The 288358-nt window shown below is 43.1% G+C and overlaps 8 protein-coding genes and 1 non-coding gene across 10 annotated transcripts; 5 read left to right on the top strand and 4 right to left on the bottom strand.

Moving 5' to 3' along the window:
• Window positions 1-59940: 59940 nt before the first annotated feature.
• Window positions 59941-62706, top strand: zgc:162608 (uncharacterized protein LOC100037332 homolog). Its single transcript, XM_056282826.1, has 5 exons — window positions 59941-60036; window positions 60982-61067; window positions 61236-61294; window positions 61411-61510; window positions 61848-62706. The coding sequence occupies exons 1-5, from the start codon at window positions 59941-59943 to the stop codon at window positions 62704-62706; spliced, it is 1200 nt and encodes a 399-aa protein (XP_056138801.1).
• A 750-nt stretch (window positions 62707-63456) lies between these two features.
• On the bottom strand, window positions 63457-67361 carry LOC130115207 (zona pellucida-like domain-containing protein 1). The gene is made up of 11 exons (XM_056282825.1): window positions 67271-67361; window positions 66785-67011; window positions 65492-65682; window positions 65232-65304; window positions 64984-65081; window positions 64748-64831; window positions 64466-64637; window positions 64095-64191; window positions 63962-63985; window positions 63724-63841; window positions 63457-63508 (listed from the first exon to the last, which is right to left on the bottom strand). Exons 1-11 carry the CDS (start codon window positions 67359-67361, stop codon window positions 63457-63459), a joined length of 1227 nt encoding a protein of 408 aa, XP_056138800.1.
• Window positions 67362-103536: 36175 nt separating this feature from the next.
• Window positions 103537-107973, bottom strand: LOC130115206 (dual specificity tyrosine-phosphorylation-regulated kinase 4-like). The gene is made up of 11 exons (XM_056282824.1): window positions 107953-107973; window positions 107791-107845; window positions 106988-107151; window positions 106487-106623; window positions 105720-105857; window positions 105370-105502; window positions 104974-105058; window positions 104525-104697; window positions 104175-104235; window positions 103923-104077; window positions 103537-103602 (listed from the first exon to the last, which is right to left on the bottom strand). The coding sequence occupies exons 1-11, from the start codon at window positions 107971-107973 to the stop codon at window positions 103537-103539; spliced, it is 1188 nt and encodes a 395-aa protein (XP_056138799.1).
• Window positions 107974-113922: 5949 nt separating this feature from the next.
• Window positions 113923-122422, top strand: laynb (layilin b). Its single transcript, XM_056283443.1, has 7 exons — window positions 113923-114115; window positions 116175-116481; window positions 116790-116947; window positions 117745-117780; window positions 119657-119734; window positions 119925-120042; window positions 120715-122422. Exons 1-7 carry the CDS (start codon window positions 114043-114045, stop codon window positions 121040-121042), a joined length of 1098 nt encoding a protein of 365 aa, XP_056139418.1. The 5' UTR covers window positions 113923-114042; the 3' UTR covers window positions 121043-122422.
• Window positions 122423-123144: 722 nt separating this feature from the next.
• sik2b (salt-inducible kinase 2b) lies at window positions 123145-202095 on the top strand. 2 transcript variants are annotated; one of them, XM_056283448.1, is made up of 15 exons: window positions 123145-123614; window positions 127008-127124; window positions 131738-131801; window positions 165212-165373; window positions 174001-174125; window positions 174676-174799; window positions 177561-177787; window positions 184465-184617; window positions 185105-185263; window positions 187155-187386; window positions 187713-188006; window positions 189609-189766; window positions 190589-190702; window positions 197736-197824; window positions 198091-202095. In XM_056283448.1, exons 1-15 carry the CDS (start codon window positions 123477-123479, stop codon window positions 198731-198733), a joined length of 2799 nt encoding a protein of 932 aa, XP_056139423.1. In that variant the 5' UTR covers window positions 123145-123476; the 3' UTR covers window positions 198734-202095. The 2 variants fall into 2 exon arrangements, with proteins under 2 accessions (XP_056139423.1, XP_056139422.1); XM_056283447.1 differs by having other exon boundaries at window positions 197733-197824.
• LOC130116219 (U6 spliceosomal RNA) lies at window positions 134065-134170 on the top strand. Its single transcript, XR_008810566.1, has one exon. It is a non-coding gene; the product is annotated as a U6 spliceosomal RNA (small nuclear RNA).
• A 15761-nt stretch (window positions 202096-217856) lies between the features above and the next one.
• On the bottom strand, window positions 217857-240050 carry ppp2r1bb (protein phosphatase 2, regulatory subunit A, beta b). The gene is made up of 15 exons (XM_056283073.1): window positions 239927-240050; window positions 239130-239220; window positions 238865-238965; window positions 237968-238200; window positions 237610-237757; window positions 237303-237458; window positions 230733-230847; window positions 230417-230487; window positions 229116-229250; window positions 223165-223338; window positions 222097-222157; window positions 220091-220245; window positions 219714-219856; window positions 219510-219601; window positions 217857-219388 (listed from the first exon to the last, which is right to left on the bottom strand). Exons 1-15 carry the CDS (start codon window positions 240002-240004, stop codon window positions 219372-219374), a joined length of 1770 nt encoding a protein of 589 aa, XP_056139048.1. The 5' UTR covers window positions 240005-240050; the 3' UTR covers window positions 217857-219371.
• A 1585-nt stretch (window positions 240051-241635) lies between these two features.
• Window positions 241636-242836, top strand: med29 (mediator complex subunit 29). The gene is made up of 4 exons (XM_056284066.1): window positions 241636-241798; window positions 241907-241965; window positions 242072-242156; window positions 242284-242836. The coding sequence occupies exons 1-4, from the start codon at window positions 241637-241639 to the stop codon at window positions 242509-242511; spliced, it is 534 nt and encodes a 177-aa protein (XP_056140041.1). The 5' UTR covers window position 241636; the 3' UTR covers window positions 242512-242836.
• A 6700-nt stretch (window positions 242837-249536) lies between these two features.
• mlf1 (myeloid leukemia factor 1) lies at window positions 249537-264846 on the bottom strand. The gene is made up of 7 exons (XM_056283948.1): window positions 264725-264846; window positions 263161-263317; window positions 252439-252525; window positions 252120-252248; window positions 251639-251798; window positions 250568-250706; window positions 249537-250360 (listed from the first exon to the last, which is right to left on the bottom strand). Exons 1-7 carry the CDS (start codon window positions 264769-264771, stop codon window positions 250282-250284), a joined length of 798 nt encoding a protein of 265 aa, XP_056139923.1. The 5' UTR covers window positions 264772-264846; the 3' UTR covers window positions 249537-250281.
• Between the last annotated feature and the right edge of the window lie 23512 nt (window positions 264847-288358).

Below are 288358 nucleotides of genomic sequence, written 5' to 3'. Positions count from 1 at the left end.
TACATGAAATAAAATGACAAAGTGTTCCTGATTCCTGATGATAAAAACATTTTGCCTGTCAGTCTGTGGATGTACAGCCTCCTTGGCGGACTCTCACTCGAAAGTAACCAAGTCTGACATAAATGACAGATTAGGCTGTCATCATTTCAAAGCCCTTATTAAAAGGCATCAAATGTGTTTAACCATCGTGGTTTTCATGATATAAAATGAATCAAGGTGAATGGCTGCTCTGCTGATTGACTTTCAATCATAAAACAATGATAAGAAAACATAGCTCAGCCATGGGAAGTGTTTTATTGTAGCTACTGAGATGATTTCCAGTTGTGACTGTGATTAATCCTACTTTTAAATTGTTTTTTTTTTTTAGCAGAGTTTTAACATTGGAAAATATGGCACTCCTGCGTGGCGGTGAGACGAATAAGGTGAATTATTTTTGGTTCATACAGTGTTTCTCCAGTTCTCCTGTGCTGAGATAAGCAGCGAATGATGTGCTGGCTTGTGCACTACGATCGACTTCTTGTTTACTTTCAAGACTCATACCCAAATACATAATGTTTTGGTTTAGACACTATCGCTGCCCGATCTGACTCGACCATAGATGTGTCGCGTGCATGTGCACGATTGACTCAGATCGGGCAGCAACGGAAAGCAGCGTTGGTCGAGCGAGCTAGAGAATGAATGATGAGCGGGAGCAGCGATATCGAGAACGAACGTTTTTCGAAGGTTTTGAATCACCACAACCATGAAGGGTACATATAGGTCATAGGTCACATATACGTCATACAGTCATAACTGTGCACAAAAACATTTGGCTGATAGGTCCAGTAGATTAGCCACTGACCGGCGTGTGCGTACGCGCGCACACACACATACTCACAAAACTATACTTGTGGGGCCCCCTCATTAACTACATTAATTTCCTAGCCCTTAACCCTAACCTTAACCATGCAAACTACATGCCTAACCCCAGGGGTTAAATTGGGCCGGATCTTTCCGGATCTGAGATCCGGCACCTAGGATCAAAATTGGAACCAAGTGGATCTCAGCTCCGGCACCTCAGATCGTCATAGAAATATATTGTAATTGTTAAATTAAAAAGAATATTGATCGCCTCATAATGAGTCTAAAGTTATGTCGCTGGTTCGGCTCTACCCAGCGCCGTATAGAGACTGCTCTGGTGTTGATGGATAATGGGCCACAATGACATCTGCAGCGCAAACTCAAGCTGCATCATCATTGGTTCGTTGTGTCTCGTGTCAGCGCATGATCTGGAGACGTCAAGCAGCAAGCGTGCCACAGTGCGGTCAGAATCCAGAGGCGAGCAGCGGAGTGGAGCAGATGACCGTGCACTGACTGGGGTCAATGATAGGATATTTAACTTGCTAGCTAGATCTAGCATCCAGACAGTTCAATACTATAGCAAACAATATGCCTGCGGACTAATAGCAAGCAAAAATAGCTGTCTGCTGGGGAGCAATACATAAAGGAATTTGTGGGCAGTGTCATGTGACGGTGCGGAGAGAAAAATGTAACCTTAGCCAGGCAGCTAACATTAGCTATTGTTGCTAGCGGGCACTCGACTGAGTGAGGTAACTTATCAAATAAATGTATGGTATTTTAGCCAGCTGTCTAGTTGGTTCAGAAGGTTTATTGGGAGCAAAATGGATTTGTGTGGAGAGGAAAACAGCTAGTTACCTTTCATTTGAAACCACATTCTTTTGTTACCACTCTAATTTACCCGCGCAATTCAGGGAGGGAGGAGGGGATGATAAAAACAGCTGACAGTCAGATTCGCATACTGAGTGAGAGAACATTTTAATAGCTTCCAGTTACAGCAATGAAATGGCACATAGGTTGTTTTTTTTACTATCAGTGAGATGTGTTTTGATTTATACTGACGCCGCGCCCGCCGCATCTTAGTCCCAACCTCCACCAACTAGGGATCCCCCACCTCAGAAATCCCAATTTAACCAGTGCCTAACCCTAACCCTAACCCTTACCCTAACCGTAACCTAACCCTAATTCTAACCTTAACCCTAAAACCAAGTCCTAACCCTAAAATAGACCCTTTTACTTGTGGGGTCCGATAAAATGGCCCCACAAGGTAGGTGATTTCTGGTTTTTCTATACTAATGGGGACATTTGGCCCCCGTTAGGATAGTTAAACATGGCACACACACACACACACATACGGGACCAAACCCATAATCCCCTCCATACTACTGCCTGGCAGAGATAATAAAAAGCAAGAACGGGCACCAACGCCAATGAAAACAAAACCTCCTTTGATATTTTTAAGTCTGTAATGAGACCAGTCTCTTCCCCCTTTCCATCTCTCCTCCCATTTTCTGGCCATTCCAACCAGTAAGGTTGTAGTATGTGAAGTTAAGAGAGCCCCTCGGATAGCGTACTTTCTCCACTCCCAGCTATCTGCATACATTTTCACCATTTTACAACCCCTTCCTTTAGCTAAACCACACCCACAACTAATAAGTTGTGATGCCCCTACCCCCACCAACATTCGGTCCTTGGAATTTATCACTGAACACTTACAAAACTCCCATCAATTTCAACTGAGACAAAGTGCCACTATGGAAGGAGGCCAGCACCATGTTTCTGTCCCATCCTACCTTGGATGGTCAATCTTCAACACTCTTTGCTGCTGTCTGCCCTTAGGGATTGCCGCTCTGGTCTGCTCCTGCAGGGTAGGTCATAATTGCTAAATATGAATTTAGAATGTACTTTGCAGGTTTGTTTTAGTGCAATTCCTTATGTAAATTGTTATACTCTCTTGCCTTGAAAGAAACTCCCTAATTCAAGAATGACTGCAAAAAGCTGCAAAACTTCAAAAAGTCCAACAACAATTAATTGCATAGAATGGTTCCGGGTCTTTTGATGATAAGATATATTTTACCTTAACCTGATTGAATGGTATTTTAATGATCACTAATTGATACAGTTACTTTTTTAAGGTAAACAATGCAAATTCTCTGGGACAAACGGCTACTGCTGAAGAAGCATCGAGGACGGCCAAAACCCTCAACATCATCGGACTTGTCTGTGGAATAATTTTGATTATCATTTGCATCGCTATCAAAGCCACTGAAGTAAAATAAATGGCTGCTTCTTTCTGACCCAGGTTGCCTGTTTTTGCTCGCCCATGTCAATTGGAATTTTAACAAAGCTTTTGTAACCACGGACTCGCCTTCTCAACAAGGAGTGCTGATGAGAACCAGCTGTGTGTGTGTGTGAGAGAAAACCTCCCCCAACTAGACTCCCAACATACTAAAACCAAGAATGCAATTATGCACTGGTGCTCCCACCAACTATACAAGCACTGCACTAGTACATTGTTGGGAGACCAAAGTGTGGAATTTGTCTGAGGAGAAGATTTTGGCGCATATGAAACCAAACGTGTATCTTTTCTGTTTAGTTACAAGAAATAAATGCTACTCTGTCATAGATTTTCTTTTGCTGTAAACTGTAATGGCTTTTAACTAATCAAAGAGCTAAATACAATGCCGCCAGATATTAAAATTTTTGATTCTCACCAATATAAGGGATTTATAGTACTTGCATAAAGCACAATAACTATTTACTCCTAAAAAAATCCAATTTCCATTTGTTTGTTCAACTCACTGTTAAACTCATTACATGTAATAAATAACATTGACTTTACGTGCATTGGGAACCTGTTTCTTTGTATTGTATTCCTTTCTGGATTGGCATGAAGTTATAATCTCACAAATATATTGTCATTGTTAAAAATAAATTTTTTTTTAAAAAAGCCAAAAAACAAAACTTGTCAAATCAAGCAAACAGAAAGGTGGGGATGCATATTGAAAATGAAGAAAAGCAAAGAAGGTTGAATCGGTTCATCTGGATACAACATTTATTGACAGATAATAAGTGGAAATGTAAACCAATGATGACTTAAGAAAAAAAAAACATGCCATACAGAAATTAAATTAGCATCCCTTGCTGTTGGAGAACACTTTCTCGCCAGCAGCATCTTCAGTTTGATATGATTTGTCAGAAAGAAATTATTTCTATTGCTTTAATAAAATACCTCCACCATTGAGATACGTCATTCCAAGAGTCTGCACTGATCACTACACCTAGCACCATATAGATGTCCTTAAACATACACACACATGTACATAGAGTGCAGAAAACAAGACAAGTGTTGGAACTCTGCAGAACAGCGACTCAACTATCCAGACGTACCAACAACAGTGTCGCACATACAGGAATGTCCCTTTCATTTTTCTTTCTTTTCACCAAAAATGTGTTAAAAGAATATCTATAACAAAGCTAATATAACAAAATGATAGTAAACAAAGTTAAAAGAAAAAAAAAGGATTTTGAGTGAAAAAATGTTGGAACACTAAAATGTCTTATTACATAACTTCCTCTATGACTAACAAGCATAATATGTAACATTGTTGACTTGGTAACCATTTTATGGATGACTATAGTAATAACGTCAATGAATAACATAATAATACTCTGAAATTGTTTTAAATGTCTATATCAGAGACATAAAAGTAGCACTAAAAGTTATATTCAGTTGGACAAAACATTTATATATTGAGTAACTAACCAGATAATAACTCTTCTATTTTCAAGTAAGCTTGTGGACAAGCATGCAAAATCAGCCGTTTGCTTTTTGCTAAGGAAGGGTGGCTGATGGCAAAAAGTTGCCCTGCTGCCCTTATCAGCAGATACCTCTGTTATCAGTCATTGAGTGAATGTGAGGTGGTTTCCACTTCTGAGGCGATATAGTCACATCACATCAACCTTTCCTTTCCACAAGATAGCTTACGGCTGCACATATGAACCAAATTATTATAATTCCTCTTACCGTGATGAAACACCACAGGTATGCAGGATGTACTGAAGCAGCAGTGCCAAAATGACAAAGTTATGTGGGATAGAAACTGTGACATGAAAAGTAATCTTCAGACAACTCACTATATGTTGATATGTTTTGAAAAAAAAACAAGTTGGTTGAAAAAAAAAAAAAAAAAAAACAACTCTTCACAATCCGCAAGTATTCCACTCAAAACAGCCCTGAAGGCCGAATGAACTTTCCAGTCTCTCGTTTCCTCACCTTTTATTGTCATAACACCATCCTGTAGTGGTGAAGTGGACTGTATTATGATCAGTGGATCTGAGACAGGGTTCCCATAAATGACTTACCCCCCCCCCCACTAGAGCTTCACCACAAGTCCAAGGTTTCATAACGGTTTCATTATGTGTTACAGAAGACATAAGTACTCAGTAATGACTCCTTTAAAGCACAATGGTAAAAATCTCCCATGATAATATAACATTTCGGACATCCAGTGAGACTGCAGAGATTGTTGAAATGTTGCATCAGCTGTAGTTTTGGTGTTTGTTTCAGGATAAATATAAACCTCGAAACAAATAACTGAAGAGAATTCTTTTTTTTCTTTTTTTTTTTTTTTGGTTAAACATTTTTGCAGTATCAAAAAAAAAACAATAACACATTTATGAAGCAAGCAAATCAATTAATAAATCAACCCAACCATAACAACCATAAAAAGAAAAAGAAAAAAAGGAAGAGAAGAGAAAAAGAACGGAAAAAGGGGGGAGGGGAGGGGGGCATTAACCAGGAGACAGAGGCTGAAGAGAGTTAAAAAACATCAAAAAGGGTTGCCATCTGCCCTAGAAGTTATCAGAGTTACCTCTCACAGTGCATTTGATCTTCTCTAGCTTAAGAAAGGACATGGTAACCCTGCATCACTGAGTGCTGGAGGGAGCTTTGGTAGACTTCCAGTGGAGAAGAAATTGGCGTCTCACCAGTAAGGAGGTGAAAGCTAGAACGTATCTTCTTCGGAGTGAATTGGTAGTAGCCTTCTGGGAGCCCAAATATGGAAATATGGGAAGTGAGGGAATTCTCTCAGGAGATATATATAAAATCCAGTTATTGGCAGCTGATGATTTGCTTATGGCATGAAACAGGCTTGTGCTGTCTCATAAAGAATTTACTTGACTCACTTGATTATTTTGTTCCTTATTTGTTTAACACTTTCCCTACCATTGAGTGTTTCTTTTAACAACGTTTCATATATATATATATATATATATATATGTGTGTGTGTGTGTGTGGCCTCAAGCTATATGGATGATAACTACATGTTGCTAGACAGAGCGACTCTTGTACAGTGCCATGCTTACCCATCAGAGTTTATAGGCCCATGCTGAGGCCCCAGTGTTTGAAGCTTGAATTGAAGGCAGCTTTTCTTAGTGGTAGGAATGCTGTACAGCAGAATTGCCTTTTCATCAAAACTTCCATGGATCCCAATGCCAAACCACATATTTGTATCAAATAAATTGACAACATTCCCACACCCCAATGCTAGCACTGATTTGATCCGCCATTGCATGAAATCCCATTACTTTTTTTTTGTATGAGCTGAACTCAAAACTACTTACTTCAAACACATCATAACCGATTTGAGCTTGAGTGCACAAAAGTATTTACATACATTAACTAATCAGAAGAGGATGCTGTATCAACCTTCATGGAACTTGGAAGATTTTGTCGCAGCTCAAGGACATTGTATGACCTCCTCCTCTCATTTTCCTAGTGTTTCAGTGACCACATTTAATACCAGAATGCACATAATTATTTCTACAAATGATAGCCTGCTTTGCAATTGCCCATAGAAAATTAATAGGAAGGGACCTCCTATGTAATTCCATGTTTTTATACATCTCTGGCCTATATGGGCAAATACCACCTCCATGTTAATTTCCGGTACTTAACTTGCCCTATTAATCAAGGTAGGAGTCCAAAAGCCGTTTATATCGAGAGGGAAATCCAGATCCACATCAGTCTGCCAGGTTTCAGTCATTGACATATTACAGGTTTATAAATTAACACAGATGGTGACAGTGGCTTATCCATTTTACTCCTAAGAGCTTGTTTCCCAGGATCACTTGATGGTAGTGGAATACTGCTTTTTAATATTTGTTGTCTAACATGCTTTCAAACATCACCTCTATCACCTCTTCTTCTGACATAAATTCTCCCAAGTTCATAATCCTGGGTAGACCTACCGACTCCTTCATCAAGAGTAGGACTACTATGAGTGAGAATTTATATGGAAATCCAGGGTCTGTCGATGCCATTGTAGCCCAGATGTGCTGTATATTGAATGATATTTTTGTGAAGCAAGATTCAGTTTAAAAACTGCACAAAAAGATAAAGGCGAGCATACACCGGTGCAGGAGCAGAGCGACGTGTGAAATGGCTCAAGTGCCATCTAGCCATTTTGCCTTTTTTTTTTTTTTTAGTTTGGATATATGTGTTCTTGTAGTTTAGATATGTGTTTTTGTCTTTGTGTTGCACTGCTGTGGGCTGGGGGAAATTATACTTCATTTCATTTCATGTGCGCAGGTGCATGGAATGAAATGACAAATAAATGTTCCTGATTCCTGATCTGCAGCGCGAACAGGAAATGCCGGCTGACATCTGTCGAATATGAAAGTTGGTGTATTTAGCACTGCTCTCTGCAAAACCAGTAAACGTTGAAAATACAAGTCTGTAGGAGTGTTGACAGCTGGAAACAGAACAATGTTCTGAGAAGTTGCAGATCGTAGAGTCGATTCACATTGACTCAAGATGTCTTTCTCACTTACTGTCTCTATACTTTTCTTCACATATGGTCACAAAAAAAAAACTTAAATCTAGCCTTGAATTCGATATGGCATAATTCTCAAGTATTTCTGACATTGTTGTAAGACAGCTTTGTTGGTGCAGGTATTTTGGATTTTTTTTTTTTTGTCTGAACCCTGCACAAGGCACTCTACAAGACAACAAAGACATTGAATGTCTCCAATAGGCTATCCAAAACCAAATCAAAACGCAAAGTAGAGGATATATGTCAGTTATTTTCCTTACTAAATCCTGTCTAAGCACACAAATATCCTCATGTATAACATTGTCCAAGGTTAAAGTAGGATAAAAGTTTACAGTGCTTTATGTTAGACATCCATCTGTGTAATTTCAAATTGTTGTCAGCTAGACAACAATCACAGACATGGTCTCCAGCCACACACCATTAGCTCAATGCATCTGTTTTTTGTTTTTGTTTTTTAGTTTGGTTGGGGGGGGGTTGTTTTGTCTGTTTGTTTTTTAATTTGTTTTATTATGAAGTTGAGGGAAATATGTAAGGCATAAATTCAGAACCTGGATAAAGTGACTGAGTTGGGGCTTGAGTCATGGTCACTGGCATGAAAAACAAACAAATTCTTGGAAGCAACTCTTCTTTCCAAGATGCTCTCTTTCCATGACCTGTTTTTTTCTCATTTGCTGAGCTTTTTCAATTAGTCTGCTATATTTTTTTGTAATAGCCACTAGCTCACTGACCGGTGATCAGTGATTTTCTGATTAGCCATTACCAACTGCAATTGGTACAGTAGCTCAAGAAAGCTAGACTAGTTTCCTTTCTCTGACTGGCCGTCACCATATGAATAGCTTCATGACTTGAGAGAATATTCTGCTTTGAAGGAACATTTTTCCAAAATGTTTGTTTTTTCGGGGGAAATACTTAATTTTCTTGTAAGCAGGTTTGTTATTTTTCTTTTACCACTAATATGTTTATTTCAAAGCTCACCAACCTTTAGGTACACGCATTTGCCCCATCAGGTCTGTGTCCGTGACTCCACAACTCTCCTCCCTCAGCAGTCCTTCAACACGGGAGAACAGGGATGTCTTGCTATGTTTCCTCTGGAGCTCCTCTACATCCTGGTTTTAGTCACACACATGTGCACATGTGTGGACACACACACACACACACACACACAATCTACTGTATTCAATAATATCCTACCACTCTTGCTTTTTACTGAACCAAGCACATGTAAAAAAAAAAGAAGAAAGGCATATGTTTCACTGAAAGGGGGGGGGCAAACACACACTCAAAAAAAGAAGTGAACATCACCACTTGCTGTTTGGTAAAAACTTTCCACAGATAGTATTGTATCAGATAGCGAGGCCGTGTTCAGCTCTTACATCTTGAGAAAATGGCTCCCTGCTACGTCTGTGTATCTTTTCTAGCGGGGATGCAGCATCAGAGCCTGCTGAAGTCCCAAGTACATCCCATGAATGATCCTCTTGGCTTGGAAACCAAACATCCAATTTAGCCCCCTGACCAGATGAAAGCACACCCAGTCTGGCCTGAAATAATTCAGCCAAACAGGCCTGCAGGGCCTTGGAAACAAAATAAAACAGATACACTGGAGAGCAGCAAACTAGTGCACAAAATGAGTTATACTGTAAAAGCAAATGGTCACTCTAGAGTAAAACCAAAGCAAACCGTGTTTTTCTAATACAGTTAATTCAAGATACTCTTTAAACACCTTGAATAAACCTGTTTGTTTTTACCTTGAAGAAAAGCCTCTGGAAGGCAGGGCTGGAGTCAGAGCTCAGATCCCCAACCGAGATGTGGGAAAGGCAGTGAAGAAGGAGGAGAGAGAAGCCTCCAACTGATTGTAGTCTCTGACGACGTACAAACAGTATCTTCTCTGCCTCCTGCCAATAGGTCAGTCAGTCACACACCAACCAGTAAGAGCAAGTCACAGCAACATTTGTCAGTTGTCTGTGCAAGCTTTGCATGGATACCCTATCAACAATTTGGGCAACAACAACAAAAAGAAGATAGCAGCGAAAACACATGATAAAAAAATGTGTGCATATGCATCAAACAGTCTTCTTCACACATGTATGAATTTTAAAACTGACACTGGGTCTCTGTCATTGTTAACAGGATTTCCATATTGTCCTCAGCAGAATATGAGAAATCATTAACAGCCTTATGACCTGATGAGCAACCATCTGGAATACATTTCCAATCACACTCAGTAACATAAACAAATCAGACGGGCAAGCAATTTTGCCAAATAGTTTTATGACAGAAAGCTTAGAGGAAGAAAATCAACCTAAAATAAACATTTCCTTCTTTCATCAGTATGCTGTTTGCTTTGACCAAAGAATTAAAGTGATTTTACATTGAAGAATCCAGAGTCCTTACTAAAATGGACAAATGTTACCCGTCATCTGAGAGATAACAGAAATGTTACATTTCTAAGAGATTGTGTGGAAACCTACATGTGAAGAACACTTCTGAAATGGATTTTAAGGGCAAAGGAAATCAAGTAAATCTTGGCATTTCAAGGCCTTTGGTGAGACTGACACCTGACGTGGGAAACAAATTGGCAAATATCAAAAAATGACCCAAAAAAATCAAACATAACACATAAAAAATTGAATATAATATAAATAAAATGTACCAAAAGCAAGAGCATTTTATAAAGATTTGCTCAACCTTTTCTGGGTTTGTTTGGTTTCGCTCTTTACAGCTGTTTGACATCTGCAAGCAAGCTGCTCACAGCCCGTCACGCAACTCTGAAACTGATTCCAGACAAGCTTTAGCCCATTCGACTTGCAAAACGTTCCAAGCCAAAGTCTTCCCTTTAACAAAAAATACATCATTCACTTAGTACTTTCACAGAAAAGAGCAAACCTTACCTGATAAAAGAAGGAATTTCTGAAGGCATTGTTGGAGTAATTGTTGATGGGGAGACAAGCAGCTATTTGGAGAGAAATATCTTGAGTCTGAGGGAAATAGAGAACCAGCAATTTCCCAGAGTCCCACTAATGGCTGTTTAGCATGAACACTGGGGCCTCATACAGAGTAAATATACAAAGAATGTGAGTTAAACCAAAAGTGGAAATCTGTGGCACTGACCAGTTTGGAAGTGTGCAGTGTGTTAAGTAAGAAAAGCCCATGCTGGTAAACCAGGAACTCCCTTGAGTTAAGGACTGCGGGGTTCAAAGGGATCAGCTCTCCCTCACACTCCCACTGGGCATCCAGGACATCCAGAAATCCATTCCTTATGTCTGGAATAATACACAAACAGAACAGACATTCATTAGCCACTGTAAGCTGAAACTTGTATTACATTGTATCCAAAACATAGTCAGCTCGTATTTACCCAGCCTTGTATTGAAAAGTCAGCTTGTGAGTTGTAACCTACTCTGTGTCCAAAACAGCAACAAACATGAAGGGAAGGTATGTGATTAATGTAACAACAAACTACATTAGCGGTTCTTTTTTTGTACCTTCTTTGATGCCCACCAATTACAAGCCACTATGTTGAGGGTTGTTTTCGGCATGGCTTGAATATGAATGAAACATAATATATAAGTCTGAAATTCCCTAACATACACACATATATATATATATATATATATATATATATATATATATATATATATATATATATATATATATATATACACTACCGTTCAAAAGTTTGGGATCACCCAAACAATTTCGTGTTTTCCATGAAAAGTCACACTTATTCACCACCATATGTTGTGAAATGAATAGAAAATAGAGTTAAGACATTGACAAGGTTAGAAATAATGATTTGTATTTGAAATAAGATTTTTTTTACATCAAACTTTGCTTTCGTCAAAGAATCCTCCATTTGCAGCAATTACAGCATTGCAGACCTTTGGCATTCTAGCTGTTAATTTGTTGAGGTAATCTGGAGAAATTGCACCCCACGCTTCCAGAAGCAGCTCCCACAAGTTGGATTGGTTGGATGGGCACTTCTTTGAGCAGATTGAGTTTCTGGAGCATCACATTTGTGGGGTCAATTAAACGCTCAAAATGGCCAGAAAAAGAGAACTTTCATCTGAAACTCGACAGTCTATTCTTGTTCTTAGAAATGAAGGCTATTCCATGCGAGAAATTGCTAAGAAATTGAAGATTTCCTACACCGGTGTGTACTACTCCCTTCAGAGGACAGCACAAACAGGCTCTAACAGGTACTATTTAATGAAGATGCCAGTTGGGGACCTGTGAGGCGTCTGTTTCTCAAACTAGAGACTCTAATGTACTTATCTTCTTGCTCAGTTGTGCAACGCGGCCTCCCACTTCTTTTTCTACTCTGGTTAGAGCCTGTTTGTGCTGTCCTCTGAAGGGAGTAGTACACACCGGTGTAGGAAATCTTCAATTTCTTAGCAATTTCTCGCATGGAATAGCCTTCATTTCTAAGAACAAGAATAGACTGTCGAGTTTCAGATGAAAGTTCTCTTTTTCTGGCCATTTTGAGCGTTTAATTGACCCCACAAATGTGATGCTCCAGAAACTCAATCTGCTCAAAGAAGTGCCCATCCAACCAATCCAACTTGTGGGAGCTGCTTCTGGAAGCGTGGGGTGCAATTTCTCCAGATTACCTCAACAAATTAACAGCTAGAATGCCAAAGGTCTGCAATGCTGTAATTGCTGCAAATGGAGGATTCTTTGACGAAAGCAAAGTTTGATGTAAAAAAAATCTTATTTCAAATACAAATCATTATTTCTAACCTTGTCAATGTCTTGACTCTATTTTCTATTCATTTCACAACATATGGTGGTGAATAAGTGTGACTTTTCATGGAAAACACAAAATTGTTTGGGTGATCCCAAACTTTTGAACGGTAGTGTATATATATGAGTAATGACGATCCTTTCAATGAAAGTTACACACAACTATCAAAACTGTCCCACCTAAACTTTTTGATGACATCTAGCAAAATTATGTCTTGGGAATGGATTAAAATGAGGAGTTAGGGTAAGTCTGTGCTCTTAAGAAGTTCATTTTAGCCAGTAAAACCTGGCACCATTTTCCCAGTAGAATCTGCCTGCCAAATAACCGTCTTATCAGAGATTGAGGAAATTTCTACATCTGTGTGTCATTGAGGCGTTGGGGAGTGAGAAAACAAGAACCAGGGAAAGAAACAGACAAGAGGTGCCCTAGCAGAATACTTAAATGAGGTTGAGATCTAAAGTTTCAGTCAATAATGGTGAAGCCCCTTTCAAGGGCAAAAGTACACCCACTGTTGGGTTGGAATGTTGGGCCAAAACCCATCAGATAATTATAATAACCGTTGAATAATCAACCATTTAGATAAATATTGTATATCAATCGATATACAATATCGATTGATATTGAGTTTGGACCCTTGGGTCAACCAGGGTATCCAGTTGAACTGGATACAATACAGTATCCAGTTCAAGTGTTGGCCCCCAAAGTTCAACAGGGTCAGAATGAGTGTTGTCAATGACCCTCTGAGGTCTTTGGCTCTCAGGCGGGACATTTTGGTGCTTCTAAGGAAAGGCACCATCGAATATGTAAAAAGTTCAATTCAATCAGGAGGGTTCTACTCAACTTACTAGCTCAGGCATCTGAACCAGTTCATTAAGGTTCTTTTTTTTCACATGCTTCACAGAGCGGTTCTCCAGGCTGTGTCAGAGAGAGGCGGGTTTACAAGAATCGACTTGAAGGATGCTTCCTTCCATGTGCCAGTGGCACCCCACCACAAGCAGTTCCTTCATTCTGACTTCGAGGTACAGGCGTACTAGTTGTGGGCGGCCCCCATTTGGGTTTTTGCTTGCCCCCCCAGATCTTTACCAGGTGCATTGTGGCAGCACTTTCTCCTCTGCAGGCGGGGCAGGCAGATTCTTCCTTACTTGGATGACTGGTTGATATGTACTCCGACTCAGGAGCTGGCAATCTGCAACACAACTCTTTTTACCAAGCTGGAGCTCACTGTGAATTTTGCAAAGAGTTATTTAGTTCGCAGTCAGAAAACTGTGTTCATAAGTGTTGCCCTTGACTCATTATTAATGGGGGCCTCTCACTCTCCCCAGAGAGTGGACAACCTTCTCAGCCTCATCTATCATTTTGGAGAGACACAAGGCTAAAATACAGCCTATTCCTCCAGTTGCAGGGCAAATTGACAGCAGCAATGGCAGTCATCCATCTAGAGCTCCTTTCGTTGCGCCCCTTGCAGATCTGGATCAACAGTCTGGGCCTCCACCCCAAGAGGCACCAAAAAAGGATAGTGATGGTCTCAAGCCAGTGGAACCCTTGGTACATTCGTAACTCTTGTTTCAGGCCTTTCTTTATTGAAGTAAGTGTGTTTGTACCTCTATGGAAGATGGTAGCTTGTTACACCATTTGGGGGCCGGTCGACTTATAGCTCAGTCTTTTTGAAGTCGGCATAAATTATAGCTTTCCAGAGAGCTTGAATGGAAATGTTCAGGTGTGTACATGTTAATATGGATTTTCAGGTAAGTTTGTTCAATTCCATGATCTGCTTGGAAAGCCAGCAGCAAGGTTTTGAGCAACTGGGAGCCAATGAAATGAGAAAGTGAGAGACAAGTTGGGCGCTTGTCCTGGAAGGTTTAAAACCAAGTGCATAGCATTTTTTTTGTTGTCTTGATTGTTTACAGTAGCTGGATTGCTTGGGCTGAGAGACTACTGAGAAGTGCAATGCAATACTGTAACCATGAGATGACCAGGACCTGGACCAGGAGCTGTACAGCATGCTCTGATAAGTACAGTTAAATCTTTCAGATGTGGAATTTGTACAGAGAAACGCATCAGGAACAGCAGACAGCTTTGTGTGGTCAGAAAAATTACAAGCTGGTTGCCGATCATCACCCCAAGGCCCCTAGGAGATCCAGAGGGCATGACTGTTGATTTACTAAGTCTGATCAATATTTTCCTGGGGATGAAGAATGACCAGTAGCTTAGTTTTTGACAAGTTGAGTTGAAGGTGCTGTTCTTTCTTCCAAGTAGGCATAAAATTGAAGCAAGAAATATCTTCTTACAGAAAAGAAAGTCCAAGTTGGGTATCACTGGTGTAGCAAGTAACTGTGCTGATATGAATTTGGCCAAGGGAGGTGGAATTGTGTGTCAGAAGGAGTGGGCCAAGCACTGAGCCTTGAGGCATGCCTATTGTATCCTGCTGGAAGGAGTACACTTGACATCTCCATGATACTAGGTATTGCCTCCCTGTCAGGTAAAACCGGATCCACTTTAATCCTATCCCAACAAAACCCAGGCCCATCAGTGTCAACAGCAGAATCTGGTGATTCACCATCCAATGATGCAGATAAGTTATAGAGGATGATTACTGATTACTTGGAAGCAGCTTTTGCATGGACTGTTTAAGTAACTGCAAGAAGAATAGTTTCAGTAGAGTGACCATTCTTAAACCAAGACTGATATAGATTGAGTAGGTTATTCTGATTGCATATCATTTGTTCAAGAGTTTTGGATATGAATGAAAGCGACATGACTGGCAGGTAGTTTTGGACAGGAGTAGGAGTGCTGTCCTTCCCATTCCCTGACTTCCCATTTTTTGGATCTTGTAGATTATTTTAACCTCATTCAATCTGTTAAAGGGGCCACACACTCCAAAGGCCACATTTTAGACCTTGTACTCTCCTCTGGTTTCTCTCTCAAATGTCTCAAATTGGTGGATATGCCTGTATCTGACCATAAAACTATCATTTTCAAAGTCCCACTACAGCTCGCTACTCCTAGTCACTATCCTAAAACACGATCTCACATTCTCAACGCTGTCTCTGCAGTTACATTTTGTGATGCTTTTAATTCTTCATCCTTTAATCCCTCTTTATCACTGCTCAATCCAGATGCACTATTGAATTCATTCAATGATCAGTGCCAATCCATCCTCTACCAAATTGCACCATTTAAAACTAGGAAACAAAAATTAAATAACCTCCCCTGGCCTAATGATCACACCCGTTCCCTTAGAAGACTTTGTAGAAAAACAGAACGACAGTGGAAGGCCAACAAGTCCGAATTAACACATAACACCCTTAAAAACCTAATGTTAATTTACCAGAAGGCAGTTAAGGATACAAGATCAGCATACTTCTCTGAACTAATATTTAGAAATAACCACAATCCTAAATTTCTCTTCGGGATAATTGATTCTGTCATTAATGGTCCCTCCACTTCTCTTTTTGAACCTGATGTTGAGTTGTCTGAAAAATTTCTCACTAATTTTGTAAACAAGGTGGAGAATATTAGGTCCCAAATCCAGCCAGGCTCTTTTCGTTCCATTCCCCATGTTAATTCTGCCTCTTTCACCCAATTTTATCCAATTAAAATTTCAGTGTTGGAGAATACAGTCTCCAATATGAGCTCCTCCTCCTGCATCCTATACATCATTCCTACTAAACTACTCAAGGAGGTATTTTCCACTGTCAGCCCCGTTATTCTTCAAATTCTTAATAATTCTCTGGCCTCCAGTTCTTTTCCAGACAGTTTTAAGCATGCCATCATTCACCCATTGCTTAAGAAACCTAATTTAGACCCCCTGTCCCTAAGTAACTACAGGCCAATCTCCAAATTGTCTTTTTTATCTAAGGTTCTGGGGAGAGTAATTTCTTCTCAGTTGATTTCTTTTATGAACACAAATACTGTTTTTAATAGGTTCCAGTCTGGTTTTAGAACACTTCATAGCACTGAGACAGCTCTAGTTAAGGTCACTAATGATCTACTGCTGAATGCAGACAGAGGTGACTGCTCAATTTGAGTTCTTTTGGACTTAAGTGCTGCCTTTGACACGGTTGATCACAACATCCTCCTACATCGCTTAGAGACTTGGGTTGGCATCAAGGGCTCAGCTCTTAACTTATTACACTCTTACCTCACCAACAGAACTTTTTCTGTTGTTCTGGGTAACTCTACCTCCTCACTGGCTCAGTTGAGTTGTGGTGCCCCTCAAGGCTCAGTTCTTGGTCCCCTTCTCTTCTCTATATACATGCTGCCCCTTGGCCAGGCCATTCAAAATCACCATGTGCTCTACCATTTTTATGCTGACGACACTCGGTTATACATGCCACTAAAACTCACTGATCCTAGCGGCCTATTAAATCTCACAGCTTGCCTCACTGACATTGAATCCTGGATGTCCAAAAATTTTCTTAAATTTAATGATGATAAGGCTGAGGTCATTCTGTTTGGCCCTGAAAATTCCATCAGTCCGTTTGCTACTAATCTTGGTAGTCTGTCAGGTAATCTTAAACAGGCTGCTAGGAATCTTGGAGTAATATTTGATGCTAATGTCAGTTTTGACAATCAAATTAAACATGTTCAGTCATGCTTTTTCCAACTCAAGCTAATCTCCAAAATTAGGTCATTTTTATCAATTGCCGATTTGCAAAAAGTTGTACACGCTTTTATCTTTTCTCGACTTGACTACTATAATGCACTTTATTCTGGTATCAGCAAAGGCTCCCTCCACCGTCTGCAGTTGGTACAAAATGCCGCTGCTCGGCTCATTACAGGAACAAGGAGGCATGACCATATCACTCCTGTGCTTGCCTTCCTACACTGGCTCCCTGTTATATTTCAAATTGATTTTAAAATTTTACTGCTCACTTTTAAGACTTTAAATGGTATTGCGCCTTTATACATTTGTGATGTATTGACTTGGTATGTCCCCCCTCGATCATTAAAGTCTGCAGATGGAGCCCTGCTAGTTATTCCCAGGTCTCAGTTGGTTACAAAGGGTGACCGGGCTTTTGCTGTTATAGTCCATGGGCCAGAGCCCAAAATTTCCTATTTCGGTACACTCAAGGTGGCAAAACTTACTTATAATTTTTGAAAGGATCCATGTCTGTAGATGATATTTTGGTATGATAACCATTCCTGAGTGGCAGCTGTATCACAGTTATCAGCTCATGAAGTTAACCACACCCTAAAGTAAATTGCATTTTAGACGCTGGTGCATATCCTGGTTTAGCCTCATGGTCAGGACATTTTTCAATGTTCTATAATATTGTCTTTGGTATCATTTTAAAGGGGACCTTCTTAGCTTTCTGTTACGACCCTCGGTCTGGAGAGGGTGCAACTATTAGTGTACTGAGTAACAGTGAGGTGAGGGTGCAACACAGTGAGACATAAACGTATAGATATAATAAAATAAATATATTTATTAACAATGACAGGACAAGGGAACCGAACGGTTGCCAAAACAAACTATTAACAAAAGTAACCCACCCTTGACAGTGCTGAAAAGCACCAAACCTAAAGACAAAAAGGTGGCAACCGCTGCTAACCTAGTGTGTCTAACAGAGGTAAGCTACGTGATGGGGTGTTTGCCCATGGGCATCTTACCTTGATCCCCTCGCCCAAAAGAGCTAAACAACTAAACATAACTCAAAATAGTCACAATGCAAACTAAACCAAAAACGGGCCAGACGTTACAAACACAAAGTAACTACATCACACAAACTAAACTAGCTGGCCGGTGAACTGAAGACATGTGGGGGTTTAAATGGGAGACTGCACAGCTGATGAAAATTGGATGATTCGTTGACCGGTTGATTAGGTGATGAGGAGCACCTGGCGGATACCTGAATGTAGAGTCAGAGTGATACAGGAGGCAACACAAAACTATACGGACACACCCGTGGCCGTAACACCCCCACCCATAAAAACAAGCCCCTACAGGCTTGTTAACAAAACAAAAACCCCACAAGAACCAAAACAAGACAATGTGCTACTTAACAGCAACATGTGACCAAACAAAACGGTGGAGCACGTCAGCCACAACAAGTAGCGCCGCTACATCCAAAATGTGACCCAAATATGGCCAGCACCTTCCCACCAACACATGGTCACCTACCAAGTGGCCCTCAACCACAACAAGTTACTGACAGACAACACAAAGTAGCGCACACACCGTCACGGTGGCGGCCCACGCTAAATGACGTAGCTGCGTTCGACCCGCAGGTGAACCAGCTACAACTAATGACCACACCTCGGTCACCGTGGTGACCCACGCCAAGTGACGTAGCTGCGTTCGACCCGCAGGTGAGCCAGCTACAACTCGTGACCACACCTCGGCCACCGTGGCGACCCACGCCAAGTGACGTAGCTGCGTTCGACCCGCAGGTGAACCAGCTACAACTCGTGACCACAGTCACAACACAAGGTGTGCCAGCGTGGACCAGCTGGTGGTGGAAGCAAAGAGCGCAGCGCGCCCCGCACTCATAGCCTTAAAGGTCTACCGTCCGCAACTCCCCTCCAGCCTCTCTGCCACAAATCCCGCCCCCCAAATCTCCCACTGGAGACCTGACTCAGCCTGCCTCTCAGGCGGGCGTCAGCACCCACGCCAAGTGCAACACAGGGGACCAGGGATCGAACCACAACAGCCTGGCCGGCAGCTCCGCCCTAGCATCGGACCTCGTCGGCACGAAGCTCTGCCACCAGAACCAACACCATGGCAGAGGATGAAAGGAAGTGGACCAGCAGCCACGGCCGTACCCACCACCAAACCAAGAACACACCAACAACACTAAACAATAATGAACACTGTGCTCAACACCACCCAACACCGAACGCTAACACAGCACACTACAGGAAACAGCAACTAGCCAGACCAAAGCCGCCAATATCCCGGACGAGCCCCCATTTGTTACGACCCTCGGTCTGGAGAGGGTGCAACTATTAGTGTACTGAGTAACAGTGAGGTGAGGGTGCAACACAGTGAGACATAAACGTATAGATATAATAAAATAAATATATTTATTAACAATGACAGGACAAGGGAACCGAACGGTTGCCAAAACAAACTATTAACAAAAGTAACCCACCCTTGACAGTGCTGAAAAGCACCAAACCTAAAGACAAAAAGGTGGCAACCGCTGCTAACCTAGTGTGTCTAACAGAGGTAAGCTACGTGATGGGGTGTTTGCCCATGGGCATCTTACCTTGAGCCCCTCGCCCAAAAGAGCTAAACAACTAAACATAACTCAAAATAGTCACAATGCAAACTAAACCAAAAACGGGCCAGACGTTACAAACACAAAGTAACTACATCACACAAACTAAACTAGCTGGCCGGTGAACTGAAGACATGTGGGGGTTTAAATGGGAGACTGCACAGCTGATGAAAATTGGATGATTCGTTGACCGGTTGATTAGGTGATGAGGAGCACCTGGCGGATACCTGAATGTAGAGTCAGAGTGATACAGGAGGCAACACAAAACTATACGGACACACCCGTGGCCGTAACACTTTCATTCAAGCCCTGTTGTGGATATTTCTCACAAATATAGAGGTCACTTGAGCTCTTCAACCCGTCAATAACACACATCTTTCTGCAATGTTCGCCTAAACTATATACTTTCTTTTAGCCCTGTGGCATCTAGGAATATCAGGGACACAAAACACAAAAACTGGAATACTCACAGGACTGTAAAGATTCAGGAAATGTATAATATACCCATACTATTTCATTGTGTGAGGTGATTGTGAACCTTAAATTAGAAGGGCATTATTACTAAGAAACTAACTAGACCAAAGCCAGTTAGTCCATGGGTCAGACCAGATATCGATATCACCCAAGGTGACACAACTTCACTGGTGCCATTTTATTTGGTACACTAACAGAAGTAAAATAATACATGATAACCTTTCCAAATGAGCAGCTATTTCATTTTTCTTTCAGGAAACCTGTTTCTGTGCCTCTCACGATTGTGTATTTGCCCAGATTTTTACAAATATAGCATTTCAACACCCCTGGTACTGATTAGCCTAGCTTAAACTCTGGGACAGTTCTTAGTTGGCCAACAACCAAGGATAACCAGTACTGTGTACTTCCATTCATTGTGCTAAGCTAGGCTAACGTGCAGCCAGATAGCTTTCTACTAAACACATATAGAGGAAACTGGTATCTATCTTCTTGTCTCACTCTGGAGAAGATTGTAAGCTAATTTCCCATAATGTTAGCATGTTCTTTTAATGTATATGTTAATATGATTAGTTAAAGTGGCTACAAGGAACTTTCATCTTGTGTTGATTTTAGCGGCCTCATGTGGACAAAATACAGCTGTTGCATAGCAACTAGGTAATGTATCTATTTGTGGCTATGTAAGATAAATAATGGTAATATGACGCTGGTGAAGCAAAGTAAACTTTGTTTTAGTAGTGTTCATACACCTAAGTTACATGTATTTGTTTGTATGTGGCAGGTGAAAACTGACTGAATATGGCCACTGGTGAACAAGCAAGTTTTTACCCAATACCAAAGCGCCCACGGGCGGAGTGCATTATCCACTGTTCTGATGATACAGATAAGCTGGTTTCACTACAAAGTGTCGACTCATGGAGAACTCTGCTCAGGGCAGCTCAGATACGAACTCATGCACCAGTTTTGAAACTGGCAAAAGACATTCCTGAGGGACAGATTCCAGCAATCTACTACCACAGAAAGTGTCGCAGTATCTTCACTATGAAGCAAATTCTTGATGGCATCCTTGCAAAAGAAAAGAAAAGTTGTGTCTCTGCTGAAGAGAAACAATCTAAGAGAGTAGCTCGACATGCTCCAAGTACATCTAGGACTTATGATGCAGAGTGCATATTTTGTCAGAAAAACAGCAAATATTCCAAGAGACAGAATACGAGAGAAGTACTGGTGCAGTGTCGAGAACTGCGAGCTGATGCAAAGATCAGGAGTGCAGCCACAAAGAAAAGGGACAGCAGAATCCTTGCCATTGTGAGTAGAGACCTTGTAGCAGCTGAAGGGCACTACCACAGTTCATGCTATAGACTTTACACCAAAGAAGAGGTTTCCAAAGGAGAGGTTGCCAGCAATGAAGATGATGATGCTGCAGCCCAGTATGAAGCTGCTGTGAATAAGGCATACAATGAGCTGTTCCTCTTCATCAGGATGGAGCTTTTTGGCAATCCTCAAGTGATGACAATGACTGATCTCTCTTCTAGACTGGTAGCTTCAATGAACTCCCAAGGCATTGCCCAAGTCAAGGAATCAACCAAGAAGCACATAAGGCGAAACCTGGAGAGTGAGTTTGCTGGAGCCTTGCAGATATTCCCTGATGAGAAAGGAAAATTCCTCCTCTATCCCGATAACTTGTCCATGAGGGAACTTGCCAAAAAAAATCAGTCTCTCAAAAGGGAGCTGCAGACCCTGAAAAGCGTCAGTGCACAAGATGTTATAGCCAAAGCAGCCATCAAATTGAGAGCAGACATTAAAAGTCAAGATGTTCCTCAAACCTGGCCGCCTGAAGTCAAACCAGAAGCAGAATGTCCTACCATTCCAGAGTCGCTCATTATCTTCCTGTACTCTCTACTCACAGGCTCAAATGATCCTGATCATGCATCCCAGAGAGTGCAGTGCCTTCTGCAGTCATTTGGCCATGACATAGTATATGCAGTGACATGTGGAAATACCAAGCCTTCCAAGCACATTGTTCTGCCATTCAGTGTCAAATCGTTGACAGGAAATGTAGAGTTGATAAACATCCTCAACTGACTTGGTCACAGTGTGTCCTATTCACAGATGGAAGAGATCAACACTGCCCTGTGTCTCCAGAAACTCTCATCATCAGGGAGTGGCATTGCCCTTCCAGCTAACATCCATCCTGGCATATTCACAACTTTAGCCTGGGACAATATCGACCGTCTTGAAGAAACTGTCAGTGGTGAGGGAACATCTCACAGAGTCAATGAGATTGCTGTGCAAGCAAAGCCAGTCAACCCACTTCCTGTCCAACCCATGCCCACTGTTCCCAAAACAAAGAAGAGAAGCATTGATGGACCCCCACCAATGTTACCAACTTACAATGCTGGACAACGGGTAGGGCCACCACAAAGCAAAAAGTCAGATGCCGATACTGCAGCCAATACTAAGCTTGCCAGAGAGAAAAACCTTCTTTGGGTCCTAGCACGCATGTCACAACAAGAAGAACAGTCAGTCAGCAGCTGGACAGGCTTCAACATCCTGACTCGAGGAGAGATGACGGTCATCCCCGACAATATAGGCTATCTGCCTACCATCAATGCTCCAGCGACACAAATGTCTACTGTCAACGAGGTGCTCAACCAGTCACTGAGCATCATGCAGTGCTTAGGCCTGAGGAAGATTGTCTGTGTCTTTGACCAAGCCCTGTATGCGAAGGCTGTCGAGATCACATGGAAACACCATGACAAGTTCCATGATATCATCGTTAGGCTTGGGGTATTCCACACCATCTGCACACTGCTGGCAATAATAGGAAAGCGTTTCCAAGATGCTGGACTCAAAGACCTCTGCATTGAGTCTGGCATGATTGCAGAAGGCTCAATTGCTGGTGTTATGGATGGCCGCAAGTACAACAGGGCAGTGCGACTACACAAGCTCCTGTATGAGGCTCTCATGCGACTGACCTTGAATGGTTTCCTGTCCTGGTTGGAAGAAACTCACAGGAATGACATGGTTCACCTGAATGAGACACTGAAGACCATTGACAGCCTTGGGAAAGAAGTCTCACAACATGCTTTGAAGGAGGTCCTCGAGAACAGCTCTTGTACACGCATCATGGATCTATTTGAAGTCTACCGTGAGTTCCTTAGAGGTGGAAACGGCAGCCTCTCGAACTTCTGGATGTCCTATTTGGACATGGTTGAAATCTTGTTGGGGCTCATCCGAGCATCCAGAGAGGGAGACTGGATGCTACACTTGGCTAGCATTCGAGCAATGATCCCATGGTGCTTTGCTTATGACAGGATGAATTATGCACGCTACCTCCCCTACTACTACGCCCAGATGTCTGAGCTGCCCATCACACACCCAGATGTGTACACAGAATTCATGGAAGGAGGCTTCTCAGTCCAACTGGGCTCCACCGATCCCTTTGGCCGAATCCCTGTTGACCAAGCTATAGAAGAAACGGTGAACAAAGACACCCAAACAGCTGGAGGGACAAAGGGATTCAGCTTGAAGCCAGGAGCTGTGACCAAATATTATCTCACAGCTGAGTATAGAAGCATGTACCTCAGACAGCTGAGAGACCTGACAGGTCAAGGCAGGTGCAAATGGTCTCATCCAGATCTACAGAGTCCAAGGATCAAGAGAGATGAAGCAGATGTCCAGTCTGTCATGGACCTTATGGAGAATAACTGGCTCAATCCTATGTCCCCTGATGAGATTGATTTGGTTAGCCTCTCCACTGGCAACATGGCTCCACCTGATGTGACCATAGATCTCTTGAGAGCTCTTGAGAAAGGAGAAGAGGCCTACCAAGCATTCCAGCAAACAAGGTTAGATGCAGACCCACCACCTGTGAAATTCCACGACAAGATGACCAAGCAAAGTCTGAAAACATTCTCCAATGTCAGCACAAAACAAGCTCATGGAAAGAAAGCACAGGATGTGGTTCTGAAGGCAGATAGAAACCTTTTCAGTCACATGATCCTGGTGGCTGAAAGCAGGAAGGTGAATCTGAAGGATGTCCTTGCCTACCCATTGGGCCCACTACCATGGGCACTGGCAAATGCTGATGGGTCCTTACGAAAAAACAAACAAGGCTGCACTTGCCAGAGAGCTTGAAAAGAATGTATCTCCTGCAGAAGACATCCCAATCCCATCTACTTCCATCATTGATGGGATGAGCCTGGTCCAAAAAATGAATGGCAACAACAAAACCTTTGCACAGGTGGCAGAGTCAGCCTTGACCCAGGTCCTCCATGAGGGAGCACAGAGTGGGAGGATTGATGTTGTTTTTGATGTCTATCACCAGACTTCGATCAAAGATGCTGAACGACTGAACCCGGGTGGAGACATCACTCTCCAGTACAAGAATCTTGCAGGGGGACACTACGTCCAGCAGTGGAGAAAATTTCTGTGCAGTTCCTCCAACAAGACCAGTCTCATCAAGTTTCTTGTGGAAGAGTGGAAACTCCCACGATACAGAGCTATGCTGCATGGCAAGGTGTTGTACATGACCTGTGAGGAAACCTGCTACAAGTTGACAGAAGATGGGTGTGAGGAAGCAGCAGAACTGCACTCCACACATGAAGAAGCTGACACCCGTCTGCTCCTGCATGCATTGCATGCAGTAAATGCGGGCTCAAAGTCAGTTATCATCACAGCTGAGGACACTGATGTCATGGTGCTTTGTCTTGGCTTCCAGAAGGACATCACCTGTCCCATCTACCAGAAGTGTGGGACTCAGAACCGCACACGGTTTGTCGACATCACCAAACTGGCAAGTTCACTTGGAGACAGCATCTGTGACAGCCTAATTGGCTTACATGCCTTCACAGGCTGCGACACTGTCAGTGCATTCGCTGGTCGAGGGAAGCTGAATGCCCTGAAGATAGTGAGAAAGCACACTTCCTGCCAAGAGACTTTTAGTCAACTGGGACAGACATGGAATGTGAGTGATGAGCTGTTCCAGAAAATTGAGCAGTTCACCTGTCGGATGTATGTTGCTAATAGCAGCACTGCTGAGGTGAACAAACTGCGTTACCAGCTCTTCTGCACCAAAAGGGGAGAGGTTGAGTCCAGCCAGCTGCCACCATGTAGAGACTGTCTCTTTATGCATGTTCAACGAGCCAACTATCAGGCAGCAATATGGAAGTGCTGTCTGCAGGCTAACCCTGTGGTGCCAAGCCCTACTGAGTATGGATGGACAGACGATGAAGGCAAGCTGGCCATTTACTGGATGCGCTCCCCACCTGCACCAGATGTGGTCTTGGAAATGCTAACATGCAAGTGTGTGCATTCATGCAAAATGCCAAGCTGCATGTGCCTGTCAAATGGACTTCCATGCACAGACATGTGCAGGTTACAGACCTGCAGTAACCAAAAACAGCAGGATGGTCCAGAACTGGACTTTGAACTTGGGGAGTCAGATGATGAGAGAAACGAGCAGTTTGATGAATGACAGTGTGATGATTCTGATGGTATTACTGTGGTAGTAGTCTATTGATGCACAGGATGTTGATTCTGGACTTGGTTACCCAGAGCTTGATAACAATAATGTAACCATATTCACATATACCCATTACCCTACCCATTACCATTACATATACCCACTAATGATATGGGATTACATGTATCATTGACTAAGTATATGTAAATGTCAATGTTGTTTAAAATATTAAAATAGTTCATTACCTCACTATGGTATTCCTTTTTATCATGTATTTTGATTGTGTATTTAAACAAATGTATAGAGACCAGTTTGTGACCTAACTGGCTTTGGTCTAGTTCTCATTTAAGGCTCACAATCACCTCACACAATGAAATAGTATGGGTATATTATACATTTCCTGAATCTTTACAGTCCTGTGAGTATTCCAGTTTTTGTGTTTTGTGTCCCTGATATTCCTAGATGCCACAGGGCTAAAAGAAAGTATATAGTTTAGGCGAACATTGCAGAAAGATGTGTGTTATTGACGGGTTGAAGAGCTCAAGTGACCTCTATATTTGTGAGAAATATCCACAACAGGGCTTGAATGAAAGCTAAGAAGGTCCCCTTTAAAATGATACCAAAGACAATATTATAGAACATTGAAAAATGTCCTGACCATGAGGCTAAACCAGGATATGCACCAGCGTCTAAAATGCAATTTAGTTTAGCGGGTGGTTAACTTCATGAGCTGATAACTGTGATACAGCTGCCACTCAGGAATGGTTATCATACCAAAATATCATCTACAGACATGGATCCTTTCAAAAATTATAAGTAAGTTTTGCCACCTTGAGTGTACCGAAATATCGTCTGGCCCATGGACTATTAGAGCCCCCACACTATGGAACGCTCTTCCTTCTGAGCTAAGAAGAACTAAGTCTTTAGCTTCTTTTAAATCTCATCTTAAAACTTTTCTTTTTATGAAAGCTTTTACAAATGTTTGATATTTGTTTTTATTTTTACGGTTTGTAATTGTACTCTTATTTGATCTTGCTCTTATTCCTACCTTGTCTGGTTTTATCTCTATTTTTTTTTTTTTTTTTTGTGAAGCACATTGTAACATTGTTTTAGAAGGGTGCTATTGTGGCAGGATGAGGAAAAACACAGGAGACAAAGGCGAGTTTGAACTTTATTCCTCAGCTCCAAAACCAAACTGAAACAGGAACAACCTTGCACCAGAGAGCCCGGGAACGTAAACCACCCAGCTCACAGCCCTGCTGGGTGAGAGGCATAGCCCCTAGTGTCCGCCACACTATATAAATAAAATTATTATTATTATTATTATTATTATTATTATTATGTGTTGGGTTTTTTTTGGGGGGGGGTTCCAGTTGCAAGTTAGGATATCTTAATTTCGGATAAAAAGAAACCAGATAAGAATAACAAGTTGAAAGTGTGGGTTAAACAGGAGATGGCAGTGGACATGATGGACTGAAGGAAAGCCAGGGTGTTGTACAATGACAATGGGGGAGGAGAAGTTTGAATACTTCGGTTTCAGAGAGGGGCGGTGAAGCCATTTTTTAACACTTTTGTATATATGCATGTGTGTTGTGACATGTAGTATAGTCAGCATTTCTTGCATCCAACCTTTCTCTCCCCTTGGAGACTCTCCCCTAAGAAGACTTGACTCCTGGGCCCGCTCTTTCAGCTGTTGCTCCACCCCTTTCAGCAAACGGAACAGAGGAGAAATTTCTAGCAGCTTGCCCCACTCCTCCACTTTGGGTACAAGAGCAACATGGAAAGAGTATACAGAGGGAGACGGAGAGGAACAAACAGCAGTAAAGTCACTGGAGAGAAAACATAGAAGGGAGCATTTGTTGTAGCTTCTGGTTATATTGTTACTAGTACTATAATGTGTTATGTATTCAAGCATCATCAACAGGAAGCACATCATTCAAGTGCTTTTTTTTTTTACCTGAAATGGTAGGAACACAGATATGTGAGGGCTGAACTGGCTCCTTCAGTGGTTGGCTGTCTAGGACGGAATGGAACAAAATCGCAATAAGCCACTTATTGTCATTAAAGGCCTTTTTTGGTCATGCCACAAAGCTAGTTAAAACTACAATTACTTTTTGGTAAATTCCTTTGTGTGTAGGTGCCTGGTGTGTTTAAGTGAATGTGTCTGTTTGTGGGCATGTGTTCGTTTCCTTTCGCTGCAGGCTGGAGCCAGTTTTCAACCATGAAGAATGTGCAACTGTTTAGTTCATCTTGGTGTAACATTTTTCAGCTCAGTGCGAAACAGCTGGTCACAGCACAGAAGAACACAAGATAAGTCACCTTATTTCAGTCATTTGAAAGAGCTTTGGTACAAGGTAAGATGTGCAATGGTAGTCTCACCATGGGAGTGAATGCCAGAGGATGTGGTGTGTCTTTCAGAATTGTGAATGAGGGGTGAACGGGCCTGAAAAGCAGAGTTGATGACCTGGGACTGAGCCTTGGCTGGTCCCCTCAAAGACTGGGTGGAGATCCCTGCAGAAACACAAATTCTCAGAAACCTTTTCCTCACTGCTAGCCCTGGATTATTCAATGTGGAGGAAGAGTCACAGTTGGAAGGCCATAGCATCTTCTGATGTTAACTGTGAGCCTGTTTGGCAGGCTGAGATACATGACTTTGAAGTGATGGAAGAAAATAGAAGATTTTGGAAGAAAATATCACCATTTATGTTTTGCATTTATAAATTTTTCAATCTCTGTGCCAAATTGCAGTTACTTTGCCCCCATGCTTAAACTGTTTAGTAAAGATTAAAGTGAATTGGCATTAATGTGCATACCTTTCACCTCAGGCACAGAAGATGTCCACGCTCTTGAGGATATCTCCAACCCAAATGTCTGTTTTGTTGACAAACCTGACATGTCAGAGAACAAGCCATGCCAAAACAGTACATAAGTTTCATGCAGTTCGTGCTGCAATATTAAAATGTATTTTTTTCATATTGCTGATAGGCTGTGGGCTGCAGTACATGTATTTTCAAGACCTTTATATAAAATCACCATATGGGTGCAAGAACATATAATGCACATAGTCAGCAAAACAGTACCACAGTCAAAAACGTATTAATAAGATATTTAATCTAGCACTGGGTCTTAAAATATGTTCTCAAAGCATAGGAAATATACAGTGGGGATGGATAATTTCACTTGTTCCCAATGTATATCAATTTTTTTTCCAAGTTTTTGCATTTTTTTTCTTTTTTTTTTTCTTTGCTATATTTTCTTAAACGTATGGTAGCAATCCTTGTTTTTCTGCCATGTTTCAAGACATTGATAAGTAATTCTGGAAAATTCTTGAAATAATCTAAACTGTACCAGTAGAAATGATCACACCTATTCTTTCACTTGTTTCAAACATACACACGTACTATAAACACACATACTATAAGTACTGAACAGTATGTGTACACTGTATACAGAATGTGAACTCAAATATGTGTCTGGTTGTGACAGATTTGAAGAAGACCAACTCCAGCATATGGTCCAGTACCAGAGATGGGCTGACGGCAGGTGCTGGGGGAGAGGCTGGCAGGCTGTTTGTCTTCCATTATCTGGCTCAGCCTCTCTAGTAGAGGCAAAGCCTTCTGTTGGACCAAATCCATGACCTTCACACAGGGTCTGGGTCCACTGCACAAAGATAGTCCATAGTCCTTGTACCAAAAGTTACCAGTCAATATTGTCTAAACAGAGAGGGAGAAATTAGTGCAGAGAAGAGATCCAGTTGCTAAATTTACACTAATGTGAAGGAACAATGTTGATGAAAACACAGAAAAGGCTATTGTGTTATATGATCTATTTAGATTTGGAAAAAAATGTTTCAAGTTATGTTTTAACCTGAGCAGTGTCAGCACAGAGTTGGGAGAGATCTCTGACAAATTGCAGGGCAGCGAGTGCCATCTCCATCTCTGCCTGTCTGGAGCAGCACTGTTCCCACAGCTCTCTCTGTCTCAGCTTCCTGTCCTGGAGGACAAATAAACACAGTTTGAACAAGAACAAAAACCGCTGGATAAATCTGATCCAATCTAGCTATTTTCTGTAACATGATTACAGGTTGCACACTTGAAATGCTAGAGAACTGACCATGGCATGAAGGACTGAGGTTCTTCTTCTGTCCTGTAATGTCAATTTTTCCTGGTCTTGTTGCAGATGCTCAACACATACATCTACCCTGTCTAGGCCTGACATCAGCTCTGAATGCCACATACACTGCTGCTCCCACTCCTCCTCATCAGCTATAAAAACAAAACATGAGCGCACAAAGAGACCCTCCATTAATATGCCAAAAGGTCAAATACTGAGCACACCTTTTTAAGACAACTTGCATATTACATGACAGCATTGATCAAAGCAGGTGATTTCAGAAAGCAGCACAACCATAACACTATAATTTTTTTACTCTTTTGTTGTGGCTCACAACTGCAGTTTTCTAGATTCATATAATTCCACCAACTTGTCAGACAGAGTACCCTGTGTGAGGATTTTTAACACATGGGGAGGGAGGAGCAGAGCAAGGTGGGATCGCTGAGCCACTCTCCTCTGGGCCTCAGTCTGGGCAAAATCCTGGAGCTCAATCACTGCCTCCCTCAGCTGCCTCTCTGGCTCTGACCACTGGACCTGCTGCTCCAGGGGAAAACGCATACATTTGGGATGAATGTGCAGATGCATACATTTGTGCACACAAACACGTCCACGTATAGAAAAACACACACCCAAACACAACCACATGCTTACGTGTATACCTGTGCATGTACACTGATAAAGACCTGTCACATACAAATGGGTATTTATAAGGATACTTCAAGCGACAGGATTTGATAAGATTGCCACCAGAAAAGCTTGAAAGGCTTCCTCTGTATTAATTTCTGCCACATTCATTTATCATCTTTTTTTTTTCTACTAACAGAGAGGGCAAGTCCCCTTGCCATGTTTCACACCTTCCTCTCAAAAGAGAGGTTGTACTTTGAAGTAAGCGGCTCTTGACATCTTTTTTACCTGATAAGAGTCACCCTGTGTGAATGTACTGAGGCAGAGGAGTACAGCTGAGTCCAGAGCACAGAGAATCTCCTCCTCCTTCTGTCTCTGCTGCTCCCAGTAACTGTTCCGCAGACACACCTCCCTCTGGAGCGCCTCCACCTGGCCAACAATGGCCGTAACAAATTGGAGAACAAAGGAGTTATTGCATCATTTCTGCTCTACTGAATGCAAAAAAAAAGGGGATGGACTGTGAAAGTGTAAACAGATTAAACAATGAACCATCTCAAAACTTGGTGGTGGATGTAAACAAAATAATTTACATACATTACACGTTAAAAAAAAATCTTTGCTCATTCCTGACCTGTACATTATCAGTGTGGTCTGCCACAGTTAGCCAGTATGTGGCTGTAACAGGTACAACAGTTTTCATGGATACATCCAGTCTGGCGCCGACCACTGGAGACAACACACCAGTCACTGGGTCCACTGTGCGAGACCCATAACGGATTGCCACTAGGCCTGAGAAATACAACAGCATACACGACAGAGACGATGAGGAGTTCTGTCTGTACAGGACCTTTGCAAGTAGTTGGGCCTTCTTTTCAAGTTTCAAGATTCAGTACTTTATTGCCATATCAACAGAACTGATTGGAATTTGTCTTAGTGAGCTCACTTAAACACAGACAAACACACAGAACCATTCACTTATAAAGCACATAATACATTAATCCAAGATAAATAAATCAGTAAAAATCCAAGCCATGAAATAACATGATCATAAAAGCATAAAACAAATTGGTAAAACACATAAGAACACCATGGATAAGACAATAGCTCCTGTAGGGGAATCAGCAGCAACATCTAACGACTGTTAGATAAAGTGCTTCAAGTGCATGAGTGAATAAGTGCATAGTAAAAGCATCTGCCTTATTGCCTACCGAGCGGCCTGCAGTGCGAAGTTTAGAGTGTTAAGGAGGCGGACAGCTTCAGGATGGGCTATTCTGGAACCTGGTTGTGCTGGTCTTAATACTTTTAAGTCTTTTGTAAGAAGGCAGAAATTAAAAAGGTCATTAGGTAGGTGAGAGGGATCCTTTAGAACTTTAAGGCCCTCATTTGTAGTCTAGCCTTATGGATTCCCACTAGGGGTAGGAGATCACATCCGATAATTCTGGATGCAGTATGTACAGCTTTGTCCAACTGTCTCCTGTCCTCAGCTGACATGTTGCCAAACCACACAGTTATTGCATAGGTGAGGATGCTCTCCACTGTTGCTCTATAAAACTGCACCATACTATTCCTGGATATATCAAATTTTCTCAGTTGTCTTAAAAAGAAAAGTCTCTGGTGTGCTTTATCGAGCATAGTAGTAGTGCCCCCCCCCCCATTTCAAGGTGGAGGACACTGTCACTCCCTGGAATTCTAATTACCAAACTACAAAAATATTCATTTCATAAGAACCTGCCAGTGGGGTGAGAACTTCTCATTTATTTGCAAGATAACCCACTTAAAGCTTATCTTGAATTCAGAGTATTTAGATACTAGTTGATGAATCTGCTTCTTTTTTTTTTTTTTTTTTTGGCCTTGTCTCAAGATATTAACACCCTTTTATCTGAAGGGGCGTCCGGGTAGTGTAGCGGTCTATTTCGTTGTCTACCAACACACACACAATTGGCCCTGTCTGCGGGTGGGAAGCCGGATGTGCGTATGTGTCCTGGTTGCTGCACTAGCGCCTCCTCTGGTTGGTCGGGGCGCCTGTTCAGGAGGGATGGGGGGAACTGGGAGGAATAGCGTGATCCTCCCACACGCTATGTCCCCCTGGCGAAACTGTCAGGTGAAAAGAAGCGGCTGGTGACGCCACATGTATCAGAGGAGACATGTGGTAGTCTGCAGCCCTCCCTGGATTGGCAGAGGGGGTGGAGCAACGACCGGGATGGCTTGAAAGAGTGAGGCAATTGGCCGGGTACAATTTGGGAAAAAGGGGGGGGGGAATTTAAAAAAAACAAAACAAAACAAAACAAACCAAAAAGATATTAACACCCTTTCTGAAAAAGTTCCTAATGCAAGGAAAACTACACCTAGAAAAAGTGGAAATGAAAGCCACTTTATGAAAGTCACTTTTTTCGACATTGCAGTCTTACAATGAATTGTATTCTTACAATAAATGTGTTCTCTGCATTTAATCCATCCTATTGTATAGGAGCAGTAGGCAGATGCAGGATTATCTATTATTGATTGCCATTAGGATTACATAACTCCATGTTTCAAGAAAAATAGATTTTCAAGATTAAATATGAGATCTGAAGATGCAGATGTTTTGATGTGGAAACTCTCAAAACTGACTTTTTTTCCATCAGTTTTGCACATTGTAACACATGAAATTGGATTTTGTAAATGCATCAGTTAAACATTGATTAAATATTTTTGTTAACAATCAATTAAATCTTTGCTTCACTGCTGTTTTAAAAGGTCTTGTACCTCTTCCATCAGGGTCCTCCATAGTCCCAGCCAGGGGTATGGTAATTCCAGAGAGAGGGTCCGTCTGAGACCCCAACACAGGCACAGTGAGACCAGAGCCCATGGGATCAGGGTACTCCATCCCCAGCAGAGCCGGCACATACACATCTGAGCCTGGGGCAGGCATTTGTCCTGGTGGGAGAAGTAGGGATTGGTGGCTGTATTTGCATGTGGATACAGTATGGGGAGTAAGAAGGTCAGAACTTGGAATATGTGACATTTATATTTACATCCACTCATTTAGCAGGTGCTTTTATCCAAAGCAACTTACAAGAGAATAAGAGCACGACTGGTAGATCATATCATTGTAGTACAATCCAACTCGACTTGACTACTGTAATGGTGTCTTTATAGTTCTCTCCAGAAAAACTGATCACACAGCTGAGGCTGATTCAGAACGCTGCTGCTTGAGTCCTTACTATGGCCAGAAAAGTGGATCACATCACTCCAGTTCTGAGGTCATTACACTCGCTTCCTGTCCGCCAAAGAATTGATTTTAAAACTCTACTCTTGGTTTATAAAACACTGACTGGTTTAGGGCCAAAATACATTTCTGATCGTCTGCTGCACTATGAACCATCCAGACCTCTCAGATGGTCTGGGACTGGTCTGCTTTCTGTCCCCAGAGTCAAAACTAAACATGGAGAGGCAGCATTCAGTTTTTATGCACCACATATCTGGAAAAAACTCCCAGAAAACTGCAGGTCTGGTGCAACTCTCGGTTCTTTTAAACAAGGGCTGAAGAATTTCCTGTTTACCACTGCCTTTTACTAAATAAAACTTGAAGCTTTTGATTATCATCTTACACTGCACTGTGACTTTTACTCTCTTTTATGTTTTTAAATGTATTTTTATTGTCTTATATTGCTTTTCTTAATGCCTTTTATATTTTGTGTAAAGCACTTTGAATTGCCTTGATTCTGAAGTGTGCTATACAAATAAATTTGCCTTGCCTTACAATATGAAGTAGTAGTAGTTGTAGTACATTTGCTATATTATATACTGATTGTATCATAGCCAAGAGTCCATGCCAATTCAAGTATATTTAGTGCTGGCATGCCTTAGATCATCAAGAAATTGCGAATAGAAAAACTAAAGTAGGAAGTAGAAATATATTGCCACAAATCAGTTTAACAGGCAAACTATGCTTTATGGGCAAGTGGAGAAGGGCTTAGTAGTAGACACCAATAATAATGGTGTTAAGTAAGTAAGGATGCAATACTAACATTCTGCACCAATTCATATTCATGGCAAAGTGCCTCTATAGACCATTTAAGGTCGGCCTTGAACAGAAAAGTTTGTTGTGTTACTCAAATTTCCTTGGTCTCAAGCATAAACTGAGAATATGACAGAAATGGGTTTGTTCCATTGACAAGGTGTACATAAAAAAACAAAAACAGAAAGTTCAGTTTAGCTTAGTTGAATTTAGTTTAGTATAGATTCAGTCAAAGCCAGTTTTCTTTCATAGGTTGCTGTTGACCAGAAGTTACAAACAGCAACCCCTAAATTAAAAAAAAAATGTTGAAAATAAGTGCAGAAAATGATACATGAAATGGCACTTCAACAGCATTGTGCAGTAATTGCATGGTACATTAAAAGAATGTCCCACATGTGATGAGCAGACAGAGCAGCAGAGGATGAGCCGTGGTGCATTGGGCCACACAATACATACAAGCAATCAGCAAAGACAAGGATGGGTAAATTAAGGTAGATCAGTTGGATGGCCAAAGTACTGATATTTGATTACTCATGGCCCAGTTTCTTAAATTACAACTTGTTCAATAATTTCTATCAGAGGCTCAACATACTGGTAAAGAAGGAAGACTTAAGGGATAAACATGGTCCATGACTGGCACCTTGGGAAGTTTGATACATGAAGGTCATCTGATTAATATAAAATCTATGTGAAGTACACTTTAAACTGGAGTTTTTTCAGTCAAGACTTTAATTTGGTGCTGATGTTTTCATAAAACATTTCTGAGTACTGAAAATTAGGATATACTTTGGTTATAAATTAGAGCTACAGTACAGTGGAGTGTGTGAGATAGCCATGTTCAGATACTGTCAAAAAGCTACTTTATTTTGTCATGGTATTCTTACAATGAATTTGTTCTCTGCATTTAACCCATCCTATTGTGTAGGAGCAGAGGGGCAGATGCAGTGCCCGGGGACCATCTCCAGCTCTTCTTTCCATTGCCTTGCTCAGAGGCACAGGCCTCTGAGCAAGGCAATGGAATGGAACACCCAGGCCATTTTTTACGAAATAGGCCAACACTGGCCCCGGTTCAGCTGTGATAGTCTCTTTCATCTGTTGGAATGCTTTTTCATGCGTTGTGTCCAAATTTAAATTCTGCGTCTCGTCTTAGCAAGTGTCTGAGTGGTGCAGTTATCTCGGCCAAATTGGGGGCGAATCTGGCGGGGTAATTCATCATGCCAAGGATCGTCTCCAGCTCTGCCTCGTTTGCTGGCGGTGGCATGTCTCTGATTGCTTTTACCTTGAGGGGGTCTGGTTTAAGGCCATCAGCTGTGAGTCTATGTCTGAAGTAGCTCACTTCGGACACGCAGATGTGGCATTTGTCCGGGTTCAGCCTCAACCCTCTCTCTCTGGTCTAGCTGAGCATGACTCTGAGGTTGTGGTCATACTCCTCTTTTTTTGTTTTCCCGAACACAACGATGTCATCCATGATGCCGGCCACTCCCTCAAGGCCCTCACATATCTCGTTTACCCTCATCTGGAATTCATCCAGGGCAGACACTGTATGCCCTGGATGTGGAGTAACAGTATTAATTCTAACATGCATGTCTTTTTGATGATGGGAGGAAACCAGAGAACCCGGAGGAAACCCACGCAGACACGGGGAGAACATGCAAACTCCACACAGAAAGGACCAGGGATGGCCTGGAGTTCGAAGCCTGGATCTTCTTGCTGTGATGCAACAGTGCCAACCACTGGACCACCATGCTGCCCCTCCCTGATTAGTCTCGATGGGCCAAAAAAAGAGGGTGTTTAATTATACAAAATAAAAAAAGGGGAATAAAATTCTTTAAACCCCATGGACATGTCATTTTGATACCCAGATATGGGATTTCCCATCCCTCATCAATACAATAAGGATGTAAGAAGACTGTCTCTGACTATCTCCAATATGTCTATGATTTGACCACCTTTCCTTGTGCAATATGCCATAGTTGTGCATTTCTTGATCTGTTGAGTTGGGCTGTAGTGTGCATCTAAATTATTAAAATAATTTCAAATTATTCATTTTAAAAATCCCTGGCATGATCTAGCCGAGCAGAATTTAATCTCACCATCTTAATCTTAACCAGCGTCCTCCTACCTACATCGTGTGCTATCAAAGCAGCATCAACTGGTGACATCACATCTTTTCAAACACTACAACAGAAGCATTAAGAGGGCTGAAAAACATGCATTGGGGCATGTGGAAAAAAGTCAGGGTTGTTTTCTTTTTTGCTCATCAGATTACAGTTAGTGGAGGAGGATGCAACATCCACACCATGGCTGTATCACTTTTTCATACACAGTGAGTTGTTTAAACATAATTCATGCACCATATGTCATCTCTATTTAAAGTTTATAGCATATTTAGACTATAGAATATGCAGTTGGGTGAAAGCTGCTTTTCTGTAAAGGCCCTTTTCCTCAAAGTATTATTTTGTTTCAAGGCTTTCAATTACCAGCTGCAAAAAGTAAATCAGATTCAATATTTACTCGAAAGTCATACCTCACAAGAAAACTATGTGAAATTGTGCAATCTTGCTCCCAACAGTAGAAAGAGATCAGGCAATAATTAAATGTCTCTGGAAAAACTGAGAATCACAAGAAAGTTACAAAAGAGTAGCTTGCCTCTTCAACAGAATGATCAGGAATTCACACTAACAATGGCAAGAGGAGACCCTGAAGCAGGCCCGTAGCCAGAAACATATTTTGGGAGGGGGGGTCGGGCAACACTGCCGAAAGCTACCGGTAAATAAAATTCCCACACTGTATACTATAGCCTAATACCCAACCGTACGGTAAATGTCAACGTATTAATGGCCCATAGATAATCATCAATGCATTAATAAATAAAAGTGGGTCTTACCTTATAAAAGCAGGTCCAATCGTCTTTTTTGTCTGCAAAAGATGTCCAGTACCTCTTCTGGCGTCACCACAATGTCTCTGTGCTCCGAGAGCAATGTCAGTCCATTAAGCCGTCTTTCCGTCATTGTACTGCGCATTTTGTCCTTGATCCTTCCCAGACGGGAAAAACTTCTCTCAACATGGGCATTGGTGACAGGAAGCGTGGTCAAAACGCGGAGAAGCTTGAAGATGCTTGGAAACAACTCACTGTTAAAGGCATTTAATTCCTCAATGGCATTTTGTGAAACATAAATTACATCTTTCCATTTATCCCGCCAGGTGTCAATTTCTGACTTTACAACTTCCAGATGCGGTGACACTACATCAGGATACAGGTTGGAGAGCGCGCGAGCTGAGCTGTCGTTCAGCATGCTGACCTTAGATGGCAGTAAGGAGCAGAGGTTGGAGATCACATTTCTGTGTTTGCTGAAGCGTTCCTTCATCTGTGATGAATAAAAGTCAAGCATGACTATGAAAAGCTTTTGCCGGTAGTGATTTTCACAGGCCTTCAATGGATCCTCATTGCAGTCCATGCCTCTTCGTGGTCGAAATTCAACCCCATACTTGGCTGCTTGGGAAGAGGTCTTTTGGAAAATCTGCCTGAACTCCATCTCAGAGTTAGCCCTCATCTCATCTACCTGCTTAATAACAGCATCAGCAGCTGAAACGCAACTCACCAAGTCACAATTTTCCTTCTGAAGGAAGGTGGACAGGTGGTAGGTTTTTGCAAGCATCTTCTCACTCACATTCATGGACAGCATGAATTCTGCATTGTCAATTGAATTAAAGAGCTGAGTGGCTTTGACAGATGTGTCTCCTGTGAAGGCTTCACTGATTTTCTACAGGCTGGATCGCACAGGGTCTAAAAGCTCGTTGAATGTAAATATTGTGTCGTGGCGTTCGACCCATCTCGTTTCACACAACTTCGTCAGTCGCGTTTTCTTGCAGTCGGGTAAAAGACGCTCCGTCTCGTGTCGCAGACTGGCAGACCGCAAAGCCGAATCATGGAAAAAAGTGCAGATTTCCGAGACAATTCCAAAGCAATTTCGCACCATTTGTACAGTGCAGCACTTGTTTAGGACCAAATTCAAACTGTGGCTGGCACAGTGCACATAAACTGCTTGCTTGTGCTTCTCTTTGATTTTAGCTTGGGCACCATGTAAACGGACACTCATGGCAGATGCGCCGTCGTATCCCTGGCCACGTAAAAACTGTAAATCAACGCCTGCATTTGTCAACTGACTTTCGATTGAATTGGCGATTGCCTCCCCGGTTAACTTCTCGATATCAACAAAGGACAAAAACTCCTCTCTGATGCTATATTGGCTGTCATGCTGGGTCACGTATCTGACACAGACAGAAAGCTGCTCCCGCCCTGAAACATCTTTCATTTCATCTGCCAACACAGCGAAACACTGCGCGGAGTTTACTTTCTGCACCAGTTTGTTTGTTATCACATCTCCAATTAATCTGATTATTTCATTTTGTACATCAGGACTGCAATAGCTAGCGTTTGCGGCACATTTACTCAAGTGTTGTAACAGTACTGTGTCGCCAGATGTAGCCCTAAACCTGAGTAAAGCCCTGAAATTTCCGTCATTGTGAGTTGGCTCATTCAATGTCACTGGTCCTGAATCAATATCACCTCTCAGGGCGAGTTCTTGGCGACCGCAAAAAGTCAACGTTGCAATGATACTTTTGAGTTTTTCTCTGTTTTCTTGGACTCGCTTTTTTCTCTCAGAATCTAGCCTCAGTGAAATTGCATCCATTTTATTGTTGAGAACCATTTGGAAATTGTCTGCTTTCAAACATACATCCTTGTGATATGCCTTTTGTGTATGGTCTTTGAACGTCTCTAAAGCATGTTTCCAGTCTGAGAAGTGGACATTAATTAGCTTGCCAGCTTTTCTGTGCCCTCCCTTGTCCACAACATGCTCGACTGCAAACGCAACAAAGTGCTTACAAAAACAACCGTCGGACCTTGTTAAGTATACTAGCCAGCTAAACTGGTCAATCCAGTGACGTTGGAAACGTAGTTTACCTCCTAGTTTTGTAGGGAATGTTTGTCCGATATTGGCCGTCCAGTCCAGTGAGTATATTTCTCTTCTCTGTTCGTCTGATATTTTCCCACCAATATAATCCACAAAGTCGTGTGAAAACGTTTCCGAGGTAGAGGACGGCGGGTCTGCTAACTCTGGCTCCGTTTCCGAGGAGGGGGGCAGTGGGTCTGCTAACACTTGCTCCGGAAAATCGGTAACGTTAGTGACCAGATCATCTGTAATGTTCTTTTTTTTCTTTTTTCAGTCGGGACACGTTGAAACAAAAAATCACTGATTTTACGAATATTAACTTGACTGCTCTTGCCTGATTTACAGGTAGCTTTCGGCGGCTCCATTGCTTTTGAAAAGCAAACTATAGATCGACCATTTAGCTAGCATAACCAGTGGCAGATTGCTTAGCTGACTCGTCAGACCCCTGAGCCAATCAAAAGCGTGTGATTTTATTTGTTTTACGAAACAGACCGATAAGATACATCATGTTTGAAAACAAATTAACTGACAGGTTTAACGCCTGTCAGTCACGATAGATGCAGTTATGAGTAGGCTAGAGGGGCGGTGACAAATAATCAAAACGATAACTAAATAATTATTGGTGCCATTTCAGACGGGCCGTGGGGTTTCGGGGGGGTGGTTCAGACACGAAAACCACCTACCTGGCTACGTGCCTGCCCTGAAGTAGAGGATCAACTGAAAAGTAAAGGTTAAAAATAAGATAAAAATGCATGGGACATATCTCCTTTGTCAATATTGTTAACAGGGAGTCTGTCGTGTCTTGTACATAAGAAGTTGCACAGATCTATTTCTTTCATCATCACACAGGTGATATCACTTTTTCTACAGTTCACATGATTGACTGAAATTGACTTTCACCCGTTTTGTTTCCTGAGTATATACAGAATATCCATCCATCCATCCGTCCATTATCCGAGCCGCTTATCCTGCTCTCAGGGTCGTGGGGATGCTGGAGCCTATCCCAGCAGTCATTGGGCGGCAGGCAGGGAGACACCCTGGACAGGCCGCCAGGCCATCACAGGGCCGACACACACATTCATACCTATGGACAATTTAGTATGGCCGATTCACCTGACTTACATGTCTTTGGACTGTGGGAGGAAACCGAAGCCCCTGGAGGAAACCCACGCAGACAAGGGGAGAACATGCAAACTCCACACAGAGGACGACCCACCAAGGTTGGACTACCCCGGGGCTCGAACCCAGGACCTTCTTGCTGTGAGTCGACCGCTCTAACCACTGTGCCACCCTATAGACAGAATATTAAAGGTAGAATCACTAAAACTTTCTCTCTAATGACCTCTATCAGCGATCAGTAGGTATTACAACAACTTTGGCAAATGTATGCCCCTTCCCCTTGGGCAACTGTGGCCCACAAAAGACACAACTAATGCCAATAACATCTCACTATTTCACAAGTAAGCTTATACATGAGGCCGGCAGAATTGTCAAGCGAAGAAGTAATCATGTTGTGAAACACTGTACAGTATTTGAAATCTATCACATGTGGCTAGATGTTTAATGACAATGCTGTTTACCTGTCCAACAGTAGCTTGTCCAGCTTGCCATCGGTTTTTGGCTCTTTATGGCTGCAAAGTTTTCATCCCCTCTTGAAAGCGACACCTATACTTATTCTACTTTTAAAACGGCATTAATCGTGTCTTTTTTCTGCATGACAGGGCTTTTTCCGATGCCTTAGAGTTGTGTTATAAATTTGGCTCCTCCGTATTGGAAAGCTGAAAAGTGCAGTGAGATGAATATGTGAGCACCATAGACTCTATAAAAAAAAAGATGGATGCAGCACTTCTGATGTTTCTGAAGGGGTATTTTGAAGCCTAGTGTTTGATTTTATGCTTGCTGCCATCTTGTCAGTTTTTGGAGCCAGAAAATCGAAAATCCAAATTTGGGCAGCAGGATGGAACGTGGGTGGAGCTGGGGTGAGACCTGGGTGGCAAACAGATTGACAGACCTGTCAATCAAGCCAGAAACGCCCCCCCCCACGTGCCAATTCTTTATTCCTTTATATCGTCCTAACGGTACAATAATTTTCAGAGTCACCACCGTCACACTGTATGCAGGATTGGAAATTAGTGATTGAGACCACAACTTTGTGTAGAAAAAAATGTAATGACTGCATTTGAACACAGAAGTTGGGAATTTCCTAATTCACTTACAATGGACCGGAGGTTTTTTGGAGCCAGCCATCTAGTGGTCTTGGCGGAGCCGCAACATAAGGCACTTAGCATTGGCTTCAACGTTCAGCCCTGGTGGTTGCCGCTTGGTGAGGACCTCTAGTTTCGTAGAGGGACATTTGATTTATAAAGGGTGGGGGGCCCTCTACCGGTTTGTTAACTAAGATAAAGATCTGAGCTGGAAAACAAATTATTAAAACCATAAATTTCAGAACCCAGCAATGTTTGTTTCTCTTTCTAGCCCCCTCCAATACATGATGGTCAATTTTTGCTATGATGAAGTCAAAATTTAACTAATAGCACCTTTATCGGACAATAATTTAAAGACATATTTTAATTTGGCTTTCCTCCGCAGAGTTTCAGTCACACGATAATGATGTCTCACCCAGAGTGCCTCCATCTTGCTGGACTCGTGCAGCCCAGTCTATCAGCATCTCCAGACGTATCTGCAGCTGCAGCTGGCAGTGTAGACTTCTCCTCCAGCCCTGTTGGAGGTCCTTGGCTGCAGATTGAAGACGATCTTGATGACCACTTCCTCTCCCACGACCTTGATGCGGTTGGGAAAGCTGCTGGCCTGAGCCTGACCCCCAGTCCTCCGTCAGCTCCCTCAGTAGCTCCACTATTCTGACCCGCGCTGACAGCACCTGGCCAAGAGAGTTTCACTCGTTTTACCTGTATGCATTCACCTTTTTCACCGTTCATTTACAGAATCCTTCTCTAGTGACATTATGTGCTTTACTTTTAGATTAAGGGTTCATATCGATAGAATCTGTGGCTTGCTTCCCATAGGTTTTTTTTTAAAATCATTATTATTTATTCATGGTATTTGTTTCTATGTTTGTTATAACTGAATGTCTTTTCAACATGCGGGCTCGATTCAAGGTCCCCTGACCTGCCATGAACACCTTTTGACTGCTGATCTAACCTTTGACCGAAGAAGAATTTTATTCCTTAGCAAACCAATCAAATTATTGGAGAAAGCAAACGGTTCCAGTAAAACTGAGGAACAGGCATAGAAGCATTTCTGTAAGGCAGTATTTATTTTGCGGGAAGAAATATATCATGTTCTTTGCTTAGTCTTTAAAAAACCCAGACGATCGTATCCTGTAAACTGTCTCTATTGTGTAAATAAATGAATGAAAGGTGACAGTAATTTCACCATCGGCGATACAGTGATACCTTGCTGTCTAGGAGCGCTTGGTATCCTCCTGCATGAGGCACCAACTGGCCTGCCCGCATGCTGGCCCCTCCTAATCTCACCATCTGCCCGCTCAAAGGATCGATGAATGACTCAGCGAGGAGAACGCCCCCTACTGGTACCACAGCTCCTACAAAACAGTTAATCTGTTAAATGCCCACTTGTTTTCTGAGTCAGCGGCCAGTAATGTCATACCCAAACAGAAACAGCTGTAGCTCTTGAACACTTGTGAATATGTATAACCATTGTCTCGCCAGAAAGGCAATCCTTTATAGTATGTTGTTCAAGTGCCAAATATAACCTACGTATTACTGAAGTGGAGCTGCAAAAGCTCAAAACACAGTGTAAATTAAATTGTGCCAACTATTATGACAGATCTTTTGGAGTACGCAAGACAACACATTTTTGTTCTTTTCATCTGGATGGCCCTGTAGGAGGCCAGTGCATGAGAGAAGGTTAAACAAGTTTAATTCATTGAACGTTGAGTCACCCTGTAGTGGCTCAAAGTGTAATGCAACGTTTGGATTTGATCACGGCAGCACTGACCTGTCACAGGATCCAAACTGACCCCTGTGGTGAGTACCACACTCCCTGTCCTGGGGTCCAACATGGGGTACCCAATTTGTATGGGCTGGGGCAGGTGTGTGAGAGGGCAGACATGTACTCCTCCCAGCGGGTAGACTAGTCCAGTCTCGGGGTGGATGGTTATAGCTAGAATAGGCACTGGGACGCCTGTATCTGGGTCTGCCATGGGGGCACCCAGCTGGAGCCTCTGGTCAGGCCTGACGCCTCTGAGCCGGGTGGTGGAGAGGGGCCTGTCAGAGTGGCGGGAAGTTGGGAAAGGGATGAAAGGGAGGAGAGGGCTCTCCCACTTCCTGTTGTCTCCTAAGAACAAGAGAAGTACTGTTTCAATTTTATTAGTCACATGTAGGTTAACACAGGGTCAACAACACAATGAAATGTGCCAGATGAGTCAGCTCAGCTCAGCAGCAAAAAAAAATTTTTTTAGCAGTAATATAAAATACTATATAGTAAGTATAGGGAGAAGATACAGTTTGATGTGAAAGCATTCGTTTTATGCCCTGATCCTTATTTACAGCTACTAAGTGAAACACGCACTCATTCATAAACCAAGGCATGCGTTACCTGTACATGAGTCAGTGGTGAACACTAATGTGGAGCTAGTAGAATCATAGGCCACATTGCCGGCTATGGGCATAACTTTCCCTGTCTGTGGGTGGAGGAAGAAGTCTGGGGGCACTGCCATGGTGTGGTTGCTGCTTAACAGCATATGGCTGTGGGCGTTTGGCCGTATGAGGCCTGTGACTGGATCAGAATGAACTGCCCTGCAGGCACGTAGTGACCCATCAGGAGCTGGATTAGGGTGACAGCAAGGGCACGTGGTTTTGTAAGATCACCGTATCACTCTACCTGGGCTTTTCTTGATGATTTTGCAAATCCAGGCATATATTACATCTAGCCTATGCTTGTTTAGAGAGGAATTAACTAGTTTACATAGCACTGGAAATGGTGTCATCCAATTTTCACCAACAGATGTCGCTGTCTATCTTCAGCTGTATCACCGAGTTGGGCTCCTCATATTTTTCTGAAGTATTATGACTCACCGGTTATGTCTTCCTTGGTCAGAACAGTGCCAGTGTCAGGGCAGAGCAGCTTAGCACCGGTACCCCGACCCAACAACCCCCAGGCCCCCTGCCGCTGGCACTCGGCAGACACCAGCTCCCCCATCTCAGCTACCAAAGAGCATACTCTCTGGCTCACGCTGAGGATGATAGAAAACATAAAGCATATCAGATATAGATAATTGACACTTTCGTCCGGGATAAAATAAGCTTCACAGAGTTGCATTGTTTTCGTTAGCTCTGGTACAAGGCCACATGTTAGTAACATTCATATACATGCTGCATTACACTTCACTATATACTTGGTTGCATTAGAATAAATAATAATGGCCTAATAAGATTATAATCCTCACAAGATTATTAAAAGGATGGAGTAAATTGCAGGTTTACTTTTGCCGATGTTGTTGACAGGAGGACCGGTGGTTGGCCGTGGCCAGTAGTCTGGTACATTCTCTAAGGAGAGCTCTGAACAAACCGTGGACCTTTTGCTGGGCCTGCTGCTCCCGTCTCAAAACCTGCATAATAGCATCAAATTTTGTTGATCCAGTAATCAACACCGGTGCTATTTGGAGTTGATATACAATGGTATCGCTAAAATTGTAGAGTATTTAAAAGAGAGGCGCTCTGAACAGCTTTTCAGATAAGTAAATTAAGTAAATGGTACCTCGGGTTGAAAACAAGACCGGTCCCACATTGGTGATTTGTTAATTAATTTACTATATTTATTCATCAGCTTACTTAGCAACTCAACCGAGGCATTTTCAGTGATGTAGTCACTGATTTAATTTAATGTTGTTTGAGAGTCATGGTTTTATTTTCTGGAAACTTACAAGCACATCTGCTTATCGTTAATGCAGACACTCATCCTTAATGGCTCGATCAAATTACTCTTCTGATTTCAAATTATTTACTCTACTTTATCTTTATAATACATACAGTTGATAAAGACAGGAAACAAAACAGTTATAGTTCATATATCTGCTCATCGGCCTCTACGAAGAGAGGAAATTGGACCGTGGTGTAAACCTGCTGCTGACTGTTGAGTAGAGCGCCCATCTGTAGGGCAAGAGACCTGCGTTGTACCACCTCTCTCTCCACCTCCCTCCTTAGTTTGTCGTAACCTTCCCCCATCCTCTCCTCGACAGCCAAGCGTGGGTGGAGAAGCTGCATTTTCCCCAGCACTCCCTGGTACAGCTCCTTCACCTAGGCAGGAACACACACACACACACACACACACACACACACACACACACACACACACACACACACACACACACACACACACACACACACACACACACACACACACACACAATTTCTGGTTGATTATTTTCATTACGGATAGTCGTAATTTGTTATCACGCATGTTGCTCCTTGAGACCTGTACGTTTACAGGCTGACAAAGGGATGCAAAGTCTGCCATCTCCTCTTACAATGTTAGCAACTCTACTACCCGGAGGGCTGTAACAGCCATCTCTGTCTCCTCCACACTTGCCAGCACTTTTACAGTACACACAAGAGACCAAACAGTGGAGAGGAGGGAAAAAACAAACAAAAAACAGAGGGGTTCCAAGGTGACACTTAATCTGTTTCAGTACACTTGAACTTTGCAAGGGGGGACATTTGAGGCCTGGGAAGGGATAGTTGAGAGATACAGAGAAAAGGATGAGCAACACAAAAGATGAATGTCTGATATTGTCACGTGGATTAATGCAATGATAGTTAAGCTGCATGCTAGAATGTGTAAGGAAGTCTGACCCTAAGTTAAGGTGACTTGACTAAATTTTAATATGAACTGGTATCTGAACCAGTGTGCACATAAGTTAACAAATACAATATGGGTTGATGTTTGACACTGTTGATGGACAAAAGCTATGCTGTGACAGTTGTGAATAACACACTTCTCATGGGAAATCCATTGGGTCTTTGCACTTTGGTATTTAGCTTGTGCATATTTGTTTATTTGTTTTGTGTGTGTGTGTGGGGGGGGGGGGGTTGGACACTGACCCAATTAGATATTAGATATTCCTTCTGCTAGACCTACAACCAAAAAGGCAGTGTTTGAAACTTGACATCACCAGACGTTATCCATGGCAACTGGAGGCAAAAATGAGAGAAAAAAATATCTACCACCAGCCATCATTTTGCCTGCTATGAATATGACAGCATCTATATCTATGACTGGTGCTATAAAAAATGCAACTTTATTGACTGTTTGACTTTACCATCAGGTTGGAAAGGATGTCATAAAACTGATTGCCTCAAAACTCTCCAGTGAGCAGGCAACTAGCATCTATATCTATGAGCCTAACCAACCCTGCGAAAGAACCCGAGAACAAGACATCCAAACTAACCTCCTCGGAATAACACATGTGCATGACTGTGTGTGTGTGTGTAAATACTGCATATGTTTGGAAACTGAAAAATTTCCAAAAGTACCAATACTTTGTGTAAAATGGCCAGTAAAAGTGAGCATGTGTGCATGTATCTATCTGCATGGATGTGGCATTTGCATGCTGGACTATGATTGGCAGACCTCAGTGGTGAGCTGTCCCAGCTGGGTGGTGACAGATAGGCTCTGCTTGAGCAGGAGGCTGTAGAAGGTGTTGGCGCTGAAAGCCTCCAGGTCCACCTGCTGCTCATAGTCCCAGAACTCCTCCATTGTTGCTGCACATGCTACTGAGAGTGAAACACACACATATGCACACACACACACATACATTAACACACAAACACGAACACACATGCACATGTACATACACATCACTTTTAGAGTCAGCATAAGGTATCACCTGTTTTGTAATATGTAGATATCCTGTGGGTTTATCACAGTCTAATGAAAAGCCAGAGTGTATAACTGCATGACTTTTGCACAAAAAGAAAGACTGCTGTTGACAGAAAAAAATTGCATTAATCACAAGACCAGCTTAGCTGGGGTGGTTGTCCAAGCTCCACGACATTTAGACTGTTTCAAGTGTAGTATCAGTGGATGCACGTGATATGAGGTATTGGACAAACACTATTCAATAGTAATGGGTTGGGTGTGAGCCTGCCCGAGGATCACCCTTGATGTTACATAAGCAGCCATTCTTCAAGAGGGTCTACACATAGTAAACTGAGGTGTGTAAGGCTGTGTTTGTGAGTGTGTGTGTTTTTCTTTTTTCCCCACTGTTTATGTGTATATGTGGGTGATTGCGGAGTCTGTTTATTGCAGGAGTGTAAGGGGTATGCAAGATAGCTCTGTGTGTGTGTGTGTGTGTGTGTGTGTGTGTGTGTGTGTGTGTTTGTGTGTGTGTGTGTGTGTGTGTGTGTGTGTGTGTTTGTGTGTGTGTGTGTGTGTGTGTGTGTGTTAATGGTGGTTACTGGCACGATACTTTACATGGATGTATGGAGTCTGGGGTCATTCTGACTTGCTGGTTTCGGTGAGTCCTCTTCAATGATGTAACCCTTGAAACTCTGGAAGCATAGTCATCCATGTGGTAGCCCAACTGCAACATGCGATACTGTGCTCTGATTGGCTTCTTCTCTGGCCAACCATATTCACGGAAAATGATCTACACAGGGGGGAACTTATTTTTAACACCACTATGTTGTGTATGCAATATGTGTGTATATCTGGGAGTGTATGCAGTATGTGCCTGTGTGTGTCAGCGTGTCTACATTAACATACTTATGTGCATGTGTGGAGGTGTTGTGTGTGTTAGGGCTGAACAATATATGATTGCAGCATTGACATCACAATGTACAAATGTGCAATATTCACATTGCAAAGGATGCAATGTGAGGCAAATTGGGCCCATCCGTCAGGTTATGCAGGAGCATTACTGCTGCACAGAAAATGAAAATTGTCAAGGCCGTTTAAAAGAGATTTGCATTTCTACTTATCGCACTGTATTTATTTGTTTGAAATCTATTTAGGAAACTAATGTATAGTTGCCACCCTCCCATCAGTGCTGGTCACTCATTGACAGACACCAGTTGTCAACATTGAACTGAAATAGCACTTAAACGGACTGTGTTGCATTTGAATGTACTGTGTTGTTAACTGTTTTTGCTTTTGTGTTTTGTTCCCTGTTTTCTTTTTTTTTGGAAGGGGGGTTGGAAATGTTCCCACTTTTTTTCCCTAATTGCACTTGGACAATTACCCCATTCTTCCGAGCCATCCCGAGTTAAGGAGGGCTGCAGACTACCACATGCCTCCTCCAATACATGTGGAGTCGCCAGCCGCTTGTTTACAGCGGGCAGTAGGGAGTTTCGTAACGTGTGGGAGGACCACACTATTCCCCCCTGACCCCAGTTCCCCCTCCTCCCCCGAACAGGCGCCCTGACCAACCAGAGGAGGCGCTAGTGCAGCGACCAGGACACATACCCACATCCGGCTTCCCACCCGCAGACACGGCCAATTGTGTCTGTTGAGACGCCTGACCAAGCCGGAGGTAACACGGGGATTCAAACCAGCGATCCCCGTGTTGGTAGGCAACGGAATAGACCGCTACACTACCCGGACGCCCCTGTGCTCTCTGTTTTTATATGTTTTTAGTGGTATCATTTTTAGGGAATTTATATATATAAATATATTCATTCATTTATTTTTTTTAAAATCTTTTCTGTTGCACTGCTGTGGGCTGGGGAAAAATGGCATTTCATTTTTATTTAAGTACACAGGTACATAATGAATAAAAATAAATTAATTCTTGAATATTGAATCTTGAATCTTGTTTATTTCTTCTCTAATTTTGGTAATTTAAAAGGCAACTGTAGTTCATGAGGTTTGTATTTTTTAAATACAAGGTTAAGATTATCTATTCTGTCATGTTCCCTTGAGCAATATTGCAGCTTCAAGTGTAAGGTCATATTTTAAACTGGAGGACAGTAATATGAAGCCTCCTGTAATCTCCTGAACCCTTTCTGGTCATCGCCCTCTTTCATCCAGTCACAGACGAGTGCCTGTCTATAAGAGTAATTGCATCATAAATATTGTGCTGATCATGGACTAGCCTGGATTGATGGGTGGGATTCAATTGAATACAATGATGTCATATTGAGTCAACCAGAATATAATGAACAACTGCCTAATTTCCTTCTCTAAAATCACCCTAGTCATTATTAGAGTGATAAATTCTTACCAAACGATCTGGTGAAATTGTGTAACTCCTGTTTTGTTTTGTTTTTTATTTAATATGGCAGTGCATATCGCAAAAAAAAGAACAGTACTGCAATATCATTTTTTCCCGGTATTGTTCAGCGTAGTGTGTGTTTGTGTGTATTCTTACAAGCAATGTCGCACATAAACAGAGGATGATTACAGCTCCGAATAGTAAGCCTCCAGTCGCCAGCCAGTCCGGTCGAAGTAACAGGTTTCGTCTCCTGTTGATTCCTACCCTGGTCAAATGACGAGGGACCGTGGGGAAGAAGGGACCTGCTTCATAACACTGGCCTCCTGCTGGCATCACCCGCACATACTAAGGGAGAATAGGCAGAGGTGGGACCTTGGTATTAGTTGCATTCATTGTATAATTTCATCGCAACAAAAAGATGAAGTCAGCTCGGGAAAGACTTAAAGAGGGATTTTAACCACCAATGAGGAATAACACAAGTCATTAATATGGAAACGTTATACCTTTCAAATCGTGTCTGTGAATGTTCTCACCTTTCAAATCAATTAAGAGGAAATCAGTTAAAAACGAAGTTCACCTCTGATAGATAGTGAATTACCAGGCAGACTAATAAACCAACAGTACTGGGGTTCCTGAAGACCAGATTGCGAACCACTGCGTTAGAGTATCTATTATCTAGTTGGTTAAATTTGATAAGTGGTGGCTATATCAATTTATATAAGAATAAAAGCGTGGTGAGGCTTTTAATTTGTGTAAATTTAAGTATTGGGCTCTAAGCACCAAAGGCAAACCAGGTTGCAAAAAGAGCTTAAAGGAAAATTCTGGTATTTTTTACCCTAAACCCTATTTTCCTATCATTAGGAGTCAAACGGAGCGATGGGTAGCAGAATCATTTAGGCTGATTCAGTTTTGAACATCCTAGCATCAGCCGACTGTTATATACCAATCTGCAATCTAATCCTTCAAGGCAATCATGCTCGCCAAGTAACGTCCGCTGAAAGAGCTTCTTTTTTTTTGCACCAACAGGCTCAGAATGTTATGAGACAAGTCTAAAGAGCCATAACCTGGGTATCAATCATGGAGTTATATACAGCAAATATCAATCCATTGTTAATCTGGAGCAGAAGCCTTGCTCTGTAATCCCACAAGGAGTGAGCAGTTGCAGGATGACAAGAGTGGAAGTGTGAGACAATTGGAGGGAAGTATAATGCAACAACAACAACAAAAAATCTATCACTGTGCTGACCAAGTGTACTGGGATTGTCTTTTCATAATGGGAGGTATTTTCATACACTTCTCAAAACATTCCGATCCTGTTAGTGCAAAAACGAGCTCTTTTTAATGGACATCATTTGGGAAGCATTGTTGCCCTGTAGAATTACATTGCAGCTTGGTGTGCAGCTGATGCTAGCTTGCTCAATACTGAATCGGTTTGAAAAATGCTGCTACCCGATCCTCCGTTTGACTCCTAACAACAGGAAAATGGGGTTTGGTTAAAAAATTCCAGCGTTCGCCTTTAATGTTTATATTATGTTAAGCGTAGTTACCATGTGTTTGTACTGATGGCTGCTTAATGTAAAAACATACACTCCAGGCTGGTCAAAGACCACAGAGAAGAGACTGGGAGGAGTCCAGGACATAGTCAGGTCTTCTTCTAGCAGTCTGAATGCACCCCAGTCAAAATATCCATTGGTGTTGTACAGGTTTGCGCTGGAAGACATGGCAAAAGGTTGAACTCTGACCCAAAGTAGGTCAACACGCTGAAAATGTATGTCGTTTCGGGTAAAAGTGTCTGCTAAATGAAATGAAATAGTAAATTGTAAAATAATTTCTTAGGCTAGGTTGTGCAAGTGGACATTTGCATACGTATCACACTGGTGACAAAAAGACCTAAAAATCTGACCTATAACCTAAAACACAAAGCAACTGCCTTACACATCGTATTGTGGGTAGTGATGCTTGCTGACAGTCATCAGTAAAATATCGCCCAGATGGAGACATGCCGTGGGGTTCAAAATCCCAATAAGATTGGGTTCACGCGCTCGCTCCTCAAAGCTGCTTCTCTCTCCTCCCTCGCCACTGGACTTAAAAGCTTCACCCCAGTTGCTGATATTTTCATCTTGACGTCCCTTCCATGTTTTTTCAGAGGCTCCACCTGCAAATAAAAGGATATAACATTTCTGTATACATGCAGATGTTTTTGATTGGTGATATCTTTATTCGTATCACCTTCATGGAGCAGATTAAGTATCCACCACCTGCAGTTTTAATGTTCGTCGTACCTGGGGAAGCGTATTTGTCTGATTGTGATAAATTTACTAGGCTGTGAGTTTCCCGCTCTGTGGTGACAGGAAAGAGCTGGTGAACTTCTGTAGGAATGCCATCTAGGATACCAAGAAAGCCTGCCGCTAAGGACAAACAGGGACATACAGAGAAACGAGGGAGAGTCGGTGTGAGAGAATATATAAAATCCACTTAGTCAAGTAAACTCTCTATGAGACAGATTGTATGTATGTAACGTGTCTGTCTGATGACATCATGGGTATCAGAAAAAAGATCGGTTAGGGGGATTCTCTCTCTCTCTCTCTCTCTCTCTCTCTCTCTCTCTCTCTCTCTCTCTCTCTCTCTCTCTCTATATATATATATATATATATATTGTAACGTGCATGGATAAGAAGACACGCCGGTTGGCGGATCTGACCCTTTAGTCGAGCGGTTAGCGATGTCTCCTGCGGTGCGGGCGATACGGGTTCGCTTCCCGGCCGCGGCAGTTCCTGTGGTTGCGTTGTCCCCCGAATTCGCAACATTGGTGTCAGAAGTGGAATGGAGCGACCGTAAGGCCATCGGAAGCGTATGCGCCCTGAGGCGTGAAGGAGCTGATATGCTTCCCGAAGGAGGGGGGTAGTGTAACGTGCATGGATAAGAAGACACGCTGGCCGTGATATTAGCAAGGTGACGAGAGGTGCCTGGCTCCCTCCAGACGTGATGTTTGGCATTCAGGCCAAAGAGTTCAATCTTGGTTTCATCAGACCAGAGAATCTTGTTTCTCATGGTCTGAGAGTCCTTTAGGTGCTTTCTGGCAAACTCCAAGCGGGCTGTCATGTGCCTTTTCCTGAGCAGAGGCTTCCATCTGGCCACTCTACCATAAAGGCAGAGATGGTTGTCCTTCTGGAAGATTCTCCCATCTCCACAGAGGAATGCTGGAGCTCTGTCAGAGTGACCACCGGGTTCTTGGTCACCTCCCTGACCAAGGCCCTTCTCCCCCGATTGCTCAGTTTGGCTGGGCAGCCAGCTCTAGGAAGAGTCCTGGTGGATCCAAACTTCTTCCATTTACAAATGATGGAGACCACTGTGCTCGTCGGGACCTTCAAAGGTGCAGAAATTTTTTGTACCCTTCCCCAGATCTGTGCCTGGATACAATCCTGTCTCGGAGGTCCACAGACAATTCCTTTGACTTCATGACTTGGTTTCTGCTCTGACATGCACTGTCAACAGTGGGACCTTATATAGACAGGTGTGTGCCTTTCCAAATCATGTCCGATCAATTGAATTTACTACAGGTGGACTCCAATCAAGATGTAGAAACATCTCAAGGATGATCAGTGGAAACAGGATGAACCTGAGCTCAATTTTGAGTGTCATAGCAAAGGGTGTGAATACTTGTGTACATGCAATATTTCAGTTTTTTATTTTTAATAAATTTGCAAAAATTTCTACAAAACCCTTTTCACTTTGTCATTATGTGGTATTGTGTGTAGATTGATGAGAAAAAAAAAGGAATTTAATCCATTTTGGAATAAGGCTGTAACATAACAAAATGTGGGGAAAGTGAAGGGGTGTGAATACTTTCCGGATGCACTGTATATATATATATATATATATATATATATATATATATATATATATATATACAGACAGAGAGAGAGAGAGAGAGAGAGAGAGAGAGAGAGAGAGAGAGAAAATCCCCCTAACCGATCTTTTTTTCTGATACCCATGATGTCATCAGACAGACACGTTACATACATACAATCTATCAGATCAAATCTTCTTAAAACGTAAAACACCATCAACCCTTACTGACATCCCTTGCTTGTATTTGTCACTCAAATGTCAGCTCATGAATATTAATGAGGGCTGGACAACTCTGTACAGTTCTTGAGACAATTATATCATGGACAATATTAGTTATGGGTAAAGTTAAAAAAACACACACACAATATGTCATTTATGAATGAAAAAAATTTTGTCAAATATTTCATATTACATGTTTAACATTTTAGGCATGAAAAGTTCAATCTGATCACTGATTTTGGTGAGACTTTGATTTTTTTATGTAGTCTTCCATCCATCCATCCATTATCTAAACCACTTGTCCTGCTCTCAGGGTCTCGGGGATGCTGGAGCCCATCCCAGCAGTCATTGGGCGGCAGGTGGTGAGACACCCTGGACAGGCCGCCAGGCCATCACAGGGCCCACACACACACACACACACACACACACGCACAAACACTCACACCTAGGGACAGTTAACCGATTCACCTGACCTACATATCTTTGGAATGTGGGAGGAAACCCACACAGAGGACAACCTGAGACGACCGCCATGGTTTGTTTGTTTGTTTTAATCGATGGCCTTATTGTGGACAATAAACGGCATCCATGCCTATGATAAAGTCCTCTCTGGTCAATCGGTCCATCAAACAGCAAACAAATTTGTCTCAAGAGTCCTTAGCTTGGGGTGTCCCTAATCGGGCCTCATGCAACAACTATACCATACACATATATCTGTTAGTAAAGTGTTCATACAAGTTATGCACATAATCTTGTGGCATTGACCAATTTTTTTCTTGATTTGGATTTGTTCATTGGGAAGACCAAAATTGCTAATCCACCTTGGGGGGGGGGGGACCAGTTTGAAAGACTGAAATTGTTTTTTCCTGCCTTTAAGGCTTTTGAAGAGCGCTCAAGTCGAATAAATGGGAAATATAATACAAGTTGCTAATATGCAGCCTTTATGTAGTCTTTATGTAGTCTTGAAGAATAAAATTTTTCTCACCTGTTGTCTGAACAGCATAAACAGGACGCGAGGGGTTGAGATGGCCGTCACACAGCAGAGTCCCGTGGGAGTCCCAGCGTTTAAAAACGCTCTCCAACATGCTGCCCGAGAGGCCCAACGCCTGCACGCACAGTAATGCTGTTTACCATTAATAGGTCACTGCAATACAAGACATGCTTATCCCAAGCTTTCACAGTTGCGCTACAAAAGAGGATGTTGTATGCATTTTTTGTATGCATTGTCTGATGGGATACTGTAATTCAAGCTATCATGCTGTTTATTGTAAGATCACTTTGATGTGAGTACTATATTCAGACATATCACGAACAAGGAGTAAATCACCCGGATTAAGTGTTTAATTGCTACTGACTTAGAGTCACAGGAAAAATGCATGTTTTCCGTGTGTGTGTGTGTGTGTGTGTGTGTGTTAGCATGCAATATTCATAGTTCACCTGGCTTTCAGATTTCCAGACGAACTCCAGATCTCCATTGAGGGGACAGACAAGCTTCAGCTCAGTTTTAGGACTGTTCCTACATAGGCCTCCACAGGCGGCTCTGTCAGGAGGCTCTCTGCACACACACAGACCTAGCTCTCCGTCATAACCCTGGTAGTCCTCTGCAGACTGGCACACCTGAACAATGAGGGCAACCAGTTAAAGTACAGCGCTTACTAAAGAACATTTTGACATTTTGTAATCGGGTAGCTTTAATCTCTTAGAATACATTTCGAAGATTAACCTCTCAAATGCCCTCAACGGCTTCCAACTAGGCTGCTCAGCTTGCCATTCTGGGATCCAATATTTTCTTATAGCCTATCAGTGACATGATGACTTTGAGCTCTCTAAAAGGCATTCCTTCACAATGTTTTTCTATATTTATTTCTTCAAGAAAACACATCTGGAAGCTACACATCCTCTGAAAAGTAGCAGTTGTGTGTTAGGCATTCTGCTGTTGAGCATTATTTAGTGAACACGCACATACATCTTTCCTCGACCATTGAGGTGACTTTGACCATTTCAACCATGCAACCATCTGGTTACAGTCCATCTTCCTTGCCACCTAAACGATTGCCATCCCTGTGCATGGTGAGCTGAATGCTGCATTTTATTTTTTATTTGATTTTCTTCTGGAGTAAATAAATCCATTAATTCATACAAGGAATCGGTGATGGGGTTGTCGGGCTCAGGTGGCTTGTGTATCTGGGTGAAGGGTCATTTACACCTCAGACTAGTGCTGACCACCATGTAAAGACAAGGTGAGGGTTGTTTGGTGAATTTGCAAGTGGCCAGTCAGTGAAAGCGCTTGATGGTTACATAAGTGGGCCAAATAACCAGAACAAGCAGGTTTCAGGGCTTGTGCCTTGCAACTTTTTGTCAGATTGAGGAAGTAAAGGGCAAAGACATCTCGGCTATGGCCTCTCTGGGCAGGCAGGATATTGTACGCCTGTGTTTTGTTTCTCTAATCTTCAAACATTTCACCTTTGTCCCTGTCATACACTATGTCTCTTTCAACATCCTCAACCATCACACAAAACAGACTTTCAAGGCCAGTTTGCCACAAATAAACCCAGTTGCCACAAAATGCGTTGCAATACATTTTCACAGAAACATCATTGCATTTTCTGGGGATTATGGCTTTCATCTGTGACCTAGGTTGAGTGTGTTGGTATGTATGTGTGTATGTGTGTATGTGCTTATGTGTGAGAGAGTTTGTCTGCATAGGAGAATGATTAAACCAGCTCTGACCTGTTGCCTACAATGAAGTGCCCACTGGTGTCTGTCCAGACAGTCTCCATACTGTGTGCGGGTTTTTCCATCTCTGCAGGCATCGTAAAGTCTGTGAGCGCACAAATTTCCTACACCGGTGGGCTGGTACCCTAGTGCACAGAGGCACTGCCCATCACTAATCTGAAAGGGAAGATACGGGGCGCAAATATGAAAAAACAAACAAACAAATGGGTGAGGACAGTGAACTTTTAAATCACTGCTTTTTGTGCAGTTTCAAGTTTTGCTTATTTTTCAACTTATACCTTTATTCAGTCATTCATACGTGTTTACATTCTTGAAATCAATTATTCATCCACATTGGTTTCTCAACCCATTCATTTATTCACTTTCAGCTAACACACCAACACCTGGGCAACAGTAAAAAAAAAAAGAGTAAACAATCTCATTTCCCCATACATGAACTGATGAGAGGAGCACTCGACAGCTAGTCGCCCTGCAACGAGGAAACTAGATCTCCGCCGCTGTGATGGAACTTGATATCGAACACTTTCTGCTTGGAGCTACAGATTGTTCAGTCTAAGGTTTCTGTGTGCCAGCGAGGAAGCCATTCTGTTTACTTTGCTAGTGTATGCACCGAAGGAGTGACAAAGAATATTGTGGACTCAAGAAGTCACACAAGGAATTATCAAAATAATAGAAGGAAGCATAAGTGGGAAAAAGAGGCCAGCATGTGAGAAGCAGGTGTTGTCTGGTGAGAGTCTGGTGTTGCTGATATAAAAACAAGATGGAGAGAAGCTGTCCACACACAGAAGAGAAAGAGAAGAGAACTAGGATATCATCACCGTAAAGGTCAACAGGAATGGCTGGGTAAATCATGCTCTCATGTAAATATTGAGAGTGCATCACCTGGAAGTGCTGCCCTTCCCCTAGACAGACACAGGTGTCCTGGCCAGACAGAGGCTGCTGTGCACCGGGGCTGCAGGGTATGGAGACAGACAGACCTGGTCTGGGGCAATAGTGGTGAGAAGGACAGCTGAGACAACCATCTTTGGAAGTAGTACCAGCAGTTGGCACATAACTTCCTTTAGGACATGGGACTGAGGTGGTGCTCCCCTCTGGGCAGTAGTACCCTGAAAGCAAAAATTAGATTTATCCATAATAAAAACATATTCATTTCCATGAAGGCCTGTTTGTACTTTGGCGATTTATGATCATTGCCACCGGGCCGGCAATAATAACATTTCATGGTTGGTTGCAGCAACTTTTGGTTTGTACTCTGAGCAATGAGCCACGTTGTCATCATTACAACAGTCATTTTGCCCATCACAGAGACTTAATTGTTATTGAACTTTGACCCCGTCGCTGGCCTAGTTGTCATGACGGCATCATAGAATGGTTTTATTTCAATCATTACATCATCTGTTTATAATGTTGGATGTGTGACTTCTGCATATGTTGTAATGGTGTTTACAAAATTTTTGACAAAAGTATGACCCTCAATTATAAACAGATGATGAGATGAAGGCCTCAAATGCACAAAAAAGCATGTTCATCCCCTGGGTATCTGCCTCCATGTCTTGAGAGCAAATGGCTAAACTGCATGTTATAATTGCTGATGTGTTCATATGTTTTATTGTCAATAGCATCCAAAATCAAAGCACAGCGAATGATAGGATGTTGATGACATGTGGTGGCGTTGATCAGACAAAGATAAAATTGCTGAACTATGAACTGATCTTTGCAGTTAGCAGCCTCACATACCTTGTGATCCTTACATCTGGATGCAGTAATACTGTTGGATTAATTATATTGCATACACTCAACTACTTTGTGAAGCCCAATACAAGAGTTGGTGCCATGAGTGATAAAATATATACAACTCATAGCAGATGGTGATGTTGCAATGAGAATTAAACAGCCATATAATCCTCTTTTTTTTCTAGAAAGGCACAAGAACATTGTAAATAGACAACCTACCTGGTTGGCAGAGAGGCCTCTCCTCTGTGTGTGTACTCAAGTTGTTTCCATGGACTAGAGTAAGATATCCGCCTACCCACCACAGACATCCAAACCACTTCAGACCTTGTGGCTTCAGCATAGTCTCTCTCTCCCAGCCATTATACCTTAGCCTAAGAAAATGATGGGGGTAGAGGTGAATCATCTGTACAATAGATTTTGGGAAAGATCTGCTAGAAGTTTTAACTTTATCCAGGATCAGTAAAATGCAAGTTATCCAGTCCTCCCATTTTGCCATACCTGAAATCAAAAAATCAAAAGCAGTGATTGAGAAGCCGGCTAAGTTTGCCGCACAGTCACATGTTGAGCTAAACCACCTCAGTCTGCCTATTTTCATTTTCCACGGGTCTATGTGTCCAGCCTGATGGATCCAACGGTAACAAAGGGACAAGGTGACCAGTGGGGCAGGAAGAATGCAGTTTGGTAGGCACAACTTTCACTGGCCTGCTGAATGATTTATGAGACCTGTGAGGTAGGGTGACAGTGACAGAGGGGGAACCGGTGGCTGATGGAGGACAGCAGAAAAGAGAGAGAAAGAGACTGAGTGCTTCTGGTCCGATTACTTTATTTGTTCCTCTCAGCGCTGCCATGAAACTGATTAATGATTTGGCCCCTGACACTCTCTCGCACGACTTTGTTCTGAACATAATTCAGTCAACATTACCTCGCTTTCTTCTCAGCATGAATGTTGTCTATGATGGTCTATGTTCCTTGAGTTTTTACATTCACCCATCCTGCACTTTCTTACTGGCCACACAGTTCCTGCTATGTTTTAGCAATAAAACAACTTTAACATTTTGAAATAACCATTTGAATTTGCCATGATGGACTGCTGCTATAAGACCACAATGACTTTTAGATGAACAGTTAAGGGCTTTTTTGTATTGGGTTAGGATCATCCCCAGTACAAGATGGGTGAATATGAAATTTAGAAAATAAAAATAGGCTTCAAAACTTGTGAACTAGCCCTTTAACATCCTGATTGGGTAGAATCATTTGCCTCAATGATTATGATTCATTTGTCTGCAGGAGGAAGCCTTTTCGATGTCCTTGTTTTGAAACTCAATTAGAAGCCTTAGTAAGAGGCTGTTATAACCACTCCTCCAGCATTCATCTGTGTGAGTAAAATAGCATTTGCAAAAATACAGATTAGACAAATTAAAGTCTTTCTTCATCCTTCCATGTAAGCATTTCATCTGGATATTATATATGTGAGTTTATGAACAAAATACAAGTCAACCTCACCCTGCTTGCTCATATAAAGAGGTAGCCTAGATATGTATGAGGTAAATGGTATCTTGTGTGTGTGTGTGTGTGTGTGTGTGTGTGTGTGTGTGTGTGTGTGTGTGTGTGTGTGTGTGTGTGTGTGTGTGTGTATGTATGTGTGTGTGTGCGCGCGTGCCTATATGTGTGTCCAGGGTCATGTTTATGTATGGATGTAACAACCTTTGCTGTATGTTCAACAGTCAATTGTACATAAAAATGCAGTCGAAAGCATTTTACATAACCCATACAGTTATGATTTTGCACTGTTACTGTATTACAAAAACGGACTTTGGGTACCTGGAATAACCTACATATTTCATCACGGCAGCCATGGACTATGCCCCTTCAATGACATTTTGCAGTTTAGCTAACAGATGTGGATTCAACTTTCACCCATATAACCTTGCTCTGTATCACTGATGGCCAAGCCCTCCAAATTGCATAGACAATTACTAAACACACTGGTGTTGAATGGCAACAAGATGACATATAAAGAGCCCAGTGCATTGTGGAAGGTGATAAAAACAGTCGACGTATTGTCCTTGTGTGTGCGTCCCTCACAAGTATACAGATTTTCCAGCTTTGTGACACAAAGCGTGATTCTTAGATCGGACAGCAGACAGTACAGACACCCATTTATCTTAATAAAAGGGGTTTATGTCCTGTCCTGGGAAGTAACATCGAAATTGAAATCTTACCTATTGCTCGTCAAACTTTAATAGAAACCAAAGATGAGGGACTGCAGCTGTAGGTTTGTGTTCTTGCATATAAATGGCGAAAATAAGTGCTTGTTGATTTAAGATCCACAACCAGCAGTGCCTGTGCAATGTGGAGCCAACAAACAACACACTGTTAATGTTCATTAACTTCTCTTTCCAGAGAACCGAGCCGTCTTTCTGACTGTGGGCATACACTAAATGATGAACTGATCAAACCTCTGCTGTTGTCCCCAATAAACTGACTATCACTTGTAAATAATGATCTCAACTGAGAGACTTGTTTCCCAGGATAAACAACAAAAGGAAAACAAAAACAAATTTTAACTCGCAAAGGTTTATCATTGCACTAAAAGAAACGACAGCCTGTATAAGAACAAGTGATTCCATAAATGGATTCCAATCAACGTTTACTGCATGTGCATTTTTCCCCCTCTCTTGTTTTCCTTCTTTTCATGAATGACTTGACTATCTTAAGGACTACTCCTAACACCATATGAATTGTCAATAGTGTGTCCATATTGATGCCATTTCACAAGATACCACTAGTAATTTCTCGAGGTAATGCAACAAAAATCTGCAGGGAAGTTGTCTAATCATCAACGGTGGAAGCAGACATGTCCAGTGTGTGTGTGTGTGTGTGTGTGTGTGTGTGTGTGTGTGTGTGTGTGTGTGTGTGTTTTGCATTGTGTATTGAGAGCTGCTCTATCAGTGTGACCCTCCACGTGTTGATTGTTGACACAGGCAGAGTTTTGCACAGCCATTCTGATAAGGCGAACCTTTATAAGCCAAGCTGTCGGGGCAGTTGCTCCGCAGAACCTGTTCCACAGGTAAAAGCCACCCAGTTTTCATTTATCAGTCTTGCCTTTTCACCTACTGATCTCTTAAAACTAAAATGTGAAGTTCATGACCAGGTTTTGATGTCTCTGTAATATAAGTTCATTCATAAATTTCAAAGCAAAGCTCTAACCCATTTTTTCCTATTTATCGCTCCACAGGAAGATGAACCCGCATCTCAAAGCAATGATCTTCGCCTTGTCATTCTTGACAACCTCAGGTATGAATCTCCCCTCAGCCTTTGATTTACCATGTCAGATACTTTGTTTGCGGTGCGCTGCATTGGTTTTTGCAGACTTAAGAGAACTGCTAACAGATGTGATTGCCTGTCCACAGCATATCCACTCCATCGTGATGCCACCAGCAGAGAGGCGGCCTGGGCTGATTCAAAGACCAACCAGGCTCGCGACAAGATAGAGCTCACCAAAGATGTAGAGTAAGTTTATCCTGTCAAGTGCTTTGAAACACACTCAAATCCATTTAAAATAATGTGTGTGTGTGTGTGTGTGTGTGTGTGTGTGTGTGTGTGTGTGTGTGTGTGTGTGTGTGTGTGTGTGTGTGTGTGTGTGTGTGTGTGTGTGTGGCCCTGTGATGGCCTTGCGGCCTGTCCAGGGTGTCTCCCTGCCTACCACCCAATGACTGCTGGGATAGGCTCCAGCATTCCTGTGACCCTGAGAGCAGGATAAGCAGTTTGGATAATGGATGGATTGGAGTTGTTTGTGATGCTCTTTCAGTGGTCGAGCACCAAGCGTGACTATTTTCTTTTTGAACAGTAATTCCTACAAGAGCGACATCTTCAGCAGTGACCTCTACACCCGGGAGGATGACTCCAACAGAAACTCAATGGCCCAAGAGATGCAGCACAAACTCACCGTGGAGTCTGAGCGTCTTCATGCCCGTTTGCGTCAGGAGCTTGCCGAGCTGAGGGAGAGGCTTTCTCCATACCCAGCCCACCCAAGCTCAGCCCTTGTCAACATGAGGGAGCGCTTGGCCCCCCTCACCGAGCAGCTCCAGAGTTCACTGAGCAGCAACATCCAGGACCTGTGTGGCCAGCTGACCCTTTATCTGCAAGGCCTGGAAACGGAGGAGGCTCAGACAGAGGCCGGACCAGCTCTCTACAGGGAAGCCTTCCAATGGATGAGCCAAACGCTGGAGCACAGCGGATCTAAGCTGGCAGGTATCATTGGTGACTTCCAGACCAAAACATCCGGGGTGATCGATCAGCTGAGAGAGATGACTGCTGATGAGGGAGAGGGAGCTGAGTGGGGGGAAGTGAGCACCAGCTTGGGACAGGAAGTGAGTTCATTTAGGCTGGAGGTGCAGGGCAGGGTGGAGGCTCTCAAAGCTGAGCTTACTGCTTTGTTTGTAACTGCACAGCCTCTGAAGGCAGAAATCACAGCAAGCATGAATCGGTTCTGCCAAAGTACAGCTTTGCAAAGCCAAGTGTTTCAGGCCCGGATAGAGAGGCTTTTTCTGGGGCTAGAGGAGGGGGAGGGCGTCCAGGTAGCTCACAGCATGCCTGTTTCCTCCTCCTCCTCCTCCTCCTCCATACAACCGGGCGGCTCTTTACAGGAGGACTTCTCTACCAAACTCTCCGCTCTCATCCAGGACATACTGCATTCAGTCCAGTAAGATACATAGAGACCTGCACAAACTGTGTGAAGCCATTACAGCAAAACTGTTCATGTCCCGTTAAACTGGTACGTTTAAGCTATATCCTAGTTTACAAATCTGTCACCCCGTTTTCTCTATGCACTTACTAGTGTACTTTGTGTTTGTTTGTATTTAGGATTTTAAGCGTTAGTTGAATTCTGCATGTGTGTCTGCTTTACTGTAAATAAATGTATATAAATAGATACAAATTGTAAATTGATAGAATTTGAAATAAAACATTCTGTGAGATGTTTGATTTTATGGCTGTTTTTCTGTACAAATTAACTTCATAATGTGAAATCAAAGACAGAGTTTGACACTGAGCTGACTTAAAATTTTATTTCATCTTTTGTTTATACAATATACAAAGCAGCAGCAGCAGGTCTGAGATTATTCTTATTTTATTGTGCTCAGCTGGCACTAAAAGAGCTTGATATGTAAATTTGCATTAAGTGTTTTCTGAATTATAATCCAGGTTATGTACAAAACACCCACAACCTACTGATAAATTGTAGACTTCTATAGACAGACTGGTGGTATGTGATAAAGTAGCCAGTAAATGTTAACATGAAGTTAATTTGAATACATCCCACTCTCCAGAGTAGCTGAATATTAACAAAGAATTAAAAATGGAGCCACTGTTGTTTCTTCATTGCCAACTAGTAATTTCTACCCGTAGAAAAGTTGAAATTTGTACAATAAATGAAACTCCAGCCCTCACTACTGTTATCATTCTGGTTTGATTTTTCCATCATAACCGGCAATTACAGTAATGTTGATTCTTCAAAGAGATGCAAAAATAGAGAAATAAAAACCTGAAGAATATAACAGAGAATTGTTTGTTTTGTCATCCTGTTCAGCTTATGGTTATTTGAAAGTTGCCATTATCACACCATTTCTGATCCCAGAATATAGCATGGGGTGGAGGGGAATAATAGGATTGGTTAGCTGATCTGTCAGTCAAAAGCATGAGGTAAACCTCCCATCCGGTAGCACCTCTTGAGGATGAACCAGCTACCGAGAACCAGCAAGACAGCAGCTGCCGATCCAAACACAACACCCACCACCAGGCCGGTCACATTCACATCATCCTTCCCTGAAGGTGCTCCACCACCTGAAGCACATTGAGGAGATGGAACGCACATTTGGAGGTATCCTTTGAATTATAATTAGCATCTCTCAACAGAGATGAAAATGCATCTGGCAGTTTATCAATTTATGAAAATGAACTTACCATAGCCAGCTGCAGAGGGACTGTCTTTTGTGGATAATGAGAGAATAAGCAAGTCAGAGAAAGTCAGTATAATGGTTAATCATAAAGGCTTTGCTTGGCTGTGAAGGAGCCAAAGGTGGTATGTGGATCTAACCTCTGGCTGTGAAGAGCGGTCCAATTGTAATAGTGGCTGAGTCACTGGATTCCTCACCAAAAGGAGCCAAAGACCGCTTCCTCTTGGCATTACAAGACTACAAACAAAAAAACCCCAATAAAGTTTGTTTAACCTATAGATACAGCTTCCTCCTTGTGATCTAAAAGTAGTTCTTAAAAGATACAGTAAAGACTGCAGTATTAAGTAATCAGTACCACGTAGGAGGTATTACAGTGCAGTATTTCACTTTAGGTTATCCATCAGATATGATCTCTTTTATAATGTACCTGTTAAAATGGCTAAGCTCTGTTTCCATTGCTGTCACCAGCATCCTTGGAGTGTAGAAGATTGGTCTTGACTTCACAACTTACCCTTAACAACTCTTGACACTTGGTAGGCTCACACAGTCTAAGTATGCAGTGCAGGAAGAGGCTGGACTTGTCCTGGTTACGGTGCTCCACAAAGCGGAACGCCTCGAAGTTGAACCGGGCATTCTTGGAAAAGCCATTTCTTGTCACAGAAGCTCTTTGGTCCACTGAGCAACTGGTGAAAGCACCGTTTTTCTAGATGTTATTTTGAGGGTAAATGAAACAGGCACTCGTACAGCAACAGTCACGGAACAATGTTAATTTCCCAAGTGCTTGCAACCATACCCGGTGAAAAAGTTGTGCTGCTCACTGTAAGTCATGTTGTAGGCAGATGGAGTTGCAAAGCACTGATCCAGCAACACATGAAAACTGTGAACATAGGACGTTAGAGACAGTTATTTACTTTTTGTTATAAATAAATTGTGATGAGGTCCATTCTGATGTTCACTCTAAAATCAGTACTTGAGAAATATTGACTTTGCATATTCGGTAACTTGAGTCTTTAAATGAGCTTCACTCACTTTCCTGTAAGGTTAATGGCCTTTACTTCCACATAGACCTTGGTTCGCAGCTCAAGTCCCGTTGGAGGTACCACCAGTGGGTGGCCATAGTCTGTGTCCTGAAATAAAACATTATAATATCAACATAGGTTGAGATGTATTACAATAACACAGTTAAACAATCTGTAAGACACTGAAGATAAAAAAACAATTGGAGACATATTGCTCTCTTGCAACTCTTATGTAACTGAATGCAAACTTGTACTTACATTATATACACTCATTCTTAGTGTATCAATGAAGGTTCCATTATTGTCACTGGTAGCTACAGAGACTGAAGACCTGACACAGAAGTTATTGGAAAGGGAGAAATTTTCAATATTACCTTCTTTCACAACATAGTTCAGTCACATCCATAGTTGCAGTTGCAAAACTCCAAGCAGCTCAACAAGGATTATTTGCATAAAGCCCTGAGAAATACCCTTATGGCACAAAAACAATGCCATTCTTGTGATGGAAAACTACTCACGCCACTATCTGTGTGTTGTTGATCAGATACTCCAGTGGATAACGACAGGAGAAGTGGTAGTAGAGGTCTGTGGAGTAGCTTATCACCCCCTGGTTAGAGCTGGGTGTGTCTATGTACCCTGTGATGATGACTGACTGGATGCTGGAGAAAGAACTGAAGGGACCTGTGGGGTCTGGCACCTCATCCACAATCTGAATCAGACAGCAAAGATAAGACCATACTGTTCATAACGTAATTCTATCCTGTTTCTAAAAATCGTCCACGGCTTCATTTTAACACTAGAACGACCAAGCTGGTCATTTTGACCGTTTTGGATTTTCAAAGTTTAATAACTTTGTGGGGGGAAAAAAGATACAGACCTGCCGCTCCCTGAATGCTCCTAAAATTGCATATATTTGCATAAAAATTGGTTTTAAATCAACTACACAAAAAAGGTATGATAAGATCTACCTAAAACGACCATGAGCGGTCAAAATGACCGCATGTAATTTGCGCGTGATCGTGCGTGTCATGTCACTATTTATGACGTGTGTAGATCGCATCATTTCCTTTGCAAAGTTTATTGCTCTGTCCTAGAAACACACTAGCATTCTCCAGTGCAGAGTAATAGTCTAAACTTGTTTTTTGATTATTGCCAACCTGTCTGGGTAGAGCCGCCGTAGACGCATCATGATGGATGGACGGATGACTACCACCAAGGTGTTGCAGTATTTACAGGCGTTGGACAGCGGCGATTTTAAATTGTTTAAAAATAGTATTAAAGTTGTTAAAATGTTAATTTTGGTGTCAGTCGTTTCTTAACAGACATACTAACACATGCAATGCATTAATATCTCAATTGGGCATTTATCTTGACAGAATATAGAGTTTAAAAACCGGTGGTCATTTTGACCGCCCATGGTCGTTTTAGGTAGGAGTGAAATCCTGGTTGTTCTAGTGTTAAACCTGTCTTCCTGTTATTTTGGCAAATTCTCCATCTTGCATACTATCTCACAGTGTACTCTGTGCTGTGCTGTACTGTAGTCCTCTACCACAGTGGTTTTCAAACTGTGGGTTGCAACCCACAATTGGGTCACAGCAGGGGGGCATGTGGGTACCGCGATGTCCACAATATATTTAATGTTGACATGCCATGTCTGATATTAGTATTCCACAATTGAAGAATAAAATGGGAAATACTGCATTGATGGACAATATAGGCAGGATTCTTCATTATGTCTCTTTTTTTTTATAAGTAATGAGAAAAAAGTATCTCCACAGGTGGGTAGTGATATGAAGAAGACTTCTTCTGACCTGCAGGGACTGGCGGCAGGGGTTCTCCTGGCTGTGGTTTACAGGAAGCTGATAGCGAATGATGGGTGGGTCGACACTGTTGTCAATGGTGCCTTGGCAATTTGTCTTGTTGTGTTCCCCATTCAGTGCCAGGCCAGTCGGGTCGAAGCCCGCCCACTGGGCCGTGCACAGGTTGATCTCCAGGATGATCATACTGGTGCCACAGTCCACTATCAAGTCTGTGTTGTCTGGGAAAGAACACAAAGGAAAGCCAGGACGGTTAAATCATAATGAAGGAATACATTTTCAATATTGTCTACCAGGTAAGGTGCAGCAACTGCTGTGAGGACTTTAGCAAAACTACATCAGAGACAGCTTCATTCAGTATATGTGTAACAGTCAATAGCCTGTTTGCACTGCTCCGACTTAGTCTTAGTGTGGAATGAATACTCATGAGGACGGTCTTATAAATGCCCATCTAACTACTGAAGTCTGTGCCAAACCTACCTGGGGTCCTCTCATAGGCAGAGGAGCAGTTGTAGACAGAAAGAGCAGGCTGAAGGAGCACAGCCACCACAGTGAGACACAGATATGTCATGTTGTCTGAAGGGAACATAGTCAAGACAGTTGAAACGACGTCCAAATGACCAGAATGACCTTTAACCGCCACGAGACAACACAAACATTTTTAGACGGTAAAAAAAAGAAGAATAAACGAATCGATAATCACACCGAAGACAGACTAATTCTACTGCTGTAGAGTGACACGATTAATAGTGGTGATAGATTGAATTGGAGATATAACTTTTCAGAATAACTGATAGTAAACAAGCTCACGGAGAAGCATGTGTGAGCTGAGTGGGGTCTTCCTACCTTGGTTGGTGGCTACCTGGGCAGGTGTATCTGTTCATAGAGCAGAGGGAGGAATGTGGCTTATATAATGTTGGACACCCTCAAGACATCGAAAACCATAGAGGTGGGACTCCCAAAGCCTTTCCTGTTTCTAATTATAGTTCCCTGTGTGGATAAACGTGCACACATATTCATCATACATGTATACACACATGCACATGCATCATGCACACATGCACATACACATGCATGCAAACACATACACACATCCAGACTCAATACTGTGGCTCATTCACTAGTCCTCTCTCTCACTCTCTCTCGCTCTCTCTCTCTCTCACACACACACACACACACACACACACACACACACACACACACACACACACACACACACACACACACACACACACACACACACACCCTGTTTTCCTCCATCTCTCTCATATTTCTCTTATAGTACAATGCTAACTTTGGCACGGTTCCCTAGCAAACCCCTCCACCAGCCGAGTACTGTTTAAGTGGGTTTTGACATAGATCCCAACATTTCAAAACCCTCCCATGTCTCCTCTGGCTCTTGTTTCCTTTCTCCCTGCAACAAAGAGGATCTCTGGAGTCTGCAGGACAGAATTGTCGTCGTCAACTGGCCGTATTTATAGAAATAAACTTAACTAAATTTCTGACAGCATATTAACTCGAGAGTTAGGCTTGGCTTTATAGTTTGTATTTATTTCTACTTGCATCTGACCTCACGTCATAGTTTAGTAAATTTTTTGATTGTTTTAAATGATTGATAATTGGCTTTGGATATATTTCATTCGTCTATCTCTTATTTGTTTGGTTTATTGTTTTGGTTTTGTTTTGGGGCTTTTTGCTTTTCAATGTATTTGATTGAGACAGAGCAGTTTGTGTGGGTTGCATGCTGATGAAATGGATTCTGTATCTGTTAAATATCTGATCAGATTATCTATGTAAGTCCCCATCTGTATTAACTCCTCAGTAGATTTTTGGAACAAACCTTTTTGTGGCATTTGCCACCTCTTTTCACACCCCTTTATCTTAAAAACCGTAATTAAATTCCTCTGATGGACAAAACCATTCTGTAAAGATTTACCCTTAAGAAAAGCGGACCCACACTTTGAGAATGAAACAAATGAATGCTTGAAACATGATCGTACAAGCCACTAGCTATGGGGGGGGGGGAGAGCCAACCAGAAATAGCCTCTGTTTATTTCCCTCATATGTCAGACCTCTCTCCTATTGTGTCTCCAAAGTTGCTTTGCAGGTAGTCTTAGCTATGGGCTGCAACTGTAACTGCTCCACCAACATGCCCCATTGTCCCGCTAAAATATCAAATATGAAAAGGTGCATCAGTGTTTTTGCCAAAGCGCCCATGGTAAGAGGAGAGTGTTGTTACACTATCCAGATATGCGTCACTCTTTTATAATCTCCTCTGTTCACTCCGGCTGTGTGTCCCGTGACAAGTTTGGAAACCGTGAGATGGGCGATCTTCTTCTCTAATCACATTCTCTGACTCCTCTGTTTAATCCATTTTGGCTGCAGGAGGTAGACCGAGATGATAAGTGCAGATGATGTGAAGATCTCTCGATACACTGCAATGGGTTTTTCCGTCTGTCAGTAAAGGTCAGTGAGGACTGGTGATGAATCACTAATAGGCCGGGACTGAGGGGGAAGTAAAGGGGCATAAGTCCTGTTGCATCAAGAAATAATAATTACTTTATTATGCATAGATATAACAGATATAACTATCCAAGTACAATAGAATAGAATTTAAATGAAATGAATTGAACTGAATAGGCCCTGTGCTGGTGAAAACAAAGACAAATTAAATCAAATGTCATTGTCATTCGAGAGGACAGAAAGAAAACTATGTCAATTAAGACACTTAGTAGGCTGTCAGTATAATTGCAGTGCACTTAGATAATAACTATAATTTCATCACTTATATTATCTTGCAATATTCCCAGTGTGAATACAGTAGGGTTTATACTGTAGAGTCATTTTTATATATGCTTACTGTTGTAAAACTGTCCTATTCCTTGCATTGTTAGCATTGTATTTATTTGTATTTATCATTGCATAGTCGTCGCCCCCCCTCCCCCACACACACACGTAGTGAATCTGTTTTGCTAGCACTTGCATTCAAATTTGCACCGAGAGATCCAGCTTCCTTTACACACAGAACCAAACCTTACATACATATTTATCTTACTTTTTACCTCACATCTGAAATGTTTTTTAGCAAAATTACCTTTTAACATTACTCTTCTTAAAACTTGTGTTACTTCTTGAGTGTTATTGAGAGCAATGCATCAATTTAAATCAAAAAATGTGTGAAAACCTACGTGGTTAATAGCAGATCGGGTGATAACTAATGTATATTTTAACAGGCTCCTTTGTTTGGGACCAACAAACATTGCCTGCATTTAAATCCCTGCCTTTGATGAGACTGACAGCCATCAAGGCCAGCTTATTTGGGAAGAAAGGAGATACGCTGGGAGAGGGTGCTCTACTGTGAGGAAGTATAAAGTAAAGGGGGTTTTCAGCCTCGCTAATCGCCCTAAGGGGGACTGGGTGTGTCCAAGATGTCGCACAATTTTCCCATTCATCTCAGGATTGCACATACTCACCTGTTACCACTGCTGATGCCGAGGAGTTACTGAACCCACGTTGTCTACAACCAAATATAACGTCCCTGTGTACCAACTTGAAAAAGAGAACTTATTATCTTTATTATTATTATCTTTTCAAGATGGCGGCGCGCTGGGCGCAGCGGCTACTGTGGTTCCCTGTTAAGTGTCGTGTTTTCTTTGTTATCTATACTGTAACGTGCATGGATAAGAAGACACGCTGGCCGCTGGCTCGCGGGTTTGACCCTTTAGTCGAGCGGTTAGCGATGCCTCCTGCGGTGCGGGCGATACGGGTTCGCGTCCCGGCCGCGGCAGTTCCTGTGGTTGCGTTGTTCCCCGAATTCGCTACATGAGTGTCAGAAGTGGGATGGAGCGACCGTAAGGCCATCGGAAGCGTATGCGCCCTGAGGCGTGAAGGAGCTGATATGCCTACAGCGCAGCCAGATCAAACCTCAAAAAGCACATCAGAACAGCCAAACATAAATATTCCCTACGAATAGAGGACCACTTTCACAATAACTCTGATCCTCGGCGAATGTGGCAAGGCATTCAGTCTATCACAGACTACAAAAGCTCTAATCGCGGTCCCGCTGTCCATGATGCCTCCCTGCCAGACAAGCTAAATCATTTCTATGCCCGCTTCGACAAGGACAATACTGACCCAGCCACAAAAATCCCCAGCCACCCAGAAAACCAGGTGCTCAGTCTATCAGTCGCAGAGGTCAGAGAATCACTGCGCAGAGTGAAAACACGGAAGGCTGCCGGACCAGACGGCATTCCGGGTTGGGTCTAACGGGAATGTGCCGACCAGCTGGCTGAGGTCTTCACACCTGTATTTAACCTCTCACTGTCCCAATCTAAAGTCCCGGCATGCTTTAAGACCACCTCTATCATTCCTGTCTCCAAGAAACCAACATCCACATGTCTGAATGACTACCGACTCATAGCACTCACCCCCATTGCCATGAAGTGCTTTGAAAGACTGGTTCTGGCTCACATCAAAAACATTATCCCCCCCACGTTCGACCCACCGTCCGAAACGGTCTACTGAGAATGCCGTTGCACATTGCTCTGACCCACCTTGAACTTAACAACACATACATCCGGATGCTGTTTATAGATTACAGCTCTGCCTTCAACACTATCATCCCCGCCAAACTAACCACCAAACTCCTCTGCCTTGGCCTCAACCCCTCCCTCTGTAACTGGATCCTGGACTTCCTGACCAACAGATCTCAGCCTGTTAGGTTAGGTGACTACTCCTCCTCCACCCTGACCCTCAGCACAGGTGCCCCTCAAGGCTGTGTTCTGAGCCCCCTCCTTTTCTCCCTCTTCACCCACGACTGCCTACCAAATCACCCCTCAAATGTTATAGTTAAGTTTGCAGATGACACCACAGTCATTGGCCGTATCACCAACAATGACGAGATGGCCTACAGAGACGAGCACCTCACATCATGGTGTACTACCAGCAATCTTGTCCTTAATGTGCAGAAGACGAAGGAGCTGATTGTGGACTTCAGGAGGTCTAGAAGCTGCAGCCACTCCCCCATACACATCAATGGGGTGGAAGTGGAGCGTGTTTCCAGCTTTAAATTCCTTGGAGACCACATCAGCGAGGACCTTTCGTGGACATTAAACACCCAGGCCCTTGTGAAAAAGGCCCAACAACGCCTGCATTTCCTGAGGAGGCTGAAGAGCGCCCGTCTACCCCCCAAAATTCTCACCAACTTCTACCACTGCACCATAGAGAGCATCCTGACCATCTGCATCTCAGTGTGGTACGGCAACTGCACCTCAGTAGACCAGAAAGCTCTGCAGCGGATCGTCAAGGCGGCCCAGCATATCACCGGTACCCAGCTCCCAGCCACAAAAGACATTTATCACAAACGCTGCCTTCGAAGGGGTCTGAGCATCAGCAGAGATCCCACCCACCCCAACCATGGACTGTTCTCCCCCCTGCACTCTGGGAGGCGCACTACCAGGCTCAAAAACAGCTTCTTTCCACAAGCTGTTGCCCACCTTAACCTGGCGACCCACTGAATGTCTGTAGATATTTTAAATATTTTGTACTCCAGCTCTTTTTTTTTTTTTTACTTATTTTTAGCTTTTGGTCTTCATGTGTGTATATCTTATACTGTGTTTGCTGTGTTTGTCTGTGTCCGTCTTGCACTGTTTGGTGAAGCCATAGCCCTCATTTCATTTTTAACATGTGCCTGCACATTGTTTTCAATGACAATAAAATTGAAATGAATGGAATTGAATTGAATTTAAAAGTGTTACAAATTGTTGTACATAACAAATTTCCCACTGATTGGTTGGTAAATGCTGTTTTTGTGTGTCATTGCACAATAACTGTGCAGCCATCAGGAGGAATGTTTTGAGACCTCGAGTCCGTATGTCAAGGAGTTGTGCTCTGCTGCCACCTGCTGCCAGAAGTCAATGATGGCGAGAGTTAGGCCTCATCCTAATTCACCAGAATCATGTATCACTAGAATTTATGTAATTTACTCTAGTAATGTTGTACTTTACTCAAAGCATCAATTGTGTACAAAAAGACAACCCTGGGTGGTGTTGTGGGTCAGCTGGTGCACAACAGGTACGCCACCAGGTTGTATTGTGCAAGATGGAAAACATTATTATCAAGATAACTATAGGGAAATTTACACTGTATGATATATAGTATATTACGGGTGGGACGATTCACAAATCTCTTGGTTCGATACATCGCACGATTCAGGGCCCACAATTTCTATTCAATACGATACAGTGGATGCCTTCGTAAGCAAGAGACAAAACGCCAATGCAGTTCCCTATTTCTATTTTATTTTAAAAACTAGGACCAACAAATGTGGCATTAACAGGGCACGTATTCAAGCGTAATGCCAGTGCAAAAGTTCTAACAAAATCTTGTGCCATTTTGTCTTGTTGTGCAACACAATTGTTTTACTTTAAAACTAAACTTTAAGAACCACTAGAACGACCAAGGCGGTCATTTGGCCCGTTTTGAATTTTCAAAGTTTAACAACTTTGTGGAGGGGGGGGGAGATACAGACCTCCCGCTCCCTGGCTGCTAATAAAGTTGCATATATTTGCATTAAAACGAGTTTTAGATCAATTGCACAAAAAGAAGTTATGATAAGATCTACCAAAAATTACCATGAGCGGTCAAAATGACCGCGCGTAATTTGCGCGCCATCGTGCGGGTCATGTCACTATTTATGACGTGTGTTGTCACGTCATTTCCGTCGCAACGTTCAGTTCTTTTTTTTTTTGCATTTCACGTTTTATAGGCCTTGTTACGTTTGTTAGATTAGCAATATGTGTTTTCCGTTTTGTTTTTCTGGTATTATTTCCAACATATCTGGGTACAGCCGCCGTTTCAGACGCACCATGACTACCACCGAGGCGTTGCAGTATCTACAGGCGTTGGACAGCGGCGATTTTACATTGTTTGACAAATAGCATTGTAACGATGACGAATGTCGTGACTCGCTAGCCTGTTGGCGAATGGGTTGGACCCTTTAGTCGACTGCTGAACGCAGTTGCCCGTGGTGCGGGAGACCCGGGTTCGTATCCTTGCTGTGGCGGTTCCCGGCTACCCCCCGAATTCCATGTAGTATTATGAAATATTAATTTTGGCGTCAGTCGTTTCCCAACAGACATACTAACATATGCAATGCATTAATATCTCAATTGGGTAATTATCTTGACAGAATATATAGTTTAAAAACTGGCGGTCAAAAATCCCTAGTGTTAATAACACACGATCTTCCAAATGGGGAGTCTGTTTATTGGGGCCTTTTAAAATTAAAAACAGACGGCCCTTTTAAAATTAGGTTTAACGCCCATATGAGTAGCTTCAGAAGCGAGCATGCAAAAAATGCAACGGCCTTAAACTGCCACATTTGCTCATTGGTAAACAAGAATACCAGTTATTCTGTCTCATGGAAAATCCTTGCAAAGAGCAATGCATATTCAGTTAGAGGTAAAGGATGTAACCTGTGCTTGGCAGAAAAGTATTTTATTATTTGCAGACCTGATATGTGTAGTGATATAACGCCATGTATATCCACTGGAACTACACTAGGTGTTATGTACTACCCGGATTGTTATTATGGTTACACCACTACCATGTATGGCTATTACGTCTGCCTACTGAGCCACGATTAAACCTGAGTTCTACAACCCGGTGTGGTCATTGATCCTCGACCAATACTACCCTAAGTATTACTTCATGGTGGCAGCGGTAAAGTACTCTCTATGAAGAATGAAGATAAACTGATAAAATTGTCCGTGGATAATTTCTGTCATCATTCAAGCAAGAGTGCACCGGAGCTGAGCTAGCCGCAAAGCTAACTAGCTAGCTAGAAACAGGAGACGTCATGGCATCGCATCTACCGACGATGAATTGGTCCGACCCGGACCTGGGTGAGGCAATTTCACTGTATAAACAGAAAATGACTCTGTATTTAGAAGATGAAGAAATAAATGGCGCAGCTAAACAAGCTAGGAAAATATGTCGTGGAATCGGAGATGAAGGATTAAAAAGACCGAACGCCAGTGGTCTCACTGATGATGAAAAGAAAAAGCCTGCCAAACTATGGGACTTCTTTGAAAAACAGCTAAAGTTGAACGTAAATTTCAGAATCCATAGACTGCAACTGATGCAACACAGACAGAAACCAGATGAGAATATTGATGATTTTGTGACCAGAGCCAGAACACTAGCACAGAAATGTCAGTTTTCAGATGAAGAGCTTAACGAGCGTATGATTGAGCTTATTATTGCGAGCACTCCCCATGATGCCCTGAGGAATGATCTATACAGCAAACCAAAAGGATATTCCTTAGCAGAGGTTCTGGCCGAGGGACGAAAATACGAAGCCCTGACAGCAGGCAATGAACAGTTAGACAAACTTAGCCTGTCACACAATGAGAGAATCCACGCTGTGGACAGGGACCGCATATGTCGTAACTGTGGGAGAAGCCACAAACCACGTCGATGTCCTGCATATGATGATGAATGCAATGTGTGTGGTGCAAAAGGTCACTGGGAGCGGTGCTGCAGGAAGGCCAAACGAGAGTGCCAGGAACACTCCAGCCAGAGCAGGAGCGGGGGAAGTAAGTCCCACACACCACAAGACGAACAGCACAAGCACAAAACCTATACAGACAAAAAGCAACAGAGCAGGACTCGCATACATGCTGTAGAGAGTAGCAGTGAAACAGACAGTGAGAACGAAAGTACTTACCAGAAACAGTTCCACTCCATAACTATCAGTGAAAAGTGCATGCATAGCATAGACAGCAAGCCGGCCAGAGAGGAGGCGTACACAGTCCTGAAGGTGACACCACCTGACCTACCTGGTCGTGGATACACACTACGTCTGAAGATAGACACAGGTGCGTCAGGCAACACACTCCCATTGCGTACCTTCAAGCAGATGTACGGTGAAAATGCATGCACCCAGAAACGACTGAAAAAAAACAACAGGAGGCTATCTGCATACAGTGGTCACGCCATCCCCTGCCTAGGCACCATTGACATTCCATGCCAGTACAAAGAATCCAAATGGATCAATGCAAAGTTCTATGTTGTAGACGTACCAGGGCCAGCCATAGTTGGGCTGCCAACATGTGAACTGTTAAACCTAGTGACTGTCAATGTAGATGCAGTGACCGAGAAAGGACATGCAAACCAGAAAAAAGTCAACACAAGACAGACAAAACCCAAAATGACCATATCTAACAGTGCAGACCTAAAGAGAGCATACCCAGACCAGTTTGACAAAATTGGCAACGTCAGTGGAAAAGCCAAGCTCTTCCTGAAAAAGGATGCTGAACCATTCATAGACCCACCACGTAAGTGCAGCATTCACATCAAAGACAAACTGAAAGATGAACTGAATAACCTAGTCGAACAAGATGTGTTAAGAAAAGTAGAACAGCACACAGACTGGTGCTCGAGTCTGGCATACAGCACAAAGAAAGACGGTTCCCTTCGCATATGCTTAGACCCCCAAAACTTAATGCCAGCCTTAGGAGATGCCCACACAAGATTCCTACTGTGGAGGAACTGAACCCGAAGTTTGCAAATGCAAAAATATTCAGCAAACTTGACGCAAAAGCTGGATATTGGTCAATACACCTAGAGGAAGAGTCACAACTGCTAACCACATTCCGAACTCCATTTGGTAGATACTGCTGGAAACGTTTGCCATTTGGTCTCAGTGTCTCTCAAGATCTCTTCCAGGCAAAGATGGACCAAATCCTGGAGGGGCTCGACGGTGTCGTCAGCATAGCCGATGATATCGCAGTCTACGGAGCAAGCGAAGAGGAGCATGACAGGAACCCGACCAACCTGATGGAGAGAGCAGCCAAGACAGGTATTGTGTTCAACACTGACAAGTGCACAATCAAACAGACAAGCATCTCATTCTTTGGCAACCTGTACACAGACAAAGGTATCAAACCTGACCCAGCCAAAATCAGGGACATCCAGAAAATGCCAACACCCCAGAACAAAGATGAACTGAGCAGATTCTTGGGGATGCTGACCTACCTGTCACCCTACATCCCAAAGTTCGCAGACAAAGCACACACACTGAGGGTGCTGCTGAAAAGTGACGTGCCTTGGACATGGGACACTGACCACCAAAAGAGCTTTGAGGACCTGAAATCAGTTATCAACGAACATGACTGCCTGAAGTACTATGATCCAAGCACACCTCTGACACTTGAGGTCGATGCATCACAGAAAGGACTGGGCGTGGCATTAGTGCAGAACAAAAGACCCATAGCTTTTGGCTCAAAGACACTGGACGACTGCCAATCCAGGTACAGCAACATAGAGCGAGAAATGCTGGCCATAGTCTATGGAATGCAGCGATACCATACCTACCTGTATGGGAAGTCATTCATTGTAGTTACAGACCACAAACCCCTCGTTACCATATGCACAAAGCCACTGCATGCCGCCCCGCCACGGCTTCAGCGAATGCTGATAAAAACACAAGGATACAACTACGAGGTCACGTATCGACCAGGAATCCAGATGGTCCTAGCAGACACACTCAGCCGACTACCCAACCCTGAGAACAACAGCAACATCGAGCTGGACGAGCGCATTGACGGAATAGAGGCAGAAGTCGAGGATCCAGAGATGCTCACTGTTGCAATGATAAACTTCTCTCCCGAGAAACAGGACGCACTCCGCACGGAAACCACCAGCGACCCCAGACTCAATGCACTGAAAGAGCTGATCCACCAGGGATGGCCAGACAACATCAAAGCTCTACCAAGACAACTAGGTGAGTACTGGTCATTCAGAGATGAGCTCGCAGTTGAAGCAGGAGTCATATTCAAAGGCAGACAGGTGCTCATCCCAGACTCCATGACTGATTCTATACTCGAACAGCTGCATGTAGGACACCAGGGCATCGAAAAGACACGGTGACTGGCGAGAGAAAGTGTCTACTGGATCAGAATGAACGATGACATCGAAAGAGTCTGCAGGTCATGTAGCGTATGCGTGGAACATCAGGATGCAAATCCAAAGCAACCTCTCAACCCACACAACACACCGTCAAAACCATGGCAATCCCTAGCTTCTGATCTATCCGAGATCGATGGACATCAGTATTTACTGATTGTGGACAGATATTCTAAGTTCCCTCTAGTGGATGAAATGCCCATGCCTGTGTCCAGCCGGGCAGTTGCACAAAAAATGGAAATGTACATGTCTCTTTTTGGAAGGCCTGACGAGATACTTACAGATAATGGACCCCAGTACACAGGGCACGCGTTCCAGAAATTCACGGCTGACTGGGGAATCAGGCACGTGACAAGCTCACCCCACTATCCAAAAAGCAATGGATTCATTGAGAGGCATGTGCGACACATCAAATCCATTGTGAAGAAAACCATGAGACAAGGAGGTAACATACAAGTGGCCTTACTACAGGTCAGAGCAACACCCATCGACAGTAAACTACCATCACCAGCAGAACTGATCTTCGGAAGGCCGGTCACCACCCTGCTGCCAAGTCGAGGGGACCCAGGCAAGGAGGAAAACCGACTCCACCTGGAGCAAAGAACAGCAAACATGAAGGAACATCATGACCGCAGCAGCGGCAGAGAACTACCTCCACTCGGTCCCGGACAGCACGTATCTGTCCTAAACAAGGAAAAAGGGACTTGGTATCCAGCCACCGTCGTACAAAAGTGCAATGAGCCAAGGAGCTACATTGTGCAAACATCAAATGGGAACAAACTCAGACGTGGCAGGAGCCACCTGCGAGAAATTCACCACCCCCATGCACTGAGGAGCGCAAGAACCCGCTTCACAGAACCTCAACGGGACACTAATGCAGCTGGAACTTTTTCCAGCCAAACTTGTGAAACACACAAGACAGTACGCACAAGATATGGAAGAGCTGTTTCCAAACCAGCTCACTACAAGGACTATGAGTAGAGACAATCACACACAAAAGGAGGGCTCTGAATATGTTTATTGTTTTTTGAGATGGACAATTCTGAGTGTGTTGTCTAAAAAAAAAAAAAAAGAGAAGGCAACCTCTGTGTAATGAAAAAATTGAAAACTAAACAGGGGGGATGTAGTGATATAACGCCGTGTATATCCACTGGAACTACACTAGGTGTTATGTACTACCCGGACTGTTATTATGGTTACACCACTACCATGTATGGTTATTACGTCTGCCTACTGAGCCACGATTAAACCTGAGTTCTATAACCCGGTGTGGTCATTGATCCTCGACCAATACTACCCCAAGTATTACTTCAATATGTCCACCTTGAATAATAGAAACGAATTGCCCACCAGCTGCAGACATCGGGGGGAATCCCCTTTGTAACTATAAGTACAATGTCTTTATTATTCTCCCCCCATTAGATGATACACATATGATATTTATTTTTTTACTATTTTATATTTTAACTGCCTGTCCTTCCAACTGTGCCCCAACACCACCCCACTATATAATTCATATAAATTACCTTATTATATTTCTAATGTACACCATTTCCACAGTGCCCTGGCCTCTAAATGCTTTTCAAAACAAGCCCGTCCCTTAACCCATTGGTTGTAATGTTTTCTACTCCTCCAGTGGTTGCTGTGCATCATAAGTACCTACCCCGTTGGTTGTTATAGTTTAAATGATTTGTTGCTGTCCAACCGAAATTAGGGGTGTGACGCTGGGCAACGTAAACTGTATGATTCTTTGTTTAACCACATTAGCAGCTGATGAGTGTGCGCCACACGAAACAGGCCTGTACTGCAATGTATAAAAACTTTTTTCCCTGTATCTGTGTTGAGATATTTATATATATATATATATATATATATATATATATATATATATATATATATATATATATATATATATATATATATAATCCAGTGAGTCAAATAAATTCTTTATGAGACAGTACAAGCCTGTTTCGTGCCATAAGCAATCATATGTAGTATGTGTGCGTGTGTGTGTGTGTGTGTGTATGCTTACACAAGCAAGAATACCATATTTATGAATCCAACTGAGGTTCATCACCTTGAACTGTTTGGTAATGTAAAGCATAATATAAAAACTAAAACCAGTTTTCAAATAATACTCCCTCAAATATTTTGTACCTCGTTTTTTGAGAGATTTAGGTTATCATTATCATTAATTCAGACAACAAAATGATGTATCACAATATGAAAACATCTGAATTAATCCCCGTACAACACAACTGAAAGACAATAAATGGTGATACTGAGGTATCGCCCAGCCCTACTGTTAAAAAAAAAAACATGAAAAAAACATGAAAAACACGAATTTGAATATAGTGTTTCATTCTGACACAGATGTAAAAAAAATCAGGTAGAACTGGTTGAGAGTTGGGTGTCTTCGGCATAGATTTTACAAAAGTTGTACACTTCCATGAATCCAGTGGGGTAAAAAACAGTCATAAACAGCTTTTCTAATATCCACACTGTTTATATGAAAATTATCACACCTGTATTACACATTTGAGTTTCAAAGTGTTGTTTTTATGAAAACCAAGACATGATCTCAACTACAACACCAGTTATCTATGGTGCATTGGTCCATACGTTACGGTGTGTTATCCAGCAACAGTTACCTACAATGTATAGGAAATTATTAAAAAGGGCTCTACTTCTACTTGTGATATGAAACAGGCTTCAGAAGCACTAAAAGATCAACATATGACAAATTACGAAAGGGGATGAGACACAGTCCTCGTGAGACCTTGCGTGACATCCTGTAAAAAATGCAGAACCACTGTTAAGTATGAGGATCCTCATGACACACACACACTTGTGCAACCGATGAGCGAGAGCGAGAGAGACAGAGAGGAAGAGAGATAGACAGAGAGAGAGAGAGAGAGAGAGAGAGAGAGAGAGAGAGAGAGAGAGAGAGAGAGAGAGAGAGAGAGAGAGAGAGAGAGAGAGAGAGAGAGAGAGAGAGAGAGAGAGAAGAAAGTATTCCAGTCAAAGAATTGGCCTCACGGTGACCTTCTGGCCTGCAGCCAGCGAACAGGACAACAGAGCCATACATACAAAAACAGCATGGCTAATGTGGCCTCTGCCAGCTCAACCTCCACAGATAGAAACATTTACTGGTTTGTCTGCTTCCAAGGTTACACATCCATCAACGGGTGTTGTTGATCATATCCCACATCACAAGAGGAAGATGTCGGCTGTTGCAGTGGCGGTTCTAAACCAATTTTACTGGGGGGGGGGGGCAGGCTGGGGCCAGTTGTGTTATCAGAGAGGCACATTCAACCTGGGACAAAAGAGAGAAAGCGTGTTCAAGCTTTCAAACTTTTTAGTTCAATAAAGTAATAGTGCACAAAAAACAACATAAAATACCATCCATCCATCCATTATGATTGGTATTTGTTTCAGTAACTTACATTTATAGCTATTTGTTTCAGTAACAGTATTTGTTTCAGTAATTTACAGTTACAGTTTTATTAAATTACAACATTGAAAACAAAATAAAGCACATTCCTGTTAGCTTCAACTCAAGTTACAGCACATTCTTCGCTGCAACACTTCTTTATGAGGCTCAATGAACAGTACAAGCTCTACTGTACTCGAAGGTCTCTGCATTCCAGTCTGTATTTTCCTTTCTAGAATTTCAAATTACAGCAACTGTATTTGGCGGTTTTTGTAATTTTTGGCGAACTGGTGAACAAATGGGTCAAGATTCAAAGTGTTTGCCTTCCTAGACTCAATACTTACTACACCCAGACTGCTCAATCTCTCATCGGTTACGGTGGACTTCAGGTAAGTTCTCACCAGCTTCAGTGTAGAAAAACTCTGCTGACAAGAAGCAGAACTCACTAGGATCATGACTGCTATTTTGCCGAGTCTGAAAAGCTCAAAAAACACTTCTTTATATGGCTCAATGAACAGTACCAGCTCTACTGTACTAGAAGGTCTCTGCATCCCAGTCTGTATTTTTCTCTCTAAAATTCAGCTGAACTGATGTAGTTCATGCCCAAAGTCGTCAATATTTGAATCATACAATCGAGAAAATTAAAACACAGCGGTCTCTTTCAGAAATGCATCACTTTTGTGGTTTACAGCTTGGATGCTATTCATTATATCAGTTTGTCTTTGAAAACCGTCTGTTAAACGCATTGAGTATCTGATCAATGACAGGGTAGAAAAAGACTGTACGAAACCCGTCTTTATCTGGTTCTGACTCTCTCTGACCAACAGTAATAATAATAAATCAATCTTATATAGCGCTTTTCTAACACTCAAAGTCGCTTTACAATAAACGGGGTGAAACAAGACAACAGATAAACATAGCGCACACATAAAGCACAAACAGTAGTCACTACAGTGTTCACCAAGTAGAGCTTAGCCTTTTTTGTCGTTTTGTAGCTGGCTGGCTGTACTGCAGTATCACATTGCTCAGAAATGTTCAATACTTCATCCCACAAGTTAACAAAAAATTACTTCTGCCTAAAGTAATTCAATGTCTGAACTAAAGAGAAGGAGGATAAACTCATCATTAGTGAATGGTATAGATGCACTACTGATAGTGGATACCTTGGGAGAGGAATAGGCTGCGGGAGTAAACCCCTACCGAAAATCAATGTCTACAGTGCTGTCGTTTTTCGTTTTTCTTGCCCTTTTGTATCTGTTTAAATCGGAGAGTACTGCTGGCATCGTTTGTGGCTGCCGCTTCTCCCTCTTGTAGCCCCCCTTCCCATCCACCCCTGTATGCCTGTGTTATGTTTATCTGTTGTCTTGTTTCACCGCCGTTTATTGTAAAGCGACTTTGAGTGTTAGAAAAGTGCTATATAAGTTTGATTTATTATTATTTTTAAAGCTTCAACTAACGCTTTAACGGCTTTTGAAAAGTCAAGTGATGAAGACTGTAGCATATCAGAGAGAAGTTTTTTTCTCCAAAAACTTTATGAAGTGTAACAAGATGCATAATGAACAGAACTCGAGGCCTCAATAGATCTTTCATCATTGCATTCTTGGGCTACCTCATCAAGTACTCGATTAAAGGCAAGCAATCTGTCCATAACGTTACATAGCGTTATAAATCAATATACCCATCGAGTGTCATTTAATCGCTGGAGTACTCTTGGTGCACCTTCATACTTCTCTCTTTTTATAGTTAGCCATTTAGGATGGACATATGACTCAGGCGTGTGGATGCACATGTATCCTCTGTCTGTGTTTCACATTCTGCTTGTATGCCACCCTCAGCCTCACTCTAGGGATCTTCATCTGTCTCTCCTTCCTGCTCTGTGCCCTCACTTTGAAAACCAGTCTCTCCAACTAACAAGTCCTCTGGCTTTCTGGGGCACTCTCCACTCCCTGCTATTTCTCTTCGGCTCTCTAAACACCTGGATCATCTGGCTCTTTCTCAATGTCTGCCTCATCACTGTTTTTTTATTTTTGGGGGCAGCAAAATAGGACATAATGTCCTTTTTTTTCTCTTCGTTTTGATGATAGAGCAAAAACAACGGAGAGGAATGCACAACACTTCAGCAACCCAGAATATTAACATACTGTTGCTGGCTTGCTGGAATTAATGTGTTGTATTGGCCTTTGTGCTTACATTTCACAACTGTATAGCAAAACCGATGGAGACGAATGTATAACATGCCATCAACTCAGCTAACCACTCATGGAGATAAAAATTTTCTTTCAAACACTGTTGCAAAGCTTACAAAAAGCATTAACCCTTTCGCATGTAACGTATTTTTTATGCTATGTTGTGCGCGTTACGTTACATGGTTCATTTCATTAGTGTTACTAAGCTTCTCATGGTTTTCAGTTAGCATTTGCTATATTTTTAAATGATAAATCGCTATTTCCTCAAAGCTACAATTTGCTAGAATTTTTATAATCTAGTTTTCTAATCGCACCGGTTTTAGCGTACGTGCTAAATGGCTAATCACACCGATGTGACCGTACGCGCGAAAGAGTTAATGCAAGCAAATTGTTAGCTGTAGCTGGTTACGCTGGCTGCTATTAAGTTAACTAGTAAACAACATCATTCCTGACCAGAAGTCTTACCGTGTAACAATCATGGATGTATTATAGTAGAACTGGATACCGAATCTAAAAAATGGCGCCTGTTCATTCCTGAGAATTGCTCGCCTAGAGCATACCGGGTTACTTCCGGGTACATGGGTCCTACTGAATATGCGCAGTAGTGTTACTCCCATCATGCCTGTAGACCAGTGGTACTCACTAATTTTCTTAGGAGAGCCACTTATGAGTAAGACCATCCCTCAAAGAGCCACAGAGCTTGCAAAACATTTCGCAAACACAAAGCTACACACATAGGCTATACATCTACCCATGATCCCACGCTGTTAGGTAACCTACGTTCTTTGACTAATCTTCAATATGCTGCCATCTGCTGGATAATTCATTTCAATATGCTAAAACAGGACACAAACGGAACCATAGAAGTAAGTTATAGCTACATTCTTACTGTTATCCGTGGATCTATATGAGGCGCAAAACAAAGCCTCATGAGCCGTATGCGGCTCGCGAGCTGCATAGAGTAACACTGCGTCTAGACAATGAGCTCATGAGCAACAGGTCAGAAATCCCCTCACCAGAGGTCGCTCTTTCTCACACTCACCTGAGGCCTGTGGCTCCTCATATCCCAGAGCTTGACCCTGAACACAGATTCTCATGTTATTAGGGAGAGACATTATCCGTGTACGTAAAGTGAGACAACAGATTAATGGCCCTAATGATGCACCTTTTGCCCAGCGCTTGGACTTGGGGTGGGTCATCGTTGGGGAAGTGTGCATTGACAGTGCCCACAAGCCCACTGTTGCTGTCTTCAAGACAAACGTCCTGCAGAACAGACGTCCTTCTTACCTGACACCGTGTCAAAATCACATCCACGTCAAAGACAAGGCATGCTACAGCAGGGAGCAAAGACATGACCTCTCCAGCCACTCACCTATCAGCGTGTGTCCTGAGGACAAACTTGGACTGAATGTGTTTGTGAGAACAGCAATGACAACAAACCCGCTTTGTCTTTTGAAGATGAGACATTTCTGAAAACCATGCACACATAGTTCAAAAGAGAAGAACAAAACAGCTGGATTATCCCCCTGCCATTCAGGTCACCCAGGCAATGCCTCCCAAACAACCGTGCTCAGGCCCTCTCTCGTCTCCACTCCTTGTGGCGCACACTGAACAAAAATCCTGAAATGAAAGAACAGTTTATAAGCTTTATGGAAAAACTTTTTGAAAACAAACACGCAGAACATGCAGCACTACAAGAAAAAAGAACAATTTCAAAGTCAAGCACGATCCTGAGTCTCGATCCTGAAACATGCATCTGTTGAGCCTGAGCTGAGAAACCCAATCATTCTCCCAAAATGTCATGTCACAAAGTTAATGTTGAGCCACCACCACACAAAAGTGCAGCACCAAGGGCGACACTTCACAGAGGGGGCTGTGAGGGCTGCCGGCCTGTGGGTCGTTGCAGGCAAGAGGCTGATAGGCTCAGTCATCCACCACTGTGTCACCTGCCGCAAGCTACGGGGGAAGCTCGAGGTCCAGAAGATGGCTGACCTTCCCCTGGAATGTCTGAGTTCATCCCCGCCATTCACATACATAGGGCTGGATGTGTTTGGCCCCTGGAACGTGGTCACCTGACGCACCAGAGGCGGTGCAGCTCATAGTAAGCGGTGGGCTATACTCTTCACATGCATGTGCATCAGGGCGGTGCATATAGAGCTCATCGAAAGCATGGACTCACCCAGCTGCATCAATGCCTTGAGAAGGTTTTTCGCTCTGAGGGGGCCAGCAAAGCAGCTGAGATCAGATCGAGGTACGAACTTCATCAGGGCCAGCACTGAGCTGGGCATGAGGCCGGACAACCCGAACCAGGTCAGCACTTTGAAATACCTCCATGAGACCGGCTGTGTGTGGGAATTCAACCCACCGCATATATCTCACATGGGGGACGTGTGGGAGCGCATGATCAGCGTAGCCTGCAGGATACTTGACTCCATGCTCCTGCAAAGAAAACAAAATCACCTGACTCACGAAGTGCTGTGCACCTTGATGGCAGAGGTGTGTACCATAATGAATGCAAGGCCATTAGTCCCGGTCTCCTCTGACCCCTCATCACCAGTGCTGCTGACTCCTGCTATGCTGTTAACTCAAAAGCCAGGGGTATCTGCTCCAGCTGGCACTTTCACTGAAAAGGACTTTTTCAAGTATCAGTGGAGACAAGTGTAGGCCCTGGCAATTGAGTTCTGGACACGATGGAGAAAGGAATACCTCCACACTCTTCAGCCAAGGTGCAAATGGCGCACAGCAACACGAGACCTGCAGGCCGGTGTTGCTGAAAGAGAGTCAGTCCCCCCGCAATGAGTGGCCTATGGGTCTGGTCACTGCCACCTTTCCAAGCAGTGACAGAAAGGTCAGAAATGTTGAAATAAAGACTGCATCACAAGACAAAGTAAAGACATTCTTCAGGCCCATTACTGATGTTGTCCTACTCCTGCCTAAGGAAGGTCAAAGGTCACCTCTCACCCTCCCCTCCGACCCACAAGGCCGGCAACAAGCTGGACCTTATCTTTACTAGACACTGTCCTATTTCCAATCTCTGTTACTCCCCTCCAGCTTTCTGACCACTCTTTCATGTCCTACTCTCTCTCCCTCTCTTCTCCCCCTTTAGCCCCTCCCCCTACCCACATGGTTTCCACCCGTAGACACCTCCGCTCTCTCTCCACCACTGATCTTTCTTCCTCTGTTACCTCTATCCTCCCTACACCTGAATCTTTCTCTCTCCTACCCCCTGACACTGCTATTGATCTTTTTCTCTCTACCCTCTCCTCTTCTCTGGAAAATCTCTGTCCCCTCACCTCCAGGCCTGTACGCCCAACTCCACCTGCCGGTCTGTCCGACTCAGTACGTACTGACAGACAGAGCCTAAGGGTGGCAGAGTGCAAATGGAGAAAAGGCAAACTCCCAGAGGACCTTCTCAACTTCCAATCTCTTCTTTCCACTTTCTCCTCTTCCCTTTCTGCTGCTAAAGCTGCCTTATATCACTCTAAAATCATATCATCTGCCTCTAATCCTAAGAAACTCTTTGAAACCTTCTCTACACTTCTTCAACCTCCTCCTCCTGCTTCCTCCCTTCTCCGTGATGACTTCGCTAACACCTTTGTCAAGAAGGTAAACAACATCAGATCCTCCTTCTCTCACCACCTGGTTAGTGCTCCTTGCACTAGCCCACCCTCTGCACGCCCCCTCACCTCTCCGTGTCCCACCCTATCCTACCTCGCTCCCCTCTCCCCCGACGAGGTCCTCAACCTCATCACATCCAGTTGCCCCACCACATGCTCCCTTGACCCGGTCCCCTCCCCTCTTCTTCAGTCTGTCTTCTTGCTTCTCCAGTCCTGTCCTGATATTCCTAGACCTGTCAGCTGCGTTCGTCACAGTGAACCACCAGATCCTCCTCTCTACCCTCGAGGGGCTGGGTGTCACAGGCTCTGCACTCGCAATGTTTGCATCCTACCTGATGGGTCGCTCCTACCAGGTGACATGGAGGGGATCTGTGTCGGAGCCTCGCAGACTGACTACAGGCATTCCACAAGGTTCGGTTCTGGGTCTTCTCCTTTTCTCCCTGTACATGACATCCCTGGGTTCTGTTATTCGCTCACATGACTTCTGTTACCATTGTTATGCTGATGACACCCAGCTGATCTTGTCCTTTCCTCCCTCTAACACACACAAGTAGAGACATGCATTGCTGCCTGCTTGACTGACACACCACCTGAAGCTCAATCTGGACAAGACAGATCTGATGTTCCTCCCGGGGAAAGGTTGCCCACACCAAGACCTGGCCATCACCATTGACAACACCGTGGTGACACAAACTCGGACTGCAAGGAATCTGGATGTGATCCTGGATGACCAACTGTCGTTTGCTGCAAACGTTGCATCGGTTGCTCGCTCCTGCAGATTTCTCCTCTATAACATCAGGGGGATTCGCCCATTCCTACAACAACTCCCTCCTTGCTGGCGCCCTGACATCCACCATCAGACCTCTTGTTCAGAAAGCTGCAACTCGTCTGGTGTTCAACCGCCCTAAGTTCTCCCACACAACTCCCCTTCTCATGTCCCTACACTGGCTCCCAGTAGCTGCTTGCATCCAGTTTAAGACTCTGGTGCTAGCCTACAGGGCAGTGAAAGGAACAGCTCCTTCCTATCTCCAGGCCATGATCAAGCCCTACACCCCTGCCCGACCACTTCGCTCTGCTGCCTCAGGACGACTGGTTGCCCCATCACTCAGAGGCCCCTGCTGCCAATCGAACCCGTCACGGCTCTTTTCTGTCCTGGCCCCACAGTGGTGGAATGAACTCCCCACTGATGTCAGGACAGCGGAGTCGCTGCCCATCTTTCGGCGCAGGTTGAAAACTCACCTCTTCAAGAACCACTACCTTGTTACTTGCTCTTAGCACTCATTGTATTCACTCATTAAAAAAATGTATCTTTCTTGCGCTTTTACTTTAACACTGGTTTTGCTCTTAGATGCTTGTTTAAAGAGAAGATGCACTTATGACCTCTGATGACTAGTAGTTCTCCTGATTTCCTATGTTAAATGCACTTATTGTAAGTCGCTTTGGATAAAAGCGTCAGCTAAGCGGCTGTACTATAATGTAATGTCATTTCAGAGGTTTCTCATTCTCACGCTCTGCTGTCTGGTCATAAAATAATAAGTCTTAGATTAAAGGGCTCTAAGGAAAACTCAAACATCAGAGGATATTGGAACTTAAATAACAATTTATTGGATGATAAAAAATTGTAAGGAATGTGTGAAACTAATTGCAAAAGATATTTTTAATGAAAAAGAAATGAGTCCAATTTGAACATGGGAATTCTTTAAATTTAAAGTTAGAGAAGTTTCAATAAAACATAGCAAAGAAATAAAAAAACTAAACTCTATCAAAGAAGATCTCTTAATGAACCAGCTACATTTGTTAACTTCTAGGCACAATTTATCTGAAGAAGACTTAAAAACACTTAAAAGTCCCAGTGAAGAACTTGATACAATGTATATGAGACTCACCAAGGGTGCCTTCATCAGGTCAAGGGCTAAGTGGTTAGAAGAGGGAGGGGAAATTCCAGTTACTTTTTTGGTTTAGAAAAAATAAATAGGAAAAGAAATAATATTGCATCTCTTAATGTAAATGGTATCATTAGTTCTGACCCTAATAGTATTGCAAATTATATTACCTCTTTTTATAGCAAATTATATTCATCCGAATTTAATCAATCAAAATATGACACATTTATGGAACATGTTAAAGAATTTACCCCCCTGATTTCTGAAAATTCAGAGATCTGTGAACGTGAGCTTTTAAGTTCAGAAATCACTGGAGCTGTACACTCACTGAAATTAAGGAAATCACCCGGAAATGATGGTCTCCCAGTAGAATTGTATCTTTGTTTTTGGGGTTTAATTAAGGACAATTTATTACTCATGTGTTCAAAGAAGGCATAGCTAGAAAGGAGATGACAACAACCATGAAACAAGGTCTGATAACCCTAATTCCTAAACCAGATAAAGATCATTTAGTAATTGAAAATTGGAGGCCCATTTCACTTTTAAACACAGACTAAAATTTTATCGCAGGTTCATGCTAAACGTTTAAAAATAATTTAGAAGAGATAATAAGTGAAAACCAAAATGGTTTTATGGCCAAACGTCACATTAGCTCTAACATCAGATTATTATTAGACTTAATTGACTATTACATAACTAACTACATAAATTCAAATGCATTATTTGTATTCCTTGATTTTTATAAGGCATTTGGTTCAATTGAACATTCTTTCATTAGACAAGCCCTGCAAATTTTTGGTTTTGGAAGTAACTTTATCAATAATATTGTCATATTCTATAAGGACATAAACAGCTCTGTCATTCTGTATCCCAACATTTCAAAAAGGTTTCCCATTTCAAGAGGTGTATGTAAAGGATGTCCTATTTCTTATTTTTTGTTTTTGGTTGTTGCTGAATGTTTGTCTTTAAATATTTCACATAGTCCAGTTATACAAGACTTAACTAGTATTTTTGACAGAGAGATAAAAATTACAAAGCTAGCTGATGACACGGTATTATTTCTTAAGGATAAATGGCAAATACAGAGTGCATTACAGGTAACTGGTGAATTTTCAGAAGCTGCAGGTCTTAAACTCAATATAAACAAAAGTGAAATTTTATGTTTATATGAGAGTGAAGAGAAACTTATGTTTAATGTCCCTGTTAAACAATGTGTAAAATACATTGGTATTCACATTTCAAAGGATATGGCTCTCATACAGCAGCTAAATTTTCTTCCTAATATTAAGAAAACCAAGTCAATTCTTAGTATATGGCTTCAGAGAGATCTTTCCATTATTGGAAGCGTGTTATTGACGAAGGCTGAAGGAGTATCAAGTTTGGTTTATCCTACCTTGTCACTCTATGTTAATGATGTGCTCTGTAAATAAGTTTATAATTTATTTATCAAATTTGTATGGAAAAACAGACACCATTACCTTAAAAAAGAAATACTCAGATTGGAGAAAGCTGAAGGAGGATTGGAAATCTTAGATTTTGTCCATTTAAACTGCACCTTCAAGATCAAATGGCTTAAACATGTTTGGAGAATCATTATGGAATTTTATACCACACATATATTTAAAAATTTAGGTGGCTTAGAGTTTCTAATGGGGTGTAATTACACTGTCTCTAAATTGCAGATAAAACTCTCAAAGTTCTATCAGCAGGCTTTATTGTCTTGGAAATTATGTTATGTTCACAACTTTTCACCACGTAAGGATATAATTTGGAACAATGGTAATATCACCGTTAACAAGAAATGTACACTACCGTTCAAAAGTTTGGGATCACCCAAACAATTTTGTGTTTTCCATGAAAAGTCACACTTATTCACCACCATATGTTGTGAAATGAATAGAAAATAGAGTCAAGACATTGACAAGGTTAGAAATAATGATTTGTATTTGAAATAAGATTTTTTTTACATCAAACTTTGCTTTCGTCAAAGAATCCTCCATTTGCAGCAATTACAGCATTGCAGACCTTTGGCATTCTAGCTGTTAATTTGTTGAGGTAATCTGGAGAAATTGCACCCCACGCTTCCAGAAGCAGCTCCCACAAGTTGGATTGGTTGGATGGGCACTTCTTTGAGCAGATTGAGTTTCTGGAGCATCACATTTGTGGGGTCAATTAAACGCTCAAAATGGCCAGAAAAAGAGAACTTTCATCTGAAACTCGACAGTCTATTCTTGTTCTTAGAAATGAAGGCTATTCCATGCGAGAAATTGCTAAGAAATTGAAGATTTCCTACACCGGTGTGTACTACTCCCTTCAGAGGACAGCACAAACAGGCTCTAACCAGAGTAGAAAAAGAAGTGGGAGGCCGCGTTGCACAACTGAGCAAGAAGATAAGTACATTAGAGTCTCTAGTTTGAGAAACAGACGCCTCACAGGTCCCCAACTGGCATCTTCATTAAATAGTACCTGTTAGAGCCTGTTTGTGCTGTCCTCTGAAGGGAGTAGTACACACCGGTGTAGGAAATCTTCAATTTCTTAGCAATTTCTCGCATGGAATAGCCTTCATTTCTAAGAACAAGAATAGACTGTCGAGTTTCAGATGAAAGTTCTCTTTTTCTGGCCATTTTGAGCGTTTAATTGACCCCACAAATGTGATGCTCCAGAAACTCAATCTGCTCAAAGAAGTGCCCATCCAACCAATCCAACTTGTGGGAGCTGCTTCTGGAAGCGTGGGGTGCAATTTCTCCAGATTACCTCAACAAATTAACAGCTAGAATGCCAAAGGTCTGCAATGCTGTAATTGCTGCAAATGGAGGATTCTTTGACGAAAGCAAAGTTTGATGTAAAAAAAATCTTATTTCAAATACAAATCATTATTTCTAACCTTGTCAATGTCTTGACTCTATTTTCTATTCATTTCACAACATATGGTGGTGAATAAGTGTGACTTTTCATGGAAAACACAAAATTGTTTGGGTGATCCCAAACTTTTGAACGGTAGTGTATATATAAAGAGAACTGGATTGAAAGGGGTATAATCTTTGTTACAGATTTGTTTGATGATAAAGGCAATCTTTATAGTTATGAAAATCTCCTAAAAGCCAAATCTTTTCCAGTCAAATATAAAGAATTTACTTCTGTGATAGGGCTATTCCCACGGGTATAACTGAATTTGTTGTGGTTACACCGCCCCGAGCTGCCTCCCCGGCACGTTCAAGCCACTCCCCCAGCTCGGACGTGCTGGAAACATCCGAGCGCTCGGCTCGCGCTCTGAGGAGACGAGCGCTGCACTGCACCAGGTGTTTGCCATCATCCATCAGGCACACCTGTGGCAATCAGGCAGCCTTCTACAAGAAGCCTCCCAGAACGTCTCTCAGTGCTTCGACGTACTGAATCCTGCGACTCTCCCTCCGCGATTTCCACGGCTCCCCGCGTCTCCAGCGACCTTCACGTTTCTCCCCAGACCTCTCCTGCGATCTCCCCCCTTGTCCCTCTATCTGGACCCCTCCTTTCGGACTCGACTTCCCGGATCTCGGACCTGGACTTTCTCGGACAACCCCTCTTGGATCACGGACTGGACTTTCTCGCCAGGTGCACGCACATTTTTTCAACACCTCCTGGTCATTTACATACCGCACCACACATTGGCTAAAAACACTCACACATAGTTATATACGCAAACCACGGGACACCACACATAGTTTATTCACACATCCCACTAACAGAACGCCTTTTTTTCACCATACATTCCCCTCCCACAATAAAACCTCCCTTTGTAGATTTTGAAGTCATCTCGTGTCTGTCTGTCTTGGGTTTCGCCACACGGGTCAGGTTCTGGTGCGCGAGCATAACAGAATTAATGAAATGTCACTTAGGATATCAAAATATTAATCTTCAAATACCTTGTTTAAAAGTTAGCGGAATAAAATTAACAGATATAAGATGTACAAAAAAAACAACCCAGCCACTGAGGATGCACAAGCCAGTGCATCCTTAGTGCCGGTCCCAAGCCCGGACAAATGGGGAGGGTTGCGTCAGGAAGGGCATCCGGTGTAAAATCTTTGCCAAATCAAATATGCGGATCATAAATAAGACTTACATACCGGATCGGTCGAGGCCCGGGTTACCAACGACCGCCACCGGTACTATTAACCAGCAGGGTGTCGGTGGAAACTATGCTACTGTTGGGCGAAGGAGAAGGAGAGGAGGAAAGCATGTCCAGAGGCAGCTAGAGAGGAGGAAGGGTAGGCATGTGGAGGTGAGAGTTGGAACTTTGAATGTTGGCACTATGACTGGTAAAGGGAGAGAGCTGGCTGACATGATGGAAAGAAGAAAGGTAGGCATACTGTGTGTGCAAGAGACCAGGTGGAAGGGGAGTAAGGCCAGGAGTATCGGAGGTGGGTTCAAACTCTTCTACCATGGTGTGAATGGGAGGAGAAATGGGGTAGGGGTAATTCTGAAGGAAGAGTATGTCAAGGGCGTGCTGGAGGTGAAGAGAGTGTCAGACAGAGTGATGAGTATGAAGCTGGAAATTGAAGGTTTATTGCTGAATGTTATCAGCGCATATGCCCCGCAAGTTGGGTGTGAGATGGATGAAAAAGAAGAATTCTGGAATGAGTTGGACGACATGGTGGAGAGGGTACCCAAGGAGGAGAGAGTGGTGATTGGAGCGGACTTCAATGGACATGTTGGTGAAGGGAACAGAGGTGATGAGGAGGTGATGGGAAAGTATGGAGTCAAGAAGAGAAATGTGGAAGGACAGATGGTGGTCGATTTTGCGAAAAGGATGGAAATGGCTGTGGTGAATACATATTTCAAGAAGAGGGAGGAACACAGGGTGACGTACAAGAGTGGAGGAAAGTGCACACAGGTGGACTATATCTTATGTAGAAGGCACCATCTAAAAGGGATTGGAGACTGCAAGGTGGTGACAGGGGAGAGCGTAGCCAGGCAGCATCGGATGGTGGTCTGTAGGATGACTTTGGAGACCAAGAAGAGGAAGCGAGTGAAGACACAGCCGAAGATTAAATGGTGGAAGTTGAAGAAGGAAGACTGTTGTGTGGAGTTCAGGCAGGAGTTAAGACAGGCACTGGGTGGTAGTGAAGAGTTGCCAGATGGCTGGAAAACCACTGCAGAAATAGTGAGGGAGACAGCTAGGAAGGTACTTGGTATGTCATCAGGACAGAGGAAGGAAGACAAGGAGACTTGGTGGTGGAATGAGGAAGTACAGCAAATTATACAGAGGAAAAGGTTGGCAAAGAAGAAGTGGGATAGTCAGAGAGATGAAGAAAGTAGACAGGAGTACAAGGAGATGCAGCGTAAAGCAAAGAGAGAGGTGGCAAAGGCAAAGGAAAAGGCGTATGGTGAGTTGTATGACAGGTTAGACACTAAGGAAGGAGAAAAGGACTTGTACCGATTGGCTAGACAGAGGGACCAAGCTGCAAAGGATGTGCAGCAAGTTAGGGCGATCAAGGATAGAGATGGAAATGTGCTGACAAGCGAGGAGAGTGTGCTAAGAAGGTGGAAGGAATACTTTGAGGGGCTGATGAATGAAGAAAATGAGAGAGAGAGAAGGTTGGATGATGTAGGGATAGTGAATCAGGAAGTTCAGCGGATTAGCAAGGAGGAAGTGAGGGCAGCTATGAAGAGGATGAAGAATGGAAAGGCAGTTGGTCCTGATGACATACCTGTGGAGGCATGGAGATGTTTAGGAGAGATGGCAGTGGAGTTTCTAACTAGAGTGTTTAACACAATCCTGGAAAGTGAGAGGATGCCTGAGGAGTGGAGAAGAAGCATACTGGTACCGATTTTCAAGAACAAGGGCGATGTGCAGAACTGTAACAACTACAGAGGTATAAAGTTGATCAGCCACAGCATGAAGATTTGGGAAAGAGTAATAGAAGCTAGGTTAAGAGGAGAGGTGACGATCAGCGAGCAGCAGTATGGTTTCATGCCACGAAAGAGCACCACAGATGCGATGTTTGCTTTGAGAATGTTGATTGAGAAGTATAGAGAAGGCCAGAAAGAGTTGCATTGTGTCTTTGTAGATTTAGAGAAAGCTTATGACAGAGTGCCGAGAGAGGAGGTGTGGTATTGTATGAGGAAGTCAGGAGTTGCAGAGAAGTATGTAGGAGTGGTGCAGGATACGTATGAGGGAAGTGTGACAATGGTGAGGTGTGCGGTTGGAATGACAGATGGGTTCAAGGTGGAGGTGGGATTACATCAAGGATCGGCTCTTAGCCCTTTCTTGTTTGCAATGGTGATGGACAGGTTGACGGACAAGATCAGGCAGGAGTCTCCATGGACGATGATGTTCGCGGATGACATTGTGATCTGTAGCGAGAGTAGGGTGCAGGTCGAGGAGAGCCTGGAGAGGTGGAGGTATGCACTAGAGAGAAGAGGAATGAAAGTCAGTAGGAGCAAGACGGAATACCTATGCGTGAATGAGAGAGAGGACAGTGGAATGGTCAGGATGCAAGGAGTGGAGGTGACAAAGGCATCTGAGTTTAAATACTTGGGGTCAACTGTCCAAAGTAACGGGGAGTGCAGTAGAGAGGTGAAAAAGAGAGTGCAGGCAGGTTGGAGTGGGTGGAGAAGTGTGTCAGGAGTGATTTGCGACAGAAGGGTACCAGCAAGAGTTAAAGGGAAAGTTTACAAGATGGTTGTGAGACCAGCTATGTTATATGGTTTGGAGACAGTGGCACTGACGAAAAGACAGGAGGCGGAGCTGGAGGTGGCAGAGTTGAAGATGCTAAGATTTTCACTGGGAGTAACGAAGAAGGACAGGATTAGGAACGATTATATTAGAGGGACCGCTCAGGTTGGACGGTTTGGAGACAAAGCAAGAGAGGCAAGATTGAGATGGCTTGGACATGTGTGGAGGAGAGATGCTGAGTATATTGGGAGAAGGATGCTGAATATGGAGCTGCCAGGGAAGAGGAGAAGAGGAAGGCCAAAGAGGAGGTTTATGGATGTGGTGAGGGAAGACATGCAGGTGGCTGATGTGACAGAGGAAGACGCAGAAGACAGGAAGAAATGGAAACGGATGATCCGCTGTGGCGACCCCTAACGGGAGCAGCCGAAAGTAGTAGTAGAAGATGTACAAAAAAACGTATAAGAAAAGTGCTTTATGACTATAATAAGATTTCACCCAGAGGGAAGCCTTTCTGGAATTCACAGTTGGATGACATAAAATGGCGTAAGGCTTGGTTGTGCCCATTTCAATTCTGTATCTCAAATAAAATTAGAGAAATCCATTTTAAAATTCTACATAACATCTATCCATGTAACACATTAATTTCCAAATTTACTGGCATAGAACTTAATTGTACCTTTTGTAGCGCTGAGCCAGAAACGGTTATGTATTTGTTTTGTCACTGCCCCTCATCTGTGTTTTGGAGTGACATAGAGAATTGTATACTTAACAAGACTGGACAGTCTATAGTAATTGTGCCCTACGGCGTAATTTATGGGGGGGTCAGGGGGGACATGTCCCCCTCAATATTTAGAAGAGGTGAATTTGTCCCCCCCAAGAAATATATCATGAATGATAATGTTAACTCCCTCGCCAAAAAAAGGTAAAATAACAACACAGACAGTCGAACTACTCAAAATGTAATTCATACTTGTTTTCCAACGATTTCATACACCCCTATGCTTGGACCATACCACTTTAACCTTGCCACTAGGATTGCCGACCTCGTTGCTGTCTTGCAGTTGCTCCTGACAACCAGCTAGCCAGCTTGCTTGTTTAGCCCAGTACACCACCCTTTCTTACCTTTGGGGTTTCTGAGTTAGATTTTCTTACGTATCTCCGGATGAATTATAGCTTTATCTAGTTTATAACTTGTGTTTGGGGTTGTCAGTTCAGACACCCTCACGAACTAGCTAGCTAGCTAGCGCTTGCTAACAGTAGCCCCTAGACGTTTATCTTGGCTTAAATGAACTTGAACTGATAATTTCGGGCACATGAGATAACATAATAGGTACATATACAAACCAATTTGTGCCAAGGGTATTGTATTAGTTCAAATGCATCTACTACTTTCATTCACAGAGTCAACATGAGCAAGAGGAACAATAGCTGAAGGAGAATAAATATTTGAAATACATGACAGTCTACTTCATTATTTTCCTTTTTGTGTCACTATAGGCAAGCCTATCTGAAAGTTGTTTTTCTTTTACATAAATAACACCTTTCCACAATAAATTGATGTAGAAAAAGAGCAAATTGGTGCATACAAATTCACCAGAATGCAGGAAATTAAATGTGTTGCTCAAAATTTCCAGGGGGAGGACCCCCTGACCCCCCACTAAATGTGTCCCCCCCCCCCAATGTTCAAGTGAAACTTACTCCCCTGATTGTGCCTAAGACATTATTACTAAATTTGAATGTGAAACTAAATATTTAAATTAAATGACGAATTTTATAATTGCACTCTGTAAATTTCACATACATAAAGCGAGGTTCTCTAGATCCCTCCCAAACCTTGGCGCTTTTCTGGTTGAGTTCTATATGTATATAGACACACTGGCCCTTATGATGAATAGAAAACGTGAACGAACACTGTCATATTATAAGGAACTATTTTCTGTAGCCCCCGATCAAGTTTCATTGACTTTATTTAGGTTATTGTTTGTTTATCATGTTTAGATACTTTATACTTGTTAATTGTTTACTTTGCATATTTCATTGATTATCTGCCTTTTCCCATTTTCACTAGTAGAAATTTGAATTATATAAGAATGTATGTTTCACTTATCTAAAAAAAGAGTTCATTGTGACCTTCAAACTTTGAAACTATATGATGTCTTCAGCATATGTATTTACATTTTTTTTGACCGATTTCAGGTCTGTTTTCAGTTCATTTCGCAAGGCTTGAATCTGCCTGCTAAGGCAATCCAGGCTAGTTTTTTTCCACTTTCCTTAACATCCTTCTTTAAAAAAAGAAAAAAAGACTTTCTTCTTCTTTACTAAGTGGCAATTTTTTTTAAAAACAATCAAAAAACAATTAATAAAAAAATCCAGGCTAGTTTGAAATGACGCTGTAGCATCGTTAGCATGCTTCTCATCAGCTGAACGGTTTATTTTTATTTTTTCAACTTGGTTGTCTGGGTTTCTTTTGTTCTTTGTTTTTTTCTTGAACATCCACTCAGTGTCAGGGGTCTTAGGTCCTTCTGCGTTTACTTGTCAAGTTTTGGCGGAGTTTAATGTTTTGGCATTAGAGCGTTCACAGCTCAAGCGTGCATGCTGCGCTACCATCCCACCAGAAGTCCTATCTTTATTTTTTATATCATTTGGGGTTTCTTGAGATGAATGTTACTGTTCCATCCTGGTCTTTCTCTGTCCTAAAGGTATTGGTCTGCAGGGATGGCTCTCTGCTGGTGAGGTGGGTCTTTCTCTTGGTGGCGCCGTCCTTTCTGGCACTTCCTGCCTGGCTGGGTTTGACTGGCATGACTGGCACCTTTGCAGTGTTGGGCAACAGTGGGAGGTTGGGCTTTTCTACTCTTGCAAATGATGGCAGAGGGTCAGTTTGGCGTTTCATTTCACTAGCCATTCTGTTCGGTCTGCCACTAATCGTCCTGGATGGTTTGAAGCTCCTGACCGAGGCTCCCTCTGCCTGAGGAATCTGGGGGATCTGTAATCTGATGACCCGATTCCAATTAGTTGTGGAGGGCCTCAAAACGACGTTGCTCACCTTCTCTGCCCTGTCGGCCTTTTGCTGAACTTGGGCTTTTTTGGTGGCCTCCAACCGGGGTAGACGTGCAGGAGACAGTTTCCTTCGGCTGAGCAGGTTGGCTTCCATGCAAACAAAAGAGTTTCTAGCCACTGTGTGATAAAATCAAGTCAATAAAAACACATCTTGAAAAGGCTTTGAGAAGAACCACAAAACAAGTGACCTGGGTCAGGTACTGAATATATTTGAGATGATTATCAGGCACCTTAATTGCCTACAACAATCAAAAAGTATTTGTAAATGAAGTTTCTTGTTCCACAAAGAGATGGCCACTATTTGGAATAGAATAATGGGAATAGTGGATGTAATGAATGAAAGGTCACGTGTTTAACTTGACCCACTCACGGATGTACGTGCAGTGCGTGTGACGTATACAGGAAGTGAGAAGCGCATGTTATGAAGGTTGTATGTCGGATGAACGCTAGTAAAAGCTACACAGTTAAGAACCTACGAAGTCGGCTCGTTCTTGAATTATTCTTATGTCAGTAAGACAAGGCGTCTACGGACATTACATGGTGTCAGAATAGTCTGTGTATCTGAACACGAGCGGTCATGCCGAAGTTTAATCCGCCGAGTGAATTCAAGTTTGACTGCCCCGTTGAATGGCCGGAGTGGAGACAACGGTTTTCGCGCTTCAGGCTCGCGACAAAGCTGGATAAAGACGACGGGGAGATTCAAGTGAGTTCGCTGATTTATGCAATGGGCAGCGAGGCTGAAAAGATATTCAGCTCGTTTGACTTCGCGGCGGAGGGTGATAAAGTGGACTATGATATCGTACTGAAAAGGTTCGACGACTACTTTATTCCCCGCCGTAACATCATACACGAGAGGGCGTGCTTCTATCAACGTAGCCAGCAGCCAGGAGAGACAGCGGAGATGTACATCCGGACATTGTATGAGCTGTCTGAACACTGAGTTTGGGGACAAGGGGGATGAACATATCAGAGATCGTCTGGTAGTGGGCATAAAAGACAAAGTGCTCTCCCGTCAGTTCCAGCTCACAGCGGACCTTACTCTGGTGAAAGTCATTGAACAAGTGCGCCAGGCGGAGGCAATAACAAAGCAGCTCAGCCTCCAAGCTAACCAACCAGAGGCCCAGCTGGCTAACGTCAATGTTGTCCGACGGCGGGACGAACGCCAAACCAAAAAGGGCGGACAGCGTCATGGTTGCAGCAGACCTGCAACCAACAAAGTAGATGAATGCGGGAGGTGCGGCAAGACGCAGCACACCGATGAGCGGAAGTGTCCTGCAACGAACAGTAAGTGCAACAAGTGTCATAAAAAGGGACATTGGGAGCGTGTATGTCACTCTAAAGCGGTGAGAGAAGTCACTGAAGAGGTTAAACAGCTGTACTTTCTGGGAGAAGTTGGCAAAGAGAGCAGTCAGGAAGATTGGACTGTTAGTTTAACAATAAGTGATGTACCAATAACCTTTAAAATTGACACGGGGGCTGACGCTACTGTTATCAACCAAGGGACATTTAAAAAGCTGAAGCCAAACATAAAACTGGGACCTCCTGACACATGCTAAATAAGCCCAGGTGGAAACATCAGCTGCATAGGACAGTTTCAAGCCACAACCAACTACAAGGAGAAACAATACTCCTTTCCAGTGTATGTGATCAAGGGGAGAGGCAGCTGTCTGCTGAGTCGTCCAGAGGCAGTGGAGATGGGTCTAGTGAAGCGGGTGAATGAGGTCAGTGGAGTTTTCGGTTCAAGTGGACTGCTGAAAACAGACCCAGTGAAAATAGCTCTGGTGGAGGGTGCCCAGCCATACGCGGTGCATACAGCCAGACGGATACCGCTGCCACTTGTACCACTGGTTAAGAAAGAACTGCAGCGCATGGAAAATGAGGGCATTATTGAAAAAATGACTCAGCCCACAGAATGGTGCGCCGCTATGGTGCCGGTGCTGAAAGCGAACAAGAAAGAGGTTCGCTGCTGCGCTGACCTCAGGAGGCTGAATCGAGCGGTGAAACGTGAGAAATACGTGCTGCCCACTATGGAGGAAATAATGCCAAGGCTCGCAGGGTCAAAGTTCTTCACAACGTTGGATGCAGCAAGTGGGTTTTACCAGATCCCCTTGCATGAAGACAGCAGGGGGCTCACCACTTTCATCACCCCATTTGGGAGGTATGCTTTCTGCCGCCTTCCATTTGGTATAACGAGTGCTCCAGAGATTTTCCAGAGAAAGATGGCGGAAACTCTGACCGGGCTAGAGGGCACAGAGGTGTACATGGATGACATCCTTATACATGGAGAGACTGAGGAAATCCATGACCGGCGCCTAGCAGAGGCGCTGGGGGTCATTGAAACAGCAGGTCTCAAACTGAACCAAGCGAAATGCAAGTTCAAACAGAAACAAGTCCGCTTCCTTGGTCACATCATCGACGAGGCAGGCATCAGACCTGACCCGGACAAAGTGGCCGGAATAGAGAACTTTCCTCAGCCCCAGAACGTGACGGAACTCAAGAGGTTCCTCGGGATGGTGAACTATTTGGCAAAATACGTCCCAGAGCTGTCCACTGTAGGTCAGCCGCTTTATGGACTGCTTAAAGCAACGACAGAGTGGCTGTGGGGACCTGCACAGAACACAGCATTCCAAGACCTTAAAGCAGCACTCGCCACCGCCCCGGTACTCACCTTTTATGACGTCACTAAGGCTACGGTGGTGTCAGCAGATGCCAGCAGCTACGGGCTGGGAGGTGTTCTGCTCCAGCAGCACGGGGAACACTGGAAGCCCGTGGCCTACTGCTCCCGACGGCTGAGTGACGCAGAGACAAGGTACGCACAGATCGAGAAAGAGTGCTTAGCCAGCGTCTGGGCATGTGAAAGGTTCGAGAAGTACTTGTTTGGGCTTGACAATTTCAGACTTGTCACCGATCATAAACCACTAGTGCCTCTCATGAACAGCAAAGACTTGGATAATGTGCCCATTAGGTGCCAGAGACTGTTAATGAGGCTGATGCGTTTCAATGCAGTGGCTGAATACGCACCAGGCAAAACTTTAGCTGTGGCTGATGCACTCTCCAGAGGCCCAGAGCAGCGCTACGGAGATGGTGCTTCTCATGATGATGTTGCAGCGCACATTGATGCCATCGTGTGCCAGGTGCCTGCCACACCTCAAAGGATGCAGGAGATAAAACAGAGCACGGATGGGGATCTGCAGCTCCAGACAGTGTTGGGCTTCATCAGACACGGCTGGCCTGAGTATGTCGATAAAGTGCCGGAGACAGTCAGAGACTTTTATCAGGCGAGAGGGGAGTTATCTGAGGTAGATGGTTTAGTCATCAGAGGCAGTCGTATCGTCATTCCCACAGAGATGAGGGAGGTGATCTTAGACAGAATACACGACGGGCACCAGGGGATAGTTAAGTGCAGAGAGAGAGCTAGCCAGTCAGTGTGGTGGCCCAAAATGACAGAGCACATTACAACAAAGATACAGCAATGTCAATTCTGCAGAGAACACAAGAACACACAGAGAAAAGAGCCTTTAATGTCAAGTGAGCTCCCATCCAGACCATGGCAGAAAGTTGGCATAGACCTGTGTGAGTACAAAAAGCAAAACTACTTGATAGTGTCTGACTATTATTCCAGGTTTTTGGAGATCCTAAATCTACCAACAACTACTAGCAGTCAGGTTGTAGCTAGGCTGAAGGCTACATTTGCACGTTTTGGTATCCCTGAAATTGTAGTTAGTGATAATGGGCCACAGCTAGTTTCAGAAGAGATGAGGAGGTTCAGTGAGGATTATGATTTCATCCATGTGACTTCAAGCCCACACTACCCCCAGAGTAATGGACAGGCAGAGAGGGCTGTTCAGGTAGCCAAAAGCATATTAAGGCAGGAAGACCCTCTCCTCGCCCTGTTGACATACAGAGCTACACCCTCTTCTTCCACTGGAGCCAGTCCAGCGGAATTGCTCATGGGTAGGAGACTCAGAACCACCTTACCCACATTGCAGCATAACCTGAAACCGGCCTGGCCTAAAGAGGAACTGATCAAAACCGCTGACGCCGCAGCCAAATCGAGGCAGGCTTTCTACTACAACCGCAGGAACGGCGTGCGGACACTGCGCCCACTGAACTCGGGTGACGCAGTACTCACCAAACTTGATGGACAGAAAACATGGACAATGCCAGCAGTTGTTCACAGTCAGAGCTCCACTCCCAGATCCTACATAGTGGAGACAGCTCAAGGTGAACATTACAGAAGGAACAGGCGCCACCTGTTGGCCACACCTAAAACACTCACCTTTGTCAGCAGGGATCCTGACCCTGTCACTCCAGGGGAGAGTGGAAACACGGATGAGTCCCGAGCAGCAGAAATGCCAACTTCCACACCATATGTTACTCGCTCTGGCAGGGTGAGCAAGCCTGCAATCCGGCTGGATTTGTGAGGCGTATGGACTTGTGTACTGTGGGGGATTTTTTATTTTTTTTGTGAAAAGGGGGGTGATATACAGGTTAGAAAATCATCTTAGAGGGGGAGATGTAATGAATGAAAGGTCACGTGTTTAACTTGACCCACTCACGGATGTACGTGCAGTGCGTGTGACGTATACAGGAAGTGAGAAGCGCATGTTATGAAGGTTGTATGTCGGATGAACGCTAGTAAAAGCTACACAGTTAAGAACCTACGAAGTCGGCTCGTTCTTGAATTATTCTTATGTCAGTAAGACAAGGCGTCTACGGACATTACAGTGGATATCACAAGTTCCTTGTTGACAAACTGATGATTTGCTTACAGACCAGATCTTTATTTATTGATTGTTTTGTTGATGTTGAACTTCAGGCAATGCTTTCTTTTTTTCACAAGTAATGTGTAAATTTTAGAAATGAGCTTTTCTTTTCAGATGTCTCCTCTTACCATCTGTTGTTGTGACTTGTCTTTTGAGGCTGAACTTAGATCTGCTCCTCTCCTTATGCTACAAGATCCAAGGACGCTGCATGGCCTCGTCTGGTGTCATCCTTTTGTTCAGGTCTCATCTAGCGAATAACACATTTAGAAAAAAATCGTAAATTATCGTAAACTGGTAACTAGATAAGCTTTGCAGTCTTAACACCTTTAGAAATAAACTACAGACACTCCGACTCTGGACATTGAATTTCTTGACATCCATTTGTACTACAAAGTTATTAAAGGCCTGATATAACTGCTGTCAGGTGAATGGAAACTACTTAGGGTGTAATAATCCAAATGCTTTCATAAGAAGGGCTTACAAAAGCGCAAGAAAGATATAAATGTTAAGTTAAACCACAATCTAAAAATACATGGTTTGCAAACAAACTTTTCAATTATTATCTACAGTGTTTCTGAGGGAGCTGTCGTACTCCAAGCAGTGCTTAATGAAGTCCAGGAGATGCGGTTCCTTGGTCCTCATCCTGCTGGCTAGATTTTTTCTTCTGGACAGCGCAATTTTCTTTTCACTGTTCTGTTTATGAATCAGCATGCCCTTGGAGTCTGATACACACATAACAATGTCAACACACTGACAACTGGATGGCAAGAAATATTTTCAGTTCTATCACAAAGTAGATCAAGGAATCAAATTGCTTACCAAAGAATATGTTCTTATATGGTGCCAATGCAAGAAACTCTTGTGGTGGCATACCCAGTGCCTGGTAATACATATAAAACCAATAGTGACTGATGCATCAAAACCAACACAATTGTCATATGTATATGTACAATTCACACGTACTGCACTCATCCCTCTATGTGTGGGTAGGTGTAAGTGCATGCTATGTGAATGTTGTTTCACTTGCTTTATTTATCCTATTTAACACGAATAGAAAACATGATCAGATTTATTTTTTTTTAGAATTAATATATATGAACTTAAATCTCAACGCATTAAATGGTCAAGGAACCATAGTTAGTATTATAGTATTCCACCCTTCTTGTTACCTCTATCATGAAGGACAGTTGCTCTTCCTTGCCATTACCCTGGAAAAGCTTTTGTCCAGTGCAGAGTTCAAATATAATGCAGCCTAGACTCCACACGTCAATGGCAACACTACAGACATGGCCCAGGATCACCTCTGGAGCACGATAGGGCAAAGACTGGATGTAGGAATTGGCTGTGAGAGAGAAAAGAGTTGAGAGAGAGATATTTGATGGAAGGAGTATTTTTTTGTGTTGTAATGCCATAGCAAGTCTCCTTCAGGACTGTTAATCCCATTTTATGTGTATTTTGTGTACTTTATATGTGCTTTGTGTAGTACATGTCCTTGTAACTGCCATAAGGAACCAATGCTTACAGCTGCCTATGGAGTGCTGTGTCTGTTTCCCCACTATGTTTCATATTAACCTTTACAACATGATTTACAAGACCGTAAAAACAAATGGACACTCACCTATAGCCTCTTCCTCATAGTGGCTTGTGCCAAAGTCAATCACTTTGAGGCTGTCTGGGTTTTCATTTGACAGAACAATATTCCTCTGAAAGAGAATCATACACACATATGAGCAGGACCATTTTGCTTTACTTCTGCAAGTCGTTCAGCTTTCTTTTTTTCAAAATTTTTAACGACATATTTCTGTACTCAATGGTTGTTTAAATTGTTCACAATGCACTCGATTTGCATTTTAATCAACGTTTTAAATGTTTGCTTAAAATTTGGACAGAAACGTGGTTCAACAAGTGTTGGTGCCATGCTAAAATAAATCACACTCTCTTAACTAGCACCGCCTGGGCTTCGTTAAACCAAAGAGTGATATTCACACTGTAGACGTGTAATGATGAGCCGTACCGGTTTGAGATCAGAGTGTATGATCTTCTCTTTCTTCAGCAGCGAGAGACACTTCAGGAGGGAGGTGGCATACTTCCTCACCTCTGATGTGCTGAGGCTCTTGTTGGCCCTGTTCTTCTCTTCCAGGGTTATTCTTGGGGAAAAACAAGTCAGACTGGAAACAGGTTTAAATACCATCAATTATCCCACCGGAAATTCAGTTTTGTGGGGCAGTTCAGGTAAACAGTGGACAGTATGCCTCATGTATGCCAGTGAGCAACATTTGTCACACTTGAATGACGTGTGGCTGGGTAGTCACTGAAATGCAGACTCATTAAAAATTAAAAAAACAATCTTTTTTTTTAGCTCACCCCAGTAGTTCAAAGGTGATACAAAAATGTTCCCGGATGCAGAAGTGATCCTTCATATGGACGACATTGTCGATGTTCATTTTGTCCTTTTGCGGGGCTTCTAGGATCTCGATCTCTTTCTTCCTAAATGAATAAAAGCTGGACGGCAAAGGACCACTGGGAACAACATGAGATCTCTAGCAATAAGGGTGACTGCTACACTATGTGAATTATAACATCTTAATTGTATGTTATTAGTTTGAACTTAGAACTGACCCAAATCAGAATTGGATCATTATGCCAGCATTCATTAGGACAACCAAAGGGAACAATAGGATAAAGTAAAAAGATTATGTAAATAGATGAAATAATAATTAACGTTTGCTAATAATGCATGTGTGCCATGGGGTACAAATACAACAGTAGAACCAGTGGTTATCAGAACACAAGTTCAGGGATATCTTAGATAAACTGTAACTATGGGACACTGCAGCATGTCTGGACCTATTAATTTCCATAGGGATATTGACGAGAATATTTACAATGTATGTATAACGTGTCTATGTATTCTGATTCTGATGTATGAATATATATGCTGTTGTGCATGCACAGTTCCACAGATACATTAGCTTTTTCCCATACAGGTCTGCTGAGGGCATAATGTGTTATCTAGGATTCTGCATACATGTAAAAATGCATGTGATAAATGTGTCTTAAAATTTGCATTTTCAATATCTGTTGTATATGCATGTGAAAGAGTTGGCGATTTAAAATTTTTTTTTTTTTACCATTCTTTGTTTCTCAGCAGCTTGACAGCCACAAACTCCTCTTCCTTGTGGTCCCAGCATTTTAGGACCTGCACATAGGTACCTAGACCCAAAACCTCTAACACCTCAAAACGGTAGGCAAAGTGGTCATGGGGGACCTGTGGACAAAAGGATGGTTCTTTGACTGATACTAAAACCAAAGGAAAGGGACAAATGTGCAACAAGGAAAGAGATTTAAATTATTGATCTAGACAACAAGTCACCATTATGCCTGCCAACATAATTTTGTATTTTTGTGATTAGACCAACTGGGAAGAAGGATGGTCAAATAACAGATACAAAACTAGCATACTTTGTGTTGGCAGGGATTCAGTGCCTTGATCAAGGACCCTTCAACAGGAATAGCGCTCATTGTCATGGAGGCCCCAACCCTTTCCATTCGAAGGAGGACCTCCCTGATCCCCATGACACCCTGCTCTCTAAGACTTACCCTCTCTCTACATCACACAGTTGGACAGTCACCTGCAAATAGTACATCTCTGAGTCATCATAGCCGTTGTTCTGTGGGGAGCTCTTTGAACCGTTGATTTTAGGGGACTGCAGACCGAGGTACCAGATCTCTGAGTAATTCAATATCTCCTGCTGCTTGAACTTTGTCAAAAGATGACCAAAAGCCTCCAACACTTCTGCAAGGATGGAAAGAAAAACTGAAAGAGCGTTCTCTTCTCAGTGTATTTACACACTGAGGAAGGGAAGGTCAAAGCTACAGTGTCTCTGACAATAAAAGTAACATATAATATGTTTCTCTTGATAAATGCGATACATCATAGCCCTTAATCATCATGTAATGTCTGTATTATAGTAAAAGATGCAGTCTGTTCAAATGCAGTTATTCGTTTTAAGTTGCCTCTGAAGTTATTTTGTTGTATCCTCTCCTTCCACCTTCTCTACTCACTTTAAGACTATGAAAGCAACCTTATCCTCCTAACTCTTACCCCAACAACTTCTTGTTTTGTGTTGCCCCCCCCCCCCCCCAGAGAACCCAGAAATCTTTTGGACCAGCAGTGGGATGTGTGACCCCCCACATAGACTGAGCCTCCATAACAGGTGTATGTGTGTGTGTGTGTGTGTGTGTGTGTGTGTGTGTGTGTGTGTGTGTGTGTGTGTGTGTGTGTGTGTGTGTGTGTGTGTGATCTGTACAATTCATTAACAACCCTATCCTAGCCCAGCTGCAGGGTGTGCATTAACATGGCTTACTAGCTTCCTCCGACCTTTCTGGTGAAATGTGTGTTACAGAGATACTAAATAAGGAAATTAGAATTTACCTGCAGGGGACATGGGCAATCTGAGTCCCTCAAAGAAGCGTTGTTTCTGCTCTGGCTGGCTGTTCACCCAAGGCTTGGCTCAAACTCTGTCCTCTCCTCTTTTGGGCGAGGGGCCTTCAACTCTCTGTGCTGCTGCTATTCCCAAATTATTGAGACATTTACAGATAACATAATCACAATCATCATGACGTTGATGTGCTACTGCTGCTACAACTACCACAACAGACAGGAAGACAGACAAATTATTTCAGGTGAATTGAAAATCAATGACACCGACCACCGGCTTTCCATTGGGATGCCTTTTCGACTGGCACTGGTCTATTTTTGGCGAGACAATCTTGGACTGCTGATGGTCCGAGGAATGCTGCAGAGTGTCCGAGTCCGGTATGGGGACTAAGTATTTACAATTTTCTTTCTATGTATAAAAAAAAGAGAGACTGAGAATATTTCATAGTGTTTGCATGTATGAGTGTGTGCACGTGTGTTTCTGTTTGTGTTTTAAAGAGAAATATATCCTTTCATCAGCTCTGAAGGGGCTCATGTGTTCGATGGTAACGATGACCTGGTTTGAACCCCGGTCAAGGTTTAAATGTAAATGATGCTCCGTATTATTACATGGCCCAAAGGGATTCTGTTAAGGTCCCTAATTGGATGAAAGAGGAAGAAAGGTTGAAGGATTTATGTATTTATTTATTTATGTTTTGCGTTTTATGCATCTGGGCACTCTAACACTTTGAGATTTGTGATGAAAAGTGCATGTGTTATCATTATCATGAAAAACAGCGTGAATGAGAGAAAGTGCATGAGTGTGAAAAGAAGGAGAGACTTGGTGTGAGAGAGTGACGGATGGAGAAAAGGAGTGAGAATGCATACCAACTTTTTCTTGTGACCCTCCGTTCATCTCACTGAGAAGTTTCTCCTCCCTCTTCCTCCACCTTCTGTGGGCGGAAACATAGAAAGGTTGGCTTCACATTTAAAGGATCACGCTCCAAATGGCCTCAACATTTAAACACTTACCTCTGCTCCTCTGCGTTGTTCATGTCATCAAACGAAAGGTTTGCTGTGGATTGAAACGTCCCATGTGTGACTTTGAGAGGAAAACTACAAATAAAGTCTTCCGATTGATATTTATCAGGGTTTTTTTTAACAAGGCTCAAAGCAATGCTCTGTCATTAGTATTTGCACGTTTGCACTGAAGCTGAAAGTCGGTATGAAGCTGAAATAAAATTCCAGCGTATTGCATAGCATCAAGTCAACATGACGTCATGATGGTCGGGTTCTGGAAAGCAGCTGTCTGTCAAATCCCCCGGAAGACACAATCTGAGCAACACCTTTTATCATATTAACGTGAACAAATTCATAATAGAAACGTGCACAAGTGTGTTTTAGGCCTCAATTGTTATATTTTACGTTCTACTTGTATTTCATTCATGTCAGGCTCGTGTGTTTTTAATCCGTTGTCAAGTCAATTTGATTTGTAGAGCCCAATATCACAAATTTGCCCCAGTGGGCTTTACAGCAACACAACATGTCCTTAGACCCTCACATCAGATAAGGAACAACTCCCTTAAGAAACCCCTTTAACGGGGGGGGGGGGGATAGGAATTGGCCGATTTTATTCTGGTTTTCATTTATTTTTAGTTGAATGTGAAGCACATTATAGCTGTTTTGTAATCAACTTTATTATTACCGTCATTATTACTGTCGTTGTTTAAAGTTTTCCTCACAGCCTACTATAATGGAAAAGGCATTTCTGTCAGCCGTACAACACTGTCCCAATCTGAACTGCAAAATAATAAGTGTCTCCTTGTTTTACTGTAAACTATAGGCCGTAAGTTATTCCTATCATTACACATGTGGCCTTTGTTCTGAATATCAGTCAATCAGGAATCAGGAACGTTTATTTGTCGTTTCGTTTCATGCATTTCTGTAGATGAAATGAAACGACATATTGTTTCCCCCAGCCCACAGCAGTGTAACACAAAGACAAAAACACATATCCAAACTACAAAAAAACAAACAAACATGCAATCCATCCATCCATCCATCCATCCATGTCCAACATATAAAAAAAAAATCTTTTTTTTTCTTTCACTGTCCAAGAGCGCCAATGCCAAGATGACTGTCGGAACTGACGGTCTGCCCCGCTTCCGCGTCCTGTCTGACCGCCTTTGGTGCTCTCCCAGGTCCATGAGGGGGTAGAGCGTCCAGTGGCTTTCGCCTCGCAGGCACTCACGCCGGCAGAGCAGAAGTACTCAGCGGGGGAGAGGGAAGCTCTCGCCTGCCTGTGGGCATGCGAACGCTGGCATGTCTACCTGTACGGCAGGGCTTTCACTATCTGCACAGATCATCAGGCGCTGACGGCTCTGCTGGCGACCCGAGGTTCGGGGCACAGGCCCATGAGACTACGGAGATGGGCGGATAGGCTGAATCAGTACAACTTCAGACTCGAGTTTATGCCGGAGCGTACCAATACAGTGGCCGACCTCCTGTCCCGAGCCATCTCTCTGACCAAAGAGGTAAGAGGGGCGACGCCAGAGGATGACAACGATGACAACGACTGTGTCCACAGGCTGCATGGGCCCCTCAGCCCAGTAGTCACCCTGGCCAAGCTGCAGCAGGCCTCGGCTGAGGATGAGACACTCACAACCCCTCGTGCCTATGTCCAGGATGGCTGGCCTGCCAAGGTTGATGACAGGCTGCTCCCCTACCATAAAGTCCGCGACGAGCTCTCCTGCTGGGGGGAGGTGTGCCTCTCCCGTGGCCACCGCGCTATTGTACCAGAGACTCTAAGGGCCAGAGTGCTGCAAATGGTGCATGATGGGCATCTTGGGGGGGTCAAGGTGAAGCAGCGCTGCAGACACACTGTGTGGTGGCCTCACATAGACTCTGATGCAGAGGAGCTGGTGCGTAATTGCACCTGCTGCCTTCTGAGTGGGAAAACCGGCCAGCCTACCCCTAGCACCCTTCACTCCAACCCCGTGGCCGTCCGCTCCATGGGAGCACATCCAGATCGACCTCTGTGGATAGCTCCAAGGGGCACCCGCGCATGCCCGCTACTTGCTGGTCATGCATGACCTTCACTCGAAGTGGCCAGAGGCCATCGAACTGGGCTCCATCACCTCACTCACCATCATCGACTGCCTCAACAAGCTGTTTGGGCGCTGGGGCCTGCCCAGTGTCATCACGATGGACAATGGACCCCAATTTGCATCGGCGGAGTTCTCAGAGTTCCTGCCACTGCGGTCCATCAAGCACATCAGGACAGCAGTGTACCACCCGGAGGGTAACGGAGGGGTGGAAAGACTGAACAAAGCTCTCAAGAATGGAATCCGAGCCTGTCTGGAGGAAGGGAAAACCTTCAGCACTGCACTCAGCCAAAATCTCCTGACCATCCGGGCATCCAAGCACACCACCATGGAGGTGACACCGGCTCTGCTCGTGATTGGGCGGGAACTAAAACAACCACTGGACCGCTTGAGAGTGGAGCCAGTCACTGCACATGAGAACCCAGGGCTCCAGAAAGGCAGAACTCAGGTCCGAAGCTCACAGGCCCGGATGAAACAGAGGTTCGATGCCTCCCGCCGAGTAAAGACTCCCTCTCTGTGGGGGACTGGGTCAGGATCAAACACGTCCACCGCCAGAACAAGCTGCGGTCATACTGGTCGGAGCCCCATCAGGTGACTCAGCAGCTGGGACCAGCTACCTACAGACTGGACGATGGGACTCGTTGGCACTCAAACCGCCTGCATAGGGTTGTAGCCCTTAGAAACCCCGCATCATCCCTGTCCCCAGCTGCTGCTCTCAGTTGGCAGCCCAGACCGGAGGCAAACCGGGCGGGTGATAACCCACCGCCATCGCCAGGCCCTGCTCCCCAGCCTGCTCGCCCTCAGAGGGCGAGGGTTCCGCCTGTCTGGTACAGGGACTATGTTACGAATGGTTAAGGGACATCTAGGGTAGAGACTGCTATGTTATGTTATGTTATGTTATGTTATGGTATGGTATGTTATGTTATGTTATGTTATGTTATGTTATGTTATGTTATGTTATGTTACTTTCTCAAGGGGGGTGGGGGGAACTGTTGTGTCTGGTTGGGTGGTGTTATGCCCAAGTCTGACTTGTATGGCTGAGCACTAGCAGTTACTGTACCTTTGAGAGGGGCAAGGTGAAAAGTGTCGTGAATTGATGTTGGTTAAGTAAAAGTTATAAACGTGGCTCCCGGTGTGGTCATTGACTGAACATAGTGTGTGTGTGTGTGTGTGTGTGTGTGTGTGTGTGTGTGTGTGTGTGCGCGCGTGTGTGTGTGTGCGTGTGTGTGTGCGCGCGTGTGTGCGCGCGTGTGTGTGCGTGTGTGTGTGTGTGTGTGTGTGCGTGTGTGTGTGAATATGAGTGTATTTGGATATTGATAGTGGATCTTGCAAAAAAAATTACTCTCTATCAGAGACATTACTGTAATAAATAAACGCATGTAATAACGATGATAATAATAACGATAATGACAGCAAGCTAAAAAAAAATATAGAAGCAAAGCAAGAAACATGCACAAGCCGTTGGAGAGATGCTAAAACTGTTGTGAAAAGAAAAGAATATTTTGTGACTGCATTTAGAAAAGGCGAATGATAAAATAGATGACGCAACAGGTCTCGAGCTAGGAGCGAAGAGTCGCCAGTTTGATTTACAACACCTCCGAGGCTGTGCAATAACCAGCCACAGTGTTGATATACAGCCCTGTAGTGAAATGCTGTCTGACAGTGGCTTGGCAAAGTGAAATAAATTAATCTGTGTTGAATAACATTTGGTCAGGTTTACTGACTCTGAAAAATCAGAGAGCTGAAAGTGATTTTTTGCATTTTCTGGGGGGAGAGGAAGAGCTGGGAGGCCTTGGAGCCAAACCAAAGTGATGGACAGGAAACAAAATACTGAAAAAAAAGGTTCTTTCCTCTTCCTCCTGCACAATGGCTCCCCCCATCCCATCTCCATCTCTCTCTCTCTCTCTCTCTCTCTCTCTCTCTCTCTCTCTCTCTCTCTCTCTCTCTCTCTCTCTCTCTCTCTCTCTCTCTCTCTCTCTCTCTCTCTCTCTCTCTCTCTCTTCCTCTCTCAGCAAAATTAACAAACGCATCATACTGTCCATGTAGACTTGTTGTGTCCATATAGACACAAAGACTTTTTGGTGTTGATTTAGAGTGATTTGCAGGTAAGCAGATCTTACTTTACGATGGCTCAACCAACCCTAACCAGTTGTGTAGGTGAAGAAGAAAAAAAATCAGTCAATATTTCCCAAACTAAATATGGAAAAGGGACAGTTGTTGGAACAAAGTTTGTGATGTTGAGCTGCTACTACTGATTATTTTGCTGTCTGAAATCAGGTTTACGTCTGTCTGCTCCCCCATTTCATTGTCTTCATTTTCTTTTTTTTTCTTCCCCTCAGCCTTTCTCCAAAGACAGCAATCACCATGATTATTCTGTGTGTGTGTGTGTGTGTGTGTGTGTGTGTTTTGTTTTTTTTTAACCACAACAGTGAGGCCATTTTTATAAAGTCTGCTTTAGGTTTAGGACTTGGATTTTAGGGTTAGAATTAGGATCGGGTAAGGGTTACGGTAAGGGTTTAAATTAAACATGTTGTTCTCACGGTTAAAATTAGGGTTAGGGACTAGAGCATGAATGTAGTCAACTAGAGTCATGTGCGCGTGCGTGTGCGCGCGCGTGCATGCAAAAGAATATATAAGTTTTCAGTCTTTATTTTGGATATATGTAAACCGATATGAATACAATGTAGTGCCTCTTAACCGAGTGTAATCCATGCACATGAACTCCCATTCATTTCAGTAAAATCACATTAGCAGAGGGAAATGAAATCTTCCTAATTGGGTTAGGGGATAGTCGAGGCACGCCATCACTGGTTCTCAAATTCTAAACTTCGTGGCCATGATTTGACTTTCAAAGGAAACGAAACGACAGTGTGAGAGAGATACTTTATCGTTTTCTTGTTGTTGTTGGGTTTTTTTCTTCTTCCAAGGCAGGAAAGGACTATCATGAGATTTTCTCCTCTAGCTAGACGCCATATATGCCTCCAACAACCGAGCGAGTTTTTTTCTTTTTTCTTTTTCTTTTTTATATTGGATAAACTGGTCTTCTCCCTCTGCCTGCTCAGTCGCAGACAGGAACCCCCCTTTCTCCCCACTGTCCCATGTTGCTGTTGTTGTGTAGTTAGTTCTGTGTAGCTTTTAGGAACACACGAGTGAACATGTAGAAATGGATTTGATGAAACTGTTTGGCGCCGTTATCGCTGTTTTGTTCCACCCGGGATCCGCATCTAAATTAAACGGTAAGGAGCGACTCCGTACTATCTGGCTGTGTTTACCATAGTAGTTAGAAGTGGTGACAACGTGAACGCGTGCACTTTCCTCTCCGTAGTTGTACTGAAACGCGGTTTTGTTTTTTGTTTTTTTTTCAATGTCCAAATGGGAATTTTGTGGATGTTTAAAGAGAGCTTTGTCTGGCTTTCAAGAAGCTCGTTAACACGTATTAGTGTGCTGCGCTGTGCTTTGCCGAGGCTAATTTCCTTTGCATTTACGGTGGGTAATGGCTACTTGCCCCTGTACCTCGGCCATTGAAACGTTAAGCGTCTTTCTGAAGCGATAAACAAAGTGCTGTCAATCATCTCGGCGGCACGTGATGTAGTGGAAAACTGCGAACGTCAAACTTCCAAGTCTCCTTGAAGCGCAGCAGCGAGCGTAACACCACAACCTCCACTAATTCCGACTACTTCGCCGTTATGCAACATCTGCATCACGGTCTTGGGTCGTTGTTTTTTGTTTGTTTGTTTGTTTGTTTGTTCTTAAAGTTTAAAGTATTCATAAAGGTTGATCGAGATTATGTGCCGCGGTTGTTGTCGAAAACACGATGTCCATCTGGGAGACATTTCGGGAGAGGTTTTCATTGAGTTAGGGTTTTCCAGTCATGTACAGATCGCGGAGAGATACACAGAGAACACATTCAGTCCGCGCGTAATTGCGTTAGCTATATTGTGTAACCATAGCCCAGCATCATTCCGTCCACATTCACCTTTGAAACAGGCCAAACTTTATGTAGTCAAACTTTTATCTGGGGACCCCAGGCGTTTCAAAATATGTCACGTGTTTTTCTTGGGAAACCAAGTACTCAACACAACCCAACACTTTTGAGAGATTTGAATGCTAAAACCAATCCAACAAACTCAATTTTTGTTTTGACATGTCTATTCTGCTATGTTCAGTTTAATGTGTCCACGCTGCATTATTGGGGATTAGACGGTCTAGAAATTTGTTGCCACAGCCAGTACATCAAAATACAGGTTCCTCACATCAGAGTACAAGTTCACCTTCTTACCTAGTATTTACATATAAACCTCCAGACTGTTAGACACGGGTACTACCACATACTCCATGCAAAAATGCATTGCATGACATTTAATGTGACACGGGTATGGACAAGGACTGGGCTACCTTATTCAAAGCCACAATGGCAGAGGGGGACAAATGTATACTGCCAAAGCATCCATTCCATCCATAATCCAAACCGCGTATCCTGCTCTCAGGGTCACGGGGATGCTGGAGCCTATCCCAGCAGTCATTTGAGTGGCAGGCGGGGAGACACCCTGGACAGGCCGCCAGGCCATCACAGCGCGCTATATATATATATATATATATATATATATATATATACTACTTTTGGCTGCTCCCATTAGGGGTCGCCACAGCGGATCATCCGTTTCCATTTCTTCCTGTCTATATATATATATATATATATATATATATATATATATATACATATATATATATATACATACATACATACATACATACATACATACATACATACATATACATACATACATACATACATACATACATACATACATACTACTACTTTTGGCTGCTCCCATTAGGGGTCGCCACAGCGGATCATCCGTTTCCATTTCTTCCTGTCTATATATATATATATATATATATATATATATATATATATATATGTAGCAGACTTTCTTTTATTTATTTTTCCCGGCTTTTGACCTGTATCTGAGACAGAATGGGAGTAATGCAAAGAATGGGTTAGGGGTATGCTCTTTGTGAGTGCATTGCATGAGATGGCTTTGCTGTTGAGGTCTGAAAGGCTGAAAGGTATGTTGGACGGGGGGTCAATGAATTTGAAGGCAGTGATTTATGAGGACACTGTAGCTAAATTGTTATACTGGTTTCTCCAGAAGAGCTCGACTGTCACTTTGAAACACCCGCCTGTACATCAACTTTGGGGTTCCAACTCAATCTAAAAAAAAAAAATAGAATACAGTTCAAGGCTGCTTGTTCTCATGCTGATGTGTTATTAATGCTTACTGTGATGCCCAGGTCAAAGGATCTGCCGCCGGGGAACAGAGCGCCCATGCTACAAAGTGTCCTACATCCATGACAGCAGGCAGAGGCTCACCTTCGAGGATGCCCGCCAGGCCTGCAGGTTGGACGGTGGTGAGCTGCTCAGCATCGAGACGGAGAGCGAGCAACAACTGATAGAGAGGTTCATACAGCAGCTGCAGGCTGGAGATGGAGATTTCTGGATTGGTTTGCGCAGGAACCCACAGCGCTTAAGAGTTGGGACCATCAACCCAGGTTGCCCATCACAGTACTACTGGTTGGATGGAAGCAGGGCCAAGTTCAGGTACTAAATCTGGAGTTAACTTTTGCAAACTTCAATTTTTGTGCCACGCATATATCATATACAAAAGAAACTATAAGGACGAAATAATTTCCATTTAAAAGTGGCACTCTGCAGAATGCAGCTTTATCGACTGATGCATGAGTATGGATAATGAAATATCCAGATTACAGGAAGATGGAATGTGGATATTTAAACGAAATGAATATACCAGAATATGGATTATGTTGGAATGAGACATACGTGGTAATGTAATATCCTCTTTCCAGTTGATCAATTAAAGATTGGATTTAACATCTGCCCTACTGTAGAAACTGGCACTGGGATGAACCATCCTGTGGTGGTGATATGTGTGTGGTTCTGTACCACCAGCCTTCTGCACCACCTGATGAAGAAGGTCATTTCCTGTTCCAGTGGAATGATGAGAACTGCAACTCCAAGAACAACTTTGTCTGCAAATACACAGAAGGTTAGCTAATTTCACTGCCTGCTGTTGTACCTGGCTGTCCTGTGCCGGGAAACAGCAAAAAATTGTGAAGCATGATAGTTTGGTTTCTCCCTTTCTCATTACAAATGCCTTCTATCATTTCAAGAGCATCTGTCTCACCAACCAAAATCCAATAACAAAACTTCTTTTTATGATTAATAGAATGGTCAATGTAGTTATCAGTTTAGCATACCCAACAATAAAAAAAATACAATTTTTAGTAATTTCAGATTCAGCAGTTATTTTGTAGTATTACTGGGGAGATAACTGGGATTAAACTGATGTCTGTATGGTGGACTTTAAGATCTATACACCTCAATTCATATTCTGTTTTTTTTTTTTTAACATAGCAGTAAATGTAAACTGAACTGATGTCTAGAATTTGAAAATTTTTGCATTTCTATACTACTATGATTGGAATATTTCTACATTGTGATGATTTGAGTCCTTATTGGGCATTTTCTAAGAACGATATTTGATAGTGAATTGAATTAGAGCAAATGTTTAACTCCTCCTTACTGTGTCCCCTAATGTTGTCTTCTTTATTGTACCTTTTCTTAATTCCTCTACCTTGTATATTTGTTGTTTTCCATATCAGGGTTGTATATATTATATTCTATATAACCTGTTTTAAAAGTTCCTCTTGCTAGTTTCCAGCTCTCACTGATTCCTTTGCAGGGCATTTCTAATTTTATTTCACTGTTTATGAAAAAAATGACTGTACATTGCAGATATGCTTCAAGGGTTACATTCTATCTTACTGTCTTTGATTTTTGCAGACAAAGTTGTGGCGTTTACTGAAGCGGCAAATACAGGTACTGTACACAGTCCACAAACAACACAGATGGATGTGCAAGAACATGATGTGCATCCATGAATGAGCACGTCATGTTCTTGGGAAATATAGATAGTAAATCAGTGACTATCCTTGATGTTCATACTCAAGGTAGTTTGGATTATTTGTCATTTGTTTATACTGAGACCAAGGAGAAAAAGAGGAAACCATAGCGTCACTATTCCTTATCAGTATTCTGCTTTCCACTTCATCTGTGTAAAGGGAGGCCTCCAGTGGGCAAAATCATTTAAGGCCCTGGATGTTATGCAACACTGTTTTACACCAATCAGCCAAAACATTAAAACCATCTGCCTAATATTGAGTAGATCCTCCTCATACCACCAAAACAGCTCTGACCCATCGAGGCATGGACTCCACAAGACCTCTGAAGGTGTCCTCTAGTATCTGGCACCGAAACATAAGCAGCAGTCCTGTAAGTTGCAAGGTAGGGCCTCCATGGATCGGACTTGCTTTTCCAGCACATCCCATAGGGGCTCATGTTCCTCAACCCATTCCTGAAAAAAATTTGCAGTGTGGCAGGGCGCATTATACTGCTAAAAGAGGCCACTGCCATCAGGGAATACTGTTGCCATGAAAAGGTGTGCCTGGCCTACAATGATGTTTAGGTAGGTGGCACTTGTCAAAGTAACAGGACAAGGGTAATCATGGGCACTCTGACTGGTCTGTGGCTAAGAATCCCTATACACAGCAAGCTGTAATGCTCTAGGTGTTCTGGCACCTGTCTGTCTAGCATAGCCAGCATTAACTTTTTCAGCAATTTGAGCTACAGTAGCTCTTCTGTGGGATTGGACTAGATGAGCTAGCCTTCGCTCCTCATGTGCATCAGTGAGCCTTGGGCGCCCATGACCCTGTCACTGGTTCACCGGCTGTCCTTTTGTGGACCTCTTTTGGTAGGTACTGACCACTGCACACCAGGAACACCCAACAAGACCTGCTGTTTTGGGGATGCTCTGACCCTGTTGTTTAGCCATCACAATTTGGCCCATGTCAAAGTGGCTCAGATTCTTAAGCTTCTCCATTTTTCCAGCTTCCAATGCGTCAACTTCAAGAACTGAGGGTTCACTTGCAGCCTAATATATCCCACCCCTTGACAGGTGCCATTGTAACAAGATAATCAATGTTATTCACTTACCTGTCAGTGGTTTTAATGTTTTGGCTGACTGGTGTGTAGTGAAATTATTTATATTTTGCACAAAAGGCTATGTAAATTGTTAAATATTAATTATTCACAGCTTATTAGCACATGGCCTGTTCATCCAGTTTTTGAATATTTGACACAGATGGTCACATTTTGCTTTATAGAATGTATCTAATCTCACTGGGGATCGAGGTTGTTCTGGAAATCAGTCAAAACACATTTAAAGTTGCAACAGTACATGCATGAACACTTAAATGCTCCCAAAAACTAATTTATGCTGAATAAATTAGTTTTTGGGAGCATTTCAGTGTGCAGACCTTACCTTGCTCTAGTTCTGCAATTTTTGTCTTGCACCTTAATAATGTTTTCTGGATGTGCTCATACTAGGTTCTTCTTCAACAGTACATGCATGTACACAAATCCTATAATCTTCTATAGATTGAAATTCGGTGTTGAATGTTTATATTTCTTCTATGTGTCAACAAAGAAATAATAGCAATTTTCATGATCAATGAAATGTGTTTTCACATCCCGAATTTTTTTTTCAGCATTCCTGTCTGTAAGACCAATCAGTTCAACGTCTGTGTTTTGGATGAAGTTTGAAAAAGTTTAAATCAGACAGCTGAGTCCCATTGTTTTCAGTGATACTCTGATTATAATCATCTCACGGTATCCTTCTCATGTCTCGATGTCCCAGTTCCATCACAAAGGCCAAACCCTCTGTCAACAACAGACAGCAACGAGAAGATAAAAATAGGACTACCTGAATCATCAGGTAAAAGGAAAGACTTCTTGTCATTTACAAGGGACGCTTGATAATTAGGTTTAATGCACATCACGGCCCCTCTGAGAGTGCTGGAAATATATTCTAGAAGTGATAATTGAATCAAGTATGCCCCAACTATTCAGAGACAGAGAGGCGGTTTTGAGTGAAGTAATGCAAAGTGATGCGCTTCCCTTCACAGTGTCCCTGTCAGACAATACGCTGTATGTCTCCTACATCCTCTGTGCCACTATTCCAATTCTGTTGCTGCTGCTTCTGATTTCCACTGGATTCCTCTGCTACAAAGTGGTTGCAAAGAGGTAAAGTTATTGCAATATATGAAAGTAATTATGTCTTGACTACACACTGCTCCATCTACTGTACTTCAAACTACATTGAGTACACTGAGAGAGCCACGAAATCGGAGTCAAATTCTATGTTTGTGCAAACCTACATGGCCAATAAACAAGATTCTGAACTATAAAATGATAGCGTAGTTTTAAAGCTAAATCTGGATCATCGAGAAAGGATTTCTATACATCCAGAGTAAATCAAGTGTTGGTATGAGAGTCACTTTGACTGGAAAGTGCCTCATGCGAATGTTTTTTTGCAAGGAAAAACAAAGCATCTTGATAAATGCACAATAGAAATGCAAAATAAATGTCCCACTTTATAAAATTTGAAATAGGGGTATGTTGTTATAAATACATGGATGTTTATGACTTGTGAATAAATATTGTGGTTACAAGCGTTTCTTGATATAACTTTTTTTTACCCTTCACATGGCCTCTCAATTATTTTTTTTTACATTTTACAAAGTCTTTAGCACTTTGTTTATTTATTTATTTATTTATTTTTATGTTTTCAACCAAAATGAGACTTTATTCTGTGAAGCTAGGTCTTTTCAAAGTTACCAAAAATCACTAACCTCAAGTTGGACTCCCTGTTTTTCAGAACTCTGTGTCTCTGTGATGTATATATTTCCTATTTAGGAGGAAGACAGAATCAGACTGCTATGCAAATGGACATGAAACATTCATCTCAACAACGGAGGCACCAAGCGCCATACAAGGGCCATATGCCTTCAGTGACATCACCAAGTTTCATCAAACTGCACCGGGCAGCAGCATGTCAGCTGACAAAAAGAAAACAGATTTCTGTGCTTCCTCATTGGACACCCAGTGTAATGATTATGAGAATGTGTCATGTCCTGAGAGAGAGAGTGGCTTTGTTACCAATGACATCTACGAGACGTGCAGAGAACATAGCCGTCACCACCGCAGTCAGGCTGGCTGGGTGGAAAATGAGATCTATGGATAATATTTCTGACACTAGATGGTCTCTGAGCACCTTGGACCAACTCTTACCCACTAACTATGTAATATGATCGCCTGGACACCAGAATTACTTCTTTTTTTTACTCCCTATTTTTTCTTCATTCGTATCATGCAGCTTTGTTGTATAGAGTAGGTACACTCCCATGTGTGCCCCAGCCTGGATATAATTGATTTGTACATAGACCTATTACCTGGTGAGTTAACCGTACATGAGCGTTTGGCTTGTAAGGCCCCACCTAGCTCAGGCTTTGGCAGGTTAAAGTTGGAGGTATGAAGATTAAATTAATTTTATAGCTATTTGAGAATGTTCACTGTTGTCCAGGTCAAAGTTGCACAGTTCAAGAAATGAAACAACTTCAAATTTATGAGGATGTCTTTGGGCCTGAAATAACCAAAAACAGGCTTGTTCAGTTCGGTATGAAAGTGAGTAAGTGGCGCTTTTGGCGTGCCGGATCGCTCATTTAACCCCCACCCCTCGAGAATAAGTGCAAGTTTCGAAGAGTCAAGCAAGGTTACTCATCTTGTACTCATCAAAAAGTCTACCACTCAGGCCTTGTACAATCACGCCATCTGACGTTATGAGACCAAAAAAACAAAACAAAGAGATCATGTAGGCTTTCTTTTGACTTGGACATGTCCTTAGGATCCATTATGACTCTTTCTCTGAGCCAACACAGCAAGGTTAGGATGGTGTCATCTCGGTTTGGCGCTTCCTGTTTGGAAACTGACGGCAGGAAACAGGACAGTATACAGGGAAAATAAAATCTGATGACAGAATACCAGTGACCCCAGCAAACCTCCCAGCTGTGGGCTTTTCCCAACTCCACCTGACTGTGTGGGAGAATCATCCCTCCTTCATGGGAGTGTCCAGTTTTGATCATGACACTGATTCATTCACTACTATTGTTCTCATGCAGCAGTGCACAATATTGTTGTTAAATGAATACTATGGTATTTTAAACATGCTAAATTATCATAGCATTATGTACTAAGCTAAACACAGATATCCACAATGTTTCTACAGAGTGGACCGTAGGTCAGTGTCATGGAAAGGCATAGCAAGCCCAGTAAGGAGAGGCTGAGTGAGTGAGTTTTTGGAGGATGTAAGACAGGAAATGCCAAAAGCACATCTGGAACTCTTACATTCAGGAAGTCTATGCGTGACAGCAGAGGCCTTAAGAGTACTGGCCTGCCTGCCAGTTTAGCACTGCACAGTCTTCTGTGTTAGACTTAAGAGAACATCTGCTGGACCTGAGCGTGTATAATATTGCAGACGTAACAACAAATGGGGGGGGGGGGTAAACATATGGTTGTAAATGAAATTTGTAAAACGTGATTTTGTTGCTTACTCAATAAAATGATGTGTTTGGGTTTTTAAGTGTATGTGAGTGTCTGGTGTTTGTTGCGGGGTACTGGAATATTTCGTGCTTAGTGACATTACAACGACAACTTGTGAAAACAAAGGACGTCGGGTATTGTTTCAGTTCCAATATTTCACCAACAGATGGTGCTGTTAGGTAGCTCTCGCAGTGTAAAGTGTCGGCCGTTGAGTTGTTCCTCATTGCGATTTGTGTGAGCTGTTGGGCAATGCAAGCATATCTAAGTGTTTCGAGATTGGGATCTCAACACCACACTTGAATTGACGCCCTACTGAATCCTTGCAAAGGAACTTTTAGGACATGCAACGTTATAAGGTTAATTTCCGTGCACACATTTGAAAAACAAAAACAAAAAAAAACCTTTTCCCAGAACTTATTTCACTCTTGAGTACACGAAACGCTTAGTAAGGCACCTGCGGGGCCAAGCTTCAAAGTTATCTGTGCATGCAATCAAGGGCAGACGAGCAAACAGATTTTCAGAATAGCAATTTCGGCGGCTGACGTAAGAGGTGGGTCCGGTTGCCGTGGAAACCAATTGGCACCGAAGTGTGGAAGGGCTCCGGAGGCCCGCCCCCTGTACAAATACCCCCATGTCTCTGACGTCAATACACGTCAACCCGAGAACATGATGCCTCCTGCGAGTCGGCCCGTGTGCTCTCTATCTGATGGAGGCACCTAAAGGCTGAAACACTATCGCTCCCTTTATTGTACCGGACAACCTGGCGAGACAGCCCCGGGCTCCAGTCTGTAGCCTGTTTCGTATCGCGACATTGAAGGGGAAGCGGGGCACTTTTCTTTCCCCTTTTTAAGCGTTTAAGCTAGCCAGGCGAAACAGAAATTAACTTTGTCTGTTTTGTTTTGTGTTTGTTTTTTTTAATGGACACGTTTGTAGCAGCGGCGGACGATTTATTTTCCTTTCCTCGTTATCGGTCGCGTTTAAGTCGGTGAGCCCGTCCCCTGTCTGTCTGTGTCTGTCTGCCTGCCTGCCTGCCTGTCCGGCTACCTCCTGCTCTTCCACGAGTCCCATTTCAGAGCAGCATGGTCATGGCTGACAGTCTCCAAAAACCAGTAATTCGGGGCCCGGTCCGTGTGGGCTTCTACGATATCGAGCGTACTTTAGGAAAGGGCAATTTCGCTGTTGTGAAGCTGGCCCGACATCGCATAACCAAGACTGAGGTGAGTCGTATGTGAGTCGCGAACCTACTGTGGTTAGCCCAAAGCTAACTTGGTAAGATTTCATGTCCGAAACGGAGTTACATAACTTTATGCACCGCTTGACACCGCAAATAGTCACGGCATGCTGTCCACATCATGCAGCAACGAGAACAGTGTCCCACGAAACTTGGATTGGTTGCGCTGCTGGGCAGTAAAAGCTGTTGCAATGTTATCCGCCGCTCACTTGTTCAGTTTTAATAACAGCTGGTGATATGCGGTTAGTATTGCACACGGACCCTGGCCATCACCTCTGTTAAAGTCAGGGGTCAAAGTCGGTGCTGAGAAGTACACGAAATTTAGAGTGACCTTGATTTTTCCATCATCATCCGCATCATTATCATCATCATACACCTGTGCCCCCCATCCCCCTCCCGTAATGATGACCCAGACAGAGCACCAGCCACTAGGTTTGTGCTCTGTCAACAACCCAGTGGTACACTTGCTGTAGATCTGGGGCATGCAGCATGGGTCGGTGGTCCCGTTATGTAATGATGATGATGATGTCAGTGATGCCATTTTTTTGTGGCTTCTTGTGCCCAGCAGTGCCCAGAGCGGCGGGAGGGCCAGGCTTGGTCAGTGCGCTGTAATTGCAAAGCTAAGCGTTTTGCATGCATGCACAGTGATTATATTCAATCTGTATACAGGAATTCACTGACATTGCTCTGGGGTCTTTTGCTCTGCATAAACAGTGATGTAATAATGAAACCACATATTGGAGCACAACCTGTTCAACACTAAAGGACTGGAGTTAGGGCGTTAGGAATTTACAGTGAATATGTTCGAAGTAAAGAAAAGATCTTTATGTGGGCTCTCCCCAATCTACAGCTGTCTTCGCACAGAGATGTTGTGAATGATCTGAGAGGGCCTTTATCATCAGTGCTTGGATGTGCTTGTTTTTTCGTGACCGGTACCATCGTGTGCCATGACTTTTCATTGTAACAACAGAAACACAAGGATGTAGTGTCCGCATGATTAGATAATGTCCAAAGGGGTTGTTAGGGTGAAATAATTCTGCAACATTGCACCTTATCACCTCTTATTTCGCCTGTATATAGTCAGTCCTTGTGTATATATCTGAAGATTTTTGTGCTGTAGTGTTGTTATTCTATGTTAAGTACCCTGAGGGAGCCATGAAACCAGAGTCAAATTCCATATATGTGCAAACCTATGTGGCCAGTTAAACATGATTCTGATGTGTGTTCTGAGGTTCGGAAAGACACACAGACAAAAAAAATCCCAGTAAGACAGAGGGAGACAGCAACAATGACAAATGCTGACAAATGCTCTTCAGAATTTTGAATTCTTTGAGACAGGATACGGGCAATATTTTAAAGGAGAAAGAGCATGGAATCAGATTACCCAGACTAATAACTCTTGATATGGATGTTGACTCTTTAGAAGTTACCTGAAGAGAAAACTACCCTATCATTCTGCCCAGTTCAGCCTGAAAGAAAAAAGAAAAGCCCGATGAGTAGAGGTCACTCAGCACTGGTCAGCTCAAAGAGAGCCGGCATCTGTTTAGCTAGACCAGGCCCAGGGCCAGGCCATGTGTACAGCAGGCAAGGTCAGAGATGGGAAGAGAGTATTAACTTGATATGACGTCATCTGCCTTTTGAATTATCTTGACTGTAATAAACAGCAATGAATACTCTTGCTTAAACATTCTTGGATAGTAGACCTGAGCTCTGTGTGTGTGTGTGTGTGTGTGTGTGTGTGTGTGTGTGTGTGTGTGTGTGTGTGTGTGTACGCGTGTGTGTACGCGTGTGTGTACGCGTGTGTGTATGTGTGCATGCATTCTAGTATATGTGTACCTGTATGTGTGCATAACCCATTTTTTCATCTTATGGCCCCTGCATGTGACACAATCATATCCAGCTCATTATGTACATACTACTGTTTAAACGCGTGTTCACACAGTGAAGGACTGCTAACCCATTTTACCTGGCCCTGACTTGGCCTACAACAGACCTTTTGGATTAGCTCATGTGGTAGTTTATTACCACTCAGACATTAAATTTTCTTTACTGTCATTCCTTCTCTCAATTCATTGTCTGAAGGAACATTTTCCATTTGTTTCACCTTAAATGACCTTGTTGTCAGCCCAGTGCAGAAGCATGTGTGTGTGTGTGAGAGAGAGATTGTATCCTGTCTACAGCCACAATACTGAAAAATTCTAAGCCAAAGGCTTGCAAATCTTTTTATCATGCCAAGAACCCAAAGTTTCTTAAAAGTAACAAGTTAATGATCCAAAGGTTTATTTCCTAAGGGTCCTCACCTGGGAATACTAAACCATCAAAGAATTTTGTGCTTGGATAGGGTTGAGCACAGACTTGCATAACTGTCTGTACTATATGTGGGGAGATAACACTGGGGAAAATGAAGCATCTATAATCACAAATGTTATAGTGCTAACTTTGAGTATGACAAATACGATCTAAAAGCCCCAAGAGCAGGGTTTTTTGTTGTTTTTTTATGGTTGGGTTGATGAGGGGAACTTTAATTAATTGATGATGATCCAATGGAGGGGATTTAATTTGTGATTTTTCTCAGACATCATCACCTTGAGAACAAACCGCTGATTTTTATCGACCAGGGGAGTTTGCATGCTGCAAATTCTAGTGGCGTATTACTCGTAAGAGAACTGTGGTCAATTTTTGTTTACTCTTCCTGGCTCGGCTCACAAACATTTGGACTTCTACAGATCCCACTGATAAAATGTTGTTTATGAGACAGTGTAAGAGGGACATGGATATTGCTTATTACCAACACCAGACACCATTCATCAAGTCCAGGAGGTTTTGTGTGCCTGTCTGTCTGTGTGCATGTGTGAGTGCGTGTATGTGCTGGAGTCCAGATTTGCAAATGTGTATGTGGTGTGATTTACACGTGTGCATGTAATTGTGAGTGTGTATATCAGATGAGGTATGTGTTTGCCTCTGCTCCATCTTCACGGGATGCTTGATGTCTCGAACCTGCCTAAGATGGATTCAGAGGCATCAGACAGAAGCGATACTTGTTGCATATCTCACGCTGGACAACATCTCAGAAGCAGATGTCAGCAGAGATGTGAAAGTGATTCCACTCTCTCCTTTTACCTTTTATAGAATTTTATATGACTGTTTCTACCAGCAGGCCTGCAGTAAAAGCAACTGGTCAGCAGTAAAAGGCATCAGTTTGGGATGTGCAAAAAAAACAATATTGCGAGAGGCAAATAATTCAGTGACTTTTCTGGAATGCCTAATGCTGTTTCTCATCCCCCACTTGGCCTCATGAACCTTTACAAGTATAAACAGTCCAATGTTGCCTGTTGAGAATTGAACTAATTATTGTTGTTGGTGCTTGTCTTTCCTACAGGTGGCCATTAAGATCATTGACAAGACTCAGCTGGATGCTGTCAACTTGGAGAAAATCTACAGAGAGGTCCAGATCATGAAGATGCTGGACCATCCACATATAATCAAACTCTATCAGGTGAGTCTTTCCATGCAAGAAATGTTTGGAAGATTTCAACCACTCCTTTCATTGGAGCTACTGTGTAGGGCTGCGACAATAACTGCATTACTGCCATACCGCATTATTAGGATGTTTCCACAGCACAGAGTGCATTGTTACCGAAGTGTTGCCATCCTCATGGCTTAGTCTATGTGCAATCTGAAATAAACCCATCATTGAACAGATATTATTTTTCTGTCTTTGTTCTCTAAATGGTCCTCAATGTTCAGTCTGACTCTTAGATGTTCAAGTATAAAGTAAACGAAGCAAGATTTTTGTTGCACTGCCACTCCCACACAGCATACAGCCGTTGAGCCAATGGCTACAGACTGCAATTGCCTACTCTGTATTCCAACACCATTAGTTTTACAGTGGGTTGGGGGCATCTGGGTAGCGTAGTGGTCTATTCCGTTACCCACCAACACGGGGATCCCAGTTTGAATCCCTGTGTTACCTCTGGCTTGGTCGGGCATCCCTACAGACACAATTGGCTGTGTCTGCGGGTGGGAAGCTGGATGTGGGTATGTATCCTGGTTGCTGTACTAACGCCTCCTCTGGTCAGTCGGGGTGCCTGTTCAGGGGGAAGGGGGAACTGGGGGGAATAGCGTGATCCTTCCACGTGCTATGTCCCCCTAGCAAAAGTTCTCACTGTCAGGTGAAAAGAAGCGGCTGGCGTCTCCACATGTATCGGAGGAGGCATGTGGTAGTCTGCAGCCCTCCCCGGATCGGCAGAGGGGGTGGAGCAGCGACCAGGACCGCTCAGAAGAGTGGGGTAATTGGTCGGATACAATTGGGGAGAAAAATAGGTAAAAAAAAAAGTTTTACAGTGGGTTGCACTGTAATTAAATTTTTAGACTAGCCTATTGTCTGGTCTATTCGTACAACATGAAAAATTCCTGCAAGTTCCTTCGAAATTCCCATAACTATACAGAATATAAATGACACCTAAATACACTTCAGTGACAAAAAAAAGGTAAAAAAAAAAAAAGCAAATGACAATGACTCCAGAGATTTTACTTTTTGGACTTAAACCAGACCCCCCCCCCCCCCCCCAGTAAGCATGGTTTTGTTTTTTAGGCTATTCGACTATGCAACTTGACAGTCATTTGTTTTCACAACTTTGATATTGACCAACTAGTTGCGAAAGAAGCATTACTCAATCAGATATGCAGCATTTTATGTGGTTAAGTTGCACACGCCGTGAATAAACTGGTAAAATTATTACCAAGAACTCAAATAGCCTAATAATTTTCTTTTGAAAATGGTCAAACAGTAGAGAGTTAATTGGGCTGGAATCACGACTTGGCAGATTAGACATGGCAAATCCTGGGATACAATTTACTGACGATCTCTGCAATTGTTACAAATTAGTTGATGTCCAAGTCCTGTGTAAACAGACTAAGTGAGTTAGGGACTTTATTTGGGTTAATCCTATTTGTTGTTATATTGTTGTTTATATACTGCAGTAAGGGCATTTATATATCATTGCTGCCCTACTACTGTCTGCTTTGTGTCTTGATTGATTTTTAGCTGTGCCATCAGTTTGTTTGTGCTCCTGTCCTTTTGCCTAATGTCTTGCTAGTAAGTTTGGTGGGAAAAGGGCTTGTATATTGTTGGACCCGGTGTCATGTGGTCTGGTGCGCAAACTTTGTGGATTTGGCTGGTTTTATCTCTTGGTTGTTTATTTTGTTTGTCTTTTTGCCCCGACTGTTTTCACTGACTCTTATTTGTAGGCTGTTGTCATGCCTTTTGTGTTGATGATGCTGGTTTTTGTGCAGAGAACGGATTTTGTTCGACACTGCTTCCTCCTCTCAATCACCGTCCTTTACCGTCTGTTGTATGATGACGACGCAGTTATTCTAGTTACTAAAACGTTTCCTACATGGGGTTAATTCTTCACTTGACAGCAAATAACAAATGTTAATTATCTTTTTCTTAGTCAAACACCACGTGCTGTGTGAATTGACATTCAGCTGTTCCAAAGCTGTAATGTCTCACACACCAGCCCAAACGGCTCACTGTGTTGTTCAAAACTACACCAATTTATCAGCTGTTTACAAAGTCTCCTCACCTGTTTTTGGCTGGTTGTCGGTTGGCAACTTTAGTCAGGGCGTGTGTGTGTGTGTGTGTGTGTGTGTGTGTGTGTGTGTGTGTGTGTAGGGCATCTTTTTAGAAAATCCAGAATTTGGCTGGCCTGATGATGCAGTCAAGCAGAACTCATTCAATTCCTTGTTGACCTTTTTCTAAGGTACTGTACCTTGCCAGTAAGGTTGTTGAGCCACGGGATACACATCGACTCAGATATTTCTCTAATGCATTAGCAAACAACTCCGACCTAGCAGGACCTGCCACTATGGCATAGTCTAAGCTTTGAGACCAGAGTTAATGACTGACTGACACTCTGTGAATGTGTGGCTGTGTTTGTGCAATTCCAGAAGCACCTTGATACAATGGAGAAAAACAATCAGAGTGGTATGGTTGAAGGTTGAGCTCCTAACCTCAGTTCTGCAGCTCGGGACTGCGCTACCGCAACCCCAAGCTCATGTCTAATTAGAGGGGACATTGAGCCAAATTCCTTATCTGTTTCTTTCGCTTACATTTTGGTAAGGCTTTCAAATGTACACCTAGGAAAGGTTAATTTGTTTTTTTGTTGTTTTTTTTTTAATAAGGAAATAACACATTTATGCTCTGTATTTCTTCTGTTTAATCTGTTATGTTAGCAAAGTGTTTTATTGCCATAAATTACATATTGTATTGTATTCTGCTGTTCTCATGCCACTTTGGCATACTAGATCTAGGTAGGCCCAGTTGCATCCTGGGAAATGTACAAGAGTGTCATGGTATACTGGGTCTTTCTAAGAATTTATTTGTTCTAGCTGGTGTAAAAACTGTGCTGGTACAGTAGCTCAACAAGGGAGCTCATCTTTCCTATCCACCCTCATGGCCGGCACATGGCTGGCCAACCCCCCCGCTTTACGCTAGTTTGGGGGTGACTTCATTTCATTATGTAAACCTTTGCCTCCCATTGGTTCACTTAGGGAAAGTCTCTGGGATTTCGTTACCATTACACAACCAAGTGGCAGCATTCTAGCATTTTGCTGTTTAATCATCTCAGGGGTGGTCCTGTGACCCTGTGGATATCCTCAACTTACATACACATGCACACACATGCACACACAGAGACCCCAACTGCAGTTGATGGTATGCTCTACGTCCTCTTCTCAACACCTTCTCTTCTGTGACACTAGTCTTACCATTCTTCTCTTCACTTCCAACTCCCCCTTGACCCTTACTGTGGATTTTCAAAGGCATTAGCTCGTGTGAATAAATGTCTCTCACAGTTAATGCTTATGAATTCATCCATCAGTTCCACTTCATGCTTAAAATACCATGATGTAAAAAAAGAAAGAAAGGAAAAAAAAAGACTCGGTTTTATAGATAATTTTCTAACTAGGATGAAAGTTAAGTGCAACTAGTGGCCGTGTTCACACACCACCAAACAACTTGCCTTTTCTTCACTGAATCCATGAATTGGTCAGTATAACAGATGGAATATTGACCATAAACAGCAAGCGTGGGATTTCTAGTGTGAATGTCTGGCTCAGTGTGCCTGATTCATTCTCTCTTCCTCTCTTCTCCATTCTTCCCCCTCCACATTTGATACTGTTCATGTGCAAGTGTTTCAGCTTCTAAATCTGTTCTCCTCCTACACAACTTGTGCACCCTCAGCACCACATCTAAGTCTAGGAGGCTTAAATAACCATTCAAATGTACTTGGCACCATCCGTCAACCTCCGTTTTCTCTAAAGGCAGGCGTATTTTGTCCCTTTGCCAGTCACAAGTTTTCCATGCATTGTTGATGATTTGTGGATGCAGGTCATCACAGTCTAGTCTCGTTGATGCCAACATAACGGTTATATGGGACGTCCGGGTAGTGTAGCGGTCTTTTCAGTTGCCTACCAACACGGAGAATGCTGTTTCGAATCCTCCTGTTACCGCCGGCTTGGTCGGGTGTCCCTACAGACACAATTGGCCATGTCTGCAGGTGGCAAGCCGAATGTGGGTATGTGTCCTGGTCACTGCACTAGCACCTCCTCTGGTTGGTCGGGGCGCCTGTTCAGGGGTGAGGGGTAACTGGGGGGAATAGTGTGATCCTCCAACGCGCTACGTCCCCTTGGCGAAACTCCTCACTGTCAGGTGAAAAGAAGCAGCTGGCAACTCCACATGTATCGAAGGAGGCATGTGGTAGTCTGCAGCCCTCCCCGGATCGGCAGAGGGGGCGGAGCAGCAACCAGGACAGCTCGGAAGAGTGGGGTAATTGGCCGGGTACAATTGGGGAGAAAAAGGGGGAGAAATTAAAAAAAAAAAAAACAAACATAACAACGGTTATATTTTCGGAGTTGGTCAGAGAAGGAATTTTCAGTTTTTTGGTATTTAGATTATTGCCTAATATGTATCATTCTGTTTTGTCCCATGTATTGGTCTACCAAATTTATCTGATGACTTGATGTTATATCTGATGTCTTTTCTACAGTGTGTGCTTATTCTGTCTCTCATTTCTCCTCTTCCTCCATCCCCCCCCCCTCTCTCAGGTAATGGAGACGAAGAACATGCTCTACTTGGTAACAGAGTATGCTAAGAATGGAGAGATCTTCGGTGAGTAATTTATCAAACAATCCCGTCTGTTATAGTCTAAGCAATATCCCACCTAGTTCACCATGCTTCTCTTAATGCCTTTTGTGTTTTATGTAAAACACTTTGAATTGCTTTGTTGCTGAAATGTGCTATATAAATAAATTTGCCTTGCCTAGCCTTGTCTTACTCCTTATAGGTGCACAGAACATCACTTTTTAAATCTGTAATCAGCTGTGTTTATGTTAAGCAGTAGAGAAGAATTAGTCTTTTGCACCTGCATTGTCATATCTGCAACTGTATGTTTAATCTGTGTGTAAATCTCTTGAACGGAACTGCCAAAGGATGCAAAATGAATTTCATTGTAAACTGAAGGTAAAGTTGCATTGTATCGTGTACTGTATTGGTGCCCCCATTATCTCATCCTCAGTCTAACATGTGTGGTTGACAGAGATCATATGCTGATGTAGCTCTTGTCATGTGATTCAAGGAATTGCCATGATATGCATGTTGACATTTTTTGTTTACGCCATGACTCTGGAATTGTATCTGTTCAGGGAGCAGGCTTGAAGACTTGTGTGAAGAATTATGCAATTCATTATGATGAGTTGACATTTGCTGTGTGTGGTTCAGAACCACTTACTGCTGACAGGTTTAAAGCAGCGGTATACTTAAAACGAAGGAGAACTTGCCTGAAACGGAACCGGAATCAAGCTCGTTGCTCCATTTAAATGTGTGTATACTTGCTTCCATTTTGTATTGTCTGTTAAGTGACAGTCCATGGTTGTTAGAGCACTTGAAAATTAATGCCTTTTATACGTTATTAATAAATCCAGCCTTGAGCTGGAAATGAAATGCTTTCCCACAAGGCAACATAGTCATGGGTTGTTTTTGTTGTTTTTTTTTCTCTTCATACCATTTGTGATGATCAGGCACAGAGCCGGTGTGTTAAGAATTAAGTCTTGAAGTAGGAAGCCGTACCAAATATGTTTTAGGTGTTTAGGTATTTAGGTGTTGCAAAGATTTACATGCTACACATAATAGGGTAGGACTATGATATAGCAACTTTCAGTTTGCAAATGGTATCTTTAAGAAAGAAGAGAAAGCCGCTTTATTTTGTCATTTTATTCTTACAACGAATTTGTTCTCTGCATTTAACACCTCCTATGGTATAGGAGCAGTGGGCAGCTGCAGCGCCTGGAGACCAGCTTGTTATTTCTTCCTATTGCCTTGATCAGGGGCACAGACAGGAGTATTAACTCTAACATGCATGTCTTTTTGATGGTGGGAAGAAACCAGAGTACCCAGAGGAAACCCACACAGACACAGGAAGAACATGCAAACCCCACACAGAACCTGGGATGGCCTGGGGTTCGAACCCAGGACCTTCTTGCTGTGAGAAAACAGTGCTAACCACTTGGCCACCGTGTCGCCAGATATCCAATTTATCAGACTAAATTCTCAGCTCGCTGGCTTATCCTCCACGAATGACGTTCTCGGTTCACTAGTTGGTAAACTGAACTGAACGTTCAACCATGTTTCAGTTCAGTGAGTGAGACGATGTAGTCGGAGCTTGACTGCATAGTCTCCAATCCTCTGTGAATAGTACACTCGGCCATTGTAACTGTAGTTAATGGTCACGGCAATTTGCATATGAAACAGATCGTTTGTTTTGGTCGTTATGCAATTGTGCTGTTTATAAGGGTGGGGATACCTGCAATCAGTTGAGACTGAAGAAGTGAGGATCAGGAACATTTATTTGTCATTTCATTATATTGTTTCCCTCAGCCCGCAGGAGTGCAACACAAAGACAAAACATCCAAACTACAAGAACACATATATCCAAACTACAAAAACACATATATCCAACATATAAAAAAAATGTCACTGTCCAAGACAGCAAACGCCAGGATGACTGTTGGAACTGCATGGGCTAGCAGTTAGCTTAGCCTGCCCCGTTTGCATGTGATGGAAGCGGGTGATTCCAAGTCACTTAGATGAGTGATGAAACGTTTCTCCCATTAAACATTGTGTCTAGATGAACTGATTCAACATTCTGGGATTCTTTACCTGGATTATTGAGCATGCATCAAGACGTTGCATAATTAAATTACAAAATAAATGTAATCAGTTACAGTTACTGAGAAAAACGTGATTAAATTACAGTTAGTAATCAAAATGTTGCTGATTACAAAGGGGTTACATCTGAATATATTCTTTTGGGGAAAAAGCTTATTTGTTTTGGTGGTTGTGCATTAAAATCAGGACTTTCCAGCTTTATTGTCCAGAATTGCTTTGGCAATACATACATTAAAATTGGAACGATACATAGAAAATTAGCGTGGCCCCTGCGCAAGGATGACATGCAAATTCATGATGCATTTCTCATTTTATCCCCGCGACCCTGAGAACAGGATAAGCGGTTTGGATAATGGATGGATGGATTAAAACATTTCTTGGAAAAGTAACCAAAAGCAATCAAATGGAACAAGTTTAATTACTTTGAAGTGATTAAAATAGTTACATTACTCATTAATTTTTTTTCAGCAGGGTAACTAGTAATCTGTAACCTATTACATTTCGAAAGTAACCTTCCTAACACCGAGAGCAGCAGTAGGACTGTTGAAGAGATAAGATAAGAAATTATCTTTTTCTGTCATTGAGCCAAAGTGGCGCGTACTCTGTCAGTCTCACACATGTATCACATGGACACACACACACACACACACACACACACACACACACACACAGAAGCACACTCATTCATGGACACAGTGTTCTAATTTAATGAGATTCAGTGCTCAAACCATCCCGTTTACTAACTTTTTTTTTTACTTTTTCTTTATAGTTTGCAAATCACATCAAAATATGCAATGAATAACAATTATACAAAACACAGTAAACATTTTCCCCCATTCTCCCTCCCACAACTCATCCCTGCCAACCAAGTAGGGGCATAAAAAAAAAAGGAAAAAATATAATTTTTTAAAAAGTAAATAGATAAATAAAAAAGTAAAGTGTGTGTCTTAGATCAATGTACACGAACTTGATGTTACCCTACTCCCTCGGAGCTTGTTCCTGCTGAAGCAGGTTGCCAACATTAACATTATGCCTTAAGAAGTACATAAAAGGTCTCCAGATATCATCAAAAATATTTTGTTTACATCTAACAATATGCATTATCTTTTCCATTGACCTGTTTGAAGCCATTTCTTTAATACAAATTCTAATTCTTGGCCCATTAACATTTTTCCAATTAAGAGCAATTATACTTTTACCTTGTAATATACACATGTCTATGAATTTAAACTCTTTGCTTTGTAAATGATGGTTTGTAGGATATATACCCAGTATAAAAAGCCTAGGATCCAATGGTAATTTTTTTGATAAAATTTGATCAACATATAGCCAAAAGGATTTCACTTTCACGCATTCCCATATACAGTGGTATAGTGTCCCTCTTGCCTCATTACACTTGATACAGGTATCAGGAATATTATCATTAAACTTGTGCAATTTAACGGGAGTTATGTATGTACACATCAGCCATTTATACTGTATAAGTTCAAGCTACTGTTAAGTAAATGTCTGCCTCTGAGCCTTCCTACATGTCTTACTCCAGTCTTCTTAAGATATTTCATCGTCTATATAGTTATAGCTAACTAGCTATATAATTATAGTTTCAGCCACTGACTTCTGCAGCTACTTCAAAGTGATTGCAGGATCATCTGTGGCTTTCCTCACCGGCCCATGTCTTGCTCGGACACTTAGCTTTGAGGGACGGCCTGTCCTACAAAATGTCTGGGTGGTGTAATACAGCTTCCACTTTCTGACAATGGATCCAACAGTGTTCCATGGGAGATCCAAACACTTGGATATTGTTTTGTATCCCTTTCCTGCCTTCTGCATTTTAATCACTTTGTCTCTTACTTCAGTATTATGCTCCTTTGTCTTCGTTTTCTGATGGAGTTTACGCCCAGCTAATGAACTTTACACAGAGTACCTTTTGTACCCATAAACGAGACCATTACTTTAATATCTTACAGGTGCACACTAAGTATGTCCAACTGGGTTAACCTGAGGTTGTTTTAGGAATAATTTGTCATTTATGTAAACTTGGAGCTTTCAGAGCACAAGGGGTTGAATACTTATGCAAGCACTATCCATCCATTATCCAAACCACTTATCCTGCTCTCAGGGTCGTGGGGATGCTGGAGCCTCTCCCAGCAGTCATTGGGCGGCAGGCAGGGAGACACCCTGGACAGGGCAAGCAAGCACTATATTGTAGTTTTTAATTTATTAATAAAAAGTTAGTGAAATATAACTTATTTTGGCTTTGGGAACATGCTGTCAGAGCTTATGGGTTCATAAGAATAATATTGTTCAGGAACAGATGTGTGAGTATCTTTTATAATCCAGAAATTAGTGATGACTGTCAAGGGGGTTGAATACTTTTGCAAGGCACTGTAAGTGCTTTATTGTCACTGTACATATCTTGCACTTTTCTTAACCCTTTTTCAGCCCATAGCCGAAATCCTGAGTCACATTTCCCGGGTTTAAAGTTAACATTACCCCAAATAGGACTGAAGCATGACCAGGAGGAGTTTATATTCAAATATTTACGAGTGTCAAACCAAACGTTAATCATGATTAATACAATAGGGTTGTCTGTATTTTTTCTCAGGTATTTGCAACCTGCTGAATACAAATACAACAGTAAGCTTGGCATAACAGAATAAGATTCTATATCCATCCAAGCAGAAGGGTTTTCAGATGAAAAATAAAACATATGGACTGCAGTTGAGCTGCCCAGTAATACCATTGAATGTTTGGACATTTAAGGCCTCCTCGTCATATGTTAGATATAATAAAGATAGACGTAGTCTGGGGTATTTATTTAGCCAAATAAATTTGGTAAACAATTTTTTAATTCTAGTAAACAAAGATGAGGGAGGTGGCAGGGGGATAGTCTAGAACAGAGATATTTAGGGAGTATGTTCATTTTTAGAATATTTATCCTGCCAATCATAGAAATAGGTAAAGATGTCCAATGCTCTACTGATGAGGTAGTAGCTTCCAGAATTGGGTCATAATTTATCTGAGTGATCTATTCACCTCAGGGACAATTTTTATGCCCAGATATATGAAATTATCTGTTGGGTTGAAAATAGAAGCATAAATGTGGCTATTTTTCCTCTGTATTATTAATGAACATTATAGATGATTTTGAATGATTAACTTTGTATCCAGATAGTTTTCCAAATGTTTTAATAAGAGTTTAGGGATAGAATTGTTTAGATTTTTTTCAGGAGCAAGATTACATCATTGGTAAAGAGTGCTATTCTAAATGACCTTCTCGAATTCCATAAATGTCACTATGCATCCTCACTGCTATAGCAAATGGTTCTCTTACAAGACTAAATAGCAATAGTGATAAAGGACTTCCTTGCGGGCATCCTCGAGAGATGTTAAAAGGTTTGGAGACCTCATCATTGGTCAAAACTTTTGCAGTGAGCCCAGTACAAAGCAATATAACCCATTTACAAAATGTATCCCCAAAGCCAAAGTGGATAAGCACCTCAAACAGATGAGGCCATTCAACATGGTCAGATGCCTTCTCTGCAAGTGAGAGTAAGGCTATGTCTGTCACCCCTCTCTGGCTGTGTACAATATTGAGCACTCATCTGAGATTGTGAAAACCCTGTCTACCTTGAATAAATCCATTTTGGTCCTCTCCCACCTCCCAAGGAAGCAGGCTCTCCAATCTTCTTGCAAGAACTTTTGCAAAGCATTTTTGTACCTGAATTTAAGAGGTTAATTGAGTACTTATTTTCACATTTTGTGTTTGGTTTTCCTGGTTTTGGAAGTGTGATTAGGGCACCCCTCATGGATGTGGGGAGAAGACCATTCCTGAAGGACTCCTGAAACATCTCCAAAAGGGGTGAAAGTAATTTAGACTGAATTTTTTTTTATAAATATCTATAGGAATGCCATCTGGAACCACTGCTTTTCCAGCCTGTATACAGCCAATCGCTTCTGCAATTTCCTTTTTTTTTTTAATTCTCCATCTAATGCTCTACTTTCCTCTTCAGAAATTCTAGTAATATTAAGGTTGTTTGTCTGCATATCCAGGCTGGAAGAGCATTCAAAACTGTACAATTTCTTAAAGAAGACCCTGAAGGTCTCATTAATTTCTGTTGGACCCGCTATAGTTCTACCTTGTGAAGTTTCAATGCAGTTAATAGACCTTTCTGTTTGTTGTTGTTTAAGGCGCCATGCTAAAAGTTTTCCAGGCTGTTCTCCCTGGTCATACTAGGACTTTTTGAGTCTCATTGAATTGATAGCTGCTTTGTTAGCTGACAGTTCATTATACTGTGATCTAAGTAGGACTAGTTTTGCATGTGCATCTATAGAGCTAGGCCTGTTTTGGTAGATATCTGTTTCTAGTTCTCTTATTTTCTCATCTAATCTCTTCATTTCAAGTTGGGCACTCTTTTTTTCTTTTTTTTTTTCTTCCTTTTTTGAGCTGGTGAAACAAGTTATCTGACCTCTTGAATGACTCCCATCTTGTGCTAGCAGATGTTTGGGAAGTGTTGCATTCAAAATACAAGTCAATTTGTTTATCTAAAAAAAAAAAATCTATGAATGTGGGGTCCACTAGCCAACCTGATTGAAAGCGCCATTTCGGGGGATGACTTACAAGTTTAGTATCTTTAGAACTCAAAGATATAGCTGCATGGTCTGATAGAACCATACTGTTATAATGACATTCATCAATTTAGGAAAAAAGGTAATGCTAAGATTAAAAAATAGTCTCTATGGTCTATACATGAGTAAGTTTTATAAGTGCTGGAATGACAGGACTATCCTACTGCATTTGGTTTACTATGTCTCCAGATATCAAACAAATTCAATTCTTTCATAAAATTCATATTTTCTTCCTCGATCTGATGTATTATCGAAGCCTAATCTATCTAATTTGTCTCTTAATGGGTCTAATATGCAATTATAGTCACCAGCTATTATGTATTGCCCAGGGAGATTTGAAACAGAAACAGATTATTATGACATTTAGGATCATCTTCATTTGGGCCATACACATTTATCAGATTTATATTTTCAAATAATAAAGTAACATGGACCATGATATATCTACCAGCAGGGTCCTTAACTATGTTTTGGATCTGTAGTGGGGCAGATATATGAATTAGTATCCTAGCCCCTCTAGCATGGGTGGTATAGGGAGCAGACAACACCTGGCTAAGCCATCTTCTTCTTATTTTGGCGATATCCCCACTCAACAAATGGGTTTCTTGCAAGAAAACTAAGGCAGACAATAGCAGGTCCCATATCCAGCCAGGCTCTTGGATTTGTTTCATTCCCCATGTTAATTCTGACTCTTCTACCCAGTTTCAACCAATTACAATTTCAGTGTTAGAAAGTACAGTCTCTAGTATGAACTCCTCCTGCATCTCAGACATCTTTCCCATTAAGCTGCTCAAGGAGCTATTTTCAGCTATCAGACCCATTATTCTGCAAATTCTTAATAATTCTCTGGCCTCTGGTTCTTTTCCAGACAGTTTTAAGCATGCCATTGTTCACTCATTGCTGAAGAAACCAAATTTAGATCCCCCCCTAAGTAACTACAGACCAATCTCCAAATTATTTTTTTTATCTAAGGTTCTGGAGAGTAATTTCTTCTCAATTGATTTCTTTTATGAACACTTATAGTGTTTTTAATAGTTTCCAGTCTGGTTTTAGAGCACTTTTTAGACCTTCTGGTGACTACAGACAGGTGAGTGCTCAACTGTAGTTGTTTTAGAATTAAGTGCTGCCTTTGACACAGTCGATCACAACATCCTCTTACATCACTTAGAGACTTGGATTGGCATCAAGGGCTCGGCTCTTAGTTTATTATACTCTTTCCTTACCAATAGAACTTTTTCTGTTGTTCTGGGTAACTCTACATCCTCGATGGCTCAGTTGAGTTGTGGTGTCCCGCAAGGCTCAGTTCTTGGCCCCCCTGCTCTTTTTTATATACAGGCTGCCTCTTGGCCAGGTCATTCAAAATCCTGAAGTGCTCTGCCATTTTTATGCTGACGACACTCAGTTATATATGTCGCTAAAACCCACAGATCCTAGCACCCTAGCAATTCTCACAACTTGCCTCTCTGACATTAAATCCAGGATGTCCAAAAATTTTCTCAAATTTAATGATGATAAGTCGGGTCATTCTGCTTGGTGCCGACAATTCAATCAGCCCTTTTGTTACTAATCTTGGTGGTCTGTCAAGTAGTCTTAAGCAGGCTGCTAGGAATCTTGGGGTAATATTCGATGATAACCTCGGTTTTGATAATCAAATCAAATATGTTCAGTCATGCTTTCTCCAGCTCAAGCTAATCTCCAAAATTAGGTCATTTTTTTATCAATTGCCAAACTGCAAAAAGTTGTACATGCTTTTATCTAGTCTCGGCTTGAATTTTATAACGAATTTTATTCTGGTATCAGCAAGGGCTCCCGCCACCGTCTGCAGTTGTTACAAAACGCCGCTGCTCAGCTCATTACCGGGACAAAGAGGCATGACCATATCACTCCTGTGCTTGAACCCTACACTGGCTCCCTGTTATATTTCAAATTGATTTTAAAATGTTATTGCCGATATTTAAGGCTTTAAATGGTCTTGTTCCTACATATATTTCTGATTTATTGACCTGGTATATCCCTGTGATGGCCTGGCAGCCTGTTGAGGGTGTCTCCCCGCCTGGCGCGCAATGACTGCTGGGATAGGCTCCAGCATCCCCGCGACACCGAGAGCAGGATAAGCGGTTTGGATAATGGATGGATGGATGACCTGGTATATGCCCCCTCAACCATTAAGATCCGCAGATGGAGCCCTGCTGGTTATTCCCAGGTCTCGGTTTGCTACAAAGGGTGATTGGGCTTTTGCTGTTAGAGCCCCCACACTATGGAACTCTCTTCCTGTTGAAGTAAGACAAACCAAGTCTCTAGCTTCTTTCAAGTCTTGTCTTAAACGTTTTCTTTTTATGAAAGCTTTTACAAGTGTTTGATATTTGTTTTTATTTATACTGTTTTTATACGGCCCTGTGATGGCCTGGTGGCCTGTCCAGGGTGTCTCCCTGCCTGCCGCCAAATTACTGCTGGGATAGGCTCTAGCATCCCCTTGACCCTGAGAGCAGGATAAGCGGTTTGGATAATGGATTTATACTGTTTTTATTTTTACTCTTACTTATTTGGTCTTACTCTTATTTTTGCCTTGTCTGGTTTTATTTTGTAAAGCACTTTGTAACATCGTTTCAGAAAAATGCTATACAAATAAAATTATTATTATTATCATAGCCACGCTGCATCCTGTGTACACCAGCAGAGAGGTCCGGGTGAAAACACACTTGTTCGTTGTTGTGTTGGACTTTTCCTTTGGCTCTGGCTGCATTCAATACTCGCTCCCTGTCTTTAAAGTTCAAGAATTTCATAATAATCGTTCTCGGACATGTCTTGTGCAAGTCATTTGTTTGGCGGGGTACCGATTTTATGAGCCCGTTCTATTACCAAGGACTCCTGCAGTTCCAGTCCCAGAGCTTTTGGTAACCACTTCCAGGAATGTAATTGTATCCTGGCCCTCAACCTTCTCCGGTAGGCCCACCAGTCTTATATTGTTCCATCGGCTTCTGCGTTTTAAGTCCTCCACTTTGTTGGTAATAGTTTTAACAGTGCATTCCAGTGTACTGACTTTGGATATTAGCCCATTAACGTTGTCTTCAGTATCAGAAATCCGTTGTTCCGCATGTGTAATGCACCCTGTGCATTCCTGTACCTGCTCTCTTATATCAACAATTGTTGCTTGCATCACATCGATTTTCTTAGAGTCCTCTTCAAGGAAATTATGGCTTTCATGATATCTTGATTGCTATTCTCGCCTGCGTCCGATATTTCGCCATTTCCTTCGTCGAGGTTGTCATCCATGGCATCATTTTTTTTCTTCACCCTCCAAATGTTTGCCCTCATATTGTGATTTCCTTTTGTCTTTTTGGCCTCCTTTTCATGACATTTTTAATACCCAGTACTCTTATATACGTGTTGCTTGGCTTTGAATAGAATTCTGATTAGTATTGCCAGGATCACTTACATGCCAGCAGCGGAGCTGAAAAGTTGCGATCTCTTAGCACCACGCCATAACCGGAAGTCCCCATTTAGCAACTATTAGAGACTTCTTTTGTTATAATGAAACATTATTCCTTTTTTTTTTTTACTCACAGCGGGGAAAATAAAAACAACAGTAAAACATACCAAAAATTTATTATTTGAACACTGACAGATATATGACAATTATGGAGGGATCATACAGTTATGTAAAATTTGTAGTGAAGTTTGACCCTATTTTCATTTTTGTTGCCAATAAAGTAATTTAACTTGCTGGCCCTGAAAAAATTAGAGCTAAATCAAGCTCACCGCAGATATATCCAGAACCTGTAACACATTCGTAGACGTCTGGTTTGGCCTGCTGTGGGCAGCTCATTATCTACGTGGATTATTGACCTCGCCTGTTAGACAGACTTGAGCATATTTGAATTCAGCCTACTTCTAGACACAGTAGCTGATAGGATTACTGCCGTAATGCTCTGCAGTAAACAAAACAGCTGTGTCACTTTTGTGTGGCCCTGTATGTGTTATACATTTTGGAGCCAATGTTCTACTTGTGATGTTGACTCAACTACAGTAAGTAGTGTTCCTGTGACCTAGAGATACGGTGACCGGAGCCTAGAAAAATGAAGGTGAGAAAAAGATGTGGCATAAAAGCCAGAGAGCTACAGTCCTGAAAAACTTTAGATAGAAATAAAGGAAGATTCATTGGAAGACAGAGGAGAAAAAGATGGGGAGCTTGAGATTGTGAGAGTTACTGATGTGCCACGTATGACATTTTAGTGTGCTGGCTAGGTCTTACTCGAGGACAGTAGCTTTCCCCTCTTGGAGAGTAAGCAAACGTTTTTAGCCTGTTTCCGCCCAATCAAATTTTGAAAAAGGCAACCAAAAAAAAAGGGGATGGAGAGCAAGAGGACATTGATGGTGGTGTTTTGGGACCAAAGTTGGCTGTATAGGGTTGAACAGTGCTGTTTCAGAATCAAAATCACAATACACACTACGCACGTGCAATTGTTCCATTACAAAGGATGCATTGTCAAGCAAATTGGGCCCATCAGTCATGTTAGGCTAAATCTCTTATTGCTCGATGGAAAGTTAAAAATTAGACAGTTACACTTTTTCTCAATATAATTCGGCCCTAGTACTGTTGTAGAACACCACATTCCAGCTTCTCACAATTCTGTCCAGAGAGTTTAGTTACCTAATGCTAGCATGTCATCGGCTCATATTTTATTGGTCTGACACACTGGATCCTGCCAGTGTGTTTGGCTATGCAATATGAGGTATCAGCGCCTTTGATGCCCCCATATGACGGATGCAATTTGGAGGGGTCAGTTTTACCATCCTAGGGAAATGCCAACATGTTTTCAGCTCAAAAATGTAAAACAATAAATAAAACAAGCTTTACAACCCCATTGGTCTTTACATTGCCAGAGTAACTGTACAGCACTATAACCCCAATACCACTCGACTAAACCCATCACTATTGGTTAACCTCATTTCAGACAGCTCTTATACTACTAAATGGATGATCTCAAGGTATTGTAAAACCATTTTGCCCTGATTCACTGGACCCCTAAGTCCTGATTGCGCAATGTAATATTGTTATGTAAGACATTAGTATGTCATCAGCAGCAGCAACAGGAGCACTGGCTTTGCCAGGCAGACACTCTGGTATGCAGCACTAAATGGTAATGCAGTATTCCATTTCATGAGTTTAAACACATCCATATCTAATTTGCATGTAGATAATCTGGAGATGGATCAAGGCATTAAAATCTTTGTTACACAAAGTGAACTGTCCAAAAAACTACATCTAGCTCTTGCTTTGCTGGTGCCCTCCAGACAAGTGCTTGTCTTTATTTTTATTTTTTGGATGTTGCACATTTCCGGGTTTCCTCTTGGGAGAGGGTTACAAAGCAGACATTTATTTAAGTTGTGAAAATTGTTATTCAACCTGTTTTAGTGTATTAATGAGAAGGATTATGAATCTCCCCCTCTCCTCAGTTTAAAGAAAAAGGAAAATGTTGTAAAAGCAGCTGTGTGTGTGTGTGTGTGTGTGTGTGTGTGTGTGTGTGTGTGTGTGTGTGTGTGTGTGTGTGAGTGTGAGTGAGTGAGTGAGTGAGAGAGAGAGAGTAACTGAGCGTGTGTGCATGTGTGCGTGTATGTGGGTCTAGAGCAGTAAGACAAAGAGGAGGAGCCAGCCCCAGGATGAGGAGGTGGAGAGTGATTGTTTCCGTCCTTGCTGGGGGTTTGGTGGGCACAATAATGGGCACAGCGCATGCATGTATGCCAGACTGTTGCCTTTGCCTTTGTGTCTCGCCATCTCACAACAGCAGGATGGATCAAACCTGGAAAATGGGTCAACCACAAATAACGTGGAGCCGCAGAGCAGAGGCGGGACAGGAGAGGAGGCAGAAGAGAATACAGAGAGAGCAGGAGATATCCATTTGAATTTGGAAGGTGGTTGGGAAATGTTGGGCGTGCATATTTAAGAAAATGCTGTAGAGACGGGAGTATGATAGCTAGCAGTGAGTATACTCGGTCAAAGAAATCGCTTACCTGACTGATGGAGTGAGAAATCCAGAAAATGATAGAGCCTGTTGACCTTGTAAGCATTTTCAGTGTAAATATTGAGCTGTCCTAATTCATCAATGTTGTAAATTTCAAAATTCTGTCTGACTACACACACAGAAAGCTTCTTTTGCAAGTGTATTTTTGTAAGTGCAACCCACGGCAATTTCAGTGACACTGAGGTCCAAAAGAACAAATGTTCTATTTGGCATCTAGTAATATGCAAGTGTATGATGAGCGTGACATTTCAGTATTGCATTGTCTGCAATACAAACTATGCATGAGGAAGAGATTGGGTTGACATATTGCATGATTATCAAAAATATTTCAGCACTGACTATGACTACTTGCACATTTAATGTTAACTGGGGTCTCAAATATATATTTAGAATTGTTGTACACCCAAGAGCCTATTGCCACACTGAGGTTATAGGTGTAAAATTAATAAATTTATAATAAATTAATATAATAAATTATAATTGGCTTGGATAATGGATGGATGGATGGATGGATTATAAGTATTAATGAATAAATAAATATTTTCAGTGTGTGTGCCACCATTTATCTGTTACCAGTGGAGACTTTTGTTAGATGTGTGTGTGTGTGTCCATCCGTAGATTGTCACCTTGTCGTGAAGAAGCTTGCATGGTCTTGAGATCCCAAGAGCAATGCCGTCTGGAGCTGTGCTCCTGGTAGGGTCACCGAGGGCGGTAAGGTCAAGGGGGAGGTCCCTGACAAAGAGCAATCCAATAAAGACTTCAACGATTGAATAGGCGGAGGATGATGGCTGACTTTAGGGAAGCCTCCCAATGGCTGGGAAGGCAGATGAAGGCTGCAGCAGAAATGGGCTTCCAGTTGTCTTGGACTCCATGCCACTGGATCCTGACCCAGATCTGTCAAGGACTATGTGGTGGCTGTCTGTGCACCAGTCTCCCCACATTAAACAAAGTCACGTGCAGGCATCCTCCATAAAGGGAATCCATTCTAACATCACGGATTAAGTTCTATGGTGACTGGCAACGGGCAGGATTGTGAGCTCTGGAAGCCCCTAGTCGTGAGCCAGCACATCAGGCGGTGGGTGCTAGATTCAATCGCTGGGCTCTTGGGATGAGGTAGAAAGAGCCCTTCGGTAGTTGCACCCATGACTGAGCAGCCCTCTTTAGGATCAACTCTGCTCACCCCACCTTGGGAAGGGGCTAGCAAAGGTGCCCTAAAAATAGCCTGCCTCAAACCTCCTGACTGGATTACCACATCCAGAGGGATCACCAAATGCAGTCAGAAACATAGAAACATGAACTTTGGAACCTGGAATGTGTGCATACCTATGGATCGTGCAACCAGTGACAGACCGGAGAGGAGAACTGGGATCATTGCTAGAGAACTGATAAGATGCAGGATTGACATAGCTGCCCTTTCTGAAACCTGGCGGGCAGAAGAAGGACACCTGAAGGAGGTGAAGGGTGGCTACAATTTCTTCTGGAAAGGAAAAGCTGCTGATGAGCCCAGGATCCATAGCGTTGGATTTGCCATCAGGAACCAGATCATCAGCCACCTGTCTGAACTTCCTGTGGGGATCAGTAAGCTTCTCATGACCATCCATCTGGTGCTTGACAACAACCAGATGGCAGCAGTTGTGAGTGCCTATGCCTCTACTTCAGACTGTGAAGAGGAAGTAAAAGAGACCTTCTATGCCTACTTAGATGAGACAACTGTCAAGAATCCCCAATGAGGATACGGTTATTCTCCTAGGAGACTTCAACGCCAGGATTGGCCGGGATCAACACCTCTGGAAGGGCATTATAGGAAAGGTAGGCATCGGGGAACATCAACTCCAATGGCGTTCTGCTTCTTAGCAAATGTGCTCAGTACAACCTCAACATCACTAACACACTGTTCCACCAGAAAAACAAATTTAAGGCGTCTTGGAGACACCTGACCCCAAACAGTGGCATCTCCTTGACTACGTCATTGTACGAACTAGGGACCACTGTGACGTGACCATCACGAGAGCCATGATCGATGCAGATGACTGCTGGACAGATCATCACCTCATCCACTCCACAATGCCCACCAAACTCAAGAGGAAGTGTAGGGCTAAAAAGAAATAGATCCAGCCAAGACTGGACCTTGAAAGCCTGAATGAAACTGCCACCCAGTAGCAACTTCAGGCCTCTCTTGGGGAAACCCTCCAACAGGAATATTCTGAAGACATTGAGAAGCACTGGAGCCTGCTCAAATCCAGCATCCTCGACACCTGCAAAACCACCCTTGGGTACAAGTCCAGAATACAACAGGACTAGTCTGATTAGAATGACACAGAGATAGAACAGTTCCTCTCCAAGAAAAGGAAAGCCTTTCGTGTCTGGCAAAATTATGTAACCTGCAAGGCTAAAAGAGTGGCTCACTCTAGAGCCAAAGCGGACATCCAGAGATGGGTGAGGGAGCTTAAGAACTCTTGGTGGATAGAAAAGGCACTGGAAATCCAGAGACTGGCAGACTCAGGTGACACCAGAGGCTTTTTCAGTGCTACTAAAGCCGTCTATGGTCCAAGCAACCACAGCTTAAACCCCCTGCACTGAAAAGATGGGCAGGAGCTGCTGAAGGACAGCAAGTCCATTAATACCTGATGGAAGGAGCACTTCCAAGAACTCCTCAACTGCAACAGCACAGCTGAACCAGACATTGCCAGCCACATTCCCCAGAGTCCTATCAGAGAAGATATTGGGAACCTCCCACCATGACAGAGGTTCAGGGGCCTTAAGAACAACAAGGCCGCCGGTCCAGATGGGATCCCAGCAGAAAGCGTAAAGGAAGGTGGACCAGAGCTCCTGTACCACATTCACACCTTCCTCCTCAAAGAACTTCCCTCAGAGCTCAGAGATGCTCTAATAGTGGCCATATTCAAGAAACTGGACAATGCGGAATGTGAAAACTACAGGGGCATCTCACTCCTGTCAACAACAGGCAAAGTCCTCGCTCGCGTCCTCACAAACCAACTGCTACCACTGGCTGAGAAGGTATTCCCAGAATCTCAATGTGGCTTCCACCCATCCAGAGGTACAGCAGTCATGATATTTAAAGCATGCCAACTGCAGGAAAAATGCTGTGAACAAAGCAGCTTTTGTACATGGCTTTCATAGACCTGACAAAGGCTTTTGACTTAGTAGACCACCAGGCTCTGTGGAGAATACTATCAAGATATGGCTTCCCTGACAAATACATCAGAATATTGAGGCTTCTACATGATGGCATGTCAGTCACAGTGCTCAGTAACAGCAGCTCTGAGGCAGAGCCCTTCACTGTAGAAACAGGGGTCAAACAGGGATACATCATCGCACCCACCCTGTTTACCATCTTTACTGCTGCCTTACTCCATCTCATTGGTGAAGAGCTGCCACGGGGGATACCAATCCTATGCAGAACTGATGGCAGGCTCTTCAACCTTAATAGATTCAAGGCCAAGAGCAAAGTCTGCAACACCACTATCATGGAGCATCAGTATGCAGATGACAATGCCATTGCAGCACACTCCGCAGAAGACCTCCAGGACATTCTTAATGCTTTTGCCAAGGCATACAGAGCCCTGGGTCTTGCTAAACATCGAGAAGACCAAGGTCCTATATCAGCCTCCACCCAACCAGACATTTACCCAGCCCATCATAAAAGTAGACAACAAAATTCTTGAAAACGTTGATCACTTCCCCTACCTCGGCAGCCTTCTCTCCTCAAAAGTTGACATCGACTCTGAGGTCAACCATCGCCAGAGTTGTGCCAGTGGCGCATACACCAGACTCAGAAAGAGTCTTTGAAGACCAGGACCTAAAGGTCCAAACAAAACTCCTGGTCTACAGAGCTGTTGTTCTCCCCACCCTGCTGTATGGAGCAGAGTCATGGACCACCTGCAGCAGGCACCTGAGAGTCCTGGAACAATGCCACCAAAGATCCTTACGAAAGAGCCTGAGGTTCAGCTGGAAGGACTGATGCACCAACATCAGCAATCTGGAAGAAGCCAACATGACTAGCATCACTACAGTAATGCGGCACCAACTCCGATGGATAGGCAATGCATCCACATGTCCAACACACGTCTCCCCAAACAGATCCTGTACTCCCAGCTGAAGGAAGGTCAGCGAGCTCCAGGCGGGCAGAAGAAATTTTTCAAGGACAATATTGAGACAAGTCTGAAGAAATTCAGCATCACATCGAGCAACTGGGAACACATTGCACTGGATAGGCACTCCTGGAAGAAATTCATGCACAAAGGAGGTGCACGTCATAAAATGGAACTCCACTGTGCCACAGAGAAAAAGCGACAGGACCGCAAGGAGAGAAAGAAAAAGGCTCAACCACCATCACTTTCCCCTGTCCACACTGCACCAAATTGCAGATCGGCCTCTATAGCCATCTGAAGACCCATAAGTAGACAATCCAACGGAGAGGACAGTCATACTCGCTTTGAGTGACTGCCGATGATGATAATGGTGTGTGTGTGTGTGTGTGTGTGTGTGTGTGTGTGTGTGTGTGTGTGTGTGTGTGTGTGTGCGTATCATTTCATGTACACTCTCTGCATTCTGGCTGGTACTGTCTGAAGCTTGTTTATATCTGACATTATTCTCATGCAAACCAACACAGCGTGCTTTATGGTTCATACACATTATGTTTGCTTACCTAGAATGCAACAGTACTTGCCAGACTGATGTGGTCATTGCTCCCGCTGACATGGAATCTAGTGATTGACAAAACAGTTCTTTCCTGTATACTGAATCATTAGAATCAGTTCATCAAAGATTAGTTCAAAAGATTCATTCACAGAATTGTGCAGTGCTTGACCGGAGCTCTGGCTGCAGTCACACTCACTGATCTAGTGAACTGAGAAGTCATTAGTGAAGGATAAGCCAATGAGCAGAGAATTTAGTTGGATAAAGATACCATTTGCAAACGGAAAACTGCTATAACAAAGTCCTACCCTATCATGGAAAGCACATATATTTTCGCAACACCTAATTATTAGATAAAATATTTGGTACTACTTCCTAATTAGCTGTGTGTGAGTGCGCACACGGCACTGTGTGCAGTAACGTTAAATGTTAGGCTATAATATCAACCTAGTAATGACATACACTCACTGGCTACTTTATTAGGTACACCTTGCTAGTACCGGGTTGGACCCCCTTTTGCCTTCAGAACTGCCTTAATCCTTCGTGGCATAGATTCAACAAGGTACTGGAAACATTCCTCAGAGAGTTTGGTCCATATTGACATGATAGCATCACGCAGTTGCTGCAGATTTGTCGGCTGCAAATCCATGATGCGAATCTCCCGGTCCACCACATCCCAAAGGTGCTCTATTGGATTGAGATCTGGTGACTGTGGAGGCCATTTGAGTACAGGGAACTCATTGTCATGTTCAAGAAACCAGTCTGAGATGATTCGAGCTTTATGACATGGCACGGTATCCTGCTGGAAGTACCCATCAGAAGATGGGAACGCTGTGGTTATAAAGGGATGGACATGGTCAGCAACAATACTCAGGTAGGCTGTGGCGTTGACACGATGCTCAATTGGTACTAAGGGGCCCAAAGTGTGCCAAGAAAATATCCCCCACACCATTACACCACCACCACCAGCCTGAACCGTTGATACAAGGCAGGATGGATCCATGCCTTCATGTTGTTGACCCCAAATTCTGACCCTACCATCCGAATGTCGCAGCAGAAATCGAGACTCATCAGACCAGGCAACGTTTTTCCAATCTTCTATTGTCCAATTTTGGTGAGCCTGTGCGAATTGTAGCCTCAGTTTCCTGTTCTTAGCTGACAGGAGTGGCACCCGGTGTGGTCTTCTGCTGCTGTAGCCCATCTGCCTCAAGGTTCAACGTGCTGTGCGTTCAGAGATGCTCTTCTGCATACCTCGGTTGTAATGAGTGGTTATTTGAGTTACTGTTGCCTTTCTATCAGCTCGAACCAGTCTGGCCATTCTCCTCTGACCTCTGGCATCAACAAGGCATTTTCGCCCACAGAACTGCCACTCACTGGATATTTTCTCTTTTTCGGACCATTCTCTGTAAACCCTAGAGATGGTTGTGCGTGAAAATCCCAGTAGATCAGCAGTTTCTGAAATACTCAGACCAGCCCGTCTGGCACCAACAACCATGCCACGTTCAAAGTCACTTAAATCACCTTTCTTCCCCATTCTGATGCTCGGTTTGGACTGCAGCAGATCGTCTTGACCATGTCTACATGCCTAAATGCATTGAGTTGCTGCCATGTGATTGGCTGATTGGAAATTTGCGTTAACGAGCAGTTGGACAGGTGTGCCTAATAAAGTGGCCGGTGAGTGTATATTTGGATTGCAGTCAATGTTGTTGAATCATTGCAGCTAAATGTTAGCTACCCGAATCAGCTGTGCATTGCTATCTTGAACACACCCATTCCTCCTGCGAACAAGTAACTTGAATCACTCACTCAGAGAGTGAATATATCCCAGCACTTTCGCTTGCAAGAGCTCAATCATTTCAGGTAGTGATTCAGTTCAGTTCATTAACCCAAAAGATTAGTTATTTTAAACGAATTGTTCGCGAACGACATAACACTAATGGAATTGGCACATCACTCATCCCTCCACTGGAGTGGTGTGTGTGTGTGTGTGCGTGTGTGCGTGTGTGTGCGTGCGTGCACGTGCATATGTGCGAGAGCATGCGTTTGTGAGTGTTTGTATGTGTTTGTGAGGCTATACTTGTGTGTGTGTGTGTGTGTGTGTGTGTGTGTGTGTGTGTGTGTGTGTGTGTGTGTGTGTGTGTGTGTGTGTGCATGCGCACACGCGGATATGTGTGTGGCCACTTACTGTTTATTGTTCAAACAGTGTTGGCTTGTGTTCCAGCCACTACAACATGCAGTAGAGACACAGCTCTGAAATCCTTCTCTGGTGATTTTGTTCTTCAGTCCATTGTTTGTCTTTGTTTGTCCAGCAGGCCTGTGTTTCAAGTGTTGAACATCCAGCAACCAGTATTCTTTATTTCAAATTTTAAAGTCCATGACACTGCTTCAGGGAGGCATGGTTATTGCTGGGCATAAATCCAGTACTTCGTATGTGTTTTAAACAGAAGGAAAGAGCGAGATTAAGTAAGTGATTGAGTGTAAGCAAGACAGAGGAGTTCGGTGCCAGAGTACTTAGCACAAGCTCAAAAGTACACTACAGTTTAGCTTAGTGTCTTGGTCCCTTTACCTCGACACATTCCCATGACCAGTGTTTTTGATTAGCAGTGCCGCATGAAAACAGTCCTGGTTGATGGAGGGCTGCTCAGCGGAATGTTTCAACTGCTATCTAATCAGGCGCCTTCATTTTTGTAAGAAGTTAACCATTCAGTAAGGGCTCTGTTTGACAAACTTCTAGGCCTACAGTGTCATGTCCGCTGAGCTTAGTAGTGCAAGATATTTCCTTCACATGCTACTTATGTTCTCCATTTCAGGAATTTGTGTTTTGGGATGGAAAAATACAGTATTATAAGGTTGAGTAGTTTACACTGTAGTTTTCACTTTGCCCAGAAGAGCATATGCTGCTCTGCTTCATACATCATATCTTTAGTTAATGGCTTGCTGTATTTTTTACATGCCTACTTAATGGACTGTTAAATTGACCTGGTGGTGTGACTTCCCAGTGCGGCATCACAAAATAATCTTCTGTCCAGTGAAGACATTGAGTACAGCCACAATACTTTTTTGACAACTACTAACAAATTAATATCCTCCTTCACAAGGAAGGTGCAATACAAACCTAGACAAAGGAACACTTTACAATGGCTTAAAGATGCCATACACGATATTCAGCACCAGCATCTCGGACCAAATCAAAACAAACTTTCCCCCTCCCTTCGTGGACCTCCCCCCTACCCCCTCCCTCACGTTCTTGGCTATTATTTTGTTCGGTTTGGTTTGGTTGGAATATTAATTTTTACAGTAGTTATTTTATTAACATTAGTCATGTATTCAGCTTGGTAAGGAGTTATTTCTTCGATCTGCCAAGTGACCTAAATCCATGTAACATAATTATTAGCTGGTTAGCTATCCTGCTAACCCTAGCTATCTTACATGCACTAACATGCACACGTGATGCACTAACATGTGCACGTGGCTGGACTGGCTTCCAAAACAAAGAACAGAGAAGCTCGTATTACAACACACACAGAGGGAGTGTGACTCCATTCTCTGCTCCAGATGCCATTATTCCACTATCTCTTTACATAGAAACTAGTTGTTTGCTGCTATATTACTGTTCGAAATCTCATTTATAACACTTTTAGAGCACTTAAATCTGGTCATAGTAATTACAAGCATATTTTTACATCCCTTCGAAATAAGGTAGTAAGGGACATAAGGAAGACTAAAACTGTTTTTTTTTTTATTAGAGTAATTGATGAAGCAAGAGGAAATGGGGAAACTGATTTGGAAAAATCTTAATAAATTAACTTTACGAAATAATGATCAGAGAACAAAGGAACCTGAACTTAAAGTGAATGGAATCTTAACCCAAGATCATGATATGGTAGCAAGCACTTTTAACAATTTTTTTTTTATAAATTCAGTTGAGGAGTTGTCCCAAAGATTCTCCTCCAGCTTGTACCCCCATCAGAAATATCTGAATCATCCTTGGTAAACATCACAAGCTCTTTAAGAGACTCAAAAGCAAGGATGCTTATGGTTTGGATACCATGTTTTTTTTAAATCACATAAGGATGCCCTAGTCTGCCCCACTGCTCATCTGATTAATCTGTCATGTAAGTGCCTGAAAGTCAACTGTTGTGACACCCATTTTCAAGGCTAGTGACCAAACTGTGGGAAACTACAGACCCATCATTATTTTACCTGTAGTGTCTAAGGTGGCCGAGAAATGGGTAGCAAAGCAGCTGACCACTCACCTAAACAAGGGTTATACCCCTCTGCACCAAATGCAATTCCAATTTCGCACCAAACACTCAATAGAAACAGCCAGCTGCTACTTTCTTGAAAGTGTAAAGTCAAAATTAGGGGAAGGTGGTGAAATGGGTGCAGTTTTCTCAAATTTAACGAAGGATTTCGATACTGTGAACCATGAGGTACTCCTGTCAAAACTATCCTTATTTAATTTCTCCATTGGTGCCATTAAATGGATGAACTCATTTAACAAACAGGAAGTAAAGTGGACGTATTGGCAATACTCACTAATATACCTTAACTGCAACATTGGTGTTCCTCAAGGATCAATACTGGGCCCTGTTTTGTTCTGTTTGCATATAAGTGACTTGCCTTTAGTCTGCCCATCTGTCAACATACAAATGTATGCTGATAACACGGTTCTTTATCCATCCATCCATCCAGCCATCCATTATCTGAACCACTTATCCTGCTCTCAGGGTCACGGGGATGCTGGAGCCTGTCCCAGCAGTCACTGGGCGGCAGGTGGGGAGACACCCTGGACAGGTGGCCAGGCCATCACACAGGGCCGACACACACACACACACACACACACACACACACACACACACACACACACACACACACACACACACACACACACACACACACACACACACACACACACACACATTCATACCTAGGGGCAATTTAGTGTGGCCGACATGTAGGTTTGGTGAATCAGCCATACGATGTACATGCTAAAAACAAACAAGCTACAAACAAACTAATTACAGCCATGGTCCATGTATCTAATTGGTCAGGCTTACAACTTGTTATGTATGTAATTTCGTTGCACTATATTTTGCATTTTGTTCTCATTGTGCTGGTCTGTGTAACTGTGCATTGATATCTGTTGTGATGTGGGCTACATGACCTGAGTTGACCAAGTAAAAGCGAAAATGGAGCTAAGCTTAAGTTCTTCATAACAACGCGTCTGTGTCTCTGTTAAGACAATGTTTGTCTGAGGTTGAATGTGTGTGTGTGATAAGAACCATAAACAACAATTAGCGATGAGGATTTGCTAGTTACAATTGGCACAGTGCGCTGTTTCGCGTGAGTGAAGGACGAGGAAAACTGAAACAAGAAGGGTGCCTCATCGGAAGAAGCATCTCCACAGATGGGAGCCGTGAATAATAGGTTGTTGTAGCAAGCTAAGCAGACTGCCGCTAAGTTGGAGAAAAGACCAAACGAACACAAAATATAAATAAAGGCTGGAGGTATTGGAAAATGGACGGTTTTGATAGCTCCACAGAAGATTGGGCTGGGCAACATATGTTGAAAAATTAGAGCAGTACTGTCTGGTTAATGACATTAGTGAAGGAAAGAGGGTCGCAGTCCTACTTAGTGTAATGGGAGCTAAAACCTATAACTTACTCCGTAACCTATTGGCTCCCACAAAACCAGCTGACAAGTCTTTTAATGATATCATGGATGTCACAGGGTACCACAGCAGATTTTAGTTTCCATCGACTGTGGAACAGTTTAGGTTCCACAAACGAAACCAGCTGAGTCAATTGCAGATTTTGTGGCTGAGCTAAGGAGACTGACTGAGCACTGTGACTTTGGATTGAATCTGACAGATGCACTGAGAGACATATTTGTATGTGGGTTGCACAGTGAGAACATACAGAAAAGATTCATAACAGAGAGGGTGCTGACATCAACACGTGCAATTGAAATAGCCACTTCAATGCAAACAGCTGCCAAAGACAGTGGAATTGCAATGGCAGCTGGCACAAGAATGTACTATATACAAAATATGCAGGAGACAACAGAAAAATCCCACATGCTTTTCGTTGTGGAAAGAAATCACACACTCCAGCTGACTGTATGTTTAAAGACAAAGAGTGCAGACAATGTCAGAAACCAGGCCACATTCAGAAAATGTGCAAAGCAAAAATAAAAGAGAAAAGATTTCATAAATACAAAAAGAAAAACCAAAATGTGCATGACATTGATGAAAGTGATGCTTCTGATTCAGACTCTAATGATCTAGCTTGCTTTGAGGGTGCTCACTCATCAAAGGTCACAACAGGGGAATCATGTGGGTTTCACCCAAAGTGGAGGGAGTGACACTGAAGATGGGGCTCGACACTGGGTCCACCTTATCTGTGATCTCCAATAAAGATTACCAAGCACATTTCTCACAACTGGAAGTAAAGTCTGCAGCTGTGATGCTAAAAACATACACTTGGGAGAGGATAACACCAATGAGAGGGGTCACAGTGAAAGTCCAACATGGTGATCAAAAGTGTGCATTGCCCCTGTATGTCATAAAAAGAGGAGGTGTGCCACTTTTTGGACGTGAGTGGCTACAAGAAGTGCAACTAGATTGGCAGTCAATCAAGGAAATGCATGCTACAGAAGTCACAGGAAAACAGGGCAACCACTGTACAATGGGAAGACTGAATCAGATGCTCACAGAGGCGGGACAAGTCTTCCAAGAGGGCATTGGGATGCTAAAGCACATGAAAGCTCAGATTGTGCTGGAAGACCATACAATTCCAAAATTCCACAAGACTCACCCGGTGCCATATGTTCTTCACCCCAAAGTGGAGAATGAGCTCCAAAGACTGGAAAAAGAGGGCGTTCTATCCAAAGTGGACTTGTCTGAGTAGGTGACACCAATAGTTCCAGAGGTAAAAGAGAACAGCACGGTACGCATCTGTGGGGATTTCAAAGTAACCGTTAATCTGATGCTGAAAGCTGAACCTTACCATGTATAAATGACATCTTTGCTGCACTGGGCCAAGGTAAGCAGTTTTCAAAAACTGGATCTGGCACAGGCATACCTACAAATGGAGATGGATGGGTCTTCGAATAAATACCTGATGAACATGACAAAGGGGCTTTATCAATACAACCACCTGGTGTTTGGCATAGCTTCAGCCCCAGCAATATGGCAGAAGGCCATGGAACAAGTATTACAAGGCATACCAAACACACAGTGGTATCTGGACAATATTGTAATCACAGGGGTGAATGACAAAGAACACCTTGCCAACTTGGAAATGGTCCTTAAGAGGCTATAAGATTTTGGATTAAGGGCGAACAAAGCCAAGTGCGAGTTCTTCCAGGATTCCACTGAGTACTGTAGTATCAAAATTGATAAAGATGGACTACACAAATGCAAGGACAAAATTGATGCTGTTCTAAAGATGCCGCCACCACAGAATGTTTCCCAACTGTGCTCTTTCTTGGGCTTGGTAAATTACTACTGTAAATTTCTGCCCAACCTCTCAGCAGTCCTTCACCCATTGAACTGTTTGCTTCAAAATGGGAATAAATGGTGCTGGTCCAAAGAATGTGAGAGTGCTTTCAAAGAGGTTATAGCCACCTCAGACAATGTGCTAACACACTACCACCCCAAGCTGCCGCTCAAACTTGCCTGTGATGTGTCCTCATACGGGAATGGAGATTTGTTATCAAACAGGTTTGCTGATGAAACAGAGCGCCCGATAACATTTGCATCCAGCTCCTTAAATGCAGCCGAATGTTACTATGCTCAAATTTACAGGGAAGGCCTGAGTCTGGTCTGGGGGGTGAGGAAGTTTAATCAGTACTTGTACAGCAAGCACCTCACGCTACTCCCTGATCATCAGCCCCTGGTGTCTATTTTCAATCCAGCAAAGGGAATTCCAGCAGCAATGGCCGCTGCATGACTTCAGCAGTGGGCATTGTTTTTTGGTGCCCACACCTACAGCACTGAGTACAAAGGAAGTCACCAGCATGGGAATGCTGACAGACTTTCCCAGGTTCCACTGAAATCTGCACTGCCAGGAAATACCAAAGAACTGGCAAACATTCCTCATGGCTCAAGTGGATCCATTATCAGTTACCAGTGGAGAAATCGTGTGTGAGTCAGGTCACAACCCTACCTTGTCCAGGGTGTATGACATGACATTGAAGGGCTGGCCAAACAAGGGTGACCCATCTCTGCCAGCTTATTCCAGTTGATGTGAACAGTTAACAGTGAACCAGGGATATGTTTTGTGGGGAGCAAGTGTTGTCATACCTCCAAAGCTGCACCCCAAGGTCCTGACTGTATTGCATGAAGGGCACTTCGGCATTGTGAAAATGAAGAGTCTCGAAGCTTCGTATGGTGGCCGGGAATTGATGAATAGCTGGAAGCGTTGGCCAAGACATGCAATAGGTGTCAACAGTTCCAACACTCACCACCACCAGCACCTTACACATGCGTGGGAGTGGCCTACCAAGCCTTGGCAGCAGGTGCATATCGATTATGCAGGACCTTTCCTCGACCACATGTACATGGTTGTGGTCAATGCACATTCAAAATGGCTTGAGGCCTTCTGTACAAAGACAGCAACCTCCTCAATAACTGTTGACCTCTTAAGAGCCTTGTTCTCACACACAGGACTTCCACATCAGATTGTGTGTGATAATGGCACACCTTTCACTTCTAAAGAATTCCAACGCTTTGTCAGGAAGAAGGGTATACAACACACCACCATTGTGCCATATCACCCGGCTTCCAATGGGCAAGCAGAACACTTTATCCAGACCTTCAAGCAATCCATCAAGGCCATGGACAAAGACAGTGGGTCACTACAGCACAAGATTGCAAACTTCCTGCTGGCATATCGGAACAGTACACCCGCCACAACTGAACAGACACCAGCAATACTTTTCCTGGGACGTCCTCTGAGATCACATTTGGACTTACTGAAACCCAAACTACACCAGTATGTACAGCAGAAACAGTCTGACTCTAACCTACATTCTAAAGTGCGACCACTTCGCACCTTCCATGTTGGACAGAACATAATGGCCAGAGACTACCAAAACAATGCTCAGAAATGGCAGTTGGGCACCATTGCATCACAGACGGGACCATTAACCTACACTGTCAACATGGGTCATGACATGATCTGGCGTAGACATGCTGATCAGCTGATGGATGTGGCTGGACAGACGGTCATGAATTCAGAGCCTACATATGACTCATAGGGACCTGAGTGTTGAAGTCAAGTGCCTGGCATCACTGAAGATGATGATGGTGGCTCTGAGACAGTGCACCTACGGCTCTAAGTCCTATTAGTAGTGTGACTCTGACGCCTGTGAGGTGTTACCCAGAATGAGTTCGTAGACATCCAAAGAAACTCAGATTGACACGTAAATAGATGTAATTCACTATTAGTTAAAGCATGTAGTTAATGACCTCCTATATGTTACTGTAAGTTGTTAATGTGAACATCAATGCTGTGAGGGAGGAATGTTGTGTATATAATTTCGTTGCACTATATTTTGTTCTTGTTGTGCTAGTCTGTGTAACTGCACATTGATATCTGTTGTGATGTGGTCTACATGACCTGAGTTGACTAAGTAACAACGAAAATGGAGCTAAGCATAAGTTCCTAATAACAACGCGTCTGCGTCTCTTAAGATAACATTTGGCTAAGGTTGAGTGTGTGTGTAATAAGAACATATACAACACACCTGAACATAAACAAAACTGTCTACATGTTTTTCTCACAGAAACCCACAGACTTGCCAACCTGATGTTTTTGTTAAAAGATAAAGGCTCAGTGTGGTGTCTTGATTTTAAATACCCTGGAATCATTCTGGATTAAAATCTGTCGTTTAAAAAAGCAAGTTAAAAAGGTGGCCAGTACTGTCAAATTCAACCTGGCTTGCCTAATCTTTAAGGTCTTCCATGGCCTTGCAACCCCCCCCCCCCCCCCGCCCGCCCCACTGAACCAGTTCATAATACAGAATGATAGCAGCAGCAGGGCAACAAGGGCAAGTATCAGAGGGGACTGTGTTGTACAATAGAGACGTGCCAAGTTGAGGCAAACAGTCTTTTCAGTCAAAGCCATCCACAACTGGAGTAGTCTACCCATTGAATTAAGAGAGAGCACTAATTACCCAACCTTTGAATATAAACTTAAGATATGGCTTAATGCAAACCAAACTTGCAAATACTTCATCTCTGGCACTGCCTTTACATACTCTCATTGTTTTTATATATCTCTGTTACTTCTGAAATGTATTGTATTGTATTGTATTGTATTGTAGTACTTGTTGAGGCATTGTATTGATGACAGTAGGTCTTTAATTTATAATAAACTGCCCAGGGATGAAAATTAGCTCATTAGTTAACTCTGGCATGTTGATGTGGAAACTGAAATGTTGATTGTGCACTGTCCCTGGTAAATAATAATAATTTTTAAAAAAGCTTTCTTTCAGTATTTTGTGCATTATGTTTTGTCTCTATTCACTTGTTTTGCCAACCACGCGTTTGACTGATATCCACAAACAATGAAAATAACTGAAAGCTTATTAGCATGGAATAAACATATAAAGAAAATAACCACTTATAAGGAAATTATGAAGAAAGGGGAGATGAAGATGAAGAGAATGCAGGAAAGAGATGGATTTAAGACTTGAGGTGCCAAAGTTCGATGTGTTGTGTTGGTAGTGCAATGTTGTCCATTTTGGCCAACGGTAGGCACAGTGCTAGCCAGCTGGAAGGTGAGCCACTATGGTTTGTTCCATCCTGTTCACCACCAAGTGTGAAATGAAGACTTCGCTAACTATTTGAACAGAGAGGTGTGAAAAGGAACTCCATTGGGGGGGTACAACAAACACCTTTGGTGCCACTGGAACTTTCGCTACAGTTCACAGGATTGCATGAAACACAATCCAATATACAAGCATTCAATAGACTGGTTGAAATATGGAGAAAGAATTCCTTTTGGAAAATTGTTGAGGGAAAGATGTTAATTGTATATTGAAGCAGTTAGCCAGGTATGTAGGCAAGCACAGCTTGTTTGAGCCTGGCAGCTTGCCTGACTACAGGCTGAATAATGGTAATGATAATGAAAATAACCTATCATTGATATTCACAATAAGTTGAATCAGTTCATCTGGACACAACGTTTAGTAGGAGAAACGTTTCATCACTCATCTGTGACCTCTTCAGTCTCAACTGACTGCAGGTATCCCCACCCTTATAAACAGCACAGTTGCATAACGACCAAAACCAACAATCAGTTTCATATGCAAATTACCATGACTATTAACTAGAGTTACAATGGCCATGTGTACTATTTACAGAGGTTTGGGGAATAGCTGCAATCACAGCATTGTAAGATGGCGACAGATGTACCCCCCCCCTTTTTTTTTCTCCCCAATTGTATCCGGCCAATTACCCCACTCTTCTGAGCTGTCCTGGTCACTGCACCACCCCCTCTGCCAATCCCAGGAGAGCTGCAGACTATCACGTCTCCTCTGATACATGTGGAGTCACCAGCTGCTTCTTTTCACTTGACAGTGAGGAGTTTCGCCAAGGCGATGTAGCGCATGGGAGGATCACGCTATTCACCCCAGTTACCCCCCCCCCCGAACAGGCGCCCTGACCGAACAGAGGAGGCGCTAGTGCAGTGACCAGGACACATATCCACATCCGGTTTCCCACCCACAGACATGGCCAATCAATTGTGTCTGTAGGGAAGCCCGTAGGGAAGCCCAACCAATCCGGAGGTAACACAGGGATTCGATCCGGCAATCCCTGTATTGGTAGGCAATGGAATAGACCACCACGCCACCCAGACGCCCCCCCCCCCCCAATTCAGGGATGGTCATTCCCTTTTCACATAGATGGCCTCTTTGACTCCCCATTCAAACCAGTGTTCCTCGCTATCAAGGATGTGCACATCCTCATCCCTTTTTTTTTTTGGGTTTCCCCCCTTTTTCTCCCCAGTTGTACCTGGCCAATCACCTGAGCCATCCCATTCGCTGCTCCACCCCATCTGTCGGTCCTGATAGGGATGGCTGCAGACTACCACATGTCTCCTCCGATACATGTGGAGTCGCCAGCCACTTCTTTTCACCTGACAGTGAGGAGTTTCGACAGGGGTACGTAGCACGTGGGAGGATCACACTATTCCCCCCAGTTCCCCCTCCTCCCCCCGAATGGCACCCTGACCGACCGGAGCTAGTGCAGCAACCAAGACACATATCCACATCCGGCTTCCCACCAGTAGACACAGCCAATTGTGTCTGTAGGACGCCTGACCAAGCCAGAGGTAACGAGGATTTGCACCGGCGACCCCCATGTTGGTAGGCAACGGAATAGATTGCTATGCTACCCGGACACCCCACATCCTCATCCTTGAAAGAGGTGCCACTGGCCTGTAGATGGGTGTAGACTGCAGAGTCCTGGCCTGAGGTGTTAGCTCTCCTGTGTTTTGCCATCCTCTTGGCCAGCGTCTGTTTGGTTTCCTCAATGTACAAGTCACAGCAATCGTCCCAGCACTTAACAGCGTACACTATATTGCTCTGTTTGTGCCAGGGGACTCGTTCCTTGGGGTGGACCAATTTCTGGGTCAGCATGTTTTGGGGTTTGAAAGCAACTGAGACGCGGTGTTTGGAAAATACGCATCTCAACTATTCCAGCACTCCCGCCTGGTTTATGCTTAGGCAGCTGTTGTCCTTCTCCTCGCTTCGATCAGCTAGTGCACTGTTTGGGCAGCTTCCTGGCTTTGTTAAATGCCCAGTTAGCATAACCACACTTAACCAGGGCCTGTTTATTGTGGGATTTCTCCCCTTCCCCGGCCGCTGTGTTAGTGGGGACGTTGTCATCTCAGTGGTACAGCGTCCTGATGACTTCCAGTTTGTGCTCCAGTGGATGATGAGAGTCAAACCTTAAGTACTGATCAGTATGTGTTTGTTTACAGTAAACATCAACAATCAAATGTCCTCCATCATCAATTGCAGTTTCAGTCTAACAAGGCTAACCTGTCATTTTTCACATCCTCCCTGGTGAACTTGATGTGGTCATTCAACTTTCTGGGATTTCCTTACCTGGATTATTGAACACGCATCAGTATGTTGTTGTTGTTGATGATTTTTATTTGCCCAGTGCTTTTGAAAACTGAATTTGCAATGAAAAAAATTAGGACAGAAAGAAAGTAGATAAGGTGTTGCTTTGTAAAAGTTGGACCAAAATGAGTGCAAAGTTGTTAATGTAAATTCTGAGACAGGCCACTGTTAATAATTTGTCCTTGTTTAGTAGTAATTCTTTATTTTGGACTTTAATGTTTAAATTCTAATCTAAAAACACAACATACATGCAGGAGTGTTGCCTTTTTGAGACATTTTCTGGTGAATAACAAAATTACTACCATTATTTCCTTATCTAACAGCTGTTTTTTCCCCCCAGTATTTACAATTGTAAATGTCGATTGTCTGTGCCTGCTGGAGATGTTTCTAACTAGCCTCGCACAGCTAGCCTACAATCTCGCCTGCTCAGTTTTTTCGCGACGAGATATTAGCGATGGATATTTGCCAAAACTGTGTTAGACCTCTCTGACCGGCGAAAAACAACATGTAAAGGCCTGCAAGTGGTTAGTTAGATTGTTTGTAGTACAGCTGTCCCATGGCTCATCAGCCTAGCCTGCATCTGTGTTTCATAAACTTCCACTTCACCAAGCCTTGAAACTACTCTAATTTACTACCAGCATGGGTGGTTACTAAATTTTTATAAGAAGTGTTTTCTCTGTTGGTCCTATATCTTGGCTTGAAAACAAAGCAATATTGAAGCATAAGATAGAACATGATTAAACTTTGATGTAGGGCTGTGCGATATGACCAAAATTTCATATCACGATATAGGTCATTCATATCACCGTAACGATACATATCACGATATAGCACATTTTCTGTAAAGTCAAAGAATAAATAGTTTATGTAAAATGACCACATGGAAAGGCCTATTTTTTATTAAATTTTGAATTATATACACGACAAATAAAAGGTACTTACTCATATTTGATTGCTTTTCTCCTTTTATTTAGAACCTTTGCACAAATGTTCAATTAAGCATGTAACAAAATAATGTATAAAATATAAAACGATAAATAGAAAACACTTTTCAACTATAGTTGCATAGGTGGTAAAAGAGGCTAGTGGTGTTTGAGTCTGTTATGGGGCACGCATCACATTTTGCAAAGTGCGGTTTTCTGGTCCGTGTCAGACTTTTCATACCCAAACCACGTCCATATGATAGAAGTAGCCCCTCTCAGGTACAAGCTCCTCGTTTTGTCCTGGGTGATGGGAGTCCTTCTGTTCAGAATTACCCCGTTCTGCGTTATGTTCACTATCCTCCATGTTTGTTTGTATTGCCGTCAATGCAAATTTCCTGCCTGTGTCCGCGCTGTGCAAAGAGTGGAAAGTGTTGTCCAAATGATGAAAAATATTGCCATAAAGAGTGTGATTTTCAACACAACGAAATAAACAATAGAGCTTAATATGAAATGATAGACGTCTTCTATCGTCACATGATATAGTATATCGTCATATCGCACAGCCCTACTTTGATGATTGTATCATCATATTATAATACAGTATAACACACACACACACACACACACATATATATATATATATATATATATATATATATATATATATATATATATATAGTATAATAGACATAATAGACATAATAGCAAAAAGAAAGCAATTGGACTCATTACACAATGAAAACGCTCCCATAATTCAATAACAGGAAAATGCAAGGTCAGCAAATCAGAGGCTTAACAAAGATAGGGTAGATATACTCTTACCTCCACAGGTAGTTTGTTCCAGAATTTATGGCTCCTGGTTACAAATGCCGTCCCACCTTTCGACTTTAACCTGAACTTTTGGACAGTAAAAAGTTTTGGCTTTTAATCTAAAATAAGTGAGCGAATGAAGGCGAGAGACACAGTGAGGGGACAATGAGAGCTGGGTCAGTGGTTTGAATGCTTGGAGAAAGAAGGGTGGAGTTCATGGCCTGTGAGCCCCCAGAGCAGACATATAATCCTGGTTTTCATTTATTTTTTGACTCTATCTAAACAAGCAGCTCCTCTGTCTAGCATGCCACGACCTGTGTTGTTGTTTTTTGTTGTTTTTTTTTTAATTACACAAAGTAGACGAACAGATTATTTTGTTTTTGTTAAACAGTGCAAAAGAGTGTTGATTTATTTAGGTTACACTATATTTTGATTTTGATTTGCCCCGACTGAGCTGTGTGTGTGTGTGTGTGTGTGTGTGTGTGTGTGTGTGTGTGTGTGTGTGTGTGTGTGTGTGTGTGGCTCAGGTATGCATGGGTCTTTGTGTGCTACACAGTCGGTGTTAAATTTTACAGCATTATTATAACCACATCAGAATGGCTGGGTCATCGCAACTCCCTCCTCCCTCCCTCCTCCATCACCCCATCCCCTTCCAGTTCCCACTCTTCACTGAGGAGGGTGGACATTATGTGGAATCAGGGCATTTCTAAAAAGCTTAATCCTCCCTTTTTTTCCCCTCAGAATTGACAACAAACTACATTTTGTTCAGGCAGGCTCCGCCACACATACACACACACACACACACACACACACACACAGATGGTAAAGTAAGGACAGTAGTTAGGAACAATAATTACATCATACTCGGTCGCATACCAAAAGCAGTCCGTCATGTACATAAACTGTTAACTAATAATACTTGCTGCAGACCTACACTTGAGCAAATGGTAACTATTCTTTTCATTGCACTCGCACACAGTGAGCCACACATGCATGGATAAACAAGAAGACACATTTAGGAGTGTGATGGAATGAAACATGAAGTGATAGATTTAACTGTTTCCGGGAGGCTTGTACCATAATTTTATCAGGAAATGTCAAAATGTAAACCACAAACTGTTCTAATGTGCTACATCGGCGGCCCTCCTTTACTTTCTCTCCCTGGCTACAGACTACCTGGCAAAGCATGGCCGTCTGAGCGAGCTGGAGGCCAGGAGGAAGTTCTGGCAAATCTTGTCGGCGGTAGAGTACTGCCACAACCGCAACGTTGTCCACAGAGACCTGAAGGCTGAGAACCTGCTGCTGGATGGTCAAATGAACATCAAGATAGCAGGTACTGTGGGTACTCTGTATACTAGGATACACATATATACACTCCCTAACATACACACACACACACACACACGTGTAACCACATACACAGAGGAAGACATTGATTCTTACACACCTGTTCCCACATGCTCTGTACAGCAACGTAAGTTAAATATAGGACAATCATTTGAATGTTAACCATAGTAAGAGGAAGTACGTTATTCACAAACATTTATGAAAAGAATAAGGATGAAACACTTTTGTGATCAACAGAAAGTTACAGACTTCCTTAATTGCCTCAGTATGCAACACTTCTGTTTTGATCCATTGCCTTCCATGATCTCATAGCTGGCATAGTTGAAAAATGTCTTAACTACCTGCCCAGGCCATTAGAACAGTGTTGAGAAGTGACCAGACGCTACCTACTAGCTAGCCTGCTGGCTGAGGAGCGGGGGTGGGGGGTTGGGGGAACATCACTGGTAGTGTTGAAAGTCAAAGGTCTCATCCTTTAACACCATTTAAGATGCAGATGGTATTAAAGGTCTCACTTATCCTTTTATACCATTTAAGATGCAGTTCTTCTAATGGCCCCTAGATGCTCGCTCCAAAAAGTCTTGTTGTATGGAAATCAATGGGAAAAACTCCACCATCTCTTAAAAATACAAAGTGAATACTTTTTTTCCCCACAAGAAGGCTGGAACTCAATAGCTAATTTCAGCTGTTAAGAGAATATAAAGGCTTAAAGGTTTAAAAAAAATTGTGAGGGGGGCGGGGTGCCTTGATTGACAGGTCTCTCTCAGGGGTGATTGACAGGTTGTTCATGCTTCTGAAGCAGGTCAACTCAGCTCCACCCATGCTGCACCTCATTGCCCAAATTTAGATGCTTTGGCTCCAAAATCTGACAAGATGGCAGCAAGCGTCAGGCATCCGGGTAACTTAGCATTCTATTCCGTTGTTTACCAACATGGGGATCGCCTGTTCGAATCTCTGTGTTACCTCCAGCTTGGTCGGGCGTCCCTACAGACACAAATGGGCCGTGTCTGCGGGTGGGAAGCCAGAGGTGGGTATGTGTCCTGGTCACTTCACTAGCGCCTCCTCTGGTCAGTCGGGGCGCCTGTTCAGGGGTGAGGGGGAACTGGGGGGAATAGCGTGATCCTACCACGCGCTATGTCCCCCTGGCGAAACTCCTCACTGTCAGGTGACAAGAAGCAGTTGGTGACTCCACATGTATTGGAGGAGACATGTGGTAGTCTGCAGCCCCCCCCCCCCCCCCCCCGGATCGGCAGAGGGGGTGGAGCAGTGACTGAGTGGTGTGATTGGCCAGGTACAATTGGGGAGAAAAGGGGGGGATAAAAACAAAAACAAAACAAAAAAGATGGCAGCGAGCGTGAACGCTAACATCACTTTAAAAACCTTATGGGTGAGGTCACTAATGTGACGTCCATGTTTTATAGAGAGCATGGTTCAGAGGGGAGAAGGGGCAGAGGGCTTTTTACAAGGAGTTTGAGCTCACTTGGGGGAGGAAATGATGCAATGAGAGGAATTGGCTACGCTGAAGAGAGAAGTAAAGAAAGAACTGCTCTGAAACGGGGAAGAAAGAAGAAAAGATGTGGGGAAGGATGGTAGGGATCTGCTCGTGGGAAGAGAGTAGGTGTCAAGGGAGCAATTATGTGGTGATAGTCATGCAGTGACACGCTGTTTGATGCTGTGAAATCATGCTTTTAAAACATACATTGCTTAGAATTATTGCAATGACTTTTCCAGCCCCTGAGGTGGATTTCCCTGTAGACACAAGCACACAGACACAGCTTCTGTATGTAAGATTGAAAGACCACGTTTGATTACACATTACATGTCAGTGCCTTCTGTGTCATTCCCCGCTCATGTAGGTTGTCTTTTATGTTTACGTTCATGCCATCTCTAAATTTAATGCTATTCTTTTTATTTATCTATCTATTAGTTTGGCTCTCTCGATTTTCCATATAACCGTACCGGATAGCTGCCTGTTGATTTCATCCTCTACATGGAGCCATGGACTGAGAGACGCTCTCTTAGTTCTAGGTCTGCCCCATTTCCCAAACATTTGTAATATGTTCTTACTTTTGCTGGTGGCTGCTGTGAACAAGCTACAGATTAATTCCATTTGATCGGTTCACTCGCTCCTGTAAACATGTCTTACTTTTCTTTTCTTTTTTACCCCCCCCTCCCCTTTTTTTTTTCTCCCCAATTGTACTTGGCCAATTACCCTACTCTTCCTTCCCACCCGCAGAAATGGCCAATTGTGTCTATAGAGATGCCCGACCAAGCCGGAGGTAACACGGGGGTTCGAACCGTGTTGGTAGGCAGCAGAATAGACCACTACGCTACCCGGGCACCTACACTACCTGGGTGCCGTAAACGTGTCGTACTTAAGAGCGGTACGGCAATCTGATGGCGTTTGATTTTTTTTTTTTTTCAAACTATCACCATTCAGAAACATAGCCATAAATATTTCTAGGTCTTGAGTTGGCAAATTGCCGCTACATTTTTTTTTTTTTACAGAATATTGACTTCAGCTCATGTTCACACCTAAACCAGACATGTAAAATTGCAGCACATATTTACAGATTAGGATGCATGTTTCAATGAGGTTAAAGAGACCAAGGTTTACGGTAGAGGAGAGGAGGTGCAGTCTTGTGGTTTGGTCGAATGGGAGGTTTTTGGACGGGTGGATATTGCACTGAGGTCATTGTCATTTGGAAACAGGCTGTTCACCATGAGTCATTCGAGTATGAGAAGAGGCCAGGGTTCGCCACAGGAAGAGGTTCATTAGGGGATAGAGAGGCTGAGTGTTGAAAGGTGGGGGAAGGGGGGCCACAATGGTGTTTGTCAAACCTGCAGTGGAGACATATAATGTAAGTCTCCAGGATTTACCTCAGGGGGGAAAAAAAATGCCAACCAGAGCCAGTGGTATGGTGTTTGAATACCTAAAACCTCATCATTCCTGCAGGGGCTTGGTTTTAGTTCAGCCTCCAAGTAGGCCTATCAACTCAAAAACTTCAATCCAGAAGTCTTATGATTGTCCAAACGAGCATCCCAGCCATCCTTGTCACACAACCTTGGCCAGTCTTCACTAGCTGCACCATTATTCTTAAAGTATCAATTGGGCAGTTAAAGACAGATCATACTTGCATATGTATTAATAGTGTAACTGGTGGAGAAGTACTTCACCTGTTCATGATGGATTTTTTTTCTCCTTTGGCTATGTTTCTCTGCAGAGGTTCCATGTTGACAACCCGTAGGTGTTATTACCCCGGCAGTCATTATCACAAACATGTCTGATTCACAACAGCAGATTGGGTTTGAAGTGAGAAATAATGAAAACAACATTACCTGGTTTGTGATTAGAAAGGCCTCTCTCTGGGGAGGACATGATGAGTGAGGTACATCATGTACCTTCCACCCACTCCTAACCCTCCCCTGCTCCTGCTGCACCGCTCCTGTTTGTGCAACTCTTAACTGCGTATTTACTCCTTTGTCTTATTTATCCTTCTTTCCACAAAAAAAGAGCTAACATATCAATTTTGTTTCTTTTACTGGCTACAGAAATGCTGTCCTGACATTGCTAAAAAAAATAAATTAGCCACTTTGGCATTGTACAAGATGGGTTGAGAAGACATTCACCTTGCTTCTTTGAACGTTTGGTCTAAATGTCAGGTGGCATCAGAAAGCCTCTCTGAGACATGGATTTTTTTGGGGGGGGGGGGGGGTTTGGTGTCCGAATTTTTTTTTTTTTTAACTTTTCAAAACCGAAATTTCCATAGCGATTGGCTAGGTGCACTTGGGTGTGAAAATGGGGGCAGGGTTTCAAGTGGTATGCAAATGCTATCTGTTCATTCTTCACACAACTACTTGTGCCGCCGTGTTGACTGCTCACTGTGAGCAGCTTCGAGGAAAAACTCTTTGAGAGCATTCACCTTTATATGCATTTGTTTGACTTTTCAGGTCGCCATTACAGAGACACCCAGAAGTCACTGAATTCTTAGAGGCAGATAGCGGAGGCTGTGGGGTGAAGCCCGGAGGAGACCAAAAGTAAATGGAACCAGATGCGAGATAGATTGAATAAAGCAAAGAAGAGAAGATGAGATGAGGGATGTTAAAGGGGATGAATGGAGCAGTTGAGGGAGAGAAGACGATGCCCATGCTGTACATCCAACTTTCCTGCCTGTGTCCCTTTGTGACCAGCAGACAACAAACAGTGTACCCGATGATGAGGATTGCAATCCCTCCCCTCTCTATGATGAACAGTTTCTTGCTCCACCTTTGATTTTTGCTGTTCATAAAAGATTTGAATGATTTTACTGCCTAACATGGTCAGAGGATGCATCATGCAAACTAGTTTGAAGTATGATGTTGACAACCTAGGACAGGGTTTTAAGCTCTGGAGAAATGATGCCTGCCTGCTTGCCTTTGAAAGGCCACACCCAGTCGGCCAGCCTGAATGGAGCTCACCCGAGCAGTGGTCAGGCAAAGAAAGGTCACACCAATGATGAGGTTGGTGGGATGGGGGGGGGTGGCTGGCGGTGCCCTTTAAATTTACACTTCAAAGTGTGTCTTTAAGCTCGAGCTGACAGACGGAAAGGAGGGGAGGGAAAGATAGCGAGTAGAAAGGGGCAAGTCAAAGTTGGCGTACCATGAGCAGAGGTTTAAAGAGTGTCGCTCAGCAGGTGAAGGCACAGAAGAAGGACGGGTGCTAAGGTGACAAAAAGTGGAGTCAGGAGAATGTCAACCCTATCTTGTTTTTTAACATTATCATCATATAGGGTAGGCTCCAGCATCCCCGCAACCCAAATTCGGATAAGCGATTTGGATAATGGATGGATGGATGGATTATTATTATTTTGGCGACAGGCATGGGCGCAAGTCCATGAATACTTGGATGGCATCCAGCGCTTTACCTGTGTCCCCGTCCATAGGGTTAGTGGTTGTGTCAGGAAGGGCATCCAATGTAAATTTTGCCAAATCGTTATGTGGATTGACAAAACCATACCGGATTGGTTGAGGCCCGGGTTAACAACAGCCACCAGGGTACCGATGGAAACTATAAAATCCGGTGTAGTGACCCCTGAGAAACAGGGAACAAGCCAAAAGAAGAAAGAAGATTATTATTAGTATTATTTTGCGCCAAGTTGGTCAAACTGTGTCTCCAGAACAGAACATTCTAAGCAATTGCATCAAAACTCATCCTCTTTACCAAGTATTACTTGGTAAGACAACAGAGACATGAACACTGGACTCCAATTTAGGCGCACCAATATAGTAGCTTGAAGAAACATGCCCATCATAGCCCACCAAACACATGTACACAAACGCAAACACAGACATGCACATTGTGTCTCTATCGTTGTTGCATATGGGCTAATATGCTAATAACCGTGTGTGCAACACACAAACATACACCTCCCCGCCCTTTCTGTTGAGCAGTGCTCTGTGTGGCCCGCAGCTTGGTGGGGTGTTTGACGTCAAACAGTCTGCTCAGTATTCAGCTCCATGAATTGGGTCACAACATCTGATGATAAACTAAGTGCTCTGCTCCACTCCTCTTTGCTTTTCCTGCATCCCGCTTGTCACCTAAACAGTGGCATCAGGCATCAAACACAGCGCTAAGAAACCCCCATTGTCCTTTGCTGCTCTACCCCTTGCTTCATTCCACCTCGCCTGCGTCATTCCCCAAACTGCAGCACATTCATTGGACTCAAATTTTTATACACCCGTAGACCAGCATACATGGGCCTGCATGCTTTCACGCACACACATACCCACACACTTTTCTCCTCTTCAGTGGGTGTCAAAATATAGCTTTTTAGTCTGGCTTCTTCATTGTCATCAACCCACTCCCCAACACATCTTCAAAGTCTTCCAATGTTGCGTAGTTACTAGCCACGCGCTAGTATGCGTATATTTCCGTTTGTGAGTGTGCGTGGGCTCTATGTGTGTGAACATGCCCTGCTAGGTCAATATCAGTGACTCAGAGCCCAGATGCTTCAATGCTGACCGAAACCGAAACCAGATGTGTGTGCATCAAGCCCGTGTTAATTTTAGATGAGAGTTATGAAACCATGGCGTCTCGGCAATAACTGTGTCATCTACCAAAGTGCAGAGAGAGAGAGACAAAATTATTGCTGTAAGCACATTATACAAGCGCTGTCATGGCAGTAAATGAAAACATGCATATTATAGCTGAAGACATTAGGTAAAAATGGCACATGTAAATCCTCTGTTCTCACTTCTCTGTCTCCCTCTCAACCTACAAACCCTCAGGCTGATCACAGTGTTGAGCTGCTGGATCACTGGAGAGACTAAACCAATTCTCTGAGCTGCTGACTGTGTGTGTGTGTGTGTGTGTGTACACCCCCACCCCTTATATAAGCCATATCTATCTATTTTCTGTCCGTCTGTCTGTCTATACACACCAGTGTTATTTAATAATAGTAATAATGATAATAATAATAAATCAAACTTATATCGCGCTTTTCTAACACTCAAAGTCGCTTTACAATAAACGGGGTGAAACAAGACAACAGATAAACATAACACAGACATACAGGGGTGAATGGGGAGGGGGGCTACGAGAGGGAGAAGCGGCAGCCACACACGACGCCAGCAGTACTCTCCCACTTAAACACATACAAAAGGGCAAGAAAAACAAAAAACAACAGCACTGTGGACGTTGATTTTCTGTAGGGGTTTACTCCCGTAACCTATTCCTCTCCAGAGGTATCCACCAGGCAGTGGCACTATTTAACCCATAACTGGGGGCTGGTTTGTGGGCTTCAGAGAATATCCACACACATCTAGGGGCCAGACCTCCTCCGAGTCCCTTGTAGTTCAGCCAGGGTCCAAGGTGTACCCAGTTACTGTGTGTCGCCATGAGGAGGCACTACACAGGGCTTGCTGTTGGAGAGACTATGTACTGGCAGGGAGAGACTTACGTGCTCGGCTCTCCTGTTCGCGTTTCTGCAGGCCAGCGGTGAAGGTTGAGAGTGAGACGTGACAGACACAGAACACTACACCAACACACTAGACGCTTCACAACAACCCCACTTGCAGAAGATTATTTATAAATTCTTCTTTGGATAGTTTTTCTTTGATTTATATAACCGTTAAGAATGATGGGAAGGGGGGGGAATTAACAGAGGCCTTGTTGTATTATCTGTGGCCGGAGCTGCTGGGTCCTGGTGCAACTGTTGTGGCAAGGCAGCAACAGTCTGGGGCCAGGAAGAGCAAGTTCACGCAGAAGCTAAAATTCCAAAACATATTATTAACAGGAAATGACATGAGAGGGAGAGACTTAGGATTGTGCTGATGGAGACCATGGAGGGAGCTGAGGAGGAAGTTGGGGATAGAGGGAACGAGAGAGAGAGAATGATACAAAGTGATAGTAAAAAGGGTAGGCTGAGTACTAATACATAAGTTGTCCCAGTGAGATTCTGTGGTACAGATTTTTTTGCTTTTTGTATTATTTGAATAAGAAGCAGACATGAGTTTATTGGAGCTTTGTCTGTCTGTTTTTCTGTCTGTCTGTGAGAGCGTGTGTGTGTGTGTGTGTGTGTGTGTGTGTGTGTGTGTGTGTGTCCCCAGTTCAGTTGATTTCTTTGACATGTTCTTGTGATGAAGATGAAGTATTTCGTTCTCAGCACTCTCCGGTGGACCAATCAGTACATAGTGTCTAAATGACCTCATGCCAGTCTCCAGGGAGGTTAACTCATGAGGGCCAATTTCCTCAATGTAAAAATATGTGGATCACATGGTATATTGTATAATAAAAAAAAATTCTCCAGACCTTTCCATGATATTTATACATTCAACATAAAATATAACCCACCTCCATTAAGTTGTAGACTGTGTGGGCTGACTCTACTCTGATATCGGTGCAGTATTATTTTCTTACTGTTGTATCTCATCACATATATAGAAATAGTCAACATGAATCCATTTTTCTACCCTAAATCTGTTTCTCAAACTTCAGCATCATCAACAATGAAACAAAAGAGGTGCAAATGTTGATTGGAGTTGGTACCAGTAGTGTCTGTAGAAACTATAGTTAACTGTGAGAACAGGTATGAATATTGGCCCACTAAAACAGATCTTCAAAGTTGCTCCCCCCCCCCCCCCCCCGTTTTCTCCCCAATTGTATCCGGCCAATTACCCCAATCTTCCAAGCCGACCCGGTCGCTGCTCCACCCCCTCTGCCAATCTGGGAAGAGCTGCAGACTACCACGTCTCCTCCGATACATGTGGAGTCATCAGCCACTTCTTTTCACCTGACAGTGAGCAGTTTCACTAGGGGGACGTAGCGTGTGGGAGTATAACACTATTCCCCCCAGTTCACCCTCCCCCCCAAACCGCCAGAGGAGGCGCTAGTGCAGTGACCAGGGCACACACCCACATCCGGCTTCCCACTCACAGACAGCCAATTGTGTCTGTAGGGACGCCCGACCAAGCCGGAGGCAACACGGGGATTTGAACTGGCGATCCCCATGTTGGTTATGCAAAGGAATAGACAGCCATGCCACCCAGATGCCCACAAAGTTAAGACTTTTTCATTTTATGCCTATTCTATTTCTTTCTCTCTCTCGCTCTCTCTGTTTCACACCCTATCTTATGTAGATTTTGGCTTTGGAAACTTCTTCCAGCCTGGGAAGCCTCTGGCCACATGGTGTGGTAGCCCACCGTATGCCGCCCCCGAAGTCTTCGAGGGCCAACAGTATGAGGGCCCGCAGCTGGACATCTGGGTAGGACAAAGGACTAGAGGACTCGATGGCAGAGAGCTGTCATCAGTCTGTCTGTCAAATCATATATGCATTGATTCAACAACTATCAAAAGTCTTTTTTGTTTATCTGTGCTCAGGTGTTTAGTTTTGAATTACTAATCTACATGCAGTGTAATTAACTATATGACATCAATCTACATGATGTCATATAGTTAATTTCTATCTGATATATAAGGTGAAATGGGAACAAAGTCTCAATGTAATAAACTCTAAAGCCTTTGTTCCTGTCAAAAGCTCTCTGTTTGTGCAAGAGGTTCAGTTATTATTTCCCAACCACAGTTTATAGCCCACTGTATATCATAATTCATTCTTTTTATGTTTGTGTGCGCGTGCATGCAAGCGCATGTGCATGTGTATGTGTGTGAGTTTGTAAGTGCCAGCACTAATCTAGGGCTTATGTACATCTGGATGCTGCTGATTGATTTGTGATGTAATGATTGTTCCCAGCCCTTGCCATGACCCTGCTCTTTGTGTATGTGTGTGTGCGTGCGCATGTCTTGTCTCTCTGCAGAGCATGGGGGTGGTGCTCTACGTGCTAGTGTGCGGTGCACTGCCCTTCGACGGCCCCACCTTGCCTGTTCTCCGACAGAGAGTCTTAGAGGGGAGGTTCCGTATCCCTTACTTCATGACCGAAGGTAAGACAACAGGTCAGGGGTTTTGTCCTCTGTCATGCAGATTCAAATTCCAAATTCACAGCCCTGTTCATGTGCAAATTCTCATTTTCCCACCATCCCGTCACTTTCACCACTGTAAGCCATTGAATGTCGCCGGAAAATCCATAAAGAAATGGTGGTTGAGAGAAATAAAACAAGTTTTACTGTACCGCCCACCATTCTGCTGAAAGTTCAATGGTGCACTCAACTGTGGTTAAAGCTGGTCAGGGGTCTCTTCATTAACAAAGACAACACCAATTTGAAGGGAATATAATCGGGAACAGTTTTGTGTCTTGGCTTGTGTGTGTGTTTGTGTGCGTGTGCACATGTGTTATATACACCCATGTTGCATGCATTTGCATACATGTGTGCACACTGCTAAGTTAGTGAGTCAGGTTAGCTAAATGTTCCAAAGCAGCCCTGCTGTTAGCGGCTGCGCTAGCTGACTGACAACAGATTAACTCCAGAGCTGGAGCTGTTTATGTAACTTGGGAGCCGGCCAGTGAATGCTTCCAGCAAACCCGTCTGTCTGTCTGCTTTTCTCTCTGAGGAGGCTCTGCCTGTCTGTCTGACTCGCTCTGCCTGTCTGTCTGACTCACTCTCCATCTTTTCAATGGAAAGACTTGCTGTATTGTCCACCTTTCATTCTGTGACTTTGTCCCTTGTCTTTCTGTCTGGAAGTCTGTCTGTTTCTCTTGTCTGGCCACCCATTGATCCCAAGCCTGGTGGAGAAGTCCGTGTTTTTTGAGGGGGGGGGTGAACTTTGAAACGTTTTGGATGTTAAGGGAATGTAGGAGTGTAATGTCTACCCTGCAACCAAGCCTTCAAACACACACAGTTTAGCCCTCGTTCCCTGAAAGAGGAGAACAGAGTGTACCATTTACTCCATCTACAAACAGCACATCTCTCCTCTTGTACATCTCACTGGCTAATTCTGCAGTATGTTCTTTATCGGTGAAGGTCTTTCTCTTTTGTCAGCTGTCCCAACAGTGACACTTAACATGATGTCTTGGTTTATGGTCGTTTTTTAACACTCCTCTAACTTCTCTGCTTTCACCTAATCTACTGTCTTCATGTTCCCACTGACTGAGATTAGATTACAGAAGATAACAAAATGTCAACCTCTCGAACTGCCGCCATCTGTGTTATCAAAGTACCGCTTTGCTTTGTTGGAGTCTTGATGTGACTTCACACCCACTGTCAGACTCAATGTGTTAACTGGGATGGTTCAGTGGTTGAGTCATTGTACTGCAATGTCATGTACTGGCTTGAGACAGTTGGTCGGCCAGTCAGTCAGTCTGCTAGCTAGCCAGTCATTTGGGGCCAGCTGCATTTTCCAACTCTTCGTGGTGGTGTCAAGGTCCCAGAAATGTGCTCAGCCTCAAAGCATTGCCATAAACAAAGCCGTCGCAGTGGATCGGTGTGCCTTTAAAGCTTCAGAGATGCTTGGCCTAGTCAAGCAAATTGTATTTGAATTAAATCTTGCGTGTAGTAGCTTAGTAGATAAGCAAGCTGCTTAGATGTCATGGCATGAGTTGGACAAGTAATGGAGAGCTGGAAAATGATATCTGTTTAGCTGGACCACCAGACCTGAGGTGCGAATAAAAGTCGGGTTATGGTATCTAATGTAAGTAGATGTTAGATCACCAGGACAACCAGGAGGAATGTGGAAGGGGGGAGTGTTGGCAGCCAGATCCCTGGTCTCTATTAGGAACTGTTAAAGTCTCCCTCCAGTAAATTATGTGACAGAATTGTTGTGAGTTTCACGGCTGTGATCTGATATCTACAGACATAAGTGGAGCAGTAGCACAGGGCGAGAATAAGCTGAGTTTCCATAGGCTTCAAATTAATGATAAAAATCTCAACACAGTGATGTCTCAAAGTTCACGACCATATTTCTCAAAATTAAATATGAGGCGTCACTTTTCCTCAACAGGTTTTATCCTTTTTTGCCTCTATGTTCAGTGGAAGGGGAAAAAAGGGAAAGTCGAAGTTTATAATGGGATAAAACATTTTAGAGTTAACACGAGATTAGAATAGCATTCCAATAATATGCTGTCATGTTTTCCCTGTTTTTTAATGTACCTTACCAGATGCACAGGCACATCAAAAATGGAAGAAAAAAAATCAGAACAAGGCACATATGAGAATATCAAATACAGGGATGATATTTTCTGTAACATATTAAAGCAGCAGGGAATATGGCCGGGGATGCAGGGTGGTAGGCAGGAATGCGGTGCATGCATTAGGGACACTGGCAGGCGTAGCCAAAGAGACTGTAATCCCATTAAGAACCCAGCTGTGTCTGACATCAAACTCATCTTGCCACCAATAAGAGGTCAGGAGCTCTCACTGGGGGGCGGGGGGGGCATCTTCAGGTACACCATGGATAAGATGGAGGAAAAACAAAGAAAACGCTGGGTATAAGATCCTAAGTGCTATTTCTGCCCATTAGGAGCCATCTTCAGGAAAGCTTAAGATGGGGTCATATCCACTGGCTGCTGTGCCTGAGTCATGCGGGACCCGGTGAAGGTGCATGTGTTTAGATGATCAACCACACTGCTTAGCCAAGACTTAGGCGGCAAAAAAAAAAGACTTGATGGTCTAGCAGAGCAATGAAAAATGAGAGAAGATATAGATATCTTGTGATAACTTGGGCCTACTGCTCTTTCTCTCTCTCTCTCACACACACTCCTTTCCCCAATCCCCTCCCTCTAAACCCCTCTCTATCACTCCCAAACAGACTGTGAACACCTGATCCGCCGGATGTTGGTCCTGGACCCGTCCAAGCGGCTGTCTGTGGCCCAGATTAAGGAGCACAAGTGGATGATGCTGGATGTGCCAGTTCAAAGGCCAATGCTGTACCAGCAGTCTGTGTCGACTGAGGGCGAGACGGGTGTGGGGGAGTACAGCGAGCAGGTCCTTCGTCTGATGCACAGCTTGGGCATTGACCAGCATAAGACAGTAGAGGTGAGGACGGAGCAACAGATTTTTAATGATGTTATGGAGTGAAAGAAAGGTTGAATAGTCAGAGCCACAGATTTATTTATTGCCACAAGAAAACAATGAATAAAGAGAGTTATATCCCCTACAAATATAGGGTAAAAAAACAGTAAATAGACTTCATTTATACAACACCTTTCCACTCTACAGATAACTCAAAGGGCCTTACAATTAATGCCTCACCTTTACCCATTCACGCAACACGTTCACACATACCAAACAAACTGTGGTCAGTATGTGTGTGGGTATGTGGGTACAAATATGTTTCCTGTAGAATGTATGTAAGAATCTGATTCACTTCACTTGCCACGAATAGAAAATGGTGTTTGTAGGGGTGTCCGGGTACCATAGCAGTCTATTCCGTTGCCCACCAACACGGGGATCTCCGGTTCGAATTCCTGCGTTACCTCCGGCTTGGTCGGGCGTCCCTACAGACACAATTGGCCATGTCTGTGGGTGGGAAGCCGGATGTGGGTATGTGTCCTGATCGCTGCACTAGTGCCTCCTCTGGTCAGTTGGGGCACCTGTTTGGGGGGGAGGGGGAACTGGGGGGAAATAGCGTGATCCTCCCATGCACTACATCCTCCTGGCGAAACTCCTCACGGTCAGGTGAAAAGAAGCGGCTGGCGACTCCACATGTATCAGAGGAAGCATATGGTAGTCTGCAGCCCTCCCCGGATCAGCAGAGGGGGTGGAGCAGTGACCAGGACGGCTCAGAGAGTGGGGTAATTGGCCAAGTACAATTGGGGGGAAAAAAGGGGGTGGGGGAAGAAAAAAAAGAAAATGGTGTTTGTGATATTTATGCAGACAAGTTGGTAATTCACATACTAACATCAAGGTTACACTGACAACAAACCTTTTTAAATATGTGTGGGGGGACGGTGAACAATGTTGAGTAGACAATGGGTTATTAATGTCTTGGGGTGCATAGACATGGTTCATGGGGCTGAAGTTGCATGTTATTAAAAGACTGACAGTACAGGAAAAATAATTCTTGGTAGGACAGAAAGTAAATGTCAAATTCAGTGGCATCTGTGGCACGGAAAGCCTGGTGGGGCACAATAAATTCTGTATGGCCAGCTACAGACTCGTCAATGAAACTACACACAAACCTACTTGCTCAATTAATCCAAACACAAATGCGCCTCATCAATTAGTGAAATCACAAATGCACACATAAATGTAACACGGCACAGGAGTTAGTGGAAGTGGCGGCATAGATATGAGTGACATCATCAATAACAGCATTTGAACTCACACAACTGGTATATTACCTTGTAATACAGCTTCACATTTCAAATCCAAAGTTATCAAGCAGCAGGGGTTAAACTGGGATTGTTATGTGGGGAGGCTTTGTGGTTTCAGGGTTACCATAGGTGCAGTGCAACATGTATGCACATAGACTACAAAATCTGACTGATATCACTTGACAAACTGTAAATAAAATACAACAAAGTGAGACAACCCTCTGCTCTGAACACTAAAAAGCTAATCAAACTCATTCTAAATACAGTTGGCAGTGTGCAAAACTACAGCTGATGACAAAATCTCTGTAAATGCACTCTCCTGTGTATCTGTATCAGTGGTGTTGTTACCACAAAAGAAGAGACTACATACAAAGTAATATGAATAGGACAGTCTCTTTAATAGTTATATTAATCTGGAATTAATTAACATCTTACAAATACACGCAGGCTGCCAACACTTTATCAAATTTCCAAACCTTTCCATTCCATGAGTGCTACCAAAAGATTGGAGGCAACCGGCCGCAAGCTATCTTGCTTTGGTATCATTTTGTAAAATTGAAACATTGCTTAAGCAGAATCTTCTTTCAGCTGCTCCCTGCTCAGTGGATCATCCGTTTCCATCTCTTCCTGTCCTCTCCATCTTCCTCAGTCACACCAACCACCTGTATGTCCTTCCTCACCACATCCATAATCCTCCTCTTCGGCTTTCCTCTTACCTGGCAGCTCTATCTTGAGCATTCTTCTCCCAATATACCCAGCATCTCTCCTCCACACATGTCCAAACCATCTCGCATCTTCAACTCTGCCACCTCCTATCTTTTCATCAGTGCCACCATTTCCAAACCATACAACATAACTTGTCTCACTATCATCTTGTAAACCTTCCCTTTCACTCTTGCTGGTACCCTTCTGTTGCAAATCACTCCTGACACTCTTCTCCACCCACTCCACCCTGCCTGCACTCTCTTTTTCAACTCTCTTCCACACCCCCCATTTCTTTGAACAGTTGACCCAGGTATTTAAACTCATCCACCTTCGCCCCTTTTACACCTTACATCCTCACCATTCTGCTGTCCTCCCTCTCATTCACACATGTATTCCATCTTGCTCCTACTGACTTTCATTCCTCTTCTCTCCAGTGCATACCTCCACCTCTCCTGGCTCTCCTCAACCAGCTCCCTACTCTCACTGCAGCTCACAATGTCATCCGCAAACATTATAGTCCACAGAGACTCCTGCCTGATCTCATCGGTCAACCTGTCCATCACCATTGCAAACAAGAAAGGGCTCAGTGCCGATCCTTGATGTAATCCCACCTCCACCTTGAACCCAACCATCATACCTACCACACACCTCATCACTGTCACACTGCCCTCATACATATCCTGCACCACACTTACATACTTCTCTGCAACTCCCGACTTCCTCATACAATACCACACCTCCTCTCTTGGCACCCTGTCATCTGCTTTCTCTAATTCCACAAAGACACAAAGTAACTCCTTCTGTCCTTCTTTAAACTTCTCCATCAACATTCTCAAAGCAAACATCACATCTGTGGTGCTCTTTCGTGGCATGAAACCATACTGCTGCTCGCTAATCTTCACCTCCTCTCAACCTAGCTTCAATTACTCTTTCCAAAATCTTCATGCTGTGGCTGATCAACTTTATACCTCTGTAGTTGCTACAGCTCTGCACATCACCCTTATTCTTGAAAATCAGTACCACACTTCTCCACTCCTCAGGCATCCTCTCACTTTCTAAGATTATTTAAAACAATCTAGTTAAATCTCCACTGCCATCTCTCCTGAACATCTCCATGCCTCCACAGGTATGTCATCTGGACCAACTGCTTTTACACTCTTCATCCTCTTCATAATTACCCTCACTTCATCCTTGCTAATCCACCACACTTCCTGATTCATTATCCCCACATCATCCAACCTTGTCTCTCTCTCATTTTCTTCATTTATCAGCCCCTTAGAGTACTCCTTCCACCTTCTCAACACACTGTCTTCGCTTGTCAGCACGTTTCCATCTCTATCCTTGATCGCCCTAACTTGTTGCACATCCTTCCCAGCTCGGTCCCTCTGTCCAGCCAATCGGTACAAGTCCTTTTCTCCTTCCTTAGTGTTTAACTTCTCATACAATTCGCCATATGCCTTGTCCTTTGCCTTCACCACCTCTCTTTTTACCTTACACTGCATCTCTTTGTACTCCTGTCTACTTTCCTCATCTCTCTGACTGTCCCACTTTTCTATACTTGCCTGTACTTCCGTATTCCACCACCAAGTATCCTTGTCTTCCTTCCTCTGTCCAGATGACATACCAAGTACCTTCCTAGCTGTCTCCCTCACTATTGCTGCAGTAGTTGCCCAGCCATCTGGCAACTCTTCACTACCACCCACTGCCTGCCTTAACTCTTCCCTGAACTCCACACAACAGTCTTCCTTCTTCAACTTCCACCATTTGATCCTTGGCTCTGCCTTCACTCACTTCTTCTTCTTGCTCTCCAAAGTTATCCGACAGACCACCATCCGATGCTGCCTAGCTATGTTCTCCACTGTCACCACCTTGTAGTCTCCAATCTCTTTCAGATTACACCTTTTGGATACGATGTAGTCCACCTGTGTGCACTTTCCTCCACTATTATATGTCGCCCTGTGTTCTTCCCTCTTCTTGGCATACGTATTCACCACTGCCATTTCCATCCTTTCCATTTTCACCACCATCTGTGCTTCCACATTCCTCTCCTTGACACCATACCTACCATCACCTCCTTATCACTTGTTCCCTTCACCAACATACCCATTGAAGTCCGCTCCAATCACCACTCTCTAGCACTTCATCCAACTCACTCAAGAATTCTTCTTTATCTTCCATCTCACACCCAACTTACTGTGTGTGTGTGTGTGTGTGTGTGTGTGTGTGCGCGCGCGCGTGCGTGCGTGCGTGCGTGCGCGTGTGTGTGTGTATGTATATATATATATATATATATACATATGTATGTGTGTATATGTGCCGACAACATTCACCACCACGCCTTCAATTTCCAGCTTCATACTCATCACTCTGTCTGACACTCTCTTCACCTCCAACACATTCTTGAAATACTCATCCTTCAGGATTACCCCTACCCAATTTCTCCTCCTATCCACACCATTTGAGAAGAGTTTGAATCCACCTGCGATGCTCCTGGCCCTCTTCCCTTCCACCTGGTCTCTTGCACACACAGTATATCTACCTTCATAGCCATTGTTTAAGCAGAATATCACAGCAATTTACATTCTGTATTAAACCTGTCAGTTTCTAACCTGTTTTTCTCCCTACGTTGCCATCCATCTATGTATATACCACATACTGGCTTCCAGCCTAACTTGAATAATGGGATCGTTCATATCAATTTACAGTCACAAAATTAAGCCTTGCAAAATGGCCCTGGCTGCTTATATTACTGCCATACCTAGCTAGCTAAAATGAGTTACTTTGCTGTCTAAGGATATGATGAGTTTGCCTTGATTTACAACTAAAAAACTTGATGGTAATGAATGACCATGGCTGCTGGTTCCTGGTTAGTAAAGTTTACAGAAGTTTGCTAAAATATCAATGTTGATAGTTGATAATGTTGTTTAGTGGGAATATCAGATGAACCGCATGGTCCACTCACTCTTATCTGACTGTCTGTCGCGTGCATGCGTGTAACGCAGGACAGTGTCGCATGTTACATGCATGCACATGACAAAGAGCCGTCAGTGTGTATTCCACGCAGTTTGTCTGATATTCCCACTAGCAATGCCACGGTGAGGAAATTTTCCCACCAGTTAATGAACTCATAATGACAACACCGGTGTTACCGGATATACCGACCGGACATTTTCTCCAGGTCGTGCACCTTCGCCGAGTCCCACATGATTCGGGCGTGGTAGCCAGTGAATATGAATGTCACCGCTGACCGCGAACAAAAGTGATGACACAACGTCATTTTAAACTTGAAAAAACATGAATCATTATTTATTTGAATGGCCAGCATGTATTATATATATATTCTTTGAACAATAAAGGCCGAGTAAAAATGTATGAATAAATTAATTGTTGATGGTAGTTTTGTTTTTTGTCGGTGTTCAACTCTGCTTGATGACATTTGAGATGATATGTGGTGATACTGAGCCCCAGACAGCCCGGCCCAATTTAACCCCTGTCAAGCTGTATATGATCATTGTGGTCTGCAACTGTAATAACACATCCAAAGCAACATTTCAGAGCAGGAAAACCCATTGATTTCCAGGACTTAACCTACGGGCAAAATAACACACCTTGTAATAATGCAAAATAGACTCACCAGTGATGTTCATTGCTTGAAAAGAAAAGATACACGTCAATCTTTCATCTGGGCAAACTTGTCAATAACTTTTCTGTCGAAATCCATCAATTCATGAATGAATTAATTTTCAATTGATAGCATAGCAAGTGCATTTACTCTGTTGGTTGCCCCATGGTGTCAAATGGTGTTGCGTGTAGCTGCGTAGCAATGCCAATACCGTAAACAATGTTTACTAAATGTCTTGACGTATGCCATTCATTCTTTTTTTTTTTTTTATTGGCTGCTCTCAGCATGGGGCCAAAATGATCATGCCCCACAGCTCATTACTGAAAGTGCATTGAACGCATACGCACAGTGTTTTCAACTACTCACTTGGTTAAATGAGTGCTGACGAGCCCCATGTTCACCAAACAAAGACTGCTCAAAGTACTGGCCTTTTATGAACAGATACAGGAAGATATTTTGAATATATTGGACAGCGCTACCGTTGTCATATGTTATAAATGCGCAACAATGTTAGATACGGAGATTATAAATCTTATTAGCTTTATTGACAGCTGATGATTGCTTATGGCATGAAACAGACTTGTACTGTCTCAAAGAATTTACTTGACTCACTGGATTATTTTGCTCCTTATTTCTTGAGCACTTTCCCTACCTTTGAGTGTTTCTTTTAACAAAGTTTATATATATATATATATATATATATATATATATATAATTATTTGTTACACTGAATTATTGATCATGCCATGCACTGGCGACATCTGGTGGGGCCAGATCCTACTGTCCCCTAATGTAGAGATGTCACTGGTCAAATTTTTGAATCATTCCCTTACTGAACTCTTGTGCCTGTTGAAGCCTTTTGAGCATATAGGAAATGTTTATTAGCATGGTACAGACCCTATGTTCATTTTCAATATGTTCCATGTGTCATATGCCCATTTATGTCATACTCTTCAGTTGCCAGAATGACCCACTCACACCTCAAAAACCGTTTAAGATCCATCTCACAGGGAAGATGCCATCACCTATTTTGCTCATTCATTTTTGTCAATCATTCCCCGCTTCTCCAGTCTCTCCAGAACAAGAGCTACAACCACTTTGCTGCTATCTACTACCTCCTAGTAGAACGGCTCAAGGCCCACCGCTGCAGCTTCCCCGTGGAACAAAGGCTTGATGCCCGCCAACGACGACCCAGCACCATCGCCGAGCAGACTGTCGTCAAGGTAACCGCAGGCTGTCAGGGCAACCAGGGGTTTCTGAATGATTTGTGGGGGGATTAGAATCTGCGATTGCCTGATCAAAGCTCCAGTATTCACACCTGCATGAACAAACAAACAAACGCATGGGCAGGGTTGCGTTCATTTATTTATGCAGCTGGGACCTCTCGTCTCTCAGCTCATCTGCAATTTTGTGGCCCACCCTTGATCTTAATACATTTCCCTTAGTTCCATTATTCGCTCTGCTTCTTTCTTTTTTCTTTCTTTCTTGTCATTGTCACTATTATTATTTTTTTCTTTCATATCAGGCGCAGTCTAACATCTGGCTTTCTTTTGTCACTCCTTTTCGTGTATCATCAATTCTAATTCATAGCAGTTCAGTGTAATTGAAATCACTTCCAATTCATTATCTTTGCAGGTAGTTTGTTTGATGTGATGGAAGTTCAAAATAACTCCTGTTTCAAACTTACCCTCCCTCCCTCCCTTCTTGTAGTCAACCAGTGGATCAGGCCAAGTGGGTTTGCTCCCCCAGGGTGTCCGTCTCCTGCGCTCCCCTGCCCTGTCCCAAGCCTCCTCTGACGCCCTCACCTTCCCCCAGTCCACATGTCCGCCGGAGCAGAGCCTCATGCTGGAGGATGTTACCACACCCAAAGTAGGTTCAACCGCCTTACCAGCAGGCTACCACTTTGTTTAGCAGTTGTGTGTGTATATCTCACTTTGTCTCTTTTAGTTTGAGTGCATGTGTACATGCATGAGTGTTCGGGTTCTCTCTCCAGGTTTCAACATCATAGCGCCGAGGCCATGAATCACTAGCTAGGTATTAGTTTGATACCCCATGATAGTTCATTTAAAATAGCTATTTTCCGTTTATGAAAACTGTGTAATTAAGGTCATTTCTCTCTTGCAAGATTGCATCTCATAAATGTATTTCCATAAGCTTGACAATGATGCTGTTTGATAAGCCTGCCTAGTCACTGTAGTCGCTGTGATACAGAAATGTCTGCTGATGCTTCAGTGAATGCGTTTGTGGCTGTACAGTGTGTGTGTGTGTGTGTGTGTGTGTGTGTGTGTGTGTGTGTGTGTGTGTGCGCGCGCGCTTGTGCGCCTGTTTTGGCCTGAGAGCATTATTTGGCTCCATCAACCTGCCACAGTGCAGCTGACTTGTTCTCTTATGTAAGCACTCAGCCAGTGCTCACATGAGAAAGGACAGCTGCCTATTCTCTATTACTTTTAGAGAGGGACACACACACACACACACACACACACCTAGAGAGCGCTTTCCATTTCTCTCCAATTTCCTCTCCCTCTTTTCTTAGTGTCAGTGTTTAACTGTGCCAACCACTGACTTTTTCCTTTAGGCCTATTGGTCGGGATGACTGACTGTTACAGAGCATAGTCATCAGTGGTCTGACTCGACGACCCCACACCCCCACAAGGCTTACACACACACACACACACACACACACACACACACACACACACATTTCCTCTAGCTCATATTAAGTGATATTAAGTGGTGTGTGTGTGTGTGTGTGAGACAGAGCATGGATGTGTACTTGTGTCTGTACTGAGTGGTGGGCAGAGCAGGCGAGAGACAGAGTGAGTGTTAGCAGTGTCAGAGGGGCCTGGTTATGCAAGCAGTCCTGTGATAATAATGTGACTTGTGAAGCTGGGTGAACACATGCACAGGAAGCTTCTGCCGCTGGCTTGGTTTCCCAAACATCGTCCTTTCTTCCCTTTCCCTCTTACCTTTGCCCTTTTTTTTCTTCTCTCACATCTTTTTTCGGTTCTGAAATGACCACCCTCCCACACACAACTAAACCATCGCCACATCCCTGACTCCTTTCTCCTTTTTTTCTCATTTCATCATCCCTCTTTTCTTTTCCTCTTCCCCCCTGTCCTGTCCTGCCTTAGTTCTTTGTGGGTGGGTGTGTATGTTGAGTAATGGCATTCCTTGTCCGGCATGCAGGGATTGGGGAACAGGGCAAAGCTGCACTGGGCAGACAGCATGCAGTGCAATCACTCCAGCAACTCATCCAGTGGATGTCTGTCTGCGTGGGTGTGTGCATGTATGTGCATGTGTGTCAGTTACACAGCAGTCTCAAATCAAAACACACTTCCTGACCCCACATTCCTTCATCCCCACCCTTCACTGTCACACCAACACACACAGCCGTGTATATAGTCTCATTCACACACACACATAGTGAGAGGGAAGATTCATAAAGCCCTCGTTCCCACCACAGGGATCACTTTCTTTTGTCCAAGTTGTCCTCTCTTATAACACAAATGACTTTGGTTTGCAGAGCCAGACAGAGAAGGAGGTATGGCCCTAAGTGCTTGGCTCATTTTAATGAATGATTTTATTGTTCATTTTCTCAAAGTGAATGTCAAGCAGTTTTCTTACTCCTCTAGTGCACTGCAGTGCTCTTCTTCAGTAACTGCATTAGGTATATGTATTGAATTAGTTTTAATTTTTCCCTTCCCCTCTCTCTCTCTGTGGTTTCTTTTGTCTCTGTGCCTGTGTCTTTCATTCCCACCAGGTGAGTGGCTGCCTGCTGGACCCTCTGCCCCCACCCAATGTCCTCCGCAAGTCCTCTACCTCGTCGCCTAGCAACATGATGGAGATGTCAATTGACGAGGGCATTGAAACAGAAGAGCCTGACACAGAGGATGATCCCGCCCACCTGCTCTCAGCCTATCAGACGGCGCGTTTCGGCCAGCGCAGACACACCCTCTCTGAGGTCACCAACCAGCCAGGGCCCTCAAGCCAAGGTTTATTTGTTTATCAGTCGCTAAGTTATTTAATTCCAAACAAACACTAACACACACATACAAAAACACTGTAAAGACTTATAAATTGACATTTAAATGTGAAGTGCATTTTACTAAGTTTCTGAATGTTGTTTAAAACATACATTGCTGCTAATAGTTAATGTCCTTAATAATTTTCTGCAGCTGGATATTGGAGCACTCTTGCAAGTTCAAGGGGAACAATTAAATTCAGAAAAAGCCAGCATGGCACCAAGTAGTAGGTTGGGTGAGGTGTGGCTTGTACAATCTAGACATACATATTGACAAATTATTTTCTTCAATGCCAGGTAAACTATTCACTCTGGGCCACAACCCGTCTCTGGGTAGCGTGGACTCGGACATGGGCTATGACATGGGCTCCATACACAGTGACCTCAGCCTTCTGGAAGATCCCCCCTCTCTCAGTGAAGTGGTGCTGGCCAACAGCTCCGTCCCACGCATGACGCCTTCCCCTTTCCTGAGCGCGCGACCTGCCAACCCAGCTATGGCTGCTCTGAGTTCGCAGCGCAGAGAGGCCCACAACCGCTCACCCATCAGCTTCAGAGAGGGACGCCGTGCCTCTGACACCTCACTCACCCAGGGTCAGTATCAAAACACGCGTGGCTCACACATCAGGCTTGAAGCTAGGGAGAATCCCTCAGCAACTTGAAATTCTCTTTGAACCCTCTCTCTCCTATGTTTATGTGTGAGCTGCACTGGGGTGGGAGTCTTCATGCCTTTGCTGGGTTGCATTATGTTTTCAGTGCAAAATGAGGATGAGAGTTTCCACAAAAACTAGATCTGTCCTTCTGTTATGGTACATATAATTAAGGTGCAAGGAACCAGTGTGCGCCGCAGCCTGAAGGCACTCATGTAGTCTTCAAGTACTGAGTACACACACATATATGGACAGGCAATCTGTAGTCACCAAAAAAGCCTACATTTCCCACAATCTTTGCAATGTATATTTTGTGCGACACCCAGTATGCTTGTTAGTGAAACGCCAACACCATCTACACATGGACAGAAATTGTGTGCTGCATGGTTACCCTGAAGTGGGTATCGTGTGGGACATGATGGTGGTCCAGGTGGATCACTTTGGATGTCAGTCTGCATACAGTATATCTGTACATGAAATGGCCCTAAGAACTCTGATTCCTTCACACCAAAAAACAAACTGTTTGTGTTTTTCAAAAACACAGACTTCTAAAATGTGTCTCATTTCCACACTCTTGTTCACTCTATCTTATCATTCAGACACACCATTTTCTTTTTCTCTTATCTTCTCCTCTCATTCCTCTTGTCTTCTCTGGTCTTTGAGTACACCAACAGCGACGATAGTGATGACGATGATTCATGTAGTGACTCACAGACACACCTCGAATGGTTTCAGCCCACATCCCTATCTGGTCTTGGTAGTTCACCCAAGTCTCTCTCTCTATTTAAAGTTTCATTCTATGGCAGGCTGCTTCATTCCACACCATACCAGAGCGAGAGAGAGAGAAAGACAGAGAAGCTAAAATATCTAGGGAGGAATGTTAATCAGCCTTTCAATTCCCTCTGCCTCTTCATTCCTCTCTCCACTGAGAGCTCTGGGAGTGTCTGGAAATCACCTGCAGAAGCTGTGCTCATAGTTTGGAAATGTGCCCCATCTCTTCTTGGCCTAATTGGACATTCCACTCCCTCCACTCTCAAGACCCTCTTAGCCAGTATTCCTGGTATTTTTTACCTTTACCCCCCGATGAGTGTTGAGGCTGCGCATGGTTTTGCGTCAGACTGCTGAGTCTGGCTTTAAATAGCCTCTATCATCAGGGTGAGTCAGGTCCCAATGTTCACAGTGTAAAACAGTCACCATTGGACGGATATTATGCACGCAGAGCAACTGGCGGCTGTTTGCACACAGATGCGTGAAAACACACTAACACACAAACGCACCCACATAGTCTTATGACATACATCCAGTCACACCTTCAGTAGGGATGATGAGTGCTAACGTCAGAGAGGCTTAACACAGACTCTCCTGCTGCCAAGTTACAACTCCAACCAACCCATCATGACAGGGAAGAGGATGTAGACTTACTAATCTGTATTGACTATATGTACTGACTGTACGGTTAGCCCATGTAATTGTGTGTATGCACATGCGTGAATGCTTGTATTTGTATATCTTTGTTCATCTGTCCCCGTCCATTTACCCCATCCAGGTCTGGTTGCATTTAGGCAGCACCTCCAGAACTTGGCGAGGACCAAAGGCATTCTGGAACTGAACAAGGTCCAGATGTTGGTGGAGCAGATGGGCTCTGGAGAGGGGGCTGCTATGAGCCCCCTGGGGCCACAGCACCATTTGCACAACCTCCTAGAGGTCAGCCTTACCTCACACACACAAACACACACAAATTCTATGCACTACTTGCCACTCAAGATTATCTTTTTCCAAATGCGTCGGGAGCACCAACCCCCCACTTTTCTCAGTCTCCATCATAGAGAAAGACCCAGCCACTGGGGCTCTTGTGTAACCCCTGAAGAGGCAGCCAACTCTTGCTTGTTTACAGTCTCCCGGTCCCTAGGGCCTGGAGCCTGGCCCAAAATGAATGTGGCCATTGTTGAGGTCACTCAGGCTAACCATAGTAGTGACTGGTACTTAATAGGCCCAGACTGCACACACACAGATGCACAGTGATATACACACACAAACCTCTGAAAATAGTGGACATTTGAGGAAAGATAGTATATGGGCTTCTTGGCAGAGAATAGGACATAAAATCCAAAATGATAACCAACAAGAGGCTGTGGTTCTGTTTGCTACCTCCAGTAATCTAACCTAATTATACAGCTCTTTGTACACAATGACGGTTGATCTCATCATGCTTTTAATTTGTTTTTCATTCATTCATTTCATTTAACTAATGTACAATCCCTGGAGTACACATGATTTAGGGTAAGGCATCTGGCTGCATGGTCAACCCAATGGCATTTAGACAGGAGACAATATGGATAATCGAGTTAGACTACATAATGGACAACAATGACCCTGAGGTACATCGCTTCATTAACTTATTCCGGAGGGGTTTTGTTTGTGTGTGTCAGTGTTCTTGTGTCTGCTGCATGAGAACGATCTGTACTGATTTTGACACACCTGTCACATATTTTTGACAAATATCCTGCTTTGTGGCTCTGACTCAAGGGTGAGGCATCCAAGCAGCAAGAGAGCCTAGCTTTGTACCAAGGAGGGCCCCAGCCACCGCTCCTGTCCCGCAGACAGAGTCTGGAGACACAGTACCTCACTCACAGGCTACAGGTACTGTACAGCACCAACCATGCTCACAAAATATTAGGGTTGTGACGATTCACCAATTTGAAGCAACTTGCTGGGCTCCAAGCTTATTGTTTGTTTTAAGTCCAACCAAAATTGAAATCTCCTCACTTTTGATATAAAAGAAACAAAGTGATATTGAAGGTATTGTTACTATTTTTTTCATTTTTAAAAACAAGGTAAAGCATATTTTTGAGATGTATGCTGAAATGGCATCTAGACCTCACGCAGGAGTGGATTGAAACAATAATTCAGGCCAGGAATTTGACTTCATCCCAGGCCACCCTGTTCACACAAACTAGCAGACCGCAAATGTTGTAGGCTAACCCTATTTGTTGATGTAATGGGTACCAGACTAGTTATAAATTTGGCCACCATGTTCATCTGGGAGGAATGTTACTACAAAATACAAAAATTTGGGACTGACTAACAAGTAGTCCCTCTCTGCTCTACCGTTCTTTTTCTTCTGACTGTCCATTAGCCAGGCAACTTGTATAAAATGTTATTGGTAGAGAAGCAGGTAGACAGTTGCTATATGCGTCACTGAGAGACATGATGATGTAATTTTTGGGACACTGCAGCAAAAGTTAGTCATGCCTGATGTGTGGATTAGGAGAGGTCCGTCAATCATTCCTGTTTGCTATATTATCACTGGTCATGTTGACTGTTCACGGCAGACCAAAACAACCCTCAGGCCACCGGGAAATCTCCCGGGTGTTCCCGACAGGTGTCCAGGTGTGATCTCATGCCACTGAGGAAGCGTTCCCATGATATCGCTTAGTGACAGCTGAAAGCCAGCCTTGCTGGCTGGGAGACACTGTGTCAACTTCTCTGATCATACAGCTGTGATCAATGTTGCAAGGCAATAGATAGCACACTTATATGGCAAACTATGGGGCATCCGGGTAGCGTAGCGGTCTATTCCGTTGTCTAACACAGGGATCACCGGTTCGAATCCCCGTGTTACCTCCAGCTTGGTCAGGCGTCCCTAAAAACACAATTGGCCATGTCCGCGGGTGGGAAGCCGGATGTGGGTATGTGTCCTGGTTGCTGCGCCTGTTCGTGGGGGTGGGGGGGAACTGGGGCGAATAGTGTGAGCCTCCCATACGCTACGTCCCCTGGCAAAACTCCTCACTGTCAGGTGAAAAACTCCACATGTATTGGAGGAGCCATGTAGTAGTCTGCAGCCTTCCCCGGATCAGCAGAGGGGGTGGAGCAGCAACCCAAATTACACAATTCAATTGATGGTTCATCGATTCACGAGATTCGGTAAGTTTGTATGGCGCTCAGACAGCAACAGCACCCAAATTTCTTTCAGCTTTAATCAGTAATAACAGAATTCCCCCCCCCAGACAATCTCTTAGTCAAGGTTGTGTTTCCTTGGGGCCGGGGTTGGGAAGCAGCGCTTGGGCTTATTGATCAGTATGTAGTCTCTGTTGCTCTTTTTTCTGATTTTGTAGCCTTTTCTGGTGCATCAAAAAACAGAGACCTATGTATTGGAGTGCTGAAAGTGGTAGCAGTTACAGTTGAAGCTGTTGGGGGCATTATTGTGATCTGGATTTCAGTTGCGACTAATGATAAATAATAATAGTAATAATGGATTACATTTATATAGCGCTTTATCTCGATACCCTTCACATTGAAGGGGGTAAACTTACCTCAACTACCACCAATGTGTAACACCCACCCGGGTGATGCACGGCAGCCATTTTGCACCAGAACGCTCACCACACATCAGCTTGAGGTGGAGAGGGAGGAATCATTGAGCCAATTACACTGGAGGATGATTAGGTTGCCAGATGGAGACAGCCAGGTTGGAAATTTTGCCAGGACACCTGGGACCCCCTACTCTTTGTGATAAGTGCCATGGGATCTTTAGTGACCACAGTGAGTGAGTCAGGACCTCAGTTTAACGTCTTATCCGAAAGACTACCATTGTAGTTGTGTCACCATGTGAGATGAATAATCTCGTATAGCCACACCTCTCTTTAGTTTTAAACCAAGGACTGGCTATGCGATATTATGTGACAACTGGCCCTCCTATGTCTCTTATTGACTTAGCTACCTGCTTGCTCAGCAGTGCTGAATGCACACCAACAGTGAACTGAAAAGGAAAAGAAACATTAACAACATCAACGATGTTAAAGAAAAAAAAAAACAACTTTCCAGTCTATTGCTTTTGATACCATAAGCAATTGACTGGGAAGTTTTTTTTCAACAGTGTTGTTGTTATTCACCCATGTAGTCAATAGTCTCGCTCATGTTCCAATTAAGAGGGCAAAAGAATGCACACTATTTGGATAAATCTGCTTTAGTGTTCCCTCACTGTTTTTTATTTGTGTAGTTATACATTTCGACCGGGAGATGCTTTATCCAGCTTTGAAATTGTGATGACAGATGGGTCCAACTAAAATTCGGTAGTACAATAAAAAACACATTTTAGGCAAATCTCTTGTCAAGGTGGTCGACAATTCTTGTTAAGGCAGCCCACCTTAACTTTAAAAGCCCAGGAGGAAACACTGACTAGTATATATTATAAACACACATTCTCAAACCTTACTTGTGCACTATTAGCATTTGTAGGGATGTCCCCTGGCTTCCATAGCAACTGCAAACCGAAGCTGCTGCGTTTCTCGCCCTGGTTCATGTATGCGGCTGGCTTGAACTAGCTAGTGTTAGCTACACGTTGTGGCTTGCAAAAGCCTTTAATGTTAGCCTTACTAAACAACAATATAAATCGCTACCATGGTATTTGATCTGGACTTTTAGATGTGCGAGGGTAAACGTTAGGTACAAAAAATACGTATTCAAGTAGTTACTTTTAGCCAAGAAACCACTTTGTTTCAGTCCAGTTGATAAAACACAATGGAGCAAAGTGGAGGCTGCAAATTCATACCGAACACTGATGTAACACGCATCCCTAAACAACTCAACTGTTCGCCTTGTGTAGGCTACTGAGCCTTCTCTGAAGAGATGACAGTGAGGGGAAAAAAACTGTACCTTATGTGGTGATCGGCTATTATTTATCTACGGAAATAGGTAACCAAATCTACGCCTACCAACAGAAGCCGACATAGGCAGCGCCCTCATGAGAAAAAAATTAAACGCAAATTTCCTTCTCTTCCTGAATTAAGTAGTAAGTAAAGTTTATTGCACCTTTCACAGATACAAGTCACAAAGTGGTTCACAGTCAAATAAAACAAGAACAAACAACTGATACATGTTTTGTAATCAATAAATAAACAATAGATAAAACACACCAGAGGAAACAGGGATAAACACTAGTTGAAACATGAAATACCACATGCTACCTAAATGCCTGTCTGAACAGATGGTTTTTTACTAGCCTTTTAAGAGTCCACAGACGTCAGACTTATTGGGAGACTATTCTAAAGTTTAGGTGCTGCCAACTGGAAAGCAAGGACTCCCCGAGTCTTAAAACATGTCCAAGGTACACTGGGGGAAAAAAAACCCTGGTTAGAGAACCTTAGAGCTCAGCTCTTGGTGTGGGGGTGCAGAAGGTCCGTGATGTAATGGGGAGCCTGGCCATGTAGGGCTCTATAAGTGAGCACCAAGATTTTAAAATGAATTCTAAGATTAACAGGAAGCCAATGCAGAGGTTAAAATATGTGTAATGTGTGACCATCTGTTGGACCATGTTAAAAGCCTAGTGTAGCTCATGCTAGAAAAGCAATGAAAAAAATACTTGAAGCTGTAATATTTTACTGACATAGAAAGGGTTAACCGCTGATTTGATTTACCATTTCTGATTGACTGAGCTAATTTGGTGACCTGTTGTTGCATAACCTAGCCAATAGGTGTACACTCCCAGCATTCCCTGCTGGCTGATCTAGGGTCTGTAACTGTAAGCTGTCGTCCATTTTGTGCTCTCACTTCGACGAAACCATCTGCTTTACCCAGACCGTATATGCTGAAATCAGACACAACTGTTTAAAATCACCTTGCTGTCCTGATGGAGGGTGCAGAGATTCAAATTGTTCAGCAATCAGATTTTGGTAAATGCTGAATTTTGAGGTTAAGTCCAGTGCCAGGAATACCCATTGAAGAATAGAGACTCCAGTTAACTGGATGGTGAGGCAACCTACAGGATCTTGAGAGCGATTATACAGACTTGTCTTCTGAGAAAGTACTCCTTCACCATTTCCTGGTACAGTAGAACAGACAAATACACACACGGATTGGGCCCCAATGATTAATCCACTGACTTAACACTTAAAAAAAAAAAGACTGAGCTCAGGGACTTTAAAGGGATTCTTTTTTTGTGTGTGCACTTTATTTTAGTTAATTGTTTTGAGGAACATTTTGTATTGCACTTTTGAACTGTAGTTAATGTGTTCAATACACGTTCATGCAAACTTATCTTTGTTGTGTCTCCTTACTGGTGTTCAGACCTCGGGCTCAGGGCAGCCTAGTTTTCTGATACTGGTCCACAATTATTTCCTTCTATTGAAAATCCTCAATTTTTGTTATTAAGCATAACCAGGTTTAAGTGAAAGAAACATGATCGAGTCAGCATCCTAATATGAGCATCAAACCTCATGGGATAGACTCCAGCATCCCCGCGACCCCGATTGGGATAAGTGGCTTGGATAATGGATTGATGGATGGTCAAAAAAAAAATTTTTTTTTTTAAATCACACCAAGATTATGCAGACTAGACCGAGAAGACAAGGATAAGGCACCAAGGTTCTGCCTGATTAGTGAATGAAGGTTATTGTGAAGTGTTGAGTATCAGGAGCAATAATCAACACTTCGGTTTTATCTGCATTTAACTGCAAAAAATTATTCAGTTCCTAATTGCATCTAAACAGTTTTTCAGTACAGAAAGTCTATTAAGCTCATCAGGTTTGAAGTAGAAATATAACGTCATCAGCGTACATATGGTAGATGTCTCTGAAACGTCCTAGAGGAAGCGTAAAATGGGCCCCAAGACCGATCGCTGGGGGATGCCGCATTATATAGCAGCAGTATCTGACACAAATTCACCTAGAGAGACTAGGAGTCCTATCTGTGAGGTAGGAGGAGAACCACTCCAATGCAGTCCCAGAAATGCCTACCAGGTGCTTTAGTCTATGGATTAGTATGTGGTGGTGTGCTAATGCTGTGCTAAGATCCAATAAAACCAAAACAGAACACCAGTATCTGCAGCCATTAGAATATCATTAAAAGGAGGGCCTTAAGTGGAGTACAGTTTATGAAAACCAGACTGAAATAGAAGTAGATGTATACCGGTTAGGATTTCTATTTGCAATCAGTCACAAAATTATGGCATTAGTAGAATGAAAATGAAACTGTTTGCACTATTGCATCACACTGTATTTAATTGCATCATAACCCACTGCATTATATTGTATTAAGAAAGGACTGAATCGAATCATATGACTCTTTTAGCTGCTAAAAATGTATCTAGATGGATTGGGCTGTTGATAGCGTATTGAGATACGAATCAAAACTATCTAAGGTGGTGAAATACACACCTCTAAAAATTACATATGGCTCTAAACAACATACCCATTTCCTCCACCTGTTTTGGCCTGTGTACTCAGCCTGCTGCTTTCATGCCTTATTCTGATCTAATAAGGTCTGCTGTCATAGAGGCCCTTTTGACTAATGTTTACTATGTTAGATATACACCAATCAGCCAAAACATTAAAACCACCTGCCTAATATTGTGTAGGTCCCCCTCATGCCACCAAAACAGCTCTGACCCATCGAGGCATGGAATCCACAAGACCTCTGAAGGTGTCCTCTGGTATCTGGCACACAGACGTTAGGAGCAAATCCTTTAAGTCCTTTAAGTTGCAAGGTGGGACCTCCATGGATCGGACTTGTTTTTCCAGCACATCCCACAGATGTTCGATTGGATTGAGATCTGGGGAATTTGGAGACCAAGGCAACACCTTGAACTCTTTGTCATGTTCTTCAAACCATCCCTGAACAATTTTTGCAGTGTGGCAGGGTGTGTTATCCTGCTGAAAGAGGCCACTGCCATCAGGGAATACTGTTGCCATGAAGGGGTGTACTTGGTCTGCAACAATGTTTAGGTAGGTGGTGCGTGTCAAAGTAACATCCACATGAATGCCAGGACCCAAGGTTTCCCAGCAGAACATTGCCCAGCACATCACACTGCCTCCACTGGCTTGCCTTCTTCCCATAGTGCATCCTGGTGCCATCTCTTCCCCAGGTAAACGATGCACAAGCACCCGGCTGTCCACATGATGTAAAAGAAAATGTGATTCATCAGACCAGACCTCCTTCTTCCATTGCTCCATGGTCCAGTTCTGACACTCATGTGCCCATTGTAGGTGCTTTCAGTGGTGGACAGGGGTCAACATGGATCTGCGGTTGCCCAGTGCACAGCAGGCTGCGATGCACTGTGTTCTGACACCCGTCTGTCATAGCCACCATTAACCTTTTCAGCAATTTGAGCTACAGTAGCTCTTCTGTTGGACTGAACCAGACAGGCTAGCCTTCACTCCCCATGCAAATCAATGAGCCTTTGGCACCCATGACCCTGTCGCCGGTTCAGCGGTTGTCCTTCCTTTGACCACTTTTGGTAGGTACTGACCACTGCATACCGGGAACACGCCACAAGACCTGCCGTTTTGGAGATGCTCTGACCCAGTCGTCTAGCCATCACAATTTGGCCCTTGTCAAAGTCACTCAGACTCTTACGCTTGTGCATTTTTCCTGCTTCCAACACATCAACTTCAATAACTGACTGTTCACCTGCTGCCTAATATATCCCACCCCTTGACAGGTACCATTGTAACGAGATAATCAATGTTATTCACTTACCTGTCAGTGGTTTTAATGTTTTGGCTGATTGGTGTATAGGATTAGCGGTTCTATTGAAAACATTGAGTTAAACAGCCCAGGACTAAACATTTATAATTCTTTGTCCTAATCTTGATATTTGAGTAAATGTTTGTAGCTAGTTTCCATGGCAGTTATCCTGAGTAGTGTAATCAGTGCTGTCTCCCCTTGTGTCCAGAAGGCCAGCGGCTTGGGTAACAGTCCTGCCAGCTGCCAGCTCTTCTGTAAGGAGGCGCCTCGCAGCTTAGAGCAACAGCTCCAGGAGCACAGGTAAACTATTCCTAAGTTTACCACTATGTCTCACGACCACACACCTCTCAATTTACAAACTGTGATATTCTGAAACTTAGTTCCCATCCTACAAACACAGTGCTGTCCTCTCCCTTCCACTCCCGTTATAGTTCTGCTCACACTGCTAAAATGGTAGTATGTGAATTTTGTTCATTAATCACCATTAATGTGTCTATCACTGCCATACCATCACTTGTGTTTACACCTATTATTCTTTTACAACTTGGCCCGGCCTCTTTCACCAGACTGAATCAGAAGAGGATGTACCTACAGCAGCAGCCGCAGGGTATGGGGCTGCAGACCTATTTCAATCAGATGCAGATAGTGGAAGGCTCCTATCCCCCTGGGGGCCCTGCCATGGACGCAACACCCTCCTCAACCTCCCCTCAGGCCCCACCAATTTCAGCAGCCCACCAGCCCCAACACCAGGGCAGCCCCCAGGCCTCGCCCCCCTTCAGCCATCCACCGGGCCTGAGTCCCCTAATGGAGCCCGGGGAGGGCCTGGTTTATGATCCCTACATTAGCCACCACCACTACACTCAGCACCTTTCCGCTGGACCTCATCTGCACCATCAACTCCACCAACCCCAACCCCCTGAGGCCTCCTCCTCCGCCATGGGCTATAGCTACCCCCTGGGCTGTGAGCAGCAGGCCCTGGGACCTTCCAATGAGGCACTTTATCCAGAGCAGTATGAGTATCCCCAGGAGCCCAGCCAACTACCTCCACCTGCCCCAGAGGAGAGTGTTGTGGGTGGATCTGTGGTTGGGGCTGCCATTGGGCCTGGGCAGTACGAAGGCCTAACCCTGCCTGAGCTCCAGAGCTCTCTCCTGGACAGTGAGATGATGGAGACTGTGGACTCCCAGCATGGCTTTGTCCTGGTCAACTGAAGCCAGCTGAAGGGCACAAACAGGACAAGGCGGTATTAAACTACGGAAACCTACACAGCATCAAAACAGAGCAGAGAAAACTGAGATGTAAGTGGAGGTCATATGGGAAACAGGGAAGGAAACTTGTCTCATGTTTTGTTCAGCTAATAATAGACTTTCTTTCCCAGTTGTGATGAACCTCAGAAAAAAAAAGATCTCTACCAAAATCCTCCCTTAGCCTACCTCCCATTCTCCCTCTTCTCCTCTGTTCTCATTCTCACCAGCTCTATTAGTGAGGAACAGGCCAAGTGTGCCACATCGCTTGCCAAGGCTCTGCCGAGCTGACTGGGCAAAGCCTGCTGTTGGCGTGGATGTTGTGTGCATCACCTGTGAGGTGGAGAACTCTTCAGGACAGCTTTGTGCAGCCTGAACATGCTGTAGATCTTGGAGGTTGCCATTGTGCAGCATTTAACATGAAAATTGTTTGAAAGTGGGACCGACTGACTGGCAACCAAAAGCACAAAGGCTGACTGCGCTTTTTTTATTAAAAAAAATAAGACAATGTTAACAGCGATGGATTGACCCTCAAAACACTGCATTTTGTTTTTACTTAAAAAAGATGGAAAAACTGAACAAGAGACAAAAGCCCTCATTTATCACTGAAGCCACTGTTGAAACCACCACTGTGCTGAAGTGGTTGTAAGAAACAGATCTCATCTGATTCATAAACCTTCCTTAGACACTGAGGTGATTGCAACATCCAACATTAAGGTTATATTCATGTGTGCATAGCGTTAAAATGTTTCTCAAGATTTACATTTAACAGCACTCTCCACTGATGAGGACAAGATGGGTTAATGCCTCCAGCTAGACAAATGGTACCAAACATACTAGCTCACAGTAAGTGCAAAGAGTAATGCACCATCGCCCAGCTATTTGCTTAGACTGTGCTGCACTATACTGCTTTTGATATTGATAAGACTGCCTATTAGAAAAATCTCTGATAAATTGTTCTCTCAATAAGAGTGATTAACAAATCAAAATCAGTGGAAATGAAACTAGCAGGCTTTAGCATAGGTGCTGAGAGGTATTAAAGTTAGTTTAGTTTGTTTATATTACGTTACTACTGATCCATGCTTGTTTCTTACACTACTGAACCACATTTCCACCTCACCATCTGATTGTACATCCTTTCAGAGTATACTGTGGTTACGTTTTACATATGTGTATGTAAAGAGAAAATCGCCACATTTGTATTTTACAATTGAACTGAGTGTTATGTTGGCTTGATAAATGAGGGCTAATGTAATTAATTTTAGCTTGGTTAAGCCGTTGCGGTGTTAGTCAATATTATTCTAATTTTTTTGTGGCAATATTGAAGCAATATTAATCATTACTAATAATGATGAGGGATTTTGAAAAGAAAGCCTCACCTGTACCTCCAACTTTGATTGGTTCCCGGGACCTCTGAATTATCAGCAGAGACATCGCTGGAGCCGATGATGTAACTGGGGATAATCTTTCACTGGCCTTGCAAGTACAGGGATTAGCCTTGGGAAAGCAGTGTGTGTGTGTGTGCGTGCGTACACACACACACCTGCATGCATGAGTGAGAGGCTTCCCTGTTTATTGATACACTTGACATTCAAATTCCTGAATCCATCACATCAGTCAGTGCTAAAACAAGACGAGCACTGTTTTCAAGTCCACATTTCACAACAAATACATACATGCTTTAACCAAAACAACACATTATTAAAACTGCTCCCTGGCCCGGAGTTGTAGCCTAAAAATAATGGATTTAATCCCCATTTACATCCTTAGCTCTAGCCATGCTTATATGTTGTGTCCATGATAGCAATGTCCACTCTTGTTTCGGACAGTGAAATAATCCCTTAACGATTCCATTAATGTTTTTTTTGGGGTTTTTTTTTTTTTATAATAGGAATGTTTTGCTCTCTGTGGTTTGGGCTGCTGTGAGACAAAGACCAGCACCAAATTTGGTCACCTGACACTGGATTTAGACTGGTGGCTCACCACTGCTCTTTGACTGACAGCAAGCCTGAGACAGGCAGTTGTTTTGTTTTGTTCTTTTCTTTTCTACAGCACTTAAGACTGGTGAATCTACTTGAAGCGCACAGATGTATCTTCTCTGACAAACTATTTACAGTGGACAAACAGAATGGTGATGTTCAGAGACTTTAGATTATTGTGACTGTGACCATCAAACGGACTGCTAGACCTTTGACGGTCACCGGTTTCACTTCCATCTATTGTCAGATTAGCCTTCAGATAAGAGTGTCAGTCAATAGACTAGACTGCAGGAATATTTGAGGGGTTAACAGTCAGGACAGAGAATACAGAATTAACTTTACCAGTGGTGTCTAGAATATTGTGCATGATTACAGTCTTTAATGATATTCAGACTACATTCACCATTGAGGGTTGCAGTCCAGGTATAGAGACTTTTTTTTCTTTTTTGTCAAGGTAGAATAGAGACCTACAGGATGATCTGTGGGAGTTGAATTACTGGAGCACTTTGACAAGGAGGGGAAGAAACGATGTAATAAGACGAGGAGGTGGTGGGGATGGTGGAAAAGGTTTGTATTAGTCCACCGTTTCCTGGTAGATGAAACAAACCGCAATCTGTAGGAAACACCTTTCTCCTCTCTTCCCCTGATAATGGACACAAAACATATTTTCTTTCAAAGAAAGACCAGACACAATAACACTTTAACCCGATTGTTGTTTTTGCAAAGATAGGGTAACACTTTTCATGTTATGCTTTGTACAAATTAGGGGTTTAGAGAATCTCAAGTTTACCAAGAAATGGCAAATTTCGTGTTGAACATGAATTGTGTTCAGTGTGCCTTTTAGTTTCCTTCTTTTCAAGCTAAATTACGATTTTGAGTAGCAGCATTATTTCTGGTTGGACGCCCCCTTTTCATTTGTTTGTTAATTTTATGATGAGGCTTTTTTTCCCTTTGTTTTTGGAATTCTCTCCGGAAATAAGTTGAACCAGATTTTACAAAGGTACAAAACCAAAGTCCCTCAGAAGTTTCCCTGTACGACCCACCATGTGGAGTTTTTGGAGCTTCTTTGTCAGCTTCTCTACCATGCTTTCTCTTGATGGTCAATCAGTATATGCCATTTAAAAGTATTATAGCAATATCTCTCTAGTTGAAGACTAAAGTAATGAAGACTCTTGTGGATGTGTCTCCAAGTATCACAATTGCACCCTCCTGCTGATTTGAGAAAAAAAGAACATCAATCTATCAATAGAAATCCAGTTTTATATTTACCTTCATTGATGTTGACCACACATAAGCTAACTTGCTGTTGAGATTAAAAAAAGGTTTATTGAACATAATGTGTTTTCTGTGTGTCTGTGTTGATGAGGTACTTGAATATGACAGTACTGTCATTATAATAAAAGTACTTCACATAATTCCAATGTGCTTATTTGTAACATGGGTGGTGTGGAAGCATAGTTACACAGATGACACTTAAGTATTTTTCCTCATCATAGATACACGTACACCTTCTCCACATAATCCACTTGTGCTCCAATTTTAAATTGCAGAGGTCTGCAATTTCCATCCATTATCCAAACTGCTTATCCTGCTCTCAGGGTCACGGGATGCTGGAGCCTATCCCAGCAGTCACTGGGCAGTAGGCAAGGAGACACCCTGGACAGGCCACCAGGCCATCACAGGGCCAACACACATTCACACCTAGGGACAATCTAGTACGGCCGATTCGCCTGACTGTTACGGACTAGTCGGGTCTAGGGGTTAAGGGTTAAGCATGCAATACTAGTCCTAACCTGGAGTGTGTAGAAAAGACGGAAAATGAGGGGAGAAACGGAAAAGAGGACTGATTTCCAAGACTAGAGAAATAGCTGGGAGGTGGGCTAGCTTACCGAGGTAGCAGGCTGGCAGTTAGCAGGTCCCTCCGACAAGGCCTCGGCCATATGGGTCTCAGCTCCCGTAAGCGGCGGACTCCAACTTGGTAGGTTAGGTCAGTTTAGGTTGATGGTGTTGAGCTGGAAAGGTGTGAACTTGTAGTGTCCTGTACAGCGTGTTCAAAATGGCGTATCCTGAGGCACATGTATGCAAACTGCCGGCATTAATTAACTCCAGGGAATGCACCGGCCCCTAACAGTGACATCCTCTTATAAACACTGCTTAACCGCTCCCCCAATCATTTCTCAATGAAAAACAGTCCAAGTATGTAAGAAAAGGAAGATGGGAAAAAGGCAAATATAACCCCCATCACTTCTAACATTCCTCCCCGCTTACAGCGAAAGGGGGGGAAAGCATCTGGTTTCAGCCTATTTTTATGTATATATATATATATATATTTATTTATTACCCTTTTTATATTAATCATTTTCACATTTCTTAAAACAACAACAAGACTGTGTACAATTATAATCTGTTTTTTTGACTCCATTGATTCATGTGCATTACTATCAACCATGTACTCCCAAACTTTTCAAAATACCCAAGCCATATACTCATCCCCTTGACAGGGTGTCCGCAATAACATTTTCTGTGCCTGGCAAATGGACTACCGTCAGGTTATATGGTTGTAAAATTAAACTCCAATGGAACACTCTCTGACTGGATGTTTTGAACTTTGACAGTAATATAAGTGGGTTGTGATCAGTGAGGACTACCAGATCAGCTCCAGAACTAGAGGTGTACACCTCAAAGGCTAGGACAAGAGCCAGGGCCTCCTTCTCAGTGGTGGAATATCACTTCTGATGGCAGTTCAATTTCTTAGAGAAATATGCAACAGGCCTGTCTATTCCTGACACATCAGTCTGTAGCAGCACCGCCCCCACTCCAACATCACAAGCATCCACTGCAAGCTTGAATGGAACAGAGAAGTCTGGAGCAACCAGCACCAGTTCACTAGCTGGAATAGCTTTAACCATTTCCAGAGCTGTCTGAAATCTGCTGACCAGCTAAACCAGCAGTGGCTAACCATGTGCCATGGAGAGCCATGTGTATGCAGGTTTTCATTCCAACTCGATTCCACACCAGGTGATTTCACTGATACATTCTTCCTCTTTGGTTGAAGGTCTTTGGTTGAGGGGTTGCTAATTAGTGAAATCACCTGGTATGGAGTCCAGGTGGAATGAAAACCTGCATACATATGGCTCTCCAGGGCACATGGTTAGCCACCCCTGAGCTAAGCGTAACTCCCTTGTTCAACAGGTTTGTGAGTGGTGTTGTCACAGATGCAAAGTTGGGAACAAACTGCCTATAAAAACCACACATGCCCAAAAGGCGCATGAGCTGGCATTTTGTTTTCGGAACAGGCAGGTCTAAAATGGCTTGCACCTCGGCAGTCCTTGGTCTCACTGAACCTTGACCCACCTGGTGCCCCAAATATGTGACTTGCCCCTTTCCAATCTCACATTTGGGCAAGTTGATTACCAACCCTGCTTGTTTAAGACATTCAAACAGCTGTCTCATGTGTTCCATGTGATTAGACCACGGAGTGCTATTGTAAACCACATCATCCAGGATATGTGACAGTGTTCTGCCATCTGGAGGTTACCAAATTCATTAACCTCTGAAAGGTTGCTGGGGCATTTTTCATGCCAAACGGGAGAACCTGACAGTGATACAACCTCTCCTGCGTCACAAATACAGACACATCTTTTGCCCTTTCTGTCAACGGGACTTGCCAGTAGCCCTTTAACAAGTCAAGACACATACATGCATAGCCGATCTTATCAATACAGTCTTCCAGCCTGGGTATAGGATATGCATCTGTTTTAGTTACATTATTTACCTTCCAGTAATCAATGCAAGGACAGACAGTTAAATCAGGCTTGGGAACAGGGACTAAGGGAGAACTCTATTCACTTGAGCCTTGCTCAATCATACCGGTTTCTTCCATACAAACTTAGCACAAAAAGTAAGGACATTTGTGTTTGGTAGATTATTTCTTTGTTGTAACAATGCTTCTTGGCAATAAATCTTATATCAGGCACCTGGTTGTCAGCACCTGGGGTACCAGAAGCTCAAAACGAGTCAATAGCAACAGCAAAATAAGCTGTTTGGCATTGGCAGAGAAGATTTGGCAAATTTTTCATGGGCGCAACCCACATACTCAGCTCTGCTGCTCATCCCACAAATGCATGTTCCTTACAAATGTGGCACCATTTAAAGGGGAAATAAACAGGCTTTCCAACGGTATAAGATTTATTGCCAAGAAGCATTGTTACAACAAAGAAATAATCTACCAAACACAAATTTCCTTACTTTTTGTGCTAAGTATAGAACAACTCTGGTTTCAACTGAGCCCATTTTTGCGGGTTAATCCGGTACGGGTGCTGTTTAATGGGGGTTGCCTCACCAGTGTCTACATCATGGGTTATTACATTTGTTAAGCCAGGGGTATCTCTAAACAGAGGACTAAACTGATCCACTACATGTAATACATCCTCTTTCTCCTCTGTGGTGAGATGACTCAGTGACTCTCTGAGATTGACCAGGGCACTGGAATTCTTAAGCCTAGCTGTAACTGTCAACTGACCCAACCCCATCATCTCCTCCTCTTCCACAGTAACCTGAGATATGATCACACAGCGGATGGAGTGTCATGAGTATAATAAGGTTTCAAGAGATTGATGTGACATAGTCGTGATTTCTGTCTCCAGTTGGGTATTTCAACAACATAATTGCAATCACCCACTTTCTTGATAACCTTATATGGATCATACAATTTCACCCCCAGCTTACCTCCACCCATGGGCAACAACACCAGATCCTGGTCTTCTGCTTTGAAGGTATGCTTCACTGCCTTTTTGTCATAGTGAGCCTTCATCTTTCCCTTAGCTGCTTCTAAGTTACTCCTGGCCAAGTCACAAGCTGCATGCAGCCGGTCCTTGAAAGACACTACATACCGCAAAACCCCACTAGCAGCACCTTTCTGCAAAGCTGACTGCAACAGTTGTTCTTTCACCATCTTCAGTGGTCCTCTCACTTGATGTCCATAAACCAGCTCAAAAGGGCTAAAACCTGTAGCCTCATTCACCGAGTCTCTGACAGCAAACAATAAAAATGGCATAGCTACATCCCAGTCATTTGAGCAACCAACACAATAGGTCTTAATCATAGACTTTAAAGTCTGATGGTACCTCTCGATTGCACCTTGGGACTGAGGATGATAGGCAGATGACATAATTTGTTTAACTTACAGCTCGTGCATCACTTCCTGGAATACACCAGAAGTGAAGTTGGACCCACGATCATGTTGGACTTCTAGTGGTAAACCTACCCAAGAAAAGGAATGGAGCAGAGCCTCCACTATCACCTTGGTCTTAACTAATTTTAATGGCACCACCTCTGGAAATCTGGTGGCAACATCCATAATAGTCAGGAGATACTCATTCCCTTTCTTAGTTTTTGGCAGAGGAGCAACACAATCAATAAGTACTCTTGAGAAAGGTTCCTCCATGACAGGTAGAGAGCAGAGAGGAGCAACTGGAATTGTCTGGTTGGGCTTGCCCACAACCTGACAAGCATGACAGCTATGACAATTTGAAACCACATCTTTATGCATTTTGGGCAAGTAGAAATGTCTACTGATTTTCTCTTGAGTTTTACAGATGCCTAAATGACCTGCTAAGGATACTTCATGGGCTAAATGCAGGACTTCCTCCCTGAAACTCTCAGGCAACACAATTTGAGTCATAATGGCCCACAGCTAATCTGCAGGATGATCACGAGGCCGCCATTTCCTCAACAAGACTCCATCTTGGAGAAAGAAACCTTCAGCTACAGCCTTCATGTCCTCAGCATTATCATACATCTTTCTTAATGGAGCTCCAGAAGGATCTTTTCGTTGCTCAGATATAAAGCCTTCCTGACAAAACTGGGTGCAGGGGGACACTTCAGCTAGCATAGTAAAAAGGGTACCAGCCAAGCCACCAGATAGTTCATACTGCTCGCTGGAATTTCCCTTTTCAGCAGCCAGAGCCTGAGCACGTCAACACACTCCATAAACACCTCAGGATGTTCTCTCTCCAAAGCCATGGTCTTAGGGACCTCACAAGGTGTCTCACTCACAACAGGTGTCACACAAACCTGAGCACCAGCCAAATCATTGTCCAACACAAAGGCAACTCCTTCAGTCGGCAAGGAAGGGACAATACCCACCACTACAGGGCCATTTACAATGTTTGATGCCAGATACACTTTGTTCAGAGGGGCACTAACAAAACCACCTCCTACCCCCTTCACTGGGGTAGAAGCTTTTAAATAGGTGGCAGGCGGTAGATCTATGACACCCTGAACCATTAAGGACTGTGTGGCACCTGTGTCCCTCAAAATTCATATAGGGACCATTTTGCCATCAGGTGCACCAGAAGCTGACCCTTTTGACACAAAACCTTCAAAACCCTTCACTATTGGGCAGGAAGGCAGGCTTAAACTCTCCACTTCACAGGGACCGATCCGAGTCTGGGTGCTAATCAATCCCATAATTTTTCCCATCTCCATTTTTCCTCTTGAAACTGGGACAAATGTACATTATATGGCCAGGTTTTCTGCAATAATGGCAGATGACATCCATTTGGAAAAAATGAGACTACTCATATCTTTTCCCTGGCCCTGGAGACTGAACAGAGCTGGGAGTAGATTTTGTCATGACAGCCTCACTAGGCCTGTCAGTTGCAGCCTGCCTCCTATCCTTTCCATGGCACTTCTCTGCGAGTTAACACAACAATCTGCTGCCATAGCAGCTTTTCTTAACTCAGTAATGCCCATCTCATTTAGATGCATCTCCATATGCTGGGGCCAACTGGTTTTGAACTGCTCCACCAGCATAAGTTGCTGCAACTCTTGAAAGGTGTGAGTGTTAGTGCTTGCTAACCACCTGTCAAACACAACCTCCTGTTGCCTAGCCAAATCAAGGAAAGTTTCACTTGGTTTTTGCTGCAAAGACCTTAACTTCTGTCAGTAGGCTTCTGGCACCACCTCATATGCTGCCAGAACCACCTTCCTCACAGTATCATAGTGTCTGCTGTCAGAAGCATCTATCGCCGCATAAGCTTCCTGGGCTCTGCCCTCAAGCACACTCTTGATAAGCAACGTTCACCTATTCTCCAGCCATTCTAGTTCTTTGGCAATGTTCACAAAAGCGTCAAAGAACAAGCCCACCTCATTTCGATTTAACTTTGGCATGAGTCTCCAACAGCGGGAAACATCAAAACAAGCTTCACGCTTACACTATAAGTCACTGTTGTTCACTTTAAGCTTCTCTTGCTCTAATGTCAGCTTTGCTAACTCAAGCTGAAACAGCCGTCCCCCCCTCCTCTGCTCTTTCATGTACGGGATCTTTTAGGTATAACACTGAAATCAGGGTCTCCACAATCTCTGGCTTTTTAGTCTCTGGAGTGATGTCTACATCACAATATTGAGCTACAACAAGCAAATCTTTTTTAAGCTTATGCAAATCCTTGCGCCCAAAATCACTCCCATAAAACTCATCTATGTTGAACGTTGCCATTGTTATTGTTAAACAATTCTCAAAAAATAGGCTAACCAAAAGAGACAAGACTAACAAAATTATCTCCAAGGTAAATATTACAAAATAGCCTTACCAACAAAACATATAACCTGCAACAAGAGCTAGCTGGTTGCAATTCCCAGGAATTGATATGAAAAGGGCGCAAACAGAGCGCTCGCGACGTTACTCGCAGACCACAAACCGATACACTGCAGTACACACCAGCAAAACACCTGCCACCATCAGCTAAGTAGCTATCTGGTCTGCTAACCAGCCAAACCAACCTGTTATCAGCCTGTATCCCCGTTTTAACCTCAACACACACGATAAATGTATTCATTAACTTCCCTTCTAGCTATCTTAGATTTATATACATACACAACCATCCGTTTGAAGTGAGAAGTTGGCACCGTGCAGCTATTCTGCGCGTAGCTGTATGTCCGTGGCCTACTTCTAAACCTAGCAACACGCGGCTTTTCCCGAGCTGAATCTAACTCAGTTGTGCCTCTTCTCACAAACAGAACGCTTGGATGTAACTCGCTAACCGACGTCCAATCGCTAACCGGTTTTATCGAACATTAATATGCATTAATCTTGAAATAAACCACGGACGAGCGCCCCAAATTATGTTACGGACTAGTCGGGTCTAGGGGTTAAGAGTTAAGCATGCAATACAAGTCCTAACCTGGAGTGTGTAGAAAAGATGAAAAACGAGAGGAGAAACAGGAAAAAGGACTGATTTCCAAGACTAGAAAAATAGCCGGGAGGTGGGCTAGCTTACCTAGGTGGCAGGCTAGCAGTTAGCAGGTCCCTCCGACAAGGCCTCGGCCATATGGGGGGTTCAGCTCCCGTAAGAGGTGGACTCCGTCTTGGTAGGTTAGTTCAGTTCAGGCTGATGGTGTTGAACTGGAAAGGTGTGAACTTGTAGTGTCCTGGACAGCATGTTCAAAATGGCTATCCGGAGGCGCATGTATGCCAACTACTACTACCACTACTTTACTTTCGGCTGCTCCCGTTAGGGGTCGCCACAGCAGATCATCCGTTTGCATTTCTTTCTGTCCTCTGTCACACCCATAGACATACGTATACATATCTGTGGTCACACCAGCCACCTGCATGTCCTCCCTCACCACATCCATAAACCTCCTCTTTGACCTTACTCTTTTCCTCGTGTTCCTTAGTGTTTGCATGCATGCCGGCCGGCACTTATTAACTCTAGGGGATGTGCCGGCACCTCGCGGTGACGTCTTCTTATAAACACCGCTTAACCACGCCTCCAATCATTTTTCAGTGAAAACCAGTCCAAGTATGTAAGACAAGTAAGAAGGGAAAAGCAAATATAATCCCCATCACTTCTAACACTGACCTACATGTCTTTGGACTGTGGGAGGAAACTGAGCACCCAGCGGAAACCCACGCAGACGGAGAGAACATGCAAACTCCACACAGAGGACGACCCCCAAAGTCGGACTACCCTGGAGCTCTAACCCAGGACGTTCTTGCTGTGAGGCGATCGCGCTAGCCACTGTGCCACCATGCCGCCAGGTCTGCAATTTATCATTTATAATTTAGACCACACAACCCAGTGTTGCAAGGTGTAGGTGTGGCCCAATGACCTGGGGGAAAAGTGAGTCACACTAAAACTGTTGAGTCATCTGTTAGGCTGAAATCATTTCAACCAGAATTAAAGCACCTGAAGTGGTCAATCCATGGGTAGTTGTTGGTTACATCATATCTGATGATTACAGGTCACGCCATAATGATTGCTTCCTTTAGTCCATTTTTAGAAATGTTTGAAAAGTTTTGTTAATATGGCTCATGGAGACACAAGCAAAATTTAAATGCATCGGCTCACGGTGATTCCGACATTTCATCGTTCTCAAACATGGACACATAGCATATACACTGAACAAAAATATACTAACACAGATTTTAACAAATTTGTGAACAAAATTTGAGAGAAATAGGCCTTTTGTGTTCATAGAAAAAGTCTTAGATCTTTGATTTCAGCTCATGAAAAATTGGAGCAAAAACAAAAGTGTTGCGTTTATATTTTTTTCAGTATAGTTAAAGTCTTCCACTTACCCAACCATCCTTTATCTATTCCAGCTTAATCCATATGATGATTCCTGCATCAATCAGAACTGTAGTTGCTATTGCTGCAGTTGGCCTCAGCTCTATGCCATACCTTACACGAGTAAGGGCAATGTTTGGAATCTCACCATAGTTTTTTTCTGTAACTTTGCCGAAACTGCAGGCTCAGGGTCAGTTTCAGGGAAGCGCTCAACTTCAGAGACAAACTCATCTTCGACCCCAACCTCCGGCTTTCAGCAACAAGATGGCTACAACTGCCGTCCCAACAGAAGTTACCAAAATAAAAGCCCTAACTTCAAAATAAAAGCTCTCAACTTAGTCTCTTTCTTCCAGAATAATAGCAAAATAATCAAAAATGTAATAATAAATGCAAATTAGTGTAGGTTAGGGTTATCTGAATTTTAAAAAATCATCAGGTTTGTGTTCTACACACCAAAATATGTTATTTGAACACCCCTCTCCAATGATTTATTAAAAAAATACAGTGTATGGCCCACCCTAATCAGGGTCGCGAAGGGGTTAGAGTCTATCCAGCCAGTCCAACATACACCATTCACAATGTAGAGACTCAAGTTCAACCAGCATGTATTTCTTGAACCCAGGCAAACTTGGGGAAAGCATGCAAACTCCACACAGATGGGCTGAAATCAAACCCATGACCCCCTTGCTGCAAAGCAGCAGTGCTCACCGCTAAACCACTGTGCCACCCCTGGCTCAGTTACAAAATCAGTTTTGAAAGCTAACTGAAAATGCTCATTGTACCAAACATTACTGTAAAAGTAAAGTAACTTGAGTATTTAAATGGTCTACAAGCAGTAGACACAGTGCTTCATTTGTAAATCATGAGGTCCCAGATCACCGAGGAGGTGACCCAGCTGTAAACAGAGGTATGTAGGGGGGGCTCTATTATTATGTCGACATAGCAAACACATTAGACACCGCAGAAATTATATTTTCATGATTTAGGCAATATCTTCGACAACACTGAACAACTTTGTTATACCGAGGGCTCATTGAAATGATATAACTTTTATTGCAACCCTATTCTGTAGTCTTCAAACTCAATCAACTCACTACAATCACACAACACAGATGCTTTTGCCATAGCTGCTATCAGTAAACTCATCACCCATCATCACAGAGGGATGAGCCAAGTTATTGTTCAGGACAAAAGGAAATGGAGGGGGGGGGGGATCCAAAACTGAGATTACCACTGAAGACCACACTGGATCATGTGCTGTTTCTAGTGTTTGGTAGAAATGCGAAGCATTTTGTCAAGTGACATCTGATCCTGGTCTGGTTAATGGTACAATATTGGTAACGTGTTAAGGAATACAAGGTATTCTACTAGGATCAGATCTTTATAACCTTACAGGGAAAGCTGCCCTCTTCCCTGTGCCGTACAGCCCACCGTAGCCCACTGCACCATTCTGTGGTATTCTTTTATAACCGGCTCACCAGTGTGACAGGCTGGGGGAGAACCTGAATAATTCACGACTGCTGAGGCCTTAACCCACAGCTGAGAACACCGATCCCACACCGGGATTTTGCACCTCTCCTTGCCTCCAAAGCAATTGCCTGTCAGTAATCAGGAAAGAAAAGAAAAGAATCAAACAAAACACCCATTTACAATGAGAACAATGTGTTATTATGAGCTCAGCCCTGGATGATTTGAGTTGCAGATCAGAAGAAAATGGCACAATAAAGCAGATACATTACCATCGATACATACACAGCAAAATGTTGTCTGTTTAAATGGGGAGCTCGCTGTGTTACTGGAGTGCAGCGATTGATCCCTCTTGTATAAATAGGGTCGCGTCGAGAGAATGACATAGAGGGCTCCAATCAGCCCACTCAGACAAAGAACAGCTAATCCCACTAACACACAGCCAGAGGAAGGTGAAGTGGCGAGGTCAATCTTTTGTTAGCACTTATTTTCTTGGGATCGGGCCACGTGCACTGGCATGTTGTTACTGCTGGGCAAACTGCTTGTTCTAAAACATAGGAAGGGTCACATTCAATCATGTTTCACCCAAGTGCATATATATACATATATATATACATATATATACATACTATATATATATATATATATATATATATATATATATATATATATATATATATATATTACACACACACACTCCCTTTCCAAGAGAAGATTTAAATTGAGTGACATTGGTCCACACATTCCATCCATCACATTTGACAAAGATGACTGTACTCACTCTGGAGAGCTGCATGAGAGTGCATTTGGAGATGAATTTAAGACGTAATGTGTTCAGGAGCTCTGATTGAATAATGCCAAAAACACTTCTTTTTTTTACCTCCTACTGTAACCTTAAAATAGGTTGGTTGGCTTGGTTGGCACCTCTTCCAATCTGTTCTGGTGCACCAGGTAAAAATCATTCCATTAATACATCAGTTCAAAACTGGAATTTAAAAGTGCTATGTGCAATGTTTCAGAGTTCCTGGCTCATAATATGCTGAATGGTACTGATTGAAACAAAGTACAAATTCATGGCCCCTCCAACTCACAGATTTCTGCATTCAAAAACACAGGAGCCAGGCCAGCTGAGTTCTCAGTTGTTATCTGATGCCCCCCCCCCAAAAAAAAGACTTGACTCACACTCAGAGCAATCTACTGAGGGCGTTCAAAAACAGCAGATGTTGGCAAATGTCCTTTACACCTGACACCTTTCTATTTCAATGTGTTTACTTTGATTCGAAGTTATTTACACTGCTTTAGGATGGAGGTCAGGATTCAGCCTCCCGACTGACTTCACGACAAAATGCCAGCATGCAAGGTCTTTTCCAGTGCAACGTAGTTATTTATAGTGTGTACTCGGCGCAGTGCTCAGCCATTGACATTTCAAGCAGGCTGCCTGTAACAGACACAGATGCTCTTGAGAGTGAAATAGGTAGCTGATAAGAGACAATTGCAATCTCTTTTTCAATATAATATCAGACTATCGGAAGCCCATTCATTCAGCAGGCTAGAGTACTGTAATGACATCAATGGTTACCATGACAACAGACAGAGGGTGGATGACAACATCCCACAGAGTATTTAGAGCAGAGATCACAGGACTGCTCAGCATTACGGCTGCACTGAGGACTGGCTCAGTGACAAATAATTCAGCTAGCAATGTTAGTTTGGTAGTAGTAGTAGTAATAATAATAATAATAATAATAAACTATTTATATAGCACTTTTCTAAACAAGGTTACAAAGTGCTTCTCAGAACAGGATAAAATTGTTAAAAATGACAAAAAAACATTGTAAAAATAAAGAAGCTTCTTACGTTTGTAATATTCAGAAAATAGATGGGTGACCATGAGTACAAAAATGTACCTGTTACTTTCATTATGCAATGATATACGGTTGTCCTAAAACAAATGCACTGGTATTTGTTTTGGATATGCTGTGCAACAAATGAGTCAGCCTTGCGGTTTTGTATGGTCTGTATTATGATTACCATTCTAAACCAATGAATCAAAGTTGATCTTGATGTCCAGGAGACACTTTTGGGAAATCAAGTCTTCATTTGAGGACCAGGCACAAAGTTATAGGTGTGTGTTCCCACTTAATTAACTCCATTCCCATGCCTCTCTGAACATATGCTGCACTAGATAAGCTAACCAACATAAGGACGGTGAGAACTCCCACTCCCCATATGAGCCAGCGGTGTCTGAGGGATGAAAATCAACTTCTATGAACACTAACTGGGACATAACTGACACAAACTGTCACACACAATTTGAGTTCCAAGCTTTTACTCTTCTCCATTCAAACCACAATGGCAACAGTATTCCAGAGAAATCCAAATATGGAAGTTTACATTGAAAAACGACTTCAGAAATGGAAGGTGACACATTATGTGTGTGTGTGTGTGTGTGTGTGTGTGTGTGTGTGTGTGTGTGTGTGTGTGTGTGTGTGAGATAGAACAGATAAAAGACAAAGTGACTCGTGTGGAATGAGTGGGCCAGTGCTCTTGTTATACCTGTCATTTGTTAGCCCTGGAGCAGGTGACCTCACCATGTCCGTGTCCTGCTGAGCAGGGGCCTTTCTTAACCTCTTTTCATTAGAGATGAAATGGTCCAGAGAGACAGATGCATTGACGTCAAGGCTCTCAGCGCTATCAAGTTCTCTGGCTGCTCGAAAATATCCCCAAAATAACAGGATCTAAATGGGAGGAAATGGGCTGCTGCTGTTTCATTACAGCTTCATGAACTCAAGTGGATTTAAACACGGATTAAGCCTAGCCCCTAGAGTAATCGTGTTTTAATGAAGATTTTCAGTCCAAAAAAAATGCAGTTCATAGCTTTGGGTGTTCTTCGGGGTCGTGATCGCAGGCTGTATATGATATCTTTTAGCACCTCCGTTACAGCTGAAGAAGAGAGGGCCTCGATTCTGGTTTTGCCGCACTGAGTTAGATTGCCAGGGCAGCCCTCTTTCTCTTTAAGGGCTTCCCGCTTCTCCATCTGTAATAAAGCCTCCCTCTGCTATATAACACAGCTAGCAGTTCATAGCACGTCTCCTTGAGAAACCACATTGCCCCCTACTTCCATTTAACGCAGGTCTTAGCTCGTGCTGAATGTGGGCAGTGCAGGATGTGACGCCCAGTGGGGTCAACCACACACACTTTTGTGCTATCGGTTTAGGCTGCGGGTTTTGCCGGTCAAAGTTCGCCAAAGTTGAATTCCAAGACGTGAATTTCCTTCGCCACCGGAAGCGACCGTTGTATTCGGCCCTTCGCTCGCCATAGAACGGAAGTGAGCGGGAGGCGAATATTCGCCAATGTTAATTTCGCGCATGTGCCACAAAAGCACGTTCTGCTCACCATTTGCATAACACATACACTCTTTATAAATTGGCATAGTAAATCGGATGAGTGCATGATTGGGAGAGCAAACTGGTCTTAGGGTTAACAGGAGATTTGGGAAGATTAAGTAGCAGGGTTCAGATCCTAACGAGGATTTGTGGGCATGTTTGTGTTTATGTGCGTGGACTCGTATTGCCTTTAATCCCCTCTGCTTATCCGAAATCAACAGAATTGTTGGTGCCAAGTTATTAAACAGCTGTCTTTATCCAATAGTTTCGGGAACTAATTTTGACAATACATCTGTTCCTTTGTGGGGAAAATAACATTCAAGCATTCGTTCTCGATCCAGCCCCGGTCTGAACTTTTCCCTCTTCTCGGCTGTGTTGTGGATGAAACCAGGTGGAGGCTACGGTCTCTGCTCTGCGTGCCTCCACACGGCAATAACACTCCTGTCAACTCCTGCTTTCATCTACACAGCAGCTACACACCAGGTCGTCGCTGCCCAAACACGAAGAGGAACATCTGAAACTAATTCCACGTACAGCCCAAGTAGGTGGATGAACTCCTACTCGGGACCTCAGCTCGGACAAACTGGGTTTTACTGACGTCTGACTGTGAAGCCCTGTGGTCTGGGACTTTGAGCAATTGAAAAAGCCTCTGATGAATAGCTTTTGACTGCCTTAAAAGTGACTGGTACTAAAACACCACCACCAACCAAAGCCTCGAGCTACAATAACGGTAGCGACTGAAATCAGACTCGGCCAGTCTCTTTTTCACCAAGACTGCCTTTTTCCACGTACCTAACATAGCTAAAATTCGGTCTTTTCTGTCCATGGCTGACGTAGAGACTCTTACATGTATTTGTTTCATCCAGACTTGATTACTGTAACGTTCTGCTCTCAGGTCTGCCACGTGCTTGCACTAAATCTTCAGATGGTTCAGAATGCTGCTGCTAGAATCCTAACTAATACTAGAGAATTTGACCATATTACACCAATTCTGGCCTCCCTTCATTGGCTTCCTATCCGTGTTAGATCAGAATTCAAGGTGTTTCTGCTGATTTATAAAATCCTAAATGGGCTTGCCCCATCTTACCCGTCTGATCTCCTTAAATTGAACATTCCCTCTCGAGCTCTGCGCTCTCAAAATACAGGGATCCTGTGTGTACCCAAAGTTAAGAAGAAGGCAGCTGGTGGCAGGGGCTTTTCCTGTCAGGCCCCATTCTTGTGGAATAACCTGCCTGCTGCCATCCATGGCCGGATTAACCCATCAGGGGGCCCCGGGGCATGCACGTCCATTGCCCCCCCTCCCCCAGTCAGATAGGCTGCGCAAACAATACTAACTAAACATTGTTAAATGTAAATGTAAAGCTTGGGGGCCCCCGCATCAGTAGAGACTGTAGCTTGGGGCCCCGCATCAATAGAGACTTTGTAGCTTGGGGCCCTGCACCAGTAGAGACTGTAGCTTGGGGCCCCTGCATCAATAGAGAATAACTTGGGCCCTGCATCGCGACGCAGGGTTGGAACAAACGTCCCTTGTAGGGTATGATTGGGGATCCCTACTATACGCGAACACAATACCCCTGACCTTTTGGGGCCCCTCGTGTTCCGGGGCCCTCACCCGGCATTCCCAGTCCATAATACAGCCTTGCTGCCATCAGACAATCAGAGTCTGTCGAGTCCTTTAAATCCAAACTTAAAACTCATCTTTTTGCCTTAGCCTACAATTAGTTGCCTTCAAGTTGACTACTTCACAACCTGTACTGCATGGCGGGTCGGTTTCTGTCTCAATGAATTTACCAAGCACTGTTCTGTCGACAAGATTATAGTGTATAGGTTATGACTAATTGATTATGACTACTGACTATTGCAAACTCGGCCCTGTGATGGACTGGCGGCCTGTCCAGGGTGTCCCCGCCTATTGCCCAATGACTGCTGGGATAGGCTCCAGCATCCTGCAATCCCAATTAGGATAAGCGGTTTGGATAATGGAATGGAATATTGAAAACTGTTCTCTTCTCACGTCTGAATTTTGTCTTTCCTTTTGTGTGTTAAATTGTCATGCGAGTCTCCCTTGTGTGCACGTGGTCCGTCCTCCCAGGTTTTCATGGTGAAGGTGGTTACAACCTGGACACTGCTTAGCACCCCCCATCGCATTTTCTTTTTACATATCTTATAAATCCATATAATTTTGTTATCCTGTTTTAATGTTATACCTCTCTCATAAGACGTGTGACTGACTTATTTTTTACATGATGCTGGTCACATGGCATGGGTCCTGCCTGGGCTGTTCCAGTGGCATCTGGATACTGCTTGGCGCCTTCCTCATCATATTCATATATTTTATAATTCCATATTTTTACAATTCCATCCATTTTATAATTCTGTTACCCTAAATTGTTTACACACAACATCCATTGCACATTGTCCGTCTTGGGAGAGAGATCCCTCCTCTGTTGCTCTCTCTGAGGTTTTTCTTCCTGTTAAAGGTTTTTTTTTTTTTTTTTTTAGGGAGTTGTTCCTTATCCAATGCAAAGCTCTAAGGACAGGATGTTGTGTTGTAAAGCCCCTTGAGGCAAATTTGTAATATTGGGCTATACAAATACAATTGACTTATTAATCAGGTCAAGCTACAGCAGTATAGCATTCCAATTTCGGAGTTTAAATAAAAATAAGCGCAGTCTTCATGTTATAGGACAATCAACAGTGAACATTTATTTGAGAACAAACGGATGGGGAAAACAGTGGAAGTAGTTCAGGGAAAAAGCTTTCCCAAACAGACAATACATTTATTCAACCTGCCCACAACCACCCCAGCTCCCACCCCAAATTAAAACATCACGAGGCCTTTCCATATACACATGCTCCACATCTCAGTCCCACTTTCTCCGACGGCATGAACTTGTTCTCCATTACAGACTTAAAAGCAAAGCGCTTTTCACCAGTCTTGAGCTTTTAAATCTCATGTAGAGTACAGGATGAACAGGCACATACACTTTCAGGGAAAACTGGGTGGGAATGGGACAAGAGAGCCGTTATTTTCTCCCTTATTCTCACAGCCCCGATAGCTGTGGTCAGTTGTTTCATCGTTCCTTTGGTGTCCAAGGAATAATGTGTCCTTGGCAGGAAAGCACACAGCAAAACTGCCCCACTACAGAACATGACAGACAACTCTTTACCCAAACCATTTCTTGTCAAATTTGCACAAAGATTAAAAAGCAACATCCAGAACATAATGCAGAAAATAAGCGCTTTGCGTTTTCTTTTCCAACTCTTGAACATACCTAAAAGGCTGAGGTTGGAGAGGGGACAGTTATGAGCAACACTCAATGATCGAACTGGTCCCTATTACTTGGTCCTGAAAACTGGGCCGAGCACATTCAGTTGACTGACCAATTTAATCTTGCCGTTTCTGCAGCTGTATTAGTTGGGTTTGAGGGATTGGCAGAAAGACACGATCCTTGACCGATTCATGACATGCCTGCAACCTTTCAGAGTTCACCTGTTAACATGCAGTAATAGCTACCTCAATACCTTTTTCTAACCGTAATTTTGCACAATCTTGCAAGATCATTTCAAGACAGTTTGAGCTTGATGGCAGACAAATTCCTAAAACCAACTGACTGAGCAGGTGTTTCAAGCATTTCCTGAGAGCCACACAAGTGTGTCTGGGGAAAAGATGTCCATCACTGCTGCTGTTTAGGGACTTTGCTCTGTGAAATAAAACAGCATCTTCCATTACCTGCCACAACAAGAATGTGTTGTGCACTTGGAGAACTGGTACAGCAGCAGAAACAACTAGCATTGCCCCAGGTGCTTGTTGGCAAACAGAATAATGGTATGCTGCAATTGCTGTGGCTTAAGTTCAATAGTAGCTAAGGATGTAAAAGGGAGGAATGTGAGGGGTTCTGATTAGAGACATCTAGCTAATACAGTAGCACATTAGTCAGCATGCACCACTTAATGCAAGTTATCACAATTCGCTCTGTTAAAGCACTCATTTACAGCAAAGAAAAAATGTTAATGGAAGTCTGTGCTATGCTTGAACATGGTCTACCATAGGACAGTAAAAAAGAAAAAAAGGACAAAACAATTGTTAACAGTTTAATTCTCTTAATTATACATTAACCAGTTGTTCCTGAACATCAATAAATATCTTGTGAAAAGTTGTTTTCTTGGGTGGTTGTCTGGTTTAGCTGTGGTAGGTGGGTTATGCCAGGGCAAGAACTACAGGGAGAGCAGGAGGAGGAAATCAGAATCATCCCAAAAATAATCTTAACTTGTGCATGTTATCAAAACCATAATGTATATGGGCTGCATTATTGTGGAGGGCAAGAGAAATAATTACCGCTGATAGCCTCCTGGGCAAAGTACTTGACATCCATGTCTGTGTCATTGGCCAGCTTTTCCAGCACTGGCTTCACTTCTGTCTGAAGGGCACTGAGGACAAACATGCAGGATAAGGATCAAATGCAAGAGAAATATGCACTATTCGTCATCATTCACACAATCTGTCGTTAGGAACCTAGGACGGAAAATGCAGACAACTAACTTGTTGTCAAGGACGGGTCCTATTTTCTGAAGAGACTTGGCCACGTTGAAGCGGACATTGGCCACCTGGTCATTGGACATTTTAAGAACCACAGGTAACATCTGTTTGGTGGTGATCTCCTGACCGCATGCCTCTGACAGCGCCTGAGAGAGAAACAAAGCAGGTGGTCATCCAGGGTGAATAGCAACAACAGTCAGCAACAGTTAAGATGCTGGATGGACAGATAAATTGATCAAGATTGAATAACAGGTGGTGAGTGAAAGGTCAATTCTGATCTCCTAGTGCAATGATATTTTTCCGCAGATTCAGAAATAGCTGAGGTTCTTGAAAGTGATGGCTGAAGTCCCAATTGGCTTTTCGGGAGTCAAATGACTCACATTGATACAGAAGAGAGTGGTCATCCTGTGAAGGTAGTTGGGGTCATTGGCCATTCCTAGCACCTTGGGCACAATGGTGTTCTGAGCCCATTCAGCTCCAAACTTCTCCACCAGCTTCATCAGGTTGCAGGTGGCTGCCTCACGGATGGCATAGACTGGAGACCAACAGAGACAACACTGATAATCTAGAAATTGTAACTTGTGACTTTTCTGTGCAATCATCATCATCATCATACAAGTATCTTTTTGTATTTATGAAAGTTATTTCTAAAATCCAAAAACAGTTGCTCAGAACTAACAAAAAAAATAAAAATGCTCATTCCTATTTCCAAACAACAAAATATGCTTGAAGATAGGAATGAAAGACAGTCAAATGGTGGTCAAGAGGGGTAATTCTTTTCTGGGTTATCAGCCTTTCATAAAGAGTTGTATTGAATGTTTCTATTTCAATAATTGTGAATAAAACAGCTTAGAAGGCTGCATGACTGCCTCCTCAAAAAAAAAAAAAAAACAGCTCAGGGCCGGATGTGCCAGGACACTGGATGATATAATATTTGGAAAGATATCAGACCTTTCATCAATACTACATTACAGCAGAAACATCATACCAATAAGATATTTGAGAGTCCTCTCTAATAATATCCTGGGTCAGTGTGATAAATTAAAATGATTAGCATTACGCAAGACATCAGAAATAAAGCCAATATTGCTACAAGGCCAAATGTTTAGAAAATGCAAATCACAAGATTAAGCACAGCTAGTATATGGTGAAGACAGACCACTGTTGTTCATGAATTACTGTGTGTGAACTGTCCATCTGAAGATGCCTTTTCTGCCTGTGTGCGTGTGCATGTGTGTGTGTGTGTGTGTGTGTGTGTGTGTGTGTGTGTGTGAGTAGGAGACAGATTCAGGGCTGATTTCTACAGTTGGTTCTCATCTGAAGGGCTTACGTAAGCGTAGCACAGCATTAACCCCAGCCACAACCACACACACCAAAAACATTCCTATGATGTAACCCAGCCTTTGTCCCTCAATTTTGTGTGGCATTTTCTTTTGAGTTTTCCCAATTAGACATGCGTGCGCACACAGGCTGAAAAATGTGCACTAATCTATAAATTGGACAGTTCATGTGCCTTTTTTTTACATTTTTAACAGCTTTGCCATGTTTTGTCAGTGTACAAGTGTATTAGCTGCTGGTTAGATAGAGCTTGGGGCAAATCAGCAACAATGACCTGAGCTACCCACCAAGTCACAATGCAATCTAAGCTCTACAATACTGCAAAATGAAACACTCGCGTAGTAGTTCAGTCTGTGAACCTGGAAAAACAACAGGACCAAAGTTAATATTAACTGGGGTAGGCAGTACGAGTACCAATCTTATATGTAGAAGACCAAAATGAGCAACTAATCTGACCTATGGTGTCAACACAAATATTGACTATGACTGGCAGTGAAGACATTGTGTAAAGGATATATACACATGTATACACATGCCAATGTGCACTAATTCACTATATTCTACACAATGGGTGTACAGGACTAAAGACTGGAGCCCTTTAATCACAACCTTCTACTATTGGCATGGTAAGCAGGCAGAACTGTGGATCCTCACATCCCACCCCCAAATACCCTAATCACTCTCTGTCCCAGCAAGATGCACTGAACGAGGGGGGGGAGAAATGAGGCTGGATGATGCAGAAGGCAGAGAAAGCACCAACTGGAGCCTATGCAGGTGCCAACTGACTTGACTTGTCTGGATGTGTAAGGACCAAGTGGCAATGTACTAATACTATCCTACTGCCCTTACAGAAATTTCATTTTAAAAGAGCAACAATCCAACTTCCCGGAGGAGCTCAAAAAAGTTACTGAAATTGAACTGAAATTCCCTAACCAGTGACCATGTTGCATTATACAAGTAGTAGGTTGTAAACTAGGAAACAAACAATACGTGGCAATTTAACAGAGGCAGTGGATCATTAAGTATTTCTTGGTACAGGGTGATTTACCATGGTCAATGAGCCAGGCCATACAAAGTGTGTTAAGCTTCTCATCAAAGAACTCCACTCCCTGAGGAAACAAGGATACAGTACAGTAAGCCAGTTTGCACAAAACACCAGAATTTCAAATGTCTGCAATTAACAGTTGGCTACCAAACCAAAAGGCAATAGTTTCTTTTTATGATTTCATTGATATGCATAAGATTTCTTTTGTGATGCCAAAATAATTTTAATTAGGATATTTCATATTTGGGCTGTCAATGAATATTCCAAATTCGAATAGATAACTGAATTGTAAAAAAGGCATTCGAGTGGGGAAATATTCATTTGTGGGGAGAGAAAAAAAAATTATCGCGAGAGTCTTGGCCGCTGCACCAAATACGCTGCATAATGGACAGGAGTCACACAACGTCACTTATCTTGGTTAAATGATGAAATTTAGATCAAGCTGAAACGAGTGAATAATTCAACAACAACCGTGTGGTAAAGATGGCAGAGAGTTCACAACCCAACTCGGCCGCAGAGAGAGTGATTCTCATTCTTAATCTAAAAAGCACCGTTTGGAAATAATTCGGATTTTGGTCAGAAAATTCTTGCCCAGCAAACAAGGAAAAATATTATCAAATTGTTTATTTAAACTAGTATAAATATTACCTAATCTGTATAAAAATTAGGCTATCGAATAACATCAATCATCTCACTTTGAGACGGCGCGTTCTCATTTCTCACGCTAGCACCAACTACAGCACAGAGAGTGAGAGGTCTATGGTCTTTAAATGTCGGACAGTTTTACAGTATAGGCCATTGTTTATTTTGTAATGTGTAGGTACACAGATCTTTTAAAAGACATGTTTACGTTGAAATAAATATAACTATGCAAGTCGTTATGTCTCTCGTACTGGTTTGCCCTCTTATGGACATCATGCGCAAAAATCTATTCGAATGGGTTCGAACCCATGTGTTTTTTTGAGAAGGAGTAATCAAACATAATTTTTGGCCAATTTTGACAGCCCTATATATCCATTTGTGGTTTCTGGTTAAAAAAAAAACAAAACCTCCGCCCACTCAATAACTCACCAGCTGTCCTGCCAATAAGGGCATGTACTCGATAATAGCCAAGCGAACCCTCCATTTGGCATCCTCCGCAAGCTCCACAATGGCTGGTAGCAGTGACTGGGACAGCTGACGGATGCCAATCACCTCATTCACACAGTCAAGGTTGGAGATGATGTTCAGACGTACCTCAGGGCACTGGGCAAAGGGAGACAATGGTAATGATGGGAGTTTAGCTAGGCGAGTCCACGCAACATGCATTATTACATGATGATCATTTCAAGTGCTGACTTCTTACTTCCATGTGCAAATTTCTTTGGTCTGCCAAAGCAAAACTTTTTAAGATTTTCCCCTTGAAAAATTAACCTGAAAAATTTGCCTGACAAATTAACAAGCAAATTTCGTGCAGTCACTGCAAATAACACCAAGATTACACCATTGCTGCTAGCACATTTGTTAGACCTAATAGAAGACAGCCAAGTTACAGTGATGGGAATTCCAGCTCTTTAGTGAGCCAGATCATTTGGCTCAGCTCAGCAATAAGAGCCAAATGATGTATGATAAATAATGTAAATACATCAAATACTACACATGTGCATTGAGTGTTTTATTTATATTGAACTATGTTACGTGCGGTGGCGACAGGCGCAACATACAAGTCTCACCGGGCTTAGCTCTTAATGTTATTAATAAAGAGACGTTTTTGGATCGTATTTAACAAATGCATTATAGGATCATCCTATTATTCTCTTGTATCAATTAATTGACAAAAGAAAATTCTCAACTGTGGTCAGTATTTTCTGAACAAGCTTTAAACAAGCAAAGCCATTACCGTACAAGTTATGGGCAAGAAATACATCTGTCTAAAGTCTCAGATTTTAAAGCTGCTGTGTGACAGGTTACAATGTACCCTCCTGTGCTAAAAATCCTCTCAGAGGGTGAGCTGGAGGCAGGGATATACAAGTAATGGTCAGAACATGACAAACACTTGCCAAACAGCAGAACATTTCACAAATCTCTGATAAGCTTCTTGAATCCCTCATTTCTGACAGTGATACTGGGCAGAGTGTTTTTTTTCCAATGCAATAGGCAAATGCATTTGTGATGTCTGTCTGTCTTTGTTTTGTTTTTTTTTGTTGTTGCAAGACACGGTGCTGGAAAATGCTGATAAGTTTGCTGCTGGGTAGTCACAATTACTGTCCTGGTCGAGGGTCCACTAACACATTGGTTCTCAACCAGGGGTCACCAGATGGTTGTGGAGAAAACGAGCATGAAACCGTCCAGACCCATGGAGTACCTGATACGAAATACAGGTGTATTGGCTCTTTAATTGCTGTGCTGTCACAGTATAAAAGGAGGTGGGTGCGCTCTGTGCTGGCCCTCAGTATACTTCAACAGTGCAGTACCAAACGTCTGCACATTTAGTAGATAATAATCATTCATATCAGGATCAGCATAGAAAAACATTACAGGTAACGAATGTTGTAGAAATCAACTATAAATCATCATCAGCTTTGAAAACACGTTCAATTTATTGTTATACGATTCACCTGAAGACACACATCAGCAATAACAGCTTCTCTGCAAGCATCAGCTTCTTAAGAAGACCTTGGGATCCAGCAGTGTTGGTGGCCATTGTGTGTGGAGAAATGGTTGTTGAGAAAAATTCGAAGGACTTTTTAAGTTGTCATTCAGAATGCAAAGTTGACATTGTTTGAGATGACTTCATTGTAGCATTCTGAGTGGAACCGAGCTGCTCGATTTAATATATTGCATGTGTCTCTAGTTTGGAAACAAGACATCTCATCTCCTGCTTCGAGCTGGTCATGGTCACTGCGTTTTCTTTGGTGGTGTTAATTATTTTTTCTTCTTCTTCAGTGACGCTCATCACTTTTCTTTGGCGTCGATCATTATCTCCCTTCTCCTCATTCTCCTTCTGTTAATGGCAGGTGGCAACTAGCATTTAAGGTGCATTAGCACCCACCTCCCCTGGTGTATGGGTGGCGTAACACTAGAACGAGCGGGACTGCACTCCTACCTAAAATGACCACGGGCGGTCAAAATGACTGCCAATTTTTAAACTCTATATTCTGTCAAGATAAATACCCAAATGAGATATTAATGCATTGCATATGTTAGCACGTCTGTTAGGAGATGACTGAATAGGAGATGACTGAAACCAATATTACCTGAAAAACAAAATGGAAAATACATTGCTAATCTAACAAATATAACAAGGCCTATAAAACGTGAAATGTAAAAAAAAGAACTGAGAATAAGTTATTGAAACAGTCCCTAAACAACCGGAACTTAAAAACTACTAGAACGACCATGGGCCGTCAGAATGACAACCCACGGTTTGTAAACTTTATTCTGTCAGGATAAACACCCAATTGAGATATTAATGCATTGCATATGTTAGTATGTCTGTTAAGAAACGACTGACACCTAAATTGACATTTTAACGACTTTAATATTATTTTTCAAACAATTTAAAACCGCCGCTGTCCAATGCCTGTAAATACTGCAACGCCTTGGTGGTAGTCATGATGCGCCTGAAACGTTGTCATGTTGTAATAGTCTATTGCCAACATGTCAGCCAGACATGTTGGCAATAGACTATTACTCTGTACTGGAGAACGTTAAGTGTGTTTCTACGACAGGGCAATGAACTTCGCGAAGGAAATGATGCGACCAACACACGTCATAAATCGTGACATGACGCACACAATCACGCGTTACATGCAGTCATTTTGACCAGTCATGGTTGTTTATGCCCCTTTTCCACTACATGGTACCGGCTCAACTCAACTCGACGAGTGTCATTTTCCATTACCGTAACAGTATCCTCTCAGTGTAGCTAGTCTGCATTGATTTTGGTACCCGCTCCAGTTTTTTTTGGAACCTCAACCAAGGTGATAACCAGAAAAGTGGTAACAGTTACCAAAATGCCAGAACTTTCCAGTAATGGAAAACAAAAAAGCGGAGTTGAGCCATACCATGTAGTGGAAAAGGGGCATTAGGTAGAGCTTCTTTTTTTTGCAATTGATCTAAAACTAATTTTAATGCAAATAATGCAACTTTAGAACCATTCAGTGAGCGGGTCTCTTTTTTTCCTCCACAAACTTATTAAACTTTGAAAATTCAAAATGGTCAAAATGACCGGCTTGGTCATTCTAGTGTTATAATCAAACATTTGTTATATTTCTGTTGAAGACATGATTATCATTACATCGCCCAGCCCCACACACACCTGCAACATATCTACGCTCGCAGTTTCGCCACGATTAACTTCGACCATTCACCTCCTACCATTGACTTTTCCTGCGTTCGTGCAGCTCATAAATTTCACTTCCCATTCGAACGCACACTTACTCTTAAAAAAAGTTTCACGCAAATTCGTAGTCTTTTACAGATTAATGTATCCTTGGTTAAGTATTGGCTTTACATCCAATGGTCTCTATGTGGAGTTTTTCTTTGGTCCCAATTAGAATAAGATATTAAATGCAACTGCCAAACAAGATTGCATTCACAGACAGTGTTCATCCACTTATTCCACAGCCAGAAACCCCATTTCTTAGCCTCTGACTGTGCACACCGATTTGACACTCCATGACACGCTTGTTAACTAATTGGGAAGGGACCAGCATCCAAATCAGACACGATGTACTATTGCTTTAATTCAATTCCTGGCTTAAAATATGTTAGAAATGTTGGATTGTTCATCTTGTTCCTTTTAAAATTGTCCTCAGATAGGTGAGTCTTGAATTTGGGCAATTTGCAACTCAGAGCTGTCAGTTTGGACCAAAATCTCATTAGACAATCAGTCCTGTGGTCTTGTTTTGTGCTTTGAGGAAAATAGGCCATCTTTAAATAGGACCAAGGAGAACAGTGGCAGAGATGACAGCTTTAAGCCTGCTAAAGCATTTATATACCTATTTTTTTCTTAGTTGTCAAATTCTGGTCTCAGTATGGAGTCTAAAAGACATGGATAAACCCGGTGGACAAGATGTCCATGTTGGACTGGGCTATCTGAATATGTGAATAAATCTGTTAACATACAGACGGAAGAAGAAAGCAAATGGGCATTTGTCACAAATATCTCAGTCACCTGCTGCCGGGTCATGGATTTATTATGCTATCAAAACTGTCGCAGCACCAAATTACAAAAAAGTAACAAGTATATCTAACAATAAACTACATGAGCTTAGCATAAGCTTAGCTTATTTAATGAGCCTCACAACAGAGTTGAAAATACGTTAGTCAAACTACTTATCTTAGTCAAGTTTAATATCACGTCATTGAACTATCAAATCATTAAGGTTTGCATTATGCTTCGTTGGTAAAGTTTTTCAAATCTTATTTATGACTCATTTTCCTAAACAGACCAGGTGATCGCAAGGTACAGCTGATGTCTGGGGTTAAGTGGTATTAACATGTTTCAGGTAGACCGATCACTGCAGACCAAACCAGAATAGAGCTTAGTTTGACTCCAAGAGTGTTCCAGAAAGTGTGCATTGCACAGTCGGCAACCTATACACCTCATGATCACAGAAAGTTTAATCAGTTCATCTAGACTAATGTTTATTGAGAGACAAACGTTTCACTCATCTAAGAGACCTCTTCAGTCTCAACTGACTGCAGGTATCGCCACCCTTATAAACAATATAGTGGCATAATGACCAAAAACAATCGCTTTCATTTTCAAACTGCCGTGAACATTAACTAGAGTTTCAATGGCAATGTGTACTATTCACAGAGGAATTGAGAATGGGTGCAATCATATGAACCAATTCAACTTTGTGATTTTCTTAATTGGATTATTGAGCACGCATAAAGACAAAGAAAAGGGACATCTGATTGTTGATGCTTACCATAAACCAACACAAACTGATCAGTAATTAAGGTTTGACTATCATCATCCACTGGAGCACAAACTAGGAGTCATCAACGTACCCACCGACAGCAGTCAGGAAGGGGAGAAACCCCATATTAAACAGGCCCTGGTTAAGTGTGGTTATTGTAACTGGGCGTTTGTCAAAGCCTGAGAAACCCCATATTAAACAGGCCCTGGTTAAGTGTGGTTATTGTAACTGGGCGTTTGTCAAAGCCTGGTTAAGTGTGGTTATCATAACTGGGCGTTTGTCAAAGCCAGGAAGATGGCCAAACAGCGCACCAGCCGATCAAAGAGAACAAGGACAACAAGAACAGAACAAGGGCAACAGTTGCCTAGGCGTAAACCAGTGGTGATTCCCTATGTGGCGGGAGTTCCCAAACAGTTGAGATGCGTATTTTCCAAACACCGCGTCTCAGTTGCTTTCAAACCCCAAAACATGCTGTGCCAGAAATTGGTCCACCCCAAGGATCAGGTCCCCTGGCGCAAACAGAGCCAGGGGACCCGAGCGCTGTTAAGCGCCAGGAGGATTGCCATGAATTGTACATCGGGGAAACCAAACACGCTGGCCAAAAGGATGGCACAACACAGAAGAACTAACGCATCAGGCCAAGAGGATCGCTGGTTTGAACAGGGAGTCAAAGATGCCATCTATGCGATGAGGGAACAACCCTCCCTGAACCGGGGGGGGGGGGCGCTAAGAGTTCATCTTACAATGCTGTGATTGCACTGTGATTGCAACCATTCCCAAATCCTCTGTGAACAGTACACATTGCCATTAAAACTCTAGTTAACGCTAACAGCAATTTGCATATGAAATTTATCTTTGTTTTTGGTTGTTATGCCACCGTATTGTTTATAAGGGTGGGGATACCTGGAGTCAGTTGAGAATGAAGAGGACACTTAGATGAGTGATGAAATGTTTCTCTCTCAATAAACAGTGTCCAGATGAACTGATTCAACTTTGTGATTTTTTTTTACCTGGATTATTGAGCATGCATAAAGACATACACCTCATGCACACAGTCTCAGAGCAAATAATATCAAAATAGGGAATGAGAAAAATATGCAATTCATTTACCTCATCCTTGAGCTGAGCAAGGAAGAGAGGCAGCAAGTGCTCTACAGTGTTGTCTTTGCCCAGGATGGTGGAGAGGCCCATGATGACTGAGGCCAAAGCTGACTTCACATGCTGGTTGGTGTCCGACACCAATTCCTGGTGGGAGCGTGGGTTGGGCATTAAAAGAAAAAAGACAGGGATCAGTAAAGAATGGTAGCAAGCACCAACCATTTAACCGTTCACTCATTTAAATGGAGAATTTTAACATTCGGTACATATAGCAAGTTCAATTCAAAACAGCTAAGGAGAGCAACTTCAACCCTGACGCAACAGTGGATGCCAGCAGGAAAAGATGACTTAAAGCAGAAACGTTTCACATGTCACTGACACCATGAAAATGGTCTTGGATGCAAGTTAGCTACTGTCTGCATTCCATTGCTGACAGGATAAGCAGAGGTGCTCTGTGCAATGAAAATGAATGGTCTCTATTTTCACCTACCCCTATTGGAGCAATGCTGGAGACCAAGACAACACTCTGTGTGTACTGACTCTCAAAACCACTGAGATGAGTGAGCACAATCAATGATTAAACATTAGATAACTTTACTGTAACCACCAGGTTGTCCGGAAAGGTAGCATGTTCAATGAAACTACGTTTACAAGTCATACTGGTACTGGACCTTGAGCTTTCTGTGGTATTAAATGATCACAGGATAAAGCAGAAAAATAATTAACAAGTAATGATGTTACAGTGCTGTGGAAAGAAAGACACACCATAATAGAACTCTTTGACAGTTAAATATACCAAGTTAAACACACGCAACAGTGCCGCCTGCTGTCCAAAACATGACAAACACCCATGCTTTTCAACCAAATAGGTAGGTTGCCTACGCTGACCGCTTTCATAATTTGTTCATATCCAGCCATTATCCAAACCGCTTATCCTGCTCTCAGGGTTGCGGGGGATGCTGGAGCCTATACCAGCAGTCATTGGGCAGCAGGCAGGGGGGCACCCTGGACAAGCCGCCAGGCCATCACAGGGCCCAGGGAAAACCATGGGATTAAAGGAAACACAGGCAGCAAATTCAACACAGCACATTTATAAATAAAATGAATCTCCTGCCTTACTCAAGACTTTGTCAAGCAGACATCACAAGACCAAATGACTACACATGCCCCTTAGGGTAAACTAGTGATCAGCCAATAACAACATAACATCCTTTTCCTTCCTTGACAATTACCAGTATATTCAAGTTTCTTCAGTTAAACTGAAGAATCAGTAAGATGTGATGAGTGTGACAGACGGATTTATTTATTCTTACCTTGACACAAGGCAGAATGTGAGTCATGATGATCTGCTCACGACTGTCCTCCGGTAGGTTCTCACAGAACTCTATATAAAAAATAAAAAAATAGAAAATGGATTGTTATAAAAATGTACGAGATGGAGGGTATATCTGAGTGGCCAAGACCTTACAAGAAAAGACTCTCCAACACTAGCAAAAAGCTTGTGAAATTTCAATTCAATTAAACATCAACTAAATTATCCCCACAGACATCCCTTGGCACATTACCATTTAACAACCCAATTCCCATGTGAATTTTAACAGCTGACCGCAGCAAAATGTGCTGACTGACCTTTGACCTTGTTTGCTGCAGCAGCTCTGACTTCAGCTTCACAGTCCTTGAGAAGATTTTGGAAGGCTGGGACCAGGTCATTCTTAGTGATTTCTGGCCCAACTGCTTTCTGGAGCTAGAAATTCAGACAGTAACTGTCAATATAAAATCTAACGGTGGTAAAAAAAGAAAAAAAAAGAAAACACACAACAAACTGATGTAATAAATGGGGGGGGGGAATCTTCCATAAAGTCATTTGGTCATTTGTTGTTTGGAAAATAAACCTACTTTTAGATACATTAAACTTGTAACTCAACCCTTGGATCCCTTTTCTGGATAACGGACTTGTTTTTCTTGTAGTAATTCCTCAATTGTGTCCAGGGTCCAAGGTAGGGCTGCACAATATATTGTTTTAGCATTGTCATTGCGATGTGCGCATGCGCAATAGTCACATCGCAGGACATGCAACGTGTAAGGCAAATCAACTCAAGACACTTCATGCTACAAATTTATGCTGCTTGATACAAAAGGATAACTTGCATGGTTCACATTTTCCATGATTAATCTACAACAGAAGTCTGTCTGCTATAACAATTTACTCCCGATTTAATACTTAGAACTTTGTCATATCTCTCTCTGTTTGGACAAATGACAGACGTGTTCATGTGCTGCTCAGCTATGCGAGGATTGCAGTTATATACACGGGCACCGCAATTAATCCTCTGATCGGGCCCCCGCCCCAAGTGACAAAAATTAACATTCTGATTAATAGCGGATGGGTTGCTGGTGGTTAAATTATTCATAATGACGAAAATAATTACATTCTCTAAAATCTGAACATATTTTAAGCTTCATTTTTTGTCAGGCATGAACTGGCAGACAAGACTGCCATTGTGCCATCCATTTGCCTTAAGCAGCAATGGAAGCAAAAACCAACCAAGGGAAAATTAAAAAAGGAGAATTAAAATCAAAAAAGGAACAGATATCCTGGGACAAAACAAAAACTGCATGGGAGAGAGATTTGGGTGTAGAGCTTTCTGAAGAGGCATGGCGGGACAGCTTAACTCGTATACATACGTCCTCATACCACCCCCTAACTGTAAGGTCACAACTTTGCAGGCAAATGCTCTAGCAAGCAGACTTATCCTATTTAACTGGAAGTCGAATAAAGCGCCATCCTTTTTGCAGCGGTCGAGGGAGGTGCTGTCCTTTCTACCTTTAGAAAAGCTCCGATATAAAATATGTAAAAACCGCAAAAACTTTACTTTGACCTGGAGTCCTTTCATACACTTTATTGAAGGTTTTCCCTTTTATTGAATGTACTTTTTAGTTACCTGGTTGTAACGACAACACTTATATCAGATATATGTGTACAACTTTATATCGTCTTCAAAAATATGGTTATTATGTGGAATTGGAATAAGAAATCCCTGCATAGTCCTTTTTTTTCTTTTTTTGAGCCTTGGGGGGAGGGGGGATTCCTACATGTTTCTTTTTGTTGTTGTTGTTGTTGTTGTTGTTCGTGTGCCTTGTATACCTGTTCCAAAAAAAAAAAAAAAAAACTTGAAAATTGGAAAATAAAGTTTTCAAAAAAAAATTTTTAAATCAAAAAAGGAAGGGCAGAAAAGTTCTATGTGGGACGAGTCGAGGGCTGGTTATGTCAAGTGAAACAGCTACAAAGTGATCTATGTAGGTATACGATAGCCACAAAACTGGTACCTCAAACGTGGTTTAATATATTACCATATCATCACGCTTACAAACAGCCCACTAAGAAATAATGGTAAAGTGTGATCAGATGCGGGTCTCTAAATTGGAGAAAATAATACGTTCGGGTGGGTGGATGATGCATACATGCAGATTTGTATGATGTCAGAGCCAGTCTGTGCATCACTATTCTCGGCCTTCACTCTGCGTCATCCGTCTGACTTCATCTCCTCCGCTTCACGTATATATTACAAAAGAAGGCTTCTCTTTTCACAGTTTCCCAGCAACTCCGCTACAAACTCATTCCAATCATTCTAGAATGTTTAATCTCTCTAAATAGAGCTATTCAAGTCATCTGGTGATAATTCCTGCATTTTTTTTTTAATATCGCTATATATATATATATATATATATATATACACTACCGTTCAAAAGTTTGGGATCACCCAAACAATTTCGTGTTTTCCATGAAAAGTCACACTTATTCACCACCATATGTTGTGAAATGAATAGAAAATAGAGTCAAGACATTGACAAGGTTAGAAATAATGATTTTTATTTGAAATAAGATTTTTTTTACATCAAACTTTGCTTTCGTTAAAGAATCCTCCATTTGCAGCAATTACAGCATTGCAGACCTTTGGCATTCTAGCTGTTAATTTGTTGAGGTAATCTGGAGAAATTGCACCCCACGCTTCCAGAAGCAGCTCCCACAAGTTGGATTGGTTGGATGGGCACTTCTTTGAGCAGATTGAGTTTCTGGAGCATCACATTTGTGGGGTCAATTAAACGCTCAAAATGGCCAGAAAAAGAGAACTTTCATCTGAAACTCGACAGTCTATTCTTGTTCTTAGAAATGAAGGCTATTCCATGCGAGAAATTGCTAAGAAATTGAAGATTTCCTACACCGGTGTGTACTACTCCCTTCAGAGGACAGCACAAACAGGCTCTAACAGGTACTATTTAATGAAGATGCCAGTTGGGGACCTGTGAGGCGTCTGTTTCTCAAACTAGAGACTCTAATGTACTTATCTTCTTGCTCAGTTGTGCAACGCGGCCTCCCACTTCTTTTTCTACTCTGGTTAGAGCCTGTTTGTGCTGTCCTCTGAAGGGAGTAGTACACACCGGTGTAGGAAATCTTCAATTTCTTAGCAATTTCTCGCATGGAATAGCCTTCATTTCTAAGAACAAGAATAGACTGTCGAGTTTCAGATGAAAGTTCTCTTTTTCTGGCCATTTTGAGCGTTTAATTGACCCCACAAATGTGATGCTCCAGAAACTCAATCTGCTCAAAGAAGTGCCCATCCAACCAATCCAACTTGTGGGAGCTGCTTCTGGATGCGTGGGGTGCAATTTCTCCAGATTACCTCAACAAATTAACAGCTAGAATGCCAAAGGTCTGCAATGCTGCAATTGCTGCAAATGGAGGATTCTTTGACGAAAGCAAAGTTTGATGTAAAAAAAATCTTATTTCAAATACAAATCATTATTTCTAACCTTGTCAATGTCTTGACTCTATTTTCTATTCATTTCACAACATATGGTGGTGAATAAGTGTGACTTTTCATGGAAAACACAAAATTGTTTGGGTGATCCCAAACTTTTGAACGGTAGTGTATATATATCACAGAGAAAAAAAAAGTAGCACAAATCAGTTTTTTCCAATATCATGGAGCCATAGTCTACGGATAGAGGGTGTTGTATGTCGTATACTGTACAGACTGTAAAGGCCTTCATAACTTCAGTGACGCTATTGGTCACCTGATCCAGCAGCCCAATCTTGTCAAACTGATCACCCAGTCAGTCACTTACAGTGCATCCAGAAAGTATTCACACCTCTTCACTTTCTCCACATTTTGTTATGTTACAGCCTTATTCCAAAATGGATTAAATTCCTTTTTTTCCTCATCAATCTACATACAATACCCCATGATGACAAAGCGAAAAATATTTTGTAGAAATTTTTGCAAATTTATTAAAAATAAAAAACTGAAATATTGCATGTACATAAGTATTCACACCCTTTACTCAGTACTTGGTTGAGGCACCCTTGGCAGCAATTACAGCCTCAAGTCTTCTTGGGTATGAAGCTACAAGCTTGGTACACCTATATTTGGGGTATTTCTCCCATTCTTCCCTGCAGATCCTCTCGAGCTCTGTAAGGTTAGATGGGGAGCGTCGCTGCACAGCTATTTTCAGGTCTTTCCAGAGCTGTTCAATGGGGTTCAAAGTCTGGGCTCTGGCTGGGCCACTCAAGGACATTCACAGACTTGTCCCGAAGCCACTTCTTCGTTGTCTTGGCTGTGTGCTTAGGGTCGTTGTCGTGTTGAAAGGTAAACCTTCGCTCCAGTCTGAGGTCCTGAGCGCTCTGGAGCAGGTTTTCACCAAGGATCTCTCTGTACTTTGCTCCATTCATCTTTCCCTCGATCCTGACTAGTCTCCCAGTTCCTGCCGCTGAAGAACATCCCCACATCATGATGCTACCACCACCATGCTTCACTGTAGGGATGGTATTAGCAAAGTGATGAGAGGTGCCTGGTTTCCTCCAGATGTGACGTTTGGCATTCAGGCCAGAGTTCAATCTTGGTTTCATTAGACCAGAGAATCTTGTTTCTCATGGTCTGAGAGTCCTTTAGGTGCTTTCTGGCAAACTCCAAGCGGGCTGTCATGTGCCTTTTACTGAGCAGAGGGTTCCATCTAGCCACTCTACCATAAAGGCCTGATTGGTGGAGTGCTGCAGAGATGGTTGTCCTTCTGGAAGGTTATCCCATCTCCACAGAGGAACGCTGGAGCTCTGTCAAGAGTGACCATCGGGTTCTTGGTCACCTCCCTGACCAAGGCCCTTCTCCCCCGGTTGCTCAGTTTGTGCGTGCGGCCAGCTCTAGGAAGAGTCCTGGTGGATCCAAACTTCTTCCATTTACGAATGATGGAGAGCACTGTGCTCTTCGAGACCTCCAAAGCTGTAGAAATTTGTTGTACCCTTCCCCAGATCTGTGCCTCGATACAATCCTGTCTTGGAGGTCCACAGACAATTCCTTTGACTTCATGGCTTCGTTTCTGCTCTGACATGCACTGTCAACAGTGGGACCCTATATAGACAGGTGTGTGCCTTTCCAAATCATGTCCAATCAACTGAATTTACTACGGGTGGACTCCAATCAAGATGTAGAAACATCTCAAGGATGATCAGTGGAAACAGGATGAACCTGAGCTCAATTTTGAGTGTCATAGCAAAGGGTGTGAATACTTATGAACATGCAATATTTCAGTTTTTTATTTTCAATAAATTTGCAAAAATTTCTACAAAACCCTTTTCACTTTGTCATTACGGGGTATTGTGTGTAGATTGACGAAAAAAAAAAAAAAAGGAATTCAATCCATTTTGGAATAAGGCTGTAACATAACAAAATGTGGGGAAAGTGAAGGGGTGTGAATACTTTCCGGATGCACTGTAACTATGATCACCCAGTCCATCAGTCAGGGACATTTGTGTTTGTAGGGCTGGCCCGTCCAGCCAGAGAGATGTGCTCTATTTCTTAGCAAAATTGTAAGGTAAGTGATTGCAGTATGTTTTAGTGCTATTTTAAGAGTTTTAAGTATATTTTGATGATTATTGGGGTATCATGAATCACAATTATGTTGGCTAGGATAATTGTGACATGACATTTTTATATCGTCCCACCCCTAGTCTCAGTCTCTATAAAGAGAGAACAGTGTCTTGTGATTGCAGCAAATGGTACAGCTCATCAATATTTTGAAAAGTAACACAAAAAAAAAACATGAATCAATGTACACTTGCTTACATTATCCAATTTTCAGGAAGTGAACAATCTTGAGCATAGGTCCCAACGAGACTGACAGCGTTTCCTCCACAGACCATCCAGGTATGTAGCCGTTGCCCACTAATATTTTGAGTCCAATTCCAGTATCTATCATGTTTTTCAATCTGCCTGAATAAATGGCACCATCCATGATTGACAAACTAGGACTTTCTGAGCTCTACCTGTCCCTGTTTATTTCACTTCTACATGCAATACTCAATGACTTATAAGGTTGTCACTCCAAAGTCTATGAAATAAACATATTTTGCATTGCCGAAACGACTGTGCCATCGTTTGAAAAAAAAAAAAATCTATGGGTTGTGGTTTGATACCTGTAGCCCATCCCAAAATTTTCCTCAGATTGTGGCATTTTTTTCCTTCCAAAACTCAGATAGGGTCACGTTCTATCTAAATCAGGGTATTTGTTGACCTTAAATGTCTGAGAACATCAATTATTGGACCAGCACCAGTCACAGTGGGGCTCTTATTCCAGGTGCGTCACACCAGTGCCATTTTTTTGCAGAGTATTTGTAAATATTTGTATTAAAATCACAACAGTAATTTTACATGGACTGTTTGTCATCTGCATTTCATACAATAAAGCACTCATACCATTACTTCTAAAAGTAATAATAGTGTTTTTGTGCTGATGGGTCACAGCCTCTTCACAGTTGATTGACAAGTTTGTGCAGACAACCAACAGCAATGGAAAATTGATGACACTTAAAGTTTAAAGCCTGTTCCACTTGAATCCTGAAATTTATCCTTCAACAATGTGAATAATAAATCAAAAGCAAACAAGACAAACTAATAAGTTTGCCAAGGACTATTAGTGCAAGCAGAAACTTTTTGGAAATGGGGTTGTAAAACAAAAACCTCTCAACCGAACACCCAGCTAGCTGACTTTGCTAATAAAAACAATTTTAACAATAAAAAAGGGATACCTTTAGTAACATGGCTTTGTTCACACTCAGTTTAAGACCACTGCAATAATATTAACAATAATAATAATAAACTTTTTGGGAATTATTTATACGTTTTCTTGGCTGTCTACAGTGCTTACCTCAGAGAATTTGTCAGCAACCATGTAGCGAACTCTCCATGACTTATCCTCCGCAGCCTGGCGAAGGGTAGGCATCACCAGAGTCTCTAGGTCCTCCTGAGGCAGCAGAGTGGCAATGCTCACACAGGCCTCGACTGCCAAGAGCCGCACAGAGTCCTGATGAGAAAGAGCAATGGAAGGAGTTGTAACATCCTCGTTTCCCCCATCCAAACACTATGTAACACAAGAACGACTGCTGGAAATAGGCAGGTGACAGGCTGACTTAGGCTTATTAAAAATGAGATGGGACAAGACCCTTGTATCATACCTGCTCATCAGAGGCCAGAGCAGTGAAGAGGGAGATAATGTCACTCTTGACATAATCCAGCTCCAGGACTTTGGCAAATTCTCCAAGTTTAGATGCTGCAGCACGACGGACCATTGGAGTATCATCTGAACACAGGGTACGGAAATGCCTGAAGAGGACAACACAAGCGCTAAATCAGTGCCCTCAAAAGCGTACAAACACAACACTTGAGTGGCACCTTAAGCGATAACGCTCAATAAATCATCAATTACACACTATAAGAACGCCAATTTTACAGAATTGCAGACAAGGTTTTATTGCATTTACACTGAAATAATTTTCCCGCTTTTTTCCCCCACTCATGGGCAGAGCAACTTACTGGCGGATCTCAGCCTTGACGGTGCTGGAGACACGAGGATAGCAAACACTGAAGAGACCACAGGCAGATGTGCGAGAGGTGAACCAGTCACCACTTGCCAGCCGTTTTACCAAGGGCTCAAAGTGGACCTCCAGGTCAACTGGAGAGTGTTCCTGAGAGATCTTGCGCAGGGACTCAACTGCCTTATCTCTTACCACAGTCTCCTCCACTGTGGCAAGGCTCTCCAGGGGTGGCTGGGCAAAAAGGTAAAGGGGATATGATTACAGCCCGTTTATTTCTCACTTGTGCATTCATTCTCTAACATATGTGAGCACGAATCTCTTCTTTTGGCTTATTCCCCGTTTCTCAGGGGTCACCACAGCGGACTTAACAGTTTACATTGGTACCCTTTGAGGGAACAGCACCAATGGGGGCCGTTGTTAACCCGGGCCCTGACCGATCCATTATGGAGCCTCGACCAATATGGTATGGTCTTGTCAAGCTGCATACTGATTTGGCAAAATGTTACATCGGCTGTCCTTCCTGACACAACCACTAACCCTATGGACAGGGGCACAGGCAAAGCACTGGATGCCATCCCAGTACTCATGGACTTGCACCCATGTCTGTTGCCACATATGTGAGCATGAATATATATGCAATAAAATGGGCAACAGTTACTTTGAAAAGAGGTCTCGGCAACAACCGTGGAAGTCAGAATTCAGTCTGCATAAGGACTACAGAATAACACTATGGTAATCATCTAATCGGGTCAAAATTAAAACCTTTTCACTACCATCTCTAGGTCGGTGGGTGCAACAATGCCATCAAGACTCATATGTATTATGACTTAATGGAAACTTGGGAAAGATGCATTGATTTCATTTCTACAATGAAATCTGGTGCTGTCAAACTCACCAGAAGACAGTGGACAAATTCTGGCCCTCCCACCAACATAGTGAAGTTTCCAAGCTGTTCGGCAAGGGCCAGGAGCACCTCGTCTTCATCATAAATGGTATCTGAAAGGGATAGAACACAATAGTCTCAGCGGATTGTGAGTGGAAAATGTTGTGAGCTTTTAACCGTTTACACATTTTTGCACAACCGTTTTCTAATCTATTGACAGAATAAGTCTATTGTACGGTAATATTGTGACTGCTAAGATGTTTACCGGGTGCTGTACCTGTGAGAAAAGGAAGGAGTTCAGTGCGGGTCCTCTCCACTCCCAGAGCCAGGGCAATGGTGGACAGCTTTTTGATGCTGTTCAATCTCAACTGTACACAACAGGGTGGAAACATAGCATGACGAAGTTTTCCAAACATTAGTCAAGTTTTGCCTGACATCCGCTAATGAAATGGTCGTTTCGCTACTCTACCTTGCCGAATGAGCGGTCGTTAGCGTCCTGGTTAGCTGATACTTCGGGTGTTTTAAAATAAATGCCACTAACTTGGATGATAAGAATCCATTCTACGTTGTGGGACTGCAATTATTTTTGACAGAATCAAACAAACTTAATTATCGGTTAACATGCGTTAAAAACGGCAGGTTAAACAATCCGAGCAAACATTTTGCCGTGACGCTGTGCTTGCTAACGTTAGCCAAACAGCTCTCTACTGATAGCTAACACTAGCTAACCTAACTAGTGACCTGGCAGGTTATCGTTTCCCGTTTCAGCCAACACCAACACTAATATGTCAGCCAAGTCAATATAATATGGCAACTAGAAGCATTCCATGTATGAATAACACATCGAAAACACACGGCTGCTGGCTAACATTGGTAAGATAGCACAGCGGAGAGGCAGGGTGCGCCCGGTTGAACATTCCTGTCGGGCCTTCGCTGTGGCTAGCGTCTTTGCTAAATTAGCTAGCTAGCCCGTGCGTAGACAGATCCGTCAATAGCAAAAATACACTAAGGGACCACATCGACACGACCACATCTAACTTAAATAACCTTAACAAAAGGACCGTGGAGTTTTACCTGGACGTCCTCATTTCGCAGCTCATCAATGAGCACGGCGATGGGGTAGAGAGAGTCATCTCCATCGGCTCCTGCCATTTTGGAAAATATATGCGTTTTGCAGAATGGCGCTGTTGCTCTACGGGGTTTCTGCAGCGGAGTGCAAATAGACAAGGGTCCCTCCCCTTCCTCTTCCCCTCCGCCTCCACCACTACCACCAATTGGTTTTAACGAGGAAGACGCGACAACGCGGAATCGGAGAGGGGACAGTAGTCACTAGGACTCAATTTTACAAGTCTGCTCATAAAAAACTATTCACGTTACGACCTAAACATCTAAAATTCCCCTATAAATCCCAAAGTAAAAGACACCCATTTCAAAATGTCAAACGGTGTATCCATCCAGTGTATTGTTAAGACAACAATTTGGAACTGAAACCAATAATTGTGTATTTTGTGATGATTCTGAAACTCCTGTAACCTATTTTTCTGGGCTTTACTGATTTTTTTCCAATGTATGTATGTTGAAACTTTATTGCTTTATATACATGACTAATTTTCCAACTTGAAAACTTTTCTCAGAAGGTCTTTATGCATGCTCAGTAATCCAGGTAAGAAAATAGAAGGAAGTTGAATCAGCTCATCTGGAGACACAACGTTTATTGACAGATACGTTTCCTCACTCATCTAAGTGACCACTTCAGTCTAAACTGACTGCAGATATACCCACCCTTATAAACAATACAGTTGCGTAACGATCCGTTTCATGTTTCATAACCATCTCCCCGGTCGCTACAATATTATGTTTCTTATATAAAGGCCCTTAAAGTCACGAAAAATCAAAATGCAATGAAACTTTTAAGTATAGTTGAAGAATATGATTTACAAAAAGCTCTATCCTTTTAAATATGTTTTTGATATATTTTACATTATAGGCCCCAGCATCCCCGCGACCCTAAGAGCAGGATAAGCGATTCGGAAAATGGATGGATATTTGATATTAATATTATTTCAACCTCTTATCTCTTCTGAAATTTTCCCTCTGTTTTCCTTTTGTATGCACCTGATCCTATTGATCATATATTAAAATGTTAAAGCCATATAAATGAGTAAATGAGTCATTGTTAAAAAAAAAGGAGACTTAAAAGGTCACCAGGAAGTCACTCTTTATTTTCTTTAGTGACACAAGGTAGGTGGGTATAATTTAAATCGGGTAAAGCACATACATTTGTGATATTGGGCTATACAAATAAAACTGACTGACTTGACTCTTGTACAGTAGGTGTTTTTTTTCCTAGGACGGCGAAGTCATGACCCGCTCTACTCTGCCTCTGACAGGTTCTACCCCGATATTCTTACCCTAACCCTAACCACTTGTTTTCACTTAAAGTTTCCCCCTGGCTCTGATATTGTTTTGTCTGTATTAAGAACTTCTTTGTTTGCATGTGATTTCTATTGTCAATAAAGATGCAAAAAAAACCAAACTAGCCCTTACCAATCTCACTCCTCATGCATAAATTTAATCAACCCAACCAAACGAAGGCAACGAGTACAATGTCACAGGCTTCGCCTTCCTGGGGGGAAAATTGCCAACACATAGGTGGCGGTATGCGGCTTAAAGTTATTTGCAATACGCTAGTAAATCAAGTGAAGAAGAAAAAGAAGCAGAAGAAGAAGAAAAAGAGGCGGAAGAAGTGTACGGAACTGGAAACACTCGGATCAGTTGGCCAAGATGGCAGCCCCGCAGCAGCAGCCCGGTGGATCGATGGCTCAACCCGGCATTCAGCAAGCTGCTTCTATACAACAGCAACAGCAGCAGCTTAGTCAACAACAAGACTTTGATCCGGTTCACAGATTCAAGATGCTCATCCCACAGCTGAAAGAGAGCCTACAGGTAACACGTTTAGGGAGAAACGTTGCCTTTAACCAGGGTTGAAAATGCTAATGGCACGTATATTTGGCTTTATTCCGCCTTTTCTATCCTGTTTATGGCTCTTTGCAGAACCTAATGAAGATCGCGTCTTTGAATTTAGGGCATAATTCCTCGATCGATAATGGCATGTAAGTAGCTTCACATTACCTAGCTGTAACCAGAAAGAGATAACTTAAGGGTGTCGTAAATCAGGGTCAAGGATGCAAAATAACCGTCTTATGTGTTTTCATTTAGCAAGAGTAGTGACGCCACTGTCCAACGCTTCGACAAAAGTTTGGAGGAGTTCTATGCCCTGTGTGATCAGCTGGAACTATGTTTGGTAACGCACACACCACAAATGCATTGTGCAGGAATGCTCTCATGATTAAGTATATCTATCTCGTTGACAAACAGATATATCACTCAATCACATTTAAATCATCCAAACTGTTTGGCTTCTCTTTCAGCGGCTCGCCTACGAGTGCCTTTCCCAGAGCATTGACAGCGCAAAACATTCTCCCAACCTGGTCCCCACCGCCACCAAGCCTGACACCGTGCAGACAGAGTCCCTGTCCTACGCCCAATATCTTGGCATGATCAAGTCTCAGATCTCCTGTGCCAAAGACATTCACAATGCTCTCCTGGAATGCTCCAAGAAGATTGCAGGGAAGGGTCAACCACAGGGAATCATATAGAGATGGACTGACTCGTTAGCTCAGTTGTTTTGTCGTGTGTGTGTGTGTGTGTGTGTGTGTGTGTGTGTGTGCGTGCGTGCACGCGCGCGCGTTTTGGATTTAAGGATGTCTAACGTTTTTGCAGTTTTGTGTTAAGTTGGTTAGAATGTTGTTTATCTGACCAAGATCCCTTGTGATCAAATTTGATTTTTTTTAATGTAAAATAAGTGTAAATATTATTTTGTCAAAATGTCGTGCTATAAGATGACCAGCAGGTGGTGGTAGAGTAGCATTGATTTGCAGCCGATTACTCGGGCTTTCTTTTTACAGCTCATTTGTATGGACTATTAAAAATATTTTTTACTGATTTAGGTGTTTTCTCCCTTTTGTAGAATAGCACCCATTTCTGAAAAATTCAAGGTAATGACAGAAATTTGCAATTTCATGCCATAACAGCAGGAGTCCGTTAGTTATGTATGGAGCTACTGCAGCAATCAAACATTTGACTAGAAAATTGTGAATGAAAATGAACAGGTATCCGAAAGGATTTTGAGGTTATTTCAAATGGCAGCCTAGAGGCCTGTTTAAGAAAGCGGGTTTAGTGAAAACTCAGTAAGGAAGGAAACTGGGTTTTCGGTTTCACAGTTCAGCCAGTTCAGTTTGACTCTGACTCAGTTACTATGGCAACATACTCTGAAGTGAACCTGCTCACTGGCAGGTTTTCTTCAACTTACCCCGAGTTTCTCCTTTTTAGCTGAAGCCTGCACACTGAAAAAAATGTCAGACATGGCATGTCCTTTTCTAGAAGAGCCAGTTGATTTTGAAGCATAACTGCCCCGCAGATATCTCCATTGGGAAAGGATGATCAGACCCTGCTTGGATGTTTTATCATACCCTGATCAGGAATCAGGAACATTTATTTGTCATTTCATCTCATGTGCTTGCACACATGAAATGAAACGAAATATCGTTTCCCCCTGCCCACACCAGTACAACACAAAGACAAAAACGTAGTATCCAAAACCTACAAGAACACATGTATCCAAACTAAAAAAGAAAAAAAAAATATATCCACAAGAAAAAAAAATCACTGTCCAAGAGCGAACGCCGGGGCAGCGTCCATGAGCTATTTTTAGCCTTTCCCGAGCGGAAGCGGAAGCTTTGCAGCAAACGGAAGTCAGACATCGGATGCACTAGACTACATTAGTAAGCAGTTTGTTGTAATAGTCTTCGTTTTTTTTGTATAATTGAATATAATCGGATATATGGCAGCATATACGTGAGTTGGTGTTGTAAACACAGCCTTGCTGTACTAACATGCTCCGCATGTCTGACTTCCTGTGATGCGTCCATAGCGATAGCGATGCTGTGACATCACTCGGACGCTGCCCCGCGTCCTGTCAGACCGCCCTCGGTGTTTCCGCTTCCGGCACAGCTCCGAGTAGAGCCGTGGTCCTTGGGCCCACCGGATACAGCAAACCGGGTTCCCCCAGCCGATCCAGCGCCAGCTCTCCCAGCCAGACACCCTCGACACACCTCCCCGCATTCCACACGACGACACCAACAACACAGTCAACGCCAGGCGAGGCCACCGCCAGACCGCCCGCGATATTATGAACCCTACATAGGCCTCGCCAAAATCCCGTTTCTGGCTTTGTCACGTGTGCGCCACCGTAGCAACGCGAAAATATGTTGTTATGGGGTTAGCGCTCATCAAGGAAACGCTGTACACCCACAATTTAACCTGTCTAAGTTATCCACAATCAACATTAATATAATACCAATAACGTATCCAAGGAGCAGAGGCAGACCTTGTAACCTAAAATTGTTAGGTTAGTCAACTTAAGGCTATTCTTTCCCTCACAATCATAATTTCAACCCCATGGTTCACTTTTTAGACGATTCATAAGTTATGTAACTTAATATTTTGATTATTTTTAATCAAAACCAAAAATAATCTAGACTTCCTGCTTAATTTCGTTTCCAGGGCAAACACTTAAATCATAAGACAAACATCCTAGTCATGTCTTTCACTTCATTTACCAGAAAGTTTACATTTTCTACTATTAGCCTAGGCCTATAGTGTATAGTGCACAGTGTTGTATAAAGAAGGCCTGCTGAAAAGCTATAGGCTACTTGGGTAAAAGTAATGAAGTATCAGACATCGAAACTACTCAAGTTTCAATGAGCAATGAGGATCATGAACAGAGGAGAGCACATAAGACTGCCATTTTAATTATTATTTTGCCACTAGGGGGAGAAATTTACTAACTTTGGCGACCAAAATTGAAGGTAGCTAACGTTAGCTTTGCTTCGCACCGAGTTGATAGTTGATTGTTTCCTTAGCAACGCAGCGGAAATCCGGCGTCCGTTCGCGAGATTTGGGACAGGGTACGGGATTTTGGCGAGGGCTATGTAGGGTTCATAATATCGCAGACCGCCCTTGGTATTATCGGAACTGCCGGTCTGCACGTGCTAGCAGTTAGCTTATCCTGCCCCGTTTCGGCGTCCTGTCAGACGGTCCTCGGTGTTTCCTCTTCGGGCACGGTACCGGGCAAAGCCGCGGTTCTCGGGCCCACAGGATGCGGCAGGCCAAGCTCTCCCAGCCGATCCAGCACGAGCTCTGCCAGCCATCAGACGAAAACACAAACCCAGACGCGGACAAAGACACTGCATGCACGGCACTGGGTGAGACCGCCGCAAATATAAGTTCGCGCTGTCATCTTCCCACCCTGGAAGTCGTCACTTAGCTTACTTTAGCGAATACAGGGGGCAGTCGAGAACCGCCACAGCCTGGACGCGAACCCATATCTCTCGCACCGCGGGCGACAACGTTAACCAGTCGACTAAAGGGGGGCTGCCCAGGAACCGTCACAGCCGGGACGCGAATTCGGGGGGGCGGGCTGTCCGGGACCCGCCGCCGCCGGGACGCAAACCCGTACCTCCCGCACCGCGGGCTACAACGTTAACCAGTCGCCCGCGGTGTGGAATACACGAGTTCGCGTCCCGGCTGTGACGGTCCGGCCGGGCTGCCCCGAATTTGCTACATTGGTGTCAGAAGTGGGATGGTGAGCGCGTGCGCCCAGAGGCGTGAGGGAGCTGATATGCTGAAGCGCGGGGACGCGCTTCCCGAAAGAGCGGGGTAGTGTACACGAATAAGTAGACACGTTAGCCCTTGGCTAACGCCTCTGCGCGCCCGTGAACCACCGTCCAGAAATGGTATCGTGGATGAAGAACAGCCTGCCAGTTCGGCCGACGCACATGGCCACTACTGAGCGCCGGCTCTGGCGTTTCCCGCCGCGCTGAAACTGCACGGAGATCGGCACCGCTTGGCCTTGGGTCCAAACTTGTAGCCCCCAGAATTTTTTTGCGCCCCCAGAAATTTTTCATAGGAGTGGCCAAATGGGGCCACTGAAAATCTTGGGGTGGCACACCAAAACCAAAAGCCATGACTGAATTTCAGGAATTCTGTTATGCTGTTGTAGTATACTGTATAGGCTGGTTGAAAACTCTCAATATGAGAGTTAAGGAATCGCATACTGAAATACTTTGGTTTCTTGTTTTTTACAGTCAATGTTACTAAATATCTGATGTGCATAGACAAATGCCGGTACAGTTAACATTTTGAGTTCCTCAACAATTCTGTTTTAATGTGTTATGTATCTGTATATATTGTAACGTGTTAGACGATTCATTGTTATTTGTATATGTGTGACGCAGTGACGGACGATCAAAAGCGGCTGGCTGCCAGGCTATGCATTTGTTATTTTATTTGACATGAATTATTATGAAAAATATACATTATTGATTTAAATGAACAGCACCTAATGTAAAACATCAGATAGAAGCATATTATACATAATCAGAAGAATATTTTGCATATGCGACTTGTGGTTGGGGGGGCAGGGATAGTATCAGGATGGCCGTGGCCACCCCTTGGGGGCGCTCCTGGGCCTGTTGACCAGCCAGAAAAATTCTATCAGCCTCCTCGGCCAGAGCACGACAGTCAGTGATGGCTGTGTTGGCTAAAGCAGCCCATACCTGAGAAGGCAGCTATCGCAGAAACAGTTGGATGAAGAGGAAGTCGGGTTTGTGCTCTCCCAGGAGATCCAGCATCCTGTCCATAAGTTCAGACGGCTTACTGTCACCGAGACCTTGTAGAGAGAAGAGCCGGCTGGCCTGGTCAGCGTCAGAAAGTTCAAAACTTTTCAATGGGTGAGCCTTGAGTGTTTCGTATTTATCCTGCTGCGGAGGATTTTTGAGGGGGCTTACCACTCTGGTTGCTGTTGAACTGCCGAGAGCCGACACCACATAACAGTATTTTGTGGCGACCGCGGTGATTTCCCGCAATACAAACTGCGCTTCTGTCTGGGCGAACCCAAAAGGTCAGGGGTATTGTGTTCGTATATAATAGGGATCCCCAATCATACCCTACAAGGGACGTTTGTTCCAACCCTGCGTCGCGATGCAGGGCGCAAGCTAGTCTCTATTGATGCGAGGGCCCCAAGCTACAGTCTCGACTGATGCAGGGCCCCAAGCTACAAAGTCTCTATTGATGCGGGGCCCCAAGCTACAGTCTCTACTGATACAGGGCCCCAAGCTACAAAGTCTCAAACAAAACATTGCTGACCCATTGTCACGACTGCTGGGAGAGACAGCAAAGCAAGAGAGACATGCCCATGGCTCAGATGATTATGTGAGATTTGTAGCCATAAATGCCACCCCCAAAGCACTCACTACTAAAGAAGTGGAAGAGGCCTCTGCAACTGATCAGGACTAATTGAAGTACGCAAGGCAATCACAATTGGACATTTTGGAAACTGTAAAACCTATGCAGCAATTGTGAATGAGCTGTGCATAGTGGGGTACCTAGTTCTTATTGTGCTACCTACAACTTTGCATGCAAGAGCCCTGGTGTTAGCACATAAGGGATATCTGGGGATTGTTGGGACTAAGCAACGTCTCAGGACCAAGGTGTGGTAGCCTGGCATGGATAGGGCAGCTGAAAAATACTGTAAAAGTTGCCATGGCTATCAGATAGTGGCCAGACCCGACCCACCTGAACCATTACAACCGACACCATTACCGGACGGCTCTTGGCAGGACTTGGCCATAGACTTACTTGGGCCCTGCCATCCAATCACTACATTTTTGTAGTAGTTAATTATTACAGTCGCTACTATGAGTGTGATGTCATGACTTCCACGACAACAGAGAAGGTTATGATTGCTTAGAGTCTATCTTTAACCGCCATGGTCTGCCTATCTCCTGTAAAAGTGACAATGGCCCCCAGTTCAAGTCAGAGTTATTCAGAGACTTCTGTTTGAACAACGGGATTAAATACCTGAGAACAACAACAATATGGGCTCAGGCTAATGGAGAAGTCGAGCGACAAAATACATCCTTGATGAAGAGGATCAGGATTGCTCAGTCAGAAAGACTTGGTTGGAAACGTGAGCTTAGAACATATGTGACTGTGTACAGGAGCATTGACCATGCCACAACAGGGAAGAGCCCAGCCGAGTTGCTCTTTAAACGCAAAATGAGAGGAAAGCTGCCAGAGATCACGGAGTCACATGCAGACATGGAAGTGCGCGACCGGGGCATGGAACAGAAGGGCAAGTCCAAACTGTACACAGATGAACGGCAAAGAGCACAGCATTCAGAAGTGGACATAGGCGATACAATTCTAGTACGTCAGGAAAAGTAGAAAAGTTCACTACCCCTTTCAATGCGACACCCCACAAAGTCATAAATAAGACAGGGAATCACTTAGTTTAGAATCTCCAGAGGGAGCACGCTACTCTAGAAACACTACATTTGTTAAAAGATACCGAACCAATGGACTAACAGAGTCACTCTGCAAGCAGGAGGAGACAAAGGGAAGAGAGGACAGTACAGTGGACTTTGATTCACATACCACTGTGACACAGACAGTACCCACTGACACTAACACACCAGACATGACCAAGACAACCAGACCTCAAAGGGTTAAAAGACCACCCATTAGAATGTCTGATTATGTCACAACCTAATATGTGCATAAACTGTGGGTGATGTTGATGGGTAGACAATAAATAGTTGATGTTAAAACATGTTTAAGCACTAGTTAGTTGGAAAGACAGGCTTGTAAGATGTCTGTGAGCAGAATTTTTTTTTTTGCAATGCCACTGTTGACAACTGTTTTGTAAATTGTAAGTTTGTTTCCAAGGAAAATGGGGATGTCATGTATTGGTTAGTTGGTTGACACCTGTCAGTAGCCGTAGTGAGGATGTCATGAGAAGGCACATTGTATGCCAGGAATTCTTCTGATAAAGAGCAAAGAGTTGAATACGTCTGTGTCACGAGTATGAGTTTAGTCGCTATGTCTATCGGTTTAATTGAATGTATTAAGACAGACAGACAGACACAACAAATGATACACACGCAACTTTGATGAAGTCAATTATCCCACTAAGTCCATGGACCAGAGCGGCTTTCAGTTTTCACTGACTCCAGAGAAGCTGCCTGGGATGGCTCGTCGTCCTCGATGCATAAACACACTTAAGAGACATACCGCCTTGCCATGGGAAACATGAGCTAAGACACTGAGATGCCCCCATGGTGCTCACACCTTATTTTGGTACCTAATGAGAAGACAGCTTCACGTATGGACGCTTGCGGAGTCAATGGCAGATATTTAGTCCTCATTATCTTACTATGTGATGTTAAAGTGAGGGTTAGATACAAATGACAGCATGTGAGAGGAGGACATGGCAGCTGTGTGAGATTTAATACAATCCTCAATTATTGACTGGAGTCCCAATCCAAAAAATATCCCCCAGGACAACAATCAAACCAGCACATCAAGGGCTCCGTCCCAGTATAGGGTCACACACTTGGTTTACATATATGCAAGGCAAACTTTTAACAGTTAGCGAGCCATTAGAAGTCATGCCTGAATTACATTTAATGTGAATGAACATGTAAATAAACCAAAACTTGTGAGAACCATTTTCATATGTTAAAATTTATTTCCAGATAAAATGTTGTGATGACACATAACAGCTTATCTTGAAAACTAGAAACAATTGAGACAAGAATTATTCGGAATAATTCAAATATTTTCTTTTCAAGAACTGGCACTATGCAGCATTCAGTTTATTTCATGAAAAACAAGAAAACCCATAACATGTAACAATATAAAAAGGTACCATTTTATTTTTTACAAAGATTACAGCGGAGAAAACTATCTAGAAAAACAAGCACTACAAAATATAATTACAAGCAGACAATTTAGACATTGTCTAAGTGCACTAGTGGACTATGAGTGAGTCAGTCAATGAATCACCATTCTGTGTTTTGAAATCCATACAGAAAATAACGCGTGAAGCGCAAATGAAAGCGTTGCGATTCCAGCTACAAAATATATTAACCTGAAGAAGAATGTTGTATTATATGCAACTTGATCCAAATAATGCTACTGTAAAATTATACTGAAACGATGTTCATGAGTTTCAATTACAAGGTGGATTTATTCTTACATCTCTATAAAGCAAAGTGTATCGGTTTCATCATGTTCTCACAGGTACAACTGACCCATTTTGTTTTCCTGGCAGAGTTGTGTGTGAAATAATAAGAATGAGAAAACCTCTAGCAGCTTCTGTCAGGTATCAGTGAAGTAAAATATTCCCTCCAGTTTCTGCCTGCATCTGGTTGGTGACACAAATGTTGATGTATGGGTGTAAAGCACCAGATAGTCTGTTGCCTGAACGAGTTTTATTCAGTACAGAGACAAACACACAGATGTTTTTACTTCTTCATGTTTGAGCCTTTCACATTTATGTCGTCAAGTTGCACTTGCTTTCTACCGTCAATCTTTGGTTTTTCTCTGTGAAAATCACAAACAAAAACAGAGATTAATTCAAACTACAGCTGAAAAGGCTCATCACCTATTGTAGTGTACCATGAAAACCATGTCCATTACCAAGCCTATGACTCCGTTTTTAGTATCTCCAACTTGTTTGTTATTAGACCCTAGACTTCTGATTCTGTCTTCAGGGTATAGACTTGAGAGTAGGGCTTTTGCATAACTGACCTTTGGGTTTGCTCTGGGCCAGTGAGGGCTGTCCGATGTGCAGCACGAGGCTTTGGGGCGTCCAGACAAGACATGGATACAGATGGCTGAAACTTGGACACCTCGCGCTGCCACTCTTCATCAAAAGATTTCGCTTCAGCTGAAAGAAATGAAAAAGTCGAAGGTCAGGATCACGTCGGGCATCGCTCTGTAGAATGATGAACGGCGACCCTGACAGTAGCACAGCCTGAGAAACGAAATCTTGTTTTGCAGAGGTCGGGAATGATAAACGTGGCTTATGAACCTTTTCAAGCTTGGAGATCTCTTGAGCCATAAGGGTGCTTCTTTTTTTAATGCTGGGTTCAAATGTGATACAGTCCTTTTATTGAATATATTATCCGCTGACAGGTTTATAGATTTAAGAGATACACTGTTCCTGCAGGCTCAAGCTAGTCTCTGGCAATCACAGTTTTCCAAGACAGACAGTGGCTTTAAACTAGTATCACCTGTTATCAGACACCACCTTAAAGCCCATTTTCACACTATTCTGCTTTTTTCAAACTCTACTTCACTTATGTGAAAGAAAATGAGTGGCCGCAATGTAGACCCAACCACTGAAGTGGGTCCTTGCCAGAGCACTTTTCATAGTTGAGAAACTCATTTCAGGGTTAACCAATCTCAACAAAAGAAAAGGTGTGCTTTTATGTGGTGGACAACTGAGGAAAAAGTACAACAGGCATGAAAAAAATACTGCACAAAAACTAAGTCAATTTGGTGGTATTTATTGACTAATCCACATGAATGCCAATCAGAGTTAGTATGGGAGCACATTGACTATGTTGTGGGACCTTCTGTTAAGGGTTTGAGCAATGTACTTAACTATTTTGGTGAAAATGGCAGCCACTTTAACTTGTTAAGAAGGAACCGAGCGAATCGTGCAACTTGTTGTTTTTCCCCCCTATACCCGTAGCACATAATATGGTTTTTCTACATAAAACAAGGTAAATTGTATGAACACACACTGAAGGGAGGAAAATCAAAGGTTTGTTTCTTGACCATTAACTGTTTGTCTCAGTCATTTAACTAACATACATTCATCCAAATTCTGGAAGTCCTGGTTGAATTCCCTCTCTCCTGTCTTCTTGTTGTGTTTCTTCTCCATGATGTGTCCCCTGTCCTGGATGTGGTGACCGATGGACATCTTTTCAAGGCCGCTCTCGGAGTCCTTCAGCGCCCGCCGGGTCTCCTTGATCTAGAACAACAATCAGATACACTCATCAGGTGAAAGATGGCCAGTGAGAAAAGATCACGGTGAACATCAGCACTCATTATGTGTGTATTAAGAAAACCCCCCAAAAAACAACCCTTTTAATGAAAAGACATCCTTTTCTCACCTAAGGGCCTGGTAAGTATCACCATGCTGGCTTAAGATGGGCAGATGGAATGGAGCTGAGACAGCTAGGGGTAGATCTATACCTCTTAGAGCTCACAGCTTACCATGGTGAACCGTGCAGTGATGTCCCAAGATAAACTGTGATGTAATATGGTGAAATGTATCTGGGGTGCTACGTACCCCTCCGGGAGCCCGGCGTGTCTGTGAGGAGGCCTGGAACACCTTGGGAGGCTCATTCCCCACTTTGGAGTAAGTCATAACCGAAGAGGAGCTGAATGAGTGGGTGTTGGAATCTGTGGACAGGTTCTCCTGGAGAGAGCATTCGCATACACATCCCCACACACCCACCCACACACACACACACACACATACACACACGGGCATAGAGAAGGAAGGACAGTTGTTACAGTACACCTTCACAACAACTGTTAAATTTACCAATCCAAGATGGGGTAAAAGCAGGAAAAAGCATTGATTGAAAGCACATGGAGAAACTCACAAAGTTTCTGTGCATGTCTTCCATCCGACTCCTCACGCTCATCATCATGTTGTCAAACGTGCTGAAGGGGTTCCTTATGTCCACGTCCTATAAAAACAAAGATTATAGCAGGGGGTTAAGCTTAAAAAAAGGTTAAAAAAAAAACCGGACAAATGAGAGTGCAAACAGAAGATAAAAGGGATGAATTCAACCTATGTTAACATCTATTTTGTTAATACCTGATGAACCCAAAGCAGAAAACACTACAGAACAGTTGTCAGTTTTTTCATAAAAAGAGGGGGGAAAAAAAGAAGCCATTATCATAAGTGTTTAAACACTTCGTGGCTGTATTTAGGCAGTATCTGAGATTGCAGTACAACAATTTTACAAACCACACATTGACTTTGTGTATGTGGCCCACTAAAGCTATAGTTGTGCTCTTTATTGTCCTTGATAGATCAATTTGGACGTGAGCTCAGTGTGAAAAGGACAACCGGAAGAGCTGCAGTACCAGGTTCACTATGCCACCTGGTGACCAGGCATTACCAGCTCATAAAATAACAGCATCATGTACGCAGATACACTTGGAAAGCGTCTATATATGTGTCATGCATGTGTTTTCTTACACTACACAGGGCATTCACATGTTAACACTTCACAATGTGTGACACATCATGATATTCACATCAGAACAGGTAACATTAAAAAACAACATGGCAAAAAGAAATTTTCCATCTTTCTTTTTTTTTTTGGAGCTCCACCCCCTCTGCTGATCTGGGGAGGGCTGCAGACTACCACACGCCTCCTCCGATGCATGTGGAGTCACCAGCTGCTTATTTTTACCTGACAGGAGTTTCACCAGGGGGGACGTAGCGCGTGGGAGGATCACACTATTCCCCCCAGTTCCCCCTTTCCCCTGAACAGGCGCCCCGACCAACCAAAGGAGGCGCTAGTGCAGCAACCAGGACACATACCTACATGCAGCTTCCCACCCGCAGACACGGCCAATTGTGTCTGTAGGGACGCCCAACCAAGCCAAAGGTAACACAGGGATTCGAACCGGTGATCCCTGTGTTGGTAGGCAACGGAGTAGACCACCACACCACCCGGACGCCCTGATATTTTCCATCTTTAAGTGAGTTTTTGAGTCAGTTATTGGCATGGCCATGAATTCATAATGCCAAATAGAAGGTTCTCTTTAAACCAATGGCCATAAATTTCCTGATACATTAGCAACCATCAGCGCAGGCATCACTGGCACAATGACAAATTTATGTATACATGATCAAAACATTTAGGTCACATCATATGGACCAGGGTTTAGTTTCCTCAAACTTTATATGCTTACAAGATGATGTTAGTGCAGTATGAGATATTTTTGGGAAACCCTCAGAGCATCCAATGGTCATTTCATACACACTTCATTTCACCAGTTTACAAGATATTGACAACTTCACATTTCACTCAATGAGAATTTGAGTGAGTGAGTTAGATCATGCAATTTATCCATCTGAGAAACTGATATTGTAGCATAGAGTGGAGAACTTTTTTTACCAACCGTGCTTTCAACACTGCCAAACGGTGACAGAGACTGGCTCATCCCCTGAGGATAATACAAAATCAAGGTAGCAATAAATCATAGCTTTGCATTGAACTCCACAAATGTGGACACATGCAAGCACGCACGCACGCACTCACGGACACGCACACATTTTCGATAGGACTTGTAATATATTCAATAGATTCATGTGCACTATTTGCACATGTTCAATTATTTTATTGCCACTACTTTTACGGGCTTTGTTCTTATGTTCCCCAGTCCGGGTTAGCAGTTCCCCTCCCCGGTTGAACACAGCCTGAGTCAGGCCCTGCTTCCTCTTCCTGAGTCACCGATGGTTTGCCAGAACTTCCTTGAGGCCAACCGAAAGTCCTCCTCCATAGCCTTGCCGAACTCCAACACCCAAGTTTTTGCTTCCATGACCGCCAAAGGCACAGCCCTTCTGGCCTCCTGGTACCTGTCTGCTGCTTCAGGGGACCCCTGGGCCAACCAAGCCTGAAAGGCCTCTTTCTTCAGCCTGACGGCTTCCCTCAACGCCGGTGTCCACCAGCGGGTTCTTAGGTTGCCACCTCGGCAGGTACCTATGACCTTATGACCACAGCTCCTACCTGCCGCATCTGCAATAGAGGTTTTGAACATGACCCACTCAGACTCCATGTCTCCAGTCTCCCTCGGGATACACGAGAATTTCTTTTGGAAGTAGGAGTTGAAGATCTCATGGACAGGGGCCTCCGTCAGACGTTCCCAGTTCACCTTCACTACACGTTTGGGTTTGCCAGGTCTGTCCGGCAGCCTTCCCTGCCATCTGATCCAACCCACCACCAGGTGGTGATCAGTCAACAGCTCAGCTCCTCTCTTCACCCGAGTGTCCAAAACATACAGCCGCAGATCTGATGATACGACCACAAAGTCTATCATCGATCTTAGACCTAAGGTGTTCTAGTACCATGTACACTTATGAATTACCTTATGTTTGAACATGGTGTTTGTTATGGCCAATCCAAGACTCACACAGAAGTCCAATAACAAGGCACCGCTTGGGTACTGATCGGGGAGGCCGTTCCTTCCAAGCAGGGAAACTGCTGACCCAGACTGGGGATGTTGTCAGGTGGTGGAAAGAAAACTTTGAGAAGTTCCTGAACCCGGCTAACATGTCCTCAGTGGAGGAGGTAGAGTGTGAAGACTTGGGGGAAGGCCCACCCATATCCCTGGCAGAGGTCTCTGAGGTAGTTAAGAAGCTCCTCAGTGGCAAGGCGCTGGGTGTGGCTGAGTTTCGCTCCGAGATGCTGAAGGATCTGGACACTGTTGGGCCATCTTGGCTGACACACCTCTTCAGTTTCACGTGGAGGTTGGGGATAATACCTGTGGCGTGGCAGACTGGGGTGGTGGTTCTCATATTTAAAAAAGGGGACCGGAGGGTGTGTTCTAATTATTGGGGCATCACATTGCTCAGCCTCTCTGGGAGTTTACTCTAGGGTGCTGGAAAGGAGGCTCCGACCAATTGTTGAACCTTGGATCCAGGAGGAACAATGCGGATTCTGTTCTGGTCATGGAACAAAAGACCAACTCTTTACCCTTGCGGAAGTGCTGAGGGAGGCATGGGAGTTTTATCAGCCAGTCAACATGTGTTTTGTGGACTTGGAGAAGGCTTATGATTGTGTACACTGGGGCACTCTGTGGGGGGTACTGTGGGAGTAGGGGGTACCGGGGCAGTTGCTACAAGCCATCTGGTCCTTATATAACCAAAGCGAGAGCTGTGTCCGCATTCTCGGCACAAAGTCAAAAACATTTTCTGTGGGTGTCAGACTCTGCCAAGGTTGTCCCTTGTCTCTGATTCTGTTTGTGATATTCATGGACAGGATCTCAAGGCGCAGCCAATGTGAGGAGTGTGTCCATTTTGGGAACCTCAGAATTACATCTCTGTTCTTCGCAGATGATGTGGTTTTGTTGGCTTTATCAGAATGCGACCTCCAGTACGCACTGTGTGATTTGCAGCTAAGTGTGAAATGGCTGGGATGAGAGTCAGCACCTCCAAACCTGAGGCCATGGTTCTCTACTGGAAAATGGTGGATTGCTCCCTCCAGGTTGGGGATGAGTTGTTGCCTCAAGTGAAGGAGTTCAAATATCTCAGGGTCTTGTTCCCAAGTGAGGTTAGGATGGAGTGGGAGATTGACAGGCAGATTGGTGCAGCATCAACAGCAATGCGGACGTTGTACCAGACTGTTGTGGTGAAGAGGGAGCTGAGCTGAAAAGCAAAGCTCTCAATTTACCAGTCAATCTTTGTTCCAACCCTCACCTATGGTTATGAGTTTTGGGTAGTGACCAAAAGGGTGAGATTGAGGATACAAACGGCTGAAACGAGTTTCCTCTGTAGGGTGTCTGGGCTCAGCCTTAGGGATAGGGTGAGGAGCTTGGACATCCGGAGGGAGCTCGGAGTAGAGCCGCTGCTCCTTCGTGTTGAAAGGAGCCAGTTGAGGTGGTTCGGGCATCTGATTAGGATGCCTCCTGGGCACCTTCCTCTGGAGGTTTTCTAGGCACAGCCAACTGGGAGGATACCCCGGGGTAGACCCAGAACTCGCTGGAGGGACTACTTGTCCAATCTGGCCTGGGAAAGCCTTGGGATCCCCCAGGAGGAGCTGGAGGGCATTGCTGGGGAGAGGGATGTTTGGAGTGCCCTACTTAGCTTGCTGCCACTGCGACCCAACCCCGGAGAAGTGGCTGACGATGAGATGATATGTTCTCATGTTCTCTTACACTGCTTAAAAAGCCCTTGACACAGTTCCACAGAGCTCCACGCACAGGTCCTCAGGGCCTTGAACCTTTTAGGAGTGCAATCATCCAGGAGGAAGATGAGGATGAGGTGGGTGCCGCACTACGCTTTCTGTCAGAGCTTCTGTTCTCCCGGCCAAAGCCCCCATGGTGCTTATAATACAGCGGTCCTGGATAAGCATCTCACCATCACCATTTCTGTGTGTTTGTGCATCTGTGTGTATGCGTGAGCATGTGTTGTGGGTGGAGGTGCAGGGGGTTTTGTGCGTAGCCAGTGAGGTGTTGAATGACTTGTGTTCCATGTGTAATTGGGTCGCGTTGCCAGGGATTAGTGGGGGGTTTAACACTGAAACCTGGCTTCATTCTAGGAAAGGCTGCAGCGGGCCGGACGGGCCAGCCAGGACACGAAGCCGACAGCAGGGGTTGAAGAGTCTGAGGCTGCTCACTCAGCTCTTTTCAAAAGGTCATGCTGATGTAAAACACTCCCGAACGGCATCTATGAAGCCTGGCGACCAATTATATCTCTGAGAGGCATCTATGAACTAATAAATGCTGGTTACATTTCTGCTGTCGATATTTTTAGAAGGGGTCATGCAAAGCAGAGGAGAGGGTGAGAGTGCAAAATATGGAGCATGGACCCAATGGTCTTTAACACATTATTTTAGGCCACCTGGACTACTGCCGCTTTGTATTCTCTGTCTCTATCACTCACTCTTTTCTCTCTCTACTCGTTCTGATACTGAACTTGTCACCGGCTCCAAGGGGAGCCATGAGTAACACCGTACGGGGGGAGGGGGCACTATCGGATTTCATACTTATAAGGAAAAGAGCTGTGCTCCAGTAACCGGTTAACCGCTTGGGATATGATGGAACGCTGCTAAATTATGCCTTCTAAGACCTAGAGGACCACTAGAGAGAAGAGAGGCACCGGATCTTGCCAAGTACAAGTTTGTTTTGAAGGACAGAAGTGAGGGGGGAATTGAAAATGCAGTGAGTACACAAAGGAATAACGGTGTGCAGAAACTTAATGGTAACTGGGTAGTGTTGCATACTCATCTTTCCACTCACATTGGTGTAACACTGTGCCAGGGCAGCGGGGATGTCCTGTTATAACAGTTATAATGTGGGAACAAAGACAGAATAAGTAATTCAGAAATCCTAAATTTCTTTGCCCCATCGCTATCAAAGGTGCAGTTTGGGACCAACGGTGTAAGTGGCTTTTGTGTGGTGTGGAATTTCCCTGGATTTAAATTCTGTTTAGCCTGCATAGAGGTCGGTAGAAAGTGACTGGTGAAGCTCCCTGCACTGAGTTATATCATTGGGAGGGAATAGAAGGGGCTGGGTGCGCAGGTGGCACAGTCGCTGAATACCCTAGCATTCAAACACTGAGGTTCAGGGCTCAAACCTGAGCATTGCCTCCAGCTTGGCCACAAATTGCAGGGAAAATAAGTGGCTATGTTCCTAGTTGGGGAGCTGGTGGGGCTCACTGGTCCCCCCAATTGCAATTTGCAACTCCTATAGGTGGTGGGTGCCTTTCCAGATGCAATTATCTAGGGGAACTAGCGTGAGCCTGGAGAAACCTTCAGCCAGTAAGTGAAAAGAAGGGGTGGGTTATTCCACATTTATCCGAGTACACACCTGGTTAGTCTATAGTCTTTGACGGCCCTTTCAACCACAGGAGTCAGTCAATGGTGGGACCTTAGGAGAACAGGGACCCGAACATGCCAGGTTGGGGGAAAAAGGACAGAAATTTAACAAATCCATCCATCCATCCATTATCTGAACTGCTTATTATCCTGCTCTCAGGGTTGCGGGGATGCTGCAGCCTATTCCAGCAGTCATTGGGTGGCAGGCGGGGAGACACCCTGGACAGGCCGCCAGGCCATGACAAGGCAGAGAGAGAGACACACACACACACACACACACACACACACACACACACACACACACACACACACACACATTCATACCTAGGGACAATTTAGTACGGGCAATTCCCCTGACTTACATGTCTTTGGACTGTGGGAAGAAACCGGAGCCCCCAGAAGAAACCCACGCAGACATGAGGAGAACATGCAAACGCCACACAGAGGATGACCTGGGATGACCCACGAAGGTTGGACTATCCCATGGCTCAAACCCAGGACCTTCTTGCTGTGAGGCGACTGCACTAACCACTGTGCTACCATGCCGCCCATTTAACAAATCAAATAAATTAAATTAAATTGAGAGGTGCCCAACCAACCACTCTGGAGATATAAATATTTCCATGAAACATTCTTTCAAGTCAGAATCACAGCATGAATAAATAATAAGAGAAAAAAACAAAACCAAAATGTGTTCTTAAACTTATAACCCATCAAGAGGCTTGGAGGTATATTTTCAGAATAAGTGATGACCAAATACTGAAGTATGGCCAACTCTGTTTTAGCAACGGTACCACAACAGATATCACAGGACACATATCACATGGACACCTCAAGTCTCGCTCAGTACAAACCGCAGAATCAAAGGAAGCACTCATCTAACTAAGAATAAGATCTCATTATCATTTGAAGCCATGTTTCATCCTCTATTTATACACAAGCCCCCAGCCAACTGTCCTGAAAGGTGATATTAAGTAAAGAGGTAATTTAGAGTGGCAGGAGGAAAAAAAATGCAAGAGCTCATAGCAGACTTGGAAGGAAAGACAGGACATTTTCACCCGCTGGCGAACCAGTGCTTTGCAAACTGATACAAGACGCTGAAGCCTTCTGGCACTATGTGATGAATGTGAGTGTGATAGCACTTGCACATCTTACTGTATGTGTTAATGTGTTTTGGCTGCATTTGTGCAATTGGGCTCAATAGAGCATGCACCTTTTTTATCGCTGTGTGTGTGTGTGTGTGTGTGTGTGTGTGTGTGTGTGTGTGTGTGTGTGTGTGTGTGTGTGTGTGTGTGTGTGTTTTTCCATACATTTGGGTGCATACGCTCACATATTTCTGTGTGCACTTGTGTGCTTGTGATATTGGAGAGCAGCACGTGGGTGAACTGTCTGTCATCTAGCTGCTAACCCATCAGTGCTGCCAAAGCACGCTCTGCCAAACAGATGGACCTCACAAGCAACGACAAGAAAATGCGCCGTCCATGACATCTGCGTGCATACCTCCACAAAGCCCTCAACACAGCACTACAGCTTAAGCTGTCTGACTACTGCTGTGAGCGAACAGACTGGTCCTTAGCTTCCCATGAGTGTGTATGTCAGAGAGAGATGGACAGAAAGAAAGAAAGAGAGTATTCAGATCTATGAAATAAGCTATATGGGGCTGCTATAGCTGATTCTGTGTTGTAACAAACACCATCCATTTGTTGTCAGACACCAATGACAAAGCAGTCTAGCAATCTGGTTGTGACAGAAATCTTGTACTTTGTCCCCTTTAAAAACTGTAGTCTGACATGTTGCTCCTGTGGGCTCCTGACCGATGTTCCATGTAAAAGAGAGGCCTCATGTCACTCTTCATGGCCCTCTCATCATCTCTGGGAAGACTTTTCTGCTTAAACGGTCCCTCTCCATGGACCACAGACAAAGATCTAATGACAGGCTCTCTGCTGTTCACTGCCGCTTGTGTTCTTGCTCAAAAAGAACCTCAATTTCATTTCAACACTATATAATAATGTCCATCTTTACACGTCATTCAAATAGTCCATTCCAGTGAACAAGATTTTCCAGCAATCTGGGTGTTTCGGGGGCATATGGAGTGAATATTAGTGCGGTTAAAAATCAAAACTTCAGCTTTCAGATATTTAACAGAGACCAATCATTGTCGTTGAAGCTGGTAAAATGTGTGACTTTTTTGTAAAAACAATTTTGAAATATTGTGGTTTAATTTATTTTGCTCCATCTGACAGTGCCACACATCTACATCGCCACACTGTTGCTATCATTCATACCATTATGTAGCTGACATTACATGATATGGCCCACCAGCATATCTAAGGTATGTATTTGCTGTTCTCTTCTCCCCCTCAGGCTGCTATGGCTGAACTCTAACAAGTATGTGCACTATCAAATTGATATTTGTTCCACATGATGGGGCCGTGCATCACGATCCATATTTCAGTGAATGTACCCTTGCTGCATATCATATGTACAACGGGCTATGTTTATATTCCCCCCCACCCCCCAAGTGTTTCACTTGCCATCAACTTGTCAAAGGTCTGTTGTGAAAAAATAGATGTCCACAAATAGAGAGCGCAGCTAGATGTGGTGATTGTGCTTTCCATAACCAAGTGGAAAACCTGCCAATAGGGTGGGAAATCTTCACTTTATTAAAGTGAATTAACTTGCTTTTAGAGTGTTTCTGAGTCTTGTGGAGTTGTATTGATACCTGACGAGTGATTTGCCTTATTTTAAAAATCTATTTGAGAAAACTCTTGGAACAGGTCAAACTACATTGGAAACACTGAAAAATTAATATGATTTGTTTTAAAATAAAATCCTAATTGAGAGACTAAATACAGCATTAAATTAAAGATTTCCCCATACACCCCCACCTCCATCCCCCTTCCCCCATACTGGGTGTATTAATCAGGGACATGATGGAATGATGGAGATGGATAATACAGCAACAGCAGGTTGCTGGCCAGCAAGGAAAAATTCTGATGACAGTCATTATCAAGGATAATTATACAGGTCCTCACGAGGTATGGGGATTATGGCGGGTCATAGGCACCAAATTTAACAGGCTGGGACAAATGAGCAGCACTGAGGTTAAGATGGGGATAAGGTATCACAAGGCAGATGGGAAAAAGAGCAGACTGCTCAGAGCTAACAATCTACCCACCTAATTGTCTGCCTGCCCGCCTGTCAGCCCACTGGTAAAGAAATTGACCCTCTCAATTGCATTACCCATGCTTCTGAAAGCGAATGGCTTAGAAGGGACTTTCAAACCTGTAAGATTAGCATCTCCACATTCTAGCATAACAAAAGAAAAATTGTGAAAATATAACAAGCAAAGACCATCAGGCATTGATTTCAATTTTGACAAACTCTCCAAGCAAAGAATGTAGGCTTAGTCACTTTTTTAACTACAGGTGATAATGAACGACGACATATCTACTAATAAACCTTAGATGGAAATGACAAATTAATCTACATCGACTATTACATGTAAAGACAAGCAAAACTAGGCTAACTTGTCTACTACCAAAACAAACAAGTATTTTGACATATCTTTTCTGCAACAGCTCGTCTCAGGACAGCACAGCAGAGTCCTCCGCGGCCTGTTGGCGTGAGCGTGAAAGAAGCCTGTGTGTGAGTGTGTGTGTGTGTGTGTGTGTGTGTATGTGTGTGCGTGTGCGTGTGCGTGTGTGTGTGTGTGTGTGTGTGTGTGTGTGTGTGTGTGTGTGTGTGTGTATGTGTCGTTACAAAAAGCAGTGTGTCAGTGGAACAATGTACTATAAATAGGCCTCTTCAGGGCTAGATATAGCTATCCAGAGAGGCCAAGGGAGTTGCCCTTTCACTAAACCTGTCTCATACAGCTCCATACCTCCAGTAAAGGGGCTCTAGTTACGCTGCCAGTGGCCAGATTCCACCATGACCCCAGTAAACCTTGCACCTTCTCCAAAGACTACAACACTTCAGATCTTGGTTGTTAAAGAGCAACGAAACACTAAGATACGATTTTTTTTTTTAGATGTCAACTGGTATTGATGCCTCGCCAGGGATGATACAAACATCTTGGTTATAAAGTCAACGTTTGAGTGCATGCAGAATTATTGATATTTCAGCCTCATCACATTTTACAGTGGTAATATTTCTGTGAGTGGAAATCATTGGAAGCAACATCAGGTTAGGACCTTTGACGCTTAATCCCTACTGTTAAAAAACTTTATAGATTGCACTTTAACCTTTCTTACCACCCCCTCACCTCCAGTTTGAAATTGCGTGGGCAGCAAAGAAATGCTCTAACTGTGTGGCACTCTTGTGTCGGGCAGGGGAGAGTGCAGGTCATAGGGTAATGTGTGTGACAGAGTTAAGTGTTAAGTGAGGTACTGCTGGAGAACAGGTTTCAACCCCCATTGGCCAAAATGATATGTGGGTCAATCGCTCCCAAACCGAGATAAACAGTTGCATGTCCATGCACACACACATGCACGCACGCACGCACGCACGCACGCACGCACGCACGCACGCACGCACGCACGCACGCACGCACGCACGCACACACACACACACACACACACACACACACACACACACACACCAATATAGCCTAATGGGTGTAATATGGCTGAAGATCCCTGTAAGTTAAATGATGATTTGAGTCCTCAACAATAGCTAGTGCATGGCAGTTAGTACGTCCAACAAGAGTAACAAGCTAAAACAAAAACAAAACAGTGCTTCTGTGTATTGGTTTTACAGCAGTATTCCTACCCTGCGTTCGTCTCTGAGAGCCAGATTTGAGCTGGGATGTCCTTCAAGGCCACGCCGTCTCCCATCTGTCAAGCTGGGCATCAGTTGTCCGCCAAAAGGCTCAGAGAAACTACGCATCAGTTGGCGGAAATGCTCATTGTGAGCTTGGAATGGGTCCCTGTAGGAAGAGAAGGAATCAGGCTCAACATTCACGATGGAGTTCCATGCAATTCTGCAGTATGAAGCTGAAGACTGACAGCATGCAGATTACAAAAGAAACTCATACCTTGAGGAGCTAAGGAAAAAAAAGGTTTCGAATGGGGAGAAAGAGGGAAGGAAAATTAGTCAACAACACCAGGCATTTAGTTTTTTAATACTCAATTAAGCATTCTTTATCCTGGACTTAAGAGCTCATTAATTCAAGTTCAAGTTAAACTTTGTGATATGTATTTACAATACAATGAAATTATTGTGCTCTAGCTCTCTTTGCCTTAATACAAGGGACACAAGGACAAAGGACACAAGGACACACCATCCCAAAAACCCCCACTACAGACCTACATAGACTATATTTACACATGAAATCATAATTATATACACAGTATAAAGTACACGATAGCGCAACAATGCAAGGTGCATTAAGCATAATTCTTGAGTGAGCACAAACCACTTTAACATGTAAAAGGCATTATAGCAAATCAAGTTGCATACATAGCCAACTAGTTGCAGAGACAACTCTAAATAGTCACAGAAAGACTTTACTTGTCTATGAAACTGGTCTTAACATTGGCTTAGTCAACAAAACTGGTCTTAACATTGGATTGGTCAGATGTGGGATAACTTCGTCTGCATGTATTTATTTTTCCAGAAGCAGCAAATGCACTATAGATGCCCAAGGGTGGATGGTTTTACAGAGCCACACAGCAGGCTAGTGTATTTTTATTTTGGCAGTTCATAACAAATTGCCTTAATTGGTCAATTTAATTCCTATAAATAAATGGTAATTTCACTGTAATTCATCTGCTACGATCCTATTCCCATGAGTAAAGCGCATTGCATTACTTTTTTAATGTACGAAATATAACTGTAATGTTATATAAATGAAGTTGGAATGAATGATAGACTGATCGATTTATTAAACTGATTGAAGCATGAGCCTATAGCCCAGCAGGCGCCCGAGAAAACTCAGCGCCTTGTTTGTTTATCAGATTTCTCAACGTCCTGGATTTACAAAACGGTGTTAATTTGGACACCATGAGACAAGGCATTCACAATTTCTAACTAAATACAGTGAGTTTATACGTCTTATGGTGGGCACATTTGGGGTTTGAATATTTAAATGAACTAACACTCAATTTCAATTCGCAGTCCATCTGGAATACAATTAGGATTAAGATAGCTGCGGCCGAATAAATAAATCTATCCTCATGCCACCATTTATTTCAAAGATGCGCTTCAGGATGAATGGCAATTTCATTGTTGACTTTTAAGAAAGGTGACCGTTCTTACCCTATGAACGCTTAAAAAAAGCAAACAGAAGATCACTGTCAATTGTTTTATACAAAGGAACGATTAAGGTACTCACGAAAAGAATGGGTCCTCTTCAATTTCCCTGAGAAGACTGTTGAACATTTTTCAAAGTTTTCGGAGACGCGAAGACCAAATGAAGTAGATGGACCGGACCACCGTCAGGTACTCTCACTCCTGCGCCCCGTCAGTGTTGCTATGGGTTAGTTACTACGGAACTGGCAACGTCATTTAGAACCCGCGGGGTCACATGACCCAAACCCGGCCCTGCAATTGGCTGGTTATTCGGAGTTTTTTCTTTTTTTTCTTTTGGAAACGCGTTGACCAGCGCGTTAATACGTTGTGTGTCGTTGCCTTGACAACTACACTCCAGACAATTTCTGATAAAATCCCATTTATCCATTTCCTCCTTATCTCGCCGAAGCATGGCAACATTACGAAGGTGTTTATCTTAATCTGAATTTCTTTCACACTTACAATGTCACTTGCGGGACTACAACCTGCACGCTGGCCGGGCCCATTCGTCCATCCGTGATCTAACAAAAGCATTTGATGAAACAACTTATTTACGAAGTGGTTCCTGGAAGCTATCTGTGGGGTGTGAGGACATCTTACCTCGGGGACCGCCACCCGACACTGGCATGTGGGGCGACTCGATGTAAGGACAGCCATCTGCCGAGACAGTCAAATACACACTTGCTGCACAATACACACACGCACACTCGCACACATACGTGTGTTTGTGCACATACATAATAAACACCTTATTGAAGTTTATTTTATATCAATATAACACTGGATGTTAGGAGGTGAGAGGAGTGAGACGTGTCCTCTCCTTAGTATAGCTCACCATCTGGTCAGACCACAAATAGACCGGTCTGGACTCTGCATGCACTGCCTTGAAACTCTGCCCAGCCCAAACAGAATAGTATGGCAGAGACGACAGCAGGATAACATGGAATTAACATATTTAAAAATAAGAAATCCCAAAAAGTATATACAAGTCAAGAAAAGTTCATGATAGATAGGGCCAGGCAGGCATCAATTAGTCTGACCTGATCCTGCAAAAATAAACATTATGCTCATGATGAGTCTGGTTGCTTTTACTATATGTGAGCATTGTATGATGAGGTGATACTACATCTCTCCATAACTATAACGACCTCTGATTTCATATAATTCGAGCCGTTTGAGGTTACTGCTGCCACCTTTTTATGGTATATAACATGTTCTGTAAGTAGCTACTCAAAAGGATTTCTTTCCAGCGATTCGTAGGCTCCAGTTCTGTGCACTGTGCAGCTCAAGCACCCCCAATACCTTTACCTCCAACCCCTGCACCCCAACCTCCAAAAATTCCTAAAGTGAAATAAAAAAATAAACCAAAAAGGCATTGCTGAGTAGCCAAATATCTGTGAAGAACTGGAATGAGATTGGTTGTGTAACCAACCACCAGATAAAATAATAATAGAAAAAGATTTTAACTTGGTGACTTTACCAAATATGAGACTTTAGCCAAAGCCGTAGTCTACTTACACCTGTATTAGGTAGGTATTAAAAAAAAATTTGGACAAGTTGTTGGAGAGTTTTGGTGTGCAGAGGGGTCATCTAAAAGTCTCATTTTATTTTCATGGCAATAGTTGTGTTTTTTTGTTTGGGAGAATATGGGAATAATACAAGTTATATGCACTTTTATGTCTGTACTTTAAGATGAGCATCCACAATAATTTCCATAAGTTGGTGCCTATTCATTCTGAAACTTAACCTCGCCTTTGTCGTTCACTAACAAAACCACATCAATTCTCCCTCTCAAAATAACCAAATCTGTTTATTTCTTAAAAAAATCAGTTAAAAATGACAAACAATATGTATCCACATGGTATAAATGATAACTGGGTCTAAGAGGGGGTGAATCTTTCTTTAAAGAACAAAAATAGCATGTTTCTTTATTTAGTAGAACAAATTAAATAGAAAGCAAACTGGAAAAACAAATCATCAGTTCACTTAGTTCCAGTTTTATTGACAACAAAATGTACGGGCTGTCTTTTGACACAAAGGTAAAATAAGGTAAAGCTAAACATCTGTAGACTTATACCAGGATTAAAACAAGCCAAGGTAGAAACTAGATTGAATGGGTGATTTGGATCCAAAAAGCTCCAAGAGTGTAGAGGATCTTTCTGCCTGCTGTCCATCAGGTTACGGGGCTTCCCATGAGCCTCTCCTGTCGAAGGGAAACCAGTCTACTGAGCCACAGCTCCTCGGCCTTGTCCTTGTCCATGAATAACTATAGAAAAAAGAAGAAAGTGGGGGTGGGTTGGGAGATGAACAGAGAAATGTATCCCAAAACACATGAGAAGACCTCAGTACTACAAGAGAAGACCAAGGTGGCGGTGTGGCTCAGTAGTGACACCAACTACCCTTCAACTGGATGACCAAGGTGTCATATAAGCCGGCAAGCATCCAACCTGCAGATGTGCCCTTGTGGGGGGTGCTAAAGCCTGACCAATTTTAGGGGTACTGTTCTGTAGCTGATCATGTGCTCTCTGACCTCCATGGAGAGGGAGGGGGGGGCAGAAAAAAAGAGAACAGTAAAGTATGGTATTTTTCTCAGAGTACATGGAGAAAAGCATTCAAACAGTTGGGAACCAAAAAGGATCTCAGTGGTATAAGTTTTATCCCCTGTCACTTCTAAGATAGGGGAGTCAATATTAATAACTATGGTTGTGACTGCTTATAATGTCATGACTATGTCATCCTGTCAGGTGCTCAAGTTACCAGTCATTTTTTTCTTCTCACATCCAGGGTGTGAAATTATGAGCATCACTTCCTGCTGGTCAGCCAGCAGAGCTGGCACAAGGTGGTTTGTTGACTTCTGAACCCTCAAGTGTTAAAGTTCAGTATGGACTTCTTAGTCACACAGTGATGATGTTGTTGTGGAACATCATCGAATGTATTCTGCTATTTCACCCCTGGATTAGCATTAAATTAAGATAAGGGTTAAGGTAATGCTAGCTGCAATCTATAAAATTTCGAAATAAATCGGTATTTCATCCATCTCGACCACGGAGTCAGGTTACATAGTGCTACCTGTTATCTTTACCATTGTTGGGGACACTTTCCAGTCGTCATACACTGCTGTTGAATATTTTTGACTGAATGGGATGAACACTGGTGCAGTGGTAAAAATGTACATGTTGGAAACAACACCAGTAGGCAAAAAGATTGAAACACGATGCCAATGGGGCGATGCTTCTGTCAGACAGATGATCATATAACTGTAGAACAATGTACTGATGTAGTTTAGACTGCTTCCTGATGTGTGTTCAGGAGACAAAGTGGATAGGGAGCAAGGCAAGAGAGACTGGTGGAGATTATACGATATACTACCATGGGACAGACAATAAAAGGAATGGTGTGGGAATAATCCTAGTCAGAGAGCTACAACAGAAAGTCATAGAAGTAAAAAGGGAATCGGATAGTTTGATTTGGATGAGGTTGGATTTGTATGGACATCTGTCAAATATAATACGTTCGTATTAGGGGTGGCAAGTTTCACAAATCTCACGGTTCGATACATCTCAAAATTCAGGGCTCAGGATTTCAATTCAATACGATACAGTGGATAACCTTGGTAAGCAAGAGACAAAACACCATTGCAGTTCTCTGTTTTTCATTTATTTTAAGAATCAAGCCCAACATTTTGGCATTATCAAGGCACGTATTCAAACGTAATGCAAGTGCAAAAGTTTTAACAAAGTTTTGTGCATCTTTTCTTGTTGTGTAACACAATTGCTTTACTTGAAAACTATAAAAACTACTAGAACGACCAAGGCGGTCATTTTGACCATTTTGGATTTTCAAAGCTTAATAACTTTGTGGAAAAAAGGATACAGACCTGCTGCTCCCCGAATGCTCCTAAAATTGCATATATTTGCATTAAAATGAGTTTTAGATCAATTGCACAAAAAAAAGTTATAAGAAAATCTACCTAAAACGACCATGAGTGGTCAAAATGACCGCATGTACTTTGCGTGTCATCGTGTGCATCATATCACTATTTATGACGTGTGTTGCTTGTGTCATTTCCTTTGCAATGTTCATCCATCCATCCATTATCCAAACCGCTTATCCTGCTCTCAGGGTCGCGGGGATGCTGGACCCTTTCCCAGCAGTCATTGGGCGGCAGGCGGGGAGACACCCTGGACAGGCTGTAGTTAAAATCTTTTTTTTTTTTTTTTACATTTCACGTTTTATAGGCCTTGTTATGTTTGTTGGATTAGCAATATGTGTTTTCCGTTTTGTTTTTCAGGTATTATTTCCAACATATCTGGATACAGCTGCCATTTCAGACGCACCATGACTACCACCGAGGCGTTGCAGTATTTACGGGCGTTGGACAGCGGCGATTTTAAATTGTTTGAAAAATAGTATTGTAACGATCACGGATGTGTAGACTTGCTAGCCTTTTGGCTAACGGGCCAGACCCTTTAGCAAACTGGTTAACTTAGTCGCTCATGGTGTGGGAGACCTGGGTTTGCGTCCCAGCTGCAGTGGTTCCCAGCTGGCCCCTAAATTCGACGCAGTATTAAAGTTGTTAAAATGTTAATTTTGGTGTCAGGCAAACAGACATACTAACATATGGAATGCATTAATTTCTCAATTGGGTAATTATCTTGACAGAATATAGTTTAAAAACTGGTGGCCATTTTGACCGCCCATGGTCGTTGTAGGTAGAAGTGAAATCCCGGTTGTTTTAGTGTTAATAACACACGATCTCGCGAAATGGGGAGTGTCTCAAACTGTGAAGACCATATCGAATGAGTCGGAATTCGATCCAGTATCGTCCCACCCCTAGTGCATATGCACCACAGGTGGGTTGCGATCAGGAAGAAAAGGCGAATTTCTGGAGACAACTGGACAATGTAATGGCAGGCATACCGGGGGATGAAAGACTTTTCTTTGGAGCAGACTTGAATCGACACGTGGGAGAAAGAAATGGTGGCGATGAGGATGTCATGGCAAAATTCGGGTTTGGAATGAGAAATGCAGGTGGGGAGTCGATGGTTTTGCTACAAGGAATGATATGGCCATAGTTAACACACATCAAAAAGAGGGAAAATCAGACAGTAACCTACAAGAGTGGAGGCAGAACTACGCAGATGGACTACATTTTATGCAGAAAGCAGCACTTGAGGGAAGCTGTAAATTGCAAAGTAATACCAAGCAAGTGTGTAACAAAACAACATAGACCACTGATATGCCAAATAAAGACAAGAAGCAAACACAGAAAAGTGCAAAGACCTGCAGCATGGAAGGTTCAATGGTGGAAGCTGAAAGAGGAACATTGTAGAGAAAGCTTCAGTATGAAGGTAAGAGAGCTGTTGGGAGATAGATTGCCACTAGATTAGGATAGAACAGCAGAAGGACCAAGGGAAGCAGGCAGGCAAGTGTTAGGAGAATCTCAAGGGGGTAAAAAGAAGGGACAGGAAAGTTGGTGGTGGGAGGAAGCAGTGCAGCACTGCATAAAGAAGAAAAAGTTGGCCAAAATGAAGCTGGACAAAAACGAGAATGAGCAAAACATGAATGAATACAAGAAAGCTAGGACAGAAACTAAGAGAGCGGTAGTGATAGCAAGGGCAAGAGCATACGAGGACCTGCACAATAGACTAGATACAAAGGAAGGAGAGAAGGATATATACAAGCCAAACAGAGAGACAGAGCAAGCAAGGATCTTGAACAACTAAAGGTGATCAAGGACACAGATGGACAAGTATTGTGAAAAGATGAGGATATTTTACAGATGGAGGGATTATTTCAGTCACCAAATGAATGAAGAACATAAGAGAAAGACGGAAAGATGAACCACCAAGGAACAAAGAGGACTTGGGAGAGATTAGCAGGCATGAGGTGATAAAAGGGTTGCAACAAATGAAAAATGGAAAGCTGTGGGACCGGACAATATACTAGCAGAAGTCTGGAAATACTTCGGCGATACTGGCATAGAGTTCCTGAGTAGACTCTTCAGCAACATAATACAGACTGGGAAAATGCCAGATGAATGGAGAAAGAGCATAGTGGTATCAATTTACAAGAAAAAAGGTGATGCTCGAAGTTGCAACAACTACAGAGGGATAAAATCGATGGGACATACAGTGAAGTTATGGGACAGAGTGATTGAAGTGAGACTTAGGAAGGAACTGACTATAGGGGAAGAACAATTTGGATTCATTACTGGAAGAAGGAGCACAGCTATGATATTTGTACTCAGGAGCTTAGCTGAAAAATACATTGAAGGACAGAAAGAATTGCACTGCGGATTTCTTAATTTGGAGAGGGCATATGACAGAGAACCGAGAGAGGAGTTGTGGTATTGCCTAAGAGCAAAGGGAGTGGCAGAAAATTACATCAGTGTAATTCAGGACATGTACAGAGACTGTAAGACCATAGTTCAATGTGCAGTGGGAACAACAAGTGAGTTTGAGGTAAAGGTAGGACTGCATCAAGGATCGGCACTCGTTTTCCTATTTGTGATACTGATGGACAGCCTCACAGAACATCTTAAGAAAGCGCCACCATAAAGCATGATGTTTGCTGATGATATGATTGCTGATGGCAAACGAGGACAAGAAAAGGTTGGAGAGAGCGTTGACGATTGGAGAGAAGCGCTGGAGATTAGAGGACTAAAGATCAGCAGAACAAAGTTTGAGTACCTGTGTATAAATAAGCAAGTCGAAAGTACAGGATTGACCTTAGGGGGAGAAGGTGCCCTAGAAGTTAACAAATTCAAGTATGTAGGAGCGACAATACAGACAGAAGGCGGTGGTAAGAAGGAAGTCAAGAAAAGGACACAATCTGGGTGGAATTCACAGAGAAAGGTAGCTGGAGTACTTTGTGACAAAAGAATGCCGTTGAGGGTAAAGGGCAAAGTATACAAATCAATGGTTTGACCTGCCATGCTCTATGGTATGGAAGCAGCGACAACAACGGAGAGGCTAGACTCTACATTACAGGTAGCAGAGATGAACATGCTGTGTTGGTCCTTGGGAGTGGCTAGAAAAGATCGCAAGAGAAATAAAGAAGTGAGAGCTATGTTCAAGATCAGAGGAATAGATGAGAAGTTGAGAAAGACAAGATTAGGATGTTTTGAACATGTACAAAGAGGAGGCGTAAACTATATAGGAAAGAAGGTATTGGACCTGGAAATACCTGGCAAAAGAAAAAGAGGAAGACTAAGGTAACAATGGAGAGACCAGATAGAGGAGGACATGAGGAAGGTTGGACTGCAGGAGAGGGATGCGTCAGACAGAAAGCTATGGAGGGCAAAAATCTGCTGTGGTGACCCCTGAGAAACAGGGAACAAGCCAAAAGAAGAAGTAGTAGTTTAGGCTGCCTCCATTAGTTCTGGTCAAAGGATCACATTTTAGCAAGGGTGCTGACTATTTACTGGTGAGCTGACAGCACACGAGCCACAGTGGCTGCTACATTGTGTCTGTAGTCGCAGAAGATCACTTGCAACAGGTTTAGTCCTGTCTGCCTCTTACATACACTATATTGGACTGCTTGTCCAACAGAATTGCCAGATTGTTATCACATTTCAAATTGGTAAAATATGGCAAAATCTTAGGGATTCCACCTTTAAGATTAGGGTTAAGTTTGGGATAAAGGTTTAAGTTTAAGGTTATGGCCAGGGTTGGAGTGAGAGTTGAGGTTAAAAATGATAAGGGAGTACAAATAGGGAGTACCAATGTATTCTATTCTTTACTTATCTACTCACTTCACACCCTTGTTAAAATAAATTCGTGCAAAAGGCAGAAGGAGAAGAGTGAGAAATAAAAAAAAGACTGGCTTTTTAACTCTGGGCTCATTCTGAGTTCTCAACTTTAAGTATATAATTTTTTCCGTGACCAGTGCCTGCTCACGCTCAGCGGGCCTTGCACAGTGGGAAAGACCCAATGCTAGTTGCTTGTGTTTCTACCATTATCAGCCTTGAACACACTGAAGTAAACAGGAATGCAAAGCATGTCTGAAAAATGAAAGCGTTTGTTTATTAGATAGGAGCTGGTTGTAATACACTGACTACTGGAACTGAAGAACAAGGCACACAGACAAAGGAAAGAACAGAACAGTGATGATTTCCATATTCACTGTGTGTGTGTGTGTGTGTGTGTGTGTGTGTGTGTGTGTGTGTGTGAGTATGTTGACAAGCTTATTGTGTGTACATACTGTACAGCCATCTAATGGTATGTGTCTAATAATGCCTATTATATGCAGATCATTGAGCAACACAGCCATATCAATCCCTCATTCCCAGTCTATGCTGCTTCAAGTCACTGTCAGTCCAGGCACCGTGCTGCATGTTCCCTGTGCGATAGATTCAACACCAGTCAACTTTTGTGTGTCGGCACAGCACTGGTAGTGTGGTGCTAATGAGGCTGTATGTATGTGTGTGTCTGTGGGATGACAGTATCTGTGCTCCGGTAATGGGAGTCATCTGTCCTGATTGGCAGCGGGGATGGGGATAGGGCTGGGGCCAGTGCTGGTGCCCGCCTGGGGCATATTGGTGCCATACATCAGCCTGTCTGAAGATGTACATGCGTATGCCTGTGTGTTAGTGTGTGCGGGTGTGGGAGTCAGGGAGGGCTGATCTGCATACGTCAGAGCCTAACTAAGTTTCCCCCCTGTGGAGATGGATGACTGGGAAGCCCCAGGGAGCATTCTTGAAGTTTAAAGTTTTTCTTCTTGCTCCTCAACATCGGCACACTAGCAGTGGAAGACGTGAAAAACTTTTTTTTTTTAGGGGGGGATGGGGGGATTTTTCCACTTTTTTCTCCCCAATTGTACCCGGCCAATTACCCCACTCTTCTGAGCCGTCCCGGTCGCTGCTCAACCCCCTCTGCCGATCCGGGGAGGGCTGCAGACTACCAGATGCCTCCTCTGATACATGTGGAGTCACCAGCTGCTTCTTTTCACCTGACAGTGAGGAGTTTCACCAGGGGGACATAGCACATGGGAGGACCACTCTATTCCCCCCAGTTCCCCCTCCCTCCGAACAGGCGCCCCGACCGACCAGAGGAGGCACTAGTGCAGCGACCAGGACACATACCCACATCTGGCTTCTCACCCGCAGACATGGCCAATTGTGACTGTAGGGACGCCCGACCAAGCCGGAGGTAACACAGGGATTCAAACCAGCAATCCCTGTGTTGGTAGGCAATGGAATAGACCGCTACGCCACCCGGATGCCCCAGATGTGAGAAACTTAAAAAGTTGTAATGTGCTATAATGCAGTATCGCTATTGTGAAGTGCACTTTGCTGTGCCATGCTGCCATCGCATAGCTAAACATAACAATTAGAGTATAATAATTGATGTATTATATTACAAAAATGAGCGCTGAATAATAGTGTGACTATTAGAGCTCAAAAATTACTTACACTGGGGTGGGCGAGGGAGTCATTGTCATTGTAGTGAATGGATGTAGGAAGAGCAGGAGCATCCTGATGATCTTGTTTTTGTGGCTCCTGTTTCACTTCTGCGGGCTCGACCTTAGCATATGCCAATGCAGGTGCATGCACAGGAAAAGAAAGGCAAAATAATCCGATTCAATTTAAAACGGCATTTATAAAATCACTAAAATTGTAACACAGATTTCTTATTAGTGTTTGACTTTCGTGCCATGTAAATACCGCAAAAACAGAATGTACATACAAGAAGACACTTTTGCCCCACAGAATAATTCTTGGACTAAAATGTAATTACGCACACTGCCCGCAGATGGCAGCATAGGGTTAGCTGAGACAAAATACTTTTTTACAGTTCATTTGAGCCTAACTAGTGCATATGTGGATGGCATAAACAGGGTGGAAACAATAGGGGTACAATATATTTTGATCAGCTCATCTGTATCTGCCAATAATTGCTGAGAAATGTGTTATCAGTTTCAGGACAGACATCAAAATTATGCACAATAGGTTGCACCAATATGACGGCATATTAATTATGTGCAGATTACAATGACAGGCTTGACAGTGAGACACTATAGCCGACAAAGAAATGTCTGCAGTGTGGGGCCGTTTTGTTTCAAGGTGTCAGTTGCAAGCCTATTTTGAATGGATAAAATTAATACCTCACTTTATGTGCATTTCTAAAAAAAAAAAAAATTGTGCCGATTGAAGGGAGCAGATATCCATCCCCCTTTTGATATTTACAAAAAAGGCTTTTCCCTTGAGGCAACAGTGTGATAGTCAGCATTTTACAGGGATGCTTTTAAAGATAGGCCTTTTGTAGAAACAATGCAAGAGCAAAGATGTTTGAAAATGGTAAGCCAAAATAAATGTTGCACATTTTCTCTTTTTAAATTGAAGTAATTTGTGATCATCTCCTTCAGTGAATGCAGACACCTGGAAACAGTGTAGTGTTTGGTAATAAATCAAGGCATTTACTAATAAAACTGTTTTTTTTTTTAATTTCTGCATCTGAACCAATTCACAGTTACAGTATAATAACAGGTAAACTCCACTGCTGAAAACAAAGACAGATGGGGGCATTACATCCATCCATTTTCCAAACTGCTTATCCTGCTCTCAGGGTCGCGGGGATGCTGGAGCCTATCCCAGCAGTCATTGGGCGGCAGGTGGGGAGACACCATGGACAGGCCGCCAGGCCATCACAAGGCTGACATACACACACACACCCCCACACCCCAAAAAATATCGATATCGGCTGAAATGAACATGGAAAATATTGGTTATTGGCACAAAAAATATAATAATCAATATTGTGCAGCCTTAAGGAAACAAAGGTAGCATGCAGAATCAACAAATTCTAATTACATGTTTCTCCTTTAGTTTATGCAATGGTGAGTGCTGGGCAGAAGAACTGACCTCAGTAATAGAAATCTGTAAAATGCAATGTCCTTTTGTCTTTATGCATGCTCAATAATCCAGGTAATAAAATCAAAGCAAGAAAGTTGAATCAGTTCATCTGGACACAACGTTTGTTGAGAGAAACGTTTCATCACTCATCTAAGTGACCTCTTCAGTCTCAACTGACTGCAGGTATCCCCACCCTTATAAACAATACAGTGGCAGCATAACGACCAAACCAACGATCGGTTTCATATGCAAATTGCCGTGACCATTAACTAGAGTTTCAATGGCCATGTGTACTATTCACAGAGGTTTGGGGAATAGTTGCAATCACAGCATTGTAAGATGCGACAGACGTACTCTTAGGCGCCCCCCCCCCCCCCCTCGGTTCAGGGATGGTTGTTCCCTCTTCACATAGATGGCCTCTTTGACTCCCCGTTCAAACCAGCATCCCCCCCTATCAATCTATCAAGGATGTGCACATCCTCATCTTTGAAAGAGTGGCCACTGGCCTGTAGATGGGTGTAGACTGTAGAGTCCTGGCCTGACGTGTTAGCTCTCCCGTGTTGTGCCATCCTCTTGGCCAGCGTTTGTTTGGTTTCCCTGATGTACAAGTCACGGCATTCCTCCTGGCACTTAACAGTGTACACTATATTTCTCTGTTTGTGCCAGGGGACCCGATCCTTGAGGTGGACCAATTTCTGGCACACCGCGTTTTGGGATTTGAAAGCAACTGAGATGCGGTGTTTGGAAAATACACATCTCAACTTTGAGAGAACTCTCAACTCTCATCATCCACTGGAGCACAAACTAGGCGTCATCAGGATGCTGTCTGTGAATGTTCTCATTCATCCAGGTCATGGTTATCCAAAGGAGTTGAATCAAGTGCAACTGGACTGGTATAGATCCGTGAAGACGTTTCGCCTCTCATCCAAGAGGCTTCCTCAGGACTCTTGGATGAGAGGCGAAACGTCTTCACGGATCTATACCAGTCCAGTTGCACTTGGTTCAACTCCTTTGGATAACATCAGGATGCTGCACCACCGGGTTGACAATGTCTCCACCAACACAGCGACCGGGGAACGGGAGAAATACCACATTTAACAGGCCCTGGTAAAGTGTGGTTATCCTAACTGGGCATTTGTCAAAGCCAGGAAGATGCCCAAACAGTGCACCAGCCGATCAAAGAGAGAAGAACAGTTGTCTAAGCATAAACCAGTAGTGATTCCATATGTGGTGGGAGTGTCAGAACAGTTGAGACGTGTATTTTCCAAACACCTGACGTGTCAGGCTAGGACTCCGTAGTCTGCACCCATCTGCAGGCCAGTGGCCACTCTTTCAAGGATGAAGATGTGCACATCCTTGATCGGGAGGAACGCTGGTTTGAATGGGGAGTCAAAGAGGTTAAAAGGGAGCAACCATCCCTAAAGCGAGGGGGGGGGGGAGTCTAAGAATACATCTGTCGCCATTTTACAATGCTGTGATTGCAACTATTCCCCAAATCCTCTGTGAATAGTACACGTGGCTATTGAAACTCTAGTTAATGGTCATGACAATTTGCATGTGAAACGGATTGTTTTTGGTCGTTATGCAACTATATTGTTTACCAGTTGAGACTGAAGAGGTCACTTAGATGAGTGATGAAACGTTTCTCTCTCAATTAACATTGTGTCCAGACGAAGTGATTCAACTTTCTTTCTTTGAGATGTCCTTTTGCTGTCACACACAAATAATAAAACTATAACAATGTGAATGCTATCCCATTAGCTTGAAAAAATGACTTAAAGGAAGTAAGTCTCTGGTTCTACTGTGGACGGCTCGATTTTCAGTCCTCTGTCATTGCTTGATTTGATCAAACAGGCAGTAAAAACCACACATTATGCCAAATACATATCCATCCATTATCCAAGTCGCTTATCCCAATTGGGGTTGCGGGATGCTGAAGCCTATACCAGCAGTCATTGGGCAGCAGGCGGGGAGACACCCTGGAGTTGGAGACACCAACTACATATGCCAGTGCCAATGGACATGTTTCCTCCCCATTTACAATTAAATGGGACCTAAGGCAAGGATATGGGCTCTCTCTCCATCTTTTTTCCATTCGTAAGTCTCATGTTAAAAGAACCGTTTGTAATATTTAGTAACTATTATTACACTATCCTTTGAGGTATTACATAAAGCAAATTATGACAGCTATGATTATACTATTTATGATCATACTATTGATGATAATCATAGACAATGTTTAACTGCCTAATTAAAATTTGAGAAGGTTCAGTATAACTAATAACCACAATCTTGGTTATGATATCTTGAACTGAAGGTTCTACTGAATCTGTTGTAACAATGTCCATGTGTACATTTAGTCAATATACATCTCCCTACAGCCCCCCAAAAAGTGGTCCAGCAGACTTGACCAAGGGCCAAGCTCAGCATTCTTCAACACCTTTGTACCAGAGTTTCAGTCAACCTTTCCTTGCTAAACTGCACCCAACCCCGACTGTTTGTGGCTGTTGCTGAGAGCAGGAGGATCAGCTCCCATCAACCACACTGACCCTCAGCATGGTACTCCCTAAGAGCCCCCACAGACTGTATGATTGTGGTCTTCTTGAATTTTTAATGTACATATGTCACGTTATGATGAGAAAAAGGTAACATCCACCTTGTCAGACTGCAAGTTTAAGCGAGACTACTGTCACATTTTGCATTTGGCGGAACAAAAAGGCTGTGACCTATGTCAGTTGGAGACAAGTTGATCATGCCCTATGGTGCAGAAAAAAGACATTCAAAATGGTCTCACGGAAAAAAACACAGTTTGAATATTGACTAAGTTTGTGCCTTGAGAAACCTAAAAAAAAAAAACAGGACAAAGATGTGGACCTGTTCCACATGTTTATACTTTGTCCACAGCTGGCACCCTGGGATGTTGTCATTTTCTACCATTCGCCTATTGGTCACTAACCAGGATGGTGTTGTAGCCGTAGTTTTTATTGTCGTATCCCCTGCCACCCTACATGAACAAGGTCTATATTTTCTGACAGTTCTAGAAGTTTGTCAGAGCTTACGACTCTGTGGATCAGCAGGCAGTCTGTCAGTTGTCCTTAACCCTGAGAGAGCCAAGACGGCCAACTATCCTTCATGATGAACCATTTGCCCCCATGACTTGAAACATTTTTGCTGGTATGGCCTTAAGACAGCTAAATTTGCAAGGTGCTGTGGGAGCCTTAAGGGTCCATGCTCTCATTTCTGTCCCACCACCTCCATACCAATGACAGTAACTCTAAGGACCTCTCTACAAAGTTCCTTAGGTTTGCTGATGACATAACACTGACTGGCCTCACACACAACAGTGACATATCCAAAACACAGACAGGACATCAAGAGGCTGGCGTCCTAATGCTACCACAACAACTTTGAGCTCAGTGCAGTAAAGATGGTGGAGATGACTGAAGACTTTAGAAGACGCCCCTTTTCCCTGCTCCACATGGCATCATAGAATCAACAGTCTTCACTCTGCAGTCATTCGAGTTCTTGGAAACAACAATCTACCAAGATCACAAGTGGGAGGAAAACGATCGACTCAATCATCAAAAAGGCCCAGCTCAGGATGTACTTACTGCGGGAGCTAAAGAAATTCAAATACTAAGTCGCAGACAATGATGGCCCAATTCCACACAACTATTACAGACTCTGACCATACCCGTTTTCTAGCTGTTTGGTTTGGGTCAGCCACCTCATGAGACGGAGCAAAACACAAGTTTATAATGGGATCAGTAGTGAATCCCATCAGCTGTGAGCCGCTTACCCTCCAGGACCTCCACAACTCCAGGCCCAGGAGGTGCAGGACAGAAACAGCTCCGACTGCCACATGTTCAAAGCTCTCACTTCCCTAAACAATATGGGACAATATAAAACTAAGCATAGGAATAGTTTCTACCCCCGAAGCTCCACATCCTATAACCCTCATCTATAACTCAATAGCAAATTTCTCTCGATCCTTCCCTCTCTCTCAACATCTTAATGGACAATAAGACTCTTCTACAATTACTTAGTGACCTATTCATACTCAACTTTGCAATGACTATATTCATATATAATTCAGTAGTATAATTATAGGCCCTGCAGTTATTCCTTTGTAGTCTCATTTATACCACATTTTAAACCAGTCTCTGGATAATATTCCCTAGATCTGTGAATACAAGTTGCTAATGTTTCTTAAGGTGCAGCATCAGCAGTAACGCGGACGTTGTACCAGACGGTTGTGGTGAAGAGGGAGCTGAGCCGGGAGGCAAAGCTCTCAATTTACCAGTCAACCTTCGTTCCAACCCTCACCTATGGTTATGAGCTTTGGGTAGTGACCGAAAGGGTGAGATCGCGGATACAAGCGGCTGAAACTAATTTCCTCTGTAGGGTGTCTGGGCTCAGCCTTAGAGATAGGGTGAGGAGCTCGAACAACAGGAGGGAGCTCGGAGTAGAGCCGCTGCTCCTTCGTGTCGAAAGGAGCCAGTTGAGGTGGTTTGGGCATCTGATTAGGATGCCTCCTGGGCGCCTTCCTTTGGAGGTTTTCCGGGCACGTCCAACTGGGAGGAGACCCTGGGGTAGACTCAGAACTCGCTGGAGGGAGTACATGTCCAATCTGGCCTGGGAACAACTTGGAATCCCCCAGGAGGAGCCGGAGGGTGTTGCTGGGGAGAGGGACGTCTGGAGTGCCCTACTTAGCTTGCTGCCACCACGACCCAATCTCGGAGAAGTGGCTGATGATGGGATGAGATGAGATGTTTCTTAAGGTACAATTTTCCCCCTATTTGAAATAATTCCCTATCTGTTATGTTTTTAGACAGTACCCAGTTTGTTACCCCATTGAATTCCTTTTATGTGTTGACTACTTTGGCTTTAAAAATGAATGCACAGTTCTCCAAGGTACTTATTTAAAGACTACTGCTACACACTCAGTGTGAGGCAGATTAGATTATTGTGGCATGTTAGTTTATGTACAGTTTTGTGAAATGACAGTAAAAATGACTTTCACTAACCAAAAAAATAAAAAAAATAAAAATTAAAAAAAAACTTCATATGGACCTGTAGTGAGGGTCTAGTTTGGGATGATGATGTGGTCTTAATTGGCCTTGTCTGTTCTCCGCTGCAGCCACATGGGCCATGACCTTAGGTGGAACCCATCCGACATGTGGCCCACAAATCCATGCAGACTGCTGCCACATTTTGTCCCCTATCTCTACAAAACAGCCATGAGGCCAAACAAATCTAATTCCTACTCCATTGGAGGCAGGAGCATTTCAATAATGACTTCTGCGTCCTTTCTGCATCTGCACAACCGGGGGAGAAAGAGAAAAGAGATGGAGAGAAAGACAGAGAAACGGCTGTTGCTTGCTGAGGCTTTTGTGTAGGCCCTGTTGCTTCAGAGGCGGCGGCTACCGGTACGTCAAATTGAACTGTCTCAGGTTGGAACAAACAACATTGAATGGGAATGTTTGATTTGGTCTGGGCTGTCTCAGGACAGACGGCACAGAACCACGGAGGAGGTGAAATTCAATAAGAGAGTGAAGGGGGAGTGAAGGAGAGGGAAGGAAAGAAATAGAGAGAGAGAGAGAGAGAAAGGCTGAGAGAGAGACAGAACGCACCTTTATATCGTCCCTAGTTGATTTGAAAGCCTGAGGAACAAAGGAATCGCTCTCAATGGCCTCGATGTCCTTTATCCTTCTCACTTGCTCCTCCAGAGAGGTTCCCTCTGAAAACACATAACACACCAAGGAGGGGTTACACACAGGCATGCGTGCATGTCCACAAACATGCATACACACGCAAACGCACATACAAAACCACCAACCCACCCACACACACACCCACACACACACGGAGTCACTGGCAGAGTGGTCAGCTGTCCTTGTCTTTTTAAAAATGGACCAGTCTCCATCTGAATGTGATTGACTATATGTTATCCCTCTATTTAATACTCTTTGACACATGAAATATCTGATATTCTCCTATTTTAATCCAGGCCTCTGTGGGGAACCCCCCCCCCAAAAAAAACAAAAAAAAAACAAAAACAACAAAACCTTGTGTTTCACCAAGGGCATGCGGCTGAGGCCAAAGATGGTGGGCGGGGGGAGTACTAATAAGATAATAGCCAGACAGTAAATAATACTTGGATAAAGCACAATAAATTAATCAAAATATGAGTACAAAATGAATACAATGAAATTCTTCCATTATGGAAAGTAAATAGGATTATGTTTTATACAATTTTAATGTCTCCAAGTAGATTTTACTTGGCTAGTACAATCTAACAAAAAGCCAGGAAGCGCTTCCAATAAATGATATCTGGGTATGAACAGTTGAACACATTACGATTCTGCATAACAGATAATAAATAATTACAAGAATTCGAGAGCAGACTTTATTGTGTAGGAGGGCAAAAATAGGTGTGTCTGGAAAAGTTGGTAACGGGGGGGGGGGGGGAAGAAAGCGTCTGAATAGTCCCATTATTCTATGGCTGTCAATCTTCCCACTGATCAGTCAATATTCATCCCTCTCTCCCCCATCCATCCGTCCTCCCCTGCACTCTCCCATCTCTCTATCTGTCAATCCAGCCGACATGCATGTCTTCCCGCTTCACTGATGTGGGCTGCCTCAAAAAAAGCAAGTACACAAATGGAAGCACAGACACATGCACACACAGAGACAATCACTGCATTATCATTCTACATCTGCAAAGATGCACATACAGATGACACACACGCACACATGCATGCGTGCGCGCACGCACGCACGCACGCACACACGCACGCACGCACGCACGCACGCACGCACACACACACACACACACACACACACACACACTCACTTTCACTCAAACACACAGAGAAGTGCAGTTGGAGCTAGTGGCACTGGAAATCATTTCATTCATTAGCAGCCACAGAGAGGCTGTCACAACAGATCTTCATGGCCCTGATGTTAAACGTGTAAATGAATATTTGTCATGGTTTCCCTTTGGTTAGCATTTGTGGCAAAGCAGTACATCCTCATGCACACACAAACACACTTACACCCATGGTAATCCAGCAAATATATACAAGCTTTGATTTATATTTACCAGAGAATAAGACACCTGAGTGACAAGTGGAATCAATTCTGAGTATGACAGATGATCAGCTTGTCAAGTCTTGTTGCGAAATGCGAGGAAAGACTGTGCAGCCGTCCAAAAATAGTCATTACCTTGACTGGGCTGCTAGATGGGAGCCTGGAAGAGGCCCAATATCCTCCAAGAGACAGTAGCCTGTCCTTCACACCAATAACGCCTCTGTTCACAGCACAGGCTCCGTGGGCACGCATGTGATGGAGTGAAAACTACAGCCACGGTCTCTGCTCCACAATCAATTCACTTTTTCAGTGAGTCTTCCTCCGCTGTATTTTGAGCTTTCAACATGACCCCCTAAATACACACCCACATCCTCTAACCGCTCCCTCTCTATCTGCTACCATCTCCCTGGCATGCCGTCTGTAGTTGGGCTGTCCACGTGTGCCGCAGGAATCCATTAAGGCCTCAGACTTTTTGACAAACACATTATTAGTAGATAAAATGACTTCCATATGCTGTTTGTCAGATGTCAGCGGGGAAAGATATGTATTTCATGAGATAATCAAAAATAATGGACTTTGAGAGAGGGCCTGGCGAGCTTACAGGCAGACAAAAATCAATAATAACGCTGGGCGAATGCTCTCCACAGCCCAGAGAGGTCAAAGTTGATATTTAATATTGACACATTATCTGGGAAATTAATTTAACAGGGGTCGACTCAATTGTCACCGCATTAGGAACACTTCTCTGTCAGCAAGTCAGTGATGATAGGGGCCCAGAATGAAAGTAGAGACGGAGAAAGAAAGGCAACGAAAGAGAGAAAGATACTGCATAGAGAGAAACAAAAATAGACACAAGACTCAGTGTCCGTCAGTTGTGCTGCTTTATCTTGGGCTATTTTCATCTCTCCAAAGCATTTTTGTCTTGGAGTTGACATACATTACAACCATTAACAGTTTCCAGGAAATGGGATCAAACTCAATCAATAATATGCCCGTCTGTTTATATCCACGGACTATTATAACAGATGGATACTGAGTGTGTGTGAGTGTGTGCGTGTGTGTGTGTGAGAGAGAGCCAGAGAGCGAGGGGGATGAGTGATCTGCAGTGTGTTTATGTGGGATGAGGTGCAAGAAAGGGTGAAAGAGAAACTCACTTGCAAACTTATCACCAAAATTAGTTGGACAGACAGCTATGCTGATGAGCGGTTAAGAATCAATATGCTATTGTTCTCTCTAAATAGCTGTTTGTCCGCCTCATTGATTAAGTCCAGAAGAGAGTGAGAAAATCAAACCAGCCAATGGGAGCAGTTTTCCTCAGCTCTTCTCCATCAGCCTTGAATACAAGAGAGAGGGAGATGGGTAGATAGACGGACAAATAGACAGGCAAACAGGCAAATGGACAGACAGAAAGACAAGAGAGCAGCTCAAAGCTGTTGCACTCGTTCAGCAGAAGAGGGAGCTGTTCCACCACACATGTCTGCAGGCCCGCAGGAGCCTTGGGCTGTGTCTGCCGTGCCTTTGTAAACTTGACTTTGGCCCACAGTTTGTCAATCAGAAGCAGGGGAGCTGAATGTATTGCTGCTGCTGATTAATTCCAGTAATTGAGTGCACTACCCTGCCAGCTAAATTACCACAGCACTTGTTGTCGTGTGGAGGAAAATAAATAAAGGGAAAACTAATGGCTTGTTGTATCGAGGTCGCTCTCAAATTGCGGGAAATTTCTGACAGAGTTTTGGAATTACAATGCAAAGAGAGGACTAAAAGGCATCTAATGAATGTGTTGATAACGAATGAGGTTTGGGCAAAGAGGATAGGACAGTGTAACTTGGAGCGTAGCGAGTTCTAGGAATACAGCTGGGAGGAATCATGTCAGAAAAGGGATTACTTTCAATTTAAGTTAGTTTAACTTAAATTAAAGTAGGATTTTTTTTTAAATTTTCAAATTGCACCAAAATATCATAGATTACCTTTAGGAATAATTTATTCCTTGCCCGTGTGTGAATACACACAAGGTTTTAAATACGCAAGTACATGAATGTGCACGCTCAACATTAGTGCACTTACAGACACACCAACAGACACACACAGTGTTTCCTGGTTTCAAGGCATCAATAATTTTTGCTCCCTTCTGTTGCCCCCCCAACCTCTCTCACCACACCGCAGCAAAGATGTGTAATTCAATGCTCAATTTAGGCCAGTCTCAGTGGAGATTTTTTTTCCTGCTAATTGATAGAAATTAAGCCATTAATCAAGCCACTAGCCATCATTCAAGCCGGGGAAGATGAATACAAACTTTCATAATAACCACCTTCCCCATTTTAGCCCTCATTAGCATTAATTTTTAATGCAATTATGCTATTCTTTTACGCTGAGCTCATAAATTACTGCTCTTTTGTTGCTGGCTGGCCTTGTAAAATCCAAAGTAATGCTTTGTAGTCTGATCTTTAAGGCAATTACTGACTTCTTCACTCTTTTATCTTCCTGCATTTCCAATAACCTGCTCTCTAATGATTTATCTCCTCTGCATCCCCTCCCCCACCAGTCCACCCCCTCCACTCTCTCTCTCTGCACCAGTGGCCAACTGCCCCCCTGCCAGCCTCTGCCTCCACCCCCAACCCACATCCCCCTTACCTCTCTGCACCCCCTAAGATGCATGGGGATGCACGAAAATACTTGCACTAATTTTCACTTCCACCTATTTAAGTATGCTAGGGTTACACTATGCAACTTTTACCCTGATTATAGCCAGGATTCACGATCAGGCTGAGTCTGTGCAGGTCTGCAGATTTTGGGGCGGTCAGAGTGGACGGCTGGCACAGAAAATTGAGAAGTGTGCGAGGGGTACAGACTCTAATCTCTTGCCTCCCAATCTAGTTTTAGGTGAGTCTAAATGTAATTGAGTACTATATGCTGGTCAACGACACAAATCTGAATGGATCCTGTCAATAGCCAATGAAAACTGAAAGCAAGAAAAAAAAATTGGTAAATACAGGAAATGGGGAAAGAAAAATGGCATACAGACAAAGAAGCAATCCATTGGCGCACTGTAGTACACCAATGTAAGAAAATGCAATTGAATTGTGGCAGGAATGGGAGTCCCTGTACAGAATGAATTGCAAGACCTATCATAGCTACATGAAAAAAGAAGGTAACGCATCTCATGTTCATTTTGCTACTGGTGTCTTGTGGTAATGTGAGAGCTATTGTTTTCATGTGAGTTTGTTGTGTTCAGTTCGAATCAGTTGCAAATGACAAGTATCATGGATTGTGGCCAACTACCATGTTTGGCCACAATCTATGGGGAATCTCATGTTAAGAGACCAGTAGTTCATCTCACTTGTTCTGCTGGTCTCTTGTGGCCCTTAACTGTAGGCTTGCTGCTCTTGTTTATGTAACCCCAGAGTTAGACACACACACACACACACACACACACACACACACACACACACACACACGATAATCATTGCTCAGCATCAAACAGCTGAGTTACGCTGCATGGGGCTGAATCATAAGGGCGGTACAGGGACTGGTATGGCCCTGTTCTCAGCAGCAGCATCCCGGCTGCATCAAAGCTGTTATACCACCCGATTCTCCGGGCCCTCGCAACAGGCTGCTCCAATGCATGCCTGCGAATAGGACGGAATAACAAAAAACGAGACAATGGGATACTTATTAAAATCCAAGAGATGACATTTCATCATCAGCAAAGGCAACAAAGTCTGCAAATATATTTTGCTTTGTGGATGATAATTTACATTACAAAGTTGCTTAGAAAACAAACAAACCAAGATATCTAGTATGTTTAGCTACTCTGTCTTCATGTTTCTGCTAACAAGGCACTGTGTGGGAAGCTAAAATATGTCCTTCTTATGTTCAGAGTCTTTGAGCAAGGCCTCCTTCTCTAGCCCTACTTATCCCAAACCAAAGCTACCACTACTGTCTGACCTGGTACCCCTAAACCCTTGCCAGGGGTTCACTAGAACAAAGACAAGTATTCCGCATAAAGACAGCCAGCCAAGGCAGGTTATTAAAAAGGTGTCTGATACGGGCCTTGGTCAGGTAATAGTTTTAGACTGCATTGATTAGGGCTCACAGACAGCTTCCGATGTTAGCCCTGAAAATGCATCAAGTGGCTAATGAGCAGCTATTAGGACCATCGATTAGCTGATTTCAATAGATAGCTGGCAGGCCAAAGCTGCACGTCAATATTTGCATAACTAATACCCTACAGCTCCAGGCATTGACAAATGAGAGCTCAGTGAGGGAGGAAAATAGAGGAGGTAGGAGAGAGAGAGAGAGAGAGAGAGAGAGAGAGAGAGAGAGAGAGAGAGAGAGAGAGAGAGAGAGAGAGAGAGAGAAAGAAAGAGAGAGAGAGATGACAAACAGAGAAGGCAGCAAGGAAAGTGGGACCCAGCCAGAGGCAGAAATGACAACACTGTCTTCGGCTGACTTCCCATAGTTGTGTTGTATTGGTGACAGTCTGTGACCCGGTGTACACTGAGGCTCGCTTAGATCCTATGGCAGCAGGGGTCAGTGGGTCACACAAAATGAAGGAAGCTGTGACAGGCTGAACCAGATGTTGTGAGTGTGTCCCCAAGGAGTCTGTGTGGTTGTATGGGTGTGTGCACATGTGAGAGGGAGAGAAAGCAAGAGGGCGAGAGAAAGGGAAGGGGGGGACACACACATACCCATGACACAGCAGGTGGCTAAGACAGTCTAATGATGCCAGAGCATCAGAACGTTCCCTTGAGACGAGACCAAACACACACACACACACACACACACACACACACACACACACACACACACACACACACACACACACACACACACACCCTTAAAACACGTGTCTGCTCACAATGTGCCCTCCAGCACAATAATCCCCAACAGTGTCAACTGGTCATTGTAGAGTCCTCCTGCCCCGCTGACTCCTGTCACTCTCATCAGGGGCCTGTTACTCATCTCAAATGCTCAGTGGATCTCCAAAGCCTCCTCATGGTATCCTTACCAGCCACCACTGAATTGACAACCCCATTGGACTGGCATAAGGGCTCTGGTAAACTCTCAAATGCAATGGAGCCTTTGAGGCACGCACACACACACACACACACACACACACACACACACGCACACGCACATGCACGCACGCACGCACGCACGCACGCACGCACGCACGCACACACACACACACACACACACAAATAAACAGCAGCACACGCAAATGTATTTGCATGCTCTTTTAACAAGGCTAGGTCATAGCCTAGTATATAGCTGGACTGTGTATGGCCAATGCTCCAAACTGTGGCCAGTTTGTTACAGAGCTAGTCAGTGGTAGCGTCTATAATGTGAATTCCTGGATATTAAATGTTCATCTTCAATTATAGTGGTGGTATTGCAGTTTCTGTAGTGATCTCAATAATATTTGTTGTTAAAGTGTACTAAAGTAGCATATCGCATGACATGGTTACAAGACACATTCGAGTAAAAAAGAAAAAAGAAAAAAAAAGGTTATAAATGCGGGGACAAGAACAATACTTCCCATTCATATCTTGGGATGTCTGATTTGAAAGAGTACTTAATTTAATTGTAAGTATACCTATTCTAATTATCTGTTAACTCCCCCTCCTCTTTCATCTGCTTCTATCGGCAGGTGTCTCTCGTTTTTCTCAGACTCACTCTGTGTTGACAGGTGAATTCACTAAGAATGGATTGCGGCCGCTGATAGCAACA

This window comes from Lampris incognitus, chromosome 7 (assembly GCF_029633865.1).
Source record: "Lampris incognitus isolate fLamInc1 chromosome 7, fLamInc1.hap2, whole genome shotgun sequence".
Lineage (NCBI taxonomy): Eukaryota > Metazoa > Chordata > Actinopteri > Lampriformes > Lampridae > Lampris > Lampris incognitus.
The sequence above is the reverse complement of the archived record's forward strand: the minus strand, read 5'-3'. Positions and strand labels throughout refer to the sequence as shown.

What these genes read in the sequence shown, in the direction of transcription:
- zgc:162608 (XM_056282826.1), top strand. Translation starts at nt 59,941, where the DNA reads ATGGCCAAGCCCTCCAAATTGCATAGACAATTACTAAACACACTGGTG. An exon ending in GTCATTCTTGACAACCTCAG is followed by an intron (nt 61,295 to 61,410) that starts GTATGAATCTCC and finishes GCCTGTCCACAG; the next exon opens with CATATCCACTCCATCGTGAT. An exon ending in GAGCTCACCAAAGATGTAGA is followed by an intron (nt 61,511 to 61,847) that starts GTAAGTTTATCC and finishes CTTTTTGAACAG; the next exon opens with TAATTCCTACAAGAGCGACA.
- LOC130115207 (XM_056282825.1), bottom strand. Translation starts at nt 67,361, where the DNA reads ATGACATATCTGTGTCTCACTGTGGTGGCTGTGCTCCTTCAGCCTGCT. An exon ending in TAAGAATGAGTGTATATAAT is followed by an intron (nt 65,082 to 65,231) that starts GTAAGTACAAGT and finishes GTTTTATTTCAG; the next exon opens with GACACAGACTATGGCCACCC. An exon ending in ACCGCTCTTCACAGCCAGAG is followed by an intron (nt 63,986 to 64,094) that starts GTTAGATCCACA and finishes TATCCACAAAAG; the next exon opens with ACAGTCCCTCTGCAGCTGGC.
- LOC130115206 (XM_056282824.1), bottom strand. Translation starts at nt 107,973, where the DNA reads ATGATTGTGATTATGTTATCT. An exon ending in TGATTGTGATTATGTTATCT is followed by an intron (nt 107,846 to 107,952) that starts GTAAATGTCTCA and finishes GTGAACAGCCAG; the next exon opens with CCAGAGCAGAAACAACGCTT. An exon ending in ATCACCTTTGAACTACTGGG is followed by an intron (nt 105,503 to 105,719) that starts GTGAGCTAAAAA and finishes TTTTTCCCCAAG; the next exon opens with AATAACCCTGGAAGAGAAGA.
- laynb (XM_056283443.1), top strand. Translation starts at nt 114,043, where the DNA reads ATGGATTTGATGAAACTGTTTGGCGCCGTTATCGCTGTTTTGTTCCAC. An exon ending in TGTCTGCAAATACACAGAAG is followed by an intron (nt 116,948 to 117,744) that starts GTTAGCTAATTT and finishes TGATTTTTGCAG; the next exon opens with ACAAAGTTGTGGCGTTTACT. An exon ending in TACTGAAGCGGCAAATACAG is followed by an intron (nt 117,781 to 119,656) that starts GTACTGTACACA and finishes TCGATGTCCCAG; the next exon opens with TTCCATCACAAAGGCCAAAC.
- sik2b (XM_056283447.1), top strand. Translation starts at nt 123,477, where the DNA reads ATGGTCATGGCTGACAGTCTCCAAAAACCAGTAATTCGGGGCCCGGTC. An exon ending in ATATAATCAAACTCTATCAG is followed by an intron (nt 127,125 to 131,737) that starts GTGAGTCTTTCC and finishes CCCCTCTCTCAG; the next exon opens with GTAATGGAGACGAAGAACAT. An exon ending in TGACACCTCACTCACCCAGG is followed by an intron (nt 188,007 to 189,608) that starts GTCAGTATCAAA and finishes TACCCCATCCAG; the next exon opens with GTCTGGTTGCATTTAGGCAG.
- ppp2r1bb (XM_056283073.1), bottom strand. Translation starts at nt 240,004, where the DNA reads ATGGCAGGAGCCGATGGAGATGACTCTCTCTACCCCATCGCCGTGCTC. An exon ending in TGCGAAATGAGGACGTCCAG is followed by an intron (nt 239,221 to 239,926) that starts GTAAAACTCCAC and finishes TGTTGTGTACAG; the next exon opens with TTGAGATTGAACAGCATCAA. An exon ending in AATTTGTCCACTGTCTTCTG is followed by an intron (nt 238,201 to 238,864) that starts GTGAGTTTGACA and finishes CTTTTTGCCCAG; the next exon opens with CCACCCCTGGAGAGCCTTGC.
- med29 (XM_056284066.1), top strand. Translation starts at nt 241,637, where the DNA reads ATGGCAGCCCCGCAGCAGCAGCCCGGTGGATCGATGGCTCAACCCGGC. An exon ending in TCCTCGATCGATAATGGCAT is followed by an intron (nt 241,966 to 242,071) that starts GTAAGTAGCTTC and finishes GTTTTCATTTAG; the next exon opens with CAAGAGTAGTGACGCCACTG. An exon ending in ATCAGCTGGAACTATGTTTG is followed by an intron (nt 242,157 to 242,283) that starts GTAACGCACACA and finishes CTTCTCTTTCAG; the next exon opens with CGGCTCGCCTACGAGTGCCT.
- mlf1 (XM_056283948.1), bottom strand. Translation starts at nt 264,771, where the DNA reads ATGTTCAACAGTCTTCTCAGGGAAATTGAAGAGGACCCATTCTTTTC. An exon ending in CTCTCAGAGACGAACGCAGG is followed by an intron (nt 252,526 to 263,160) that starts GTAGGAATACTG and finishes TTGTTTTTATAG; the next exon opens with GACGTGGACATAAGGAACCC. An exon ending in CACGCCGGGCTCCCGGAGGG is followed by an intron (nt 251,799 to 252,119) that starts GTACGTAGCACC and finishes TTGTTGTTCTAG; the next exon opens with ATCAAGGAGACCCGGCGGGC.